General features: G+C 44.2%; 1 protein-coding gene across 1 annotated transcript; it reads left to right on the forward strand.

Annotated features, from left to right (window-relative positions):
- Window positions 1–10,271: 10,271 nt before the first annotated feature.
- TYRO3 (TYRO3 protein tyrosine kinase) lies at window positions 10,272–210,865 on the forward strand. The gene is made up of 19 exons (XM_073638814.1): window positions 10,272–11,477; window positions 65,912–66,107; window positions 69,220–69,320; window positions 86,449–86,622; window positions 103,413–103,499; window positions 118,109–118,224; window positions 132,955–133,132; window positions 157,488–157,630; window positions 159,446–159,590; window positions 161,902–162,031; window positions 170,014–170,114; window positions 170,326–170,421; window positions 172,873–172,953; window positions 174,900–174,992; window positions 179,483–179,604; window positions 186,750–186,859; window positions 201,668–201,827; window positions 203,273–203,409; window positions 208,227–210,865. Exons 1-19 carry the CDS (start codon window positions 11,408–11,410, stop codon window positions 208,639–208,641), a joined length of 2,655 nt encoding a protein of 884 aa, XP_073494915.1. The 5' UTR covers window positions 10,272–11,407; the 3' UTR covers window positions 208,642–210,865.
- Window positions 210,866–228,481: the final 17,616 nt, after the last annotated feature.

Genomic DNA, 228,481 nt, shown 5'->3' on the forward strand with positions numbered 1-228,481 from the left:
GTCAGTGGGGACCGCTGCTGCGCTGCCGACCGCTGAGGCTGATGTTGTCTGCGCAGCCGAGTATGGGATAACTCCCCACGGGAGAAGTATTGCCTCAGGGCAGCTAATGTGAGAGAAGATGGGAGTGATGGTGTGAGGGTCCCAGTGCTAATGGTGCTGGTGCGGCAAGGAATCACAGAGACGTGAGGTGCAGTTCAGGGTCTTTACTGATGGTACAAGGCAGACCCTCCCGGGAGTACTGGCTAGTATAAGGGGTCTGGTCAGTCTGAGAGCAAGCAGGAGTTCCCCTGGCCAGGTGGAGTTGTAGGCCTCCCCGTTTATCTGCACTCTTCCTGGCTACCTTGCTGTCAGCGGTTACAAGTAGCCCACGTCCCTGAGTATACCGTGTGGTGCTCACCCGTATGGCTGGTGACTTGGGGCCTCCTGTTAGCCTCCGCTCCTGGATGGCGGCGCTGGTCCCTTCTTTGTGACTGAGCCTCCGGGCTTCTATGGCCAGAGGACCTGGAATCCCCTGCCGGCTGGTTTCTGCTGCTGGGTATATATCAGTCCCCACAGCCTCGGACTCCTGTGTCCGGTTTTAGTAACTTCAGCCAGAGCGAGCTATATCTCTGCTCACAGCCCCTGGCCTTCTGCCTCTGCTCCTACAGAGCTCCTGATCTATCTTTTCCTGTGTCTGCAGCTTCACTCTAGGCTCTGACTGCTCTGCTTGTTCTGCAGGCTCTGTCTGACCTAATCCCGCCCCAGACCCAGTTTATAAGGGCAGATTCCTCCCCTCCCAGGTCTGAGTGGGCCGTGTTGCATGCTTAGGGCTCCTGACCAGAGAAACCTCCCACTTGCTCTCAGACATAATATCTCTATTACTGTGGCAACCAGACCCCTGGGGTGTCACACATGCGCTTGCATTCCAAGGAACAGAAAGCTAAGGAGATGGATGGCCTCATGATCATGAATAATTTACTCTTTGTGTAGGAGGCCGACCACTGCTGCTGTCTACCTTCTGAACTTTGTGTTGAAGCATGATTGACCCAGGACCCGCAATCCTCTATTTCTGGAGGACGTGTTGCATCCCAGTGTCCCGGCTTCCACAATATTAACCCAGTGTGAAAGCGTCAGTGAGATGGACCATCCCTGGCCACATTCACTTGTCCATGTGTTTGTGGTTAAGCTGCCCTTCCCACTAAATGCACTGGGGAGGGCACAGGTAATGTTTTGGTATGCGCGCTTGTGTATAAGGCGCACCGGGACAAATAGGGGAGGCTGGGGACCGTTTATGGACACCCGGCCGCCCCCAGGCAGCTGGGGACCGTGTGTGGGCACGCGGCCGCGGGGCGGCTGGGGACTGAGTATGGACACCTGGCCGCCCCCTGGTGCCTGGGGACCGAGTGTGGACACCCGGCTGCCGGGCGGCTGGTGACTGAGTATGGATACCAGGCCGCCGACGCAGCCATGACATGGTGGCCGGCGTCTGCCTCCACAAGCCTAAAAGGCCTCATTTCAAGTGCAAGCAAGCTAGCAGTATGGTATTGCAGCCTGGGGGTGGGTGGGTGGCAGGCTGCACACTTACGCTTGCATTCCAAGAAAACAAAGCAGATGCTAAGTTCTATCATCATCATCATGCTCCTCACCTAGGCACTCTCAACTCCCCTGATGGAGAAGCCAGGGCCCACCGGAGGAGTCTGGTTGTCTGGTGGGCTCAGCCAATGCTGCCCTAAAGAAGGCCACGCTAAGAAAAGTGTAGGGAGGGTTACCGGGACAAATAGGGGCGGCTGGGGACTGAGTATGGAGACCTCGCCGCCGACGCAGCCATGAGGTAGTGGCCAGCTTCGGCCTCCTCCACACTAAAAGGCCCCATTTCAAGTGAAAGCTAGCAGTATGGTATTGCAGCCTGGGCGTGGCTGGGTGGCAGGCTGCATACTTGCGCTTGCATTGTAAGGAATGGGGGAGGTACAATTGAACACTGCCCTAGGACAAGGACTTGCACGGGGATAGTTGCAAGTCTGCATCTTCTGATGCGGCAAGGATCACTTCTGATGGGCACACTTTTAGACAGTGACCTGAGTGTCAGAGACGCTTCCAGGGGTCTTCCCCATGCTGTTCCCATGTCTTTTCAGCACTGTATGCATGTGTCACACAGCACATGGCCAGATAAGGTTGTAAAATGTTAAAATGACATTTCTCGGTGAATGCATTTGTCACGGTTGAAAGCAATACAAAAGCGCAAAAATGCACAAAAAATGCTACTTGTGAACATAGCCCAAGGTGTGGGGGAGTATTTTTGTTTTTGGTTATTTATTTTACCTTATACACAAGTCTTTACCCTGGAAAGGATGTTCCTTAACATATTTCACAGGAAAGCAGTTTCAGTTTCGTTTTTGAACGTTTTATTGTGAGCCCGTAAAAGTGGCTTAATACCTCTGACCACGTTGTTGACAGCAGTGACCTGGGGGTCAGAAATGCTTCCTGGGGCGATCCCCATGCTGTCCCCATGTCATTTGAGCACTGTCACTATCGTTTTGGGCACTTTTTAGGCTTTCTACAGACTGCCGGGGGTGCCGCCGCAAAAATGCTCGGGTCTCCCATAGACTAACATTGGGCTCGTTGCTCGGGTCGAGCACCCGAGTATCACGGCGAGCTCGGCCCGAGCTTCGAGCACCCGAGCATTTTAGTGCTCGCTCAACACTATTACTCACCTGTCTTGGCTCCAGGGCCAGATTCCTCTCCCTTTGTCTATGGCCATCGTCCTTTGCTGTGCTCCATGTAGGGTTTCATTAGTTAGCTGGCAAACTCCAGTGACATCATCACCCAAGTCCTTTTAAGATTGGCTTGGACACACCTATTTCTGTTTAAACCACGGCACTCCAGACAGGATAGTGCACTAGTAGAGGCCCAGCCCTTGTATACTGTAAACCCAAAGAACTAAGCACTAATAAATATTAGATAGGAAATTTATTTGCAATTCAAATGTGAATGTACAACGTTTCGGTCATTGACTCTGACCTTCATCAGGTACACAGATGGTTTATGGTGAGACATGGATCACATTGTAATAAAGCGCTATAGGAGAAATACCGGATGCCTGCAGTGGTGAGAGTGCTTGTCTGGGACACACCTGTGTCTGAGTACTAAGTAAGTCTTGCGTTTGTTGCCTTGTACCAGTTTACTCAGCTGGAATCATCTCTTCAAACTCCTTTTTGCTTCTGCAATCTGCATTTGCTTCCTGGCTCGGACCTGCAGATTAACCCATCGCCTGCTGTAAGCATAACAACCTTCTCTCTAGAGAATGTTCCTATTATTATTGCTACAGCGCAGAGTGTATCTTATCCAGAAACAAGTTTGCCTTTTCATCCACCAGCTGCTAACCCTCGTTTGCTTGTTGGCCCTTTGCCTGCTGATAGCATTATGAACGTATCTCTGACTAAATCACATTACAAATGCTGCTGCTATTCCTGGACAGTTTATACATCTTCAGTTCCTGTGCTACTCTATACCCCATGCTCCGTGACTTTTGAGGTGTCCTACTATACTTGTCAGTGTGCTGTTCATGTCCGCGCTGTTCAATGTACCATCCAGCAAGTGCAGTCCGCTGTGCCTTCACCTTTGGTCCGTGTCTTCACCCTGACCTGCGGCTTAGTGAATCCACCTCAGCCCTTACATTCTAGATGTTCCATGATATGAAGATCTAGGAATTATTTCTATAGTGTAGTAGTTTACTGTATGCCATGACATCCTCAACATGAGCACAAAGCAGTGGAAGAATTTCCACTAACCCTTGAAAGTGTCTTCATTATCACTGGGCTGGAATGTGTCATGTCATGTAGACATCTGAGCAGAAAGACAAGAAAAAAAGAGAAAATCCAACACCAGAAAAAGTAAGTATAAAAATAGAAAAATGTATTGATTCTTATCAAGGATTAAAATACAAATAGGACATAAATGGCAAAAAATGAAGAGGGATGGAAAAGGTGGGGGAGAAGGGGGGCTAGAAAAACAAAACTCACGCGTTTCGGACATGCATGTCCTTAGTCATGCCAGAAAGGTCTCCTCTCTGTAAGATTCCAGGTAAGTAAAGAAACCACACGCTTTTTAATGTGTCTGGAAATACAATATGAAACATTTTAATTGCCTCTAGATGGCGCCATGTCATCTAAGAAAAAAAATGGGAACATTGAAACGCATTTTGATGATTGCAGAGTATTTTTAGATCTCCTTTATTTGCAATTTAGATTTTATTGTATTTATATGGGAAAATAATTTCATTTATTGTCTCTACTTGATTTTTTTGTAAACTACTTTCTTAGTATAACTCATTTTAATTACTAATTTAGGAAGCTGCTCTAGGAAATGTCATTTGCCAGCATTATTAGATAGAAAATTTAGTGGAAGATTAATTTCGTTTCTCGTTTCAGCCACTAAATAATAAAAGACCAAAATTAAAATTCATCTGCTTATGCCTAGTTCATTATGTTTGGATTGTCATTCTTTAACTCCTTCATGAAATAGCGATTTTTGCACATCGTTTTTTTTTGCCGTAGGAACCTTTTTATTTTTTCATCAGCACCGTCGTATGAGGGCTTCTTTTTATGCTAGACATGTTGTAGTTTTGGAGTTCGATCGTAGCGTGATCCAATTTTCTCGGATGTGGATTAGATGGGGAAAAAAAACATGTCTCCCTCTTCTTCTCCATTCTGTCACTTTGTGAAAATCGGACTGCACTCAGATGTCATCCGAGTGAAGTCCGATGGTTTCCACGGACTCAGTGGATTACATGGCCGAGTGCGATGTGATTATCGGATGCAAATCATGCATGCTGTGATTCTTTCCTCTGTCCGAAGAAAAAAATTGGACAATAACATTGTTATAGAATAACATTGGTCTTACTGCGATCCGATGTTTTGTCGGATCACACTCGGACCGAAAATATGGTCGTTTGCACAAGTCTTTAATGTGAGATCACTTTTCATTGAGACAGGTCAAATGATATCAGATACGTCCTATACAGATCTTTAATATGTCCTACAATGCCGGCCGTGTAGCTATCAAACCTTCATAGGAGGAGATGTGAGATACTTTCTCACTGATGTCACCAGTAACCTACTTCTTTGTTTTTTAAGCTGCCATAAAATAACAAACCCTCCTCTAGATACTGGGGCACGACAGGTATTATCAGCGCTGCCTACAGTACAAATTAATGACGTGATTATCATTGATTTGTGCTCCCAGAAGTCACACAAGACCAAGATGCCTGTGAATATGAAATTTAATGGTAGCCTTCTGATCATCGGGACATTTTTTGCAATTGGAAGAACTGAATCACTTATATTGCAAGACATACAACTAACTAGGCACATAACTTTCTTGCAACATATAGGGGGGTATTGATTTAGTAAGTAATTATCTTTCTAGGAGGCTTATAGACTAAGGACACCTTAAAGAGAATCTGTAAAATAAACCCCCCTTCAAATCCGCATATTTCCTAAGCCTTTGAAATGTAAATCTATCTTGAAAAGAATCTGTCTGAAAGATCAACCCTCCTAAGCCGTCTATATAGACATATAGGTCATAGAAAGTTTAATAAAATGACACCTTGATATCTGCGATCCAATGTCTTATTCTAGAGAAATCCACATTTTTCTTAATATGTAAATGAGCTGTTAAGATCTATGGGCCGGACATAGATCTCATTGAGAATCTACTTCCTTATTTTAAATAAAAGGGGGAGTTACCAGTGTGAGACATGTAATGCCTGACAGTCTGTTCTCCTGATCTACATGTCTCACACTGGTAACGCCTCCTTTCATTTATAATTAGGTCTGGTGGCAGATTCTCAGGGAGATCTATGTCCGGCCCATAGATCTTAACAGCTCATTTACATATTAAAAAAAAAATGTGGATTTCTTTGAAAAAGGACATTGGTGTAAGTTCTGCAGTAAATATTTCCCATGTGAATGTACACTTATTTTTCTTAAATGCATGCGTTTTGGGCTGAAAAGAGTTTAAAGGGGTCATCTGGCGTCTTCCACATCAAAGGTGAGCGGTCCCAATGATGCTACTAATTGACACACCGGCCATCAACAGGGATCATGCACACATCTCGGTGGGTGTATGGGCTCGTAACCATTCACTTCTGATGCAAAAGTTAAAACAGACCCTTTAAAGGGGTTTTCCAGGTTTAAGGATCATGACCTATCCTTATGATGGGTCATCAATATCAGATTGATGGGGTCCAGCAACAATGAGTTGTTTTCAGTAGCCGGATGTACAGAATGGATGGATCCAGAATACCACAGCGCCACACACTGTCCAGTGGCCATTCACAGGTACTGCATTTCAGCTACTATTTACTTCAATTGGAGCTGACCTGCAAAATTTCAACATTTAGGAATGGCCACTATTCAGTGTGCTTTTACATATCGGTTCCCCATAAAGGATAATTCATCAATTTCTTAAGCCTGAAAGCCCCCTCTAAGTAAATATCTGGCTTCTACAGCTTGTGTGTATCACAGTACATAGCCGGCTGCAGAACGCTTTTCACTGTGAAATCTGTAGGGGAGTTTATCTGACAGCTCGGATCTGTAACTTATAGGATCGTTCAGGAGAAGAAAGATAAGGGTTGCAGACCCGAGTTGCCTGAGAAATTGGACCCTGACAGATTTCACTGTGAATGGCATTCTGCGTCTAAGTACTGGTGTCCACCCATGCCAGACAATAAAGAGAAGTAGCCTCTAGGTAGTACACCCAGAGAGCAATAAATTAATGGACTATCAAGTTATAATCGCCCATGAAATGACATGAAAAATATCATAACCTGACATCATTGCGACCGGAGGAAGCACATAGATTATGATATTTTATTATCATTTGACTGTAGTCCCTCCTGTTATTTTCATGTTTGCCAGCAGAGGGCATATTAGGCAGTAATAGACGCCAGCGTGGGAACTGCACATACACTAGCAGCGCTCAGCCTCCTCTGGTGATGGGCATTGCTGGATGCTAGTGGGGTAACAGACCTGCACCATCTACCCACTAGGATACAGCTTGCCTAATCTACATTCTAAGGGTTAAATGGGCCCTGATTTTATTTTATCTTATGGTTGTTGTTTTTTGACAGGGAACTTAAATATGCAAATTGCCTCTTCAGAGAGGGAGAGGACTTGAACTCCTCCACCACCTATAGGAAGTAGCAAACTTAAAAGTCAATATCGACCCTTTAACGAGCCTTGTCACATGACTTAGGATAAAAACCAAACCAGAATCTCAATTTGCAGGGGTTGCCCCTCATCAGTACAATGTACTGTATGAGATCTGGTTTAGCTAGGTGAGAGACTTAAGACTGGGATCTAAGGGGCAACATTTTTCAACCATGCAACGTAGCTGCTGCAGAACCTCATAACACACATACCTCAGCTGCTGCAGAACCTGATAATACACACCTCAGCTGCTGCAGAACCTCATAATACACACCTCAGCTGCTGCAGAACCTCATAATACATACCTCAGCTGCAGCTGAATAACATAATAAACATCTCAGCTCATCTCAGCAGAACATCATACTATACCTCAGCTGCTGCAGAACATCATACTATACCTCAGCTGCTGCAGAACATCTTAATACACACTCCGTCTGCTGCAGAATAGCATAATACACATCTCAACTGCTGCAGAACATCAGAAAAAAAAACTCAGCTTCTGCAGAACATCTTAATACACACTCCGGCTGTTGCAGAACATCATAATACAGACCTCAGCTGCTGCAGAGCCTCATAATACATACCTCAGCTGCTGCAGAGCCTCATAATACACCTCAGCTGCTGCAGAACCTCATAATACACACCTCAGCTGCTGCAGAACCTCATAATACACACCTCAGCTGCTGCAGAACCTCATAATTCACACCTCAGCTGCTGCAGAACCTCATAATTCACACCTCAGCTGCTGCAGAACCTCATAATACACACCTCAGCTGCAGCTCAATAACATAATAAACATCTCAGCTGCTGCAGAACATCATACTATACCTCAGCTGCTGCAGAACACCTTAATACACACTCCGTCTGCTGCAGAATAGCATAATACACACCTCAACTGCTGCAGAACATCAGAAAAAACTCAGCTTCTGCAGATCATCTTAATACACACTCTGGCTGTTGCAGAACTTCATAATACAGACCTCAGCTGCTACAGAACAGCATAATATACCTCAGCTGCTGCAGAACCTCTTAATATACACCCCATCTGCTGCAGAACCTCATAATACACACCTCACCTACTGTAGAACATCATAATACACCACATCTGCTGCAGAACAGCATAATACACACCTTAGCTGCTGCAGAACCTCATAATACACCTCAGCTGCTGAAGAACCTCATAATACACACCTCAGCTACTGCAGAACAGCATAATACACCTCAGCTGCTGCAGAACCTCTTAATACACACCTCAGCTGCGCAGAACAGCATAATACACACCCCAGCTGCTGCAAAACCTCATAATACATCTCAGCTGCTGCAGAACCTCATAATACACACTTCCGCTGCTTCAGATCTCCTGCAGGGTGGTTAATATTGCCCCCTGCTTCCCTGGGCTTAGAGGCAATCCCCCTGTCAATGCCACAAGAATGCTGGGCCCATGCTGTGATTGTGAATGCACCTCTGCAGCCATGTCAGCGAAGGCTAGGAACAATGCTGGAAAGGGAGGGGTGTATGAAGATTGATTTTTTTTATTTTTTTAACAGAGCATGCTTATGGAGTGAAAAGAAAAAAATGGGCAACCCCTTTTAAACTGTGTGTTTTAATGAAGAGCTGTGTTATGGTTAAAGTCTGGAATAGTGTTTAGCCCCAATAGTCTGTTTTACCTGTATTTCTGCAATCCATGAATAATATTAGCCCCCCAGGGCTCTATTGTGGCATTAGTGTGCACAGCAGAGAGAACCTCTATGGTAACGTTAACTCTCACAGCACCAATGCTGTATCACTGACCTGGTATAACTGTGCAACCCCCCTGCCCCCACATCAATTGTCATGTTCTGGCAGCTAGAGAGTTAATTCCGACATGCAGCACTGTGCTGTACCTCCAGGTAATGTACACTGTGGGAAGCAGAACCAGGGCTGCTATATACTGGCAGGAATCTGCATTTTAATTTAAGGGTAAATTCACATGCAGCAGATTTTGTTGCAGATTTTTTTATGTTTGTCTCATTCATCCAGAATGTGATTTTAGAAATCCATGCATGTGCTGCAAAAAAAACAATATTAGGCTATGTTCACACAATGCTGCGTTTTTGTTTTTTTTTCTGCAGGCAAAACCTTCTCTCTTGGCATTAAAAAAAGCAACCTCAAAAAGCAGGTTTTACTGCGTTTTTTTAGGGTACATTTGTCTCTTGTGCATGCTGATAAAGTTTAGTGCATAAAAAAAACCTGATTCAACTTCCTCATGTTCTGGCACCAAAAATGCAGCAAAACCTGATACCTGCGTTTTTGCATTTACTCATTGCTTTCAATGGGTGAAAAACACTGAAAGAAGTGACATGCTCTATTCTGCAGAAACGCAGAGCTTTGACAAAAAGACCCATGATGTGAGCATGAGATTTCTGAAGTCTCATAGACTTTGCTGGTGCTGTAAAACACAGCTGAAAATTTGCAACAAAAAAGCAGCAAAAAAAAAAAAGCTGCAAAAAACGCAATGAGTGAACATAGCCTTATTCAGGTTTATGGAATGGATTTTCTTTTTTTTAAACAATGTGTTTATTGAATTTTGCACAAAAATCAGAACATACAATCTATAGGGCCAACAGATGCCCAAAACTGTGCCCCAACCTCTGGGCTTACAAAATGTACAAAATGAACAGTATTAAAATAAAATAAAAGGAAAATACATATACATAAAAGAAAACAAAAGAAAAAAGAATGGATTAATTACATTAATTTCCCCATATAATGGAATGGATTTTCAATTGAAGAAATTTCTGCAACAGATTTGCAGTTTGTGAATGAATATGTACAGTCCAGTGGCGGACACAGAAAGAAAAGGGGCGCTGTGCAAGAACAGTATATTGGCTCTTTGCAGTCCTATGAGAGAAGCTGCTGCTGCTGCTGCTTTGGAGGTGGTAGCGGCCCCCCTTAGCTCTTCGGCCCCTGTGTGGCTGCACTGATAATGAGTCTGCCCTACAATCAGTTCACAACAAGTGAGGCACATGCTGGTGAATTCCTACAGCAGGAATCAGACTTGTATGAAGTCCTCCCAGTGCACTGGGGCTGACTACTCCTCCTAGTCACGTGGCTGCTCACATCACGTCACCATAGGTCCTTTAGCCCCATAGCATCTACCTCGTACAGACAGCACTTTGTATTGCTCAGGAAAAGGAGGAGACATTGGAGTTCTCTGTGGCAGGAGCCGCTTCTGCCTCTCATGGTCGCCTGCCTGGTGTGGATCATCTACGTACAGAATACATAGGGCTGGAGGATTCGTTTGCTGCCTGGACTGTAGTAGGACTGGGCATTATAGGATTAAGGTGTCGGTTCATAGAGAGAAGGCGAATTGTAGGGTCGATTCCCCTGCAGTGGATAAAACATGGGAGACTGGTAGTTGGAGTGTACGGTTGCCATGCATATATTCCAAGCCTCATCATCTGTTGCTTTTGCGTAGATATCAGATGCAGGTCTACAACCCATAGAGACCCATCTGCCAATGAGGAGATCTACAACCCATAGAGACCTATCCGTCAATGAGGAGATCTATAACCCATAGAGACCCATCCGTCAATGAGGAGATCTACAACCCATAGAGACCTATCCGTCAATGAGGAGATCTATAACCCATAGAGACCTATCCGTCAATGAGGAGATCTATAACCCATAGAGACCCATCCGTCAATGAGGAGATCTATAACCCATAGAGACCCATCCGTCAATGAGGAGATCTACAACCCATAGAGACCCATTCGTCAATGAGGAGATCTACAACCCATAGAGATCTATCCGTCAATGAGGAGATCTACAACCCATAAAGATTCATTTGTCAATGAGGAGATCTACAACCCATAAAGATCCATTTGTCAATGAGGAGATTTATAACCCATAGAGACCCATCTGTCAATGAGGAGATCTACAACCCATAGAGACCCATCTGTCAATGAGGAGATCTACAACCCATAGAGACCCATTTGTCAATGAGGAGATCTACAGCCCATAAAGACCCATTTGTCAATGAGGTTGCATGACCACAGGTTGCCTGCACGACCACCCTCATTAGTAGGACTTATTGATCAGCTGGAGAAGTTAATGGCTAGGAGCTGACCTGGAGATCAAGGGTTAGGAGATTCTTACAGCACTTAGATTAATTCCTATTAAACATACTTTACCGGATACGGTGAAGCCCAAAAAGGAGGATGGATGGATGGTGAAGAAGCATGATCTACCCCGGCTCGGCTAGCCTCATCAAGGGGCTCCTTCTGGCCACTGTAACGTTAGGATTGGCAGGTAAGATGGTTCAGTTTCTGGGAGGAGAAGTGATGTTCTTACATTGTTACTTAATGACTTGCCACAATATGAAACATAGTATTTGTGGAAATACTTTAGGTCACAGCTTCGGCTTCTTACAAGTCGTTACATTTATACGAGCCGCATTGATAAATATTTGCACCTTATTTTTTACCTTCTAAGCCCGCTCTTGCACATGTCAACAACTTGTTTAAAAACTCAGTCCTTGATGTTTACTGACAGCGACTTACTGAGCAATAAAGATAATTCTGTGGATTTGTCGGCCGTGTCATCAGTTATTGTTACAAAGATGATTGTGACATTTCATGAGTTCGACCAAGTACAAGGTCCTCCTATGCTCTATTGGTACGGAGCTACTTACTAATAAAGCCACCTACACACGTCAGACGGCCGGCGTTCACCTCCATGTCCTGCGTTTTACACGGCTAGAGCACCTAGCCATGATGGTCTATGAGGCAGTTCACATGTCCGTTTTTTTGTACAGATCAAACTCTCCACTGTAAGTTTTCAAATCAATTAAAAACTCAGACAGCTCACTGACTGCATCTTAGTTGCATCCTTGTGCTGTCAATAACTCACTGTTTGCTAGGTGAAGCTTGAGAAAGCTCCATCAGTTTTATTTTTTGGCTGATGGTAAAAAATTGATACAAACTGATCTGGAGGATCTACAAACTGGAGGAAACCGTCCAGAAAAAAAATGGGCAACTGAATGAGGCCGTTCATAGCTGTCAGCCGAATGTGGGCGGCTCAAGGCTCCTTTCCGTTGGAGAAAATTTGGCAAAGATGGCGTCCACCTCCGGAAAAATAATACAGTGATTGCGAAGATAAATTTTGACTTATGGGCTAATGGCTAAACAATAAGGTCCGACTCGGAAGGGTAAATTTGGAGATTGCAGGGTACAGACTGGTGTTTGTGCCCAGTTTTGGGCTCATTTGCTCAGGAGGTTTGTGCCAGACAGTGGCTACAGTCAGAATGGGTGCAGAGGCATTTGTCCACTGTAGGGGCCCATTGTAAAAAAAAATAAAAAATAAAAAAAAGTATATCGCATGGTATTTTTTTCATTGCAGTGTTGCAGTGTCCGTCTGTTGTGCTTTCCTATATAGCAAAACAAGGCGGAGGCCAAAAGAACACACTTCTGGCCTCCATCTGGTGAATGGGGGTTGTGGGAACATTAAAGTATACATGAGAAAAAGCTCCCTGCGTAAACTGTAGGCTAAGTGCATGACCCAGTGACGATTTAGCCTTCGGACTCTTTCAGACGTCCGTGATTATCGGTCAGATCTGGGATCACAATGCACAGACTGGCCGCGCGTCTCCTGACCCCAAGCATTACTGTTTCATATATTTCTTTGAGGCTGTCCCGCTCGGGTCAGTCCGTGCATTGTGATCCAAGATCTGACCGATGATCGCAGACGTCTGAAAGAACGTTACAGTGGAGCAGCCTACAATGTCTTTAAAGGTAGCCTGTCATCAGGCTTTACCCCTAGAATATATTAGGGGCGCTTTATCAGCCTCCTAATACCCTTTTTAACGCTGTATTAACCCTAAATGCAAGTGTTTAAAGGCGAAGTTAAATTGTTCCTGCTCTAGACTTGTCCGGAACCGCTGTCAATCAATGCCACTGCGCACTGGAAGCAAGCCCACAGCAGTGTCACTGACATCGGGACTTGTGCAAACAAGAGGGACGGCTTCTCCTCCCTGCGGTCTCTGCACATGCTGGGATGTCAACGACACTGCTGTGGGCATGCTTCACGCAGTGGCATTGATTGACAGCGGTCCCGGACTAGTCTAGAGCAGGGACAATTTAACTTTGCTTTTAAACACTTGCATTTAGGGTTAATACAGCATTAAAGAGGGTATTAGGAGGCTGATAAAGTGCCCCTAATATATTCTAGGGGTAAATCCTAATGACAGGTTCTCTTTGGGCGCAGTCAGACGACCATATAAATCGGATATCATTTGACATGTCTCAATGAAAGTGATCTCACATTAAGGGCGCATTCAGACATCAGTGAAAATTGGACCAGATTGCACAGACTGGCTGGCGGCTCTCCCGACCCGAGTGTGACCGCTTCATATATTTCAATGCAGCTGTCACTTTTGGGTCGGGAGAGCTGCCAGCCAGTCAGTCCGTGCAATGTGGTCCGATCTCTGTCCGATTTTTTTATCTGTGTTGTGGATTTTGATTTTTCCTCGGTTTTTCTGTTTTGTGAGCCAGACATTTTCTCATATTTGTTACTCCATTGCTTCCTGGTAAGTTGGTCTTTAAGGCCATTTACACATCAATATTTTTGAAGCCAAAAATCATTCAGTGAAAGGTAATGTAGGTACCGTATATTTTAGCATCTGTATTTTTACTGCTAGTCCTGGCCTGATTGTGAGACTACCAGCCCAGATTGGTATTATTATACCATTTATTATTAACCATTAATTACCCAATTATACTGATAGTGGAGTTCAAAAACCATCAGTCAGGCCAGTAATCGTAGCCTTTATATGATTACTATATTGTGCCTGCATTGTGGCCATCTGAATGAGGGTAAAATAAATGAAGTGCAAGTCTTCCATTATAGTTTACCTATGTGTAGATTCCATTCCTGAATTTGGCTTACAAATCTTGAAGTAAAATTCTGACCATCATACTGCCATGTGAACACATGGCTTAGGGTTAAGTGTCAGATCTTTGCCAACACTATTCCATAATATATGGTTTGGAGAAATCCATTCACATGCTGCAGAAACCACAGCCTTCACAAGTATAAAACAGATTTTAAAGGGGTTGTCTATAGTTGTGACGCACCCCCTGGGCCATATTCTTTAGGGGGAATATCCGGAGCCGGATCAGATGGGAGTTGTAGTCTTCCGAGTGGCTGTGACCCGGTCCGTGCCCAGGGTGTCAAACTCAGTTGTATGTGGCAGTCCTACAGATGTTATTAAGTTCTTTATTGTCGACTACGCCACTCGTTGTATTGCGGTCACTATGGCCGCCGCTGCAGCAGGGTCCGCTGAGGCTGATGGTGTAGGTGCAGCTTTTGGTGGTATAACCCCCAACGGGTGGGGTATAGCCTCAGGGGGTCAGGTGCAGAGGATGGGGGTTGTGGTGGTGCAGCATAGATGTTAAAGGAAGACAGAGTCGGGTTGTGCAGTTTAGGGTATTTACTCACTGCTGATGTTCCGGTCACTCCAGCTTCAAGTGACCACCCGAGCCGTGCTGCGTCCACCAGGTCCTGGATCCAGCCAACCCCCAAACAAGTCCGGAGCGTGACCCTGAGCCCTCCTTCTGTCCTTTCCTCTGGCCGTCCCCACTAGTGATCCACCCAGGTCCAGCTCCCTCGGGCCTTCTGTTGGGACACCCTTGGCCTTGGGTTCCCTGACCCTCCACGTGGTATGCCTTCGGGGTGGATGTGGTGGGTGGCCGTGGCAGACGCTGCCCACGGCCTCCGGTCTCTGGCTAGGGTGTGCTTTTGCCCCCACCAGCTTGGGATCCGGTACCCTTTTGCCAACTCTTCACCCGCTGATGGACTTTGGGTTCTCAGAGTTCCTTTTCTGTTTCCCCCTCTGGGTCTTTCTTGCTTTCTCCTCTCTCTCTCTCTGGGGCTTCTCTGCTCCTCTTCCTGACTCTGACAGACTGACCGATTGTGGCAGACTGACTCCTCTGCAAAGACTGACCCTGTTCTCTGATGGTGCCCACCTTATATACACCCTCTATGTGTGAGCTCAGGTGACCAGCACCCAATGAGCTCCTATCTTTACCCAGGCTGCTCCCCCTATCTGCCCCTACACTACTTGGGATGTACCACCCCCCTCCCACTCCAGCCAGGAACAGACTCGGTCGTACCTGCACATTTCTAAGTGGGAGTACCGTCGGTCTGCTCCTCGGAAATGGGATGTGTGTAGTGCATGCAGCCTACCGAGCTCAGATCCACACTCCATCCTTACCCGGGAGTGGAATATCACACCTCTGGGTTGAGGTGCAATACCCCTGTAGCAGCCGAATCCTCAGGGTGCTACATTCCCCCCTGGTAAATCACAGCACGTCCTCGGGCTGTAAGAACAAAACACCAAAAACATACAAATTTTTGCATAAACATATAAAACATCATATATATATATATTAATAAAACTTTTCATATAAAACTTTCTCGTCGCCTCTGGCTCCTCCTCCGGTCACTGTGCAACTTGTGACCGGGTAAAGTGCGACAGTCTCTCTAGACAAATGGTTTTCCTATAAAACCGGTAGGGGGCGCTTTAGGACGCGCAACTATATACAAGGGTAGTGGCCGCTCTCAGTCCTCGGCCAGGTATTGGGGAGGAATGACCGCTCTCAGTCCTCGGTCAGTGGGATTTAGGGAATTACGGGTAACAGTTCACACTTGCTGGTCCCAACGGGGACTATATTAGCAACAGTAACAGTTTCAGTTCATGGTGCCCCGACGGGCAACTATATACAGCTTCTGCTTCGCTGTACTTAACGACGACGTCCTCCTGCTCTTTCTTTATGGTTTCCTTTAGCTTCAGACCCGTTCGGGCACGTATGCTGGGCAAACAGATCTTCTCCCAGATGCGGCACTTTAGGTTTTATGGGCGCGGTGGTGTTAGCGCCCGGGTTGCCCGGGCCTTGCGGCCAGGCCTGGGGTATCTGGAAGGTAAAGGGCACCGTAAGGACGGCGGCGCCCTGGGCTACTTGGCCCTGCGACCAGGCCGGGGGCTCCGCGGAGGTAGGGGGCGCTGTTGGTATTGCGGCGCCCGGGGGTACTAGGCCTTGCGACCAGGCTGGTGGTACTTCCTGCTTGGTCACGCCTGGGGTCGAGGCGTGTGACGTCACAGGGGTCGCGGCTCCCGTTTGAGGCCCAGTCTGCGGCGGTGACGTTGCAGCGACGGGCACGGCAGGATAGACTTCGGGCTCTGTGACGGGGAGCTGGGGCAGGTACGCGGTTTCCCGGTTTGGGGTATAGACGTCCCCTTTACCTGCCTCCACTCGTTCGGCTCCCTTCTCGGCGCCGTCTCCGGCCTTCATTCCTCCTGCGCCATCCTCAGAGGCGGTCTGTTTCCTCGTCTCGGGTGGCGTGCTCCGCTGACAGGTCTTGGTCTGCTGGGCCATCTCACGGCTCCACTCCGCCAACGTCTCTCGCTGCACCCGGGCCATCCTCCGTGCGAGGCCCTCCAGAGCGGTCTGCGCACACTCCCGGTCTCGGGGGAGCTGTGCTAGGACCTCCACTAGGCCTAGTGGGGTCGTTGCTTCCAGCAGGCTCCTGACCAACGGGTCGGTGCTGCTCTGCTCTCCTTCTGTTGTCTCCAGCAGGCTCCTGGCCAGCGGGCCGGTGCTGCTCTGCTTTCCCTTTTCTGTTGTCTCCAGCAGGCTCCTGGCCAGCGGGCCGGTGCTGCTCTGCTTTCTCGCCATCTCCGGGTAAGCTCCTCCGATACTCTTCTCCAGGCTTCTTGCCTCCGGGTGCGCTCGCTCCAGACTGCTCCAAGCGACACCCATCTTTGTTCTCTCCTTTCGTCTCCTCCCCCTTCGAGGGCGGTCCCGGGGCCACTTGGTGATTGTCAGCTCCAGGGGCTGTTCTTTCACGCTGACAGACACCTCTAGCATCACAGTCTCTGTTGGTGGGGGCGGTTTGCACTTTTGGCGCCATTTTCGGTCCTGGCCCACGATGGGAGGTGGCCTCTTGCCATCCTCTGGCACGCCCATAATGGCGTCCGCTCCCCCAAGGCGGGAAATCTTCGGAAATGGCGGGAATCGTCTCCCAGTGGCGGGAAACTCTGCAGATGGCGGGAAAAAGCTGTTAATGGCGGACAACCGGCTGGAATCGACCTGTGATGGGGTCCAATGGCGGGGACCCTCCGGAACCGGCAGGAGACTTCTTTTTGAGGTAAACTCGTTCTTTTCTTCAGGCACGCAGTACCCGGGTGTTGCGGGCACGTAATCCTGCCGACTACGCCAAAATTGACGCACCCCCTGGGCCATATTCTTTAGGGGGAATATCCGGAGCCGGATCAGATGGGAGTTGTAGTCTTCCGAGTGGCTGTGACCCGGTCCGTGCCCAGGGTGTCAAACTCAGTTGTATGTGGCAGTCCTACAGATGTTATTAAGTTCTTTATTGTCGACTACGCCACCCGTTGTATTGCGGTCACTATGGCCGCCGCTGCAGCAGGGTCCGCTGAGGCTGATGGTGTAGGTGCAGCTTTTGGTGGTATAACCCCCAACGGGTGGGGTATAGCCTCAGGGGGTCAGGTGCAGAGGATGGGGGTTGTGGTGGTGCAGCATAGATGTTAAAGGAAGACAGAGTCGGGTTGTGCAGTTTAGGGTATTTACTCACTGCTGATGTTCCGGTCACTCCAGCTTCAAGTGACCACCCGAGCCGTGCTGCGTCCACCAGGTCCTGGATCCAGCCAACCCCCAAACAAGTCCGGAGCGTGACCCTGAGCCCTCCTTCTGTCCTTTCCTCTGGCCGTCCCCACTAGTGATCCACCCAGGTCCAGCTCCCTCGGGCCTTCTGTTGGGACACCCTTGGCCTTGGGTTCCCTGACCCTCCACGTGGTATGCCTTCGGGGTGGATGTGGTGGGTGGCCGTGGCAGACGCTGCCCACGGCCTCCGGTCTCTGGCTAGGGTGTGCTTTTGCCCCCACCAGCTTGGGATCCGGTACCCTTTTGCCAACTCTTCACCCGCTGATGGACTTTGGGTTCTCAGAGTTCCTTTTCTGTTTCCCCCTCTGGGTCTTTCTTGCTTTCTCCTCTCTCTCTCTCTGGGGCTTCTCTGCTCCTCTTCCTGACTCTGACAGACTGACCGATTGTGGCAGACTGACTCCTCTGCAAAGACTGACCCTGTTCTCTGATGGTGCCCACCTTATATACACCCTCTATGTGTGAGCTCAGGTGACCAGCACCCAATGAGCTCCTATCTTTACCCAGGCTGCTCCCCCTATCTGCCCCTACACTACTTGGGATGTACCACCCCCCTCCCACTCCAGCCAGGAACAGACTCGGTCGTACCTGCACATTTCTAAGTGGGAGTACCGTCGGTCTGCTCCTCGGAAATGGGATGTGTGTAGTGCATGCAGCCTACCGAGCTCAGATCCACACTCCATCCTTACCCGGGAGTGGAATATCACACCTCTGGGTTGAGGTGCAATACCCCTGTAGCAGCCGAATCCTCAGGGTGCTACATTTGCGTCTTAAGTTTGCAGTCACTCTATGTGACTGCAGACTTCTGAATCCTCACATTGCGCACTGCACACTATCTGGATTCTTCAGTGATTCTTCCTGCCACATTTCAACTAGACTTGTCTGACCTCGGTCAATACACTTGAATTGAGTGAGGCCACGCACTTCTAGTCGGCATGTGACTGCATGCATGCAAATCACATACTTGCATCCACCAGAGAATCCTGATAGTGTACACACAGGATTCACAAGTCTGCACTCACAGAGTGACTGCAGACTTGTACCCCAAGCCTGGACAACCCCTTTACGTCTGAGAGATTTCTGCAACAAATCTGTTGTGTGTGAACATGCTCTAAAACAACCAAGCTTTTTATATTATCTGTAATCTTAAATGGGTATTTGCAAGTGTGGAAGTTATCCCCTATCCATAGGATAGGAGATAATTTCCTGACCGCTGGGACCCTCACTGATGAAGCGTTGGTCCATTCATTCTTAATGTGACCGTAGGAGATGACTGAGTGCGGAACTTCCAGCCATCAGACCCCATCAATCCGAAATGTATCCCCTATCCCGTGCATAGGGGATAATTGTCAGGCTTGAGGATACCCCTTTAAGGCTATATTAGGTCATCACACTCTGAGTAATGTGAAACATGTTTGCTAAAAATCTTATCAGATCAGCAGATGGGTCACTGACACACCAGCTATGACCTGGTTATGAGTGTGCATACCTTTATGTAGGTCTATGTAGTATAGATGTACAAGTAGAAGGGAAAAACCTTTGGGGGAGATTAATAGTGTTGTCAAATGCATCAATTTAGGAATTGTAAAAATGCTGTATATCACATACACACTTCTCTGTACATGACGGTGGAGTGCGCCTGCAAGGGTTAATTTACCTCCTCTCACTCAATCTTGTACTCGACTTATTCTTCTGTTTCCTTGAGGGCAGGAGAAATTAATTCTGGATCACATCCAGCTGAAGCTGACCCCCACATGTGATCACTTTTCCATTGTGTCACCCATCTGTTATATGCCCGGTCCTGGACTCAAGTTTCCAGGATGGTCTAGATTATAATATTGATATCGCAGGTCTGTAACTGGACCGTAGGCTAATTAGGGTTGAGCACCTTGCATAATAAATACCTTTTTTTATATCAACAACCCCTTCCCTATAGTAGATAGGAAATGTCCAACCTGGCCACAAAGGACCATCTGCCCAAGCTTTGAAGCTCCTGCTCCCCAGGCTGAGGTGTCAAGAATAACACCCTTTGTAGTATCTGTGATACCCCCCTTGTTTTGGAGTTCTTCTAATAAGAGTACATAGAGGTTATACCCTTTGAGTAGTGTCAATCATGTGAATGTCAGACTTAAACCAATGTTATATGACTGACGTTATCATTTCCCTTTTACCGTAATTGATGCCACATTTATTATTTTAGTAGTAATATATTTATTTATGCAAATGATATTGAAAAATTTGGTGCTACTGGCCAGGCATATCAGACACATTTTTTCTTCTTCAAAAAACCTCATGGCTGGCTTACATGTGTTTTTTTTTTTTTTTTTTTTTTAACAAATATATATATATAATTTTTGTGTATCTTTAGTAAGTTTTAATGCATTTCATGGCTCTTTTTAAGAAACCTAAGAAGCATTTAAAAAATGATAGTTCTATTATTATGCACATTTTGCAACAGTCTTGGCACTATTCCACCTAGCGTGTCCTAAATCGGCAGAATACATAGCAGGGGCTCATTGCTATGCAACCAAACTAGAAGTCTTACGAGAAGAAATGGCTGAATCGAAACACGAGATACTTAGAAATAAATTTGCTCCGACCACATTGGACTGCATTTCAGGCATTATTGATACAAATGATGTATTCAAACCAACAAACATTTGTTCGGAACCTTTAAGAAAAGAGCAAACGTTTATTCTGATTTCGCTTTAATTGGCGGCATAATAAATAAATACTTCTGGGCATTTATAGGTGCATAGTACTTTTTTTAAATTTTTTTTAGTTTAAAGGTATTGGTGTGTTGCCCGGCAAGGTCTCAATGTCGCATTGTGACAACCAATGGTTACGTAGCTGCTGGCTAATGATAGAAATGTGATAAAATATTAAATATCTCTCTCCTTGGTTAATGCTATGAGTCATCCTCATGCTGCGCCTCTGTTGTCAATACTGTATGAAAAATGCTCTGCTTCCTAGGTGAGTGATTTGGGCAGTCGAGAGGGGAATAAAACTACTTTCTGACCTTTCCGCCTTGCGTCTGATACATCAAGTCAGGTGCTGCCCTTTCTGGCGTAAGTTACCTTGAGGTCAGACAATGAAAATGATTAATTTCTAGAATGTCAGCGATAGATCTGTGATGTAGATCCAAAGTATTGATTTGTGGTGCATATTTTAGAATAACTTACTTGTGTTCCCCTAGGGTGCTTCATTGGACCCAGCACTGTCTCCACATCTAAGATGATGGGCATGACGTTAGAAGCCCCCTTCCTTTTGCTTCTTCTCATGTATGCCACAGTTATTATTGATCACACCACACAGGGCTAAACAGCAGAGATCAGAGGTTTCTCTGATCTCTGCTGTCAGAGTGGGAGTTCGGCAATGATTGGCAGACACATTCCCTCTACTATTCACACGGGCAATATCTGCCCACGCAGTCTGAGTGATGTGCCCGTACATTACCGGGCGCTAACGTCTTCCCATTGATCATGTTGTAGCGCCGGCGTCCCTGCCCTCTGCTAGGCAGGGACGCTGTTCCCCTCACCTCTCTGCTCCGTGCCCGGCGTCCTCCTCCCGCTCTGCTGGCAGCGCGCGCTCCTTCCCGGCCACTGTGCTTAGGGCGCGCGCTCTCCCTCCCTCTTAAAGGGGCTGCGCGCGCTGTCCTAAGGAGTCCCCGGCCAATGGCCGGAGGACTTCACCATATATAAGGCACCTCCTCCAAAATGGAGGTGCCCGAGCAATGTTGTTGCACTGTTCACTACTCTGCTTCAGCCCTCAGGTCCCGTTGCCAGTTACCTGCCAGATTCCTGCCAGCTTGCTGTCTTATTCCTGCCTGATTATCTGCTACCTGCCTGCTAGTCTGAGGTCCGACGGTCTGCCTTACTACTCCTGTCAGTCTGTCTAAGGACCAGCCTGTCCGCTCACCTGGGAGCGCACTTCAGCCACCTGCCTGCTTGCCTGAGGTCCGACGGTCTGCCTTCCAACTCCTGTCAGTCTGTCTATGGACCAGCTTGCCTGCTCACCTGGGAGCACACATCTGCTACCTGCCTGCTAGCCTATCAGGAGGCTCCGCCGTCACGTGCTGTGACCACCTGCCTGTCCAGAGACTTCTGCCCGCTCACCTGGGAGCGCTCATCTGTCGCCTGTCCGCTGGTCTTCCTGGAGGCTCCGCCGTCACATGCTGTGACCACCCGCCTGTCCAGAGACTTCTGCCCGCTCACCTGGGAGCGCTCATCTATCATCAGCCGCCACAGGTCGTACCAACCCTTTACCCAGAGACTGCCCCGGTCACTTGCCGTGACCATCTGCCCGTTCATCCAGAGACTGCCCCGGTCACTTGCCGTGACCATCTGCCCGTTCATTCAGAGACTGCCCCGGTCACTTGCCGTGACCATCTGCCTGTTCATTCAGAGACTGCCCCGGTCACTTGCCGTGACCATCTGCCCGTTCATCCAGAGACTGCCCCGGTCACTTGCCGTGACCATCTGCCCGTTCACTCAGAGACTGTCCCGGTCACCTGCTGTGACTTCCTGCCCGTCTTCCCTGGTCGCCACCCGCTCCCTTACAAGGACCGCCCCCTTGTATAGTAGCTCAGAGGTTCCGCCTCCCAGACCCGTTACACATGTAATATCACAGCACTGAGCTTTTACGTTATACTATTCTTCTGTTAATCCTTCTTTTGCAATATTTGGAGCTTAGTGACAACCACCATTGCAATGTCCTGACGGAGTTGTCGGCCAGCTTCCAATAGCACAGAAATCTGCATTGTTATTGAGTCACCTACCTACTATTTTTTTCAGTTTTAGGAACAGAATCATGACTGAACTAAAAGGTCCTGTCCGAATATTTCATGTTATAGAAGTGCAGTGTATAAAATGAGACATTGTAACACTGACTGGAATTGCTACATTATACAGTTTAAAAACGCTCTGTAATTTGCCAGCCACACTTTTTGAATGAGCAGTTCTGCTCCATCACCATTCTGCCAGCACTATTCGTACTGGAACTTGCTTTCCCTCTTCCCAGCATGCATTTTCCCTACTTTTGTCCAATAGTTTTCCTGCACTAAACTGAGATCCCACATCTCTATTATGGTTGTATGCACCTTGACAGACAGTAGAGCAGGAGAAGAGAGACATAACCAGGCTCAGACTGGTCAATAGGGGAATTCCCCACTGTATTAGTATATACATTTGTGAATGAGGGTAATGCAGGGGCACACCTATCATTGATGCAACCTGTGTGGCCTCACAGGTGCCCAAGGAGGTCAAGGGGCCCATTTCCATCTCCAAAGCAGGTGGAATTGTGCATTATGAAGAACTATTGGGCTGCAAAGGACTCATGTACTGTTCTTGCACAGGGACCCTCTGCAGTCTGCGTCCACCACAGGGGTAATGTAATATTTGCTTGTAGGAGAACAGTGGCCCCCAGAGTCATTTTTATTGATGGACCCTTGGCACTCCAGTCTGACAGTCCATAGACCGACCGCTTCCTATAATCTGTCTCTGCATTTTTTGTTGCTGGAAACAGACAACAAATGGCCAGTACTTTGGACTTTTTTTGGGGGATGGGACGTTTGGCAGTAAGTAATATATTTAGTCAATTATCACATTATCAAATGAGATCAAGTTGTCTGAAAGTGACTAATTAAAATTGAAGTTGCTGACCAACTATTTACATCCATTACTAATAAGAAAGAAATGCCATATAAAAGCTTTATTATGTAAAAATCAGTGATATTGCTGTGTGCATACTTTTTTGCCACCACTAACCATGATGAAAGTGACCCGTCAATCGCCTAACAGTTTTATTGTTCTTGGCCTGGTGTGGTTCTGAAGCTTCATGTTCCATTCCTTTCTGTTATGACACGTCTGGTGCCGTTGATGCAAAGTAGGGAGGATCCACAATCACAAGGTTGAAGTTCATAGCGCACACCACAGTCTAATATGTCTAGGAATTGTCCAGATTCTCGTTCTCTGTAACTTGCCAACCACGTTCTATTAATGAGCATTTCTGCTTCATAGGCATTTCTCTGCTTCATCAGCATTCTACCAGCACTATTGGTACCGGAACTTGCTTTCCCTCAATTCCCAGCATGTATTTCTCCTACCTTTATCCAAATGGTTTGCATGCACTAAAATTTCATAGTAATTAAAATGTGTGAAAGCTGCTGGCACAAAATAGCTTTTGGCAGTTTCTAGATCTAACTGAATGCCACTGAGTGGTGAAAACCACTAGGTTGTGCAGGCACAAGTTGCTCTTCCTTTTATCCAGCCCTGACAGTAATTGCAAGCAATATTGTTTTGTTTTTTACTTTGTGATTTTAAATGGGTTGTTCGGTCTAAACCTACAAGTCTGCAGTCACTCACTATATTGAATCTTCACATCGTGCGCACTAAAAATGATACCTATCTTGTAGCAATCCAAAGTTCCAGAGCCAAGAAATCAAGTTTTGAAGTGCTTAGGGGGGCATGTCAGTACACTCTGAGTACACTACACCCCCCCCCCCCCCGATGCGTGTCCAGACTAATTATCATGTGTGGCTTCAAAGCCATCAGATTCCTACAATGAAGGTATCATTTTTATTGTTGTATTAGGACCTACACATCCAGAACACTGATTTCAGTAGTTTAATGATCCTGACTGGTTCTCTTTATATCACTATTAGTGTTGAGCGAGCATGCTCGACACTGCTCAGTACTCACCCGAGCTTCTCACTACTCGGGATGTTCGGCGAGCACCGAGCATTTCCGGGTTACTCGGGCGGGAGCTCGGATCTCCGCCCTGCATGTTTGGCGCTCTTTACAGAGCCAATGAACATGCAGGGATTGCCAGCCAGTCACTGTAATGCCGCAGCCATGTTGATTGTGGCCATTACAGTGATTGGCTAGCCGCACAGCGTCACCTCGAGTATTTAAAACCGGGCACCACCATCTTGGACACAGTCGCTCCGGATCAGACAGTGTAGGGAGAGTGCTGCTGAGCTAGTGCAAAATAGTTAGTGTAGGGTCTCTAAAGCCTGCAAAATCAAACAAACAGTCCTTCTCAGGACTAATATCCATCCCAGATATCAGGCAGGCAGGCAGGCTGTATAGGAGACGCAGTGTTTATACCAACAAACACTGCATTACAGTCCTGTGTGCTCCTGCTGGTCAAATTGCTAGACTTAGCCCCAGGTCTCAGGGGCCAGGAAAAATCCTTTTTTTTTTTCATCTAAATCCTCTTTTCTTTTTTTCCTCAGTCAGACTGTACAAATGCCCATCTTATTAACCTTTTGGTATTCCCCACCCCCCCCCCCCCAAAAAAAAAAAAAAAAAATTTAGTGTCTCGTTGACTGTTCAGACACAAATATATCTGTTTTAAAAGATTCTGGTGTAGGCCAGATAACTAGAACTGTGGTTTTCCTCTTCCACGGTTCAAATCTTCTTTTTATTACCCTTTTGCCATTGATAGTGCGAGTGTAAGCTATTTTACTTCATTTACAATGGACAAGGTGCGTGGCAAGGGACGTGGAACTGGACGTTCTGGTGATGGTGCGTGCAGAGGACGGGGCCGTGGCCAAGGTGAAAATGTGCCACAACCAACAGCCACATCTTCTCGCTCCCAGTTCTTGACCGAATTACTAGGGAAGCACACAACAGCACCAGTATTGCGAACTGATCAGTGTGAACAGGTTATTAATTGGATAGCAGATAATACTTCCAGTTACCTGGGCACCATCACCTCCGGTCTGTCTTCCACACAGTCAAGTGTTAGTAGCCGTGAGTCTCGACCGCATACTCCTCCTCACCCTGATGCTCCTTCCTCCCACCATGCCGAGTGTCGTCAGACAGCAACTGATCCCACAGTTGGACACCCTGAAGAGTTGTTCACTGGTCCATTTCCATATTTGTGCTCCTCGCCTGCTCCGCTTGAAGTGGTGGAACAGCCACGGCCACAGGAAGGCGATGCTGGCAATTTGTCACGAGGTGAACAATGACGAGACACAATTGCCACGAAGTGAGGAGGAGGAGGTGGTGGATGATCTAGTAACTGACCCAACGTGGAAGGAGGACATGCAGAGCGAGGCCAGCAGCACACGGGGAGGGAGGCAGAGTACCCCAACAGGCAGGAAGAAGCAATGTGGTGGCCGCAGACAGAAGGCGGGTAACCGTTCCCCGTAACACCAACACGAGGGACTTTGCCAGTACAACCTGTAGGTCTTCCAGAGTCTGGAATTTTTTTAAAGACTCTGCTGATAACCCCAAAAAGGCCATTTGTACCACCTGCCATGCCAGCATCAGCAGGGGTGACAAAACTACCAGCCTGACCCCCCACCAGCATGATCAGGCACATGGCAGCAAAGCACCCGACTTTGTGGGGCGAACCCCAGGGTCCACGACCAGTGTCAGCGGGTGTCACCACTGCTTCTTCCACTGTTGTGCGTGTAATAGAACCCCTGTTGTGCGTGCAAGGCAATCCCCTGTCCATACTGCATGCAAAGATGCCCCCTCCTCTCAGTCTTCACTTGTTCTGGCAGTTTCTCAAGAAACAGAATCAACGTCCACATCCCACCGCAACGTTCAATTGTCCATATCCCAGACCTTTGAACGAAAGTGCAAATTCGCAGCCAAAGCCCCACAGGCCACAGTCCTAAATTCGCACATTTCATGACTGCTTGCGTTGGAAATGCTGCCTTTTAGGCTGGTGGAGACGGAATCCTTCCGCAACCTTATGGCGGTGGCCGTCCCTCGGTACTCGGTCCCCAGCCGACACTATTTTGCCCGGTCTGCCATCTCCGCACTACACAAGCACGTGTCCCAAAACATCTGCCGTGTCCTCAACAACGCAGTTACTGGGAGAGTCCACCTGACAACGGACACGTGGACAAGTGCTTATGGCCAGGGACGGTACATCTCCCTGACGGCACACTGGGTAAACATAGTGGAAGCCGGGAGCTAGTCAGACCTTGGGACAGAACACATCCTCCCCACACCGAGGATTGCGGGCCCTATGTCAGTCAGAGTTGCCCCCACAGTGTACAGCTCCTCCTCCTCCTCCATCTCCATCTCCATCCTGGAAGCACTGCAGTACTGCCTCAGCCAAGTGGCAACAGGCTGTGCTGAAACTCATAAGCTTAGGTGATAAACCTCACACTGCTTGTGAGTTGTGGACAGCTGTGAAAGAGCAGGCAGATCTGTGACTGAGACCGCTGAACCTACATCCAGGCATGGTCGTGTGTGACAATGGCCGTAACCTGGTGGCGGCTCTGAGGCGAGATCACACACATACCATGCCTGGCTCATGTGCTTAACCTCGTGGTTCAGCAGTTTCTTAAATCGTTCCCCGAGTTGCCAGATCTGCTCGTCAAAGTACGCCGCCTGTCAGCTAATTTTCGGAAGTCGGCTACAGCTTCCGCCGCCCTTGCTGTGTTGCAGCAGCGTTTGCAGCTTCCGGCACACCGACTGGTGTGTGATGTCCCCACTACTACATGCGCTTTCATTCCAAGGAACAGAAAGCTAATGAGATGGATGGCCTCATGATCATAAATAATTTACTCATTGTGTAGGAGGCCGACCACTGCTGCTGTCTACCTTCTGAACTTTATGTTGAAGCATGATTGACCCAGGACCCGCAATCCTCTATGTCTGGAGGACGTGTTGCATCCCAGTGTCCAACTGTGTCCCGGCTTCCACAATATTAACCCAGTGTGAAGGCGTCAGTGAGATGGACCATCCCTGGCCACATTCACTTGTCCACGTGTTTGTGGTTAGGCTGTCCTTCCCACTAAATGCACTGGGGAGGGCACAGGTAATGTTTTGGTATGCGCGCTTGTGTATAAGGCGCACTGGGACAAATGGGGGCGGCTGGGGACCGAGTATGGACACCTGGCCGCCCCCTGGCGGCTGGGGACCAAGCGTGGACACCCGGCCGCCGGGCGGATGGGGACTGAGTATGGATACCTGGCCGCCGACGCAGCCATGACGTGGTGGCCAGATTCCGCCTCCACATGCCTAAAAGGCCCCATTTCAAGTGCAAGCTAGCAGTATGGTATTGCTGCCTAGGGGTCGGTGGGTGGCAGGTTGCATACTTGCGCTTGCATTGCAAGGAATGAGGGAGGTACAATTGAACACTGCTCTGGGACAAGGACTTGCACGGGGATAGTTGCAAGTCTGCATCTTCTGATGCGGCAAGGATCACTTCTGATGGGCACACTTTTAGGCAGTGACCTGGGTTTCAGAGATGCTTCCAGGGGTCTTCCCCATGCTGTTCCCATGTCTTTTCAGCACTATATGCATGTGTCACACAGCACATGGCCAGATAAGGTTGTAAAATGTTAAAATGACATTTCACGGTGAATGCATTTGTCACGGTTGAAAGCAATACAAAAGTGCAAAAACGCATAAAAAATGCTACTTGTGAACATAGCCCAAGGTGTGGAGGAGTATTTTTGTTTTTGGTTATTTATTTTACCTTATACACAAGTCTTTACCCTGGAAAGGAAGTTCCTTAAACATATTTCACAGGAAAACCGTTTCAGTTTAGTTTTTGAACGTTTTATTGTGAGCCTGTGAAAGTGGCTTAATACCTCTGACCACGTTGTTGACAGCAGTGACCTGGGGGTCAGAAATGCTTCCTGCGGCGATGCCCATGATGTCTCCATGTCATTTGAGCAATGTCACTATCGTTTTGGGCACTTTTTAGGCTTTCTACAGACTGCCGGGGGTGCCTCCGCAAAAATGCTCGGGTCTCCCATAGACTAACATTGGGCTCGTTGCTCGGGTCGAGCACCCAAGTATCACGGCGAGCTCGGCCCAAGCTTCGAGCACCCGAGCATTTTGGTGCTCGATCAACACTAATCACTATATTATAATGGCGGCATTTTTTAATGTTTTTTGTTACCCTTGAGTAAATTAGCCTGATAGTTTTTGTATTAGTATATTTCTCTACTATTACTAGTAATACATTGAATTACTAGAAGCCACATTACCTGCCTGTTCAGAAAATTGTCATAGTGCAGTGTTTGCAGGATTTTTTTCTCCCAGGTATTTCAGTTTTTCAAGCTGCCTAACAGGAAATGAGATACAGATCCCATCTCTTATATCTCTGGGGAAACATTGTAGCTTCTCTTGTTGCAAAACATCTTTGTACAGTGACATCACTAATGTGTTTTTTCTCAGTTTCCTTTTTGTTTGTTTGCTTCTTTTTTTTCCAATTCATGAGTCAGAGCAGCTCATGGATCCACTAAATTTGCAAGCGTCTGTATACCACAAAGAAAAACCAAGGTCTGACTGCAGTGATTTACTGAAAGAAAAAGCAGAGGAGGGAAGTATTAAAAAATCTCAGGAGAGAAAGAATAATAATAATAAAAAAAGAATTTCTGTTACATAGAAAAATCTGAATATCAGCGCAGAATCTTAAGTATCTTCTAATTAAAGTTACGCATAATAATATTTACTTTACAATTGTCTTTTTTTTTTTTTTTTTTTTTATAAAGCATTTAGAAAATGGTAATACAAACTTAAGCCAGAGCGGGGAGTGATCGCAAAAGAGTCTGATTCATAGGGATTGTCCAGTCAAAGAAGAAAAGCTTGCTGTTGCACTGATGACACACTGTTCAATTGTCACTGTGTGTTGCGCACACTGTCACTATTCCTCCCTATTCCCCATGCAGGTACGTGGTCACATGACGTCATGTATGCAATCTGCTTATACTTGCAGTCACATGCCTACTAGACTCCTGTGCTTCTCTTAATTCTCTGCTATTGAGAGAACCCAGGTGAGACTAGTTGGCATGTGACCGCAAGTTTGCAAATTTCCCACATGTAGCCACGTGATCACCCACCCACACGGGTGGACTTTAATTCTCACAATGGAAAACACCTTTAGTCAGGGGCGGACATATTATTGGTGCAATGTCTGCAACCACACAGGGGGCCAAGAGATAAGGGGGCCATTACCACCTCCACATCAGCAAGCAGATTTTGTTACAGACACTAAGAGGGGCCCTTTTTTTTTTTCTTGCACAGGAGCCCTCTTCCATCTGTATCCTCCAGTGCCTTACTAAATTACGTTATTAGCCCATAGACTTTAATGGTCATTGTGCAATGTCTTATTTCCTCTGCGGGGGCACTATAGGAATATTGAATACTTGTGAGGATTTCATTGCAGGTTACAGCTAGTTGCTGGGTGTTCCAATAGCAAGACCTCCTGTGAGCAGATTGCTGCCTACAAAGAAGATCAAGCAAGACTATGCCCCATGCATTCATCCATTTAAGGGCTCGCGCAGACAACCATATTTTAGGTCCGACTTTGCCCTGATAAAACATCGTATTGCCATTGACCAATGTTATTCTATGGGACCGTGCACATTTTTTTTTTCTTCCTCAGATGAGTCTGTCCTTTGGAAAAATTGTAGCATGTACGATTTGCTTCCATAAACCGGATCGCACTCGGCCATACTAGTCACTGGATCCACTATTCCAATGACATTGAGTGCGGTCTGATTTTTTTTTTTACGGGCTAACAGAATGGAGAGGATGGAAGATTACTTTTTTTTTCCAACTTCTTCACGTCCAAGAAAATTGTATCGCACTCTGATTAGCATAATCCGATGGATTTTCTTGGCTGACCAAAAATCCGGTCATCTGACCCCCCCAGCCTATATAACATTCATCCATTCAAATGTTCCAAATAGAAGCAGAAAAGGAGGGTAGGACGCCACATTCCTGCAGGGCTTTAAGGTTAACCCTTTAATATTTTTTTTCTCCTTAGATTTTACTGATAGTCTAGTTTTGTCTTGTCTGGTAATGGGAGTTCTGTATGGACTCGCTGTTTATGCTGCTAGGCTAGTAAGTAAGTGAGTTATGTTACTGTATGAGATGCATGTTACACAATCTTCAGGCATCAAGGGTACAGGATTCACATTTTGTGCTATTTGCAAAATGTAACTATTTTCATGATAGAACTGTGATTGTTATAGCGCCCCCTGGAGCTCGAGGGTGAGGTTGTGTTATAAACCATGTCTTTTGTGTTTTTTTTACATTCATTGCATCAAGAATAAAGCCCCCATACACGATAGATGGCTGTCAGCTGTATGATCTTTCAGGGACAACTCTCCTGAGTGATCGCGGTCCGTCCAGGCGGTATTCTTACCTCTTTATGGGACTTCTGTTCTCAGGATAAGAGCCTGCTACTCCCTGGCCACCCACAAATCAGTCATTTAGGGCATAACACATCTGTATGCTTCAAGTAATTACTACAAAAAAAATTGACAATTTCCAGTTTTTCTTATCAGCAAAATATGCTTCTTTCCACCCCCGTGAGGCGCTTCTCCCCACCCCCGCGAGGCGCTTCTTCCCACCCCCGCGACCAGCATCTTTCCTCCTCCTTGCTGTCCGAACTCATCATCCACTTCATAAAACAGGCAAATCCATCTCGGTAAAAGGCAAGATCACTGAGGGATCAGGTTACAGAGCCTATTAAACTCTATGGAGGAGTTAGGAGCATTCAGCACAGTGAATGATCAGGCAGAATATGCTGCTACCGCCAGCAAGTCACATCTGCTGTATTAAATCGCTCAGTGATGTTGTATAATGTCCTCCAGGCTGTAGATTCTGTCTGTGTGCTACAGACAAAAAAGAGCAATAATCCATCTCTGTGTGCTGTGCTGTGTATCGGAGACATTGTAGCAGCTCGTTTCCACCTACCAGCTCAGAGACAACTGAAAATTAGAGCTAGAATCTGCAGAGAGAAATAATGCAGAATACAAGTCATACAATGGCCGTAAATAGTGTTATTCCACATCCTCATATGGTACACATGGCAGCTCATTTTGAAGTCACCTGAAATGACAGATATCCTTTAAATGTCTGTGGTGCTCAGAGATGACCAGAATAAAAAGCTGCCATTGTTGCCAAAGGTTGTGCAAAAAAGTAAAGGAGGGGCCTTTTAAACCTGTCCTTGTCACATACCACGTTTCTTCTTTATTTCTTTTTTGCAATAATTACATGTATGGTGATAAGTCCACCTTTTTGTTGACTATTTTTGGACATGCTATAAAAAATATTCTAATAACACAACGTTGGTTCATATCAGTTTGTGGCTGAAGATATTGGCTTTTTTTTTTATAGGGAGCCAATAATGTTGACCGCAATTTTACAAGCATGATATAATGATGACTTATGTAACACATAACCTATGACTACAGCGTGGCACACCCAGACTGAACCGCAGGATTACAGCCTTGTATAATCACTACTGTATACTTGCTCTTATTTCACATAGGGGTTTTATTAAGGCTCTGAAGGAGTTAAGAAATCACAGGGCACTCGGAAGTGAGGTACTTGCCCTTATAAATTGCTACTGTACCATTATCCTTGGGGTGCTTTCTCATTAAGTTTTGGCACCTGTTCAGTGGCCCCGTCGGGGCTTACATCCGAACCCCCTTGTCATAACGGAATTCGGACATATGCGCCGAAGGGGTTATAGACTATAATGGTGCCGACAGAGCGAACGTGCGCTCTGCCGTACACCATTTTTGGGTGTATATGCCTACTGGAGGTGGACACTCAAGTGTAGTAGACTGCGTCTGAGTGTCCGCCTCCAGCAGGCGTATACGCCCGAAAACGATGCACAGCGCACGTTCGCTCTGCCGGCACCATTATAGTCTATGGGCCCCATCGGCGCATACATCCAAATCCTCTTTCACAGGGTGGGTTTGGTCATTTGCCCTGACAGGACCACTGAGCGTGTGACTAAATGCAATGTGACAGCACCCTTAGTACTGTATGCTGCTTGCATACTTGGCAGGTGAAATTTTTCTATCACTTACAAATTAAAGGGAGTTTGCAGCCCAATCTGATAGTATAAACTGATCCCACAATCTTGTACAGGATATAGCCCCTATAAAAATCCCACCTTTAGTGATTCAATTGCTGCCTACGTTCTGTAGAAACTGAAGTATGATCAAATATACTAAATGGGGTTGTCGGTGCACCCTTGGTGTGGCCAAGAGGCTCAGTGCACCGTACCGCCCACTGGTTTTACATGCCCTGCCTCCTTCACTGGTTTGCCTGAGCTTTTCCTTCAGACCGTGCTCACTGCAGGCAAACCAGTGCTGTCAATCACCAGTTAGGACGGTGAGGGCTTGCAGCATAGTGCGCTGAGTCTCTCGGCTACACCAAGGGTGCATCGGGCCTCCTAATTAGCAAATTTTATTAAACTGCAGATTCTGCAAAATAGAGGCAGCACTTACATCTCTAAAGGTGGGATTTTTATAAGGGACATATTCCTTTTTAAAAAATGTTTTTTTGTTTTTTTTTTGAGGATAAAAGAACCCAATATTGTGAATCACAAAAGCCTTCTCTTCTAACATTTGTTTCTTCTAACATTCTGTTAGAGAATAATTACGAGAAATTTTGGCATAGAATGTGATTTGCTTCTCGGTAATTAAAAGTTTCATCAACTCCTGTTCAGTCTCATTAGTGGAAGTAGTAGATGTAAACTATGTAGCGATCTTGTGTACGCCTCTGTTCATAATAACGTGATTGTGTATCTCGGACATGTCGAACTTATCACTTACCCCGTGTACTTTTTCATTGCCACAGGATTAGGGGATAACTACCTGGTTTTATTCACTTATGCAACCTAACCATATTTTTCGTTAGCAGGTAATGCCGTGTCACAGAAATTATGTATTGTACGGTCCAGCCATCGATTATAATTAATACGGGATTCACATAGCGCTGCATCAACCGGTCACCCCAGTCCTGTGCTTCAGCTAAAAGATACATTCTTAACAAGGGTCCCTGGTAATAACTGAAATACCCTTGTATAGTACTGTAAGAATGGTTTTCAAAACCAGACAACTCCTTTTTAAAGGGAATCTGTCAGCAGGATTTTGCTATGTAGTTCGAGACAACGGGCTGAATCCCCGATTCCAGCGATGTGTCACTTACTGGGCTGTGTGTTATTTTTTTTCAATCCCTGATTTCTCTGCTACAGATCGAGCAGAGCTCTGAATGCTGAGAATGCCCACACCACTGATTGGCAGCTTTCTGTGTACACTGTATATTGACAGAAAGCTGCTAATCAGTATTGAGGCGTGGTTGGACCAGGAGGCACATGACACTTAGTCCTGTAGTGATAATCTCCTACTGATTGAACACTGATTTTATTGAAACAGCAAAGCACAGCCCAGTAAGTGACACATCACTGGAATCAGGGTCTCATACCCTACATTATGCTGCTCTCAAATTACATAGTTAAAAAGAACTACTGACAGATTCCCTTTAAGCGTGACAACCTCTTGGGTCCCTGTGCGCAGATTAAACCAATGGTATGCCCACCCCTGATAGGAACATACCTATACAAGTCCTCGTTTTATTGCAGTTTAACCCCTTTACCCCACCAGGGTGGTTTGCACGTTAATGACCAGGCCAATTTTTACAATTCTGACCACTGTCACTTTATGTGGTAATAACTCTGGAACGCTTCAACGGATCCCACTGATTCTGAGATTGTTTTATCGTGACATATTGTACTTCATGATATTGGTAAAATGTATTCGATATGTTTTGCGTTTACTTGTGAAAAAAATGGAAATTTGGCAATAATAAAAGTTTTGCAATTTTAAAACTTTGAATATGTCCTTAAATCAGAGAGATGTGTGACACAAAATAGTTAATAAATAACATTTCCCACTTGTCTACTTTACATCAATTTTGGAACCAAAATGTTTCTTTTTGTTAGGAAGTTATAAGGGTTAAAACTTGACCAGCGATTTCTCATTTTTCCAACAAAATTTACACCATTGAGGCACAGTGCAAAGCTCAGAAGGGAAAGAGCGCCATATTGGAGTTCAGATTTTGCTGGACTGGTTTGACGGAGCCACATTGGCATTTCACCCCAAAGGTGCCAGAACAGCAGAACCCCCCCACCCCTATAAGAGACCCCATTTTACAAACTACACCTCTCAATGAATTCATCTAGGGGTGCAGTGAGCATGTTGACACCATATGTGCCTCAAAGAATTTTACACCATTGGGCTGTGAAGAAAGAATAATTACATTTTAACACTAAAGTTTTGTTTTAGCCCCAGATTTAATATTTTCAAACTGGGAAATGGGTAAAAATGGCACCAAAATGTGTCCCACAATTTCTGTTGAATGTAGAAATACCACATATGTGGCTGTACAGTAATGCTTAGAGCGGCGAGACTCCGGAGGGAATGAGCGCTGTTTGCCCCCTGGAGTGCAGATTTTCCTAGAATAGTATGCAGACTCCATATACAGAGACCCGAAGTACTAGAAGAGCAGAATCCCCCCCCCCCTCAAGTGACCCCACTTTGGAAATTATACCCCTTTGGGAATTTATCTACAGGTGTGGGGAGGATTTTTAACTATATGGGTGTTTTTCAGAAACAAGCAGCAGCGGATGTTGCTGAGTGAAAATTGCAAACTACCGCTGTAGTGCTCAGTACGTTATACCCAGCTCGTGCTTCTGGAGACACGCACCCGTAAATTAGGCAGACTCTAATTGCTACAGGAATGCCAAACATGTGGATGCTAGCTGCGGTTTACGCACACTGTGGTGCTCAGAAAGGAGGCGGTCATTTAAATTTGGGAGCACAGAATTTGCTGAATTTCTTTTGAAGGACAAGGGCCATTTCGCTTTTCCAGAACCTTTGTGCTTCCAGTAACGTGGAAGCCCCCTATATTTCCGTTAAAAGATGACGGACCTGAGTGGGGACTTGCTTTTATTGTGATCCAAAATGTTATGTAAAATGTTCCCATTTATCCTGTGCTTTACGCTGAGCACTGATATCGGGGTTTCCCTTTAAATCTCCGAGTGACATAATTCAGATGAAATAAGATTTACGGCTTTAAGACAGCCTCAACACATGTGAGGATTCCCTAACAAGTAGGCAATCCCTGCATGTGTTGAGGCTGTCTAACAGCCATAAATCATGCAGACACAGGAACTCGAACATAATATACGAGCACACCGAAGCTACTCGGTAAGTACCAGAGCATGCTCGGTTAAAGGGTTAAACGAGCACACTCGTTCATCACTAGTAAGTACAATTACAGCGATATTATATTTAGATTGTTTTTTGTTTTTATGTTTTGGCGCATAACACAATAAAAACTATTTTTTTTTATAGAAAAAATAATTATTTTGCATCGCTTTATTCTGAGAGCTATAATTTTTTTATTTTTTAGCTGATGGAGCTGTATTGCGACTTGTTTTTTGCGGGACAAGATGACGTTTTCAGCGGTACCATTTTTATTTACATTCGTCTTTTTGATCGTGTTTCATTACACGTTTTGTTTGGCGGTTGTTGGGCGGTAAGAAGATAAAGCATCGTTTTTTGCTAAATTTTTTATTTTTTTACGGTGTTCACTGATGGGATTAACTAGTGTGACAGTTTTATGGGGAAGGTTGTTCCTGACAAGGCAATACCAAATATGTGTACTTTTCTTTATTTTATTTTTTTACATAAAATTACAATTTTATTTTTTTATAATTTTCAGATTTTTTTTTTTTTTTTTTATATTTTTAAAATTTTTCTTTTACTTTTTTGTACTTTTTTACTTAGTCCCACTATGGGACTTTCACATTTAGCAGTCTGATCGCAGTTATAAAGCATAGGGATGTAGTCATGACGACATCGGGTCACCATGGCAATGATCGGGCTCCCGCGATAATGTTGCGGGGTCTCCGATCCAAGAGCAGAGGGGGCTTCTGTCCCTCTGCCGACTCACTAAATGCTGCGATTGCAGTGATCGCAGCAATCAGGGGGTTAAAGCGGTGGAAGCGCTGCGGGCACCGCTCCTGACACTGACTACCGGGTATCCGCTGTCAGAATCAGCTGACACCAGCGGGGACACCAGAGACTGTGTGTGCAAAATTACCTGGACGTAGGCAGTAAGCACTTCCCAACCAGGACGTACTGAGTACTTCCAAGGTCAGGAAGGGGTTAAATGGAATCTGTCAGCAGGTATTGCTATGGAATCTGAGAGAAGCATGATGTAGGGGCATTTCAACTGTGTGTCGCTTGCTGGACTACTTGGTGCAGTTTTGATAGAATTCCTGCTCTGCTGTACATGTAGCAATGGTCAGAATGCGAACTCTGCCCACACCACAGATTGGCAGCTTCCTGTGTACACTGTCAGCAATCTGCCAAGCAGTGGTGGGGGCGGGGTTGCACAGATTTTCTGGACTTGCCTGCACATAAGACCTGATAATCTCCTGCTGATAAAACACTGATTATTGAAACTACAGCACACAGCCTAGTAAGTGACACATCCCTAGACTCAGGCTCTCTTGCTTTATATTGTGCGGCTAGCAGATTATATAGCAAAAACCTACTGACAGATTCCCGTTAAGAACCTGAATTGACAGCACCATAAATCCCCATGAAGCTGTTACCACAGGTGTAAAGTCCTGAGATAAGTCAAGGACTTGCAACTTCACTACAGGAGCTCAAATGTGCCCATAATACGCTCATCTGAAATCGGCCAGTTGCAGCTGTAAGTGGAAATGGCTACCATTAATCTGTAAGCAAAAATACACTGGAATATAACATGGAGAACGTGTACAAAAAAGTATTAAAAAAAAACAACTTTTGACAATGGTAAAATATATATAATCTCTCTACACTGTTTGTATTACTGAACAACATTTTTTTTGTTGCAGCAGTTAAAAATGTGGAAATATGTAAATTAAAGCCACTTCTTTCTCGGCCAGATTTTCCCCAGACTGTTTCCTTCATCATTCCTAGGTTTTGTGTTCCTTTTAATTCCACTTTCATATGCAAAATAAATTAATTTTGGTAATTGCTAACTTTTGTCTCCCGTATTTCATTATCTTCTTTTTTTCTGTAAGCTTCCTGTAAAATTGTGAATCCACAAAAAAGGAGAAATGATTAGAAGAAGACATAAAAGAGCTGCAGCAGAACGGCTGACAATGGACATTTTTACTTGATGCAGAGACGTATAAATCCTCCTTTGTAGAAGTTGCCTTTGTGTTATCCGAAGGATGGAGATAATCTGTTTATAGGACCAGCATCAGAGGATGCGTTGAATGCAAATTCATAATTTACCACCAGATAAATTTGCAGCTATTGTTCTTTTCTGTTCGTACCAAAATCCTTGTAAAATCCTTTCTAGCGGCTCAAAGCAGAACCCTGTTTGCTTAGCTCACATTAACGAAACAAGTGAGACTTTCTATTGTCCATCCACAAAAAATAAAAGAAATTTAGCAGTAGTCTTATTATTGTCACGCAAGGTGTGGGAAAGACTAAGTGCAACAGGATGGGAAGATGAGGAGGAAGCTCAAACACTAGGGAAAGGGGGAGTGGAGACCCCTAGGCAGATCTAATAACACCCTGCCTACCCTACCATCCCTATATAGGTTCCACACCTATTGCCGAGCAGGACCATAAACCCTAGATGTTCCTAGAGCTTGGCCCTAGATAGGGAGGGGGAGGGGTGCGCACTGGTCAGGCCCCACTACAAACTAAAGACCACAAAGTAGACCAACAAAGGGTATAAACTTAGCTTGAGCAGACACCAGAGGAGTAACGCCAGCTGTCCTCCAAAGGCACCAGAGAAGAAGCTAGCCGACTGCTAGTGCTCCAAACCTGCACAAAAGTACATAGAAGTATCACCGCTGATTCCCTGGAGCAAACTGAGTGTTTTAAACTCCCAGGCAAGGGTGTGTCAATCAGCAACATGAGGGAGGTCGCTGCTGGGTCCTAAAGGAATAAGGATTAAGAAGGCATCTGTAATGCCATGCGCAGTGACCTTCTACAGCCAGATCCAGAGAGACTGTCTATTACACATGACACACCCGTGATAATTATTTGTACTTTTTATGGATACTGGGTAAATATCCTACATTTTTAGCTATTGAGAGGTACAAAAAATCTTATTTTAAGAAAACCATTATTCAATTGTAAGGAACATGACTATATAAACAGTTTGGGGGACGGATCGGGCTGACTTTAAAGATCTTTCTAATGTCCTTCATAAAATAAAAATAAGTATGTGATGATACTTAAAATAGCTACAGATTTAATGAGAGTTCAACAAAATGACACAAAAGTCTTAATTATAAGGGAAGAGCCTCAGCTGTGTACTGTCACAATCATTTCAGTGGAGCAACCTGAGTGCAATCATTTGGAATGAGGTAGTCACATTTTATCTCAAAGATCTCATTCACACAACAGTTTTTCACGTTTTTTTGTTTTTTTTCATGGATCGCACTCATGACAGTCACATGTCCAATTTTTTCCAATGACCAAGCGGTCCGTGCACAATTATGGAAACACGTCCATTACTGATCGGCGGAGTGTCGGATTAAAATCGGCAATGCAAGTCTATTGGTCCATGAAAAAATCTGACCGCATTCAGATGACAGCCATGTGAGGTCCATTTCTCACTGACTAATAATTAGAAGGTGGAGAAACTTTTTTTTTTCTCATCAACAAAAAAAACTGATAAATCCCTGACCAAACTCCGATGAAAGTCACTGGTGTAAACCTCAGTCCGTATTTCTCATGTCAAAAAAACTGGATGAGTCCTAAAGCTGGTACCACGTGTCCAAGTTTCCAGAGATCTCTGCACCAGCCACAGGTCTCCAGACCTCAACTCAGTAGCTTCGTAGATATATATGAGGCTGGCAGCGGGTATCCTGACCCGAATTTAACAATCTAGAAATTTTGGTCTGTACACGGATGTGAAACCTGCCTAAGGGCTCGTGCACATGATCGTATTTTCGTTTTGAGTGCTATCTGTCGGAAAAAAAACAGATCATACTCGGACCAAAGTTATATAATGGGGCCGTGCAGATGAACAAAATTTTTCACTCGCCAAATCAGCGTGTTCAAAAAATTGCAGCATGCACCAAAATCGGATGAGACTTACCCATTCAAGTCTATTGGTGTGCGAAAAAAATCAGATACCACACAGAGCAGAGCATCTGATTTTCACGGATACTTTCAATTCTATTACATAGAAAACTGTATATGGTCTTGTAAATGATTAATAGCCGCTGCTGTAAAAAAAACGGATTGTATACGGATGACAATTGAGAAAAAAATCGTCGCGCTTTTCTGGATGAGACTCTGAACCATTTTTTAAATGGTCGTGTGAACCTTCCCAGGGTGAGTTTTGTGTTCTGTTTTTTTTTTGCTGAGTTTTCAGAGCAAAAACTCTCTTACTCTCGAATCAAAACTTGTGGTTTTGGAGAGTGTCTAATCCAAAAACTCACCTTTTAGAATACTGAACTATTTTCCATGGTATAAAATGAAAACCCTACGCTTTGTTAGAGGGTGTCCACTATTCTTGCACATTTCCCCTAACAGTTGCAAAAGGGGGACTTTTCTAAACCCATTTATTTACTTATCACCCCCCTTCCTGTTGTGTAGGTAACAATCATGTGATCCCACCTGTCGTTTTTCGGTAACGTTCCATCTGATGGTTTCTCCTTGCCTCTGACAAAACGTCATAGTGATGTCAGTTGAATGGATGGCTGAACAGGGCGCGCACGCTGGGACTTCTACAGCCCCACTGAGGCATCATCTTGAGAGACGTCACTGTGATTTTCCATTGGAGGCCGTAAGAGAGAAACCATTGGCAGACAGTCACAGGAAAATGAGAATCGGGGTCACATGGACACTGCCTGCCTAGCAGGAACAGGGCAACATAAAGTAGATGTATTTAGAAAAGTGATCCCTTTTCAAGTGTTAAACCATCATGGAGTGGGAAGGTGATAGTTTTATTTTAGAAAATGGAGAAACCATCATAACTTGCAACTTCTAAAACTGTGAAATTCTAAGCAATGCTTATGAGTTTGATTTTATCAGCTAAGAGTTCTAAAAACAAAAAGGAGGGTCATAGGCTATGACCCTCCTTTTTGTTTTTAGAACATATAAACAAAAGGCGTTTAATGGCATATTCTCGTGTTAAACTTTCACGGCTTTTCGCCAAGGTATGCAGTAACATTTAGATAGTCAGGGGGCAACATCCAAGAATAAAGGGACTCTGGTCCTTTTTGGCTTTTCTCCTGCACCGGAAAATCTCCTGTTGACTAGCTGTCCAGAGATCTGTAACTCAATTTCATTCTTCTAAACTCAACAACCTCACATATGTGATTGAGGCTGTTGAGTTTGCGTCAGGAGATCTGGACAGCATGTTCCATGAATGTCAGCAGAAGCTAGATTTTAATGACCCCCACTTCTCTACTAAGTACTTGTAAAAGCCTTTGTAGACTGAAAAATAAATATGTGCATGTTTTCTACGTCTACTTTTTTTCTGTGTTTCTATGTTCATTTCAATATTTTTTTTGTCTTTTAATCCAATGTTTTCCTTTGTAATCATTGCTCTGAAACTATTGCAGATGTTGGAGACAGTGAGTGAGTAATAAGCCCCCTGCTGCGAAAGTCAGGTTGCCGTTCTTAGCATATCCCCTGAGAAACACATTAGGGATCACTCATCATCTCCTCTTGTCAACGCATGGCAAGCAGCTGACGAGATACAGCCGTGGTGCCCAGCTGTAAACTGTAGGCAGCAGCATTCATTCCTTCAGTCCGCCTACAACATAAATGCATTGGTCTCCTGTCATATAAATGGAGGTGGATGGGATCCCAGGCCTCTGTTTCTCGAATATCCTAACAAGCTACTTTTCAGCTTGAACTGATGGCAGAAACCCAACAAACTGAAACGGCAACACTCAGCATGATGTTACACAATGTGCTCTTACATATAATCTGTACAAGAGAAAGTGTTCAGGGTATAATTACAAGAAGAATAACATGTAAAGAAATTCGCAACAATTATTTCTAGTCCGATATGAATATTCTCACATTAGTTCTCATCCTTGTACTAGTGCAGAATGGAAGGATTTAGTGCTGGGGGAGCCATGATTTTCAACTTTGTTACTTACCAGTCCTGGTACCAGTGCTGGGCTTTGTTTCCTCCTTCCCCCTATGGCTGGCTCCCTCTGTGCTAGTATGCATTAGATTTCTATAGTAACTCAGAGCGCACCTCTGATGCCATCACCCAAGGCCTTTCTAGGTCTGCTCAAGTGGTTGCGTGCTGCCTGAGTATTCAGGTATTAGTGCAGACTGCTACCAAGGGCTTTCCAGGAGTCTAACCATACTTCTTACTTGGATCAGGTGTCTGATTATCTACTCAGCTGCTCCTAAATGTTATCCAGGTCCCTACTACCAATTCCTGGTGCTGTTTGCACCATCAATTCTGCTGCTTCAAAGTACCTGCTAGCCTATTAGTTTCTGCTATTCCAATATACTGTTTGTACCCTAAATTCTGCTGCATCAAGGTACCTATCTGCATACTCATCTCTACTGTTTCAATGCACTGTCAACCTACTCAACTTTTCTGTATCAAAACAGTCTACTCTGCTGATTCAAGGTGCTGTCCACACTCCCGACTCTGCTGCTTCAAGATGCTTGCCTGTCTACTCATCTAAACTGATTCTAGGGGTGTCCCCACACTGAAATCTGCTGTGTCCATCTTTGATGATCCAAAAGCTGTACTGTATATACAGCTCTACTGCTTCTTGTTGTCCGAGATGCCATCTGGCTGACCCGGTTCCTCTGGTCCATGCTGCTCCCTCTGACCTACGAACGCATTACACTAGGTGAGCCCATAATATTTGTTTGTCCAATAGTTAAACACTCCAGAAAGTTGGGACTTTTTTTTTCCTTCTCTTACGTGTTGCATGTGCAAAGTCCATCGTACTTTATCTAAGGACGTTCGGTCACTTCCTGAGGTGAAAGAAAAATGATGTCCCAAAACACGATTAAGCCAATTATGCTCAAGAAGAAAACTGCCCAAAATCTGAAATCTACTCTTTGAAGTTTAAAAGGCTTAGCAATGTCCCTTCTTCACATATCTTATTTGGGAGTCTTAATTTTCAGATCTGTCCATTTACCTCTAAAAACCCTCTCTGCCAGTTGACTTGTCCCTGCCGCACCCTATTGGTAATAATTAGACAACTGGAAAAAAAGGGACCCTCAAAATCCCTTTAAAGTGGATTGTCTGAGATTAAAAAAAAGAGCTGCTTCCTTCCCACATCAGGATGCCTCCTGACCATGGGCTGTGTGTGACACAGCAGCTCAGCCCCCGTTACCTAGCTAGGCAAAGTAGTTTCACAACACATTGAGGTCTACAAGATTTACATCTTTGTGTTAGTCTTGGGTTGTCGCTGATCTATATGGAGACTTCCAGCCAATGCTCTATGGTCTAAATAGTATGCAAATTAGATCTCCCCCAGAAGGAGGAAAACTCTAGTAGCCGAACCAGATGGCCACTTGCAGACAACCATTTTCCTCATCTTAACAGAGTAGAATCCAGGTTGGCTGGATGAGATGCCTTTGACAGAGCTCTCAGAGGGTAATGGTTTCATTAAAGAGACTCAGCTGGTGTGCGGAGATTTGCTTGCGTATGTTTCCATATTTCCTATAAGTAAATCTCCACATAGCTGCTTGGCCTCCATAAGGCCCTGTGTCCAGACCCTCATCAAAGGCATCTCAACCAGTACCCTGCCCAGTATTAGGGAAAAAACCCGAAACTGATCTGGATACAGATGGGTGCCTGGTTTTAATCCTTCTGGAGGAAAACTATTTTGTATATCGTAAAATAATATTTCCATTATTGAAAGCTATCACCAATCCAAAACATAGGTCAGAACTTGAAGATTGGCTATGGTCCGACTGCTGGGACCCCCACCAATCACTGGGGCTTCTAATCGCCCCATTGGAATGGAGCGGTGGCCGTGTGTGCATCCAACTTCATTCATTATCTACAGATGTTCTGTTCATTATTAATGGGACTTCTGGAAAAAGCCTAAATCTGTACTTGCCATTTTCTGAAAGTTACATAGAAAATAAATAGAGCAGAGCTCGTTTTCAACAGGGCATGTTATAGCCCCATTCTCGGCATCAGTGGGGTCTCATATCGGACCCCACCATCATCAAATTATCACTTGTACTTTGGAACAGTGATGGCTTTTAATAATAGGACTCGCCCTTTAATGGGGTTGTATGGCCTTGGGGTACAAGTCTGCACTCGCTCTGCAGACTTTTGAATCCTCACAGCGCTCACAGCCGATGCTGGGAGCAGACGGGCTTGTGAATGCAAGTATTTGATTTGCATACTTCTGGCCACATTCCGACTAGACATGTCCGGTCTCACTCATTTCGCTTATATTGAGCGAGGCCGTGCACGTCTAGTCGGCATGTGACTGCATGTATGCAAATCGCATACTTGCTGCGATCACGCTCCTGGCGCCGACACCGGAGAATCTTGACAGCCCGCACGCTGTGAGGATTCACGAGTCGACAGTCACATAGGGTAGACGTCTGCAGCCACTCTAAGTTCGGACAACCCCTTTACGTTCAAAAGCTCAACAGATTTATTACCTTGTGTCTAATGTTGTGCTTGGTCTATGATTACTTATACAGCAGCTAATTGACTTTGTAGCTATGCCGAATATTGATGTTTGTTACTGTATAATATCATTAGCCTTAAAAGACCAAAAGGAATAACTGTATTTGCTATACTATTTTTGGTGATGTCCGGTTGTCTATTACAGTACTGTAACACAGGATGCTATTTCCTAAGTCACCTTATTTTTCTATTGATACAATATAATGGTCATTTTTGTTCATAGATATGATCGATGACTCACCCAGACCTGCTGAGGCAGCTCTTATAGTTAATACAATTGCATTCAGTGACTTGTCCTGAAATCACCCTTGGTGCACGGCCACTTCGTGCAGCCTCATTGCTGGTAACCTGCAGAACTGCTGCTGGGGTTTACATTTGGGAAAAGGACTGTCTTTGCTTAGTGACCTGAATCTGCTTATTTATCCAGGATAGTTAATAACAATAATGTTTCTTTTATTGATAGCTGGCATTTGTAGATAGTTCACATGTAGCAATTTCAGATGCAAACTTTTAAGTCTCTGGAAAAAGTTATGTTGTCCAACTTTTCCATACCACATCTTAGGCTGCATTCACACATCAGTTTCTGGTTTTATGTCCATCACATATGGACCATTTTTCACTCATGTGTCATCCGATTTGACTCCATTTTGCATCTGGGTTTTTTTTCTCATTCTTTTGTTTTTCAAAACTGAAGCAAGTAGACTGTTTGAACTCGTATTTATCCACTGACTCTTAACAATGGAACAGTAACGTAAAAAGCATGTCATCTGTTTTTCATCAATTTTTAAATTTTTCTTAAGTTTCTCTGAAATGTTGCGTCTATGTCAATGACGGTGGCCATCCCATTAGTTACCTGTTGGCCAAAGACATGACAGCTCCCCCATACATCGGTATGGTGGGCTTTACGAAGGTGTATGTGTTTTCTATGAGTGGAGGGGAGTATGCCGCTGTTGCACATCTCTGACGGCTGTTTATATCCAGGGAGAACAATAGGATCAGGCATTTAAATTCGACATGCCCAATTTTTCTTCTGACATTCACTATATGGACAAAAGTTTTGTGCCTCCTCCAAATTACACCTACAGGAGGCTACATCCATGGACATTTAATATTGAGTTTGTCCCTTTTCAGTTATAACAGCTTACACTTTTTTGGGAAGATTTTCTACAAGATTTTAAAATGTGTCTGTTGGAATTTTTGCCCCTTCATCCAGAAGAGCATTTGTGAGGTCAGACGCCAATGTTGGACGAGAAGGTCGGGATCACAATCACTGTTCTAATTCAGCCCAACGATGTTGGATGGGATTGAGGTCAGGGCTCTGTGCGGCCGCTCATGTTCTGCCAAAGCAAACTCCCATAACGATACTGTTATGAACCTTGATATTTTGCATCAACCATGATGTCCCCACAAAGTTGGAAGCTACAAAATGTCAAAAATGTCTTCTATGCTGAAGCATTAAGATTCCCCTTCATTGGAACTAAGGGACTGAGGGCAGATGCCTTTAAAAACAAACCCCATGGCATTATCTCTCCTCCACCAAACTTTACTGTTGGCACAATGCAGTCAGGTGGGTAACCTTCTCCTGGCATTCACCAAACCCAGACTCGTCCATCAGATGCCAGATAGAGAAGTGTGATCTGTCACTCCACAGAACACGTTTCCACTGCTCCAGAGTCCAGTAGTGGCTGCTTTATACCACTCCATCCGACGCTCCGCATTGTGCTTGGTGATGTAAGGCTGCATGCAGCTGTTTAGCCCAGGTAACCAAAGGAGTCAACTGACCGTTGGCGACTTTTATATATTGGTCATCTTAGCACTTGGTGACTCCGCTCTATGGCTTTACGTGGTCTCCACTTATTGGCCGAGCTGCTGTAGTTCCTATAAATGCTTCCAATTACTTTTCAGCAATATCACTCACAGGTGATGGTGGAATACTTAGAAGGGAAGAAATTTCATGAACTGACCGATGGCTTCTATTACAGGTCCAGCACAAATTCGGTGGCATCTTTAGAACTAGCTATTCTTTCACAAATGTTAGTAAAGGCGAACTACATGGCGGGAGCTGGATGTTATATCGGGGGCAAAGAGGCATCATGATGAGCAAATGGAATTCAATGATTAAGACATGTCGCAATACTTTTGTCAATATAGTGTATGTCTGGGGAGAGTCGGGAGGCCTCAATACACATTCATTGGTCTGCTGGTCCTGCTGAGATCGGCAGGTTTGGCAAACTATCTCATGTGCTATGTATTGTATGGTGGACCTTAGGCAGCTGCCTAATCAGCCTATTAATGGCAAACTAAATGCTGCCCAAGAGCCATTGATTTCATGCCCAACCCGAAGAGCATTGATACTTTCCATGATTAGATAGTGCAAGTCTGGCCAATAAAAGTGGTTTTGGTGTCTTACAATGGGACCTGCAGAGCACGGGCACAAGGCCGGAGTAGTCACAACACAGTTGATGACACGTACCTGTAGCTTAGATTCCCCCCATGCACATTAGACTAATGGCCAAACCCACCAATATCAAAAGGTTTGGCCGACACACCAATGAGTATGGGGGCTCCATCCAACTAACCGTAAGGGGGGGTATTTTCGATTTCATATTGCCAATTGCTTTGTTTTTTCTGGAGATAAGCCTCCAGCAGAGATGTCTGTCGCTGGCTTTCATGTAGAGAACCCAGGAGCGCTTGGCCAAGTAAGAGCGCTACTGTGCATGGGAGAGATGGCTGTTGACTGACCGATTGGCCAAAGCATCGTTCGGCCAACTGCCATCTAATGTTTTATGGGGGCCTTAGGATTGTACCACCCTTTGCCCAGTGCTTTGAGATGCTAGTGTGTCATGAAGACCTCTGTCTGTACATTGGGGTGCATTAAGATCTTTTTCACTGTTATGCAGACTTTTTACCCATCTGTTTATTACCAGGATAAAGCATCAAGCAGATTTCTGGTCATTTTGAATCCGTCTAGAATAAAACAAATAGAAGGAGCGAAATGATGACAGATTTTTCCTGTTCTCATAAAGAGCTATATACAGATGCTGGCTGTCAGTTTAGCGTTGACATCTTGATGCTGAACATGAATCTTTTGCATGCTAATTCACCAATTCTGGTCTTTGATACAGGAATAAATCCTGGAACTAAACATATAACATCAAGAAACTAGCAAGATACAGACGTGTGTAACTGGTAACAATATAGCCAGAACATCTAGATGTCGGCCCATTCATATATATGCCTGTGTAGTGCCCCTCTGGAGCATTGAAAGGAAATAATCTCTTGCTTCAGATCTTTTATTTATAGAGTCAATGTATTCTGTTCTTAGGGAACGTTATCAATAAAAGATGCAGAATACATGGTGCAGGGGTAATACGCACTTGTACAATAGGTCCTGTCGTTGGACACATGGGATTGAAACACCCGGCTCCATTGTCAGGCATCATGTCCCATGGCCCCTTCCAACCACTAACCACAAGATCTGGTTCTTCTCATGGATTTGAGGATGGGTGCTGAAAATCGAATCAATATTTCAAGAATGGTAGAACTCCAGGGCTATTTTAAGGACCATATACTCAGGGGAGGGAAAGGTGCATTGCAAGTGTACAGATCAATAAAAATCAATATACCGCAGGGTATCGTTAACTGCTTACCTGCCATGCCTTGTGCCGTTTGTGTGGACAATTCTTGTTTCTGACAACCGTGACCATTGTGGACTAAAGAACCTTGGGTCCAACATAGGAAATGATCTACGCACCCAGGATCCTGTATACACATAGGATCAATAAGGTTAATTTATGAATCCATCCAGATGTAATAGGCTCAAAGTTAACTCCTAATAGGATTGTGTTCTGCTAGACCTTCAGGGTCAAAACCTGGATCCTCTGTTAGATCATGATTAGACAGTAGGACATGTCAGTTCTTTACAAGTTTAGTTAACAATAGACACTGCCAAATCAAATACGATTGGACAGAAAAGCTAATATTTGTATACGTTTTCGGAGCAATATTGAGCAAACTGAAAGAGAATTTCTCCCCCTGCCTAAAAAAAAAAAAAAAAAAAGATTGTAAAAAGGAGAAAGAACTGAGTTTTTTAAGCTATTAAAGTTCTTTATTAATTGACATATATAATATAAAAGTCCAAAAACGTACAAAGAACAACAAAACAGTACATGGGTAACCGAGCAAGGTATGCACGCTTGCAACAATGAAGGAAAATCAGAATGCATAAGCGTAATATTAAATGGCACAGTGATCATACATGTATATGCAGATGTCATATAGGTATCGCTTTCATCACGTCTGTATTCACATACCTTTGAATCCAGTAGCCACAGGACAAAATATGGTGTGACGCCACTTCCAAAATGCCTTTAGGAGTCTCCTTTTCTTTTTCTTTTTTTTTTTTTTAATTCCTTCTTTTGGCTGTGAAAAAATGCGTCACAATTTGTACTTACTAGACCTTACAAGTAACCTAATTGTACATGTGTTTTTTAAAGGGATTGTTGAATATTTTTAGCGATTATTTGGAGATCGGTTCTGTAAAATAAAGCTTCTGTGTTTAGTCTTTTTTCTTTGAGGAAGTGACTCTGGATAGAATGCTAATATTCACTATATTGATTTCATATTAGGGGGAATCACACAGCGTGCTGGTGTCACTGTATATAGGTAAACTATGATCCTACTTTATATGTGTATCCAGGAGGGGTAGGGAGATTATCAGATTAAATGGTCATTTGACATAATCTTGATACATGGACGATTATCCTTTCCCTGTGTGTGTATATGTATGTGTATATATATATATATATATATATATATATATATATATATATAATATATAGTATATGTGACACAAAGTGGATAAATGATGATGTCAGTGAGATATACACCTGCAACCTGTGGTGATCTGCTGAGATATTTTTTAAGTATGTTTTAATGTGATTCATGTATCTGTTGCACATGTCGTGTCACTCCAGATAGTGTATTATAATGTTTAATAAAATGTTTTCTACTTTCTATATAATGGGCCTTAGACTCGTTGTTTCTGCTTCGGCATCCCTTGAAATGATTTCATATTAGGAAGAAATTCTCTTGAAGTGTGTTTTTGTTTTTTTTTGTATTTTTTTGCAACAGGTATACGAGGTATGGAGGAGGGTAGTGTCAGATCCAAAACGAATATATATTAGAAATGAGTTGTTGTATGAAAATTAATATGCAATGTGTTACGTGCCTGAACACAAACACCGATTTCCTTCTCCTATGGCCATCTTCATTTTGTAGTAATTCATGTTGGGTTTCTCAGGCAATTCGTCTAACTCCTCTGACATCATCAGCCTAGACCTTTTAAAGATGGCTTTGGTAGCTGGTATTAAGTAGCATTGGTCACTGCTGCCTTAAGTTGATAAGAAAATTTCGGCTACTTCACTTGGTTGAGCTCCAGCCAGGTGTCTCTCATCTGATCTTCTACTCCAGACTTCCATGCTACAACCAGCATAGTTTCCATACTCAACCCAACTTACTAGGTTCTGTCCATACGAACCTTCTATACTCAGCCCAACTTACTAGGTGCTGTCCACACCAACCTTCTTTACTCGGCCCAACTTACTAGGTATTTTCCACATCAACCTTCCATACTTGGCCCAACTTGCTAGGTATTGTCCACACCAACCTTCTATATTCAGCCCAACTTACTAGGTGTTGTCTACAACAACCTCTCAGGATGCAAGTGACCAACTTTTTCAACTGTTCTCAGTACTGTTCACACCTTGCATCTGTAGCAATCTAGATAACAAAAATCTTCAGGCATGTCCATTAACTTTTCTGTTACATCGCTGCTATTAACCATTGTCCTGCTGGAAGATACCAGACTGTGTTTACTTTGCTGCTATTAACCACAGCAATGCTGGTAGATATCAGACTGCATTTATTTCTCGGTTACTCATGTGATTAACTACTGCTCTGTTGGAAGATACCTGTCATTAACTGCTTCCCAGCCAGAAGATTCCAGTTTCCTATATAGTTACTGTTCCCATGTGTATCCACATACCTGGCTTGGCTTCTGCTGTGCTACCTGCTCCAACTTTTTATTGTCTGTCATTTTGCATACCATGCTCCTCTGATCCTTTTAACATCCATCAATACCATCACCTGTGGTCCATGCTGCTCATCCAGATCTATGACCCACCTCACCAGGTGAGTCCCTAACACAAAGTAGGACACAAAACAAATATATTTTCCGATAGAATAACTTCTGGATAAGGTGTAGAAAGTATATAAAACCAATAAACATGGTGTTAGTCATTAAAGACAGTCTTTTGGTGCAAATTGCCCCAGAATTCTGGTATATTTAGATTGATAAATCTCTCGTTGTATATGAAGAAGAACCTTGTTAATTATTTTTTTTTACATTTTAATTACAGGAGTTGTCTGATTAAGGCAATCCATTTTCTTAGATGTGTACCTTTGCTATAACCTGATAACAGGTGAGAGTGATCAGTTTTTATCTGTGTCACTGATCATTTACCCTGTGGAGGCACTGTAAGAATATTGAAGTATTACACGGTGCCTCCAGAAATGGATAAGCTGTTTATAATACACCATTTTGCTAACATCTTCAGGAAACAAACATTTCTTGTAACTGTTGTACAATTTGGCTAACAGATATGGGTCCCAAATGGCAGACCCTCCCCTTATTAACTGAAGGATTACCTAATAGGGTATTTTAAAACTTTTTTTTTAACCCTGTAATTCTGCAACCCATTTAATCTTGACTTTACACCCACACTGTCCCACCCCGTAGATTTCTCTATAATGCAAAGAAGTGTTGGGTCTTACAGAGAAAAATATTTTTTTGGACTTGATGACCCTTTAAGTAAGCCTATCACTTTAATTCCCATAATATGGGAAAATGAGTTGCATGCCTGATCTCTCTGGGTGTGATCAGATTTGTACAGTGTTTTCTTGCATGGGCAGAAACCACAATATGATTCATTGAATACTCGGATTAGACCTAGTAATGCGATTACCGCAGTTCTGGTTCTTCTGAAGACAACACAAGTTTTCCTCACTATATGCAGATGTCCACAGCTGCCAGATAAATGGTCTCCGATAACATTGCCCAGAACTTACCAAGCAATTTTCTGTCATTAAGCTGGATACTACAGAAGATGTTTGGAAACCATGACTAGAGTTGTGTCATTTCTTTTACTGGAAAGTATTTGGAAACCTCAAGACTTCTATTAAATATAAACAAATAACATGTAATTGCATTTTTGAACCCCTGGAATAAACCTGTAACTCAATTTTCTGTTAATACTTGCAAATGATATTGGAAATTATAGCTGACATTGAGCACAAAAGAGACTCGGTAACTGAATATTCCGAGAGAAATACGTTTTTAAATTAAATATTTCCTATAGAGTAAAATGAACGTTCCTATAATGGAGATTTGACAAACGTTCTTCTGGTTATAATTATACATCCAGCGAGGGTACATTCATGGTATCATTTTATAGTTTTGTTCCACTATTTTACAAAAATAGTGGCAAAATTGCAGTTTTTGTGTACCAGCGAATGTTTGCTGTAGTTTTTTCCAAAAGATCAGAGAGTAAATGGAATAAAACCTGAACACGTGGCCTCATCCTTTCATCAGAGGTTCTCCAGATCTATGAATCTAAAGTTCTGTCCCTGCAAAATGGAAGTTTTATGACTTTGCTATATACCATTTTAAAGATCTCTTCTGTCATTTTCTGTACATCCAGTCGCTGGAAACTCATACAGACTTGGATACTGGCAGCTGAGTGTTTGCAGTAATTTTATACAGTCTAGACCAGGAATGTCAAACTCATATACACAGAGGACCAAAAATAAAAGCTTGGACAAAGTCGTGGGCCAACCTTGATATTTATTTAAAAAAATGTCTACAATTGAGGACGTTTGCAATGAACAATGAACCTTTTCATATGGAAAAAAAATTAAAGGAGTTGTCCCACAAACAACTCTCCACATGCACGGTATGATGACCCTACTGCACACTCCCCCAACCGCTCCGGCAAAGTATGGTGACCCCAACACAGTATGATTCCCAACTGTAATCCCCACATAGTGCTCTATACAGTATAATGGCCCCCACATAGTCCTCCATACAGTATAATGGGCCCACATAGTCCTCCATACAGAATAATGGGCCACACATAGTCCTCCATACAGAATAATGGGCCCCGCATAGTCCTCCATACAGAATAATGGGCCACACATAGTCCTCCATACAGAATAATGGGCCCCGCATAGTCCTCCATACAGAATAATGGGCCCCGCATAGTCCTCCATACAGAACAATGGGCCCCGCATAGTCCTCCATACAGAATAATGGGCCCCACATAGCCCTCCATACAGAATAATGGGCCCACATAGTCCTGCATACAGAATAATGGGCCTCACATAATGCTCCATACAGTATAATGGGCCCACATAGCCCTCCATACAGAATAATGGGCCCACATAGTCCTGCATACAGAATAATGGGCCTCACATAATGCTCCATACAGTATAATGGGCCCACATAGTCCTCCATACAGAATAATGGGCCACACATAGTCCTCCATACAGAATAATGGGCCCCACATAGTCCTCCATATAGAATAATGGGCCCCGCATAGTCCTCCATACAGAACAATGGGCCCCGCATAGTCCTCTATACAGTATAATGGCCCCCACATAGTCCTCCATACAGAATAATGGGCCCACATAGTCCTGCATACAGAATAATGGGCCTCACATAATGCTCCATACAGTATAATGGGCCCACATAGTCCTCCATACAGAATAATGGGCCACACATAGTCCTCCATACAGAATAATGGGCCCCGCATAGTCCTCCATACTGAATAATGGGCCCCGCATAGTCCTCCATACAGAACAATGGGCCCCACATAGCCCTCCATACAGAATAATAGGCCCCACATAGCCCTCCATACAGAATAATGGGCCCACATAGTCCTGCATACAGAATAATGGGCCTCACATAATGCTCCATACAGTATAATGAGCCCACATAGTCCTCCATACAGAATAATGGGCCACACATAGTCCTCCATACAGAATAATGGGCCCCGCATAGTCCTCCATACAGAACAATGGGCCCCGCATAGTCCTCCATACAGAATGGGCCCCGCATAGTCCTCCATACAGAATAATGACCCTACGTAGCCCTCCATACAGTATAATGGGTCCTACGTAGCCCTCCATACAGTATAATGGGCCCCAAATAGTCCTCCATACTGTATAATGGCCCCACATAGTCCTGCGTACAGTATAATGGCCCCACATAGTCCTCCATACTGTATAATGGGCATCACATAGTCCTCCATACATTATAATGGTCCCCACATAGTCCTCCATACAGAATAATGGGCCCCACATAGTCCTCCATACAAAATAATGGGCCCCACATAGTCCTCCATACAGAATAATGGGCCCCACATAGTCCTCCATACAATATAATGGCCCCACATAGCCTTCCATACAGTATAATGGGCACCACATAGTCCTTCCATACAGAATAATGGCCCCACATAGTCCTCCATACAGAATAATGGGCCCCACATAGTCCTCCATACAGTATAATGGCCCCACATAGCCTTCCATACTGTATAATGGGTACCACATAGTCCTTCCATACAGAATAATGGCCCCACATAGTCCTCCATACAGAATAATGGCCCCACATAGTCCTCCATACAGAATAATGGGCCTCACATAGTCCTCCATACAGAATAATGGGCCCCACATAGTCCTCCATACAGTATAATGGCCCCACATAGCCTTCCATACTGTATAATGGGCACCACATAGTCCTTCCATACAGAATAATGGCCCCACATAGTCCTCCATACAGAATAATGGGCCCCACATAGTCCTCCATACAGTATAATGGCCCCACATAGCCTTCCATACTGTATAATGGGCACCACATAGTCCTTCCATACAGAATAATGGCCCCACATAGTCCTCCATACAGAATAATGGCCCCACATAGTCCTCCATACAGAATAATGGGCCTCACATAGTCCTCCATACAGAATAATGGGCCCCACATAGTCCTCCATACAGAATAATGGGCCCCACATAGTCCTCCATACTGTATAATGGGAACCACATAAAAAAAAAAAAAAAAAAATACTCCCCTCTACTTGTTCCCCCGCTGCTCTGGTCTCTGCAGCGCATCTTCTGATCCTCTGCACTGCTCGGCACGCGTTGTAATGACGTCAGTCACAGAGGGAGAATAATAGCGGAGGGAGCGGGCCAAATGTACTCACCCTGCGGGCCAGAGTTTGACAAGTGTGGTCTAGAGACAATCCTGTGCGCATGAAGCAGATACATTCTGCAAACACTGACACTTTGTAGATTGTAGAATATTCAGCAAACAGACTGGATACAATGCAGCACACCTTCATGTCTAAGAAGTACAAGTGCTTCTCACTAAATTAGAATGCAATGCAAAATTATCTATGCCATTTATAGTGAATAAAGGGAATTCTAAATGTAGATTTTCTGCTTGTCGCCTTGAGACAGGTTAAATTCCCCCTTGTATTAAGAATTTACATTGACTTTACATATCTGAGGAGCCTGACATGCGCTGCCAGACCTCTGAGTATCGGAGCAGTCGAGAAAATCTTATAAAAAAAAAAATTGACTAACTTTGTCACTTTTTGTACGGCTGACTGCTGATTTTTTCTGATGTGCCATACATGCACCTTATACATATTTGTTTGGTAAATTGAAGGGGTTGTCTGGTCTAGAAAATCCATTTTCCAGTTAATTCTGTGTAGTCCCCATGAAAAAGCCAAAGGAGAGAGAGTCTCTACAAAAAGTGCCCCTTACTTTTGAAGGAACCAACAATGTTTGGACGCTGATTTTAAAGGGGTATTCCAGTAAGAGTAAGCTATCATTTAATTAACCATTGGGGTCCCCCCTCTTGTGCGTCTCCTCATGGGGGCCCCCCCCCGCAGGACCCCCCGCCGTCACATGACCGGAGATGTCCCTGCGCTCAGCGTGGGCCCCCGGCCCCAGGCTGAGCACAGGGACATCTCCGGTCATCTGACGGCGCCGGCACAATACTTACCCCTCCCCGTGCCTCCGCAGCGTCTTCCGCGTCCTCTGACTGTGACGTCTCAGGTCAGAGGGCGCGGTGACGTCTTTACACCGCGCGCGCTCTCTCCTGACCTGTCACAGTGCAGAGCGGGAAGATGCGGGCGACGCTAGAGTCAAGAGCAGCGCCAGCAGCAGGTAAGAAGTGAGGTGAGTATTGGATTTATTAATTTTTTTCATGTATGGGGGCATGGGGCATTATATGGTGGGGGTGTGTGTGACATCCTGCATGGGGCATTAATTATAAGGTGAGGGGGGGGTGACATCCTGCGTGGTGCATTATATGGGGGGGGGTGACATCCTGCATGGGGCATTATATGGGGGGGTGACACTGCATGGGGCATTATAAGAGGGGAAGGGGGGAAGTGACATCCTGCATGGGGCATTATAAGGGAGGGGGTGTGACATCCTGCATGGGGCATTATATTGGGGGGGGTGACATACTGCATGGGGCATTATAAGAGGGGAAGGGGGAAGTGACGTCCTGCATGGGGCATTATAAGGGAGGGGGTGTGACATCCTGCATGGGGCATTATAAGAGGGGAAGGGGGGAAGTGACATCCTGCATGGGGCATTATAAGGGAGGGGGGGTGTGACATCCTGCATGGGGCATTATAAGGGGGGGGTGACATCCTGCATGGGGCATTATAAGGGAGGGGGTGTGCCATCCTGCATGGGGCATTATAAGAGGGGGAGGGGGAAATTGACATCCTGCATGGAGCATTATAAGGAGGGTGGGTGTGTGACCTTCATGGGGCATTATAAGGGAGGGGGTGGTCTGACATACTGCATGGGGCATTGAAAAGGGGGGAAGTGACATCCTGCAAGGGGCATTATATGGGGGGGGGAGAGGTGACATCCTGCATGGGGCATTTTATGGGGGGTAGAGGTGACATCCTGCATAGGGCATTAAAAGGGGGGTGTCATCCTGCATGGAGCATTATAAGGGGGGAACAGCCTGCATGGAGCGTTACATGCGGGCCAATATTCTGTATGGAGTGTTATATGGGGGTCAGTATTCTGTATGGAGCGTTATTTGGGGGACAGTATCCTGTATGGAGCATTATATGGGGACCAGTATCCTGTATGGAGCATTATAAGGGGGTCAGTATCCTGTATGGAGCATTATATGGTGCCCATAATACTGTATGGAGGACTCTACTGTCGGTCTGCACTGTGCGCTGTGAGGATTTGCCGGTTTCTGAGCTATTGTAGAATTTACAATAGATATCGCTCATGTAATGTAAGAAGTGAAATCCTTGGCCTTGTAATAAATATATATATATATATATATATATATATATTATAATATAATATTTCTCTGCGGTATCTGTGCATCATGAATCGTGGTATGTGTTAAAGGGGCCACTGAAACTCTGTCGCCCAGGGCCCACAAAAACCTGGAGCCGGCCCTGGGGGTAAGTATAACAAGCTTATTTTTTTTAAATACAATTAATTAACTAGGAGTGGAGGGAATCAGAGATGCACGGGGGGGGGCAGGGGGGCAGGGGGGGCCCCCAAAAAATTCTTGCACAGGGGCCCACTACAGTATGTGTCCGCCCCTGCAAGGGATCCAGAACTGCCGGGGCTGTGCCTCTGGTTGCAGGGGGAAGACAGACTGCGAGCACAGGAGTCAGGTGACTGGGAAGCTGGGGGTGTGTCCAGAGTGAGAGCTGGGAGGTCAGGTGATTGGGAGACTGGTAGCGTGGGTAGAGAGAGGGAGAGACGAGGACGTTTGCGCGGGAAAGCGGGGCTGGGTCCTGCTCAGTAGAGCAGCGTGAGAGGGTCCAGGCTCCTGGCTCCAGGACTAGGAGCAAGAGCCGAGTGCAGTGGACCGGAGGAGTCAAGCCGGCTAGAGAAGAGATGCAGGGTCGGTGGAGCTGGGCACATGAGGTGCCGTGTTATGGACTAGGGGCTCAGCGGGTAAAACCGGAGACCGCCCGCTGCCGCCAGAAGACGGAGCATTGTTTGGGTGGGGACACCTGAAGAAATCAACACCGGCATCAGCTGGCAACTGCCTTGGGGGAGGAAAAGAGTCAGCTAAGTGTAAAAACTGTCGTTTACAACCGGTTCGACTCTGCTATATCTAGTTAAACTGTGAACTGTCAGTTAAAGACTTTTACCTGCCACTTTCCGTGTTTTCCCCCATATCTTCCCCTGTTATTCCCGGCGTGGAGATTGACCATGTTATTATAAACCTCCCCTGTTTATTAACCCCGTATTGGCTGCTCTGTGTTTCTGTGTCGCTGCATCTAAAGTACCCGTGTTACATGAACATGGCCTTTAAAGAGTTTTTGAAGTGTTGTGTCTTTTGACTTAATGTGTGAAACTTGTATTGAATTACATGAGGACATGCACTTCAGTTTTTTTAGCTTTCTTTTTTGCTCTTCAGGTTTTGCAAACTGCTAGGTGGGAAAAAGAGAATATAAGCAGTAAAGTGGACTAACATGAAATGAATAGGAGGAGTCTTACAAGCTCCTCTGATTTTTAAGGTGGTTTTTGGAGCGGATCCTCCTCAAAAACTACTTTCTAAAACAAAAAAACAACAACTTTGCGATTGTAGCCCTGCAAGATAATCTCCTTTCGGCTCTTGTTAGGGAGGACCTCACATTCATAGACTGGAGTGGTCTTCATCAGACTCCCCTGAAATGTTAAGAACTTTCGCTCCGTCACGTGTTTGTGCAGCTCCTACATAGTAAATACCGCACAAAACAGTGATTATGTCATTTACAAGGTAATGTGGCACTTTAGTAAATGAACATGTTAAAGAAAAATGTGCTAAACGTGTCAGAGAGAGAAACCGAGGAGAAATACTGAGTTTAATAATCTGGGGAGATGCGGTGAATGTGCGGGATTGCACTGAGAATAGTAATGCGTTCATTAAATGGGAGATGCTGGAAGCGGCGGTGTACTGACTTGTCCTCCTGACACGGGAGGATACAGAAATCCTAAACCGACTTTGTGCTATTCACGTAGTTATAAGACTGTGAAAGAAAGCGTTCCCACTCATTCAGACGTCCGTTTTGTTTGTTGCCATTGCAAATGTAAAGCAAATGAACAGATTGTTTTTCGTCAGTGTGCTGGATCCAATTTTGATCCATTATTGAGCCGTGTGTCCTTTAACATCAGTACGGCACCCGTTTTTCTAAGGAGTCATTCAGATGTCCGATTTTTGCGTACAAGTGTTATCTGTGGTTTATACGGATAGCACTCGTACCTGTGATAGCTTATGGGGCCATTCACATATCTATTTTTTTATTTTTATTTTTTCTGGGGAAAATCGGGGAGACATGTCCGATTTGGAGTTAAAAATCGACAATGCAAGTCAATGGCCCTGTGAATAAAAAAATGACTGCACTTGGATTGCATCCAAGTGCAGTCCAATTTTCAAAGACCGTCAGAATGGAGGAATTATTTGTTTTTCTAAATTTCTTCACGTGCGAGAAAATCAAATAACGCTCGGGCAACACTCTGATCAGAATTATCGGTCCGTTCTTCTCGTACATGGAAAAATCAGTCTGAATGAGCCCTAATGTACATAAAAAAATTTTTTCCAAGCTTCTCCTATTTATTTTAAAACTGTAAAAATTTACCGCACACAACATCCGTGTCCTGTCTGTTTTATTTTTCACAAACCTACTGATTTTAAATGGGTGAGTTTGATCCATGGCTTAGACCAAAAAAAATGATATTTGGGTTCATCCATCAGAAAAATGGACATCAGAATAAGTCATATGACCCGAGTTATATGGCAAGGGATGAATCGACCCCCAGAGCTAGAATTGTAAGTGTAGTGCCCACACTAGCAGACTTATTATTATTATTACTATTATTGATATTTATTTATATAGCGCCATTGATTCCATGGCGCTGTACATAAGAAGGGGTAACATACAAAATACAGATATCACTTACAGTAACTAACAATGACAGACTGGTACACAGGGAAGAGGACCCTGCCCTTGTGGGCTTACATTCTACAAGTACATCCATTCACTTCGGTGGGGGCCACGTGATAATACAGTTTCCCTGCATGTCCATAAATAGTTGGTTAGTCCATATAATTATATGATAATGTCTGTGAAGCGCTGTAATGGAGCTATAAAAGTGAGCACGGTGGCTCAGTGGTTAGCACATGGTGGCTCAGTGGTTAGCACTACAGCTTTGCAGCGCTGGGGTCCTGGGGTCAAAATCCCACCAAGAACAACATCTGCAAGGAGTTTGCGTGGGTTTCCCCCGGGTTCTCCGGTTTCCTCCCACTCTCCAAAAACATGCTGACAGGGAATGAAGATTGTGAGCCCCGATGGTATTGTCTGAATTGTAAAGCGCTGTGGAATATGTTGGCGATATATAAATAAAAATATTATTATTAATAAAATAAATAAAAAATATTTTTGACTATTAGGCATTCATTATACTGTATATTTACATGATTATTTAGATTGGGCAATCCAGTAATCTGTCAGTAATTTGGTTCCTATAATGTATTATGTGATGATACTGCAGGATGTGTATAATGTATGGAAAATGCCATTAAACCTCTCCTTGGAGAAGTGTCCATGTAGTGCTGACAGAACCTCAGATTCACTATTCCTTAGCAATGGCTGTCAGCATTATGATAACGATGTGTCTAGCCTTAATTACTTTGCTATTTTCCTGTAGCTCCTTTGTATTGTACATTCGTCACACTTAGATTTGGTACATTGTGCCAAGTAACAGGTCTGTACTTGCCAACATGAGAAAACAATTTCTCGGCTGCACAAGGTATCACTAAAAGCAACATTAGCACCAGGGATATCAGTATGAAGCTATGGATCGCTTACTGTAAGGCTATGTTCACATGTTGCATTTTTGCTGCGTTTTTTAATGCAAATTTTAAGCTGCGTTTTACAGTACCAGCAAAGTCTATGAGACTTCAGAAATCTCATGCACACAGATTTTTTTTTTTTCCTGACTGATTTGGAAAACTGCTGTGTTTTTGCAAACTGCAACATGTCACTTCTTTTTTCAGCATTTTTGCAGCATTTTTCACCCATAGAAAGCAATGGGGAAGTGCAAAAACACTGGTATCCGGTTTTACTGCGTTTTTGGTGCAAAAACTTTAGGAAGTTGAATCTTCTTTTTTGGGGGGCACTACACTTTATCAACATGCACAAAAGACAATAAAGACGCAGCCAAAAAAAACGCAACAAAACCTGCTTTTTGTAAGTAGCTTCTTTACTGGCAAGAGAGCAGGTTTTGTCTACAGAAAAAACTCAATGTGTGAACATAGCCTAAGTGTTCATGGACGTGTTCATTGTATCAGGCAACATTTTTTTGTTTGTGATCTGCACGAGGTCTTCATTCTGCAACTACTTTAGCAGATCTAAAGTACATGAGTATATTTCAAATCTAGTCATTTTATAAATCAGAACCCAAGAGAGGGACATTTTTATTTTTACTTAAATTCATGTATTTGGAGAAATAATTTTACTTAGAGGTTGTCCAGGAGTTTAACCATTGAGACCTATCCTAAGATGTTGGGTGTGCCCCCCCCCCCCCCCCCCACCGATCAGACATTGTTGACCTATCCCGGTGTCGGCAGTGGCCAGAACTGCTCAGTTACAAAGTTGCACAGCTACATCGACGGAATAGTGGCCACAGCCGGGTACTGCACATACGCCCCCTATTGAATACAAAATCATATTTGTATTTGGGTTTCATTAAAAATTTTGCATTGTTGCCTTCTATAGCCTATCTATTGCTGACTGTAGGATAGGTTAACCAAGAATCTGTCAATGAGCTCATTCTGACAATCCAGTGGGAGAGTTTCTAATTCTTTTATCAGTCTTTTTCTGAGCTCTTCTCAGCTGATTTATGACCACAGACCACATCAAAGATGAATGTACAGGGACACAAAGAGCCTGTAAAACCAACAGTGCAAAATTTTTGATGAAACATGGTTGCAAAAATGTAAGTAAAAAAGCTTTTTTTAAAAAAAAAAAAAAAAAAAAATCTCCCTAGTCTTATTCAGATAATCATACTTTCAATACACAAGTGCACACCATCATAGCATGTACCCGTCTCCTCTATTTTACTGATGTTACAGATAGTAAGCAGCTCCTGCACCCATCTGCAATGTGCAGACCACACTGTCCCGAAAATGGCAAAACTAGTACAAGAGAAAATATAGTAGGCAGGAATTGTCTATTTATTGGTTTGCTTTCTCATACTATCACAAGCTAATTTGGTAGTATACGAGTAGTACACCAGAGGTACAACCTTATTGGGAAACTTAAAAATGGCAGTTTCATGAAAGTGTCATATGGCTGCAACAGCATCTTTCTGTCCAGGAACTGTCTGGTATTGCAGTTCAAACCCAAAAGTAGTAGTTCTGCTGAACTTTTTAATTGCATGCCGAATGTTTAGTGAATAAAGCACTGACAGGTTGGTGAGTGCCACTTCTTTCTTTGATATGTGATATTTGGAATCTGTCTACTTTTGAAGTGTGAAAAATACTGATATCAAGAAGTGGCGCTCACCAACATTTCGGTGCTTTAATCTCTCAATATTTGGCATGCAAAAAAAAAAAAAAGAGTTCAGTGGGACATGAGGTGAAAAAAATGGCCATCTTTTTGTACCTCCTGTACTGCTGATTTTTGATTGCATGCCAAATGTTTTGAGAATAAAACACTTAAAAGGGATGTCCGGCATTAGGCTACAAGTCTGCAGTCACTCTGTGTGACTGCAGACTTGTGAATCCTCACATCACACGCACTGCTCTCTCAGAGTATTCTCTGGTGCCAGCGGCGAGCACATGACCATAAATATGTGATTTGCATACATGTGGTCACATGCCGACTAAATGGGCATGCCCTCCCTCAATGCAAATGTATTGAGCGAGGCCAGACACAGTCTAGTCGTAATGTGGCTGAAAGTATGCAAATTATATACTTTCGGTTGCGTGCTCGCCTGCTCCCAGCGCCGGAGAATCCTCACACCGTTCAGTGTGTGCGATGTGAGAATTCACAAGTCTGCAGTCACATAAAGTGACTGCAGACTTGTAGCCTAATGCCGGACAACCCCTTTAAACGTTGATGAGTGCCACTTCTTGTTTTGAAATGTGATAGCAAAAGTGTCTCTGTTTCTGTAATAAAAAAGAAGAGTCTACTAATTTTGATCACACCCTTTTAAAGCTAATGGTGTCTGTGACTGATGGCATTGGATCACACGCCATCACAAAAGTACAATTTTTAAAATGTAGTGTGCCTTGATGTGCAGTTACGGCCGTGGCCGTGGAGAGGTGTACCTTAATTCAAAATCAGCACAAAGAGACAATATCCAGTGGGTGAAGAGGACCATAAGCAATAGTGTTTACAATCAGTTTTTTAATTACTACATGAGACCAATGTGGGTCCGAGGTGCCAAGGGCCCACCAGTAACCAACTCCAGGGCCCCACTTTTCAGCTACTTGCAAATGTGACTTTATCCTCAATCACAAATTTATATAACAATGAACTGGGTAGATTGTTCAATGAATAAGATGCTGCCTTTATCTGTACATAGTGATTCAGTATACAGTGCCAAGTACTGTTCATATAAAAGGGTGGTGTCCACTCTTGCACATGGGCCCACCAGAGGATTCTCCTGTTCTCCTGTGGGCCAGTCCAAGCCTGCATGAGACTAATACACTATATTGAGTTAGCAGGGCTCATGTGTTTGTGGAAGAGAATAATTTAACCCTGAGCAAAACCTGAAAAATGTTTTTGAACATGAAGGCAGGTTGTTCAGCCCACAGACTGGATGCTGCTCTCATTGTGACTGCAGGCGGTGAATCTTTAAGTGCGCAGGAGTGGAATTTAGTATGAATGATCAACATGGAAGTGACTGCAGGGAACTTGGCAGATGGATCCGGAGGGCAATTGTGAAATGCAGTTGATGACATTCAGCAGATTATATTTTTCTTGTGGGGAGCTGGGATTGAGAATTTGTATATTTTCCTCTTTTACTGTTTATTACAAGGTATTGCAGGTTGGCTGCAAAATGTATTATACAGGCAAACTGTATTGTTGCAATAAAAGGGTGCACTCACAAGTATCGAAAAAAAAATTTTGCATTTTTGCCCCAAATTTGCCCCAAATCTGCAGGAAAAATCTGCATGTTTTGCAAGCTGATTTTGTCACTGACGTGATGTGTATTTCACTACTTTCTTTGCAAAGGATGAAGTCTGCTGTAAAAATTGGCAAAACGAATTGAGATACTGATGATAAAGACTGCAAATTGTGAGCCCCAATGGGGACAGGGATGATAATGTCAGTAAAGCGCTGTGGAATTAATGGCACTATACAAGTGAGTAAAATAAATAATTTAAAAAAGTGGGAAATGGCTGAATATAATGTTTCCAAAACTAGACACAAGAGAAACATTCTTTGAAATATTTATACATACAGTATGTGTGTGTATATATGTGTTAGTGTGTGTGTGTATGTGTGTATATATATATATATAGATAGATATAGATATATATATATCTATATATATATCTTTTAGTCCTCAGAAACAACACTTCCCTGCATGTAAGAACATTGTCAGATATCTTACGCCTGATAATTGCTTTTTGCTTCTTTTTTTTATCCCAATCTCTCCTGTTTGTCTTGGTGACGTCTTTTGATGTTACTTTGTATGGGTGACATCATTAAGAGCTGTGACAGAAATGATAATCCAAAAATATACAGTGACTAACGGAATCCTCTGTATCCCACCTCCTACATCTCCCCCCCACCCCACCCCAGTAATGACAGTCTTGTAGAGAACATAGAGGGGGAAGACTGTAATACGCAGATCAACATGCAAATAATTACTGACTGAGCCTGGATTCTCCGTTCTCATTTACATGTAAAATTACAAAGTACTATTTAAAATAAGATTAAAAGTTCAATATTTCAAACAGTTTAATAGTTTTTTTTCTGAAGATCTGAAAGTAGATCTGTGCAAAATGCTGCTATTATTAATGCCAGGTGATTGTATATGCTGACCTGCAAGGGGGATATTAGGTAACTGCCTACTTGGCAACCTTAGGAAAGTGGCAATGCAGATGGTGATATTAGAGTATTTTACTTTCGGCAACTTCTCCTGTATAGTCCAGTGTTAATAGGATATTCTAGTTTCCATAAATTCTAACCTATGGATAAGTAATAATTTTGTCCCACCGCTAGGATTCCCATTGTGAGCCAGAAAAGGGGATTGTGTCCTTGGTTCTCCCTTGGGTGCAAGTGTGCGATTGGGGGGAGTTGAATGGAGCGACCAGTCATGAATGCACGCATTCAAAATCTCTGCTGTGATTTCACCCCTAGAAATGGTGAATGAGGAGGCAGAGTGCATGCATGATTGACTACAAATCATGGTGGCATATATTGACATACAACTTTAAACGGGTTGTCTAGCCTAGGGGTACAAGAATGTAGTCAGCCAGCATGCACAGAGGATTCCCCAGTGCTGGATCCAGGTGCTGGCGGGTATGTGATCACAATATTCGTTTTCCACAGATGTGGTCACATGCCAACTAGGCATGCACAGTCAAGTGTATTGAGTGAGGTCAGACACGTCTAGTCGGAATGTGGCTGTAAATGTGCAAATAGCATACTTGCGGTCACATGACTGCCTCATCCCGGCGCTGGCTAATCCTCATAGCGAGCAGCACGTGCACTGTGAGGATTCACATAGTGACTGCAGACTTGTTCCCAAAGACCAGATAATCTATTAAAAGAACCTATACTGTATAAGGAACTTTAATTTCAGGGACCACAGTGAAGGAATTAATGACACTGTTTTGTTACATGACCTTAGTAGGCAAATTTTTATGTAGTAAATTGGATTTAATGTATAATGATCTATGATAAGCAATGTTTAAAAGGATTGTCTTAAAGGGAATCTGTCAACAGGTTTTTGCAATGTAATCCGATAACCTAATATACTGCAATAGACCCTGATTCCAGCGATGTGTTACTTATTGGGCTGCTTAATGCAGTTTTGATAGAATCTCTGTTTTCTCTGCTGCAGATCTCGGAACGCTGCCCACACCACTGATTAGCAGCTTTCTGTGTACATATATAGCAAGCTGCCAATCAGTGGTGGGGGCGGGGTTACACAGATTAGCTGGACTCCTGTGCAAGTGAGACCTAGTCCTGTAATGATAATCTCCTGCTGATAAAGCACTGATTTTATTGAATCTACAGCACACAGCCTAGTAAGTGACACATCACTGGAATCAGGCTCACTTGCCCTACTATTATGCAGCTCTCAAACTAGGTATCAATAACCTGCTGATAGATTCCCTTTAAGGAGGATTTTTTTATCCTATATGGAAAGATGCCAACAAGATCTAGATGTTTGCCTAATTTATCCTGCTTTGTTCTCATCTATTCAGGAAATTCCTCTGGACTGCAGTTTATAGGTCGTGGGTACAACCTAACGGTTTCTCAAGGACATGAAGCCAAGCTGAACTGCAGTTTATTGGGCATGGAGCTGCCAGAGATCCAGTGGCTGAAGGATGGCATCGCCGTGCAGAGTGCCGACCAAATGTACATCCCTGTGATTGAAGACCATTGGATCAGCTTCCTCAGGTGCGGTATCTGGCCCCGGCTGATGGAAATAATGGCCTGCTTAATATTAACAGACAAGAGCAGATGATACAAATGTCTCCTTATATAGGCACTGCCTTACCCGTAGTACCAGGATGAATATGCAGCTGCCCCACATGGCACGCACAACACAGGGTATTCTTAGAATAGATGGAAATATTGCAGAGATCGATTATACCGTGTGCAGCCTTTGATCTCCATGGAAGCTTTTTCTTGGGGGCTATATAAGGGTAATATGTATGATTTGTATGATAGTAGAGACCCAAGAATCCTGACCAACCCTGGTCACATACAGCTATTAATTCCTAGAATAATGTAAGTGACTGGGCACAATAATATATTCTAATTTCCTTTTTTTACGGGAAACCTGTAGACATGGTGCAATGGAATTTGTTAAATCTATGTAACTTCTATTAAAGGTCTGAGAGTGAATATTTTATACATGGCAACAACTATTTAATCACATTTTCAATGGTTTAAAAAGTAAACATCGTTAGAATTTTTATTTCCTAAATCAATAGTTCAGATGAAAGTAAGTAACTTTGTAATATATCTTATAGGAAAAATAAGCTTCTTTCTCCCCCCCGGACTGATCGATCATTTTTAAAATTCTCAATTGTTGTTACATTACTGAGATAGGAGATGACAGTTGGTACTGATAAGACTCTATGAAGATGGGAGGAGCTAGATGCAGAGCTCCTCACTCTTACTTTCCCCTCCCCTCAACATAGAATCTTATCAGCACCAACTGTCATCTCCTATCTCAGTAATGTAACAATCTCTCTTCACTGAATACAGATAAAACCCAGAATTGAGAATTTTAAAAATGAATGATCAGTCCTGGCAGAGAAAGAAGCAGATTTCTCTGATAAGATATATTACAAAGTTTTCATATGTACTATTGATTTATTAAATAAAAATTAAAACTAAGATTATTCTTTAAGGAGAGCATATATCAGGTTAAGCAAGGCCGTCCAATGTCTAAATATTGTCTTTTCAGTTCAGTGTAGATGGGGGGGGGGGTAACTACAGGTTTTACTTGCAGCCTTGTCCATACAGAGATTTAGAATGAAAGATTCGAAGTTTTAGATTTATTTTAAAATAATTAAATTTTAGGAAAAAAAAAAGCTGCAATGGGAGAACATCAATGTAACAGTCGCTACATGCATGGTAACAGTCTGTCAAAGGGTAAACAACTCACTTTAACTACCCTATAAGGGAATTCTTGCATTAAGAGGGGGGTTCTTCATTCAGGACCTCCATCTACAAGCTGGAGCAGAAAGTGGCTACAAAAGAACATCTTTCATGCTTTAGGACCTGGTCTACGTACACATCCAATTGGTTTTAAAGGGCATCATGCCATTTTTAATTTTACCTATTATTACACTGCAGGGGGATTAAAGAGACCGTCCTTTTTATTTATTTATTTTATTTTAATGGTCATGGATCGATAATGCTTTCAAATAACAAACTAAGTATTACTTGCATGCTCCACCACTTTCTCTACGTTGCTCCTCAGAAGTCTTTTGTTTAAAGGGCTGCAATGGTGACATCCCATCTACATCAGCCAATCACTGGTCTCGTGGGTAATACAGAATTTTGATGGTAGAAGCTCGCAGAGGCCAAATATTGTAGATGGGATATAACCGCTGCAGTCTTGTCCACAAAGACCAGCAAAGCTGTAGGTAACGCTTGGGTGTCATTTTACAGCATTATCTACCAGTGCCCCATTAAAAAAAAAAGAAAAAAAAAAAGTCAAACCATTAAAACACTTGCGCTGACTTTCCCCATGGATTATGACTGATTGCTAGAGTCAGGTGGGGGAATACCGCTCTATAATCCGCTTTTTTTCTTGCTTAGATCAGCAACTTGTGATATCTATCTGTTTATTTCAGACATTAAAGGGAATCTGTCAGCAGGTTTTTGCTATGTAATCCCAGTGCAATATAATATAGGGAAAGAGAGCCTGATTCCAGGGATGTGTCACTTAATGAGCAGCTTGCAGTAGTTTCAATATAATCAGTGTTTTATCAGCAGGAGATTATCACTGCAGGAATAGGTGTCAGGTAGTCCAGCTAATCTGTCTAAGCCCGCCCCCACCACTGATTGGCAGCTTGTTGACAGTGTACACAGGAAACAGCCAATCAGGGATGTGGGCGGGGTTATACATAGCGCAGTATTCTGAGCACTGCTACATCTACAGCAGAGAAAACAGGGATTCTATCAAAACTGCACCAAGCAGCCTAGTAAGTGACACATCCCTGGAATCAGGCTCTCTGCCTCTACATCATCATGCATTCAGATTCCATAACAAAAACATGCTGACAGATTCCCATTAGTAGAGATGCCTTACTTATAACAAATAAATGCAACAGATTAACATTTGTACATTTCCACTCTTGATGCCGAAATTAATTTGGCCCACCACGGATGTGTCTGTGTACATGGGTACCTTCATATGAAAAGACAGTGATACTCTCCTAAGTATTGCCAAATTCTTTAAGTGCAGAAATACTTAAATTGTACAAATCCAAGCAGGGTGGTAATGTAAAAAAGAACTCCTAGAATGGATTCAATGTTGTCAGCAAGTTACCACAGTCATCACTTTTGGCTATTGACTGATTATAAGTTCTAGCACTCAGAAATGTTGTATGACATTGATAATGCTTTTTTTGGCTAAAACATTTGAACAGATTTTGGTCTATTGACCGGTCATCCAACAGGCGGGAGCTGGATATAGAACTGGCCATATGTAAGGCGCAGAATCTCTGCAGATAAATATTTAGTACAATAAAGCATAATACACCGGGATTGTCCATCGAGCGATACATTGAGCCTCCGCACAGTGATACGTTCTATCCTATTGAGCGTCTTTTATACAGTGATGCGCAGCTTCCTGCATCTCATATGAGCATTCAAATGTCATTAGTTTACAAAGAAAAATTATCTCCGCACGCCAAGCCATGAAAATAGCAGTGAAAACGCTGGGCGGCTGAATCCTATGTTGATATTTTATATACTGAGATGTTGTTTCTGATCTGCATTATTCTGTATGTGGAGGACAATTAACATGGATCTATAAATGCACTTGCAGCTTAAAAAACGTTGAGCGTCCAGATGCTGGAAAGTACTGGTGTGAAGCTGAAAATGACGGACTTAAGGCAACGTCAGAGGCCATCTGGATCATGGTGGAGGGTACGCATTAAATGACCATGGGAATTTTCCCACATTTATCATTCATAATTCTTTGTTGTGATTCTTTTGTGCTGTTTATGTTTCGTGATGAATGGACCATGGAATGTCGGTATATTTATTACACTCTGTGTGATATAAATGTGTGTGTGTGTATATAAATATACTTTAAAGAGAAAAGTATTGGCGCCTCTTAATCAGTGGATTAACATCCAGCCTCCCATGTATAAAATACGACCCCTCACCTCCGGTATATAGCGTCTGGCCCCTCTCCTCCGGTGTATAACACCTGGCCCCCCACGTATAACATCTGGACCCCCACCGTGCTGTCTGCTTTTACTAACATGTGATAGATCGTCCGGTGGTACAAAGCTCAATGATACCAGCGCGGTCCTGTAATAGGAGCCACCGGGGTAACAAGTATATTCATGACATTTCTTATCTCCTAAACCTTCCCTCATTACCTGTGAGTAATATTATTGAGAAGTGGAAGGAACCGCAACTCAGCCACAAAGTGGAGACCCCGTAACGTTACAGAGCAGGGGGGCCGAGTGCTGAGGAGCAGAGGGCAGAAAAGTCACAAACGCTCTACTGACTCCATAACTGCAGAGTCCAGACCTCCTCTGGGAGCTTCATGATATGAGTTTCCATGGTTGAGCAGCTGCATGCTTCCTTACATCTCCAAGCACAATTCCTAGTGTCGGGTGGAGGGGTTAGTGGAGAAATCGTTTGTGAAGTGTCTGATCACACATCTGTATCTGGTGTATGATGGACGAGTTGGGTGATGCCAGGAGAACATTACCCACCTGAATGCATTGTCCCAGCTGTAAAGTTTGGTGGAGTAGGGATAATGCTATGGGCTTGTTTTTCAGGGTCGGCCTTGGGCCCTTATTTCCAGGGAAAGGAAATCTTCATGCTTCAGCACACAAAACATGTTGGACAATTGTAGCTTCCAACTTTGTAGGAATAATTTGGGAAAGGCTCTTTTTTTAGCTCTCCATGACTTTGCCCAATGCACAAAGCAATGTCCATGAAGACATGTTATGGGAGTATTTGTAGAAACACTTGACTGGCCGCACAGACCCCGGACCTCAGCCCTATCCAATCAAGATTACGAATTCAGCCCTCTCCTCCAACATTAGTGTCTGACCTCGCAAATGCTCTTCTGGATGAATGGGCAAAAATTACCACAGACTCCTCCAAAATCTTGTCAAAAATACTTCCTAAAAAAGGAGTCTACCTCTTGTGGTAAGACCATAGAAACACATATAGTGGCTCCTTTCTGAATACTGCTGGTGGTGGAGATCATGGTAGATCATGCCACTTTTAGGCTATGTGCCCACCATGCAGAAATGTTCCGGATTTTTCCTGAGCTTTTCTGTATCTACCTGGCAGAAAAAACGCATGCGGATTGTACATGCGGATTGTATATGCGTTTTTCCTGCCAGGTACATGCGGATGTGAAGTGTTCTTTACTTGCATTTCCGCATGCGGGTTGACAAGCGCTTTCCAAGCGATTTTAGCATCACTTGGAAAGGGATTGTCAACTTGGTCACACTATATAAATCCATGCAACCGGCATGGATTTATATACTGTGACCATAAAGAATGTTTAAAAATAAAAAAATAAATCTATACTTACCTTCTGATGGCCCCCGCAGTTTTCATTCGCTCCGTCCTGGCTGCCGGCAGATCGCGGTACACTGAAGGACCTGACGTCACATGACTATGACGTCAGCGCAGGTCCTTCAGTCCACCGCGATCTGCTGGCAAGTGAAGACGAGCGCATCGGTGGCCATCAGAAGGTAAATATAACATTTATTTTTTATTTTATTCTTTTTTTTACAGTTTCTATGGTACCCGGGTCCGGAGGAGAATCTCCTCTCCTCCACACCCGGGTACCATCCGCACATTGAAACGCTTGGATTCCGCATCTACAGATGCAGTGATGCGGATTCCATGCGTTCCAATGCAAGTCAATGGCGGCGAAAATGCAGCACTTCCGCAAAATAATAAGGTAGTGCTGCGTTTTTTTCCGCAATGATAATCCGCAGTGGAAATTTCCACAGCATGTGCACAGCACATGCGGATTATCATAGGGGAACATGGCAGACCTTCTACCCAGCGTTTTTTAAGTGTTTCTGCAGCATTTTTGCTGCTGCGGAAATGCTTAAAAAACGCATTGTGGGCACACAGCCTTATCAGGATTCACCAGTGGTAGAAGCGATGTGAAAACTAAATTGGTCATCGGGCAGATGATTCTTGTTGCCCCCATTCCTCTTTTGACCCCGTACTTCCATTGACATCAATATGTACATTCAGCAAGTCTGAAACGAACATGAAGATTACCCCAATGACTCCTCGACTCCCATTATCAAGTCCACAATAAATCTTATGAAACCTCTCTGAGCTGATGAGAAAGATCTCACTTTTCAAGTATTGCACTTCCCAGAGTTTTACTAAGAAAGTATTCTGGAAATTGATTCTTCACCTTTATTCCGTCATTTACTTATCGGAGCAAGGGCATATGTGCAGGTTTATTACCTATGAGTCAGACCTGAATCCCGGGAATCCATTTTAAACTTTAGCAGCCTTCCTATAGCTTTCCAAACAACTGCACCTCGCAAAAATGCAAACCGTCCCTAGAGCCCAGTCATATCAATCAGCTCAATCACCCTCACCTTCAGCATGGTCCCTCACCATGTGTTATCATCATCTTCCTCCATTTATCTATCCTCTCTCCTGCTGACTCCATCCATCTTTTTTTCCTCCCACACAACATACTGCTTTTATATATGTGGCACCTCAGGGGTCTGGTTTCCACAGTAACAGCAATGTTATGTCTGAGAGCAGGTGGGAGGTCTCTTGGTCAGGGATCCTGTGCATGCCACACCTCCTGCCCAGTCCTGGGAGGGGAAGAACTTCCCCTATATAAACCTAGGGCTGAGGCAGGGTTAGGGAGTAGAGAAGAAGTAGAGACAGAGAAGAGAAGCAGATCTAGGAAAAGAACATCAGGAGCTCTGTGGGAGCAGTGCTATAAGGAGTCAGGGGCTGGCAGCTGCAGAGCTCGCCCTGACTGAGAAGCTATCACCGGACCCGGAGTCCGAGGCTGTGGGGACTAATCTTTACCCAGCAGCAGAAACCGCCCGGCAGGGGATTTCAGGTCCTCTGGCCAAGAAACCCGAAGGCACGGTCACACGCGTGGGACCAGCACCGCCATCGTGGAGCGGACGCCACTAGAAGGCCCCGAGTCACCGGCCATACGGGTGAGCACCACACGGTACACTCAGGGACGTGTGCTACTTATACCCGCCTCTAGCAAGGTAGCCAGAAGAGTACAGTCAGTTTGGGAGGCCTACAACTCCGCCTGGCCAGGGGAGATCCCATCTGCTCAAGGACTGACCAGGCCCCGATCGCTAGCCAGTACTCCGGGAGGGTCTATCTTTATCACCAGTAAAGACCCTGAATTACACCGCATCGTCTCTGAGTGATTCCTGCTACCCCCATCATCCACGTCGGCTGCCCTGAGGCCATACCCCTCCCGTTGGGGGTGATACTATCACGCTGCACAATCCTACCACCGGCCTCAGCGGTCTGCCCTGCAGCGGCAGCTCCTTCGCTGCATTCAACGGGTGGCGTAGTCGTACAACATCTACTGCTAATAGACTCGCCACTTGGTTTGACTCCCTGGGCACGGACCGGGTCACCGCCACGAGACTACTACCCCCATCTGATCCGGCTCTGGGTAAGCCCCCGTGCGCGCGATGCCGCACGACACAGAAGGCCCAGGGGCGCGTCAACTTTGGCGTAGTCGGCAGGATCATCGTGCCCGCAACCACCGGGTACTGCGTGCCTGAAAAAGACTGTTCAAACTTACCTGTGGTGAAGATTCCCGCCATCCGGCGCCATCTTCCGCTTCCTTCCCGCCATCGGTGGAGTTTTCCCGCCATTCGGCGCCATCTTCGGCCTTCTTCCCGCCAGCCGTGGAGTTTTCCCGCCATTGGACGCCATCTTGAGGACGCCGCGCGGGAAGAAGAGGGGCGTGGACTCCGAAAGCGCGCGAGAAACTGAAGCCCCGCCTCACGTCCGGACGTTGCGTAAGGTCCTGGAAGGAGCCCAGCAGACGCCGACGTCACAGGAGCGCGACGGAAGGTCCTCAACCCTGACGATCCACTGCGGAGCCGCGGCCTACGGAAGAGGATCATCGCAAGGTAGGCCACGGTCCACTAGGGGGGAGAAGGATGTCGGATACGGAGGAGAGCTTCACCGCTTCAACCCCCGCCAGCGCCACCGCTGTTGCGGTCATGCCTTTCACCATGCCCTATATCCCGGGGGCAGCCTGGCTACCCCAGTACTCAGGGGAGTCACATACCCTGCATGACTTTAGAGAAAAGCTGGATAGCCTCTTCCAGGTGTATCCCCTCACAGAGGAGCAAAAAGTGAGCATCCTGGTGGCCCAATTAACCGGGGCAGCCCAAAGGGAGGTAAAGTCCTGGCCACCTGGGAGGAGGACTGTCGCAGAGATACTAACCCGGCTGAGGGACACCTTTGATACCCGCACCTCAGCCGAGATCAAGCTTAGATTCTACGGGTGCAAACAGCGGGCACATGAGAGTATAAGGGACTATGCCCTGAACCTACAAGAGGCCCTGAGAGCCATTAAGCAGACCGACCCTGACGGCGTGGGAGACGAGGACAGGCTGTTGACTGAACAATTTATAGAGGGTTTATATTGCAATGCCCACCGAACCCACTTGCGGGCAATGGCCTTACAGGACCCTCATCTGGGATTTGCACAGTTCAAGGACAGAGCCATCCGGGTGCTCCGAGAACCAGCACCAGGTGGCGTTGTGACCCACAGACGCCCCACTACCACTTACCACCAGGAGGCGGCGCCCTTGTCGGCAGGGCCTGTGGGAGCTGATGCGCAGGCTTTGAACAATGACCCGGCTCCAGACCTGCACCATCAGGTCCAAGAGCTAGCTAAAAGCGTTGCTGCGCTAACCCGAACTGTGCAGTCTTTACAGGTTTCCACTCCAGGGAAGATCCAGCTGGCATCCAGACCGGAGGACATCCCATGGCGTCGACCAAGGAGGACCCCACCGGCCAGAGGAAGACCCAGCGACCGATACAACGAGGACGGACAACCCATCTGCCGCCGCTGCAATCAACCCGGACATATGGCAAGGTACTGTCCTTTAAACTGGCACAACCTGGGGTAGAGGGCCAACCCCCAGAAAAAAGATCATCAGGCCCATCGAACTGGCGCGACAGATATGTGGGAGGACGTCCAGTCTTGCCTGTGGTACTGGATGGCATCCCTATGAGTGCCCTATTGGACACCGGGTCACAGGTCACCACTATCCCGTACGTGCTCTTCAAGCAGTACTGGAATGACTCGGATATCACCCGCTACCCTGACGACGACTTGAGTATCATCGCCAGCAATGGTCAGCCCGTGCCACAGATTGGATTTAAAGAGGTGACCATTAAAATCGGTAGAGTCGAACTGGCAGCACAGGGACTGATCATTGTAGACATTGATAAACACGAGAGTCACCCAAAGATAACTCTAGGAACTAATGTAATTGAAAATTGTCTTGCAGAGGTGATTTTCCTTTTACAACAGGCTGCCAAGAACGCCAGCTCCGGCCAGCAGCGAGTGCTCCAGAAAGAGATCCGGGCACTGATGCGACGGCAACAGATAGAACTCTCCGGTGGTGAGATTGGTAGCGTAAGAATGTGTGACCCTTTCCCTATTGCCATGCCCCCAAAAAGTGAAATGATGATTTGGTGCCGGGCAGCTATTGGTCTGAGAGGTAGAGATTACCAGGCAATGGTAGAACCAGTTTACTCAGACAGTAGGCCCACCATTTTGACAGCACGGGGGGTGGTCAATGTACGCCATGGGAGGGTGCCCGTTCGCATAATAAATATCGGGAAGAGGGAAGTGTACCTGCCCCGGTATGCCACGCTAGCCAAATTGTATACCATCAATCAAAATTCCATACAGTCCGTGGAGCCCTTGCCTCCATCTTCCCCGGAGGAAGGTAACGGCTCTAAGGAAACAATGGAGGACTGGTGTCAGCAACTACATTTGGGTACTGACTCCACTCCCTCACACCAGAAACAGGGAGTCTATCGGGTGGTTCAAGAGTACGAGAGAGTGTTTAGTAAACACCCGTTAGACTTCGGGCGAGTCAAAGGGGTAGAACACCACATCCCCACGGGAGACCATCTTCCCATAAAAGAGAGGTATCGACCCGTACCCCCTGCACACTACCAACACGCCAAGGGGATGCTTAGGGACATGAAGGAGGCTGGGGTGATCAGGGATAGCTGTAGCCCCTGGGCAGCTCCACTAGTCTTAGTCAAAAAGAAAGACAACACCATGAGGATGTGTGTAGATTACCGGAAAATTAACCGTATCACACACAAGGATGCGTACCCCTTACCAAGGATAGAGGAGTCTTTGGCTGCTTTAAGATCTGCTAACTTCTTCTCTACCTTGGATCTCACTAGCGGGTACTGGCAGGTTCCTGTAGCAGAGGCGGACCGGGAGAAGACCGCATTCACCACCCCGATGGGACTTAGCGAGTTTACCTGCATGCCGTTCGGACTCTGCAACGCACCGGGAACCTTCCAACGATTAATGGAGTGCTGTCTGGGCCACAGAAACTTCGAGACGGTCCTGTTGTACCTGGACGATGTCATCGTATATTCCAAGACTTATGAGGACCACCTGAAACACCTGGCGGAAGTGTTCGAAGCTCTGGCAAGCTACGGCTTAAAGGTAAAACCCTCCAAGTGTCACCTCTTGAAACCAAAGGTGCAGTACCTGGGACACGTGGTGAGCGCTGACGGAGTGGCTCCCGACCCTGATAAGTAGTGTTGAGCCACCCCCGTAGTGTTCGGGTTCGGTTCGGTTCGTCGAACACCGGGATGTTCGAGGAACTGTTCGTCGAACTGTTCGTCGAACACCTTAGAACACCGTCGAACACCGTTAAAACCAATGGCAGGCAAACAAAAACACATAGGAACACATAGAAAACACCTTCAAAGGTGTCCAAAAGCTGACAAACTGCTCAGAAGACGCTTTCTTTAAAAAAGCCGGCCGGCAATTCAGCAGCGGCATACACCGGTACCCGACAATTTAGACATGAAGGAATAGAGCATCACACATAGATTAGATAGATAGAAACATGTCAGTCACATATATATGAAGTACAGTGACAGTGTTGCTTACTGTACTTGTCATTTACTGCAAAGGATTTATTAAAAAAAATAATAGTGTTTTCATGCACCGTCTCTTTAAGAAAGCCGGCCGGCAATTCAGCATCTGTACCCGACAATTTAGAATAAAAGGAATAGAGAATCACACATAGATTAGATAGATAGAAACATGTCAGTCACATATATATGAAGTACAGTGACAGTGTTGCTTACTGTAATTGTCATTTAGTGTAAAGGATTTATCAAAAAAAATAATAGTGTTTTCATGCACCGTCTCTTTAAGAAAGCCGGCCGGCAATTCAGCATCTGTACCCTACAATTTATAACAGACAGAATAGAGCTTCACACATAGATTAGATAGATAGAAACATGTCAGTCACATATATAATAAGTACAGTGATAGTGTTGGTTACTGTACTTGTCATTTAGTATTAAAATAAAGGATTTATTATTAAAAAAAATTGGCGTGGGATTCCCCGTAATTTTAGTCTCTAGCGGAGGTTAAGCAGACGGCTGGGGCAGATGTTTGAAGCCTGGGAAGGGGGTAATACCCACGGAGCTTCCCAGGCTACTAATATCAGCCCCCAGCTGAATACCTAGCCTTTACTAGCTATTAAAATGGAGGACCCCCCCAAAAAAAATGACGTGGGGTCCCCCCTAATTTAATAGCTAGCAAAGGCTAGGCAGACAGCTGGGGGCTGATATTAATAGCCCAGGAAGGGAGCCATGAATATTGGCCCCCTCCCAGGCTAGAAACACCAGCCGTCAGCCGCCCCAGAAATGGCGCATCCATAGGATGCGCCAATTCTGGCACTTAGCCTCGCTCTTCCACGCTGCCCTGGTGCGGTGGCAGGGGGTAATAGGGTTGGGGTTGATGTCAGCTTATAATGCCAGCTGACATCAAGCCCAGGTTAGTAATGGAGAGGCGTCTATAAGACACCCCCATTACTAACCCCATAGTCAAAGTTAAAAAAAAAACACAAACACCCAGAATAAAGTCCTTTAATTGAAATAAAGACACAATTCTTTATTGTTCTAAATTAAACCATACTTACCATCACGCCCATTCCAGCTGAAGCCAACGATCTCCTGCAATAAAAGAAAAATAATAAAGCAACCTCATCCTTACCTTTCCATGGTTCCCAGGACAGCTCCAGCTCTGCTACATCGAGATGACAGGCTGGACCGCAGCAGAACGCTGCCATCCAGCCTGTCATCCCGCGGACACTGAGAAGCGCAGGCATGCTTGCGCTCCTCAGTGTCTGACTGTGACGGCATCCAGATGAGCCGACAATGAACTCAGCTCACCTCATGTACGTCACTGACAGGGTGGGAAAATTCTCCTGCACTCAGCGCTTCAGCGTGAGAATTTTCCCACGCTGTCAGTGACGTGCATGAGGTGCGCCGAGTTCATTGGACATGACCTCGGCTCATCTGGATGCCGTCACAGCCAGACACTGAGTAGCGCAAGCAAGCCTGCGCTTCTCAGTGTCTGCGGGATGACAGGCTGGATGGCAGCGTTCTGCTGCGGTCCAGCCTGTCATCTCGATGTAGCAGAGCTGAAGCTGTCGTGGGAGCCATGGAAAGGTAAGGATGAGGTTGCTTTATTATTTTTCTTTTATTGCAGGAGATCGTTGGCTTCAGCTGGAATGGGCGTGATGGTAAGTATGGTTTAATTTAGAACAATAAAGAATTGTGTGTTTATTTCAATTAAAGGACTTTTTTCTGGGTGTTGTGTTTTTTTTAAATACTTTACTAGAAATTCATGGTGGTCATGTCTAATATTGGCGTGACCCCATGAATTTCGGGCTTAGGGCCAGCTGATAATGCCAAGCTGGCCTTAACCCCTTTATTACCCAGTGAGCCACCGCACCAGGGCCCTGGATGAGTTGGGTACAGCGCCAGAAGATGGCGCTTCTATGAACGCGCCATTTTCCGGGGCGGCTGCGGACTGCAATTTGCAGCGGGTGGGGCCCAGAAAGCTTGGGCCTCCCTGCGCTGCAGATTCCAGCCCCCAGCTGCCTAGTTGTACCTGGCTGGACACAAAAATAGGGCGTAGCTCCACGCATTTTTTTTTTAGATTCATGAAATTCATGGAATAATTAAGAAAAAAAGGGCTTCCCTATATTGTTGTGTCCGGCTAGGTACAAATAGGCAGCTGGTGGTTGGGAGCAGCCCGTTCCTGCCTGCTGTACCTGACTGGACACAAATATAGGGCGAAGCCCCACATCAATTTTTTTTTCATTATTTCATGAATTTCCTGAAATAATTTAAAAAAAATTGACGTGGGGCTTCGCCCTATATTTGTGTCCAGTCAGGTACAGCAGGCAGGAACGGGCTGCCCCCAACCACCAGCTGCCTATTTGTACCTGGTTGGACACAACAATATAGGGAAGCCCTTTTTTTCTTAATTATTCCATGAATTTCATGAAATAATTTAAAAAAAAAATGCGTGGGGCTTCGCCCTATTTTTGTGCCCAGCCAGGTACAACTAGGCAGCTGGGAGCTGGAATCCGCAGCGCAGGGAGGCCCAAGCTTTCTGGGCCCCACCCGCTGCAAATTGCAGTCCGCAGCCGCCCCAGAAAATGGCGCGTTCATAGAAGCGCCATCTTCTGGCGCTGTACCCAACTCATCCAGGGCCCTGGTGCGGTGGCTCACTGGGTAATAAAGGGGTTAAGGCCAGCTTGGCATTATCAGCTGGCCCTAAGCCCGAAATTGATGGGGTCACGCCAATATTAGACATGACCACCATGAATTTCTAGTAAAGTATTTAAAAAAACACAAACACCCAGAATAAAGTCCTTTAATTGAAATAAACACACAATTCTTTATTGTTCTAAATTAAACCATACTTACCATCACGCCCATTCCAGCTGAAGCCAATGTCTTCTGCAATAAAAGTAAAATAATAAACCAACATCATCCTTACCTTTCCATGGTTCCCAGGACAGCTTCAGCTCTGCTACATCGAGATGACAGGCTGGACCGCAGCAGAAAGCTGCCATCCAGCCTGTCATCCCGCGGACACTGAGAAGCGCAGGCTTGCTTGCGCTCTGCAGTGTCTGGCTGTGACGGCATAAAGATGAGACAAGTTCATGTCCAATGAACTCGGCTCACCTCATGCACGTCACTGACAGCGTGGGAGAATTCTCCTGCACTCAGCACTTCAGCGTGAGAATTCTCCCACGCTGTCAGTGACGTACATGAGGTCAGCTGAGTTCATTGGACATGAATGAGCTCACCTCATGCACGTCACTGACAGCGTGGGAAAATTCTCACGCTGAAGCGCTGAGTGCAGGAGAATTTTCCCACGCTGTCAGTGACGTGCATGAGGTGAGCTCATTCATGTCCAATGAACTCAGCTGACCTCATGTACGTCACTGACAGCGTGGGAGAATTCTCACGCTGAAGTGCTGAGTGCAGGAGAATTCTCCCACGCTGTCAGTGACGTGCATGAGGTGCGCCGAGTTAATTGGACATGACCTCGGCTCATCTGGATGCCGTCACAGCCAGACACTGCAGAGCGCAAGAATGCCTGCGCTTCTCAGTGTCTGCGGGATGACAGGCTGGATGGCAGCGTTCTGCTGCGGTCCAGCCTGTTATCTCGATGTAGCAGAGCTGAAGCTGTCGTGGGAACCATGGAAAGGTAAGGATGAGGTTGCTTTATTATTTTTCTTTTATTGCAGGAGATCGTTGGCTTCAGCAGGAATGGGCGTGATGGTAAGTATGGTTTAATTTAGAACAATAAAGGAATGTGTCTTTATTTCAATTAAAGGACTTTATTCTGGGTGTTTGTGTTTTCTTTTAACTTTGACTATGGGGTTAGTAATGGGGGTGTCTTATAGACGCCTCTCCATTACTAACCTGGGCTTGATGTCAGCTGGCATTATAAGCTGACATCAACCCCAACCCTATTACCCCACTGCCACCGCTACAGGGCAGTGGGAAGAGCGAGGCTAAGTGCCAGAATTGGCGCATTCTAAGGATGCGCCATTTCTGGGGCGGCTGACGGCTGGTGTTTCTAGCCTGGGAGGGGGCCAATATTCATGGCACCCTTCCTGGGCTATTAATATCAGCCCCCAGCTGTCTGTCTAGCCTTTGCTAGCTATTAAAATAGGAGGGACCCCACGTCATTTTTTGGGGGGGTCCCCCATTTTAATAGCTAGTAAAGGCTAGGTATTCCGCTGGGGGCTGATATTAGTAGCCTGGGAAGCTCCGTGGGTATTACCCCCTTCCCAGGCTTCAAACATCTGCCCCAGCAGTCTGCTTAACCTCCGCTAGAGACTAAAATTAAGGGGAACCCCACGCCAATTTTTTTTTAAATAAATCCTTTATTTTAACACTAAATGACAAGTACAGTAATCAACACTGTCACTGTACTTCATATATATGTGACTGACATGTTTCTATCTATCTAATCTATGTGTGATTCTCTATTCCTTCTATTCTAAATTGTCGGGTACAGTTGCTGAATTGCCGGCCGGCTTTTTTAAAGAGACGGTGCATGAAAACACTATTATTTTTTTTGATAAATCCTTTACACTAAATGACAAGTACAGTAAGCAACACTGTCACTGTACTTCATATATATGTGACTGACATGTTTCTATCTATCTAATCTATGTGTGATTCTCTATTTCTTCTATTCTAAATTGTTGGGTACAGATGCTGAATTGCCGGCCGGCTTTTTTAAAGAGACGGTGCATGAAAACACTATTATTTTTTTTGATAAATCCTTTACACTAAATGACAAGTACAGTAAGCAACACTGTCACTGTACTTCATATATATGTGACTGACATGTTTCTATCTATCTAATCTATGTGTGAAGCTCTATTCTTTCTGTTCTAAATTGTCGGGTACCGGTGTATGCCGCTGATGAATTGCCGGCTTTTCATGTTTCACTGTGAGCACTGTTCCCATCGATTTGGGCAATCACTGTAATGCCACAACCACCATGGCTGTGGCATTACAGTGAGTGGCAGACAATCCCTGCATGATTGGTGCTCTAAATAGCGCCAGACATGCAGGACACGCTTTTGGTGCACGAACAGTTATCGAACATAACCTCGAACAGCCGAATTTTTTGGAAATCGTTCGGGTTCGTCGAACAACTCGAACACCGCCCAAAACAGCTCGAATTTGAGATTGGCGAACAGTTCTAGTCGAACACCGCTCATCTCTACTGATAAGATCACCGCAATTAAGGAATGGCCAAGTCCCTCCAGTGTAAAGGAAGTGCGGCAGTTCCTCGGGTTGGTAGGCTATTACCGCAGATTCATCCCCGGTTTCACCAAAAAGGCAGCTCCTATGCAGGACCTCCTGATAGGCCAGTCCCAGAAGGCCAAGAACCAGAAGCCGCCCTTCAAATGGGAGAAGTTAGAAGAAGAGTCCTTCCGCCAGCTGAAGATGGCCCTCACGGGGGATGAAATCCTGGCGTACCCTGATTACAGCCAGCCCTTTATCCTCTACACCGACGCAAGTAACATCGGGCTAGGAGCCGTACTGTCCCAGATCCAGCAGGGGAAAGAACGAGTAATCGCTTACGCTAGCCGAAAACTGCGACCCACCGAAAGAAACCCTGAGAATTACAGCTCATTTAAGCTAGAGTTCCTGGCAGTGGTGTGGGCAGTCACCGAACGCTTTAAGCACTACCTCGCTTCTTCCTGGTTCACCGTGTACACGGATAACAACCCGTTGACACACCTGGACACGGCAAGACTCGGTGCCCTAGAGCAGAGATGGATGGCCCGTCTGTCCAACTACGAGTTCACAATCAAATACCGGGCAGGACGCTCCAATACCAACGCGGACGCCCTGTCCAGGATGCCAAACCTACCGGACGTAGGAGAAGATCCAGAGGGACTGGAAGAAGTCGAACTCCCCGCGTTCCACCGTCATGGGACTATCCAGTATTCCCATCGGGTAAGGAGTAAGCAAGCCGCTACATTTAACCCCTTGCCTCACTACAACTGGGAGGAAACGCAAGACAGTGACCCTGCCGTCCGGCTGGTAAAGGAGATGCTGACTCGGCCAGAGGCTCGCCTTGACCCAGACGCTCCGGAGGAAGCCAAGCAACTGTGGGCTGAGAAGAGTCGACTGTTCCTTTACAAGGGGAAGTTGTGCCGCAGAATGGTTAACTCCCGGACGCATGAACTAATCTGGCAAGTAGTGGTGCCACGGAGAGACGCAGCCATGGTGATGGAGGCATACCACGACGGGGCTGGACACTTCGGATGGAAGAAGCTGGAGTTCCTGCTGCGTGGGCGGTTCCACTGGGTAGGCATGAGGGGAACCATCGAGAGGTGGTGCAGAGACTGTGGCCCGTGCAACCTAAGAAGGAAGGACCGTGCCAGCCAGAAGACTCCCCTGCAGTCCATCGTCACCCGGCAGCCGTTGGAACTGGTAGCCTTGGATCATGTAAAACTGACCCCAAGCAGAAGTGGCTACGTCTACGCGTTAACCATTGTGGATCATTACTCCCGGTTCTTGGTTGTCGTCCCCGTTAAGGACTTAACGGCTCAAACAGCAGCTAGAGCCTTCCAGCAGCACTTCTGCCGTCCACACGGGTACCCGGACCAAGTGCTGACGGACCAGGGACCTGCCTTTGAAGCGGAGGTCTTCCAGGAATTCTGCAATCTGTATGGCTGCCGGAAGATAAGGACGACACCCTATCATCCGCAAACTAATGGACTTTGTGAGAAAATGAACCAGGTGGCAATGGATCTCCTGAAAACGTTGCCCCTGGAAGAACGCAGTCTGTGGCCTGAGAAGCTGCCCGATCTAGTGGACCTATACAACCACATCCCGGTAGGTTCCACCAACTGTACCCCGGCTTACCTAATGAGGGCGAGACCTGGTAAGTTACCTGTTGACCTGGAAATGGGAGTCCTGACACCCGAGGACACTTCACCAGAAGCAGACTGGGACACAGAGAGGCAGCGGCAGTACCTGAAAGTACAGGAGAGCGTGGAGCGAAGTCTCTGTCAGGCTAGGGAAAGACAAGAGAAAACTTACAACCAGTATGCTCCCGCTGTTCCCCTGGTACCCGGAGAGCAGGTCTTGAAGAGGAAAACACGGCTCCACAAGTTGGACGACCAGTGGGAGAAGGACCCGTACACCGTACTGCCCTCAAGCCACGAGAACCCGAAAGTCTGTACCATCAGTAAAGACGGAGGGGAGACCATAGCCATTGTATCCCGGGATCACCTGAAGAAGTGTCCTGAACAGCTACGGAACCCTGAAGAGGAACAAGAAGACCATCGACCCGTAGAGGAAAGGGAAGATATGGTTAGTACTGTGCTCGGAGACTTCCCTCGGTCCTGGACTCAAGTCAATGGTGCAGTTGTGGTACCCGTCCTCACGTTCCTCCAACCAGCATCCCAAGTGCCTACGGAACAACAGGTAGAGCTGGAAGAGCAGCCGGTCCAGGAGGCAGAAGACTCCACACAAGCAGAACAGGAGGATCAACCCTCTGCTTATAGTGAGCCTGCCGTACCCCTAGTGAGCCAAAGAGCCAGTAGACAGCTGCCCAGTTTACCCTTGACAGCTCCTACACCCTGTAGTTCAGAGCTAGACAGTCAGCTCCGTAGGTCCACTAGGGCCACTAGAGGCCAGTTACCCGCACGTTGGAGGATTTGAAGTGTATAAATTGTTTTATTTGTGGTTACCTGTTTTTCTTGTTGCTTGTGTATAATTATGTGTTTCTAGTTATTTATAGGAGTCCTTGGTGGATTTACCGGGAATCCTTGTACATGGTTGGAGCGTAATCTAGGAATGGACTAAAGACTGTTAAGGACTCGGGGCAGGACAGACCCCTACCTGGTTACGTCTCCCTGTTTTGGTGAAATGGACACCTTGCTTTTCTTCAAAAACTGCACCCGGTTGCGGACACGCCGTGACCATCTTTATATGTTTTTCTTATTGTACTATTATTGTTTATACCTTGTTATGTTTAAAAAATATGTTTAGTCCCGGAGTACTAAATTTCACTAGGGGGGAATGTGGCACCCCAGGGTTCTGGTTTCCACAGTAACAGCAATGTTATGTCTGAGAGCAGGTGGGAGGTCTCTTGGTCAGGGATCCTGTGCATGCCACACCTCCTGCCCAGTCCTGGGAGGGGAAGAACTTCCCCTATATAAACCTAGGGCTGAGGCAGGGTTAGGGAGTAGAGAAGTAGTAGAGACAGAGAAGAGAAGCAGATCTAGGAAAAGAACATCAGGAGCTCTGTGGGAGCAGTGCTATAAGGAGTCAGGGGCTGGCAGCTGCAGAGCTCGCCCTGACTGAGAAGCTATCACCGGACCCGGAGTCCGAGGCTGTGGGGACTAATCTTTACCCAGCAGCAGAAACCGCCCGGCAGGGGATTTCAGGTCCTCTGGCCAAGAAACCCAAAGGCACGGTCACACGCGTGGGACCAGCACCGCCGTCGTGGAGCGGACGCCACTAGAAGGCCCCGAGTCACCGGCCATACGGGTGAGCACCACACGGTACACTCAGGGACGTGGGCTACTTATACCCGCCTCTAGCAAGGTAGCCAGAAGAGTACAGTCAGTTTGGGAGGCCTACAACTCCGCCTGGCCAGGGGAGATCCCATCTGCTCAAGGACTGACCAGGCCCCGATCGCTAGCCAGTACTCCGGGAGGGTCTATCTTTATCACCAGTAAAGACCCTGAATTACACCGCATCGTCTCTGAGTGATTCCTGCTACCCCCATCATCCACGTCGGCTGCCCTGAGGCCATACCCCTCCCGTTGGGGGTGATACTATCACGCTGCACAATCCTACCACCGGCCTCAGCGGTCTGCCCTGCAGCGGCAGCTCTTTCGCTGCATTCAACGGGTGGCGTAGTCGTACAACATCTACTGCTAATAGACTCGCCACTTGGTTTGACTCCCTGGGCACGGACCGGGTCACCGCCACGAGACTACTACCCCCATCTGATCCGGCTCCGGGTAAGCCCCCGTGCGCGCGATGCCGCACGACACAGAAGGCCCAGGGGCGCGTCATATACCTTTCCTTTAACTCCATCTATCATCCACTTTGCAGTCTTTATCTCCAACTAGCACTGCAGGGGCTGCTGTGTGAGGATGTAGTGACGCCATATCCATCTCGGAGACAGATGATTTGGGGTTATTGCTGCTGTAAGCATTTTTTTTTCATTGTGCAGGCACATAATGGATAATGAGGGCCTGACCTACTTTTTTTCTTTTCATTAAATGTGATGTAAACCTTTGTGTCCACAAGCTTGGATGCAACCATTGAATACATGTAGTATAAGAGAGACTGCAGGCTTACTGCCCATTATACTCTATTGGGAGAGGGATGGAGGAGTGAGGAGCAGGGAGAGGAAACAAGCTGGGCGGATAGCGTTGTGTGAGACAATATGACCATCTGGATAGTCATTTCTTAAGACTATTTCCAATAATTATTTTTAAAACTAAAAAGAATATCCGTTTTAAAATTGCTGAAAAATTCCAGGCTGCATTGTTATAAGCCTCACTTATATCTCCTAGTGTCGCCTAACTGCAGTAGGAAGTAGTTTAGAAAAACTCCAGCACCTTCTCCGTATCCATCACAAGAAATGTAAAGTTAAAACGTCCATTTTATTAGTTCCATTAAAAAAACGCCATATGTAAGGCAGACCTTACGCGTTTTGAACCAAACAAGGGTTCTTAATCATAGGTTCACTGCAGTCGCCATACGGCTGGAGAGTTTATCAATGAATATGGAAAGAAATGTGCCACACAGCAGCATGGAACGCCGTATGACAATTATCTGACTTCTCTTTTAATGTTGGGAATAACCCCCACCGATCCCAAAAATTCCTAACATTAAGAATGATCACCGATCCCATATGATTGCGAACAATGGTGTCTGATTTTTATTATTTTTTACATAGGTGTCCCATATTTCACCTTGGAGCCAAAGGACATGGCTGTGCTAAGAAATACCTCCTTTAACATTTCTTGTGCGGCAGTAGGACCACCAGAGCCTCTGACAATAATATGGTGGATGGGCGATTCCCCGGTTAAAAGAAAGCCCGAGGGCTCTCCATCTGTCCTATCAGTACCAGGTAAGTTACTCAACTTGTGCCTTGGCTTGTGATTTTACAGGAAATTTTTGTGACATGTATAGTAGCCAGTACCCTTTCTCATAAATTTCCAAATCCCAGAAATTTTTACATTTCTAAATGATCAATCTTTTGTTTTTCTGTTACAGAGCTTCAAACCCTCTCTGTAGACATAGCATTAGGGGAGTTCATGAGCTTAATGCATGTAGGGTATACATTAAAATGAAATTGTACTTTGTCACAAAGGTTGCATACATCAATAGTAAAGCCAACAATAAGAAACTTTGTAATATATATTATCAGACAAATTGGCTTCTTTCTCCACTTATCAGACACTTCTTCCCCCTCCCCCACCTTCTGAACTTGTCATCCATCTGAAAAGAAGACAATTCAAGTCCGTCTTAATCAGATAAGATAGATTGCAGGCTTACTGCTCATTATTATCTATTGGGAGAGGGATGGAGGAGTGAGGAGCAGGGAGAGCAAAACAAGCTGAGGAAGAAATAGAAAGATTGTGCTGAGCTTTCTAACAAGTCATTTACCTCCCCCGAAGCTAGTTCACATCCAAACAGCTCAGTTCTGTATAATTTCATTGAGGCTGCTGCAGTTTTTGCTCTGTATGCGAAAAATGATGAAGAGCAGGAATCCCTCTCTATGTGCTGTGTGTTCTATGGCAAAGATCACAGCTGCTTGTTTCCTCTCCCAGCACAGAGTGGATTGAAAATTAGAGCCAGGAAAGGGGAAAACCGGTGATAATGCAGTATACACATCATATAATGGTCAGAATTAGTATTATGCCTCATGTACACGCACAGCTGGACAGCTTATTCAGAAAAGTTATTTGAAATTATGGTTACTCTTTAAACTCAATGTATAAACACTAAGCAACAAAACTCCAATCAGTGGCCCTCTTCTACTCCCAGGGTGTCCTGCTGCATGTTTCTGATAGTTTGTTACAATGTATCAGTTTGGAGGCCATGCTGTTTTACTCCCAGACTGGATACAATTGTATCCACTAGTCAGGTAAAATCAGGACTAGACATATACAGGTTTGCAGAATCTGAATACAAACAAAAATATTTTAATTCACTGACGGCAAACCTTTTTGAATAAGGAGAGAAATCGAATCGCAAAGTATACTGGAAAGATTCATACCTTCTCATTTATACAGTGATTTAAAGGGTTTGTCCAAGCTTGACACAAAAGTCTGCAGTCACTCTATGTCCTGAATTTAAACGCCAGACTCACGGTCTCCATTGACGGACATGACTTAGGCACAGGAGTGCCCTGACTCACCTGCCACACAGCGACTTTGTGACAAAGACCTAGGACAAGGTCGAAGCGCAAAAATATGTTGCTCCATTCCCTGCACCTTAAAGTTTAAGTATGTCTGCTTATTACTTGCATTGAAAATAAAAATCTTTTTGTACTACTGAAATAAGAGTGTGCGGCAAAATTCCTATCTACGACTTCTGAATCATGACCGCGTACGGTGCTCACACTGTCAGGATACCCCGGTATTGCCAGAAAGCGAGTGAGGGGTCATGTGGCTGCATGTATACGATTTGCATACCTGCAGTGTTGCACCGACTAGACTTATAGAATCATAGAATCATAGAATGGTAGAGTTGGAAGGGACCTCCTGGGTCATCTGGTCCAACCCCCTGCTCAAAGCAGGATTCACTAAATCATCTCAGACAGATGTCTGTCCAGCCTCTGTTTGAAGACGTCCATTGAAGGGGAACTCACCACCTCTCGTGGCAGCCTGTTCCACTCATTAATCACCCTAACTGTCAAAAAGTTTTTTCTAATATCTAATCTGTGTCTCCTCCCATTTAGTTTCATCCCATTGCTTCTAGTCTTTCCTTGTGCAAATGAGAATAAAGATGATCCTTCTACAATGTGACAGCCCTTGACATATTTGTAGACAGCTATTAAGTCTCCTCTCAGTCTTCTTTTTTGCAAGCTAAACATTCCCAAATCCTGCAACCGTTCCTCATAGGACATGGTTTGCAGACCAGTCACCATTCTGGTCGCTCTTCTCTGAACTTGCTCCAGTTTGTCTATGTCTTTTTTAAAATGTGGTGCCCAAAACTGTACACAGTATTCCAGATGAGGTCTGACCAAAGAGGAGTAAAGACCGATAATGACTTCACGTGATCTAGACTGTATGCTTCTGTTAATACATCCCAGAATTGTATTTGCCTTTTTTGCTGCTGCATCACACTGTTGACTCATGTTCAGTCTATGATCTATTAGTATACCTAAATCTTTTTCACATGTACTGTTGCTTAGCTCTATTCCTCCCATTCTGTATATGCTTTTTTCATTTTTATTGCCCAGATGTAGTACTTTGCATTTTTCCCTGTTAAAAACCATTCTGTTGGTTGCTGCCCACTGCTCCAGTTTATTTAGGTCTTTTTGAATCCTCTCTCTCTCTTCTCTAGTATTAGCTATCCCTCCTAGCTTTGTGTCATCAGCAAATTTAATCAGTTTACCCTCAATTCCTTCATCTAAATCATTGATAAAGATGTTGAACAATACAGGTCCCAGGACGGAGCCCTGTGGTACCCCAATTGAGACATTCATCCAGCTGGATGTGAAGCCATTTACAACCACCCTTTGAGTCCGATCACTAAGCCAGTTATGAATCCACCTAACAGTTGCCTGGTCCATTGCATACTTGGTCATTTTTTCAATAAGGATGGTGTGAGATACTTTGTCAAATGCTTTGCTGAAGTCAAGATATACTATATCTACAGCATTTCCCTGATCCACCCAGTCAGTGATTCTGTCATAGAAGGAAATTAAGTTAGTCTGACATGACTTGTTAGTTATAAACCCATGCTGACTCTGGTTAATCACTTCATTCTTATCCAGGTACTTACATACATGTTGTTTAATAATTTGTTCAAAGATCTTTCCTGGTATAGAAGTCAGACTCACCGGCCTATAGTTCCCTGGGTCCACCTTCTTCCCCTTTTTGAAGATAGGAACAACATTTGCTCTTCTCCAGTCTTCTGGGACTTCTCCTGTTCTCCAAGAATTTTCAAAGATTATGGAGAGTGGTTCTAAAATTTCTTCTACGATCTCCTTCAGTACTCTGGGGTGTAATTCATCTGGACCTGGAGACTTGAACTCATTTATGTTAGCTAAATATTCCCTCACAATCTTTCTGTTTACAGATAACTTGGATTCTTCTATTCCTTTAAAAGGACAGTGAAGATCAGTTGATGTTACATTTTCTTTCTGAGAGAAAACAGATGCAAAATAGGAATTAAAAAGTTTGGCCTTCTCAACATCCTCTCTTACCATTTCTCCATTTTCATCCTGTAAAAATCCTATAGCATCTTTGACTTTTCTTTTACTTTTGACATACCCCCAAAATCCTTTTTTATTGCTTTTGACATCTCTTGCAAGCCTTAATTCATTGTCAGCTTTAGCTAACCTGATACATGCCCTGCAAGATCTGCAGACTGCATTATAATCTTCTTTAGATATGCCTCCCTCTTTCCATTTAATAAACATTTCTTTCTTTCTTTTTAGCATGTGTTTAAGTTCTGTGTTCATCCATCCTGGTTTCCTTAAATGCTTCCCATTCTTCCTACTTTTCGGGATTGTTAACGATTGTGCTTTGAGAATCTCATTTTTAAAAATTTCCCATCCTTCCTGGACATTTTTGTCCTTAAGGACATCCAGCCATTGGATCCCTCCTATTCTCTTTCTGAGTCTCTTAAAATCTGCCTTTCTAAAATCTAACCTTGAAGTTTGAGTCTTCACATGTCTTCCTCCTCTAGTTATCCAAAATTCTATAATAGCATGATCGCTGCCTCCTAGGGTCCCAGCCACTTTTACCTCCTCAACCATTTCCTCCTTGTTTATAAGGATTAGATCCAAAGTAGCAGATCCCCTTGTTTTCTCCCCTACCTTTTGGAAGATAAAGTTGTCAGCAAGAGAGGATAAGAATTTGCTTGACCTGTTAGTTTTACTTGAGAGAGATTCCCAACAAATGTCTGGATAGTTGAAATCTCCCATGACCACTACGTCATATTTTTTTGAGAACTTGGTCATTTGATACATAAAGAGTTCATCCATATCTTCAGCTTGCCCAGGTGGCCTGTAGTAAATGCCTACAATGGTGTCCTTTCCGTTGTTCTCTCCTTGTATTCTTACCCAAACAGTTTCCACAGAACTCCCAGTCTCTGAAGCTTCAATCTCTGTGCAGATATACGCTTTTCTAACATACAATGCAACACCTCCTCCTCGTTTATCAATTCTGTTTCTTGCAAATAAGTTGTATCCTTTTAGCCTTTTATTCCAATCATGTGTATCGTCCCACCAAGTTTCAGTGATTCCAATGACATCATATTTCTTTTCCTGCGTTAGTAGTTCCAATTCTCCTTGTTTGTTGCCCATGCTTTGTGCATTTGTATAAAAACATTTTAGTTTGTGATTGGTTTCTCTTCCTCCCATATTTTTATTATTTAAATTGTTTTGTCTTTGTTCTTCTTTTCCACTTCCAGTAGCAGAGATCTCAATAGTATTTGTCAGCTGTATGGCTTTTTCTGGCCTTTTGCTTCCCTTCCCACATTGTTCTAGTTTAAAGCTCTTCTGATGAGTGTAGCAAGGCGACTTCCAAATACATGTTTTCCAGTCTTCGTAAGGTGCACCCCATCTCTAACAAGTAGTCCATCGTATAGGTAATTCATTCCGTGATCCAGAAATCCAAATCCTTGTTGACGGCACCATCGACGTAGCCAGTTGTTCACCTGTAGAATCTTATTCCACCTCATTGTTCCATGGCCATCCACTGGGAGGATGGATGAGAAGACCACCTGCGCTCCCAATTCTTTCACTTTCTTGCCCAAGTCTTCAAAGTCACTGCAGATGGTTTCCAGGTCCTTTCTTGCGGTGTCATTTGTCCCCACATGTATTAGCAGGAATGGGTAGTGATCTGTAGGTCTGAAGAGTCTTGATATCCTGTCAGACACATCTTTAATTTTTGCTCCTGGAAGACAGCACATTTCTCTTGAGGTTATGTCTGGTCTGCAGATAGCAGCCTCTGTTCCTCTTAACAGGGAATCCCCCATGACCACCACTCTCCGTTTTTTCTTCACAACATTCTTCTTTCTCCATCCAGGAGGATTCTGAGGGCTTACAAGGTTATTCATTGCTGGCAAAGTCTTATCTTGCTTATCCGGCTTCCCTCAATGTATTGCACCGGCAATACAGGGACTCATGACCGCGTGCGCACCGCATACTGTCACAAATTCAGAAGTTTGCAGTCACATAGATTGACTGCACTCTTTTGTGTGAAGCCTGGACAATCCCCTTAAAGGGGTTGTCCAGGCTTCAGGCTAATGTCTGCAGTCATTCTATGTGACTGCAGATTTGTGAATCCTTACAGCGTGCCCAGTGCGAACTGTCAGGATTCTTCGGCGCCGGGATTGAGAGGTCATGGGACTGCAAGTATGCAATTTTCATACTTTTGGACACATTCCAACTAGACGTGCTTCGCTCAGCTCACTTGTATTCAAGGAGGCTGCTCACGCCTAGTTTGTATATCACAGTATGTATGCAATTCGTGCAAGCCAGTTCCAGACACCAGAGAATCCTGCGTTGCGAGAATTCACAAGTCTGCACTCAAATAGAGTAATGGCAGACGTGAGCACCAAGCCTGGACAACCCCTTTAAGCTGTATTTAAATAAAACCTGAGAACTTTAACTCTTGGGTTGCTGTTATTATTCATCTTTATTCCAGCTAGAAATATGTATAGCTTTTTAGTTGTGCTGCATAGATTTCCTTCTCTGTGGGATACGTCTTGAAGCCCATCATGCAGAGGAGATCAAGGCAGTTTATAATTATGGTCTTTGCAGCAATACCTTTGGGGGAGAGCACTAAATAGGTAATTAAAAACTGTAATTGCAAAATGCTAATTTCTATTTTAGAATTGCGTCCATTAAGGACAGTATTAAATTGCCTCAATCAGACATCAATTTAGCTAGTTGGCTTTAAGACTAATATCTTGTTGGTTGTTGTGAATTATTATTTTGGTTTAAATTTTTTATTTTTTTTTTGCAATGAAATGCAAAGCGGTGCAAAATGAAAAGGTGATAACAACTTTTCTTCAAATGCATTTTATTAACTCTATTCAATTAATAAAGAAGGTTTTAAAGGGGGTGTTAGTAAAGTTAAAGTGATAACTAAACTTTTAAATATTGATCAGCCTTTCTTTTTTACATTTTACCTCCTTGCCTCCCAAACACCAGGCTGCAGTGCTGTTTAACTGCCTGGCTCAACAAAGCCCATACCCTGCTTAAAGCAGTTTACAATCAGAGTATGGGACTTGTCCAGTCTGAACCTCTCTGCCCTCTTTTCCCACACTCAGGCAGGTAAAGTTTCTAACACAAACTGTTTTCAAATACAGTGTGGATTTTTGCTGAGCAGCAGTTGAAAGCAGACTCTAAAGGAGCTGAAACTAGTCAGTTAGAACAGCACTGCGGCATAAGGCTTTGTTCACATGTCCAGTAATCATCCATTAGAACAAATCTAGCAGCAATCTGTTGGCAAAAAAAGTTGTGCAGACACAACTTTTTTGTTAGTTTTTAAGAAACTGATTTCAGCTGGATCCATTTTTTCTTTTAACATTTGAAGTCTATGGAAAACAGATCCATTAATTAGCCATCTGTTGTTCTCCCAGTTGAACCGGATCCGTTTTTTTCAAGTAATCCTCTATTTGAAACAGATCCAGTAAGCCGAAAAATGCATTCTTTTCAAATGGGAGATCAATGGATGGGTAATTTAACGGATCCGTTTGCCATAGACTTCAATGTTAAAAAACTGATCCAGCTGAAATCAGTTTTTTTTTTAAATGAACAGATAAAATCCAACAGATTGTTTCTGGATCTGTTCTAACAGATGACTACTGGACAGGTGTACAAGAATACTATGTGTGCTATGTAAATTCTGGAAAGTGGGGAGGGGTGTTTGTACATATATATATGCATATTATTCATTCATTCTCCACAACATTGAAATTGCAACACCAAGAAGGGAAAGTTGTGGCAGTATAAAAATCACAGGATGGATAGACATGTTAATGATATGCAAATCATGAAAAAATTGAAACAAAATTTTCAAAGCATCTGACTTTATTCAGTATGGAGTATGAGCGCCACGTGTAGAAATCCACTCACTTACAGCCTCGACTGCTATCAATGAAGTTATTTATGGTCATCTGAGGAATGTTCTGCTGCGCTGAATGCACTTAGACAAATCATAAAGATCCGCTGCTGGCAACTACTTTTGATACTGCCAACTAAAATCAATCCTGAATAAATCAAGTTGTTTAGAAAATTTTGTTTCCATTTTTCCATCATTTGCAGATCAGTGACATGTCTATCCATCCTGTGATTTCTATCATTACATGACGTTTCCTTGTTGGTGTTGCAATTTCAGTATTGAGGAGTGTAACATGTATAGTCTCATTATTGCTTTGTATTATAGGGGTTGTCCAAGATTAAAAGAACATGTCTGCTTTCTAAAGCTAGGTTCCCACAATGAGATTTTTTTTTTTTTCTGATGTGTATTTTCGTGCCCCAAAAATGTAGCATATTACAGTTCCAGCAAAGTGGATAAGACCTATGTAAATCTCATGCCCACTGTGTTATATTTTTAACGCTATGGAAATTTACCTGCAATTAGTTTTTCTAAATCAGCTATAGGTCAATTTCTCTTGCTGTAAATATGCGGTTTATTTGTAGATTTTCCCCATAAGGTTGAATGAGATGCAGAAAAGCTGCAGATGATATCAAAGCTAAGTAACTCTGCAAACCAGAAGTCTCTAAAACAAATGAATTTTATTTAAAACATGATGTGCAAAAACTGCAACAGAAAAAAAACCTCTAAAAAAATGCAATAAAAAATGGAGCATCAAAAAAACACCAAATACTCATCATGTCTTACATAAATAGTGCCACATCTGTCTATAGGTTGCATCTGATATTGCTTTTCAGTGCCATTTAAAGAAACCTGTCAGCACATTTTTGATATTTAATTTGAGAGCTGCATAATATAGGGCAAAGGAACCTAGTGTCACTTACTAGGCTGTGTGCTGTAGTTTCAATACAATCAGTGTTTTACCAGCAGGAGATTATCATTAGCTAATCTTTGTAACCCCTTCCCCACCAATGATTAGCAGCTTACTGTATAGTGTACACAGGAAGCTGCCAATCAGGGCTGTGGGTGGGGTTATACACAGCTCAGCATTCTTAGCTCTGCTACATCTACAGTAGAGAAAACTGTAATTTTATCCAAACTGCACCAAGCGGCGCAGTAAGAGATGCATTGCTGGAATCAGGCTCTCTGCCCCTACATCATGCTGCTCTCAGATTATAGAGCAAAAACCTGCTGACAGATTCCCTTTAAAGTAAAGTGGCTTTGTTTTTTTAATTTGGGACAAACCCTTTTAACCATTCAGTAAAGTTTTTTCTTAAGGCTACCATACACATTAGACTAACGTCGGACGAATTCGCTGATGTTGGCAGGCTCGTCTGGGAAAAATACTTCATTTTCCGAAACAATTTAAAGGGTGCCAACACTGTCGGGGATTACTATACATGTCCCCCTTCCTGGTATGTATCTCCCCTATCCTGGGCCACTTTCTGGTATATATGTCCCCACTTCTGCCTTTGCATAAAAAGATAAAAGAAAAAAAAAACATTCTTCTCACCGTCCTCTGATCCCACGATGCGGTCTCCACTTCTGTAGCTGGCGCAGAGGTCGGCAGCAGACATTGACGTGCCTGCTATGGTGACCCATGATGTCACTGCCATGCGATGCCAATGCCTGGCATGCCGACGTCAGTTGCCGGCCTCTGATAGGCTGGCGGCATGTATTGGAGCTCAGGGAGCCGGAGGGTCCCTGCGCTGCAATACATTACAGCTGGATGCGCGTCCTCGGACACACATCCATCTGAAGTAGGCGCTGGCATCGGTGGGCCCCCTGCTGCACAAGCTCGGTCGTGGTCACACAATCTGCAACAGTGATCGTTACGCCCCTGGATGTCGGGAAGATGAGGAATCAGCATGTCCTATTTCAGACTGCCACATCTTTTGTTCTCGGCAAGATGAGCAAGTGCCAGAGGCGTCTAGCCACGGCTCTCCATTGAGAACACAGCAATGCTCCTGTGTATGGAGGAGTCGGCGGCATAGCTGCCAGCTGAACCATCACTCGGCCGACAGCTGCCTAATGTATATGAGGCTTCTTAGTATGATGTTTTTCTATTTTTTATATATGCAAAGTTTGGAGTCAATAATGCACTGGGGACACCTTTCTCTTGGAAGTGATCAAAACGGTATCGGAAAAAACATGAAAAAACATGAAAAAATAAGGCCGAGAACCTGTATATCTCACTGTACTAGCAAACATCGTCTGTTAACTCAACATTTTTTTCCTCCTCATCTTCCATGGAAGAAAGCAACTTGAAAAACCTGAAAATTTACTTTTCTCCTTGTTTCAGTTTATTCTGCTCTATTTATTCCGTCAATGCCGCCCTTTTTTCCCCTCTCTACAGATACAAATGCTTTGTCATATGCAGAAAAAAAAATCACATTGAACAGACGTAATAAAAAGAGCATCTCCACCCAAAATAAAAATGTGCTGCTGTCTATTCTAGTTGTGTTAGTAATAGTCTGATTCACTTCCAGAATTTTACTTTTAATGACTTTTTCAAGCATGCACAAGTAGAGAATTCGGCCGAATGGCATACATGTAGAGATTTAAGATCTAGAGAAATTGGGGTACGAACACCCTAGTGGACAGCAATAAGTTTCACGTGACAACTGCAATCCACATGATTGGGTTGTTCCCAAGACAATATGCTGTTGTCTATAGACAATGGTCATGAGAATGGGGCTCTGGAAGCTGGGACCGTGGGAGAAACCAATGATATGGGTCTGTTGGAGAAAGCCGGGCTCAGCGCTCTGCTATTCCCAGCAGTCCCTTAGGCAAGGAATGGGGCAGAAGTGGAGCATGTGCACCTCCACTTCATTTAAGATGGGGCTCTGCAGAGAAGTTCTCGGGATTTCAGACCCCCATTTTTCTTAGGATTGCTTGGGTTCCCAGTGGACAGACCTCCAGGGATTAGTAAGTAATCCTTATCCCATAGAAGAACTAACAGCAGGTAGTTGCTATCTAACTCCCTGCCCATTGTGCCAGGCACCAACCTCTGCCAGCACAGAGACCACAGACAGCTCCTGCCGGCAATTCTGCAGGTTCTGTGATGTCCTGTCGATAGAGCAGCGGCTTCTCTTCCATTCTACTCTTTTGACAGGGCATGTCTGCCGATGACTAAATGCTGGAAGCCGGCTGTCAATCAGCATGATGTCAAAAGAAAGATAGAGAAACAAGGGGTGAAACCTGGGGATTAAGAACAGGGATGGAGCGAGAAAACTGCTCACCTGACCGGGTTGTGCACCCCTGCACAACCCCGGGAATATCCTGGAGAGTGGAGGTCCTCAGTGCCGTGGTGCTGCTGCAGCTTGGACGGTCACGTGACCGGCAATGATGTCATGGCAGGTCCTCAAGTAAAATCGACTCCCAAGGGAAAGGCAGCTCCTGCTGCGGACCCTCAGAGAGGGACAAATACAGAGCAGATGAAGGGCCTAATAAAGGTGGCTTTATTATTTCCTTTTCACCATCCATTCCTTGGCACTCCATAGACCGCGGCCTTGTCCTACATCTAATCAGCATGATGTTGGCAGTCACGCCCCATCGACAGAGCAGCCCAGAAGAGGAAGAGCTGCTCTGATGATGTGGAGGAGCTGAATGCCCGGCAGGATCGGTCGGTGATCGCTCTGAGTTGGCGCCGGATACAACTGGCAGATAGTTAGCAACTACCTGCTAGTTAGTTTTTTGGCTCATAGTTAAAAAAAATAAATAAATAAATTCCTGGATTACCCTGTGGCGCCCCTGAGTGTTCAGTCGCCACAGGGGTACTGCACCTCAGAACGAGGTGTGGTATCTCCTCTCCAAGGTAAGGATGGAGTACCACACAGGACCCCAACCACACACTCAACACTACACCACTCCAGTTCTGTAGGGGGCCTAAAAGCACCATAGTGCTGACCGGGTCCGGAATGGAGGAGTTGGGGGGGAACCAAAGTTAGGGGGAACCATGTAGTGAGTGAGGGTGGAGGAAGCACTTTACTTTAGCACTTAATAGAATCATATATAAATGGAGGCCATTTTAATAACCGGGTCGTGGGTCCTTGGTGCGGCAGGTCAGCACAAGGCTGCAGCCGGCTGAGGGTCCACGGTTCCCGGTCTCAGGCCTCGAGACGGGGGATTGGGGCAGAGTATAATCGGCTCTGTCCCCGGTCTTAGTCCAACCAAGAAGGCCCAGGAGGGGAGCAGAGGAGATAGGCTCCACAGGCAAAAGGATCTCAGGGGGTGCGGAGGAATCGCCACCTGCATACCTTATTCTGGCCCAACCAGAGAGACCCTGTCGCAAGAGGGGGTACCAGTCCCCGATTATCTGACTTTGCACTTCACGTCTCTGTCGGAAAAGTCCGGAGGCTTATGTGGATCCCAGGGGGATACGGACAGAGCCTAGTCGCCACCTGTAAACCCTAATCTGAGTTCATCCAGAGGGACCCGGCCTTGCGCCACGTTCTCGCCACCAGTTACCAATAAGGGCACCCAGTCTGTCCGGGAGCTACACGCTACCCATCAAGGACATCGCAGTACCCGTACGGGACACAGTGGGGGACACAAGGCGGGAGAAGTTCAACAGGAGAGGAACACACTAGAGCGGGGGTCCTGTCAAGTGCTCCTGAACAACCTGGAGTGTGCTGAACCCCACCCTGGCAGCCGCAGCTCGCTGTGTGACAGCAGAGAGAAGCTCTGAGCTGAGAAAACACTACCGTGAATAAAAGACTTGGATGACTTCAACTACTGCCTCTGTCTGTTCTTTCCTCCGCGGCTCTGCACCCGCCAACGCTCTATTCTTCTCTCTCATCTACACTGCCCTGAGGCCCCGCTCCACCTGTGGGGAGCAGCACTAACTAAGCTGCCTGAATACCGACCTCAGAGGACTGTTGCAGCGCGGGTGATTCTCACCAGATACCACGGGTGGCATCACGAACATTCCCCTATCCCATACACCTTTTCCCCCTTTCCCTTGCTTTTAAGAGTGACCCCAGGGTACGGGCCCGGGAGCCGGCCACCGCGGCATCCCCCATCATCATCAACAAGGCCCAGGCGCACAGTAGTCGTCCGTCCCCCATCCCCTGGGCGCGTCAACCCCCTTATTGTATTTCTTTCGTCTGCAGTTGTAAAATAAAATCAGTTAGTTGAGCTATAAAAATGGCTCTCTTAGATGAGCCAAAAATTGGCGAAGCAGCGGTCACTTGTGGAGTGATTCATTTTTATGCTGGCATAGAAATAATTGTTATAGGCTGCACATCACCTCTTAGGCTATGTGCCCACGATGCAGAAATGCTCCGGATTTTTCCTGAGCATTTCTGCATCTCCGTGGCAGAAAAAACGCATGCGGATTGTACATGCGGATTGTACATGCGTTTTTCCTGCCAGGGACATGCGGACGTGAAGCGTTCTTCACATGCGATTTCGCATGCTTTTGTCAAGCGCTTTTCCAAGCGATTTTAGCATCACCTGGAAAGTGCTTGAAAGTTGGTCACACTATATAAATCCATGCAACCGGCATGGATTTATATTATGTGACCAACATAATGTTAAAAGAACGTAAAAAATAAAAAATAACCTTATACTCACCTTTCCGGCAGCAACGGTCTGCTCCCGGCTCCGTGGCAGGTACCGGTAATGAAAGACCTTCCATGACGTCAGCAGTCAGGTAATGGTCGCTTGACCATCAGCTGACTAAATTACGTCACCGAAGGTCCTTGCAGATCACCACTGGGAGCCGAGGAGAGCGCATCGTCGCCAGGAGGACACCGGGAGGAGACCGGGGGTGCCGGAGAGGTGAGCATGATTATTTTTTTTTATTTTTAACTTGTAGGTACGATGGTACCTGGGTCGGATGAGAGTCTCCTCTTCTCCAGACCCGGGTACCATCCGCGCATTAAATCACATAAGATCCGCATGACTACATGTAGTCAGGCGGATATTATGCGGTCCAATGCAAGTCACTGGCGGCGATTTCACAGCGGAATCGCACTAGAATTGGTCTTGCTGTGGTTTTTACGGCAATGCAAATCTGCAGCAGAAATTTCCGCATAATGTGCACAGCACATGCGGATTTGCATTGCAGTACATGGCAGACCTATTACAAGCAATTTTAATGCGCTTTTGCGGCGAAAATCCACCGCAAAAACGCATTAAATCCGCATCGTGTGCACATAGACTTATAGGTTAGGAATTTTCTGGTGATAATTTATACTGTATATGGGACGGAATGATCAGATTAGTGACTTGTTCTGTCCCTATCATTGTTCAGGAGCCTATGTAAACAGCACTGCTTGAACGCAGTCATTTGACGCTTGTTATTGGCCTGGAGTCTCCCTAAAGCCCAGTCTTTATTCTGTTTTTCTGCGGCAGCCACATGAACACCTCTGTGACCAGACTGTGAATGACACATCAGAAAGATCTGTTACTGCATAATGTTCAGCTCGTTGGAAGTTGAATTATATCCACATAATTGCCTTAGTTAGATAGTCCTCTGTCAGATAAACTGTGGTCAGTCTGGATCATAAACCAAAAATTGTATTTTATGGGAACCCCTTTTAAATGATTCTGGTATAAATAATTAATTAAACCATGGATCTGATAAAACTTCATAAATTGCAATTCACAAAACCCTCCAAAATAGGAGAGGAGGCATCCTGCATTTCGTTGCCTTTCCTTCCCTCTATGCCCTCCGCCAGTCTCCAGCTTCTTACATTGCACATTAGTGGTTTTGGTTCATTGATCTGCTCGCTTGTGACTTGTTTGTATGTCATGTTCTACAAAATGTTTTGTACTTTCCCCAACAATCCAGCTAAGACTTGCTTAGCGTTGAATTGTAAATGTGCGGGTTGCCAAGTTCGCAGAATCATACAATAGAAGAAATTGGATGTAGTCCATTGTTTTGCTCTGTTGTGCAAACAGGACAATGGACATTAACTCAGTTGCTCTGAACCCATTGTTCAGCATGTGTGTGTGTTCCAGTGATTACAGCTGCGGAATAAATATTATTATTTATAAAAACAAAATGCCATATAATCTGCAGACCATTATAATTATTGTGCTGCTATTGACTGTGGTTATATATTGCATATTTCAATAATTTAAAGGGAATCTGTTAGTAGGGTCATCCAACCTAATCCGTCTGTATGGGCATGTAGGTTATGAGAAGCTGGATAAATTATCTGTGCTCTGATGTCTTATTCCAGAGAAATCCATGTTTTTATTATATGTAAACGAGCTGTTAAGATCTATGGGCCAGACATGGATCTCCCTGAGAATCTGCCTCCAGAGATTATTAGAAATAAAAAGGTGCGTTACCAGTGTGAGACATGTAATGACTGACAGTCTGCTCTCCTGATCTCACTGCAGAGCTGTGTGTGATAATAACTGACACAGTGCAGCATTAAACACATTTTCAGGTGTCTTCTCAGTGCTTCAGCTTCCATCTCATAGGCAGTCAGTGTTGCAATACAGCAGAGCTGTGAGAGCTGCAGCTGCAAACATATTTGTAATGAGACAAAGTTCAGTTCTACTTTACTGTGTTAGTTACACATTGTGATGATACAGCTTATAATCTTAATCAGCCAGACGATTAGATTTGTTAAGCCAAGAGAAATACACTATTGTGTTCATGTTGACTTGTAAATGTATGTGTATTTCTGTGGCTGGTCAAGAAGGACACACTATTATGTGAATAAAAATGAATGTTGACTTCTCTTCGTTTGGAAACAATGATGTTTGTTAATATGCTAATGACATATTATACTAAGCTAGCTAGATGTTTATTTACAAGAGTTCCCTACTATACCAACTATGTAAATAGATTAGCTCAAACAATGATACCTGAGCCCTGTGAGTAATGCCCTCCCTAACCCCTTATCTGTGAATGTGTACTTGAACAGATAACTGTAACTATTTTAAGGGACATATGCCTCTGTAGCGGAGCGATTTGAAACCGAGCATCAAGGAAAAGCAAAGTTCAGACTCTCTCAGGCAATAAGCTTGGAAGCATGGCTTTACCCAAAGAGACACAGATTTGGATTCTACATGATTCTGCCTAAGGGTATATGGTCCTGACGGGAAAGATATCAATCTGCTCCATTGACCATCAGAGAGCCCATGGATAAATTTTGGGGAGATCAGGTTGGGACGATGAAGTTACCTGGCTCCATGGATATGTTGTTTGGGGTTGCCGCTACCTTCTCTCTGTGGGGGCCCACCACAAGCGGGGGGCCACTGGTTGAGGTAGTTGGCCCTGGAAGTCCCAAAGTCATTCTATCCCAGGCAGGCGGAGCAGAAGGGTGAGACTGTGTAATGTTGTACCATCTTGGGTATTTGCTGGGACTGTTCTATGTGTTTATTGTCTGTTTTGTGTTGTCTGAGTGGTATTACACCCACGGAAGACCCCGTGTCTTCACACACGTCTCACATCGGTAACGCTCCCTTTCATTTATAATAAGCTCTAGAGGCAGATTCTAAGGGAGAGCTATGTCCCTGAGACCATAGATCTTAGAATCACATTTTCTTAATATGTAAATGAGCTGTTATCTGGAATAAAACATCGGATCGTAGGTATCATTTTATTCAGCTTTCTATGACCTACATGGCTTAGGGGGGGTTGATCCTACTGACATACTACCTTTTTAAAGGAAATCTGGTGGAGCATTTTCAGTAGTGCCATCTACTTAGACAGAGGGGGCAAGTTTCATTGTCATTTTTCCTGCCATAACATTCGCAGTTTCCCTAATCCTCCGGATCACAGGCAGACTCCTTTTTTGCCTTCCTGTACCCACCTATAATTCATATTTTTGCAGGGTATTGAAAATGTACAGTATGTCATTAGTTTTAGGTGTCATTCACACAGCAAGGTCGTTGGTGATATATTTTGGATCCATGCACTAATAGGTAATGTAGGCCATGTGTATAAAGCCCTAATACCAGGAAAATCTCCTATTAGAGCAGAGTCAGACGGCCGTAAAAATCAGACACAGATCGGACCACAATGCACGGACTGGCCGGCAGCTCTCCCGATCTGAGCGTGACGGTTGCATAGAAATACATGAAGCTGTCATGCTCTGGTCAGGAGAGTCATCAGCCAGTCTGTGCATTAATTTTTAAGGCTTTTCTTCATATCATAATCTGTATTAAAAAAAAAAAGTTTTCAGAAGTGTCATTATCATCACAGGCAGGATTACAATAACCGGTAACACCTCTATACACAGCTGATAATCTACCAATCACAATAGGCAACGTCACAGCTTCCCCTCCCTCCACAATGAACTTTGCACAAGCTCATTAGATGCTTCAGTACCAAAGATGGGGTTAGAGTCAGTTTATTGCTGCTAATGTACATGTGAATATCCTGCAAGGACAGGAAGCGTGAGTCTAGAATAACCCCAGTGGCCAATGTGAAAATTGCAAGATTTCTCATTTTTATTTTTAATCATAAATTTTTATTTAAAATAAAAACCTAATTTACACAGTAGGTAATTTTTCGGATGGCACATTCCCTTTTATAATAATGGTATTTACTAGACAGAATAAGGGTCTGACCACTACTAATAATTCTCTATTCACTTATGTACAGGAATCCATCAAACTACTGTGTTCTCATGTGACGCTCACAACTCTAAGGGGGTCTCTTCATCCAGAGCTGCGATTGTTCATGTTAAAGGTGAGTTTGCTTTTATTGTTGTTTTGTAAATAATAAAAAAAAATCTTAAATTGGTGTATCAAAGTGAGCACACTCAAAGATTGTACAGGTACTTGTGATGAGAAAATAATGTAATAAATTGTAACATACTACACTAATAAAAACTCTTAAGTTGAACCTGTCACATTGGATATGCCTTCCTATCTGCACATGGAGCTGAGCAAATTCACATGGATATTTGTCGGAAAAGTTCTAGTATAATATGAATTTTATTAATTGACGTCAACACCTTATCAAGTGATTGATGTGTATATGCACAATGAAAAGGGAAAACTGTCAATCACTGAGAAGGACCGCCCACTGGACTCCTAAGCTCTACTGAATCTTATTCCACAATGTGCTTTATAACCTGTTGCCTCCTGGGGGCGCCATGTTCACTGGGACTGGTTAAAAGTTTGGCCATAATATTTTACTTGCTGCGTTCAAAGCTGCTCTGTCTGTATAAATGTCCATTTAGATGACCCCTTTAACCAGCGTCGTTCAACTGATACAAAAACTGAGTCACATGGTATGTGGACCACCATCTGACCACTTATTGTTGCTATATATAAGAAAAGTGGCCACGTGTGCATGTTGCCCTGTCTGCTTAATTTTTTTTGTAGGACAACCACTTTATCTACAAGAGTCTGATCACCGGAGATCCCTCTGACGGCACTTTTCAACTAATAGAAATAGCTAAGCTGAGTTAGCAATCTTTATCAGTCCCTTAGACTTTGAATAAAGTGACACTGCACGTGAATTAATAAAAGGTGACGCAGAGCCCACTTCCTTATGAGTGGGTGTCTCATCGGTAGGACCTCCAATGATCAGACTCATCCTCTATCCTATAGAAAAGTGATTTGTTTTGATTTTTATATAACCCCTTTAAGTCTGTGGAAGCTATGAAGACAGCCAAGTGAGAAGATCCCCTAGACCAGTATTCCCCAACTCCGGTCCTCAAGAGCCACCAACAGGTCATGTTTTCAGGATTTCCTTAGTATTGCCCAGGTGTCACGGGTGATGGTATTATTGCCTGTGCAGATGATGCAATTATCACCTGAGGAAATCCTGAAAACTTGACCTGTTGGTGGCTCTTGAGGACCGGAGTTGGGGAACACTTTCCTAGACTATAAAAGCCACTTAGGTGATGGCCACTTTTTCACCTCTACTGGCCTGGACAGAGTTATGGTGGACGCTTAAGAACATTTGTCCCATTTGCCATCCCTATAATTTGACCTTGATGGAATCCAAGTTTCAAAACTATTAAGGACCCAAGTATATCTCTAAAATGTTTGCAAGTCCGCTGATAAAATCTGCTTTGTACTTGGATAAAACTTTTCGATGAGCATTTCCTTAAGGAGCTAGAGGCATCTCACTTCCTCCACTATGAGCTGTTTTGTTTCCAAATTCAAGTTCTTTATTGCAGGCGTCCGATGGGAAATATGTAGTGACATTTCATAGATCAGTGATTGTACCTGTTCTGAAATTTGTCCGCAGTTTACCAATGATTTATTACTGAACATTTCCAGAAAAGATGTAAGAAACTCCATTTTCCACCCACACACTCAACACAAAGTGGAAACCTTGGTAAAATTATTCCCCACTCACATATTTATGCTAAGTGAAACTTTTGAGTCTGTTAAACTTAGCAGCTGGCTGTACATTTATACATTGCCTCCAAATGTGTCTGTGCTGCGCAGAAGAGATCACAAGAATGGCACATTGGCTTATTTACATTTTTTTATACGTATTGATATTTTATATTATCGAAACCAAAATTGTTTCTTCACTTGATAAAGACGCCGGTACGGCGATGAATAAAAAAACCCTTATTTTTATCATTTCTGAAGAATTTATTTACTTCAACAGCGCAGACCACCTACCTGTTCATCCAACTGGATCTGTGTATGTGAGTGAGTGCAAGGGTGGATGTACATGTATGCGAGTGAGTCCATGGGTGGATGTACATGTATGTGAGTAGGTGGATGTACATGTATGTGAGTAGGTGGATGTACATGTATGTGAGTAGGTGGATGTACATGTATGTGAGTAGGTGCATGGGTGGATGTACATGTATGTGAGTAGGTGCATGGGTGGATGTACATGTATGTGAGTAGGTGCATGGGTGGATGTACATGTATGCGAGTAGATGCATGGGTGGATGTACATGTATGTGAGTAGGTGCATGGGTGGATGTACATGTATGCGAGTAGATGCATGGGTGGATGTACATGTATGTGAGTAGGTGCATGGGTGGATGTACATGTATGCGAGTAGATGCATGGGTGGATGTACATGTATGTGAGTAGGTGCATGGGTGGATGTACATGTATGCGAGTAGATGCATGGGTGGATGTACATGTATGCGAGTAGGTGCATGGGTGGATGTACATGTATGCGAGTAGATGCATGGGTGGATGTACATGTATGCGAGTAGGTGCATGGGTGGATGTACATGTATGCGAGTAGATGCATGGGTGGATGTACATGTATGGGAGTAGGTGCATGGGTGGATGTACATGTATGCGAGTAGGTGCATGGGTGGATGTACAAGTATGTGAGTAGGTGCATGGGTGGATGTACATGTATGCGAGTAGGTGCATGGGTGGATGTACATGTATGCGAGTAGGTGCATGGGTGGATGTACATGTATGCGAGTGAGTGCATGGGTGGATGTACATGTATGCGAGTAGGTGCATGGGTGGATGTACATGTATGCGAGTAGGTGCATGGGTGGATGTACATGTATGCGATTAGGTGCATGGGTGGATGTACATGTATGCGAGTAGGTGCATGGGTGGATGTACATGTATGCGAGTAGGTGCATGGGTGGATGTACATGTATGCGAGTAGGTGCATGGGTGGATGTACATGTATGCGAGTAGGTGCATGGGTGGATGTACATGTATGCGAGTAGGTGCATCGGTGGATGTACATGTATGCGGGTAGGTGCATGGGTGGATGTACATGTATGCGAGTAGGTGCATGGGTGGATGTACATGTATGCGAGTAGGTGCATGGGTGGATGTACATGTATGCGAGTAGGTGCATGGGTGGATGTACATGTATATGAGTAGGTGCATGGGTGGATGTACATGTATGTGAGTAGGTGCATGGGTGGATGTACATGTATGTGAGTAGGTGCATGGGTGGATGTACATGTATGTGAGTAGGTGCATGGGTGGATGTACATGTATGTGAGTAGGTGCATGGGTGGATGTACATGTGCATGGGTGGATGTACATGTATGTGAGTGAGTGCATGGGTGGATGTACATGTATGCGAGTAGGTGCATGGGTGGATGTACATGTATGTGAGTAGGTGCATGGCTGGCTGTACACGTATGCGAGTAGGTGCATGGGTGGATGTACATGTATGCGAGTAGGTGCATGGGTGGATGTACATGTATGCGAGTAGGTGCATGGCTGGTTGTACACATATGCGAGTAGGTGCATGGGTGGATGTACGTGTATGTGAGTAGGTGCATGGGTGGATGTACATGTATGCGAGTAGGTGCATGGCTGGCTGTACACGTATGCGAGTAGGTGCATGGGTGGATGTACATGTATGCGAGTAGGTGCATGGGTGGATGTACATGTATGCGAGTAGATGCATGGGTGGATGTACATGTATGCGAGTAGGTGTGACTCGCCCCCTGGGCCATGTGCAAGGGATACCCGGAGCCGGATCTCGATGGGGGTAGTAGTCCTTGTGGCGATGACCCGGTCCGTGCCCAGGGTGTCAAACTCAGTGGCAGTCTATGGCAGTAGATGTTAATTTGATCGACTACGCCACCCGTTGAGTGCGGCTTTGAAGCCGCCGCTGCAGAGCAGTCCGCTGAGGCCGGTGGTATATGTGCAGCAGTGATGGTATAACCCCCAACGGGAGGGGTATGGCCTCAGGGCAGCAGGTGTGGATGATGGGTGTAGTTATGTTGTAGAAAGGAGAGTCAGAGACTTGAGGTGCAGTTTCAGGGTTTTTACTCACGGTTGTTCTCTCAGTCACTCTGGCCTTGAGTGACCACCCGAGCCGTGCTGCGTCCACCAGGTCCTGGACTCGGCTAACCCCCAGGCAGTTCTGGAGCGTGGTCCTGAGCTCCCTTCTCTCTCTCTGTCTCTGGCCGTTCCCACCAGGGATCCACCTTTGGCAGGCTCCCTCGGGTCTCTTAGTGGTCAAACCTCCTCTGGGTTCCCTGACCCTATGCTTGGTGTGCCTTTCTGGTGGATTTGGTGAGGGTCGTGGCAAATCTTGACCACGACCTCCGGTTCCTGGCTGAGGATAAGTGGCCTCCACCAGTTCGGGTTCCGGTACCCGTGTCCGCCAACCCTTCACCCTTTCTGGTCTGTTTCTGGGTTCTTGGGGTTCCCTCTGTCTTTCTCTCTGGGTCCTTCTTACTCCTTTCTCCTCTGCAGGCTTGGCCCTGGAGCTGGGCCCAGCCGGAGCCACAGCTCCCTGTCAGCCCTCCTGGCTGAACTCTTCTCCTCTTCTCCTCCTGCCTGAACTGAACCCTGTTCTAAGATGGTGCCCACCTTATATACCTCCCTCTATGTGTGAGCCCAGGTGACTAGCACCCAATGAGCTCCTAGCTTTACCCAGAGTACTCCCCCTATCTGCCCCTACACTACTGGGATGTTCCACCCCCCTCCCACTCCAGCCAGGGACAGACGCTGTCGTACCTGCATATATACTTGGTGGGAGTACCGTAGTTCTGTCCCCCGGAAATGGGATGTATGTAGTGCATGCAGCCTACTGAGCTCAGTCCCACACTCCATCCTTACCCGGGAGTGGAATACCACACCTCTGGCTTGAGGTGTAATACCCCTGTAGCAGCCGAATCCTCAGGGTGCTACATTCCCCCCTGGTAAACCACAGCACGTCCTCGGGCTGTAAAAGAATAAAATATCCAAAAACATACAATTTTTTCAAAACATACAAGAACATATCAAACATTAAACATTATCAGATTTAAACAAGATAAACTTTTTCTTTCATATAAAACTCTTTCATAATAAACATTCTTGTCCTCTGGCCACTTGTGCAAATTGTGACCAGGTAAGTGCCACAGTCTCTGGTAGAAAAAAACAGTTTCCTATAAAACCAGTAGGGGGCGCTTTAAGAAAGCGCAACTATTTACAAGGGATATGGCCGCTCTCAGTCCTCGGCCAGTGGGGAAAAGGGATGGCTGCTCACAGTCCTCAGCCTGTGGGGAGATGGGACACACTAGAACAGTTCACTGGTCCCAACGGGGACTATAATGGTAACAGTTCCTGTACCCTCACGGGTAACTATTTTACAGTTCCATTTACCGTACTTTAGTAGCGGCGTCCTCCTGATGCTTCCTCCCTGTATTCTTCAGACCCGTCCGGGTCCTCTTGCTCCTCCTGACACCTCAGCTCTTTCTCTGTCAGTCGGTGTACATGAAGGGCATAGGATCCTTTGGCACATTGGTGCCGGGTGAAGGTGACCTCATCACCCAGGTAAAGATCACGACCTCTGTGTCCCTCCGGTAGGTGGGACTCGACATCTCTTCTGGTCACGAAGACGTCGCCGGGGGTGTGATGATCTCTGATGAAGCCCCAACCGTGCTGCAGTTGGAATTTGATTACAGTCCCGGTGGCACGGGGACCGTGGGCTGCACGGGGGTTCCTTCGGGTCCGGGTCCTTTGTTCTGCACTCTTTACTTGCAGCCGCTCCTCGCGGACCCGTCTCTCTCTCCGTTCTCGCTCAAAGACTTCCAACTGCTGGCGGCAGCACTCCGCACGCTCAGTTGCGGCCGCCCGGGTCTCCTGAGTGAACCCGATGAGGTCTCCTCCTGCGGGGTCCCACTCAAACTGCGCCTCCTCTAACGAGAGCGGGGTCATCTTGACGGGCGCCGGAGCTGGGATTAGGGGCTCATCCAGGGGTCTTTCTTTCCGGAGTCGGGGATGGTGGTACTCCGGTGGCCACGAAAAGGGCTGCCCATCCGGGCAAGTGTGCTGGGCAAACAAGTCTTCACCCAGGTGCGGCACAGTGGAAGTTGAGGGCGCGGTGGTGGCAGCGGCGCCCGGGATCACTAGGCCTTGCGACCAGGCTTGGGGTACCCTGAAGGTAAAGGGCACCGTGAAGACGGCGGCGCCCGGGGGCACTCGGCCTTGCGACCAGGCCGGTGGCGTCTCCTGCTTGGCCGCGCTCAGGGTTGAGGCGCGTGACGTCACAGGGGGCGTGGTCGCGGCTCCTGCTTGGGGCCTAGTCTGGAGCGGTAGCAGTGCGGCAACGGGCACGATCAGTGGGACTTCGGGCTCTGCGACGGGGAGCGGGGGTAGGCTTACGGTGGCTGGGCTTGGGGTAGTGACGTCCCCTTTACTTGCCTCCGTCTCTTCAGCTCCCTCTGCGGCGTCGTCTCCGGCCTCCGTCCCTTCTGCATCCTCTTCAGGGGCAGGCGTGCTCCTCGTTGCGGGTGGTGTGCTCCGCTGGCGGGTTCCAGCCTGCTGGGCCATCTCCCTGCTCCACTCCATCAGCGTTTCTCGCTGCACCTGGGCCATCCTCCGTGCGAGGCCCTCCAGCGCGGTCTGTGCACGCTCCCGGTCTCGGGGGAGCTGGGCCAGGATCTCCACTAGGTCTTGTGGGGTGGTGGCTTGCATCAGGCTCCTGACCACAGGGTCGGTGCTGCCTGCCTCTCCCTCCATCTCCGGGTACGGCTCCTCCAGACTCCTCCAGGCTGCACCCATCTTTGCTCTTTTGTTCTGTATCCGCCCACACTCAGGGCGGTCCTGGGGCAACTTGGTGATTGTCAGCTCCAGGGGCAGTTCTCTCACTCTGATGGACATCGCTAGCATCGCAGCCTCTGCTGGTGGGGGCGGTCTTCGTTTTTGGCGCCATTCTTGGTCCTGGCCCACGATGGGAGGTCGTCTCTTACCACCCTCTAGCACGCCCATAATGGCGTCCGCTCTGCCAGGGCGGGAAATCTTCTCAGATGGCGGGAATCGTCTCCCAGTGGCGGGAAACTCCGTGGATGGCGGGAGACTTCTTTTTACGGTACAGATAAACTTTTCTTCAGGCACGCAGTACCCGGTGGTTGCGGGCACGTTATCCTGCCGACTACGCCAAAGTTGACGCGCCCCCTGGGCCATGTGCAAGGGATACCCGGAGCCGGATCTCGATGGGGGTAGTAGTCCTTGTGGCGGTGACCCGGTCCGTGCCCAGGGTGTCAAACTCAGTGGCAGTCTATGGCAGTAGATGTTAATTTGATTGACTACGCCACCCGTTGAGTGCGGCTTTGAAGCCGCCGCTGCAGAGCAGTCCGCTGAGGCCGGTGGTATATGTGCAGCAGTGATGGTATAACCCCCAACGGGAGGGGTATGGCCTCAGGGCAGCAGGTGTGGATGATGGGTGTAGTTATGTTGTAGAAAGGAGAGTCAGAGACTTGAGGTGCAGTTTCAGGGTTTTTACTCACGGTTGTTCTCTCAGTCACTCTGGCCTTGAGTGACCACCCGAGCCGTGCTGCGTCCACCAGGTCCTGGACTCGGCTAACCCCCAGGCAGTTCTGGAGCGTGGTCCTGAGCTCCCTTCTCTCTCTCTGTCTCTGGCCGTTCCCACCAGGGATCCACCTTTGGCAGGCTCCCTCGGGTCTCTTAGTGGTCAAACCTCCTCTGGGTTCCCTGACCCTATGCTTGGTGTGCCTTTCTGGTGGATTTGGTGAGGGTCGTGGCAAATCTTGACCACGACCTCCGGTTCCTGGCTGAGGATAAGTGGCCTCCACCAGTTCGGGTTCCGGTACCCGTGTCCGCCAACCCTTCACCCTTTCTGGTCTGTTTCTGGGTTCTTGGGGTTCCCTCTGTCTTTCTCTCTGGGTCCTTCTTACTCCTTTCTCCTCTGCAGGCTTGGCCCTGGAGCTGGGCCCAGCCGGAGCCACAGCTCCCTGTCAGCCCTCCTGCCTGAACTCTTCTCCTCCTCTCCTCCTGCCTGAACTGAACCCTGTTCTAAGATGGTGCCCACCTTATATACCTCCCTCTATGTGTGAGCCCAGGTGACTAGCACCCAATGAGCTCCTAGCTTTACCCAGAGTACTCCCCCTATCTGCCCCTACACTACTGGGATGTTCCACCCCCCTCCCACTCCAGCCAGGGACAGACGCTGTCGTACCTGCATATATACTTGGTGGGAGTACCGTAGTTCTGTCCCCCGGAAATGGGATGTATGTAGTGCATGCAGCCTACTGAGCTCAGTCCCACACTCCATCCTTACCCGGGAGTGGAATACCACACCTCTGGCTTGAGGTGTAATACCCCTGTAGCAGCCGAATCCTCAGGGTGCTACAGGTGCATGGGTGGATGTACATGTATGCGAGTAGGTGCATGGCTGGCTGTACACGTATGCGAGTAGGTGCATGGGTGGATGTACATGTATGCGAGTAGGTGCATGGGTGGATATGCAGAGGATGTTGTTGGGGGTGAGTGAGTCTATAGTCAGATGAATGTAAACAAGCACATGAAAGTATATCTATGAGGATGTATTACCAATAAATACACCCACTAGTGTTTTATTATTATTAGTTTCTCCATGCCATTGTGCACATAAAAGACAAATGAACTTGTGTCGAAGACCCCCTCATTATGGTGCTGGGTTTTACACCTTGGACAGAAGGCCATGGCATTTTCTTTCTGTGACTTTTTTCCTACCCCTTTGGGGGAAACGGTGCAATTCCTCCGGAGAGGCTGGGGTCCACCAGATCCGTTTCCACACTTTTAAAGGGCCACATGGTTTTTCTCAATGGTGCATCACTGTAATGAGTCCAGACGTTGATTTATTTTGGAACCGTTTCCACACAGTATTTTACTCGTTTCCAAACGGCTTTTGTCTTTATTTCTCTGGAAGGACAATGCTAGATTAGGACAGGCTAATTCTCCAGTGCACTTGGGAGATTTAGAAGACTCACCTGCTCTTGTGTTGTGAAGGGCTAAACGTCTCGAAGCATTACTGGGCATCCAGACATTTACCTCCGATCTCATCTGTCAATGTATCAAGTGCTGAACAATTAGCAAAAATGCAGAAAGTATCTGTTTTAGGGGATTTCAGAACATTGTGTGCTGGCAATAAGAAATGATAAAGTCTGGGAATACATGGAGATATGGTCTGCGGAATAAAGCTTCTGCTTTCTGTCTCTGGTTTATGGTGTCCTTCTGTAGGATGCCTAATATAGACTGTCATGAGTTTTTGATGAGATCATCAGTAAATTGGGAGGGGTTCATTTGGAATACAGATTATTGATTTGAAGAAATGAACCATGCCCTTCAGACACAGACCCGGCACGACAGCCCCGCAGTCGCATCTATTATTCATGCAGCACGAATACTTTCATTTGACAGCGACTTCTTGATTTTGCAATAATCTTAACCGTGACAGGAGGCTGAAAGTTCAGGCAAATAAGTGGTAACAGTTTGGAACCAACTTTAGTATCTTTTAAATCCCATATTGGTAGGAGAACAATTTCTGCAAGTCTTTGGTATCATCTAGATTCTTTTTTAATAACTAAATGTAGAGTTTTGTTTCTTCTTCTTCTACAGCTTGTGCAGGGAGGGGAGAAGGTGAGCTGTGACCTATAGTGAATGGTGGATTCTGTGGTATCTATATACAAGGTTTAGCTGTCCTTTTTTTTTCCTGCTTGTGATGATAATAAGATGACTACTGATTAGGGAAGAGCAAACCCAAACTTAAAAGTTCGAGGTTTGTACTGGGTGGTGCTAATCGCAGAACACTGACTTTTTAACCGGACGTCCATTGCAGTGTTCAGAGTTCTGGGGAAGTTCGGTAGAGAGTGTTTTCCAGATCAAACATTCGGGTTGTCATTGTTTTCAATGGAGTTCCGGTTCTGGTTCAAGTTCTTGTACAGTTCTGGTACCCGAACCGAATTTGGAATTAAGTTCGAGTTGGGTACCAGAACACGAAGTTCCACAGGTCCACTCATCCCTACTGCTGATACTTTCTATTTTGTAAAAATCATAATATATTTTGGATAAAAGTCAGCCGAGCAGGCGGGATCAGCCAACCATCTAATGTGTATGGGGGCTTCCTAACTGTCCAGATGATGCCGGGGGGACATAAGGATGGGGCAGTCGTAATTCAATCGCTTGATCCTTTTGTTCAGTGGAGAGATAATCCGCTGGCAGCTCCTTTCCAAGAAAGCGCCTAAAAACTCCCAGACTGTTGGTCCAACATCTTTCTAATGTGTATGGCCACTTTGAAGGGCATTTTGGAGCTTTTTTCTCATTCTGGCTAATGAGGGTCCCAGTGGTTTGACCCCCAGCAATCATCAAGTTACCATCTATTTTATGGACTAGTGATAACTTTTTAAGTTGGCAATACCCCTTTTTAAGAAGTCAGTTTAGCAAATTTGAAAACTGTGTCAAAATGTAAGTATGCACTTATGTTTGGTTAAAGGGGTTGCCCAGGCTTGGGGTACAAGTCTGCAGTCACTTTATATGACTGCAGACTTGTGAATCCTCATAAAGAGCCCAGTGCGCACTGTCAGTACTCACCGGAAGTGGGTGATCATATGACCACAAGTATGCGATTTGCATATTTCCAGCTACATCCCAACTAGATTGAGCGAGCCTGCACACGTCTAGTCAGTATGTGACCTTGTATGCAAATAATATACTCGCTTGCACCAGAGAATCCTGACTGTGTGCTTTGTGAGGATTCATAGAGTGAGTGCAGACTTGTACCCCAAGCCCGGACAACCCCTTTAATAGCTGTTCTGCACTGTTAAGCCAGCAAGACACATTGCATAAAAGTTTTCCAAAACTATTGATTTCAGTGGGATCAGCCTATTAGAGTGTACAGTCCGCATTCCACTCCCTGTTGCAGTAAACATGCATGCTCAGTCCTGCTTGCATGTTTATGTTTGAAATAGGGAACACAGATTGTATCTTTCATTTGGCCCTAATAAAATTGCTACTTTTTTATCTGATCCAGTGGATACCTACCTGCCATGAATGGGCACAGGTTAGAGATGTTTAATGATAGCGAAGAAGAAAAATGCTGTTTTTTGGCAGAAGATATAACGTCGGAAAGATCCAAGGAGAAATTTAACTGAAGACCTATAATACTGGTGAAGAGATGTGTAGACCCAATTAGAGCTTTTTTTTTTCTATGGAGTTATGACCCAAGGATAGCGCTCTGCAACTAATGGCTGGGAAAGAGTTTCAGAGATGGAATGTAAGTCTGAGAGTTAAAAAAAAAAAAAAAAAAAAACTTCAAGCATTGCCCGAGCTGCTGATTGTTATGCACGTCCATGCTTCCTCTGTGTGGTTATGGAAGAAGACAAAGAGAATCTAGGTCAGAGCTGAGGAAAGTGGGTGAGCCACTGTGTAACCAGAAGCACATGTAGACAGCCATCCCCTAGGCATAAAGCTAACAATGCTGAAAGTTTCTGATGTCCCTGCTGTCTGGTTACACACTGTGTGATGCGCACACTCTCACTGTTATAGGATTTTGGGACATGCGCAATGTGCGCCTCTATAATGGGAAGTGCAAATTATATAAATCTCGGCTGTCTCACATACGAAGGGCTTGTAAATCTGTTCATCCTGATCTATCTGGTTATGAATCTAATGGCAGAATTCAACAGCTGTCAAAACTGCTGCGACACAGAACAATTAAAGATGATGGCGCCATGGAGTACGGAAACTAATATATATATATATATATATATATATATATATATATATATATATATATATATATATATATATATATATAATTATTTATTGCATGAAAGATAAATTGCACGTAAGTGACTTCCAAACCCCTGCTTTTTTCCAGTCTGTTTTCCGGACTTCCACTGGATTTATATCAGAATGTACTCCTTTGGAGTACAGATGATGGCAGTGAAAGGATCAGCACCTGTGTCCTCCAATGAGTGTCGGGTTTATCAAAACAATCTGTTGCATCAGCTTATCCCCAGAATTAGTGAGACACAAGTGCTGACCCTTTCACTGCCATCATCTGTACTCCAAATGAGAATGTTCTGATATCAGTGCAGCTGAAGGCGGGCAAACAGACTGGGGAAAAGCAGGGGTTTGGGAACAACTTGTATGCAATTTTTTTTTCACAGGAGCAAAGATAAATTCACTAATAAAGTGATTTGAAAGTTGAGTAACTTTTCATGCAGGACAAAATGATTAATTTTTTTTTATAAAAGTTCAGTTAGTTTTTAAAGACTAAGGCTATATGCCCACGTTGCATTTATGAAGCAGAAAAATTCTGCTGCATAAATGCAAGTCCTCTCCCGGAAAAACGCATGCGGAATTCCGCACGCGTTTATCGCGCATTTTTCGCGCGTTTATCACGCGTTTTCCACATGCGGAATTGCCTTGCGTTTTTTATGCATTGGACAAAGGCAATTCCGCTTGCAGAAATGCAAAATTAAATGACATGCTGCGGATTTTTGAACGCGGCATAAACGCTGCGGAAAAATCCGCAGCATGTGCATAGAACTTGCGGAATCCCATTGGGGAACATGGGGTGCGGATTAACAAGCGTTTTACAAGCGTTTACGCTGCGGAAATTCCGCAGCATATACGCTTGAAAAATGCTACGTGGGCACACAGCCTTACCGTGATGCCACCCACTAAAAAGTCACTGAGGCTATGTGCCCACGTTGCGTAAATGAAGCAGAAAATTTCTGCTTCATTTCCGCATGTCCTCTCCCGGAAAAACGCATGCGGAATTCCGCACGCGTTTATCGCGCGTTTTTCGACATGCGGAATTGCCATGCGTTTTTTCATGCATTGAATAAGGCAATTCCGCATGCGGAAACGCAAAATTAATGAACATGCTGCGGATTTTTGAACGCAGCATAAACGCTGCGGAAAAATCCGCAGCATGTGCATAGAACTTGCGGAATCCCATTGGGGACCATGGGGTGCGGATTAACAAGCGTTTTACAAGCGTTTACGCTGCGGAAAATCCGCATCAAAAACGCTTGTAATCCGCAACGTGGGCACGCAGCCTAATTCTGGAGGAAAAGCTAATAGAGAAAATAGTTCTGATAAACCCAATACTCCACAGAGGAGACAGGTGGTCACCCATCACTGCCATCATCTGTACTCCAAATAAACATATAAATGCAGCTAAAGGCAGGCAAATATACTGGGAAAAGCAGTGAATTGGAAGCCACTTGCATGTCATTTTTTTACAGGAATGAAGACCAATTCCCTAATAAAGTGATTTGCTAGTTTTGTATCTTTCACTACTGGACAAAATTGTAAAAAAAAATTAAAGTTTAGTTATTCTTTTTGACGGGGGTTGTCATACAAACATTGATCACCGATGTGCAGGACAGGTGATAAATGTATAATTGCTAGCCAGACCCAAGTAAGAGCCCATGAGTAAGACAGAAACAAACTAGCAGGTCCTATGAACAGTATTTTATACTACATCACCTGGATACATGGAGTTTTTTATACTTGAATAAATGTTACGTTTTATTTTTTAAAGAAAGCCTCTATTTCCACTGGATTATTTCTCCCTTCATTTTTGTACAAATAAATGTATGTCCCGTCTTCCAGACCTGCACCAATTCTGAGAAAAGGGAGCGCAAAATCATCCCTGTGATGGGAGCGGTAGCGAGCATGTGTGACCACCACTGCGGTAGACAGGGAATGGAGCACTGGTCACACATCTCGCTACCACTCCATCCTCACAGCAGACTTTAGGACACTGTCACGGGTGTATCAAGTGTGACAGACAGTTGCTCTGGATCCGGCTGAAGAAGGTCACTGCGCTTGGCATTGCAGACACCTTCTTCATCCTCTAAACTCTGTGGTATAGTGATAACCTTCTCCCTTTGGTTAGGACCCAGCAGCGACCTCCACCTTCTGCTGCTAATTGACATACCCTTGCTTGTTATTTAAAAACTGTCAGTTTCTCCGGAGAGTCGCCGGTGATAGTTCTATGTTTATTCTGTCCGGGCTTGGAGTACTAGTAGTCGGCTAGTTTCTTCTTTGGTTCCCTTGGAGGACAGTTGGTGTGATCTCTCTGGTGTCTGCTCAAGCTAAGTGTATCACCTTTGTTTGTTTACCTTGTTGTCTTTAGTTATAGTGGGGCCTGACTAGTGCTCACCCCACCCCCTCCCTATCTAGGGCCTAGCTCTAGGGACATTCAGGGATTAGGTTTCCTGCTTGGCGATAGGTGTGGAACCTATTTAGGGACGATGGGGTAGTCAGGGTGATATTAGATCTGCCTAGGGGTCTCCATTCTCCCCTTCCATAGTTGTTGGGCTCCCTTTCCCCTCTTTCCATCGTTGTACACTTGTACCTTCCCTCACCTTGCGTGACAGACACCCTTCTTGATATTTTCAAGGACCCTTTTATTACCAAGTTAAGAGACTGATAATTAATACAATGTAGATCTGCTCCTATATACACAGATCAAAAATTTGGAGGGTGCACCCGTTGCACCAAGGTCTTATTAAGTTTTTGCGCTCTATGCATTCTATATGTCTACTGTTAAATGTGTCAGTTGATATCCAAAACAATGTTACTCATCTTGTGAAACATATTAAAATATCACGAGATCTGGTTTTCATTGTCCATTTTTCTCTTCTACAGGACTGCCACATCCACCATATAAATTGAGAGTAGGTGAGGTGAAAAGCAGTACGGCAGCAGTGACCTGGAGTCCAGGGTTTGACAACTATTCTCCGCTCCTCTCTTGCACAATGCAGGTATATTGCAGCTTTCTGAAGCTCCGCTATTAAGGTTGCACTATTTTAAGACTCTGCTTTGTTAATTATAAAAGGTTATTTTGTGTAAAGGCAGCGAGAACTACAATGCTGCTACAATGTACAAGGCTCCACCGCGCTACTTGGAGTGCGATCAATCACGGAATTCTTCAGTCTTTCAAATGTAAACTATTAATGTGGAAACATTTATTTAATCTTTTCAAAACGTAAGGGCCTTGTGCTATACATTTACATTAGGTGGTCTATACAGAGGCGTAGCTATGGGATCAGCAGGGAGGGTGTAACACATCTGATGAGCCCCTAACCTAGGCACCCATGCTTGCAATTATAGATGAAAGAAAAAAAAGGTTTTGGTACCGTGTTAGCTGTTTGAAAAAAAGATTCTTTCAGTGGGAAAAAGAAAATAATAATCTTGTAGTTATGATAATATTTTTATAGGCCAACATATTCCGCAGCACTTTACAATTTTAAGATACCTTTTAATGGCTTACAAAAAATAAATGATGTTACAAAGCAAGCTTTCCAGACTTCTTATGTCTCTACCATGCCTGATGAAGAGACCTAAGAAGTCTGGAAAGCTTGCTTTGTAACATCATTTATTTTATTTTTGTTAGCCATTAAAAGGTATCATAACTGCAAGATTTTTATTTTGTTTTTCTCACTGAGCACAATGTTTTTTGCAATTATAGAGACACTCCATAATAGTGGGTATTAGTGGGCACCTCATTGGATGACAATACTGTTGCTAAAAAAATCACAAAACCAAACCCAATATTATCGCCAGACAGTGACCCGATAGTGGTGGATACCATTTCAGCAAACAGAATTAGTGACTACAGCGCAGTTATAGATAGTCACACACAGCTGACGTTCTTTCTGATGGGAGTTGCTCACATTTCTTGTGTTTTCCATATGGCCCAGACCACCATGACAACTTCTTCTTCCAGCCGCAACTTATCTGCAGACTTTATTACACAGACCTATTTGACTTCTCACATTGCCATAACTGTTCCCAATCTACTCAAACTCCCCAGGATGATGATACCGCAATTTTGAGCCTATTTCTGCCATATTTGTTCATATTACTGCACCTGCTGAGTGACATAGTAACAGTACTCCACTAAGTGCTCTACATAGTAATAATGCCCTCCTGACAGTAAAATTGTCCCCCCCAGAAAATATTAATGCTGCACGTGAGCTATCTAAAAATGTAATAGCTCCCTTTTTTGCCCATTAGAAAGCAAAAATGTGAATTACTCCACAAAAAAAATAAATATATTCATCTAATCCCAGATTCTCCCAAGTACACCAGTACAGACCAGTGTCCTGGGGCAGGCGGGGTGATGTGGTCACATAAGCATGCCACCTGTGCGGGGACGCTGATGTCCTTTTTATACGCCTGCCATTCTGTAAGCCACATACCTAAAGTGATATGCAGACTACTGAATGGAGCTTGGTGGAGCAGGGAGACATTGACTCACTACTCTGCCACAGGGTTTAAAGGGGTTGTCTGTAGTCACTCTATGTGAGTTGCGACTTCTGAATCCTCACCGGAGCGTGGAATGGGGGGCACATGTATGCAAATCACATACTTGTGGTCACGTGCCGACTAGACGTTCGGGGCTTTGCTCAATGCATGTGTAGTGAATGAGACCAGACACGTCTAGTTGGAATGAGGCCGGAAGAATGCAAATTGCTTGAGGTCACATGACCGTCTGCACCAGAGAATCCTGACTGCATGCAGTGTACGTGAAGAGAGGATTCACAAGTCCGCAGTCACATAGTGTCTGCAGACTTGTAGCCTAAGGCCGGACAACCCCGAGCGCTTCTGGTCTCCTATGGAGAGTATTGAAGCATGCAGTAAGTGAAAAAAAAAAGTTTTTAAAAATAGAAAAAAAATATAAAAGTTTAAATCACCCCCCTTTCGCCCCATTCAAAATAAAATACAGTGCCTACAAGTAGTATTCAACCCCCTGCAGATTTAGCTGGTTTGATAAGATGCAAATAAGTTATAGCCTTCAAACTGTAAACGAGAGTAGGTTTTATGAACAGAAGCATAAATCTTACAAACCAAAAAGTTATGTTGCTCAGTTGAATTTTATTAAATTTTAAACATAAAAGTGTGGGTCAATTATTATACAACCCGAAAGTTTAATATTTTGTGGAATAACCCTTGTTTGCAATTACAGCTAATAATCGTCTTTTATAAGACCTGATCAGGCCGGCACAGGTCTGTGGAGTTATCTTGGCCCACTCCTCCATGCAGATCTTCTCCAAGTTATCTAGGTTCTTTGGGTGTCTCATGTGGACTTTATTCTTGAGCTCCTTCCACAAGTTTTCAATTGGGTTAAGGTCAGGAGACTGACTAGGCCACTCCAACACCTTGACTTTTTCCCTATTGAACCATGCCTTGGTTTTCTTGGCTGTGTGCTTTGGGTCGTTGTCTTGTTGGAAGATGAAATTACGACCCATCTTAAGATCCTTGATGGAGGAGCAGAGGTTCTTGGCCAAAATCTCCAGGTAGGCCGTGCTATCCATCTTCCCATGGATGCGGACCAGATGGCCAGGCCCCTTGGCAGAGAAGCAGCCCCACAGCATGATGCTGCCACCACCATGCTTGACTGTAGGGATGGTATTCTTGGGGTCGTATGCAGTGCCATCCAGTCTCCAAACGTCACGTGTGTGGTTGGCACCAAAGATCTCGATCTTGGCCTCATCAGACCATAGAACCTTGAACCAGTCTGTCTCAGAGTCCTCCAAGTGATCATGAGCAAACTGTAGACGAGCCTTGACATGACGCTTTGAAAGTAAAGGTACCTTACGGGCTTGTCTGGAACGGAGACCATTGCGGTGGAGTACGTTACTTATGGTATTGACTGAAACCAATGTCCCCACTGCCATGAGATCTTCCCGGAGCTCCTTCCTTGTTGTCCTTGGGTTAGCCTTGACTCTTCGGACATGCCTGGCCTCGGCACGGGAGGACGCTTTCAAAGGCTGTCCTGGCCGTGGAAGGCTAACAGTAGTTCCATAAGCCTTCCACTTACGGATGATGCTCCCAACAGTGGAGACAGGTAGGCCCAACTCCTTGGAAAGGGTTTTGTACCCCTTGCCAGCCTTGTGACCCTCCACGATCTTGTCTCTGATAGCCTTGGAATGCTCCTTTGTCTTTCCCATGTTGACCATGTCTGAGTGCTGTTCACAAGTTTGGGGAGGGTCTTAAATAGTCAGAAAAGGCTGTCAAAAGAGATCTTTAATCCACACATGTGAAGCTCATTATTCTTGGTGCCTGAACTACTTCTTAATACTTTAGGGGGACCAAACAGAATTCTTGTGGTTTGAGGGGTTGAATAATAAATGACACTCTGAATTAACTTTTTACGTTTAAAAAAAAAAAAATAAAAAAATTTGCTGCAGTGCATTTCCCACTTCCAGGCTGATCTACAGTACAAATGTCACAATGCCAAGTTAATTCCGCATGTGTCAACCAGCTAAATCTGCAGGGGGTTGAATACTACTTGTAGGCACTGTATATATATAAAAAAAAAAACACATACACATATTTGGTATCGCCGCGTTCAGAATCGCCCAATCTATCAATATAAAAAAAGAATTAATCCGATCGGTAAACGGTGTAACGAGAAAAAAATTCTAAACGCTAGAATTACGTTTTTTGGTCGCCGCAAAATTGCAATAAAATGCAATAACGGGCGATCAAAACATCGGATCTACCCCAAAATGTTATCAATAAAAACGTCAGCCCGGCGCGCAAAAAATAAGCCCTCACCCAGCCCCAGATCACGAAAAATGGAGACGCTACAGGTCTCGGAAAATGGCGCTATTTTTTTTTTAGTTTTTTTTTACCAAATTTTGGAATTTTTTTTCACCACTTAAATATAAAATAACCTATAAATGTTTGGTGTCTACGAACTCGTAATGACCTGGAGAATAAGAATGGCAGGTCAGTTTTAGCATTCAGTGAACGTGGTAAAAAAAAAAATAAAAAACAACTGTGGTATTGCACTTTTTTTGCAATTTTACCACACTTGGAATTTTTTTCCTGTTTTCCCGTACACGATATGGTAAAACTAGTAATGGCGTTGAAAAGTACAACTTGTCCCGCAAAAAATAAGCCCTCACATAGCCATATTGTCCAAAAAATAAAAACGCTATGGCTCTGGGAACAAGGGGAGCAAAAAACGAAAAAGCAAAAACGACAAAACCCAAGGTTGCGAAGGGGTTAAGATTCTTGCACAATATAAGTCATGGTGTAAAAGTAATGATTGCCCAGGAGGTTAAATTAAATGCATCACTGGAGTTCCAAGAAAACGATGAGTTACCTGCAGGCTGCCTAAATTGGGAAGATAAAACAGTTTGTAACATAAAATGCTGATAGATTTCTCTGCGTCATAGTTATATTTCACATAATACAGAAGTAATTATTTCTAGTTTCAGACAAAAAGCAGGTAATGTTTTTTTTCCCACTAAACTAGCTGTGGTTCAGTGGATGCGCTGACTCAGAGTTTTATGTTTCTGACTCATGCAGCCATCTTGAGGATAAAAATACTTTATTTCACATTGCAACAACCGAAACATCAGCTCCTAAATGTCTTAGCTTTTTTCTGATATAAATTCTTCTAAGATAATACAATAACATAAATCTAAAGGGGTTGTTTAGCCACACAAAAGTTTTCTTGAAGTTTTTGTATTGCAGATTGATACAACATAATATTATTGTTATTATTATTTTTTATTACTATCGCTTACTGGGCTGTGTTTTTTATTTTTTCATTAAAATCAGTGTTTTATCAGCAGGAGATTATCACTACAGGACTAGGTGTCTCATGCTTCCTAGTTAACTGTTCTGTGTAATCCCGCCCCCACCACTTATTGGCAGTTTTATGTCAAGTGCACACAGAAAGCAGCCAATCAGGGGTGTGGGCGGGGTTATACAGGACTCAGCATTCAGAGCACTGATGGATCTGCAGCAGAGAAAACCGTGATTTGTGTCACAATAACAGCATGTAGACCAGTAAGTGATACATCGCTGGAATCGGGCTCTCAGCCCTTACATCATTTTGCTGTCAAATTACACAGCAAAAACCTGCTGACATATTCCCTTTAAGCACTTCCCATTTCTACCTTCTTTCTTTCATCCAATGGTCTTTCTAATCACATGTTCCCTTATGATTCTCCATTCCCATTTTGGAATTGGATTTTCAGTTTCTGTTATATCCTTGACCGGTTTTTTCATACAGTAAATCTCTGGAAATCTCCAAAAAAAAAGTTTAAAATGATTTCCTGGCCTTGTAGGAAGTGTACAATCTAATCTTCTTAGAAGTAATATTTCAGGCAGTGTGGATTAAGGTAGTAAATCTGACCTGGGCGCAGACGTGACTTTGCTGTGGTTTCTCTGATTCAGCTGCCTTACAGGTCACATACAGTGACTCTCAAATAAAGGTTCATCGTGCCGTCCTGTGCACTTCTTTCAGTAAACTTCTTATAGGAAATGTACCATTAGATAGTGGCCTATTTCTTTAAATCGAGTATTTCTTAAATTTATTTATTTTTTTCATGATATTTTCAAATTTTCTATAAATATTACTATAAGTATATTAAAATATTAAAATTGGAAACCTTGCAATTTTCACACTGTCCGCTAGGCCTAATATTAAACTCATACCTCACCATTCTGTACTGATGACTCATTGTTATGCTCACGCCCGGACTGACTGGCGTGAGCGTGATTAGTGATCCCAATGTACCATGAACCGAGGAGTGCCTGGAGGGGCGTAACTAAGTATCTACCCAATCCGACCAAGGTCGCACGGCGGCTAACGACTCCGTGAACCAAGGAGGAACCAAGCAGAGGGACCAGGTGCGACTCCAGGTCAGACCCCGGTCACAGTTGTTGACCCACACCGGGGAATGCAGGAACAGGCAGGTTAGACTGGCATACAGGCAGGTGGGTATTAGCAAGTACGGCTGGTATGCAGACGGGTGGGTACTGGAAGCACGGCAGGAGTGCAGACAGGAGGATATTGGCAAGCACGGCTGGTATGCAGATAGGGGGGTACTGGCAAGCACGGCTGGAGAGCAGGCTGGATAGGGTCCAGTACAGACTGGGATTCAGGAACAAAACCGCAGATGCGGTAGACAAGACAGAGCAGAGAGATGCCGCCGGAGCGGTGAGCAAGACAGAGCAGGAAGGAACCGCCGGAGCGGTGAGCAAGGCAGAGCAGGAAGGAACCGCCGGAGCGGTGAGCAAGGCAGAGCAGGAAGGAACCGCCGGAGCGGTGAGCAAGGCAGAGCAGGAAGGAACCGCCGGAGCGGTGAGCAAGGCAGAGCAGAGAGGACAGGGCTCTGTTCACACTGAACAGACTGGAAGGGACAAACAGAACCAGATACACACAAGGTACTTGCAATGAAGTAGCGAGTAGACTCTAAACTCACAACAGAAGTACAGAGACATTGAATAGGAGTTAGTTGCAGGTTCAGAGACTGCAGGAAAAGGGAAGGTACGGACACAGAGACAAACAGGCTAGGAGAGTGTTCAGACAGGAACTGACACTGCAACAAGATACAGGAGCGAATCTGGGTATACGACCCCCAGAGAGGCGAACAAACAGGCTAGGAGAGTGTTCAGATAGGAACTGACACTGCAACAAGATAGAGGAGCGAGTCTGGGTATACGGCCCCCAGAGAGGCGGACAAACAGGCTAGGAGAGTGTTCAGACAGGAACTGACACTGCAACAAGATACAGGAGCGAGTCTGGGTATACGGCCCTCTGAGAGGCGGACAAACAGGCTAAGAGATAGTTCAGACAGGCCTGGGAATACAGCCCCCAGGTTGGCGGACAGGCATGAAACAGAACGAGACCTGGCACATCAGAGGCAAGGAGCCCTCTGAAGGTAAGAGTTGTTCAGGCACCTTCTTCTGGGAGAAGGAGGTTTAAATATCCAGTGACTCACAGCAATAGGCTGGGGAAGCATTAGGGGTGTGCCCACAGCAGCTACAAGAATCAGGAAGTAACCGGGCCGCCGCCCTAAGCAGTCAGAACAGAGGCATGCACACAATATGAACATCAGCAAGATTTGAAAGCTGGACTGAAAGGTAAGATTGTGATCTTGCATAGTGGGAGATGGTGCACTATGGAAGCATGCTGCCAGGGATGTTACACTCATTAGTATTATAGGCAGAATTATGCAAGGTATTACCTCTATATACAATAGATAACACCATTCACAATAGATGATATCACAACTCACCTCCTCCTCCTCCTGCACATTGACTGATAACACCTCTATATAGAGTAGATAACATAGGATACACCATCTACAATAGATGTTGTCACAGCTCACCTCCTCCTCCTGTTCAATAATTGATAAAACCTCTATATACAGTAGATAACACAGGATCCACCACTACATTAGGTGATATCACAGCTCACCTCCTCCTCTTGTACAATGACTGATAACACCTCTATATACAGTATATGACATGACACAGGATCCACCATTCACAATAGGTGATGTCACAGTTCACCTCCTCCTCCTCCTGTACAGTGACGAATAACACCTTTATATACAGTAGATAATACGTTATTAGACTGAAATATCTCTGATGGGTTAACACTAGTGATGAGCGAGCATGCTCGCCACTGCTCGTACTCGCCCGAGCATCTCAGTACCCGAGCTCGCCGAGTACTTTCGAGATGCTCGGGCGGGAGCTCGGGTCCCCGTCCTGCATGTCTGGTGCTATTTAGAGCACCAATCATGCAGGGATTGTCTGCTACTCACTGTAATGTCACAGCCATGGTGGTTGTGGCATTACAGTGATTGCCCAAATCGATGGGAACAGTGCTCACAGTGAAACATGAAAAGCCGGCAATTCATTAGCGGCATACACCGGCACCCGACAATTTAGAACAGAAAGAATAGAGCATCACACATAGATTAGATAGATAGAAACATGTCAGTCACATATATAAGAAGTACAGTGACAGTGCTGGTTACTGTACTTGTCATTTAGTGTTAAAATAAAGGATTTATTACAAAAAAATTTGGGCGTGGGGTTCCCCGTAATTTTAGTCTCTAGCGGAGGTTAAGTAGATGGCTGGGGCAGTTGTTTGAAGCCTGGGAAGGGGGTAATACCCACGGAGCTTCCCAGGCTACTAATATCAGCCCCCAGCTGAATACCTAGCCTTTACTAGCTATTAAAATGTGGGTCCCAAAAAAAAATGACGTGGGGTCCCCCCTATTTTAATAGCTAGCAAAGGCTAGGCAGACAGCTGGGGGCTGATATTAATAGCCCAGGAAGGGTGCCATGAATATTGGCCCCCTCCCAGGCTAGAAACACCAGCCATTAGCCGCCCCAGAAATGGCGCATCCATAGGATGCGCCAATTCTGGCACTTAGCCTCGCTCTTCCCACTGCCCTGTAGCGGTGGCAGAGGGGTAATGGGGTTGGGGTTGATGTCAGCTTATAATGCAGGCTACAAATGAGAAGAGATAAGAAGCCGGGCTGATCCTCTGCGCTGGTCCAGAGACACACAAGGATTAATGATAAACCAAAACTTTCTTTATTTCTTGGCCTACGCGTTTCGTGGCTACACTGCCACTTCCTCGGGGCTACCAAGTCAATCACAATCCATATATATATAACATATAACTACAAGTGTCACACATGACGTAATTTCCTGTGAAAACGCCCACATTGTACACAGCAAACTCTAAAAACTAAAAGCACTCATAAAAGCTCACACATTGAACAATTAATCATAAAAAGCATGACATTTTTCGCAATGAGATGAATCTCTAGTAAACCACAAGAAAATTTTATAGTATCTTTCAAAAATTAAAATTGTGGCATTCACTGGGATCGATCCTGGTGAATGACAGGCTGGATCGCAGCAGAGCGCTGCCATCCAGCCTGTCATCTCAATGCCATCCCAGCGTGGGAGAATTCTCCTGCTCAAGCGGTGACGTCATTTGCCGGCACCGCATGCGCAGGAGAATTCTCCCACGCTGTCAGTGACGTGCAAGAGGTGAGCTGAGTTCATTGGACATGAACTCGGCTCATCTGGATGCCGTCACAGCCAGACACTGAGGAGCTTCACTGAGGAGCTTCTCAGTGTCTGCGGCATGGCAAGCTGGATGGCAGCGTTCTGCTACGCTCCAGCCTGTCATGTCAATGTAGCAGAGCTGGAGCCGTCCTGGGAACCATGGAAAGGTAAGAATGAGGTTGGTTTATTATTATTTCAGGAGATCGTTGGCTTCAGCTGGAATGGGCGATACGGTAAGTAGGGTTTAATTTAGAACATTAAAGGAATGTGTCTTTATTTCAATTAAAGGACTTTATTCTGGGTGTTTGTGTTTTTTTTAACTTTGACTATGGGGTTAGTAATATAGGCTGTCTATAAGACACCTCCCATTACTAACCTCGGCTTGATGTCAGCTGGCATTATAAGTTGACATCAACCCCAGCCCTGTTACCCCACTGCCACCGCTACAGGGCAGTGGGAAGAGCGAGGCTAAGTGCCAAAATTGGCGCATCCCATGGATGCGCCATTTCTGGGGCAGCTGACGGCTGGTGTTTCTAGCCTGGGAGGGGGCCAATATTCATGGCACCCTTCCTGGGCTATTAATATCAGCCCCAGTTGTCTGCCTAGCCTTTGCTAGCTATTAAAATAGGGGGGACCCCACGTCATTTTTTTGGGGGTCCCCCATTTTAATAGCTAGTAAAGGCTAGGTATTCAGCTGGGGGCTGATATTAGTAGCCTGGGAAGCTCCGTGGGTATTACCCCCTTCCCAGGCTTCAAACATCTGCCCCAGCCGTCTGCTTAACCTCCGCTAGAGACTAAAATTACGGGGAACCCCACGCCAATTCTTTTTTTTAATAAATCCTTTATTTTAACACTAAATGACAAGTACAGAAACCAACACTATCACTGTACTGAGAAACATGTCAGTCACATATATAATATCTATCTAATCTATGTGTGATGCTCAATTCTTTCTGTTCTAAATTGTTGGGTACCGCTGCTGAATTGCCGGCCGGCTTTTTTAAAGAGATGGGTGCATGAAAACACTATTATTTTTTTTAATAAATCCTTCATTTTAACACTAAATGACAAGTACAGTAACCAACACTATCACTGTACTTATTATATACGTGACTGACATGTTTCTATCTAATCTATGTGTGATGCTCTATTCTTTCTGTTCTAAATTGTCGGGTACCGGTGTGAATGCCGCTGCTGAATTGCCGGCTTTTTTAAAGAGACGGTGCATGAAAATCGGAGGGCACTAATGTGTTCCAAGTGCACTGCTATGTTTTTCATGCACCCTCCTATATAAACTGCCTGCCTGTCTGCCTATATATTCTGCCTGCCTGACGTTTAATTGAGCACTGTTCCCATCGATTTGGGCAATTTTTGACCTTCTGAAGACCGCCTGGGGGGGGGGGGGGGGACCGCCAGAAAAATGCTCGAGTTTCCCATAGACTTACATTGGGATCGTTGCTCGGGTCGAGCACCCGAGTATTCCAATGTGCTCAACCCGAGCTTCGAGCACCCGAGCATTTTAGTGCTCGCTCATCACTAGTTAACACTTTATTAAACACTTTTTTTTTTTCCAGGAATGGCGCTATTCTTGCATATGAGCTGTGTCAGGCATTGCACCTTAGGCCATGTCCCCACTATCAGTATTTGGTCCGTATTTTTTCTCAGGAGTGGGACCCAAAACCAGGAGTGGGTGATAAATGCAGAATTGGTGACTTGTTTCTATTATACCTTTTCTCTGATTGTTCCTCACCTGGTTTTGGCTCCTGAGAAAAATTACTGACCAAATACTGATAGTGGGGCGATGGCCTTTTACTTATACATTGTGTGTTTGAGGCAAAATGTTACTTGTTACTAGCATTACTACTTTTCGCATGTGATCAACTATGCTTGACTGCCATTGAAGAAAGTAGTGGTTGTTGCATAGTTTGTGTGGGGGTGGAGGTGGGTCATAGGGGCAAATTCTATGGTGGAACAAAATTATGCCCCTGCCTTATAGTCAAATGATCCAGGAGTCCACTGCTTCCTCTTGGAGCAGTACCCAGGAGCAGTGAGTGTCCATTCAGTTTCCGGCTAGATAAAACAGCTCTCAACACAGTGAAGTCAACTTTGTCACCTTAGTTGCTGCCTATACAGAGCGCAGCAGCCAATGACAAACTCATTTTGACTGCTGTACTTTGCATAGGCAGCAACATTACTAAATAATGTGCAATGTACATATACGCCTACAACTCTCTGCCTTTCTTCTCATTTGAAATTTTGTGAGAGAAAATATGTCAACCGTCTGGGAGAGCCGTCCCACATTTTTAAAAAAAAATTACTTTGTGAAAAGAAAAAACAGAACTAAACTAACATTATAATATTTTTTTATGTTTTTACATACTTTTCTAACTTTAACAGGGGCTAGGATTAGGGTCAAGACTGCAGCACCCTGGATACACGCACAGCTCACATCCAGCCTATATTACTGGGAGGGACACTCACATGAGAGAAAAATCTGGATCTTGGATCAGGCTGCAAACTGCATATCAGATGGTCTGAAAATAAATGAATGGATGAAATAATGAAGATTGCAGACTGAAACCTAAATTTCAAACTGAAATTTTACTTAACATACTGTATGTAAAAACATTTTTTTTTCCCCATGTGGAAGGTGTCCTTAGCTTCTTTTTTGTTTTGTGCTGGCCTCATCACTTTTGTTTAAGTGGATGGGTTTTAGGGAGATTTACTATAATTTACAGCACAAAATTGTATAAATTATTTTGGAGATCGATTTAATTTTCTTAGCTTAAAGATGTGCTAAATTTATTAATCGCCATGTAAACCAAGATTAAGGTAATGGAGCATTTTTAGGACTATTATGGACTCATACTTTTTTTTTTCCTTTTTTTTTTTTAACTGAAACTTTTTTACTCTTGATTTTTGAGCTGCAATGCCAGACAGACATAGTCCATAGACAAGAGTGGCGCTATTACCTGAAAGTAAATCATACCTCTATGACTTTTTTTGTTAATAAAAGATCTGGAGAGACACCCCCCCCCCCCAAAAAAAAAGAAAAATGAATTGAGTTTTTGTAATTTCAGCCGTTCTCTAGGTATATGGTGCATGTAGACCTAGTTTATTTTGAATTGCTCCCTCAAGCTTTAAGACTTTTTTTTACAGTGACCTGACAACTTGACATTCCACATTTTCCTAATGGTTCACTGCATTCCTGAAATACCCTTCTTTCCGAAAGCAGATTAGCACTTTTCACTTATTCTCATGGCTCGCTATTTGCTTCCTGCAGTCTTATAATAGGTTTTCCTGCTAAAGCCACGGAGTACAGAATTTATTCTAAGCCGGAGTGATTTTCATATCTGTTGCTCTTGATAACTTTTATTATGTTCTGTCGACAGTGACTATTTGATATCTGGCTCATTGATTTAATTCCAACTGAGAAATATATTTGATTAAAATCCCTTAAATTGCTCTTTAATTGAGGGCATGTGGTTTAGTACTAAAATGAAGTAATTTTATAACTTGTACCAATTAATTCCCCATTTTACGATGCAGCAACTGAACACTTTCTCTTAAGCCAACTGTCTCCGTGTGACCATTTAGCTCAAACCACAAATTTCATATGCATCCTTTTAAAGCCTATGGACACCTGTGACACTGAAAAAAATATTTTATATATTAATGGTTACATTTAGTTAATAAAATTGCAGTCTTCAATCATCATTCCTTCATTCATTTAAAGACTCACTAATTGTTTGCAACCTTATCAAAGTTTCAGATTTTCTCCTTGTAGGATTGTCCCACCCAGTAATATAGGCTGGATGTTAGATCTTTGTGTTTCCTGCTGTCTTCATTAGTTCTAATACCAGCTCAGCTTATATCTTGCACCTATTTCTTCTACTTGTGCATTTCTCTTTATTTGTAGCCTATTTTTTTTCTACCCTCCCGGAGACTGTAGATGCTTTCCTTTCTCGCTCTCTCTCTGCTCTTGAGATCTGTGTACAACCTCCTCACCTTTCCTAACACTGTGAGAGGAAAGCAAGGGAGCAGAGAACTTTTCCAAACAAGGAGCAGGAACTCCGACAGATTTGTATTGGTTTTGCAAAAGCATTTAGACTTTTTGCAGCTGCAAAATGAAAGAAAATTTTTAATCAAGACTATTTAGAAAGTTACCTAACTTTGCATTTAGGAAATAAATGAACCATTAAAAATAAATCTGTACATAGCCCTTAAGGCACACTTACATGGATAGATTTCTGCCCATAACAAGTGCTGAGTGCCTAACAGTCTGCATTTTGTCATCAGCACATCCAGGTAATAAAAGGAGATGTCCTGCCGACAACAATTGTTTGCTCGGGAATAAGCGTTCTTATGAATGATCATTATGCAAAATCTCTGCCCATGCAGAATGGCTTTTGAGATAAGCCATCAATATGAGTGTAGGGTACCAAAATTCCTCCCTATTGGCACTGAGAGGGAGCCACAGCACATAAAAGCTCCTCCGCACATGCTTGCTCACTGTGATGATGGGCTCGATGGTTAAGGTCATGCTCCTACCAATTAGTCATTGATGACCTATTCTGGGAAAAGGTTAAAGCTCCAGAGAACTACTTCTGATACTGATGACTAATCCTAAGGGCAGGTGCAGACGACCATAGATTCTCCCGAGAGAATCAGGCCGATTATGCTAATCACTCTCTGATCAGAGTGTGATCATGGTATGATCTGATTCACTCTGAACAGAAGATGGAGAAAAAAATTTCTCCATCTTCTCCATTGCGTCAGTCCGTGGAAATCGAACTGCACTCAGATGTCATCAGAGTGCAGTCCGATGGTTTCCATGGACTCATTGACTTGCATGGCTGAATATGGTGGAAAAAATTGGACATGTGCACAGCCCTATAGACTAACATTGGTCTGAGTGTGATCCGAACATGGAGGATAAAATCGGGCATGTGCACAACGCCATAGACTAGCATTGGCCCGAGTGCAAGCCGATGTTTCGTTGGATCGAACTCGGCCGAAAATAATCTCGCCTGCATCTGCATATGGATTGCCTATCATTGTCAATCGTGGGGCTCTTACAATCGGCAGTTAGGAGCTCTCGCCTGTTGTGTTTTAGCTTCGTAAACTCTTTACATCCAGATGGTGAGTCTGACCGATGGGGGTGCCGGGATTCAGACCCCCACTGATCTGATATTCATAAGGATAGGCCATACATCAGTATCAAAGTCAGGATAATCCCTTTAAGTCATAGGTTTTTGGAAACAAAATACTGTAATATATATACTGATCTGATGCCAGCGCTGCCCCTTTCGTGTGCCAAGCATTTTGAACAGTGTGGTGCATTGGCATCCTGTACTGGATAATTAACCATTAAAGCCAATCGATGGCCCGGAGAGTCATTTCCCATCCCTACTGAAAATGGCTTTCCAGCTTAATGCTGGTTGGCTCTGCCATCAAGAAACAAATGCCAAAATATAGAGAACATTTATGCACCAAGACTTTAGTAACTAGCTACGACTCCAAACAATAGTGTTATCGGTAGCTCCAAAAGACCATTTTATTGCTCCGTTCTTAATTCCATCCCCTTACCACCGTCTGTCATCTGTTTTACTGATGTCTCTTCTGACAACTGGTTCCTTTTATTTTTATAGGTTCAGCTACTACAGGATCAACGTGAAATGTATTCGCAGAATATTATCGTTCCCCCGTACAGCGTTTTGCTAGATGAACTTAAGCCGCTGAGCAATTACAGCGTCCGTCTGCAGTGCGCCAACGAAGTGGGGAGATCGGACTTCACAGACTGGCTATTTTTCCAGACACTAGAGTCCGGTAAGGAGTGGGGAATCCACTATAAAGAACTCTAGCAAAGGTTTTAGGGTAAGTCGTGTAGATTGACAGCACTGACTTGCCTGGAGCGAGCATGGTCTGTCAATCATCAGTGAGGCAGGCTGTACAATGAGCCTCTTAGCCACACCCAGGGTGCACCGAACACCCGAATTTGCATATTTGATTAAACTTTGGTTTCTGTAGAATGGAGGCAGCGATTAGGCCACTAAATGTGAGATTTTTATAGGGGTTATATGCTTACTTTATATTGGCAGTTTGGGCTCACAGAGTCCTTTTACTATCTAGTGCCTTCCTAACTCTGCAGAAGATCATAGGGGGTCCAGGGTCTTGAGACCCCCCCCCCCCCCACTGATCACCCAAAAAAATATTATACAAAACAGAGATGCTGAGCTGAGTGCAGACGAATCAGTATATAGGCACGCTATATAAAGTTTCGTGCTCGTGCTGATGCAGGAACCCGGCCGTTCTGCCTGCTGAGCAGCGAGCTGCAAAACAGTTTTTTAAGCAATCGGTGGGGTCTCCAGACCCAGAGCCCCCACTGCTACACATGTTAGGACAGGACTATATACAGTGCCTTGTGAAAGTATTTGGCCCCCTTGAACTTTTCTACCTTTTGCCACATTTCTGGCTTCAAACATAAAGATATAAAATTCTAATTTTTGGGGGAAGAATCAACAACAAGTGGGACACAGTATTGAAGTGGAACGAAATTTATTGGATATTTTAAACTTTAACAAATTAAAAACTGAAAAGTGGGGCGTACAATATTATTCGGCCCCTTTACTTTCACTCCAGAAGTTCAGTGAGGATCTTTGAATGATCCAATGTTATCCTAAATGACTGGTAATGATAAATGTAATCCACCTGTGTTTAATCAAGTCTCCATATAAATGCACCTGCTCTGTGATAGTCTCAGGGTTCTGTTTCAAGTGCAGAGAGCATCATGAAGACCAAGGAACACACCAGGCAGGTCCGAGGTACTGTTTTCAAAGTTTAAAGCCGAATTTGGATAGAAAAAGATTTCCCTAGTTTTAAACCTCTCAAGGAGCACTGTGCAAGCGATCATATTGAAATGGAAGGAGTATCAGACCACTGCAAATCTACCAAGACCGGCCGTCCCTCTAAACTTTGTAAGGCGGTGGTGTTCACACCGTGCAGTAACTGAGGCAGTGACCCAAGCAAGTCCAACATAAACAGTTTTATTCAGCAACTCACAGGTAACAGAAAAGTCCTCCTGTTCGCAGCCAGTTTAACACGAGTCCTTAAACAACGGTTGCCAGGGGCAACAGCCGCGCCGGGCCGCTCAGAGCCTGACAGGTGCAGAGCCTTCCCAGGCGTGGGTTCAGCTGCTCATAGGCCCGCCAAGCTTCCCTGCTGTGCTCCTAGCAGGTTTCAACATAGAGAGACACACTACTCCTTAGTGCAGGGTTTTTAAAGGACCTGTGGCAAGAGCCACTGGAAAACCCGGGTTGGAGGGAGGAGGCCGCCCCCACTGCCTTCCTGTAGCCTCCTCCAAGAAATGAAGGCCCTGCCGGGTTTTACTTAATCTGCCTTAGCCAGATAGCCTGACCAGGTCAATGCTCACCTTCAGTCCTGCATTGCAGCCGCAGGTGAGTTTGTGACTGCAATGCACTCCAATGGATTTAATAGGTCTCTGTACACATTCTGGGGGATATATAACGTCCCTCGTATACGATCCCGGTCACTGCCTCACATATCCCCCCCCCCCCTCTGTTCAAACTTGTGGGGTTGAACATTTGACACCATACAGTGTTTGCCTGCGACTTCCCAGGGAGATGTTCTACAGAGAAACTGAAATTTTGCAGTGACAGGAACCACCTGGTGACTCGCACATTCCTCTCCTCGGCATTCCTCATCCATACCAAGGGTGAGTGGTCCATCACCAAGCGGAACTGACGCCCGAGTAAATAATAACGTAGCGATTCTAAGGCCCACTTAATAGCAAACACTCCTTCTCTACCATGCAATAATTTTTCTCTGCCGGGGCAAGTTTTCTACTCAAGTAGGTGACCGGGTGCTCTTCACCATTCACTTTTTGTGACAATACCGCTCCTAAGCCTACCTCCGAGGCATCTGTCTGTACAATGAAGGTTTCCTTGAAGTTGGGACTAATGAGGACCGGCTGTCCACACAGGGCCAACTTCATGGACTGAAAAGCTTCTTCTGCCTGAGGGTTCCACCGAACCATTACCGATCTTTTTTTTTTTTTTTTCCTTTCAAAAGATCATTCAGGGCCGCCGTTCTCCCAATAAAATTAGGTATAAACCGGCGGTAATACCCAAGGATGCCAAGGAACGCCCTCACCTGCTTTGTACTTGACGGTTTAGGCCAATATTTTATGGCCTCAACTTTATTGATTAGGGGCTTGATAGCTCCTCGGCCAATCACATACCCCAAATATCGGGCTTCCTCTAGCCCTATCGCACATTTTTTGGGGTTTGCTGTTAACCCCGCAGCTCTGAGAGAATCCAGCACCGCTTGTACCTGGGATAGGTGCGTATGGCAGTCGGTGCTAAAGATGATAATATCATCTAGATATGCGGACGCGTACCCCTGATGAGGCTTGAGCACTATGTCCATCAACCTCTGGAATGTAGCCGGGGCCCCATGTAACCCAAAAGGTAAGACCACATAGTGATATAGACCTTCCGGAGTTATGAAGGCGGTCTTTTCCTTCGCCGATTTCGTGAGGGATACCTGCCAGTAACCCTTGGTGAGATCAAGCGTGGTAAAGTACCGGGCCTGCCCCAGTCTCTCAATCAGCTAATCCACCCTGGGCATTGGATAAAGGTCAAACTTTGACACTTCATTTAGTTTTCGGAAATCGTTACAGAAGCGTAACGATCTGTCTGGTTTCGGAATCCGTACGATGGGGCTAGCCCACTCACTCCGTGATTCCTCGATGACGCCTAACTGGAGCATTTGTTTTACCTCAGCCGTGATGGCTTGCCTCCGGGCTTCGGGTACCCGGTACGGTCTCATTCGCACCCTTACCCCAGGTTCGGTGACAATGTCATGATGGAGAACTGTAGTCCTACCCGGAAGCTCTGAGAACACGTCGGTATTCTGCTGCACCAGCGAGCGAGCCTCCCGTCGCTGCTGTTTAGTGAGCGCATCACTTATCCTGACCTCTCCCCTGGACGCATCCCTGGCTGAAGGTAGAAAACTCTCTGGTGATATGCCCGGAGTGACGTCTGTAACTAAACACACTCGATCTTTCCAAGGTTTTAGCAGATTTACATAATAAAGCTGCTCAGGTTTCCTCCTCCTGGGCTGATACACCTGGTAATTTACCTCCCCCACCTTTTCTCGAGCCTCATATGGCCCTTGCCACTTGGCCATGAGCTTACTCTCGGCTGTTGGTACCAGTACTAACACCCGATAGCCCTTGTTAAAAGACATGACCATGGCTCTTTTATTATATGTGCGCCTCTGGCCTGCCTGGGCATCTATCAGATGTTCTTTCACGATGGGCATGACTGCCGCGATCCGGTCCTGCATACTAGCCACGTGTTCAATTATACTCCTATGTGGAGTCGGCTCTTGTTCCCACGTCTCTTTGGCTACGTCCAACAGACCCCTAGGGTGTCTGCCGTACAATAACTCAAAGGGAGAGAACCCTGTGGAAGCCTGGGGTACCTCACGGATGGCGAACATCAGATAGAGTAGCAACATGTCCCAATCCCTTCCGTCCTTGGAAACCACCTTTTTTAACATGGACTTGAGGGTTTTATTGAACCGTTCTACTAGCCCGTCGGTTTGAGGGTGGTACACCGAGGGGCGCAATTGTTTAATTTTTAGTAGTTTGCACAGTTTCCTTGTCACTTTGGACATAAAAGGGGTCCCTTGATCCGTCAGAATCTCCTTAGGTAGTCCAAGGCGACAGAACATGTTAAACAGCTTCCGTGCAATCAGTTTTGCCGAGGTGTGGCGTAGCGGTATAGCCTCCAGGTACGTGGTGGCATAGTCGACGACCACCAGTATATATTTGTGACCACGAGCGGATTTTACAATGGGCCCTACCAAGTCCATTGAATCCGATCAAAAGGTGCCTCTATCACTGGCAGGGGTACCAATGGGCTACGGAAACTTGCAGTGGGTGTGGTTAACTGACATTCGGGGCAGGATTCGCAGTACTTTTGGACCTCCGCATAAATCCCCGGCCAAAAGAACCGCTGCAAGATATGCTCTTGCGTCTTTTTAACCCCTAAGTGTCCACCCATCAGGTGTGTGTGTGCCAACTCCAGAACCGCCTGACGGTACGACTGAGGTACCACTAATTGTTCCACGACCTTGTCCCTGATTTTGTCTACCCTATAGAGCCACTCACCGTTGACTACCATGTGTGGAAATACAGTATCTGCACCGGGCTGTTGAGCTACGCCATTTACCTCTAACACCCTTTCCCGCGCCCGAGTCAGAGTGGGATCCTGTAGCTGAGCTGTCCCAAACGTGCCCCAGGACACTTCCAGCTCAGGGATCGACAGGGTCTCCTCGACCTCTCCTGCCAGCACCCCTAGGGGAAACCTATCGGGGTCACACTCTGTCCCTAGTTTGGACACCCCTATTGCAGGTACCCCTGGCTCGGGTTCGTCGGGTACAGCGCCTGTAATACATTTTACCGGGGGAGAGTGAATTTTGTTTTTCCACAGAGTCCAGAACAGGGGCAAGTCTCTTCCCAACACAGTCCCATAGGGAAGAGCTTTTACCACCCCCACCACATGTTTTATGTCTCCACATAGCGTGGACAAAACTACCTCCGCAGTTGGGTACTCTCGGAGGTCCCCATGGATACACACCACCCCGACTGTCTGTCCGTCCACTGGAGTTGTCTCCTGCCACCAGCGACCCATGTACCAAAGGCACTAGGCTCCCCGAGTCTAGGAGAGCCTCCGAGGGGTACCCATTAACCAGTAACTGGCACAGTTGGGGTTCACTGTCTGGGGGGTCGGTGCTCGCAGTGCAGACAGTCTGGGCGTACATTGAGACCCGGCGGTTATACCCGCAGTCCATGGGCTCCGTAGTCAGGGGGCAGTTAGCAACCACATGTCCCGGCCCCTGACACCGCCAGCACCTAATGGTGGAGGTACCGTTAGGCCTTATGACTGTTTGGGAGGGAACCCGTCTCCTGCCACTCTCATACCGGAGTACCCCTTCAGCACAGGTACGGTGCTGACTGTCCTCAGCAGAGGGACGCGACCCCTTTCCCGCTGGGGCCGTCGGCTGCTCCCGCAGGGCAGCAATCTGTTGTAGCAACAGTTCATTTGTTTTTTGCTGCTGCTGGTAGAGAAGCTGCTGCTGCTGTTCCTGCTGCTGCCGCTGAGACTGCAGCTGCTGCTGCTGGGTAAGTACCAGCTGCTTAAACAGCTCCTCCATTTTGTCCATGGGGCGGGGTTGAAAGGTGGCCGGTCGGATTGTGGCCATGCAGCGTCCGGTGGGGTATGTCTCAGTCACTATGCCCGCATTCTCCACCAAGCTGTAAGGCGGCGGTGTTCACATCGTGCAGTAACTGAGGCAAGGACACAAGCAAGTCCAACATAAACAGTTTTATTCAGCAACTTACAGGTAACAGAAAAGTCCTCCGGTTCGCAGCCGGGTTAACACGAGTCCTTAAACAACGGTTGCCGGGGGCAACGGCCGCGCCGGTCCGTTCAGGGCCTGACAGGTGCAGAGCCTTCCCAGGCGTGGGTTCAGCTGCTCACAGGCCCGCCAAGCTTCCCTGCTGTGCTCTTAGCAGGTTTCAACATAGAGAGACACACTACTCCTTAGTGCAGGGTTTTTAAAGGACCTGTGGCTTGAGCCACTGGAAAACCCAGGTTGGAAGGAGGAGGCCGCCCCACTACCTTCCTGTAACCTCCCCCAAGAAATGAAGGCCCTGCCAGGTTTTACTTAATCTGCCTTAGCCAGATAGCCTGACCAGATCCATGCTCACCTTCATTCCTGCATTGCAGCCGCCTCGTATACGATCCCGGACACTGCCTCACAACTTTCATCTCGAACAAGGAGAAGACTGATCAGAGATGCAGCCAAAAGGCCCATGATCACTCTGGATGAACTGCAGAGATCTACAGCTGAGGTGGGAGAGTCTGTCCATAGGACAACAATCGGTCGTACACTGCACAAATCTGTCCTTTATGAAAGAGTGGCAAGAAGAAAGCCATTTATCAAAGATATCCAGAAAAAGTCTCATTTAAAGTTTGCCACAAGCCACCTGGGAGACACACCAAACATCTGGAATAAGGTGCTCTGGTCAGATGAAACCAAAATCAAACTTTTTGGCCACAATGCAAAACGATATGTTTGGCTTAAAAGCAACACAGCTCATCACCCTCAAAACACCATCCCCACTGTCAAACATGGTGGTGGCAGCATCATGGTTTGAGCCTGCTTTTCTACAGCAGGGACAGGGAAGATGGTTAAAATTGATGGGAAGATGGACGGAGCCAAATACAGGACCTTTCTGGAAGAAAACCTGTTGGAGTCTGCAAAAGACCTGAGACTGGGATGGAGATTTATCTTCCAACAAGACAATGATCCCAAACATAAAGCAAAATCTGCAATGGAATGGTTCAAAAATAAACGTATCCAGGTGTTAGAATGGCAAAGTCAAAGTCCAGACCTGAATCCAATCGAGAATCTGTGGAAAGAGCTGAAAACTGCTGTTCACAAATGCCCTCCATCCAACCTCCAATGAGCTCGAGCTGTTTTGCAAGGAAGAATGGGCAAGAATTTCAGCCTCTCGATGTGCAAAACTGATAGAGACATACCCCAAGCGACTTGCAGCTGAAATTGCAGCAAAAGGTGGCGCTACAAAGTATTTACTCAAGGGGGCCGAATAATATTGCACGCCCCACTTTTCAGTTTTTAATTTGTTAAAGTTTAAAATATCCAATAAATTTCGTTCCACTTCACGATTGTGTCCCACAAATTTGAATTTTATATCTTTATGTTTGAAGCCAGAAAAGTGGCAAAAGGTAGAAAAGTTCAAGGGGGCCAAATACTTTCACAATGCACTGTATGAAATAAAGAATGAAAGGAATGCCACCCTCTAATACATTGGTATCCTTCCTGTTCTGAATTACTCATAAAATTATATGAAATGTGAAATATTATGTTTAAGCTTCTATTTTCTTTGCAGCATTTTTAATTATTTTTTTTTACCGTTAAACAGCTCCACTTTCTGATTGACTGATTTACAAACTGAGACACCAAGGGATCACCTGTAATCTGTAAAGGAGCCCTATAACAATTTGTGTTTCCATTCCCTTTATAAAAGGAAACCTGACCAGCAAAATATGCTATTTATCTGCAGATATAGGGTAAATCTGCAGGCATATAGAGTTAAAACCCTATGTAGCCGGCTGACTTTAAGTGCGGCTACACAGGGAAAATGCAGTGCTAATCATTGTGTAATCTCCATGTAATGTCTCTCTCCAAGCCACCCGGGTGGTGCAAAGTAGTGGGAACGCAGCTGTAATCACACCCTGGCATTGTGAGTGACGGTTCGCTCTGCACACACACTGGTGATGTCAGATTCCCTTTAAATGAAAGAGGTTAACCAGGAATTTAACATTGATGGCCTATCCTTAGGATAAGTCATCAGTGTGTGATTGGTAGGTGTGCCAGGTGTCGCACCCCCACCGATCAAGTGTTCCCGGTGTTGGCGGTGGCCAGAACTTCTCAGTTACAGAGCTGCACAGCTTTGTCGACTGTACAGTGGCTGCAGCCGAGTATTGCACATCCGCTCCTATTCAAATCAATAGTAGGCAGATGTGTAGTACCCTACCGTGGCCACTATTCCTTCAATGGAGCTGTGCTGCTCTGAAAATGAGAAGGTCCAGCCACTGTCCACACCGGGAACAGCTGATCGGCTGGGGTATTGGGTGTCGCTCCACCAAACCTCAGACTTAAGGAGAGGCAATCAATGTTGAAGTCCTGGACAACCAATTTAAAATCCCTTAGAAGGTTTTTAAAATGTATTTTCTAAACCAGAAAAAAACTATAAAAGGAATCTGTCACCTGGTTTATTCCACAATATCTGCGGGCAGCCCTGGATTTATTGCAGTAGTTTCCACACAATTAACTTTTCACTACTTTATGCTCCATAGGACACAAATTCCCATAGAGGACAGGACACATAGGATATATTCGTAGGACATAGGCATATTCCTGCTGACACTTGCCCGGTTAAAGTTTGTGACTTTTCAAAAACGAATAAAAACCATAATAGCGCATTTCTATATCTAGAGCATATAGCATATACGAGAAGTGTTCTTTAAAAAGCTGGTAAAGACAGATCCATATTTTTGTAGTGACATGATACATTGTTGCAGTTGGAATGAGTGTGAATATTTCTGCAGTTCTATGGGAATCGGCGCTTCCGTGTCCTACAGAATGAGCCGACATAACTCCGGTTTACTGAAAGCAGAATTATTGAGATTTCCTCTGCGTACATGCAGGAAATAAGTCATATTTCCCTGGGGTCTTTGTAATTTCTGTCTTACTGTATCTTCATGGCTTAACGTTTTGTTAATATCGTATGTGATGACGTAAACACTTTCTCTGGATTATATTACAGTGCCACATTTAATAGTATTCACATCCATGATGTAAGACATTTATTCTTTTTTTGGTTGAATTCGGTTTATTTACATTACAGGTACTACCCAACTATTTGCTTGACCGCCCAACAATTTAAAACCTCAGTCTTGTCCTCATATGACTCTGCAAGGGATGCTTTAGAAGTTCCTCGCAGAGTCAGCTGCCTAGAGAAGGTGCATCTGAAGGAGCATGGAGACAACCCATAGAGAAGGCAGAGATGGTTTACTACTATCTCTGCCTTCCTGATCGCTGTATACTCAGAACTAAACAAACATGGTGCATTCAGTTTAGGAAGCAATAACATTGCTTCCTCCTCCCGTCCTGGTCATTATGCGATTTTTGGGTACCTGGTGGATGCAGAATAACCTCTACAGTGGAGGCAGGAGGCTAAATTTGCTGTCATCTATGGCTTGCCGAATTAAAGCAAGAAAAAGAAAATCAAAATTTAAAAAAAAAAAAATCAAAATTAAAAAAAAAAAAAAAAGAAAGACACCTGTCCAAATTGTTGTTTCCTGCCCCAGTCCTGTTGAAAAAATAAATAATATCCCATTTCTAAAAATATTTGTAATGGTAAGGAATCACCAGTTGAAACGTATGTTAGTGAAACTTTGTAAAACAGAAAAAAAAATTAAAAACAGTCAAGTGTTTAATTTCTTTCTTAGCATTTTTTACACTGCTATTGTAAAAAAGATTATATATCTAAATATAGACTAGAACAATATTTATAAAGCACGTAGTGTATAGCCAAGCTTAGAACATATCTAAATAATTTCCAATATTCTCCCTCCATTATAGTATCAAAGACAAATTAGGACAGTGGAGTACTCCTAAACATACCAAGGAACACCAAGAACAAAGGAGTAGCCATAAACCACCAGCAAATAGAGAATAAAGGAATATGATATTTATTGAAAAAAACATTAAAAAAAACAACATACAGTATATACATGCCATATATAGCATTGAGGTTTATATGAAAGGAGGAAATATGGAAAACATGCAGGGAGTGACAGTCAATTTGTGGGATAAGGGATAGCACCATGGAGCCAATAAGTATCAGAAAATAGCCATCAAACTAGTCAACATAATATAAGCGCAGGCCTCCATCTAATAAGCTGAAATAAAGACAAGCTTCAAAATAAAGCCTGTTGGTGCTTACCCATATTAGACTCCTTGCAGCCCCTGGCGCGCGTTTCGCATTGTTGCTTTCTCAAAGGGGTGTCCTAAAACTGACATAACAAAAAAGCATGTTTTCCTTGTTCTTTAGTCCATGGCATTCCCACTATTATGTTTGACATTGGGAAAGCTGGTGTCTTGGTAAAGCACAGGATATGATATAGGACTTTGGATGGCTATATGGCTCAATCTTGGTCCCTTGATGTTATGAGTCATAGGGATGAGCGGACCCGTGTAAGTTCAAGTTCTGGTACCTGACCCAAACTTTATTTCAGACTTTGGTTCTGGTACCAGAACTGTACCCAAACTTGAAACCGAACCCCATTGAAAGCAATGTGGACCCAAACGTTTGAGCTGGAAAAAAAATATCTGTCTTTTTCTCTCTCTTTTGCTCTCCTTTTCTACCTTTCTTTCTCTCTCTCATTTTCTCTCTTTTTGTCTCTCGTTTTTCTTGCTCTCTCCTTTTCTATCTCTTTCCTCTTTTCTCTCTCCCATTTTCTCTCTCTCTCCTTTTTTATCTCTTTTGCTGTCGCTTTTCTCTCTCGCTCTCCTTTTCTCTCTCTCTCTCTCCTTTTCTCTCTCTCTCTCCTTTTCCCTCTCTCTCTCCTTTTCCCTCTCTCTCCTTTTCCCTCTCTCTCCTTTTCCCTCTCTCTCTTTTTCCCTCTCTCCTTTTCCCTCTCTCTCCTTTTCCCTCTCTCTCCTTTTCCCTCTCTCTCCTTTTCCCTCTCTCTCCTTTTCCCTCTCTCTCCTTTTCCCTCTCTCTCCTTTTCCCTCTCTCTCCTTTTCCCTCTCTCTCTCTTTTCTCTCTCTCTCTTTTTCTCTCTCTCTTTTTCTCTCTCTCTTTTTCTCTCTCTCTCTCCTTTTCTCTCTCTCTCTCTTTTTCTCTCTCTCTCTTTCTCTCTCTCTCTTTCTCTCTCTCTCTCTCTCTTTTTCTCTCTCTTTTTCTCTCTCTCTCTTTTTCTCTCTCTCTTTTTCTCTCTCTCTCTCTTTTTCTCTCTCTCTCTTTTTCTCTCTCTCTTTTCTCTCTCTCTCTCTTTTTCTCTCTCTCTCTCTTTTTTCTCTCTCTCTCTCTTTTTCTCTCTCTCTCTCTTTTTCTCTCTCTCTCTCTTTTTCTCTCTCTCTCTCTCTCTTTTTCTCTCTCTCTCTCTCTTTTTCTCTCTCTCTCTCCTTTTCTCTCTCTCGCTCTCTTTTCTCTCTCTCGCTCTCCTTTCTCTCTCTCTCTCTCTCCTTTTCTCTCTCTCTCTCTCTCCTTTTCTCTCTCTCGCTCTCCTTTTCTCTCGCTCTCTCTCCTTTTCTCTCTCTCTCTCTCCTTTTCTCTCTCTCTCGCTCTCTCTTTCTCTCTTTTTCTCTCTAACTGTCAGGTGCGAACCCCAAACTTTTAAGTTCGAGTTCGCTCATCTCTATTGTTTTTATTTTATTCGCAGCAAGAAAAATGTTAATTTAATCAGCATTTATTCCATAGTGATGCAAAACATGTGAATTCTTAGGCAGATTTTCTTCTAATAGCGGAATAACATAACCTAAAGTAACTTGGAATACAGGGCACATCTGAGAACAGCCTGATCTTTTCGTTCTGTGTACACTGTACTCGGCGGGATTGCTCTCTGTAACAAATCCAGGTACTCTGCGACTTGTCTTCTAAAAATAAATACCATTAGGCCAAGATGAGGAATGAGAAGCGATAAGCAGTCTCCTATGAATCTGATTCTATAGCTGCGGTGGTAGATAAACATATATTTGTGTATATAAGCATTGTTCATACAATGTATGACTACTACATCCAGTGCCTTGAAAAAGTATTCATGTCCTGTGAACTTTTCAGCATTTTTTACCACATTACACCAACAAAAGTATTTTATTGTGATTTTATGTGATATACCAACACAAAAGTAGTAATTGTGAAGTGTACAGGAAATTATACAGGGTTTTCTAAATATTTTAAAAATATAAATCTGAAAATTGTGACTTTTATTTGTATTCAGCCCCCTGTAGTCTGATACCCCTAAATAAAATCCCGAGTGACCAATTTGCCCCCAAAAGTCTGTAGTTTATTGAGTCCACCTGTCTGTTTTATTCTCAGTATAACTACAGCTGTTCTGTGAAGGCCTCTGAGCTATTTTTTTGAACATTTGGGATCAAACAGCATCATGAAAACCAAGAACACACCAGACAGGTCAGGGATAAAGTTTTGGAGAAAAGTAAAGCCGGGTTAGGTTGTAAAAAAATAGCCAAAGCTCTGAACATCTCAAAGAGCACTGATCAATCCATTATCTAAAAATGGAAGATGTAGGGCACAACTGCAAACCTACAAAGACATGGCCGTCCACCTAAACTGACATCCCAAACAAGGAGAGCATTAATAAGAAAAGCAGCCGAGAGGTCCATGGTCACTGTGGATGAGCTGCAGAGATCCACAGCTCAGAGGAGAGAATCTGTCCATAGGAAAACTATTAGTCATATTCTCCACAAATCTGGAATTGATGAAAGAGTGGCGGGAAAAAAGCCATTTTTGAAAGCAAGACATAAGAAGTCCCGTTTGCAGTTCGCAAAAGGCCATGTAGGGGACACAGCCAGCATGTGGAAGAAGGTGCTCTGGTCAGATGAGACCAAAGTAACTTTTTGGGCTAAATGTTAAAACTCAATGTGTGGTGGAAAATGAACACTGCACTTCACCCTGAAAACACCATTCCCACCGTCAAACATGGTGGTGGCAGCACAATGCTGTGTGGGGGCTTTCTACAGCAGGGACAGGGAAGTTGGTTAGAGTTGATGGGAAGATGGATGGAGCTTAATACAGGGCAATCCTGGAGGAAAATTCTGTTAGGAGCTGCAAAAGACTTGAGACTGGGGCATGTAGGTTCACCTTCCAGCAGCACAACTACCCTAAACATACTGCCAGAGCTACAATGGATGGTTTAGATCAAAGCATATTCATGTGTGTGAATGATCCAGTCACAGTCCAGACCTTATTGAGAATCTGTGACAAGACTTGAAAATTGCTGTTCATGAACGCCTTCATCCAAGAAGAAGAGGCAAAAATTTCAGGCTACAGATGTGCAAAGCTGATAGAGACATCCCCCAAAAGACTTGCAGCAGTAATTACACTGAAAAGTGGTCCTACAAAGTATTGACTCAGGGGGGCTGAATACAAATGCTCGTCACAATTTTCAGATTTACATTTTTTAAATATTTAGAAAACCTTGTATCATTTCCTTTACACTTCACAAATACTTGCTACTTTGTGTTTGGTATCATATAAAATCCCAATAAAATACATTTTAGTTTGTGGGTATAATGTGAAAAAATGTGGAAAAGTTCACAGGATATGAATACTTCTTCAAGGCACTATATAGACTGACCTAGAAGTAGGTGACTGTAGACCATCCTGCTGTCATTGTAACATAGTCTCAGCTTGGTTGCGTGTTTCCTCTTATAAAATAAATTTCCCAGTAAAGTAAACAATTTTTTTTGCAAACTGATACATTGATAAAAGCAAGAAAAACTTGTGTTGCTTCATATTTGCTGCAATATTGTTCTGCGAACTGATTTGTGTTGTACAACTTGCTTTTTTAACTCCTAGAAGTTTACTTCCATGTTATCAGACGAAAATCACCAGGGTATGTGAACTTTTGATCAGGGTCATTTGGATGTTTTTGGTTGTCATTAAAATTTAAAAAGAGAAAACACAGTAGTTTGACAATAAATGGCTTCACCCAACCAATAACCATGAGGGGAGAGAAAGTTTTTTTGTTATCATTCATATTCTCTGAAACAAGGCAAAGAAAGCAAAAATTCTGCCGGGGTATGTAAACTTTTGAGCACAACTGTATATGGTTGTTTACTGAGAACGACCTCTTAGCCTTGTTGACATTGTATGTATTTATCATCATTTACATAGTCTATATGTATACAGTTTTCACCATGTGTGTGTATATATTTGTATGTCTGATATTTCCATGTTTGTTTATTGCATATTTAATTTCATCTTTAATATGAATAAAACCTAGTTTTATTATGTCTAGACACATTTGTTTGCCCTGCATTTTTTCAGTTATTTTTGGTATTGTGATATTGTTAATGCATGAGGACACATTACGCTACCGGTAATTGCTTTATAGGAGAAGATCACAATATAATCTTTATTTTTATTTTTCTATACCGCTAATGTGGCACCCCAGGGGTCTGGTTTCCACAGTAATAGCAATATTACGTCTGTGAGCAGGTGGGAGGTCTCCTGGGCAGGAATCCTAAGCATGCCACACCTCCTGCCCAGTCCTGGGAGGGGAAGAACTTCCCCTACATAAACTGGGGCTGAGGCAGGGTTAGAAGAGAGGAGTTCCAGACAGAGACGGAGTCTGGTCTGGACACGCAGAAACAGGGACAGATAGACATCAGGAGCTCTGTAGGAGCCAAGGAGAAGCGCCAGGGGCTGGAGCTGTGCAGAGCTCGCCCTGGGAGAAGGTACTAAAACCGGACACAGGAGTCCGAGGCTGTGGGGACTAAGATATACCCAGCAGCAGAATCCATCCGGCAGGGGATTCCAGGTCCTCTGGCCATAAAAGCCCGGAGGCTCAGTCACAACGAAGGGACCAGCACCGCCATCCCGGAGCGGAGGCTAACAGGAGGCCCCAGGTCACCAGCCATATGGGTGAGCACCACACGGTATACCCAGGGACGTGGGCTACTTGTAACCGCCGAAAGCAGGGTAGCCAGGAAGGGTACAGACTAACGGGAAGGCCTACAACTCCACCTGGCCAGGGGAACTCCGGCTTACTCGCAGACTAACCAGGCCCCAACTACTAGCCAGTACTCCCGGGGGGAATTTGCCTTGTACCATCAGTAAAGACCCTGAACTGTACCCTCGCGTCTCCGTGCTTCCTTGTCGCACCATTAGTGCTGGGACATCCACACCATCACTCCCAACATCAACCTCATCCTCTGCCCTGAGGCCATACCCCTCCCGTTGGGGGTTATACCATCCACGCTGCACATCCGTACCACCGGCCTCAGCGGACTGCCCTGCAGCGGCGGCTTCATAGCCGCATTCAACGGGTGGCGTAGTCGGACACTAATACCATCATACCAATAACTGCCACCCAGTTTGACCACCCTGGGCACGGACCGGGTCACCGCCACACGAAGACTACTACCCCCATCGGATCCGGCTCCGGGTATCCCCTGCGCGCACGCGCGCCGCACTACAGCACTGGCCCAGGGGGCGCGTCACTAACATATTCCGTAGCGCTTTACAGACATCATCATCGCTGTCCCCGTTGGGGCTCACAATCTAAATTACCTATCAGTATGTCTTTGGAGTGTGGGAGGAAACCGCAGAACCCGGAGAAAACCCACACAAACACGGGGAAAACATACAAATTCCTTACAGATGTTGTCCTTGGTGGGATTTGAACCAGCAAGGCTGCAGTGCTAACCACTGAGCCACCGTGCTGCCCTAGGGACAATATCTGGAAGACTTGCCCCTCCTTTAGCATATATTTATATTGATTTGGAATGCAAGTGCACTAGAATGTATAGGATATTATCAGCCCAAATATATATAATTTGATTGGATACTAATGTAAATCCCTATTCTGCCTCCTCATGGGTGGTATAAACTTTCGCAAAACTCTCCCACTCTCAATGTAGGAGGGGTACATGACCTGACGTTGGCATCACTTTTTCTTTTGTAGCTATATGGAATGGGTTGAGCAGTTGGCATTGAGATCTCCAGTCTTCGCAAGGGAGTTTTTAATGGATTTTCTGCTTGCACTTGTTCCTCTCCTCTATTTTGCACATCCGTCAACAAGTGCGACAACATCAATAATGCTACGGTGTATGAGGATATTGAATGTATAATTTTTTAACTGCATTACTGCAGTATAGTCTATACTTATAGAATTGAGGAACTTGGCTCCCTAATTGGTAAATTAGTGTCTGCCCGCCAGCCATGACATGGAGCACCGAGTAGCTGGAGACCTACACTATTAAATTTAAACTTTTTCTGGGCCAAGGTTTACTAATTTAAAGGGCAGATATTACCCAGCTCTAAATAATAATGACCTTAGATAGCTGGAAAGAGTGCTCAGCCAAATATAGAAGTAGTGGCCATCTTCAAATGTATGCTACAAAGAAACTTTTTTGGACAAGATGTGGACTTAGTGGACAAGACGCACTCCTAAATCAGCAACATCTTCATGGTTAAGTGTCACACACAGTGTAGGAAAGGCAAAGTGTGACACGAAGGGAAGAGGGGAAGGGAGCCCAGACACTAGGGAAAGGGGGAAGTGGGAGACCTCCTAGGCTGATCTGCAATCGCCCTGTCTACCTCTACAGTCCCTATGTTTCCTCACCAATCGCCGCACAGGAAACTATCCCTGTATTTCCTTAGCGCTTGGCTCTAGATAGGGAAGGGGGAAATGAGCGCTAGTCAATCACTACTGATAACTAAAGACAGCAAAGGGAGACAGACACGGGGGAAGTAGCTTAGCTTGAGTCGACTTCAGAGAGATGCCACACACCTTCTCCTAGCATCAGAGAGCAATTAAGAACTGCACTTGCTCCAAGCCTTTACAAGGGATCATCTGAATATCACCGGCACATCGCTCTAGCAACAGCCAGTATTTAAACACCCAGCCTGGGTGTGAATTAGCCGGAGGGAGGTAGCCGCTGGGTCCTAAAGTGAGACAGCTAAGAAGGTGTCTGTAATGCCAAACAAAGAGATCTTCTGCAACCAACTGCAGGGCAACGGTCTGTCACTTCTGTCACACCCGTGACAGCAAGTAAATAGGAAAAAATTAGTCATGTGACCCAGCCCCCATATATCTTAATACAATCATGGGGCCCAGTGTCTAATCATATATGTGATGATAATGATGAAACCCATGGTGATGCCTTTCAGAATGTCCCATCATGTACTGTATCCTGATCTATTAATTCTTCTGCTTGATAAATCATTCTATAAAAACCTCCATAAAAGGTTCAGAGAAACTATTATAGGTTTTAAATAATCCGTAGTCTCTGGAAAGCTAAAGCTCCACTGGCATTGATTTGTCCTATGTCCTAACAACGCATAAATCTTTTATTTGCCGAGTCCTGCTATTATTTATATAGGTAATTCACTGGCTTACTGCTTCAGGCTTACTAAGCATTTTCCCAGAAGGAGTTTTCCTAGAAGAAATTCCTTTAAGTATCTTCTGTATTTTAATTAAGACTATAATATTGGACTGGTAATAAATCGTTGGATGGTCTTTTGGTACAATCTGAAATGTTCTGGCTACTTGAAGTAATGTATCTCTAATAGCAGTAAGGCTCATAGAGTCCATAAATCACCTACAAATTGCATGTCGGCCAACGAGGATAGGAAGAAAAAAGATGCTGCAAAGTGCGGATTCACTGTACGTTAGTTCATAAATAAAAGCTGAAACGTCTTAACAAATGTGCCAGAGTGTGTGGAGCTTCATTACAGTGTCCTGTAAATATAGTCTGTGAGTTTAGGGTAAAAATGAGGGGAGTCTGCCCCATTTTAGTGCCCTTGCAGCAAAAAAAATGACTGGCAATGAAGTCTGTTGGGTCAGGAACATCCACCATCATAAATGTTCTCTACTGCCCCCAATAAGTCCATAACTTGTTGGAAAAAAATGTTTCTAGAAACAGCACCACTCTTATCAACAGGATGTCTTTAGTATTGCAAGTAAGTCACAGTCCTCTGAATAAAACCTTGTAATGATTTATGGCTTGGGATCCCCTGTCTAAAATTTACGTAAAACAAATGTGGTTTGACTACTACTCATTACCTTTAGCTCAGGCCCAGTTTGACTTGCAACAAGGACCTTGGTAATCTCACAATAGCAGGTTTCTAAAAAAGGCTCTTATTGATCAATCTCCTTAAAGAGGTTGTCCAGGCTTGGGGCATAAGTCTGCAATCTTTCTATGTGACCGCAGACTTGTGAATCCTCACAGCTCGCAATGTGCGCACTGTCAGAATTCTCCAGCAGTAGGAGCATGACAGCTAGTCACGTGCTAGTCACATGCAGACTAGATGTGCACGGAGTCATTGAGTGGGACCGGACACGTCTAGTCGGCATGTTGCCGGAAGTATGCAAATTGCATACTTGCTTCACATGACCCCCTGATTGTGGTCTATTAAAAGGAGCTTTCCAGTTTACAAAATCCACCAGTGAGACATAGCAGAGCATCCCTCCCTCTCTTTCTCTGGAGGATCTAGACTGTCTATGGAAATCCTGTTCCTTCATATGTAATATTTCATCTTCCCTGTGGTGGTGCTTCAGGAAAATGGCACACCCGCTGCATTGTTTCCCCCTAGAAACCAGTCAATAATTGAGACTCAATTAGTCTATTTTTGGAAGACCCTTCAAACAGAGAGCCTGTCTAATTTATCCCCTTTAAATTAGCCAGCAGTGCAGCAATTTTCTCTGTAGGGTCTTACAGCCATGGCTAACTTTGAGTTATATACTGTTAGAGGGAAAATATCATCAATATATCTCTGAATAATTAAAAAATTGAAAGAAGATACTCATACATACCATTTTTTTTTTTCCTAAATTGTAGATTTTTTTTATTAGATTTTTTGTATATAAGTTTGGGTTTGTCACAATCTACATTCCTTATCAGTATGTCTTTGGAGTGTGGGAGGAAACTGGAGAACCCAGAGGAAACCCACACAAACAATGGGAGAACATACAAACTCCTTGCAGATGTTGTCCTTGGTAGGATTGTCCAAAGTCAGGAATAGTCTGGAAGTATTTAGATTTCTGGACTCTCTGATCTGTGCAGAGGTCATTGAGCAGAGATGTGAAGAAGTAGATGGGGTGAACCTGTGTTATATCTGTAGTGTATTTGTGTATGTATGTGTGTATGTATATAATAATACACATACACTACAGATATAACACAGGTTCACATTCACAATCCACAATAAATGATGGTCACATTTCACTTCCTCACCTCTCTGCACAATGACCTCTGCACAGATCAGAGTCCAGGAATATATATATCATTTAAAATCTGGGAAAAAAAATTACATTCAACATAAATGCTTAATAGTTTTCAAATGACACATATTCTTAGGACTTTTTCTATTTTATCTTCTAAACAATGAAACCCTTTACACTCTTCCTTGGAGCTCTATTTTATACCTGATGAAGGTCCTTCATCAGGACAAAAAGAGTATTTGTTTTAAAGATTGGATGAATAAAACAGTTTCTTTTGATTCCTCCATTGTGGTGATACTTTTGTTATTCTATGAATATTCTCGTTTACATGTTCTGATGATTTTTAGAACCAGACACCATGACCGGCTTACCAGCAGAGGATGGAGCAGTAGTCTTCACATGTATACATAAAGTGTCCTGCTCAAAAAGATGAGTTTTGTTGATGAAGTCACTTGTACTTTAAAACGCATTGAGAATAAACAGCAATACCTGTTCTACAATTTTACATTTATTCTGGACACATTTATTCATTTGGACGCCAGCAGCGCAGCATAGCCACCTCTACATACCATTTTGAAGCTCAAAAACATAGCACTTTGTTAGTGTTTTACTCTAAAAATGCATAAAAGAGCATATTTTCACAACGTTGCTACTCAGTTTTATTATACATTTCCTTTGTGAACAGTTTGGCCTTAGATGCAACAATTCTGTAGAAATTTAATATAAAGATTTATATTTTATTAGGTTACAAAACACCACTACTACACTGTCCATATGAGTGGTGTAGAGCAATGGTTCTGTTACGCACCTGTCCTGGGTCTGGACTCTGGTCCCTACACCCGGGTCCGCTAAACTTTCATGTGCTCCACATTGAGCTTTGCAAGTAGCTTGGCGTGCTCCTATGTGCTGAACTTCCTAGGCAAATAGAAGGCCTCCAAGACCCACACCTATGTCTTAGTATAAAGACTTTCTAGTAGACTTTCAGTTTGTCTGTATACAGTTCCTGTGCACATTCTCCAGGATGTCTCCTGGCTGTCTGTGGTTTCCAATCCCTGAGTTACCTGTCTGCCACTTTCAGTACCACTGCTAACTGTCTGCAGTCCCCAGTACACGTGTGGTTTCTAGTCCCTGATAGCAGTACCACTGCTATCTGCCTATGGTATTCTGGACGTCTCCTATCTGCCTGTGGCTTCCATGGTATTCAGGCCTTTTTGTTACTACAGAGTTCTGTCTGCTACCTGTTCCTGGCCTTTTTAGGACCTCTGCTATGTGTCCACCTGTGGCTGCCAGGACATCTTCTGTCTGCTTGCGGCTTCCACAACCTCTGCTACGTTTTTGTGACCTTCAGGATGTCTCCAGTCTGCCTGCGGCTTCCAGTAACTCTGCAACCTCTGCGGTCTTAAAGATGTCTCCTGGCTGCCTGCGGCTACCAGTCCCAGTTAACTGTGTCCTGCGTGCCTTGCCCATCTGCTGCACTGATGCTCGTGGCCCGTGTGCCCACCTGGACCTTGGACTTAGAGAATCCACCTCATCTAGTGAGCCCCCTCTTGTACAGGTTCTCAATGCCAGTGATCAAATCGATCTAAAAGGTCACGATTTTACGAAAACCCAAAGACTTGATGCTGTGACCTGTAAATGCAAACTATTACCTGATTGCATGATCTCTTGCTGGGAGTACCTAAATATCAATGTGTAGAAACAATGGTGTGCTCTTTTTATTGAATTCATACGTGTGGACAGAATCGATATGCACCCATCTTTTTTTCTATTGCTCACATTAGGTATTTTGTCCAGATTATATTATTTGTAGCATAAACTGCAGGGTAGAATTGAATGGACAAATGTCTCTTAATTTGACATTCAGAGTTCCTCTGTCCACCCAAAACCCTAACAAGTCTGTGCTGCTTAACAAAGAACATCCTAGTGTCAGGATCTCATGGTTCAATTACTCAATTCATGCTAATATTTCCCCTTGTGCCCATCACAATTCTCCACTGTCACAGCTCGAGTTATGTCACAAACAGATGATTGTTTGGAGCCTCTGCAGGGCGTCTTCTCGTTAGTTTGGATTTTTACCCTTTTTTATCAGAATTTGGCAGAGACAAGTGTATGAAATCTAGTTTACTTTGTGTTTCAAGTAGTTTGAAATTTCCAGTTATACAGTTTACACAGAATTAAGAGTTGTTAAGTGGACAATGGTAAGTTCTGTTTATTACGCTCATAATATTTAGGACTTCGGTAACGTACTTTGGAGACTGCAGCTGTCTCTCCTCTCTGCTGCGCCATGTAGTAGAGAGGCCACAGTAGACAGAGCTGTGTGAGCATGCGCTAGGCTCCGAGACCTCCGACAGTGAGTGAGTGCCCCCTCCTGAGACAGTGTTGGCTCTGGGCAAGCATGCACGGTCAATCACCAGAGAAGGAGGCAGAGGTGTCCGAATTCAGGGGGCGGAACGGTACGCTGAAGCTGCTTGGCCATGCCAATGATGCACTAAGTGCATTTTAAGTGGGAATTAAGTGCATTTTTGCACAACAGAGTGATTTATATAGTAATGGTATGATTTTTTTTTATAGGGGCATAAGTCCCATATATGACTGTGCTTAACTTAGTGTTACTGTCATTTCAAGAGAACTTGCTGCAGAGTGTGTGTGTCTGCCTCTATCTACTCCCTCCTACTCTCTCCTCCCTTCTCCATAGATTTTCATGAGCAGCAACTGTTGTCTTAGTAATGGGAAAGTTTGTACTCACGGCTGATATATTTTTACCTTTTGAATTGAGAATGAATGATTAGCTTAAGAGGATAAATAATCAGATTTCTCTAATGAGATATATTACAATGTTTCATATTTTCATGTTTGTTATGTTACATTTGGAACTTGCTTACAAGTGCTTTCACCAGTGTAATTTACATGCAGTTTTTTTAAATAAAAACTAGGAGTGGAATTACTTTTTTTTTTTTTTTCACATGAAATATAGCCTCTTTTATTCAAAAAAAAAAAAAAGCATCAAAACGCCACATGTGACCGCATCCTTAGGGAGGTGTTATAGATTACTGAGATTGTATTGTATAATGACTATGTAACTTGCAATTGGTTTTCATTACAAATTTTGCAGTTTGCCTCCTATTGTCTCTGCATTACACTGTGTATTGCTGGCTACAGAATAAGGTAATGGGGTTTGCCACATAATACAGCGCTACCACCTGAGGGTCTCCAGAAAATGCAGCGTTGCCACCTGAGGCTCTCCACATCAGGGGCATATCTAAAGGGGAAGGGGGGGCAAGCCTGATGCACTGGTCCAACGTGTTTCCCCAGCGGCTGCATTTTGCCACCCCCTCAGAGTGGGAGACAGCAACTCTCTGTCCAGCTGTCAAGCTGACAGCTAACTCGGAGAAGCAATCAATTGTACTCAGGTCTCTTAAACGTGAGTACAACTGAAGCCCTGAACGCTAGCACTTCCGGGTTATGGCGACGTCAGCAGCGGTACCAGGTCACCTGATCACACTGCTGATGTCCCTCTCCAGTGCCCCAGAGGCATGGTAAAGTCAGTCCTGTAAGTGTTTTCCTCGAGCTGAAGGGGCTGAAGATTTATTGTAATTGGGGAGGGGGAAATTTAAAGAGACCTGAGGAGCAAGACGAATACAGTATATGGAGTGGGGTTGTGTCGATTGGTGCAGACACAGTATGAGGAGTAGGTGGATTAGTGTGGACCTAAGTGAGGAGTAGGGGAGTTTGTTCGGATGCAGTATGAGGAGTGGAGGGGTTTAGTGGAGGCACAGTATGAGAAGTGGAGGGATTAGTGCGGACACAGTATGAGGAGTAGGAGGGTAGGAAGTTACATGGACACAGGTTGAGATGTAAGTGGGGGAATTAGGGTTCTGCTGCGAACTGAGGCTCTCCAAATAATGCAGTGCTGCCACCTGAGGCTCTCCAAATAATGCAGCGCTACCACCTGAGGCTCTCCAAACAGCGCATTAGTGGCATGAGAAGTTCAGGACAGTGAAAGACTTACAGCAGACGTTCTTCAAGACTATAGAATAGTGACACAGAAGACAGTTAGATGAGGAGAATAACTAAGATTCTTGGAACATTGATTGCTGTTAGAAACTTCAAATGATTTTGCTCAGTTAGTACATGGCATTAGTTGGCTTTAGTTAAAAGTGGAAACCTGAAGGATCCTATTAAAGTCAATAGCATTAATTATGCTTGTATTCTGATCCAGAGGGCCCTCTGTCTATCCACTTAGATGCTATGGTCGCTGTTTCTCTCTAAGCTACTGTTTCCAATATGTGTCTGCAGTGTAAAACAGCCTGCACCCACCAGGTATGGAGCAGACTCAGCAGGTGAGTCGGCGCCATACAAATCCTTGCAACTTTTTACATATATGAGTATACAGCTAATGTCGGGAGATTTGGACAGATACCAGGCACTCACGAATTGTGTTAGGAGTATTCCTTTAGTGATTCTTAGTAGCCGATAGTACAATATTTTTTGGGTGTGTGTTGTGTAGGCTACTAAGAGTAAGGACCTGGAGCAGATATGTGCTGCCCTGACATAGGACACCATAAGAAGCTGACAGATCTGTCCGATAGAGAATGAATTCCTTGTTAGAGCTCGCTCATATGAGCGTATAACTCAGACAAGTCTTATCCAATGTTTTATCAGATTGCACTCGGCCCACTATTATACTATGTGGCAGTCAGATCTGCATTTTTTTTCTCATACCGATTCGTCATGAGAAAAAAATCACAATGTGCTGCGAGTGGCTCCGCAAATTAAAACATGCACCCATACAAGTCTATGGCTGCGTGTAAAACATCGGACTGCACCTGGATATCATCCGAGTGCAGTCTGATTTATGCAGACACAGACAATGGAGAAATTAAATTCTCCATCTTCTCCACACCTGTGATACAATTCTCTCAGCCAAGAGAACTTCATCATAGTAAAATCTATCCAATTCTCTTGGAAGAGAAAAATATCACTCGCACGAGCGAGCCCTTTATAGTAAGAATTCCGGGATATCCGGGAAATATGTTCTTATAGATTTTACAGAAGATTTCCAATATGCAGTCGTGTGAAAAGATGATTCAGACAGAACACATTTTAAGAAAGTTTTATGTTTTTTGTACGGTCTGCCATTTCATTTTGTGTCTGACTGAACATTTTCAAGGCTGTATTCTGCACTACGTAAGGTTACATACATGCGTCTCTGAACCCTGTAATGATGAGGCTTGTTACGGCAGAGCGGGAGCAGCTCGAATTAGGAAGAGTTTCCATCTTGCGGGAACTTGAGTCACTCCTTGACTGCCGCAATGACTGCCGCAATTATCTCCTCCATGTATTTTATTAGCAAAAGATATATGCACAGATCATTACTCCAGCTGGGCTAAAGACCCCTCAAGTCCTCAATGATATTCATTCTTTAGTACTTTAAACTTGTTAGAAACTATTGTATAAGAGAGGTGTCTTGTGTGCCACCATTCCAAACTCTACAATGGCTCCCAGAGTTTACTCAGATATGTGTATTGTCTAATTTGTGGTTAAATGAATACAAAAAAAATTGAATAAAATGTATTATTTCCCTACAGTTCCCTTGCTTGCACCACAAAACATTCATCTGACCAGAACGGACTCTGGCTTAATGTTAGAATGGGAAGAAGTTCCACCAGATCTGCAAAACTATAGTCTGCAGGGATACAGAGTGCAGTGGGAGCAGGACAATAAAACACAGGTCAGAAATGTATATATATTCTTGTATTTTATATATTCAGTGAAGAAAAAGTACTATAATGTTCAAAATATATGTAGCTATTGGCATTTGCTTACTTCTGAAGATGCAAAGGGTATTTAGTCTATACTGAATGATGCCTACTAGAAAAATCTACAGAGAGCACATGGCAGCCTCCGCGGGTCCAATATTTGGTACCTTGTAGTATGGCTCCTATTATTCTCCAGGTAAACTGTACTTCTACTTGTTAGAAGTCTCACTTGTTAATAAGCAGCTCAAGTGAATTTCCTTATAAGAACCCCCAATCTTAGGACTAAAAGCCCCCTACACATTAGGTGCAAGTCAGATGAACATACCCAGGTTTGATGGGACCGGCCGACCAACTGATGTGTATGGGGACCTCCTAACTCTTCTGTAGGGGTAGAACAAGGTTGGGTTGTTGGAAATTTTTGACAGCAACTTTCTCCACTCTGGTTATTGACCCCACATAATCAATTCAGCTAAGAGGTTCAGCCGGCAGCGATCTATGACGAGTCTCCCATACAGAGGAACGCTTGCTCTGTCAAGTGCTCCGGTGTTCACTATGAGAGAGCCACTGTTAGATTCCTCTTACAGTAGATCTTCTCACCAAGAACGAAAGGATTGGCGGACATGTTGGATCCTTATCTCCCCTGAAAATCATCTTTCTGGGGTCTCCATACACATTAGAAAGTTGGCTGATCCTGCCGATATCGGAGAGTTTGGACAATTCTACGTCAACGTGCCTTAAATCGAAGACTCAATTTCATGGACATACGTTCATTTGGCAGACGACGATCTCTCCCAACATCTATAACATGTGAATGGTCATCTTAAAGGGAATCAGTCGCCAGATATTTGCTACCCCATCTGAGAGCTGCATTCTGTAGGGGCAACGACCCTAAATCCAATGATGTGTCACTTACTGGTCTATTTGCTGCAGTTTTGATAAATCATTGTTTTATCTTCTGCAGATCCACTAGTTCTCTGAATGCTGAGCTCTGTATAACCCCGCCCACACCCCTGATTGGCAACTTTCTGTGTGCACTGTGCATAGGCTGAAAGCTTCCAATCCGTGGTGAAAGAAATTCCTTGTAACCGATTTACAATCAGGCAAACAAATGAGGATTCTGAACAAAGGAATCTCTGTTAGCTGAGATTTTTCTAATATTCATACTTGAAAATGTGTTTTCTAAACTACACAATTTTTTTGAGAAGCAAGCAAGTGCCATTAAAGTGCTGAATTAAGAAAATAGAGATACTGGAAAATTTGTCTTCTTTTTATTAAAAGAGGAATGTATACTGTGACCGACTGCAAAAATAGAAGCTTTAGTCCAATTCCACATACTCAGTAGTGAATTACGAAAACATTTGGTGCTGAATATTCGCCAGCACCCAATCTGTTCCTTCGCATTATGATGTACGGCAGTGCTGGTTTTAACAAGATGCTTGATTTTGGATTTTTATCCAACTTGCTTGAACGAATTGGACTAATATTCGCATGCAGCAAATTTGATGCAAACATTTCTGGAACTCTGCCATTCATCTGAATAGTGGCTTACATCAATCCATGCACATTCTGTAGGAACAATCTCATTTACCTTTATAGAAAAGATTCAGTCATTAGAATTCCTGCATCAGATATGCCATGTGTGAATATACCCAAACTGATTTGACTTTCTATGTCATAAAAAAAAATTGCTTGGATGCAACTTCCCAATTAGTTTGACCCTACATCCATCGTTTAATGGTTCGTTGGGTTCCTTTTCTCAGAATTTGATTTTCTTCATCCATTTACAGGGAGAGATGGCCGTTCAGGGAAATCAAATCAACCTCACTTTTTGGGATCCTCACAAGGACCTAACTGTGAGAGTCTGTATGGCAAATTCTGCTGGGTGTGGACCTTGGAGTGACTTTGTTCTTGTGGCTTCCATAGAAGAAGCTGGTAAGTAATCAAATGTCTAAGTTTAGGTTCTCCGTCTTAGTCCTCAAATTCTCTCCAAAAAGTCTTGTTTTTAGGCTTTTTAATAGAGGGGATACATGGTACCATGGCTAAGGCTGTCTAGCTGAAACGCGTTGGTTTCTCCTACGGATATATGGTAGTTTGTTAACTTTTATCTTTGGATCAATAAATGTGATGTTTTAATCCTATACATTACCTGTCATCGCTGGAGGAGATCCTTCTTCTTTGCTTGATGTAGCCAAAGGTGCAATATTGACTTCCTGGTCAACCTCAAATAGATAAATCTTAACACTTCACATTCATAATCGCTGATCCCCAGCACATCAAGATATTGCATTATTAATTACAATATTGTCCGTTTTTTTCCTTTTAAGCCGATTCTAAACATCTATCACTCATTTAATTTGGAAGATTGTATAAGCTAAGCCTGATGAATTTTCCAAAAATAACTAGTTGGCAAGCTGCTGGGCTTTTTAACTTCTTTTGTGCCCATTTTAGCTGCCATTTGGTATCTGCGTTTGCTCACAACCCTAAACTCCTATATGCACCTGCAGCTTCTATTTGTAGACTGTTCACAGTGATTATGTAAAATTTTGAGTGGGCAACTGATTCCTGTGCCACATTCTGCTCAGTGCAGCTTTCTAAGACGTCTTTTTTTTTTATTGTTGCTCTCCATACGCTCTTGTGCAAATCTCCACTTTTCCCGAATTCTTTTGCATTCACTTTGTCTCCCCCTCAATACATCATCTTGTCTCTTGCTCATACTCTCAGATTGCTTCAGAAAGTAAAATGCTTACAGCCTTGATGTCAGCAGTACAAATGAACAAAAGACTAATGTGTATATATGTCAGCTCCTTTAGTATCCGTAATATATTGCTGGCCTTAAGTTCCATCCATTCATCCTGATTATAGATAATTTCATTTCAGTAGCTAGAGAGAGAACTACAAAATAGCTCTTAGTAATATATCATGGTCTAGAGCTGACCGTACACTGGTAGTAGATGTCAGACGAACGCTCGCTCATTCAGCAGACAGCTATTGGTCCCAAATCCCACCTAAAGTTAAGGATTACCAATTAGGGAAAGTAGGCACCGGCCTATGGGCACCACATATTTTTTATGGATGAAAAATAATATTGATTTGATATGGGAAGAAATTTACAATTGGTGTGCCGGCCCAACTGGCTGACGTTGGAGGCCATCTTCAACAATGGAGCTCCAATGTCAGCATTACAACAAGAGGCAGTGAAATGATATTTCGGCTGTTGTTGGGTATATTGGAGAATTCACAAGTAGTAGAGGATGGGCATCTCTTCGATCGGGAATGGCAAATGTGTGATTAGCCAAATCGGGAGTGGGGATGGAGGAGAGGTAAGTGGCAGTGAGATCTTGTAGACTGTACATCATCATAGAACATTCATGAGTAGAAGCTTCAGGAACCCAGACGAATATATATAGGCTACATCCATGTCAATGTGGTCAACCATCCACTGGGTTTAATCCGGCACTGCACAAACATCTGTTTTAAATGGGAAGATTGAATTTTAACGCCCAACCTTGATCTTGTCTGGATTTGTCCAAACTTCCCGACCTTTGTCTCCCAGCAAGAGCGGACACAGACAGAAGAGGACCCCTGTGCAAGAACAGTATATAAGCCCTTTGCAATCCAATAGCTCATCATAATGCACAATACCACCAGCTTTGTAGGTGGTAGAGGCCCCATTACCTATTGGGCTCTTGTGCGGTTGCACAGGTTGCACCAATGATACATCCACTCCTGTCTCCAAGTCATGAAGACCTCCATGCACATTAGATTGTTATCCTATGTATGTATTTAACTACCCATCTACCTTACAATCCAATGCTTACGAGGGCTCTGCACTGTTTAAGAATACTTGTGCCTTCAGGAATAATCTATTTATCTAATAGATTTTATACTTTGTCCTTAGTTTTAGGCTCTGTTCACTTGTGCAATAGCTATTTCCATTTTTTAACAGTTTGTTTGGAATACTGGATGTGTTATAAATGAATGACAAATGGACATGTGAAAAGAGCCTAAGATATATACATCCCTCGCAACTGCCATGATATATGTAGCAGGATCAGGTAGGGGATGACCTATGCAAAAGAGACCAACACATTTTTTTAATGACATTTGTGAAACCACTTTTAAAAACCAAGGTATCATGTTAGACCAGTGTACAAATAATCATTAAATGAGAAAGAAAATGTGTTTTTAAAAATTTTGGACAAATTGTCATGGATAATATGTAAAACTGTTCGATTCCAATTAGGTCGACAGAGACGCCCACATGCAAGAATGTCCTGGGTCCCTCTGGTTTTGGGTATCCTTACTGCCTTAGTGACAGTTGTGGCTATGACCTTAATATTTTTACGAAAGAGAAGAAAAGAAACAAGATTTGGGTGAGAAAACGCTCAATTATGTTATAAAACTAAGCATTAGATTATGTAGCATAACTGATTAAGAAGGAAAGCCAGCTTGTGATTACTAACATATTGATGGATGGACACTGGCTTTGATTCTCTTTTGACTACATTTACTAATCTTATATAAAACTGATAAAAATTGACAATAAATGTAAAATAATAATAAATATATATATATATATATATATATATATAATATATATATATATATATAGTAATGCAGCGGCTTGCTGCATTACACTATATATATATATATATATATATATATATATATATATATATATATATATATATATATATATATATATAGTAATGCAGCGGCTTGCTGCATTACTAAAATGTCCAGGGGATGTGTTCTGGCTGACCACGTACCTCCCCTTCAGGTGATTGATCACATGACTGTGACATCATCACAGGTCCTGTGCGCACGGAAGGATATATAAATCCTGGTGGTTTTGAAACAGGGTGGAAGGCAAGAGGCCTGATCCCTGTATCTGGGACACCATTAGCCTTGGAAGGCAAGAGGTCTGGTCCCTGTGTCTGGGACACCGTTGGCCCTGGAAGGCACGTGGCCTGGAGACCACGTCTGGGGAGCCTTAAACCACAGCTGTGGCAGAACAGAGCTGATAGAAGCCGCTAGACCCGGCAAAGGTAAAAACGCTGCTTGATATGGACATTGATATTGTTACCTTGCTGAAAGCTGTATCTGGAGCCAAGTGGACATATCTGCCACTGAGAAGGCTCTAGGATATTACAAGTGTAACATTCCTGCTAGCCACTGAGATGGACTATGTTATAGGCAGTTTATGATGTTTAATAAACTGCTGGACTGTAGATTACCGGAAAGCGTTGAATGTGTGCTTTAATTGACCCGGTGAAGTGAGTGCCCCTCAACATAATCGATAGCGCTACCCCACAATAAATATACATATATATATATATATATATATATATATATATATATATATATTTGTATACAGTACAGACCAAAAGTTTAGACACACATTCTCATTTAGAGATTTTTCTGTATTTTCATGACTATGAAAATTGTACATTCACACTGAAGGCATCAAAACTATGAATTAACACATGTGGAATTATATACTTAACAAAAAAGTGTGAAACAACTGAAAATATCTCTTATATTCTAGGTTCTTCAAAGTAGCCACCTTTTGCTTTGATGACTGCTTTGCACACTCTTGGCATCTCTTGATGAGCTTCAAGAGGTAGTCACCGGAAATAGTCTTCCAACAATCTTGAAGGAGTTCCCAGAGATGCTTAGCACTTGTTGGCCCTTTTGCCTTCACTCTGCGGTCCAGCTCACCCCAAACCATCTCGATTGGGTTCAGGTCTGGTGACTGTGGAGGCCAGGTCATCTGGTGTAGCACCCCATCACTCTCCTTCTTGGTCAAATAGCTCTTACACAGCCTGGAGGTGTGTTTGGGGTCATTGTCCTGTTGAAAAATAAATGATGGTCCAACTAAACGCAAACCGGATGGAATAGCATGCCGCTGCAAGATGCTGTGGTAGCCCTGCTGGTTCAGTATGCCTTCAATTTTGAATAAATCCCCAACAGTGTCACCAGCAAAGCACCCCCACACCATCACACCTCCTCCTCCATGCTTCACGGTGGGAACCAGGCATGTAGAGTCCATCCGTTCACCTTTTCTGCGTGACACAAAGACACGGTGGTTGGAACCAAAGATCTCAAATTTGGACTCATCAGACCAAAGCACAGATTTCCACTGGTCTAATGTCCATTCCTTGTGTTCTTTAGCCCAAACAAGTCTCTTCTGCTTGTTGCCTGTCCTTAGCAGTGGTTTCCTAGCAGCTATTTTACTATGAAGGCCTGCTGCACAAAGTCTCCTCTTAACAGTTGTTGTAGAGATGTGTTTGCTGCTAGAACTCTGTGTGGCATTGACCTAATCTCTAATTTGAGCTGCTGTTTCTGAGGCTGGTGACTCGGATAAACTAATCCTCAGAAGCAGAGGTGACTCTTGGTCTTCGTTTCCTGGGGCGGTCCTCATGTGAGCCAGTTTCCTTGTAGCGCTTAATGGTTTTTGCAACTGCACTTGGAGACACTTTCAAAGTTTGCCCAATTTTTCGCACTGACTGACCTTCATTTCTTAAAGCAATGATGGCCACTTGTTTTTCTTCACTTAGCTGCTTTTTTCTTGCCATAATACAAATTCTAACAGTCTATTCAGTAGGACAATCAGCTGTGTATCCACCTGACTTCTGCACAACACAACTGATGGTCCCAACCCCATTTGTAAGGCAAGAAATCCCACTTATTAAACCTGACAGGGCACACCTGTGAAGTGAAAACCATTTCCGGTGACTACCTCTTGAAGCTCATCAAGAGAATGCCAAGAGTGTGCAAAGCAGTCATCAAAGCAAAAGGTGGCTACTTTGAAGAACCTAGAATATAAGACATATTTTCAGTTGTTTCACACTTTTTTGTTAAGTATATAATTCCACATGTGGTAATTCATAGTTTTGATGCCTTCAGTGTGAATGTACAATTTTCATAGTCATGAAAATACAGATAAATCTTTAAATGAGAATGTGTGTCCAAACTTTTGGTCTGTACTGTATATTATAATATTGTGGTAGGATGTCCAGCCTTCAGCTCCCTCCTGAGCTATGGCTGTCCAGTCTGGAGACCTTGCCTCTCCAAACACAACACAGAGGAGAAAAAACAAGACTGAACATTTAAACATTGATCAGCCACACCCTGAGGTGGAGGTATGGGGAAAGACGTCCCTCTCATCTCTAGATCATTCCCCTAAAACCACGCCCTTTAAGGGAATTAACCCACCAGCATATAACATGCTGGCAGAAAGTTTATTGGCTTCAGTTCACACAGGCTAGCAACCTGTGTGACACATACCTCTCCTCATATATCATACCAGTGACTCTGTCACATATTCCCCCCCTCTGCCCAAAGCTGGGGGTTTGGGCACCTTCCGATACCAGACAGGGAATTCTAGAAAGGGCATCAGCGTTCCCGTATAACCTAATGGGCCTATGCTCTACGTGAAAGTTGAAGTCCTGAAGAGCTAGGAACCATCTAGTTACCCTGGCATTTTTACCCCTCTTTTCCCTCAACTATCTCAACGGGGCATGGTCTGACACCAACTTAAACTTCCGACCTAGTAGGTAGTATCTTAGTGTATCTACCGCCCACTTTATGGCTAAACACTCTTTATCTACTATTGCATAGTTTTTCTCACAGGATGAAAGCTTCCGGCTCAGATAGAGAATGGGATGCTCTTCCCCATTTATCTCTTGAGAGAGTACAGCTCCTAGACCAACCTCTGAGGTGTCTGTCTGGATCACAAACTCTTTCTTGAAGTCTGGTGCGACCAGGACCGGCTGTTTACACAGTGCTGACTTCAACAGTTGAAACGCGGTCTCTGTTTCCTCCGTCCGCTTCACCATGGTTGATCTGGTGCCTTTTAGGAGATCCGTCAGTAGCGCGGCCATCATGGCAAAATTTGGGATAAACCGCCAGTAATATCCCACCATTCCCAGGAATTCTCTAACTTGCTCCCCTGTGATAGATCATGTGATAGTTCACGTGAAATTAATTTGGCACAATATTAATTATAATAATTTTTTTTAGGCTGTGTGCCCACTATGCGTTTTTTAAGCGTTTCCGCAGCGGCAATTCCGATGCAGAAACACTTAAAAAAACGCTTGGTAGAAGGCCTGCCATGTTCCCCAATGATAATCCACATGTGTGTGTACATGCTGCGGAAATTTCCGCTGCGGATTATCATTGCGGAAAAATCCGCAGCATTACCAATTATTTTGCGGAAGCGCAGCGTTTTCACCGCCATTGACTTGCATTGGAACGCATGGAATCCGCATCACTGCATCTGTACATGCGGATTCCATGCGTTTCAATGTGCGGATGGTACCCGGGTTTGGAGAAGAGGAGACTCTCCTCCAAACCCGGGTACCATAGAACCTGTAAAAAAAGAATACTTACCTTCTGATGGCCCCCGGTGTCTTTATCGGATGCGTCCTGGCTTGCCGGCAGCTCGCGATGGTCTGAAAAGGACCTGCCGTGACGTCATTTAGTCATGTGACGGGTCACGAGACCGCTGACGTCGGCAGGCCATCAGAATGTAAGTATATATTTTTTATTTTTTACCATTCTTTTACGGTCACACTGTATAAATCCATGCCGGTTGCATGGATTTATATAGTGTGACCAAGTTGTCAAGCACTTTCCAAGTGATGCTAAAATCGCTTGGAAAGCGCTTGTCAACCCGTATGCAGAAATGCATGTGAAGAACGCTTCACTTCCTCATGTCCCTGGCAGGAAAATTGCATGTACAATCCGCATGTACAATCCGCATGTACAATCCGGATGTACAATCCGCATGCGTTTTTTCTGCCAGGGAGATGCAGAAACGCTCAAAAAAAATCCGGAGCATTTCTGCATCGTGGGCACATAGCCTTACATTAATTGTATGATTCAATATGGAGCACACGTAGCCATCTATACACAACGGGAGGCCGCACGGAGCCAGCTATACACAGCAGGATGCAGCACGGTGACATCTATACACAGCGGGAGGCCGCACGTAGCCATCTATACACAGCGGGAGGCCGCACGTAGCCATCTATACACAGCGGGAGGCCGCACGTAGCAATCTATACACAGCGGGAGGCCGTACGGCGCCATCTATACACAGCGGGAGGCCGCACGGCGCCATCTATGCACAGCGGGAGGCCGCACGTCGCCATCTATACATAGCGGGAGGCCGCACGGTGCCCCCCCCTAGAGACAGCAGGGGGCCGCATGGCGCCATCTATACTCAGCAGGAGGCCGCATGCAGTCACGCACACACAGAAACATATACAGACATACACATACATACACGCATAAACACATTTGAAACACAAAAATACATATAAACAGACATCACACAATGATATCTGCCTGCACACACACTCACACACACTTACCATCCCCCGGCTCGGCTCCAGTCCTCCAGCTTCTCTCCGGTGCAGCAGTGCAGCGCGCACTGCGTGACATCACAGCTAGGAGACACGGCCGTGCACAGGGCCGTGTCTCCTAGCTGTGACGCAGCCAGGCCAGCACAGGGAAGTTAACTGCTGCAGTGCTGGCCCGGCCGAAGAAGAAGTAGCGGCCGTGCGCCGCTGCTGGGGGAGCGGTCCGGGGGCCCCCCCCGCCACTGTCTGCCGGTATGTGCCGCGGCGCTGCACATATAATGAGGGCAATCTGGCCATAGACACCCCGGAGCCCCGGGCACCCTGGAGGCGCGAGGCCCCGGGCGGTAGCCCGGATTGCCCTCATTATAATCCGCCTATGTATGCTCCTACTGGACGAGTTCCTTAAGGGTACTGCTTCGGGGTACCTGGTCGCATAGTCCATGATTGCCAAGATATATTGGTGGCCCTGGGCCGATTTAACTAAGGGGCCCACGAGGTCCATGGCAATCCTCTCAAAGGGAACTTCTATCACAGGTAGTGGAACTAAGGAGCTACGGAAGTGGGAGGTGGGCGCGGTTATCTGACAGGTGGGGCAGGACCTACAATAATTTAAGATCTCCCGATAACATCCTGGCCAATAAAACCTCCTCACTATTCTCTCCTGAGTTTTTTCCACCCCTAGGTGTCCCCCCAGAATATGTGAGAGTGCCATATAAAGTACCCTCCGTCGATATGGTCCCAGCACTAATAGCTGTTCCACTGTCTCACCGCCCCTTAGTTTAGCCACCCGATATAGCAACTCCCCCTGAACTGCAAAGTGGGGGAACCTGGTATTGGCCCCCGGCTCTTGGGCAACCCCATTACATACAGTAACCTGGTCAAACGCCCCCTTTAACGTCAGGTCCTGAACTTGAGCAGTCGCAAAGTTCTCTCCGGACACATCTAACTCAGGGAGGTCTGCCTCCTCGGTCACCGTCTCGCCCTCATCGCCGGCAAGGACGCACAGTGGGAACTCATCCACTTGAGACTTCGTCTGGGGTTCTTCTCCAGGGACCTGTCTTTTCCCCATGCTACTTAGTCCAGTTCCCTTCCCCCACAAGTCCCAAAATGAAGAAAAATCACGGCCCAGTATGAAGGGATGTATCAGGTCCTTAACCACCCCGACCTCGTGGGACTGGGCGCCACAGGCTGTTCCCACTGTCACTGTGGCCACGGGATAGTCCTTGGCGTCGCCATGGATGCTCCGAACTCCCACAGTTTTTGAAGGGATCAACTGGTGGGGAATGGTATCTTTGATTAATGGATGCGGCACATGCCTGCGGCCCCTCGCCGGGTCGACAGTCCGCACTGCAGGCTGGATAAGCATAATAGGAACCCCGTCTTCCTAGGCTGCAGTCCATGGGTTCAGGGGACATATGACACTGGGTGGCAACGTGTCCAGGGTTGTGACAGTCAACAGACTATATCTTTAACAACAGTCCTTGTGGCACCTTCAGTGGGAGTGGGACGCCCCTCAGTGGTGGCTCTAGACCACTTACATTGTGAACCTGCCCCCTTTTGGGTATCCCAGTATGGAGAAGTGGCTATATCTGGTTTCCTGAGGGATTTCTCAACCACCTGGTACCTCTCTACCAGGCTGATGAAGTCATCTGCGTTCTGGGGATTGTCCTGGGCAACCCAAGTCTGTACCGAATTTATCAATAAACACCCGCTCGACCATCTGGGCTGGAGTGGAGGACTCTGGCTGCAACCACTTCTGAACGAGATGCAGTAGGTCAAACATCTGCGAGCGAGGGAGTTTGTCGCTGGCATACGCCCAGTGGTGGACTCGTTGGGCTCTCACCGCCATATTAACTCCCAGGCGTGCTAAGATCTCTGTCTTTAGCTTGGCGTATTCCTTGGCATCCTGCAGTGCCAAGTCGTAATATGCCTTTTGGGGTTCACCCGACAAATATGGCGCCAGAACCTCTGCCCACTGTTCTGGTGGAAGTCTCTCCCGATCAGCCACCCTATCAAAGACGGTCAGAAATTCTTCTAGATCATCCCCGGGGGTCATTTTCTGCATGGCCCGTCTTACCGCCTTCCTGACGTGGGACTCATCAGTCGGCCCTGGGGGTGGGGTGGCTGCTCTGTCACTATATATACTATACAGTAGGTATATAAACATATTATAAAAAAGTAATTAGTGGTGTACATGCATGCAGGATAACCAATAATTAAACCGGTGTGTATCCTGCATTTCCACCAGTGTTCACCTTTGCAGGCCCTGAGCTGGAGGGTGGAGACTAGTTTCTATAATCTTTACCATACACAGTAGAATTCTTACACTTCTTTCCTTAGTTAACACACAGAGAAAAGCAGCAGTAACGGCATGGAGGATATTATACAGCAGTCCTGAGCTGTGTAGATGTGAATCCTGCTCTAGGGTGCTGTGAAAGAATTGTTACAAAGCTCAGCGCAATCTTTCTGTGTCTCCCTCCGCTTGTTTTCTTACTCATCTCCTCCTTGCTCCTCTCTCCTCTCCATAGAGTATAATAGGAGGTGTACCCTTACATCTGATAGTGCTTGCAGACCATCTTGTCTTATGCAACACTGGTTGGAGCTGTTTTTTTCACAGTGGATGATGAATTCAGGAAGCAGGGGGAGGGGAGAAGTGGCTCATAAGTGGAGAAAGAATCTGAACTCTCTGATAATATACATTACAAAGTTTCTTCTATTTGTCTGAACTTTTGGTTTTTGCAGTTTGTTAAAAGCACAGTTCCCATTTAAATGAAAATGGAGTAAAGACATGACACTATGTATAAGGCATGGCTAGAATTCATATAGAAGGCATATAATATATAGTTTGTCTGTCTTTATTCTCCGTTTATTTTTCTTGCTAAATAGTCACTATTGCCTGCCTAAAAAATGTCTGTTTTTGCCGTTAATTTACACTTTTCTAACCAATATTGTAAATTCATCTTTCCGTTTTATTAACATTTTTATAGACACCTGTTTGGCTCTATGCTTGGTCGGGGTGGTCCAGTCATACAGTTTACTGCAGCCAGATCTTTCAACAGGAGGGGAACAGAGGTCTTGGAGGCTACATGTAAGTCACCGACCTGGTATTAATGACCTGTCTTAGGCATCGATAATTAATAAATAAGCCAGTGACAACTCCTTTAAGCTGTCAAATTGTGATTAGCGACCAAAGTAAATCTTTGCAGAAACTGCACTGTGTTTCGCTGTGGTTAGTCTTACTAGTCTTCGTAGATATGAGTCCATAAATTATTATTATTTTTTCTTCTATCCATCCATAGTGGATAGTATCGGCATTAGTGATGAGCTGAAGTCCAAGCTTACCGATGTCCTCATTCAGCAGCAGCAGTTTACTTTAGGACGTACACTGGGAAAAGGTAATGAGCGAAATTTGCTCTAATGCAATATGACATTGTTACTGGTGGAGTGCAACACTGTCTCTTTCAATCAGGAACCTATCATGTTCATAAATTGATATATATTTTGCCAGAGGTGTACCTAGGTCTTCTAGCACCCGGGGCAAGAATTCAGTTTGGCGCCCCCCCTCCACTCCTTCCCCAACACATATGCGATTTGCTCACTAAGGCCACTGCCCCATTATCAGTATTCGGTCAGTATTTGGTCAGTGTTTTTTCTCAGGAGTGGGAGACAAAACCAGGAGTGAGTGATAAATGCAGAATTGGTGACTTGTTTCTATTATACCTTTCCTCTGATTGTTCCTCACCTGGTTTTGTTTCCCACTACTGAGATAAAATACTGACTGAATACTGATAGTGGGGTCATGGCCTTAGTCACATGCCGACGAGCTGCTCTTCCTAATTCTCTGAGAGAAGCAAGAGAAAAGCTTGTTGTCACTTGACCGTAAGTATGAAAATCGCATAGGAGTGAAGTGGCCGTGTGATGACTGATGGAACCTGCAAGCAGAGCTAAATCCTGACAGTGAGGATATTACACACTGACAGTATTGGCTACAGGGCTTCATTTTATAATTAATGGGCTTGTCCAGGTTTGAGATGAAAGTCTGCAGTCACTGTGTGTGACTGCAGGCTTCTGAATTCTCACAGCGCATGCACTGCACACATTTAGGATTCTCCCTTGCCGTGGCAACATTGGATGGTCATGTCACCACAAGTATGCGATTTGTATACTTCTGGCCACATTCAGACTAGACGTGTCCAGCCTCCCTCAATTCATTTTCATTGAGTGAGGCCACGCATGTCTAGTCAGCATGTGACCGCAAGTATACAAATCGCCGGCACCAGAGAATCCTGGCAGTGTGCAGTGCGCACTGTGAGAATTCAGAAGTCTGCAGTCACATAGAAAGACTGAAGACTCCTCACAAATGTGGACAACATCTTTAATGCTCCTAACATAAAAATAAAAAAATGTCAGCATCATAAAATACATTTACATCCAGGTACCTGATAGATGACGCTGTCTCTGGAGTCATTTTCTTTCTTTTCTTCCTCTTGTCCAGACGCTATGGTGACTTTTCTCATCCACAGCCGTCTCTACAGACTTCCATCTTCTCCAGCACATTTCCACACGATGCCCTGAAAGATAGCAGAGTCATTATAATGCTCCTGAATAAAAAATATCTGCCCTACGCTGAGCCCCTGAATAAATAATTGCCCCTCACTATATTCCCTGCACAAAATAACACCCCCACACTGTCCCTCTTATGGTACAGGCCCTCCACACTGCCCTCTCCTTTCCATACTGGGCCCCATCTTCACACTGCCCTCACACTGTGTCCCCCCTATAGGGCTCAGTGTCTATACTGTGCCCCCTCATCACACTCACCCTCCTTAGCATACTGTTCCCTCCTGGCAGTGACCGTACACTGTTCCCCCATGCTACCCCTACCCACTCTCTATTCTGTGACCACTCAAACTTTTCTTCCCCCATACTGTCTCCTCACACTATTCCCCTCAATAGTCTTACACGTTTCCCCCTACCTCCTAATATTTCCTCCTCACACATCCCCCCCCCCAACTCCCCATACTGTGTCCACACATCCCGTCACCCTCGCTTCCCATACTGTGTCCTCACACATTTTCACCCTCGCTACCAATAATGTGTCTGCACCCATTCCCCACTTCCTCTCAACAGATGAAATCTCCCCTCCACACTGAATAAATATGGCCCCTGCACAATTGATAAATATGCCCCTTGCATAATTAATAGCCCCCCTGCACAATTAATAAATATGCCCCTTGCACAATTAATAGCCCCCCTGCACAATTAATAAATATGCCCCTTGCACAATTAATAGCCCCCCTGCACAATTAATAAATATGCCCCTGCACAATTAATAAATATGCCCCTTGCACAATTAATAAATATACCATTTGCACAATTAATAAATACTCCCCTGCACAATAAATAGCTAAGCCACCTGCACAATTAATAACTATGCCCCTCTGCACAATAAATACCCCCACTGCACAATAAATACCCCCTCTGCACAATTAATAAATATGCCCAACCCCCCCGGTCTGAATCTTTGGTGACTTCAGCTCCACAAGAGTACTTACCACCAACTACAATCACTGGGAGCCAGCACGCCGCAGCTTCTCTGAGCGGGCTGTCAGCCTGACGCCCGCTCGGAGAACGGCCAAATCCCGATCCGGGGACGGCAGAACGCTGCTGCCAGGGGAGACACCTCGGACAGCCGCATTAGGCGGCCCAACTGCGCCCCCCCTACCGGCCGCTCCTGGGGTACATGCCCCGCCTGCCCCCCTCCACCTAGATACGCCGCTGGATTTTGCCATGATTATCCCTTTTTTAAATTTTTTTTTCCTGCTTGAAAACTTGTAACCCATTAGGAGAGTTTGGCTCTGTCCGGGAAGCTCAGTTGAAGACAGAAGATGGCTCATTGCAGAAGGTCGCCGTGAAGATGCTGAAAAGTGAGTATAATGACATTCTCGTTTATTTTCTGTTAAGATATACATTAAATGGCTTTTCTGGGCTTACAATATTGATGACCTACCCTTGCGATGGGCCATTAATATCAGATCAGTGGAGCTCCGACACCTTGCCCTCCACCACTCCGCTGTGGCTGAGCAGCAGTGAATGGAGCCGTGCAGTTTAGCCCCATTCACTGCTTACATCCGGCCACAAAGGATCAGATAACAGTTGATCAGTGGGGGGATCATATGACCAATCTGATATTGACCTATCTTAGGGATAAGCCCAGAAAGCCCCTTTTGAAGATTGATGAGCAATGCTTGTTTGATTTGAGAGTTTGTGCTTACAGTCTTAACCGTTACTGCCTTTAGGAAGATTTGTACTTTATTGAATTATAGTGACCATGGGCCACAGAGCCTTTTGGCTTAGTTTTGGAGTGGAAACTGAGTAGAAACTCCCAAATTTTTGAGGAGGAATTGAAGAGTTTCCACTAAGTTTCTGCTTCAAAAACTCATCTAAAAAGTTTCTGTGCACATATCCGTACAAGGCAATGATTAGATCAAGAATCAGTTGCGTAAAGGGAGAGATTGAGCAGTTCTCATAAAAAGAGGAAGGAGAAGACCTCTACTTCACCACCAGGTGGCCCCATACATGATAGGGAAAAGTGGGCTGCAAAGCTGCGCTCCCTTCTATCGTCTGTACGGGGAACTGCAACAAAGCCTCATTTTGTGCAGGAAAAGGCCAAATAGTCCTCGGTCTTTTCATTCTCATGGGAATCTTAGAGGTTGGATTATCCTTTCCTGTTGATATGCCAGGGCGTTATTAGATGGCAATACCCATTATGTGATTAAGAATGACCATGAATAGAATAAAAGTTAATTATGGGTTGCAAAGTAGAATCAGCTACTTGAGTTGATTTTAAAGGGTTATCCGGGACTTTAACATTGATGGCATATCCTTAGGATAGGTCATTAATGTCTGATCGATAGGTGTGGCACCCGGCACCCCCACCGATCAGCTGTTCCCAGTGCCTGTGGCGGCCGCAACTGCTCAATTACGTAGTTACACAGCTCCGTCCACGGAATAGTGGCCCCTTCTGGGTACTGCACATCCGCCCCCTATTCAAATCAATAGGGGGTGGATGTGCAGTACCGGCCACGGCCACTATTCCGTCTTTGGAGCGGTGCTGTGCAGCTCTGTAACTGAACAGGTCCATCCGCCGCCAACAACCAGAAAGGCTGATCGGTGGGGGTGCCGGGTGTCGTACTCCCGCCAATCAGACATTGAAGACCTATCCCAAGCCTAGGCCATTAATATTAAAGTCCTGGACAACCCCTTTAAGCCAAACTAATATTAAATATACTATCCAAACAGGAACAATTAGGCAAATGCAGATGACTTTCCTATTGCAAAAGTAATTCCCCTATATAAGGGCAATCCAGGGTAAAATTCAGATCTGAATTGGGGCATGTCGCCCTCCAATGTCTTGTATGGTGGGTAATAAAGTACACGAATTGCAAATTTGCCTGTCTCCAAAGCAACTTTCCCCAGATTTGTTCCTATCTGCTCACCAGCAATGCAGAGCGAATGACAAAATTGGCTATTTATACCTCCATAATGAATGTGTTGGAACATTTGCATCACATGGCTTTGCAGTTTGGCGTAAATATATAATATTTGCTTAATAGGGGAATAATATATCTTCTATACTGCCGCAGGCATATAACTGAGCAGCAGAAGAGGAAAGGTCATTATGTACTGGACTATAAGCGAGGTCTGTAAAGAATTGCTGGCTTCTACATCACAAGAACCTTGCTAGAAGTGATTCCAATAGACAAGCACAGATTCCGTTCCAGCGCGGTTATAATGAGCCTTCTGGATGCTAATTTCAGAGATTGTTCCTCCGCACTTTGCCTCTTATAACATTCTCCCTTTCTCCTGCCAGCGGAAATTTTCTGCTCCAGTGATATTGAAGAATTCTTGAGAGAAGCTGCTTTCATGAAGGAATTTGACCATCCAAACGTTTGCAAATTAATAGGTAAAAAAAAAAATGATTTGACATTACCCACAGTATGTGCCGCTCGCCCTGTCAGTTAGGCGCTGTTACTGGTTGCCTAGTTTTAGTGCAGAATATGTTTGGAAATGTATAATATTCAAAAATTCAGTCGATTTTAGCTTTATTTTTTTGTTTCGATCAACAATAGAAATATAAATATGGCTAAACAACAAACAAACTTCAGAACGTTGAAAGTATATCGCTAACCCCTAAACTAAACCCCCATCACAATACTACCCCTGCTCTTTACCCAGAGCAAATCTAAAGTGGGTAAAGATGACCAACACCTTAGATTGCTGTCTAACCCCTCCATACTCATGTACTCTTGTTCTAGCTGAATGTGCTTATAGAGTAAGCCTCTGTCAGACACCCCTGACGGTGACTTTTCTCCAAGGGAATAAAAGGATTGGGAATTGAAATTCTTTTCCTTATTATAAAAGGGAGGACCTCCCCTACCACCTCCATGCACATTAAATGCCCATGCCAACAAAAAGTCTGGTTTGGCCTGTACAACAGGAATTTGCTCAAAGAGATTGGCCACTACATTTTTATTGATGGCCTATCTTTAGGATATCCATCAATATCAATATCTGATTGCTGTTGGGGTGACACCCGGCACCACCACAGATGAGATGTTAACGGAAGTGGCCAGAAGTTTGCAGATGGTGCTGGAACATAGCCGATCCATCATTTCTGTAGTGGCAGCGGCCAGGTGCTGCAGATCCGGGGGTGGATCTACAGTAAACGGCCGTGGCCACTATGGTTCTGCTGTGTTCTGACAGCATCTGAAAACTTTTGGCCGCCGCGGGAAACAGCTGATCATTAGATAAAAGTAAACCGAATCCTTCTGATTCAAGTGGGATGGGTTGACCATCTAATGCGTTGGGGGCCTCCCAACAGATTATGTCGGTGGACATAAGGAATTGGGGACTTAGAAATTAATTGTCTGATCCTTTTGCTCCTCGGGGAGATAAGCCGCTGCCAGATAATTTTGGTAGCAGTTCTGTCATAGATGGTTTGACCAACAGCTAATGTCTAAGGCAGTGTTCCTCAACATAAGTCCTCAAGAGCCACCAACAGATCATGTTTTCAGGAATTCCTTTGTATAGGATAGGTGACGGAATTATTGCCTGTGCAATACTAAGGAAATCTTGAAAACATTTTTTGGTGGCTCTTGAGCCAAGAGTTGGGGAACACTGGTCTATGGCCAGCTTTACTCTTTGACGCCGCTCTGGAGGTGGAGAAGTTCATGACTATGAATCATGAGTTCTATGTCATCTACACTACGTAAGAACGTAAAGCAATACTATATTTGCCAACTTTTGGAATGCAAAATTTGAGACACTTAAGCCTCATTTTCCCCCAGAATACCCACTTTGATAAACCAAGCTCCTTTGTGGTCTGGTTCCTGGGACGATCCCTGCTCATTTGTGAAGATTGGCAAACATGGGATTGACTGCAGCGTAAGCGAGAATTTTTGGAGTTTGTTTGTGTTTTAGTGGCGTTTTCCTTTAATAAATTAAGGAACTTCTTAATAAATAAATGTAAATGACAAACTTTCATTTTTTAACCTTTTCTAGAAAAATGGAAACTTTAGACTCCATTCCCACTTGTCTTCACCCATTCTTGTAATTTTTCAATGGATACTTGTCAATCCTGACCAAATCCAATGCTTTTTAAGGGGTCAGTCTAAGTTCTGGTATTTTGGAGCTTCAAGAATAGATTAGTCTGCAGCATCCTCCTTATCATAAAGAAAAAAAAACCCAGAACTTTGACCAACTTAATAAAACTTTATAAAACTTCATGGAAGCTAATGGGCTCTGATAAGTATCCACTTCAAAATACATGTAGCAAAGTTCTCATGTCTGTTTTTATAATAAAAAAAAAATCTATAATATTGGAGTGAAGAGTCATAATCATATTAGTTACTGAGGTCCTAGGTAATTCTTCATTAAACCTTGTAGTCTTATTTAAAATGATCTTATAATATCTTATATGAGAAGGTCACAATAATAAAGTCTGGGATCTCTAGCCGCCATGGGTTTCCCAAATTAAATAGTTCTATAAAGTAATGCTGGAAATCTGACAACTCAGACATAGATTGAATGGAATTTTGACTGGATTTTCTTGTTTAAAGCGGCAGTATACAGACACGCCTTGCACACCTTTTTAAATAGCAGATTAGAAGTCCTGCCCTATAAACAACCAAAAAAAACTACAGAAGTGTTTGCCAGCTGTGTACCTTTGCTGAGATGATGTGTTGGCTAGCCTCAGGGAGATTCCTCAGCTGCTGGAACCTAGACAGGCAAGAATTTGCTACTAATTGGCTTCACAAATGTTGATCAATGCAGAGATTGTGCCATGTTATAAGCTGTTTTAAAAGCTAGTAGAGCTCCTTTATTCTGTATGAGCCCAAATCTCATACAATCAGCTTTTTTTATGTTAAATATATATTTTTTTCTGTGTATATATAAAAAAAAATCTTGCAATTTTCACCCTGACCACTAGGCCTAATATGAGACTCCTACTTCCTATTCGACAACTCAACCTAAAATATTGACTGTATGATAAGTCCCAACACAACTAGATAGGTGAAGTAGATGCAGGACACAGAAATGCACTAATAGTTAAAAAAAAAAAAGTTAATTAAATGAATAAAAAGATTTTTCACATATATGACTTGATTAAAAATTCTACACATAATTGAAAAAAAAAACTTTCGTGGATGTATAAAAAATAACTACCCGGTCAGGGAAACAATACCTAATAGAAAACAAACTGCATAAATCCAGAACACAGTGGGATCAAGCTATCGCCATATAAGAAAACATAAACCCAATATATATTGTCTTATATTGTGACTTCTTGCTTCGATATTTTCTTATATGGTGACTATTTGACTACTGTGTGTCTGGACCTCTGCAGTTGGTTTTCCATGTGCTACTGATCCCCTGATTAGGTAGCCTGTGCTCGCCTCTTTTTCTTTCCAGGACAGTCTTTTTCCTCTTGTGTAGGGTTTTTAATCATGTGACATCATATTTTAAAAAAGCTTTTTAATTGATTAAAGTTGCTTTTTTATATTGTTATTAGTGTATTTCTGTAGTTCTAGATGTATGTAGTTGATATTGTGTGGTTCTGTTCTTCTGGACTGGCCCACAGGAGAACATGTGAATTCCCAGGTGGGCCGCCCCACATGAGCAGTGCTGAGGACAGTACACTTGCTGATCCATATGCAGGTAAAGGCAGCAGATAGCATCTAATTTATTTAACAAAGTACACATTTTATTATTTTATGGAGGTGTGAGCTGAAATTACAATGTAGTTTGCTACTGCTCTTTTATGCATCTTCCATCCCTGGCCAATAATATTTTCATATACATGAAGACTGGGTCCCCAGAATCCATGCTACTAGCGGGCCCATGGAAGCCTAGTCCAACTCTGGCCACATGGATTTAGGAGAGACAGATGGACTCATGCTCTATTTGTTTCTATTGAATCAATATCTGAGCATGCTGAAATCTGGACATTAAAGGAAATCCAGGAATGTAGCGCTTCCACCAAAAAGGTGATCTTAATGGATAGGAGTTGCAAACCGATATTATTCCAAACAAGGGTACTTTAATAAAAACAATAATGGCAATACAATTGATTAACACACAACACATTTTGGCTATGAACAGCCTTCATCAGGTGTGAGGTGAAATCTGGGCATTGGAAAGAGAGTGGGAGGAGGTGAGCTGTGATATCACCTATTGTGAACAGTGGATCCTGTGTTATCTACTGTATATAGAGGTCTTATCAGTTATTGTACTGGAGTAGGAGGAGGTGAGCTGTGACATCACCCATTGTGAATTGTGTTATCTACTGTGTAAAACGTATTATCTTTCATTATAATCCTGTCTGTGATGATAATGAAACTCCTGAAAAATGTGCAGACCTATTGTCTATTGGCCATTTAAAAAAAAAAAAAAAAAAGATACATTTAAGGGTATGCACACAAGGTCTTTTTCAGTAGGGTCCACTCTGAAACCTGCCAGATAAAAGCATTAAAATGAATGAATATATGCACTGCAATGTCAAAACGACTTGCTGTGCATATATTTAGTCTTCTTAAGCTTCTTTTAACCACTTCAGGCTTCGAAAGACCTGTCTCGGAAGCCACTCACTATATTATGTATAGAAGTTAAAATAAAGGAAAAAAGCCACAAAGACCTACATGAAAGACATTGAAAAAGTCGCTTCAAGGTAAAAACACCGCTGGTATTTTCCTGAAGCGTCTCTGCGGGCACATAGCCTTACATAAAAACTTGATTTAAATATTAAGTGATTTTCTGATGACACCTTCTCCCTCGTGGTCCTCTATGGTGCCTGCTTGGTTGAGAGACATTGATTTACTCAGTAGATGATGCTTTGTCCCAAAAGACTTGTGTTCTCCAATTTTCCTTTCAAATCTAAATTTTTTTTCACTTTAGGTGTGAGTTTAAGAAGTCGTACCAAGGGAAGACTACCAGTTCCAATGGTGATCTTGCCATTCATGAAGCATGGTGATCTGCACACCTTCCTACTGATGTCCCGCATCGGGGAAGAGCCCATTGTAAGTCTATGAAGAGTCTTAATATTTATGGTCCAGTTTGTCGCTGGCTATACATTGTGGATCCTAAGGACAATTATTGTAAAGGTGGATCTTAAGATAATGGTGACTTGAATACCCCGCGTCTACCACCTAGAATTCTACAATGAACATGGTATAACATCCCAGCACATTCAGGGCATCACAATTTGTGTATACCATCCAGTCTCTAGCTGTAAATTCTAGTAGTGGTGCAATAAAAAAAATTAAAACTTGTGTGGATCATGCCTTATCCCATACGGATGTTTATGGCATACAATTCCTCAGTTTTCTCCTGCATCACCACTATGCCGTAACCGAACCTGAGCAAGGATTTGGAGGAGTGACCCGTGGCCGCCCACCGTATATGCTTTTGGATGTTATGTTCACAATATAACTCTATCATGCACAGACACAAGAAGACCTCTGTGCAAGAACAATATATGGGCCCCTTGCAGCCCAATAGCTCCTCACAATGCACAATTCCACCTGCTTTGGAGTGGAAATGGCCCCCTTAACTCTTAGGCCCCAGGTCGGCTCAGGTGAGGGTCTCATCATTGCTACAATCCTACGGTTATTTATTGCCGAGAGGTATTACCCCTTTAAGTGCTGCTGACGCGCCCCTGGGCCTGTGTCGCGCTGCGTTGCGCACGCGGGAGCTTACCCGGAGCCGGATCTCTTGAGGGTTGTAGTCTCGTGGCGGTGACCCGGTCCGTGCCCAGGGAGTCAAACTGAGCGGCGATGTAACAGCGGTAGATGCAGGACCACTACGCCACCCGTTGAATGCAGCTATGGAGCTGCCGCTGCAGGACAGTCCGCTGAGGCCGGTGGATGGATGGTGCAGCGTAGATGGTATAACCCCCAACGGGAGGGGTATGGCCTCAGGGCAGCAGATGTGGATGATGGGGGTAGCAGGAACCACTCAGAGATGGTGCGGTGTAATTCAGGGTCTTTACTGGTAACAACGATAGACCCTCCCGGAGTACTTGCTAGTGAACGGGGCCTGGTCAGTCCTTGAGCAGATGGGATCTCCCCTGGCCAGGCGGAGTTGTAGGCCTCCCAAACTGACTGTACTCTTCTGGCTACCTTGCTAGAAGCGGATATAAGTAGCCCACGTCCCTGAGTGTACCGTGTGGTGCTCACCCGTATGGCCGGTGACTCGGGGCCTTCTAATGGCTTCCGCTCCACGATGGCGGTGCTGGTCCCACGCGTGTGACCGTGCCTTCGGGTTTCTGGGCCTGAGGACCTGAAATCCCCTGCCGGTCGGCTTCTGCTGCTGGGTAAGAGTTAGTCCCCACAGCCTCGGACGCCGGGTCCGGTAAGAAAGCTTCTCAGTCAGGGCGAGCTCTGCAGCTGCCAGCCCCTGACTCGTAGTAGTATTGCTTCTGCTGTTTCTTGTCTCTACTCTCCTTGACTGACTAACCCTGCCTCAGCCCAGGGTTTATACAGGGGAAGTTCTTCCCCTCCCAAGACTGGGCAGGAGGTGTGGCATGCACAGGATCCCTGACCAAAGGACCTCCCACCTGCTCTCAGACATAACATTACATTACTGTGGAAAACCAGACCCCTGGGGTGCCACACTGCCTTTTTATATTTTTACTTGTAGCATGATTTATATTAAATATTAGGAATAGGGGTTTCCTCTGATTGTTTATATCGATGATATCACAGTTTCCTGACAATATATCTTTGTTGTTGTCTATATATCTATGTCTAGAAAAAGAAAAATGGTGGTTGGAAGTTTTTCTCAATAAAAATTCTGATTTAAAATAAAAATGACAATGATACCAATAAAAACTCTTCTACCAAATTCCTTCCACCAAATTAGTTTACATGTTTGATAAAGTTCTGTTCCGTGATGATTAAAACTCGCCCACTCCAACTTGTCATGCTGCGTCACATCCAGCTGGATCTTATATTGTATTAGAAACATAGTAACATAGTTTTTAAGGTTGAAGGAAGACTAAGTCCATCTAGTTCAACCCATAGCCTAACATGTTGATCCAGAGGAAGGCAAAAAAAAACCTGTGGCAAACACTAAGCTCCACATTGGGGAAAAAAATTCCTTCCCGACTCCATACGACAATCAGACTAGCTCCCTGGATCAACACCCTATCAAGGAATCTAGTATATATAACCTGTAATATTATACTTTTCAAGAAAGGCATCCAGGCCCTTCTTAAATTTTAATAGTGAATCACTCATTACACCATCTTGCGGCAGAGAGTTCCATAGTCTCACTGCTCTTACAGTAAAGAATCCGCGTCTGTGATTATGATTAAACCTTCTTTCCTCCAGACGTAGAAGATGCCCCCTTGTCCCTGTCTCAGGCCTCAGAGTAAAAAGATCAGTAGAAAGGTCTTTGTACTGTCCCCTCATATACTTGTACATAGTAATAAGATCACCCCTAAGCCTTCATTTTTCCAAAGTAGATAACCCCAAGTGTAATAACCTGTCTTAGTATTGCAGACCCCCCAGTCCTCTAATAACCTAGGTCGCTCTTCTCTGCACCCGCTCTAGTTCAGCTATGTCTTTCTTATACACCGGAGACCAGAACTGTAAACTGTATTCTAAGTGTGGTCGCACTAGTGACTTGTATAGAGGTAAAATTATGTTCTCCTCATGAGCATCTATGCCTCTTTTAATGCATCCCATTATTTTATTTGCCTTTGCAGCAGCTGCCTGACACTGGCCACCAAACGTGAGCTTGTTGTCCACCAATACACCCAGGTCTTTTTCAGTGACAGTTTTGCCCAGTGTTTTACAATTAAGCATATAATTATACATTTTATTTCCTCTACCCAAGTGCATTACCTTACATTTATCCCCATTAAAGCTCATTTGTCATTTATTAGCCCAAGCTTCTAGTTTACATAGATCCTCCTGTAATATAAAATTGTCCTCCTCTGTATTGATTACCCTGCAGAGTTTAGTGTCATCTGCAAATATTGAAATATTACTCTGTATGCCCCCTACAAGGTCATTAATAAATATGTTAAAAAGAAGGGGGCCCAATACTGACCCCTGTGGTACCCCACTGTTAACTGTGACCCAGTCAGAGTGCTTTCCATTAATAACCACCCTTTGTTTCCTATCACTGAGCCAATTCTTAACCCACATACATATATTTTCCCCTATCCCTATTGTTCTCATTTTATGTATCAACCTTTTGTGTGGAACCGTATCAAAAGCTTTTGAAAAGTCCATATACACAACATCCACCGCATTTCCTTGGTCCAGTCCGGAACTTGCCTCCTCGTAAAAACTGATCAGATTAGTTTGACAGGAACGGTCCCTCGTAAAACCATGTTGATATTGGGTCATGAGGTTATTCTTCTTCAGATACTCTAGTATAGCATCTCTTAGGAAACCCTCCAGGATTTTACCCACAGTAGAGGTTAAGCTTACTGGCCTATAATTTCCAAGTTCGGTTTTTGTCCCCTTTTTGAATATTGGCACCACATTTGCTATACGCCAGTCCTGTGGTACAGACCCTGTTATTATGGAATCTTTAAAAGATTAAAAATAATGGTCTATCTATGACGTTACTTAATTCCTGCAGTACTCGCGGGTGTATCCCATCCGGGCCCGGGGATTTGTCAATTTTAGTGATTTTTAGACGCCGCCGTACTTCCTGCTGGGTTAAGCAAGTGACATTTAATGGAGAATTTTTGTTATCACTGATCATGTTTTCTGTCATGCGATTTTCTTGTGTAAATACTGTTGAAAAAAATCATTTAGCATTGGCTTTTTCCTCATCCTCATCCACCATTTCACCCAGACTATTTTTAAGGGGGCCAACACTATCATTTTTTAGTTTCTTACTATTTATGTAGTTAAAGAATATTTGGGGATTATTTTTACTTTCTCTGGCAATGAGTCTCTCTGTCTCAATCTTTTCTGCCTTGATTTGGTTTTTACAGAATTTATTTAATTTTCTATATTTATTTAACGCCTCATCACTACCTACTTGCTTTAGTTCTCTAAATGCTTTCTTTTTGTCACTTATTGCGCCCCTTACAGCTCTGTTTAGCCATAGTGGTTTCCTCCCATTTCTAGCATGTTTATTCCCATAGGGTATATATTGTGCACAGGTCCTATTCAGGATTCTAATAAATGTCTACCATTTGCTTTGTGTAGTTTTATGTCTCAGGATATCGTCCCAGTTTATTGCACTAAGATCATCTCTCAACCGTTGGAAATTTGCCTTCCTGAAGTTTAGTGTCCTTGTAACCCTTCTACTACACATCTTATTAAAGGATAAATGAAAACTTATTATTTTGTGATCACTATTACCCAAGTGACCCCCAACTCGTATATTTCATATGCGGTCTGGCCTGTTGGTTAATATTAGGTCTAGCAGTGTCCCCCTTCTTGTTGGGTCCTGAACCAGTTGTGAAAGGTAATTGTCTCTCAAAGTTGTCAAAAACCTATTACCTTTGTTGGAACTACAGGTTTCTGTCCCCCAATGTATTTCAGGGTAGTTGAAGTCTCCCATAATAATGACTTCACCTTGAGCCGCTGCTTCATCTATTTGCTTTATGAGGATATTCTCCGCTGCTTCCATTATTTTTGGAGACTTATAACAAACCCCTATCAGTAATTTATTAGTTTTTCCCCCTCCCCTTATCTCCACCCACAGGGACTCTACATTTTCATTAGATTCACATATATCCTCCCGCAAGATGGGTTTTAAGGATGATTTTACATATAAACACCCCCCCCTCGCTTGTTTGTACGGTCATTTCTGAACAGACTATAGCCCTGTAAATTAACTGCCCAGTCATGGCTCTCGTCCAGCCACGTCTTAGATATCCCCACCATGTCATAATTATTTTCCAACAAAATTAATTCTAATTCCTCCATTTTGTTGGTGAGGCTTCTGGCATTAGTGTACATGCATTTTATGTATCTCTCTGTACCTCTAGTCCTTCTTACTTTATTGACTGTTCTAACCCCACCCCCAATTTCTTTATTTGTGCCCAGGTCACTATCTGCACTATCTTCCCCACCTATAAAATGAATACCCTCCCCCCCAATCCCTAGTTTAAACACTCCTCCAACCTTCTAGCCATTTTCTCCCCCAGCACAGCTGCACCCTCCCCATTGAGGTGCAGCCCGTCCCTAGCATAGAATCTGTAGCCAACTGAGAAGTCGGCCCAGTTCTCCAGGAATCCAAACTCCTCCTTCCTACACCAGTTCCTGAGCCACTTATTTATCTCCCTAATCTCCCGTTGCCTCTCTGGCGTGGCACATGGTACAGGTAGTATTTCAGAGTTGCACACTCTTGCCACATGTTGTTTTTCTGATACTAAGGTAAGTTAACCTGAACCCTATAGGTAGATGCACATGACCTTTTTTCTCCGAGAAAAACGGTGTGATTTTTCTGATCAACATTTGATCTGACTGCGATCAGTTTTTCTCGGAGGTGGAGAGAAAATAATAATAATTTCTCCACCTTCTCCATTGACATTGGTCTCTCCATTATGTCAGACCATGAAAATCGGACTGCACTCAAATGTCATCCGAGTGCAGTCCAATGTTTTCCACGGACCCATAGACGTGCATTGCCGATTTTGAGCCAACACTCCGATCAAAATCGGACACGCACAGCCCCATAGGATATCATAGATACAAGTGCTGTTCGTAAAAACCATGGAGAGCACTCATCTGATATATGGTAATCGGTCGTGTGCACAAGTCCTAAATATAATTTTATAAAAGTTATTATTTAATTGTTTTTCTACTGCAAACACAGTGACAGATAATATATTGCCCAGCTTTTTTTAAGCATCTATTTAATTTTCATAGGAAATTAGACATGCTTAGAATTGTTCATATAAATGTATTTTATTTCTATCAATCTAAGCCCCCTGTTTATCAAAAAAAAAGCAGTGGTGCAATGTTGTTGCCATTTTAAGTAAATTTGCTTTTTACTAATTATTCACCATTTATGAACAGTGTGGAAAAATAAAAGATGCAGAGTCGAAACCTTGGCTTACCGACTCCACAGAACTGTAAAAGAAAAAAAAATATTTTAGTAAATGGGTATTTTTTTGGAGTAATATTCAGTACTAAATGGATGCAGGTCTGCAATACTAAAAGTGTGAGAATGCGGATTGAACATATATATGGAGAAGGGGAAAAGGGTCTGAAGAAATGGCAATGGAAATATATATATTTATTGAACTGGGATAAATACACTATGGGTGTCACAGGGATACTGCGAGAGAGAGGGGCCAGAAGACCACGGTGTCTGGTTTCACGTACTCCTAACACTGGTTAGAAGCACTTTACCATCATATTAAACAGTGTAGTTTTTTTTCCTTGCTGGTAGTGCAGGGTTAAATCTGTTCAGTTGAGAACTTCTGTAGTATTCCAGCCATGTTGGTCTCAGCTGTTCAGTGTTGGCCACTCCCTAATGCTATATATACTGTCTGGCAATCAGGATTACCAGTGTTAGTTTCATACTGCCCGGTTCTTGAGTTAAAGGTGTTGGTTGTTTGAGGAGGCATTTGGAGTGTTGTTCAGAAGACTGTTGCTTGGTGATTTGTCTGTTTGCATGTCCTCATCCTCTTCTATTTGTTTTTTCCTTCCCTTTATCTCCCCAGTGTTCCACTCTGTTGTTTGTGAGTGCATATTTGTATGATTGGCATTTTCATTTATCCCTATACGTCTTTCCTTGTTAGTCTGGTTGGTGTATTCTTATACACTACTACTCCCCACTTCCATGGGTGAGGACGGGGACTGCTAAGGGCTGATTTAGGAGCTCAGCAAGGCACGTGCCCCCTTCGTCTTTACCATCAGAAGTAATCCGGGCAGCAGGGAAAGCTAGGGTGCCCTTAGCTTTAGGGATAGGGAAGGGGCCTCTAGCCCCAGTATTTCCTGCAACAGTGCCATGACAATGGGATAAATATAAAATATCAGGTTATGCTGTAAACATAGCAATGGACTAATTCCACTGACCGCCATTTCTTTTGAAATGAGCTATAATGATCTGTCTCAACACTCTATATTACGTGTATGTGTGTGCAATGGTTTTTAGAACTATATTTGTGAGCTGAAATGTGCATTGTATAAATATTTCTGTTTTTTTGTGCACTTAGTCTGCAGTGTATATTTCTTCACAGACTCTGCCAATCCAAACCTTAATCCGATTCATGATTGACATCTGCAGTGGGATGGAATATCTGAGTTCAAAAAGTTTTATACACCGGGATCTTGCCACCCGCAACTGCATGTGAGTATCCATGAACAAGGTGATCTGAGTGCAGGGCTGTAGAAGCTGGAAGTTGCATGTTGTATCAAGTATTTTATAGAAGAGCGAACATTAAAAATGAATGCACTGGAAACTAATTGCATTTTTATTACATGATATTCTGTGTTCTGAAATAGCAGATGTAGAACAGAAATGGGGTTAGGAGATAAAGATCGAAATACCAGTGGATCAGGAAAACCACATGGTTGCACATACAAACCCGCAGATGTGGTTTAACATGCAGGTTAATTGGTCATGATAGATTTCATCACATTTCACAAACCTCAGCGCGAGAAAAATGATGTATGTTTTTGTTCTATGACAACATTATAGAATAATATATTTACCAATCACTTCTCGTTATTAAAATTAGTGCAAATTTCTTGTAATTCTGCATTTATAGACCTTTGTAATGTAAAATAATTGTTAATGGTGCATTCGGAACTAATGTACTAATTTATTCCCTTGCAGGGCTGATGGCATATGGGGTTTGGCAGTAAATCCATTTGCCACAGGATAAAAATATAATATTTTTTTGCCTGAAGCAGAGTAGTTGTAAGGACCATATTTACTGAAATGCGGAGCACCATAAGGCACCATATGGCAGCTGATCTGTACGGGTCTAGAGTTATGTTGTTTGATGCATATTTATGAGGCTCCTCTGCCTTGTTGAATATATCGGTTCCTAATACAGAAGCAATTTAGGTGCCTTGCGACAATAAATCTTTATTCTGTTACATAGAGGCAAGATTACTATTGTCCAATTTCCATGGTGTTGAGATATGTGCGTATGAAAGAGAAAACGTGGATGGGAAATGAGGCACAAATGGCGTTTCGTAAGACACCAATCTCTTGTCTGAGACAAGTTGGCAGAGAGATGCACGCCATGCTGATGACTAGAACAGCAAATGTTCGATGAGGAGCAGAATGAGAAGGAGGAAATTGGCTTCCTCCAAGCCAACAGTCATTAACCCTCATTTGTGACTGACGCTCGAAGCCATGCTGTCCAGAGGGAACCAGCATAAACCGTGCGCCTGAACCCACAGCCGTGTCCAGACCAGACTAGTCAATTATCCTGGGCCATTGTCAGATCCTGAGCAGCCCTCAGTCTTACTATAAGGAAAGATTCAGAAAATGGCTCTTAGGTTCACTAGGTGAGGTGGATACTCCAATACCAAGGTCCGAGAGGGCACACAGACAACGGGCATTGGTGCAGCAGGCAGGTAAAGGAAGTGGGAAATGGGTAGCAGAGGTACTGGAAGCCGCAGGCACACTGGTAACTGATATACTGGAAGCTACAGGCAGATAGCAGAGGTACTGGAAGCCTCAGGCAGACAATAGACATCCTGGAAGGCTACAGACAGATAGCCGAGGTACTGGAAGCCGCTGGCAGATAGCCGAGGTACTGGAAGCCGTAGGCACACAGGTAACTGATATACTGGAAGCTACATGCAGATAGCAGAGGTACTGGAAGCCTCAGGCACACTGGTAACTGATATACTGGAAACTACAGGCAGATAGCAGAGGTACTGGAAGCCTCAGGCAGACTATAGACATCCTGGAAGGCTACAGACAGACAGTATAGGTACTGGAAGCCGCAGGCAGATAGCCGAGGTACTGGAAGCCGCAGGCACACAGGTAACTGATATACTGGAAGCTACATGCAGATAGCAGAGGTACTGGAAGCCTCAGGCAGACAGTAGACATCCTGGAAGACTGCAGACAGATAGCTGACTGTCCACGTTGGCTAATTTCTTTGAAAGCCAAATTACCTATCAGATTACATTCAGAATTTGGCTGTCAAAGAAAATCGACAAAAGAACGAAAAGAGCACACAAATACAACACAGGTGTTACTAGAGGACCATTCTGGGCACTTCATTTATTTTTGTGTATTGGGAAATTAAGCTCCCTTTACATATGCCTCATCCCTTTCTGTTATAAACAGAAACCGCAACACAGTGCCAGATCGGACACATGACCAACAACAATGACACTTATTGGACCTCATTGATTTATAATGGGGTCATCAGGTTCCTTTTTGGTGTCAGTCATTTCAAGCGTTTTTTTTTTTCCATTAAAAACATTTTGTTTCATATTTCAGCACCGCTTCTACCCTGCACTTATTTCCTCTTCTTGTGCTTTCCTCCTTGTCTATAACCTCTCCATTGCAGATCTGTGTACAACGCCCTCCTCTCCCTCCCTGCTACTAACTCGAAGGCCTCGTTCGGACCTCCAAATTTTGCATACGAGTAATATCCATGGTTTTCACGGATGGCACTCATACCTGTGATAATCTATGGGGTGTAAGGGGTTTGTACTCACTGAGCCGCGTTGGAGGTAGGTACACGTTCACACAGTGATGCAGTCCGCGAGTTCAAACAAACTGGTGGTTTATTTAGTGTCCATACACCAGTGAGGAAACAAAAGTAACAGCCTTTTCCTGGCACAAAAAGGAATAACAGAGCAAAGCTCAAAAATAACAAGTCCATGCAGCACGGCCTCAGCCGTTTAAACAAAACTGCTTTTCTCTGCCTCCTGCAGAGACTAAGCAGCACATGCAAGGTCTGCTCACCTAGCCCAACACACACAGACAGACTGAGACAGGCGCAGCTGTCTTAACTCAGCCTTCCAAGACCTGGACTGGAGGTAAGTGAGCAGCTGTTCCCCTCCAGCTTTTTCAGCTGCTCGTAAAACCCGGCCCTGTAATCCAGGCCCATTAAATTCCTCTCAGCACTATGTGTGCTGGAGCCTGCTTCTTCGGGTCCTACATCACCGAAGCTTGGCAATTCGAAGACACATACCTCCCATCCACCATGTGTCCGGCAGCCACCTTACAGGGGCCATTTACATATCCATGATGTTTCCTGGACCGAGCCGGCCTTGAAAAATCGTGAAGACATAGAATCCTAGAATGCTAGAGTTGGAAGGCGCCTCCAGGGTCATCTGGTCCAACCCCCTGCTCAATGCAGGAGTCAGTAAACCATCTCAGACAGATGTCTGTCCGGCCTCTGTGTGAAGACTTCCATTGAAGGAGAACTCCCCACCTCTCGTGGCCGCCTGTTCCACTCATTGATCACCCTCACTGTCAAAAAGTGTTTTCTAATATCTAATCTGTATCTTCTCCCTTTCAGTTTCATCCCATTGCTTCTCGTGTTTCCATGTGCAAATGAGAATAAGGATGATCCCTCTACACTGTGACAGCCCTTCAGATATTTGTAGACAGCTATTAAGTCTCCTCTTGTCCGATTTTAATCTGAGGGTCAGCAATGCAAGTCTGAGTGTAATCTGATTTTCACGAACTGTCAAAAAAGAGAAGGTAGAGAAACTGATCAAACTCTGATCCAAAAAAGTGGTCCGTATTTCTCGTATGTTAAAAATCAGACATCTGAATGACTCCTAATGCTGGGTTTACATGTGTCGACCGTGGCCATTAAATAAAAGCTAATAGACAGTCATTTAATGGAGAAAGACATCATGGTCGGAAGAATAGAAGGAACAAGGCTAGGAGGAAGACCAGCAATCAGATGGCATGATAACTGCGGGGAAGACCCTGGTGGGTCTATTTAGGCTTGCACAAGATTGATCTTCCTACAGCGCGTTCCTCCATCAAGTCTCCATGGTTCGGGATCGAGACGAAGGGCGTTTAAAAAAATAAATAAATAAATTAGACCGCACATTTACGTGCACAAAGAATGATTGATAATAGGATTGTTCTAGACAGCACACCTATTTACAAAACACGTGTTACCGATAACAATGTTTTTTTTTTTAGGCCAGCTAAAAAAATCATTGCACCCAGCAAACAAGCGTTTTGCTCATTCATCGGGTGATTGCTTGCCTATTTAGGCAGCCTGATAGTTGGGAACGACTTCTCAAATTACTGACCCATCTAAAAGCAGAATAGCACTGAGAAGGGAAGGGGAGAGCTATCAGAACCAGGAGCACGAGCTTCTCAAAAGAAATGCAGGAGGTGGAAGTGCTGGTGTCCTCAATATTTGAGCCAATGAGTTTTGGAGTAAGGAGGAAGAAAAGGCTACTCTACCCAGGATAAAGGAGATTCAGTAGTCAACCCCATTTTGAGCTATTAGCTGAAACTTGTTCCAAAGTGCTGCCTAGCAGGAATAGTGCTGTGGAGCCTGGACTAACAAAAGTGACAATTCTTGGGCCAGGTTGCTTGACGTAAGCACTGAGCAACGGGAATAATAGTTTGATTTTGCTACAATCAAGTGATGGACAAGGAGGAAAAACTCAATTCTGGCTGTGATATTGTAATATGCATGGCCAGAATTTCTAATGACTCCCCTTCAAGTGTGAATTTATTCATTTAGTTGTCTTACTGCTGAGCTTCCTGGAATCTGGGACACTTATACAATATTGTTAAATTATGCGCCATGCTAGGAGAGGACAATAACATTTAAATAATAAACCAACGCAAATGCACCCGGCCACCAGATTGAGAAAGAAGAATCTCTCTACCTAATTGAATTTGTGTATTCTAAGTAGTGAATAACTGAGGCCAATAAAATAGATGGATTATATATATATATTTTTTAATTTTAAATACTTCAACATTAAAACAAGCGTTAACCCTCCTTCTCCCCAAACTCAGAATGTCTCATCTGCGGTGGTCATCAGACCGGTAAATATTTCCATAAGTATTCAGATAGTGGACAATGCAGCGACTAATATATTCAGGAGGTTGCTGAATGATTACCAGCGCTGCATGGTATATTTGTGAGAATGCATAGAGAGCGATTTACTGTTTGCTTGAATTATTCATACGTTCTTTATTAGCACATGCAATTGTTTTTTTGTGTTTTGTTTTTTTTTTGTTTCAAAATACTTCAGAAGAATAAATGACCACATGAATTATCCAAATTACCATCATAAGAAGATCCTATTTATTGTTTGTAATTTTATATAGATATTTCAGTGTAATTATTAATTTATTTATTTTTTAATTGCAACTAGAGAACTAGTCTGTGGCACTAGTGGTTTAACCAGGCACATGCACTGATAACCACATTCAGTGCTGCGCTTGGTGTACAACCACATTCAGTGCCGCGCTTGGTGTACAGCCACATTCAGTACAATACTTGGTGTACAGCCACATTCAGTGCCACGCTTGGTATACAGCCACATTCAGTGCCTCGCTTGGTGTACAGCCACATTCAATGCCACGCTTGGTGTACAGCCACATTCAGTGCCTCGCTTGGTGTACAGCCACATTCAGTGCCTCGCTTGGTGTACAGCCACATTCAATGCCTCGCTTGGTGTACAGCCACATTCAGTGCCTCGCTTGGTGTACAGCCACATTCAGTGCCTCGCTTGGTGTACAGCCACATTCAGTGCCTCGCTTGGTGTACAGCCACATTCAGTGCCTCGCTTGGTGTACAGCCACATTCAGTGCCTCGCTTGGTGTACAGCCACATTCAGTGCCTCGCTTGATGTACAGCCACATTCAGTGCCTCTCTTGGTGTACAGCCACATTCAGTGCCTCGCTTGGTGTACAGCCACATTCAGTGCCGCGCTTGGTGTACAGCCACAGTCAGTGCCACGCTTGGTGTACAGCCACAGTCAGTGCCTCGCTTGGTGTACAGCCACAGTCAGTGCCTCGCTTGGTGTACAGCCACAGTCAGTGCCTCGCTTGGTGTACAGCCACAGTCAGTGCCTCGCTTGGTGTACAGCCACATTCAGTGCCGCGCTTGGTGTACAGCCACATTCAGTGCCGCGCTTGGTGTACAGCCACATTCTGTGCCGCGCTTGGTGTACAGCCACATTCTGTGCCGCGCTTGGTGTACAGCCACATTCTGTGCCGCGCTTGGTGTACAGCCACATTCTGTGCCGCGCTTGGTGTACAGCCACATTCAGTGCCGCGCTTGGTGTACAGCCACATTCAGTGCCGCGCTTGGTGTACAGCCACATTCAGTGCCGCGCTTGGTGTACAGCCACATTCAGTGCCGCGCTTGGTGTACAGCCACATTCAGTGCCGCGCTTGGTGTACAGCCACATTCCGTGCCGCGCTTGGTGTACAGCCACATTCCGTGCCGCGCTTGGTGTACAGCCACATTCAGTGCCGCGCTTGGTGTACAGCCACATTCAGTGCCGCGCTTGGTGTACAGCCACATTCAGTGCCGCGCTTGGTGTACAGCCACAGTCAGTGCCGCGCTTGGTGTACAGCCACAGTCAGTGCCGCGCTTGGTGTACAGCCACAGTCAGTGCCGCGCTTGGTGTACAGCCACAGTCAGTGCCTCGCTTGGTGTACAGCCACAGTCAGTGCCTCGCTTGGTGTACAGCCACATTCAGTGCCGCGCTTGGTGTACAGCCACATTCAGTGCCGCGCTTGGTGTACAGCCACATTCAGTGCCGCGCTTGGTGGACAGCCACATTCAGTGCCGCGCTTGGTGGACAGCCACATTCAGTGCCGCGCTTGGTGGACAGCCACATTCAGTGCCGCGCTTGGTGGACAGCCACATTCAGTGCCGCGCTTGGTGGACAGCCACATTCAGTACAGTACTTGGTGTACAGCCACATACAGTGCCACTCAGTGTACAGCCACATACAGTGCCACACAGTGTACAGCCACATACAGTGCCACACAGTGTACAGCCACATACAGTGCCACACAGTGTACAGCCACATTCGGTGCCATACTTAGAGTACAGCAGAGAAGTGGGTAGTGTATAATTTTCCCACAGTGCATTTGTAGGAAATCTGCTTCTGAATTAGATATGCAGCTGTCATAAAATTTAATTGATCCTTGGCACATTCAATGCTAAAAGTCTAATCTGACTATATCACCAGCTACAGTTATAATCTAACAAGTTTCTGAGAGAGGAAAGCAGGCCAGCTGGTGCCGCAGGAACATGTTTAATTCTTGGCCTCTCCCTAGTAACTCGCATATTTAATATGATTACATTGGTATAATATCTTACCTGGTTATATAGTTCTGTACAGTGACCCACATAGTGTCATAGTTTGCCCACAGTTATTAAGTGACTGCATATTTCTACACAGTGCCCACAAAGAGCCAAATATTACCCACATGGTACCATACTAATGCCAAACTATGCCACTGTGCCATTTCTGCCCACATGTACAGACCCACCTCCACCAATCTAATACTGATCATCTTTCCTAAGAATAAGTCACCAATATACAACTTTCTGGATAATCCCTTAAAGTTATACATTCTACCTAAAGCGGCCACTGCAGGGGAAATGTGGCATTATATGGCAGGCATTCAAATACCAGAGGTCCATGATGTGAGACGACCCCTATAAAGTATTTAGTGGGTGCAGATTTACAGTCACTCCTCTAATTTTAACCAATGGTATCTTCAGGGGCGGACCTACCGCCCGTGCAGCCCATTGAACGGGGGCCCCGAGGGAGAGGGGGCCCCTCCAGCCTCCATCAGAGCCGCCATCAGGGCATGACTGTCCTGACTCCAGTATGTTGCCCGGCCGGTCGGGGCCCCCCTCTTGTGCTTCTCCTCAAGGGGCCCCTGCAGGGCCGGCGTCAGCACCCGGGCAAATGCCGGGGCCCTGAGCAGGCGGGACCCGTGAGCGGAGGAGAGCAGTGTCAGCGCCCGCTCCCCCGCTTGCTCAGGGCCCCGGCACCTGGCACAATACTTGCCCCTCCCCGTGCCTCCGCAGCAGCTCCTGCATCCTCCGCGGCTGCTGCACTGTGACATCTCAGGTCAGAGGGGGCGGTGACGTCTCTACACCGCGCTCTCTCCTGAGCAGTCACAGCGCAGAGCGGGATGAGGCCTGCGGCGCTGGAGTCCAGAGCAGCAGCAGCAGGTGAGACGTGAGGTGAGTATTTGATTTTTTTTTTATTGTATGGAGGCCTGTGGCATTATAAGGGAGGGGGGGGGTAACATCCTGCATGGGGCATTATAAGGGAGGGGGGGGTAACATCCTGCATGGGGCATTATAAGGGAGGGTGACATCCTGCATGGGGCATTATAAGGAAGGGGGGTGACATTCTGCATGGGGCATTATAAGGGAGGGGGGGTGTGACATCCTGCATGGGGCATTATAAGGGAGGGGGTGTGTGACATCCTGCATGGGGTATTATAAGGGAGGGGGGGGTGACATCCTGCATGGGGCATTATAAGGGGGGGCGACATCCTGCATGGGGCATTATAAGGGAGGGTGACATCCTGCATGGGGCATTATAAGGAAGGGGGGTGACATTCTGCATGGGGCATTATAAGGGAGGGGGGGTGTGACATCCTGCATGGGGCATTATAAGGGAGGGGGTGTGTGACATCCTGCATGGGGTATTATAAGGGAGGGGGGGTGACATCCTGCATGGGGCATTATAAGGGGGGGGCGACATCCTGCATGGGGCATTATAAGGGAGGGGGGGTGACATCCTGCATAGGGCATTATAAGGGAGGGGGGTGACATCCTGCATGGGGCATTATAAGGGAGGGGGGGTGACATCCTGCATGGGGCATTATAAGGGAGGTGGGGTGACATCCTGCATTGGGCATTATAAGGGAGGCGGTGTGTGACCTCCTGCATGGGGCATTATAAGGGAGGGGGGGTGACATCCTGCATGGGGCATTATAAGGGAGGGGGTGTGTGACATCCTGCATGGGGCATTATAAGGGAGGGGGTGTGACATCCTGCATGGGGCATTATAAGGGAGCGGGTGTGTGACAACCTGCATGGGGCATTATAAGGGAGGGGGAGTGACATCCTGCGTGGGGCATTATAAGGGAGGGGGGGTGTCATCCTGCATGGGGCATTATAAGGGGGGTGACATCCTATGTGGGGGGGAGTGTCATCTTGCATGGGGCATTATAAGGGGGGGTGACATCCTATGTGGGGGGGGAACAGCGTGCATGAAGCACTATGTGGGGGGAACAGCCTGAGTGGGGCATTATGTAGGGGGAGCAGCCTGCATGGAACGTTATATGGGGGCCAGTATTCTGTATGAAGCATTATATGGGGGCCAGTATCCTGTATGGAGCGTTATATGGGAGCCAGTATTCTGTATGCAGCGTTATATGGGAGCCAGTATTCTGTATGGAGCGTTATATGGGGGCCAGTATCCTGTATGGAGCGTTATATGGGAGCCAGTATTCTGTATGCAGCGTTATATGGGAGCCAGTATTCTGTATGCAGCGTTATATGGGAGCCAGTATTCTGTATGCAGCGTTATATGGGAGCCAGTATTCTGTATGGAGCGTTATATGGGGGCCAGTATCCTGTATGGAGCGTTATATGGGAGCCAGTATTCTGTATGCAGCGTTATATGGGAGCCAGTATTCTGTATGGAGCGTTATATGGGGGCCAGTATCCTGTATGGAGCGTTATATGGGGACCAGTATTCTGTATGCAGCATTATATGGGAGCCAGTATTCTGTATGGAGCACTATATGGGGGCCAGTATCCTGTATGGAGCGTTATATGGGAGCCAGTATTCTGTATGCAGCGTTATATGGGAGCCAGTATTCTGTATGGAGCGTTATATGGGGGCCATTATTCTGTATGGAGCGTTATATGGGAGCCAGTATTCTGTATGCAGCGTTATATGGGAGCCAGTATTCTGTATGGAGCGTTATATGGGGGCCATTATTCTGTATGGAGCGTTATATGGGAGCCATTATTCTGTATGGAGCGTTATATGGGAGCCATTATTCTGTATGGAGCGTTATATGGGAGCCAGTATTCTGTATGGAGCATTATATGGGGGCCAGTATCCTGTATGGAGTGTTATATGGGGACCAGTATCCTGCATGGAGCATTTTATGGGGGCCAGTATTCTGTATGGAGCATATTATGGGGGCCAGTCTCCTGTATGGGGCATTTTATGGGGGCCAGTATACTGTGTATAGCGATTCTCTGGTTTCTGAGCTATTGTGGAATTTACAATAGATATCACTCATGTAATGTAAGAAGTGAAATCTTTGCATTGTACTATATATAAATTTCTCTTCGGTATCTGTGCATCATGAATCGTGGTATGTGTTAAAGGGGCCACTGAGACTCTTTTGCCCAGAGCCCACAAAAACCTGGAGCCGGCCCTGGGCCCCCGGCCCCATGCTGAGTGCTAAGCGCCGGGACATCTCAGCGCTGCTTTCCTCTGTGTAGCAGTGCAGCGCTGCTGCGGCAGCGCCTTCATGATTCCCCTGACTTCCGGTCATGTGACGGCGCCGTCACATGGCCGGAAGTCAGGAGAACCTGGTGGCAGCAACGTGGACGAGCGCCAGGATTCTGCAGGGATTGCATGGGGGTAAGTATAACAAGTTTTATTTTTTTTAAATACAATTAATTAACTAGGAGTGGAGGGAATCAGAGATGCACGGGGGAGGGGGTGAGATCACAGGGGAGGGGATGAGAGCTGCACATGGGGGGGATGAGAGATGCACGGGGGGAATGAGATGTACATGGGGGGGTGAGAGCTGCATATGGGGGGGATGAGAGCTGCACATGGGGGGGTTATGTTTACATAACTTTGATGCCCTATGAAGGGCAGGGGGGGGGGCAAAAAATTTCTTGCACAGGGGCCCACGACAGTCTGTGTCCGCCCCTGGGTATCTTCATCCTTTGGCGGTCAGAAAATGCTAGGAGTTGTAGTTATGCAACAGCTGGAGACATTTGGGTTTGAAACCATTGTTTTGGAACATAGTTACGTAGTTAAAGGGGTTGTCCAGACTTGGGGTTCAAGTCTGCAGTAAATCTATGTGACTGCAGACTTGTGAATCCTCATAGCGCACAGTACGCGCTGTCGGGATTCTCTGGGGCCAAGAGTGGGTGGGCACGTGATCGCAAGTGTGCGATTTGCATACTTCCAGCCACATTCCAACTAGACTTGTCCTGCTTTGCTCAATTCACTTGTATTGAATGAGGCTGTACATGTCTAGTCGGCACGTGATTGCATGTATGCAAATCTCATATTTACAGTCATACGCCCACTTGCTCCTAGCACCGGAAACTCCTGACGGCACATAAACTGCACGCTGTGAGGTTTCAGAAGTCTGCAGTCACATGGATTAACTTGTATCCAAAGTCTGAACAACTCCTTATAGTCAAAAAAGAAGAGATAAGTCCATCAAATTCAGCCCAAAATCCTACCGAATCGAGTTTGAGCCAAACGAATACAGAATCGAGAGGATTAGTAAAAGAAAAAAGAAAGTTCACATCAGCTCACCGCTGCAGGAAATGATCCACAAAGGGTGCGGTGCACGGAAAAATCAAAGTAGACATGAAGAGAAAAGGCAAAAAAAAGTCCAGCTACCTCCTAAAAAGTTTTTTGGGGAAAAACAAGTGAAAAAGTATTAAAAACATAATTTATTTGAATGCTCTAAAAACAAGAAAAAAAACAATGGCTATGGTTAAGAGCATGGCAGCGCTCAAAATTTGTAGGCCAAATGCTATGTTTTTACTTGTTTTTAGAGCATTCAAGTAAATGATGTTTTTAATATTTTTTTCACTTGTTTTTCTAAAAAAAAATTATTTTTTTTTGCCTTTTTCTCTTCAGAGTCAAGAAGATGCCATTTACCCTATAAAATAAGGAAAATTTCCTTAACATCTCATCATCAGTAACCAAGTACGGTACATATAATTATATTGATGATATTCCGTTCAATAAATGTATCCAGGTCTCTGTTCAACTTATTCCGTGCATCCACCATCACAATTTCATATGGCAGATTCTTCCATAGTGTTGTTGCTCTTACAGTAAAGAATCCCCATCTATAATGACGGTGAAACTTCCGTCAGTCTAGATGTACAGGATTCCCCCTTGTGGTGGTTACTGACCCGGATATAAATGATCATTAGAAAGATCTATGTACTGCCAATTCATATATGCTTTTTAGCCATAGCATTAAAACCACTGATAGTGGATAACATTGATTTTCCTAAGAACTGACAGGCAAGCAATTGCTAACCTGCTGCCTGTTCTGTCCAGCGCAGATCTCTGACGACACAAATTGGTCACCCTGTGCCGGTGATTCTGTTGCTTCTGCTGACATCCTGTCGACAGAGCAGCGGTTTCTCTTCCACTCTGCTCTGTTGATGGGGCGTGATTGCTGATGTCATACTGATTGACAGCCGGTTCCCCACTGCACAGCTGCAGGGAGCTGGCAGTCAGCATAACGTTGGTAGTCACGCCCATCACCAGAGCAGCGTGGGAGAAACAGAGCTGCTCTGTTGACGTGGAACAGCTGAATCTCTGGCAGGAGCGGTCAGTGACCACTCTGAATATTTTGGCTCATGGGAAAAAAATAATTTAGTCTTGGACACCCCACCTTTAACCGAAAAGAAATTTTTATAAGATTTAGATTTGACAGAAGAATTATTTCTATCTTCTAAAATGTCGCAAAGTGACGACGTGTTCAGGTGATGCTGATCATATACATCTTATATAGATTCTTCTGATCATTCCAACAAGCGCTCTAACCATTTGTGACCATTTTCATCTGTTAGCTCAGGCTATTTTTACCCTGTTGTCTGGAAACATCTATTTTTCCCATGCTAAATTGCAGCTATGCCATAAAAAGATTTCTATTTTTTATTTCCTTTGCTACTTTTTAATATACTTTTACACTAGTTATTATACTGTTACTTGGCAACCAGCAAGCTCAGTGTCTGTGGAAGAAAAGAAAGCCTTTCCATGTCCTCTTAGTAAGAATGGCTGTCAGGAATGATAGGAAGGTGGATCCTCGATTGTAGAAAAGTTTTAGTTTTGGACTTTTCTTTGTGCCTCCAATTTAGTAATATACACTATATGCACACAGAGTGCCGCCTGATGTTCTCCAGCACTCCGAACCTCTGGTAGGCTGCTGGCTTGAAGACATGAATACAGTTTTATTTGCTCCCTTGTCTTGTAAATTTGCAAATTCCTTCGAGAGTCTGAGAGGTCTCCCTTTTAATATTCTTCAATTGAAGCAATACTTTCTTAAAGGCAATCAGTCAGCAGGTTTTTGCTATGTAATCTGAGAGCAGTATGATGTAGTGGCAGAGAGCCTGTTTCCAGTGATGTATCACTTATTAGGCTGCTTCAATAAAATTAGTGTTTTATCAGCAGGAGATTATCACTACAGGACTAGGTGTCTTGTACCTCCTAGTCTAACCCCGCCCACACCACTGATTGGCAGCTTTCTGCCTATGCACAGTGTGCACGGAAAGCCGCCAATCCGAGGCGGAGTTACACAGAGCTCAGCATTCAGAGAACTGCTACATCTACAGCAGAGAAAACAGTGATTGTATCAAACTGACAACAAGTGACACATCACCGGAATCAGGGTCTCCGTTCCGACATCATGCTGCTCTCATATTACATAGTAAAAACCTGATAATAGATTCCCTTTTAAAGAATACCTGCATATAGTTTTTATACAACCGGAGGAAAAAGTAGATAAAATATGGGTCCATAGTAAGTGTCAGTCATCCCAGGAGGTAAAGTGATGTCTCTTGTTATGCAAATTGCCTCTTCGGAGAGAAAGAGGACTTGAACTCTGTAGCGCCACCTATTGGAAGTAGAAATCCTACAGGTCAATATTGACCCTTTAACAAACCTTGCCATATGACTTACAATAAAAGCCAAACCAGAATCTCAATTTGCAGACCCGGTGTTTCAGGGTGATGTCCCTCATTAGTGCTTGCATGGCTTATAAGCCTCCTTACACTGGCATGCACAAGGAGAAGCGTTACCCCTAAGATTCCTGTCTTTTATTGTGAACATTTGGTTTCTTCATGGCTGCTAAATTATGGAAGCACTTCTGCATCTGATTATTATTCGGCCATGTTACAACGTCGTGACTTTATTCATCAGGCTGCACATAGACATCTGAAAATTCTTTCGTCTTCCATGGTATTTCCATTCAATGCCTGGTTAGGTAAAATGAAGCAAAAAACAAAGGCTGCAAATCTATACATCGGTATCCTACGAATCCACAATGATACATTTTTTCATTACGTTTTATACTGTTCAGCTCTTTGATCGTCCACAGAACGGATGGTTGATATCTGAGAAATATGGATCAAGAAAAAAACCTGTATTAAAAAGTCTACTGAACCAATCCAGCTTAAAATAACATAATAAAGACCATAGTCCAGTGAACTAAAAGTAAGAATAAATAGTTAATTGTCTTACCTTTTATACATTTGTTAATGTAAATACTTTTATGCCCAAAAATGACACAAGTATTCTCGGAGTGATTTCTTTATTGGCTAATCAGAAAAAAAAAAAATTCTGGTTAGCCAATAAAGGTATCACTCTGAGAATACTTGTGTCATTTTTGGGCATAAAAGTATTTATATCGATTTTTCTGGCTAACACGGTACCACAATATAATATTGTATTGTACATCATACATTTGTTAACAATAATAATAATAAAAAAAAAATGCTCTAAATAAATAATTGTTCTCGCTCGGCTGAACCAACTGCAGTGAACAGTAGACTCAAATGGAGTCCAAAGGCGCAGGTTTTATTGTTGAAGACTGTCTCAGTCGTGGACATGTCCAAATTCCATCTTCAAGGCTTCAGGCTGAAGTCCCTGACGGAGTTTCAAATGCGTCCAAACCTGATGTGAACCAAACCTTATGGGAGTCACAAGCAGGGTGGCTGCCGGCAATGAGCGCAATCTCAAGAACTGATAAGGAAGTGTTACAAAATCCTTCCCATTTTCTATCATACTTATCCATTCATTGTTTAGTATTAATTCTATGTCACTTAATTGCAGCATTTATGGCTGGAGAGAACTATATAGTCCTTATTATTCCACATCTGGACCTTGAGCTGATTTTCGGTATCCCTTGTTTTAGGTTAAACGAGGACATGACTGTGTGTGTTGCAGACTTCGGTCTCTCCAAGAAGATCTACAGCGGCGACTATTACCGTCAGGGATGTGCATCCAAGCTTCCTGTAAAATGGTTGGCGTTGGAAAGCCTGGCAGACAATGTCTATACCGCATACAGTGATGTGGTGGGTGCTTCATCTCGGAAATGTAGTACGATTACATCGTTCATACCAAAAATTGTATTTTTGATGAAAGAAATAAAAATGTGTTAATGTTACAATTTCATGTTTTTGCACTAGTAATGTCACTATAAAACACCATTAAAGGAAATCTGTCACCAGATTTTTGCTTTTGCTTTTTAATCTGAGAGCAGCATGATGTAGAGGCAGAGACCCTGATTTCAGCGATGCGTCACTTACTAGGCTGTGTGATGTTTCAATACAGTCAGTGTTTTATCAGCAGGAGATTATCACTGCAGGACTAGGTCTCACGTGCCAGGCAGTCCTGCTAATCTGTGTTATCCCACCCCTACCACTGATTGGCAGGTCACTGACAATGTACAGAGGAAGCTGCCAATCAGGGGCACGGGCGGGGTTGTAAACAGCTCAGCATTCTGTGCACTGCTACATCTACAGCAGAGAAAACAGGGATTCTATCAAAACTGCACCAAGCAGTCCAGTAAGTGACACATCACTGGAATCAGGTTCTCTGCTCCTACATCATGCTGCTCTCGGATTACATAGCAAAACCTGCTGACCAATTCCTTGTAATGTCCCATTGGTATAGTATGACCTCTATAATAGAGCATAGTGTCAGTAGCTTCTGGATAACACTGTTCTAACTTGGCCCCACCAGAGTAACTTGGACAGAAGTTACTTTACTAGCCACTTCGTTCTGGTATCAGTGGGATTTCCAGTGTCCAATTAGATATTAATGGAATATTGCAGAGATATACCCAATTAACGTCTTTATTAATATAACCCCTTTAAGGCTATGATCACACAGGGCAGATTTCCTTTGCATTTTCCAAATGGATTCTAAACTTAAAATCTCCAGCAATCTGCGGTGAAAGTGAATGGAGCGGTCAACATTTCAAGCATAAAAAATCAGCGTAGATTTAGAGCTTCCTGGAAATGTTCTGGATCTCTAGAATATCTGCAGAGAGATGTCAGATCTCACTCTCCAGCATCAAACTCCACGCAAAATTTGCAATAGGTTTTAATTATGGATTTTATTGTGCACTTTTTTTTCCCATTGCATATCTGCTCCATGTCTGTTTTTCCTACAAACCATGCCACATCTCTCCACAGGTTTCCCATTGACTTCAGTGGGGCTGAGATGCAATACCAGAGACTGCCATGGGCAGGTGTGGCACTGTTTCTGGAAGTTTGTAAAATTGTCCAAAAGTCTATTTCTCCACATATTAGTTGTATGTTAACCAATATGGCCTCCACTACAACTGCAAGAAGGGTTATTGCCCAGTTTTTGGAGCATTACTTGCAGAGTTGCCATTTTTTCAAGGACAACCCCTCTTGGATCTATAATGGCTGACGGAAAATGCTTTTTTGTATTTTATTTACCCCAATGATAAGAATGTTTGTAACCGTTTCCTATGCTAATTCTTTTCTAGTGGGCATTTGGGGTCTGCCTTTGGGAGATAGTCACACTGGGACAAACTCCTTACGCCGGCATTGAGAATTCTGAAATCTACAGCTACCTCCTTGCTGGAAATAGATTGAAGCAGCCGCCGGACTGTCTGGATGAACTGTAAGTAATGTACCCACTGGTGCCTCTTCCTGCGGAGCAGCGGAGGTTAGAGCTAGGACATGCTGTGCAAGCATCTTTTTTTTTTATCTTAGTGAGATGTAGCTCAAAGATCTAAAGACGAGATGATCAAAAAATGAGCCATAATGAGAGCATCTGCTGTGCATTCAGACTGGCTTCTGCTCCTCATTAAAAAGAAAAGTAAATGTATTTACAATGAGCCTGAGTGCCAGGGAACGGAGATTGCAAGGATTTATTGCCTATACATCTAATTTCTGTGGATGCCACCTAGAAGCAGCTATTACGCTGGAGGAGGCCACCCTAGGACAAGTGTTCAGGGTTATCACATAACAGGTGCTTGGGAGTATAGAAAAATGTTTATTTCACTAGTTATCCTCATTTCTGGTATTGTGTGCATAGAATTACTTAAAGGGGTTGTCCAGGACTTTACCACTGATGGCCTTTCCTTAGAATAAGTCATCGATGTCTGATCGGTGGGGGTGCGACCCCCAGCATCCCCGCCGATTAACTGTTCCCGGTGGCGGCAGCTGGAACTGCTCAGTTTCAGAGCTGTACAGCTCCATTGACTGTATAGTGGCTGCGGCCAGGTACTGCACATCCACCGCCAATTCAAATCAATAGGGGGCTTATGTGCAGCATCTGGCCGCGGCCACTATTCCATTGACTTAGCAGTTCAGGCCACTGCCGACACCGGGAACAGCTAATCGGCGGAGGTGCCAGGTTTTGCACCACCACCATTCAGACATTGATGACCTATTCTAAGGAAAAGCCATTGATGTTAAAGTTCCGGGCAACCCCATTTAAAGGGGAACTGTCACTTGCCATAAATGTCTAATTTTTTTTACCAGGTGTAAATGCCGCTGTTCACCTGAGCCTGGTATTGTTTTCCTTGGGTTCCTGTATCTCACTGTTCCTGAGATGTGGCCTCTTCTAATCTAGTCTTGTTAGCCAACTGGTCGTCAACTCTTCTCTATTTGGGTCTTCTTCAAGACCACAACAGTTGGCTAAGAAAACTAGATGAAGAGGTGCAAAAATGAAAAATAAACTGCAGATTTAGGAGAACTGTGGCATTTACACCAGGTGAAAAAGTACATATTTATGGCAAGGGACAGATCCTCTTTAAAAGGAACCTGTCAGCTAGTTTTTAGATCCCAAAATAATGTCACCTATTTAAAGTTCCTGTAATGTTGACACCCATATCTTTGATTTATCAGTCTGTGTCTCGGTTTTATAGAAATTAATCAGCAAATTTTTATGCAAGTGAGCCGCAAGTGTAGCGGACTTGGCTCTGCACTTACAGATCTCCTGCCTCTCTCCCTGTTTCCCCGCCCACCACCGACCTCCTCTTGGTGACTGACAGTTCACTCTGCTCTGTGAGCTGCTCACTTATCCAAGACTTTGCGCATGTACGGTCATCTCCAGTGATGGTGCATGTGTAGCAAGGTCCTGATGACATTTGAGAGCCAGACAATCGATCTGCACATGTGCCACCCCCTGCAATGACGTTGCACTTGCGTGAGTTCTCAGTTGGGCAAGCAGGTCACAAAGAAGAGTGAACTGTCAGGCGCTAACAGGAGGTCGGCAGCGGGCAAGGAAAGTGGGAGAAAGACCGGAGAGCTGTAAGTACATGGCCAAGACCACTTCACTTGCAGCTCATTTGCATAAAAATTTGCTGATGGATTCCTATAAAATAGAGACATGGGTGGTCGAGCAGGTCACAAAGAAGAGTGAGCTGTCAGGCAGAGGGGGAGATAGCCTTGCACTTACAGCTCTCCAGCCTAAGTACCTTGCAATTGCAGCTAATTTGCATAAAAATTGATGATTGATTTCTATAAAGTGGAGGCAGATTTCTAAAACAAAGGTGTGGGCATAATCCACATTACAGGGACTTTACATAGATGACCTTCATTTGGGTATATAAAAGCCTACTGACAGGTTCCCTTTAAGGAGAACATACATCACTTTGACCATCCCCCGCTTAGCTTGATGGAGAGAAGAACATGGCTTGGCTTTCATGACAAAGAAAAGGATCAGGCATGGTAATATTCAACATGCCTGATCCTTCTTTTTTGACACAAGGGGAGAGTTGGACACTCCAATACACAGATGATTGTTTGGTTTTGCCAACAATCATCCGATAAGCATCAGCACCAAACTCTGTTATATGGAAAAGGAAAACTGTCTCTACCTATCCCCCTCCCCAGCGACTTCTCCAGTTTTTATAACCTAAAGGTTAAAGTATATGGGAGTCCCCCGACTGTCCTCTGACATCATCTGGATCTGGGATTTTGAATTCATAAGCTTGATCCTTTTGTTCTCCCAACATCTTCGATGGCCATACATACTTAAAGGGGTTATCAGGGACTTTAACATTGATGGCTTTTCCTTAGGATAGGTCATCAATGTCTAATACGTGGGGGTGCGATGCCAGGCACTCCGCCAATCAGCTGTTCCCAGTGTCGGTAGCGGCCAGAACTGATCATCTCCGGAGCTGCAAAGCACAGCTCCGCTGACTGTATAGTGGCCACGGCCAGGTACTGCACATCTACCCGCTTATCAAATCAATAGGGGGCAGATGTGCAGTACCATCCGCGGCCACAATGCCATCGATTGAGCTGTGCAGCTCCACAACTAAGCAGTTCCAACCACCACCGAGTCTAGGAACAGCTGATCGGCGGGGTGCCGGGTGTCACACCCCCACAATCAGACTTTGATGATCTATCTTAAGGATTGGACATCATTGTTAAAGTCCCGGACAATCCCTTTAAAGTCACTTACCTGTTGTCTTCTTTAGCTCAGTACGCAGCCGGCTGTACGACACTTGCAGATATCCTAACTATTTTTTGCAGCACCCCTGGCTGATATTATCTTCCCAGATTGTTTTTTTCTTGCTTATTGCATGAAGTATGGTTTGAGAACTCTTTGGACTAAAAGTACAGATTATTTCTGGTGATATAATTTTCCCCAGATGAAGCAAAAAAAAAAAAAAAAAAAAAAGCCATTAAAAATTACATCATCAGCATGCACAAAATCATATTGAAACTTCGCCCACATCTCAATAGGAGTCAGAAGTGTTAATAGTAATAATGGCTTTTTAAAGAACATTTTTAATCCCATGCAGGCCTGACATTGCGAGGTGGGTGGAAATCTATTATGCATGAGACATAGAAAGCTACACAGTTAAAGACGCACACTGCTTTCCCAAGACAAACTACTAACCGATAAATTAACTTAATCACTAATCGAGTAAATGGGCAGAAGTTCCTTATGTCCACGTGTCCACGTTTGTGTCACTTTTATAGTAGAACACTTAGAAGCAATTGGAACTTTTCAGACTTGATCAGTTTTATTGCAATTTTGTTTGTTCATGTTTTGTATTTTTTAACTTGTGAAAAGGAAAGGATGCTAAAAATTGGACGTAGAAATTAAAGCTTTATACTTTTTTTTTTAATTCATATTTTTGGTTTAAAAAAATTGCATCAAAAGGCAAAGTTTGTGTTTCAAGTGAAGAATCGAATGTGATAGTTGGTTTTATAGTGGCACCTAGTGGTTGCCAAAGTATACAGCATATACACGGGAACATTGTCGTTTTCTTTTTTGGCACACGGTACATTCTTACTTCACTCTTTGCAGTTTTGATATATTTATTATATTTAATCCAAAAAGGAGGATTTGAGCCTAAAAGTGATTTTTTTTTTTCAGATTTTTTTTTTTTTTTTTTTGTATGCTTTTTTTACTTTAAAAAAACAGACACCCGTACAAAAATCAAACAAGACGCATTATAATCAATAAGATCCATACGGCGTCCTTTGTGTCTGTCTTCAAGGGAATACGTTAGCAGGATTTCACTTCCAAATGAATTATATGTGCATGAAGCTCTTTCAAAGACAAGTCCCAAAATACTGTTACATTGGCCAGTCTGTTCATCTGTTACTGAGAAATCAGTGTTGGAATTTATAGGCAAATGAGGCTAAAGAGCTATGGTAGATCTGAAACCTCTGTCACTCCAGCTCTATTCTCTGCCCAGCATCGCCGCCTCCTCCTGGTTGACTGACAACTACTTAGCTTTAAAGCACAACGCCATTGTTTTATTTCAGCGCTGAAGTGGTGCAACAAATCGAAGTTCCCTGATCCTAGTATTATACTTACCAACCACAGTCTTCAGCTGTTCCCAGCGCTGCTCCGATACTGCGTTGCCATCTTGTGACTGCAACTTTTGACTGACCGGAAGTCAGAGGTAACGATCACAACCTCTCAATGTAAGTCTGAGAGCCAAGTTCTAGCCTTGTTCTCATTGACTTACAGCAAACACTGGAGCGATCCAGCAGGTCATAAACTGCAGAGGACGAGCTGAGCGGCACTGAGACCAGAAGACAACGGCGGCTGTTAAGGATATTACTAGGAGCAGGGAACTTAGATTAGTTGCACCACTCCAGCGCTGCAATAAAAAAAACGCTGGAGTGGTGCTCTGAGTCACACAGCATAGAGGCTCAGTCAAGCAGGAGGAGGTGGCACTGGGCTGAGAATAGAGCTGGAGTGACGGAGGCTTCAGATCTACTATAGCACTAGAGACTTTTTTGCATAATGCTGATTTCTCCTTATCGAAGGAGCTGACTGGTCATGTAAAGGTATTGCTGAACTCATCTTTTGAAAGAGCTACATGCGCATATAAATAGTTTGGGGGGTGACAGATTCCCTTTAAGGCTATTCAGTTTTTTACAGGAACAGAAAAAACGACCTCCAAATACAATTTTAGTGAACTTATGTAACAGATTGAAATAACCATTTGTGTTTTGCAGGTATGAAATGATGTGCCAGTGCTGGATCACTGAGCCTAAACGGAGACCCTGCTTTTCAGACCTGAGAAGACGGCTGGAAGGCATTTGGGGACGTCTATCCGTGCTATCAGGAAGTCGAGATCCACTGTACGTAAACCTCGGGGAGACTTGTGGAGCTTCGGCTGCAGACTCCATTTTGCACTCTGCTTTTGACAATGATGACCAATGCTGTGCGGACACTTCCCAAACATGTGGCGCAGCAGCAGTCGGTAGCGACTATCGCTATATTGTGAACCCTGGGTGCCTTAGAGAAGCAGATGAGTGGCCTCCTAATGTACAGACCGCAGAAGCTAGAGGCCTGCTGAATGCAGATGAGGATGATGACGAAGAAGAAGAAGAAGAAATTCAGGATGCTCGTGTTGTTATTAATCTCTAGTACAAACCCTTCGATTGGAAGGTGCCCATAGACTTTAGGTGAGGGTCTCCTGATTTGGCACGATTAGGTAACCCTCTTTATGGCTATGGCACCTATGAGACACCAGCTGGAAAAACGAATGTCGCAGAAGGCGGGCTAGCAGTCAGCAGAGCTCTTTACGATGTTTCTTACCGTATCCTGTAGGATGTATTCATTCCTAGTAAACTTTCTGCAGAAATGCCTGCGGCTGTCCGTTAATCTGAATGGGGCTTGAGGAAATCCGTGCACATGCTACAACCCTATTTAGATGGTCGGAATGGATTTATTTTTTTCTGCAATGAATTGGCCGTGTGTGAATAGGATGTAACAACGCTGTCTGGCTCTGCTCCTTCCTTACTCGCCTGGAAAAACATCACGCATGCTCAGGTGATCAAAGCACGAGAGTCCAGCCTCCTCCTAACGTGTATGAGTACATTAAATGAGGCTACGGCCAGGCTGTGATACTTTTTATAGCATCAAGACTTCAGAAGCGCTCTTAAAGCCATTTAATAAATGTACGAGCCTCAAACAAAAGAGAGAACCAGGTGGTGATTATATTGGTTACTTTTTATTTCTAGTCCTATGAATGAACTGAGTACGTTTTAAAGGGGTTGTCCAGGCTTTTGGGTCCAAGTCTGCAGTCACTCTGTGTGCGTGCTGTCAAGATTCTCTGGTGCCGGCAGCGGGTGCGTGAGCGCAAGTATGTGATTTGCATACATGTAGTCACATGCTGACTAGACGTGTTTGGTCTCACTCAATACAAGTGAATTGGGCGAGGCCAGATACGTCTAGTCGGAATGTGGCCAGAAGTATGCAAATCATATAATTGAAGTCACATGACTGCCCGCTGCCGGCACCGGAGAATCCTCAATAGTGACTGCAGACTTGTAACCCAAACCTCGACAAACCCCTTTAATGACTAAAGAAATGAACCTCTTTAGTTGTCACACAAAAAAAATTGGGGCACTTTCACTAATCCTTTCTAATTTTTCAGATTAGAAAAATGAAAATGTCATTTATCACAGTGGTTCATGCTGGATGATAAATTGAGCTCATGTGTAGTCCTAATTCAGACATCAGTGATTTTTTTTTCTAATTTTCATCAGTGTTCGGTCAGTGTTTTCAGTTTTTACTGTCAGTGATTTTTGTCGTATGAACAAAAAAAAAAAATTGCAAAATGTTTTCTGCCCATTGCAATGTTGAAAACGGAAACACCAATATCTGCCGTCAGCGAATTTTCATGGGTCGTATAGTGCATGGATAATTTTGATCAAAAATGGACATGTCTCCATGAATTTTTTTTTTGCAGACACACGATCCACAAAAAAACAGACGTGTGAATAGTTCCTTAGATTACAATGGGTACGTATTCTGTCCATGATAAAAACCTGATCGAAAACGTACGTTAAACACTGATGTCTGAATGGGGCCCTAAACATTTTTGTCTGTTGGATTAATTTGCGCCAATATTTTGGCATACGAGTCACATTTTAAGCCACAACCTTTTCACTAAATTAGACTTTTTTTCTGTTCTTGTTTCTACTGCCATCTAAGTCTATACGCCAGTTTTGGGGCACAAACTGCACAAGAATTCTGGCGGATTTGGCAAAAATCCCCTCCCCCCTCAACTGTATAACTAAACTAAAATGGCTGCAAGATCTGTGACTTTTACTGTACATGTTCACACTCAAGACTAGCGGTTTGGCCCTTGCATAGAGGAGATCCAGGGACCACTTTAGATGTATATATTTTTTTACATGACTTGCGCTCATAGTTGGCAAACTCCTATTTTTACCAGTCTGAATGGTATCGCAACCGTAGCACACTATCAACTCGTCGGTGAGACTTTCTATGTTCATGTGAGCCCTGAATCAACTACTCAATGCAATATATTGGAGAAAGCTCTGATTTCTAGTCGGGGCGCAAACACTTTAACTTGGACTACAAAGAACGGAAAAAGAGGGAGAACAATGGCGTCAATACTGATGTTTTCAGCTGAAAAATGTTGGCTTCCTCAAAATAGAAGTCTGTCACTCTAGAACAAACTGGGATTTGCACGTTTCATATTTGGTTCATATAATGTATGTGTTTTTGTTTTCTTTCCTTTTCTTTTTTTTTGAGCTAAGCGATCAACTGTTGTACTATTATGCTTCCAGAACCAAAATAATATTTTTCTAGAATGTGTGACTTTGAATTTTTTTTTTTTGCATCACCTAAGCTCGAAAAACCTGATTGAAATTACAAGAATATCATTTTTTATATATATATATCTATACATTAATGTTTCAAATCTACCACCACCCCCCTCTCCCGTTAAAATATTTAGTTGACCTAAATAGGAGCCTTATACAAAACTATACTGTTTGGATATTATGCCTCTCATCCAGCTAAAAATTACGTTTGACAGACAGTGAGCCTATCAGGAATGCTGGGTGTGTTCTCACAATGCTCCTCCCAAAAGTCCTTTTTAGTTGGATGCCAAGCCCAGTATACAAACACTCAAACTCTGGTTCTGGGATCTATAAAGTGGGAGCAAAATGTGCTCACTAGTCCTATTTCTCTTTGAAAATCCCTATGGTTAACTCTTTAATATGACAAAAACACTTTCAGCTCATTTGTTTATGTTGTTGAAGTTTAAAAAGTAACCGTACTTTTAACTGTTATTTCAGATATCAATGACATAGATAAAAATAAGCATTTTTTTGGAAAATGATCAGGTAGAAAGCAGGAAGACATCCAGCAACCACAATAGAAAGGACTATAAAATCATTATTTATTAAGTATTAAAAGGGAAGATAAAAATAAACACAAAAGGCCTACGCGTTTCAAGCACTAAGGCTCTTAATCCTATACTATGTTTTAGAGCCTTAGTGCTCGAAACGCATAGGCCGAGTGTATTTGTTTTTATTTTATCCCTTTAGCTATTTTAATAGTTAATAATAAATAATGTTTTTATAGTCCTTTTTATTGCTGGATGTCTTCCTGCCTTCTGCCTGATCATTTTCCCCCATAGCCAGCTCATAGTCTCTGTCCGTGCATGCACCTTTATTAGATTGAACAATACCTGGACAGGATGAACTGATTTGATATATTTTCATATTTTTGTAACCTGATCAGAGAAATTAGCTTCTTTCACTCTCAATTCATAGGTAAAATCTTCAAAATTAGATTTTCCCATTACTGAGATAGGATATGACAATTGGTGCTTTTAAAATTCTATGTAGAGGGGAGGAGCTAGAGGCCGACAGACATTCTGCTGCAAGTTCTCCTTATAACGATAGTTACAGCTCTCCATAGAACTTTATGAGCACCAACTGTCATCTATGTAGAGGGGGAAGAGCTAGAGGCAGACAGACATTCTGCTGCAAGTTCCACAGAACTTTATGAGCACCAACTGTCCTCTCCTATCTCAGTAATTGGAAAATCTGTCTTCACTGAAGTCAGATTTTACCAGTGAATTTTGAGAATGAATGATCAGTCCCGAAGGAGAAAGAAGCAGATTTCTCTGATAAGATATATTACAAAGTTTCTTATTTTCACATGTATTAGTGATTTATGAAAGAAATTAAAACGATGGTTACTCATTTAACTGCTGGAAATGCCGCTGTTCTCCTGAATCCAGCATTGTTTTTCTTTTTTTTTCTGCGCCTCTCCATTCCTGAGATATAGCCTCTTCTTCCCTTTTATATAAATTTAGTATTTTTACAAGTGGGCGTGGTCCTCAATTCTTCTCTTTGGAAGTCTTCATGAGGATCCGCCCAGTTGGCAAAAAAAATACTAGATTTATATATAGGGAAGAGGGGGCTATATCTCCAGAATGGAGAGGCATAGGGGCAAAAGAAAAACCACGCCTGATTCAGGAGAACCGTGGCATTTACACCAGGTAATAAAAATACATATTTATGGTAAGTGACAGGCCCTCTTTAGGAATGTAAAGGGAAGTAAAATTTTATTTTCTCATTTTAAGAACATTGCAACTAAGTGACACTTATTCTTCAAAAAGTTTACTGTGCAGAAGAAAAGATTGAAAGATTGTGGCACACAGGAAAAACTAACTACCGGTACTAACACACAAGTGTCACTTGCTCTTCTATATAAAATCGTACTGATTATGGACCGAATTTTGGATTATTTTTTTTTCCGGTGGAGGGGGGGGGATTTATAACTTTCATAAATGTCATCCAATTATGAGAGAAACTTGTGTATATAAATTGTTAAACTAAGCTAATGTTTAGTATTCTAATATACTTTTCAGCTTGCATGAGTTTGGTATTTATATTACAGAGCAATAAACTGGGAGGCTCCTATTATAAGGTTACTCACCGAACATCTTAGTCAGGTTCTTTATGGGTAAATCTGCCTGTTTAATTGTAAATAATTATGTATTGAATTAAGAAATAAAAACAAAAGCAAGTTTTATGTAACACTTATTGATACAAGAGTTGTTTGCTAGCCTTCCAGTATGTACATCACATAGTGATCATCATATAGGTAGCAGACAGTAATGATCTTCAGAATGTCCTGATGATTGTTTTTCTCTTCTGGCTTCTCACTGGTAGGTTCATTATTTCTATGAACAGATCTACTTAATTTATTTTCTTTTTCTTTTTAAATGTTGCTACGCCGAATATAATTTGAATCATTTGCACTTAATTGGGTCATCAAAAGTTGTAGGTTTTTTCCAAGAACTTTACTAACCAACTAATGAGCTTTTGATGCCCTTAAATCAGATAGTTTTATGTCACACAAAATAGTTAATAAATAACATTTCCCACATGTCTACTTTACATCAGCACAATTTTGGAACCAAAATTTTTTTGGTTAGGAAGTTATAAGGGTTAAAAGTTGACCAGCGATTTCTCATTTTTCCAACAAAATTTACAAAACCATTTTTTTTAGGGAACACATCACATTTGAAGTGACCTTGAGGGGTCTATATGACAGAAAACACCTAAAAGTGACAATATTCTAAAAACTGCACCCCTGAAAGTACTCAAAACCACATTCAAGAAGTTTATTAACCCTTCAGGTGCAACACAGGAATTAATGGAATGTGGAAGAAAAAAATGAACATTTAACTTTTTTTTCACAAAAATTTAAATTTGGACACAATTTTTTTTATTTTCACAAGGATAACAGGAGAAAATGCATCAAACAATATGTTGTGCAATTTCTCCTGAGTACCCCAATACCCAATATTTGGAGGAAAACTACTGTTTGGGCACACAGCAGGGCTTGGAAGGGAAGGAGAGCCCCATTTGACTTTTTGAATGCAAAATTTGCTGAAATCATTAGCGGACGTCATGTCACGTTTGGAGAGCCCCTAATGTGCCTAAAGAGTAGAAACCCCCACAAGTGACCCCATTTTGGAAACTAGACCCCTCAAGGAACTTATCTAGATGTGTGGTGAGTACCTTAAACCCCCAGAAGTTTATAACGTTGAGCCGTGAAAATAAAGAAATCTAATTTTTTGCCAAAAATGTTCTTTTAGCCTCAATTTTTTTTATTTTCACAAGGGTAACCGGAGAATATGCACAATACAATTTGTTGTGCAATTTCTCCTGAGTACACCAATACCCCATATGTGGAGGAAAACTACTGTTTGGGTGCACGGCAGGGCTCAGAAAGGAAGGAGTGACATTTTAGAATGTAGATTTGGATGGAATAGTCTGCGGGTTTCATGTTGCGTTTGGAAAGTCCCTGATGTGCCTAAACAGTGGAACCTACCCCCAGAAGTGACCCCATTTTTTAAACTAGATCCTTCAAGGAATTTATCAAGACGTGGTGAGCACCTTGAACCCACTGGTGCTTCACAGAATTTTACATTGATCTGTGAAAATGAAAAAATATTTTTTTTTTCACAAAAATGTTTTAACCCCAAATCTTTTCATTTTCACAAGGATATCAGGAGAAAATGGACCCCAAAATTGTGTTGTGCAATTTCTCCTGAGTATGCTGATACCCTATATGTGGTCGAAAACTACTTTTGAGGCACAGTACAAAGCTCAGAAGAGAAGACGCGCCATATTGGAGTTCAGATTTTGCTGGACAGGTTTGAGGGTGCCATGTCACATTGGTATAGCCCCTCAGGTGCCAGAACAGCTGAACCCCCCCATAAGTGACCCCACTTTACAAATTACACCTCTCAATGAATTAATCTAGGGATGCATTGATCATATTGACACCACAGGTGTGTCACAGAATTTTATACCATTGCGCAGTGAAGAAAAAATAATTACATATTTACACCAAAATTTAGTTTTAGCCCCAGATTTTACATTTTCACACTGGGAAATGGGTAAAAATGGCACCAAAATTTGTCCCACAATTTCTGCTGAATGTAGAAATGCCTCATATGTGGCTGTACAGTACTGCTTAGCCACACGGCAAAATTCGGGAGGCAATGAGCGATATTTGCCTTCTGGAGCGCAGATTTTCCTAGAATAGTATGCAGACTCCATATACAGAGCCCCTAAGTACTAGAAGAGTAGAATCTCCCTTCAAGTGACCCCATTTTGGAAATTATACCCTCTTGGGAACTTATCTACAGGTATAATGATGATTTTGACTCCATGGGTGTTTTCAAGAAACAAGCAGCAGTGGATGTTGCTGAGTGAAAATTGCAAACTGCCATTGTAGTAACCAGTACATTGTAGTGCCCGTACATTGTGCCCAGTTCGTGCTTCTGGAGACAGGCACCCGTAAATTAGGTGGGCTGTCATCGCTACAGAAATGCCAAACGTGGACGCTAACTGCGGTTTAGGCATACACTGTGGGGCTCAGAAGGGAGGGGGGCATTTGGATTTGGGAGCGCAGAATTTACTGAATTTCTTTTGGGGGGCGAGGAGCCATAGTGCTTTTCCATATTCTTTGTACTACCAGTATCGTGAAACGTGAGTTGAAGCTTTTATTGGGAACATTTTACATAACATTTTGGATCACATTTTTCCAGCGCTCTACGATGATCACTTACTTTGGGGTTTCCATCTAAATTTCCTAGTGACATGATTCAGATGAAACATATGAGGTATCCATTCACTATAATGAGGCAGCAGTTACTCTGGACTCCAACTAGGTTCTGTTCAGCGGTGTCTTTCTTTTTAGAAGTGCACAAAACTGTGGGGGACCACGCTTTTATGCACGCCTAAAAAGACAGACACTGTCGGATCACAGGCCAGACGGCGTCCACAGTGCCTCCATCTTCCTCTCTATAGGGAATCTTCTGCAGGGGATTCTGTCTGAATCACGTATTTCAGAGATTTACACTGAAGCCCCAGTGTAAGCGCTCAGCGTAGAGTGCAGGATAAATGTGCTCTGAGCCATACTGCAATTTTTGGGAGGCAGGATGAACAAATCAACAGAAGGTGAAGAATTGGTTTTATTTATTTTTTACGCTTTTCCTCGTGCGGTATAAGTGATTAGACGACTTTATTCTTTGGGTCGGTGCGATTGCAGTGATACCAGATTTATATTGGGTTTTAATGATTGGCAGCTGTCACACTAAAAGACGCTTTTTATTGTAAAAACAAGTTTTTGTATTTTGATAGCTATAATTTTTCCACATTTCGGCCGACAGAGTCATGTGATGGCTTGTTTTTTGTGGGACAGGTTAACGCTTTTATTGGTACCATTTTCGGGGACATGACATTTTTTGGATCGCTTTCTATTCTGATTTTTGGGAGGCAGAATGAACAAAAAGTAGCAATTCAGGAGTTGTGTTTTGGTTTTTATACTGTTCCGTGTATGGTAAAATTGATAAGGCAGCTTTATTCTCCGGGTCAGTACGTTTACAGAGATACATTTATATAGTTTTTTATGTTTTGGTGTTTTTACACAATAAAAACTATTTTATAGAAAAAATAATTATTTTTGTATCGCTTTATTCTGAGAGCTGTAACTTTTTTATTTTTCTGCTGTCTGAGTTGAATGGTGGCTTGTTTTTGCGCAACAAGATGATGTTTTCAGTAATACCGTTTTTATTTATATTAGTCTTTTTAATCTCGTTTTATTCCATTTTTTGTTCTGCGGTATGATGATAAAGTATAGTTTTTTTGCCTCGTTTTTCTTTTTTTTTATGGTGTTCACTGAAGGGGTTAACTAGTAGGGTCAGTTTTATAGGTTGGGTCGTTACAGACGCAGCGATACCAAATATGTGTACTTTATTTGTTTGTTTTTTACACAAATGAATGTATTTATTGGATTAGTATTTTTCTTCTTTTTTTTGTTCATAATTCTGTAAAAAAAAATATTTTTTTTTTACAACTTTGAATATTTTTTTTTTTTCAGTTTTATACATTGTCCCAGGATGGGACATCATTTTTCACTGACAGATCATTGATCTAATGCTCTGCAATGCTTTTGTGTTGCAGAGCATTAGATCAGCATCTGCCATGCATGGAGGAGGCGTGTCAGCTCGTGCTGTGAGCATGAGCTGACAGGCCACCGTCCCTGGGTGACCCAGTGGCCATCTTGGGACCCGGGGTCACTATGGAGACCATCAGCACAACGTGATCTCCATCGCGTTGTGCTGATGGGAGCAGAGAGGGAGCTCACTCCCTCTGCAATGCTCTTCTGTGTCGCTGTCACTATTGACAGCGGCATCAGAGGGGTTAAACGCCCCTGATTGATGCTAGCACCGATCGTGGGCATTGCTGCAGGGTGTCAGCTCTCGTATAGAGCTGACACCTGCGCTCGATCACGGCGGCACTCAGCATGAGCCCGCGCGATCGTAAAGCAGTATATATACGGGAGTTTGCAGCAACGCAGCTCCCGCAGCGCTGTATATATAGGCATGTTGGGAAGGAGTTAAAGGGTATCTGACAGCAGGATTTTTCTGTGTGATCTGAGAGCAGCATGATGTAGGGCAAAAGAGCCAGATTCAAGCGATGTGTCACTTACTGGATTGTGTGTTGCTGTTTCAATAAAATCAGTGTTTTATCAGCAGGAGATTATCACTACAAGACTAGGTGTCACATGCCTACTGGTCCAACAATGCCCCTAACACTGATTGGCAGCTTGCTGTGCACGTTGTGCATTGTCAGAAAGCTGCCAATCAGTGGTGTGGGAGGGGTTATACTCAGCTCAGCATTGGGAGCTCTGCTAGATCTGCAGTAGAGAAAACTGTGATTGTATGAAAATGACAGCATGCAGACCAGCAAGTGACACGTCGCTGGAATCGGGTTATCTGCCCCTACATCGTGCTGCTGTCAGATTACATAACAAAAAACCTGCTGACAGGTAAGCGGGGTTATACACAGCTCAGTATTCAAGAACTGCTAGATCTGCAGCAGAGACGACAGGGATTTTATCAAAATGACAGCAAGCAGCCTAATAAGTGACCTTACATCATGCTACTCTCAGATGAGGTAGAAAAAAACAGGTGACAGATTCCCTTTAACTGTTAGCCAACAACTGGCCCAATCTTGTAATGGTGTTGACTAAGATTACCGTAATGCAAACTCCAAGCTAGATAGACATACATAAAAAATATATTGGAATATGATAAATCCAAACATAATATGTCAATTTCTTCTTTTTATAGGACCAATCTATGACTCATTTGCTCTGATACAGTGAACCATATGAGATGCAGATGTTGGGCAATTCTTCACTCCTAAATAATCAGGATTAATATGGCCCCAGGCTCTTTTTAGTACCGTTTGGCAATTATATTAGTTATTGATGTAGTCAATGTTTTCTGTGATTGAAGTAAATTAAAGGGAACCAGTCAGTTGATTGGTACTGTCCGAACCACTGGCAGGATGGATTAGTGACCCACTCCGTTAATGCAAATATGTATGATTCACTCGGAAATGCTGCAGCTTTAAAGCGGAGCCCGGGAACTAGGGGACTAGGAGGACGTGTCGCAAAAGTATGTCCCCAAATGCTTCCTTCTGCTCAGCTAGATTGACAGATGGTCTCTCCCTATAAACTCATATACAAACCACTGGCAGCATGAATAATACAACAGATTCCTTATAAAGAGAACCTGTCATCAGGGTTATACATATTAAAGGCATTTCCCTATTGGCGCTAGTATACTGATTTAATACGTACTTTCAGTGAAGAAATCCGTAGCCTGGTGTGTATAAAATCATCAAAGTTTTGGTCTTCGTGCATCGGAACGGGACTGTGGGTAGGGTCTTCAGCTTTTCCTTTCCCCCTTTGCTGTCTATCTTCTTACTTATTTAAAATCCGGGCCAGCGCTGTCCTAGCCACGGGCGGCACTAGCTCAGATTGATCTCTGGAAAATGGCACCGGCGGTGGCGCACGTACAGATTGAGATCTCGGCTAGTCATTCAGCCGAGATTTCAATCTGCGCATACACCAGCACCATTTTACCAATGACTACCAGAAGATCAATTTGCGCAAGTGGCGTTACCAGTGCCGTTTTATTGAAGCCCATCGAGAGCTCAGTCTGCGTAAGTGCCGCCTGCGACTAGGAGGGCACCAGTGCGGAATATATATTAGGAAGAAGATAAGACAGGAGAAAGGCCAGGGCAAAGCTGAAGACCCTACCCACAGTCCTGCCCCGATGCACTATGACCAAAACGTCTAATGATGATTTTATAAAAAACAGGCTACGCCTTTCTTCACTGAAAGTATGTATTAAATCAGTATACCAGCGCCATTAGGGCAACGTCTTTAGTTTAATGTGTATAACCCTGATGACAGGTTCTCTTTAAGAAATTAATGTACATTACACAGGCTGGATTAAAGAAGAAAAATAGAATAATAGAAACACAGAGGGAAAACTAAAATAATTTAATCCTGTAGCAATCTACCGTAATCCTGTAATAAGGTATACAAATATCAAAAGACTGACCGTCACTTCCAAAATAGAAAACTGGTGTGTACAGGTGCTTACGAAGAGTAGCCATCTTCATATATAAGCAACAAATAAAGTTGCACTCTGTAACGCTAGGTATGCAAACATGAAATATATGAAATTTGAATAGCATTACTGCTCTAGAAAATAGAAAAAAAATTAGAATTCTTAGCGCATAAATTGGCCAATTCATGTGTACCTGGTAGCCACGATAAGGCGACTCATTGCTGGGAACCTGCCTAGTGTGAATCCTCTCTTAGATTGAAGTCTACATGTATATGGGAAGGTAAGATTCTGCTGTAATTAAAACCTTCCCACATACATGTAGACTTCAATCTATGAGAGGATTCACACTAAGCAAGTTCCCAGCAACGAGAGTCGCCTTACCATTGCTGCCAGGTGCACATGTATTTTCCAATTTATGGGCTAAGAATTCTCATTTATTTCTATTTTCTAGAGCAGTAATGCAATTCAAATCTCATATTTCATGTTTGCATATTAAAGCGCTAAAGCGTGCAACTTTATTTGCTGACTGTAATAAAGTATGGCTGGGCAAAGTACAAAAATAGCAAAATGTATCCGTCTCCCCTCCAAAAAGTAACAATAAGTGAAGTAAGAGAGTAGTGCTCCTCTGCCTGGGCATTTCACCATATGAACCCAGCAGGATGAATATTGGTATATGGCATAATTTATAGTTATATTCTTTATTATTATGCTTTTTTCACTACTGCAGGATGATATTACCCTGACAATTAGTCTATGTATTTATTTTTTTGTTTTTTTTTATATATATTTTTTTTTTAATAGATCATCCTTGTTTTGTGTAATAATATAACATTTCTAACACAGAACACGGTACAGTCTTTAGCAATTATAATACTTCAAAACATCTTCACTTCAACAAATTATCATGTTCTATGTGATTACAAAAAGAATCTGGACTGCAAAACGTTTCCCGTTGAAAGTCACTGTGATTATGCTATGTCAGCTATACGGATGAGGTCACTAATTTGGACAACAGAAAGCCATAAATAAAATGATTAGGAGCTTCACAGTTATTTTATCTGAAATCATCACTACCTGTAACTACCGTATTTTTCGGACTATAAGACGCACTTTTTTGAGGGGGCCATCCATACTGGGATGGGGAATAGGGGTGCCATGCATACCAGGATGGGGATGAGGGCCACATATAACAGGAAGGAGGGGGCCATATATACCAGGATGGGGGATATTAACAGAATTGGGGGATATTACCCCTACAACAGTGTCAGCAGCAGACTCCCTCCCCCTTAATAGGGCATCATGATCACACTTTTTGCCTGTAGCCGCAGCGTGGCTCCTGCTGCACTCAGCGGTCAACGTGCCTGCTATTAAAGACCATGAATATTCACCACACCCATGGGAGTGGTGAATATTCATAGCCTTTAATAGCGTGTACGCTGACCGCCGAGCGCAGCAGGAGCCACAGCGCGGCTACAGCGTGCACGCTATTAGGGAGAATGAATGATCACTGCTCATTATGCACACAGTCCCGGCGTGGGGAGCAGTGACTATTCCGGCACAGAGCGGGACACAGCGCTGGAGGTGAGAGGAGGTCAGTATGAAAGTATGTATTTTTTCTGTGCAGCATGACGGGGATCGGTTAGGGCCATGCATACCGGAATGAGGCATGAGGGGGGCCATGCATACAGGGATGAAAAGTGCCATACATACCAAGAAGAGGAATGAAGGTGCCATACATACCAGGAACAGGGATGAAGGTGTCATACATACCAGGATGGGTGTGAGGGGGGTCATACATAACAGGATGAAGAGTGCAATACATACCAGGAAGAGGGATGAGGGGGCCATCCATACTGGGATGGGGAATAGGGGTGCCATGCATACCAGGATGGGGATGAGGGCCACATATAACAGGAAGGAGGGGGCCATATATACCAGGATGGGGGATATTAACAGAATTGGGGGATATTACCCCTACAACAGTGTCAGCAGCAGACTCCCTCCCCCTTAATAGTGCATCATGACCACATTTTTTGCTTACATTTTTTTTTCTATTTTCTTCCTCTAAAACCTCGGTGCGTCTTATGGTCCGAAAAATATGGTAATGAAGAGGAGACCTCTTGCCCAAACCTTACAAAGGTATCTGCACAGGATGAGGCTACAATCCATAGTTTACTGATTGGGCGGTGTTCTTTAGGTTACTGTATCTGTATGATGAAGCATAAGGAGATGTCAGTACGAGGTACTGCACAAGCAATCAACCAACCTACAGAAAGAATGAACATTTTTTGGTTAATATTTGGACACTACTTTAAAGTTTATATCATAATTTGCATATAAAGTGTCATGAAGCCAAGCTGTCACGCAAGGTGAGTGAAGAAACAAGTGTACAACGATGGGAAGAGGGGGAAGGGAGCCTATCAACTAGGGTAAGGGGGAGTGGAACCCCTAGGCAGATCTACGATCACCCTGACTACCATATCATCCCTAAATAGGTTCTGCACCTATCGCCGAGCAGGAAACCTAATGCCTGAATATCCCTAGATCTAGGACCTAGGTAGGGAGGAGACGGGGTGAATGCTAGTCAGGCCCCACTGTAACTAAAGACAATATGGTAGACAAACAAAGGGGAAACGCTTAACTTGAGAAGACACCAGAGAGATTACGCCAACTGTCCTCCAAAGGAACTCCAAGAAGAAACTAGCCAACTACTAGTACTCCAAGCCTGGACAGAGGAACATAGAACTATCACCGGCGACTCTCTGGAGACACTGACAGTTTTTAACTACCAAGCAAGGGTGTGTCAATTAGCAGCAGAAGGTGGAGGTCACTGCTGGGTCCTAAAGGGAGAATGATATCACTACACTACAGAGATGAGAGAATCAAGAAGGCATCTGCAATACCAAGCGCAGTGACTTTCTACAGCCGGATCCAGAACGACTGTCTGTCACACTTGATACACCCGTGACACAACCACTGCCACCACTGATTTGTCATGAACACCACTCACTCACTTTTCACCGCCAAGTTTGTGGAATGCAGCACAGGAGCTGATAAAGGTGAAGGTATTTGTTCATACACTAAAAAACTGGTGACCGCTTCCCTTTAGAAAAGGTTACAAAAGATGGAGCAATAAAAAACACATAGAAGAAAAGACTAAAATAAAAGGGCTAAAATACGAATACGTCTTTTGAATTAGATCTGTAACAGCTTCTGGTGCAGAAGAATGCTGAGCGAAATATGGACAGATCTGAGATGTTATAAAGGGGTCCACCAGAAAACTCATTCCTCCCTCCCTTGAGGTCAGAGAAGGACGGCTGATTGGATGCGATTAAACCTCAGTTTTGTCCCTGATTTTCTACTCTGGGTCATATTATTCCACAAGACCCTCCGAGAGATACAATATGACTGTCATCTTAACAAACACACTTCATGCATTTTATACATACCACACATCAATATGATAGTTCCATAATTCAGGGAGATATTGTGCTCCTGCTATTTGCCAGCTACCAAAACTTTTGCGATTTTACACACACATGCGGATATGTTCCCTGATAATAGATATACCAATGGATTGTGTGAAACTCACATTATATAGATATGTCATGAAAAATATTGTACTTCCATTTTAATGTAAAGCCTTCTGGCATGGAGCCGCTCAGTCTGCCTTCAAAGCAATATTTATCATCTTGCCTTGATACGCACCTCTTTGGTAATTAGGATGTACACAATCAAAGTTTGCGCTTCCACAACTGTCAGCTACTTCTTAATTACTCTGTATACACGCCATGTCTGCTCTCCATCAGATAACCTGCTTCAATTACCTGATCACAGCAGGAGATGCAAGCAGAGCTCCAAGGCCCCCAGCCTTTGATCTGTATAATTATAACAACATTTATGACATAAAGTAATATAAATGAAAAACTTTAATTTACAAATACCTGTATTACTTATCTTACTGATGCCCAATCCAGGGCTGTATTCACAATTGTACTAGTCATATAAGAAAATAGACACATTTGTTGCCAGATGCATCCTTAAAGAATGAGTATTCAAACCATATAAAGTGATGGCATATTGTGTTGTGTTAGCACAGTCTGAACTCTGGGACCACCAGTAATCCTGATAATGAAGAGGATGCAGCAAAGTCACAGTATTGCGTCTTCTTCACCAATTTTCCTCAGCAAAGTTCGGAAAATTGCAGTGTGTCCTCTATTGATTTTATATGGCTGTGCTGCATTTCTCTTCATAGCCAGGTGGCCAGGAGCAGCGACAGACATACCAATGATGCAACCTGTGCAGCCGCACAGGGGCCGAAGAGGTTAGGGTGCCCACTTCAACCTCCAAATCAGCAAACCACTTCTGTGACAGACACATTATTGGACTGCAAAGGGCCCATATAAAATTCTTGCACACTGGCCTTCTTCTGTCTGTGTCCACCACTGGCCAGGAGTGCCCCTGTGCAGGTGAAAAGTAAGGAGCTGACACAAGGCTAAGCAGCGATGCATCCATTCTTTTTTTCAGGATTGGTAGGGTTCCCAGAGATCAGACCACCATTGCGGATAAACTGGTGACAAATCATAGCAATGTGTCATCACTGTATTTTAGACTTCAGCTGAAAGTATTTAACCCTTTCCTGCACTGCTCCATACATCTACTGTACATTGCTGGTGGGTAGAAAGTCTCGCACATGATGCGATATTGGCATGGGTTCAGTAACTGACCTTGATGTAGTAGCCGCATTTGTCAGGATTGAAGCTACTTCGGATTAGGCACATTGTACAGAGTGCACAGCCTGCCTTTGCAATCCCAGCACCACCGGCATGAAGTGATGGAAGGGTGTTGATGGGTTGCCTGGTAGAAGGAGGCTTAACAAAGGTCCCCAAGTCTGCCATATACAGGAGCCTGTAAGTAGTTCAGTGCAGTTTGTGACGTGAGCAATCAAATAATTGCATATTATAATAAAATGCTTTAAAGGGAACCTGTCAGCTGTCCTGGTCCCATTAGACTGACAACATTTCTCTATTGCACCCTTTTTCTACATTATAACAAGCCCATTTTTGTACCTTTGCGATCCCTCAATAACTGAAATATCATGTTTTAATCACCGCTCGCGCTACGCAAATCTGTGAGGGATGCGTTGATTTACGAATGTTAATATTTACATTTAAATAAATACACTCCTCCACATGAAAATTGGAACAGCAAGACAGAAAAGTCATGGAGTTATGGAAATCACAAAATGGATAGACAGGTTACTGATCTGCAAATTAAAAAATGAAAAGAAAATGTTTAAAACATCTTGATTTATTCAGTATGCAGTATGAGCACCATGTGCAGAAATCCCCTCACTTACAGCCTTGGCTGCTATCAATGAGGTTATTAATGGTCGTCTGAGGAATGTTCTGCTATCCTGAATGCACTTGGGAAAATCATCAAGATCCGCTGCTGGCAGCTCCCTTTGCAGTTGCCCACCAATGACATCCCAGATGTGATCTATGGAAGATAGAATACTGCACAATTTTCTTAGTGATGGACAGGGCACTTTATGAGATTGTTGCCGGCTATTAAAGCGGTTGTCCAGTTAAAACAATGTTAAAGATGTCATATTTATAAAGCATTGCAATATAAAGTTGATAGTTTCTTTCATAGCTTCTAAAAACAAAACCGGGTTCCCCAGTTGCTTGTTTTTCTGTGGTCTCTAATTGTTATGACTTGTAGACTACATGGGTAGTTTGCCTCTCACGCACTGTGAAAAGCTTCATGATCACGCTGCTGTTGCTGAGAATATTGCACTGGTTGCATTTAAAATTATCAGGAAGCGGAACTTCACATGATCACCCACAGACAGTGCTCAAGAACAGAGAACTGTGGGAGTTTAGCTTCCAGAAGGAGAGAGCAGCTCACAGGCGCCATGATAAACCAGAACAATGAAGGGTGTGAAATCCGGACTGAAAGTGCAAGGGCTGCATAGAGAGGTAAATTCACCTCCTTGAAGACTACAACCTATTTGATTGGCATACAAAGTAACATTGAATCCTATTGGCGGACAGTTATAAAAACATTGGGTAACAGGAATACCCCTTTAAGGTAGCGGTCAGAGAGGCTTGCACTCCCATGTTCCCTGACATCAGACAATAAGACGAAGGCACTTTTCAGCAAGATTTTTTTTCTTGCTAAAAAGTGCGCCTTCTAGATAAATATAAGATAATATATTATGTTATATTTTTGGGACTATATGACGCGCTTTTTAACAAGAAAAAAAAATCTTGCTAAAAAGTGCCTTCGTCCTATTGTATACTTATCTTGTATATACAGTTGAAGCTGTCCGAGTGCACCAGACACGATGATATCAATATATTGTACCTCTTGTCCCGACCAGCACAAAGCAGAGCAGCACATCATGAGAGCAGGAATAGGATAACATTTTTTTTTTTTTATTTGGGCAGTGCACTAATAGGAAAGGGTGTATGGGCACCATACAGGGTAGGGGGGCATCACATGTGTGTCTAGGGGGACATTGTAGGAATATCATAGTGGGTGTCTTGGGGGTACTGTGGGGGGCATGAGACTGTGTGTAGGGGACATCATCCTGTGTTGAAACCAGGAAAGGGGTATCATTCTAAGTGGGAACACAAGCAAGGCTGTACAAGTAGCTCTGTTTCTGTGTGGGCATAGAAAAAGAACAGGGCAGGATTATGGGTTAGCGTAAAACAAATTGCCATAATACTTGATCTTTCCTATCTTGCAAAGGTGGGAAGTATGTGCACCATTTGTAAAATTTTTATGAAAACTTTGTGCTGCACAAATATGTAATTTGTCTAAATAAAAAAAAAACAATAAAATACAATGATATTGGCAAAATTCAGCGGACTGCTTATTTCAGGAATATTACGTTGCTGTTGTTTTGTGCTTTCAGACGCATGTTCTGTTTTCTCACAGCTTTCATTATAAACCATCACACTGCTCTGTGCGCATCTACCTTGCTGGTAGGGGAAGGCTTCATAAATATAGTGTAACACCATAGGGTAATGTTTAAAACATTTAGTATCTTGCGTCGTTCATGCAGTATGCCATCTGACGCCATTACATGATGCTGCTGGAAATCACTGTGGTAACAAGTCCGATTATTGCTCAGCTCTTACTCATTCAGCTTCAGGCTGCTACCTTCTCCATTATAGGAAATGTCTTTTATTTGTTACTGTTGAAAATGTTTTTAGAACAATTACTATTTAATATCAATTTCTAAATATCTATTTTCGTATTAATAGAATTTGTATTATTACTGCTAGACTATTTAGGTATAAATGAAGTAGAGAACCATGAGGGTAGTGGCTCATAGGACCGGTCCATATAAACCATAATCAAGCCTTCATGTCATATAAATGTTATATTTCTTATTGAGATGGCTCAAACTGGTGGTGAGCTGGGATTAATGGGATATTAGTTGGTGCTAAGTAACAGGGTGGAGGATAAAGATACCTATTGTTCAAGAAGCCAATTTTTGTACATTAAGGGCACAATAACTGTGCAAAAAAAAAGACAGCCCTCCCTGCAAACCGCTACGGCACTAAAGGATTTAGGATTACCATGCTTTACATTATTTGTGTGACGCTAGTCACTACTCACGGACAGGCTGTCAGGCTGGTAGTCGAGAGGTCCGAGGTCAAATGCCACTAGGGTACATCATAGACAGAGGGGTGAGACCAGGGCGTAGTCAGGAAACAGTCAGAGGTCAGAATTCCAAGAAGGTAGTGCATCACAGCAATAGGGCAAGGCAAACGGATGGTCAAGGAAAATCCAAGGTCGAACAGAAAAGATCAGAATACAAGACTAGGAGCACAAAGCAAAGCTACAATTGGCAGCAATCTAAGGCAGAAAGCTAGCTAAATTATAGAGAGATACACACAGCGATGTCAGTTTAGGGATAATACACAGAGTGATATCACAGAACAGGGATAATAAACACAGTGATGTCACACTACAGGGATAATACAGCAATGTCAGTAAAAGGATAATTTGCAGAGTGAGGTCACAGTACAGGGATAATAAACATAGTGATGTCACAGTACAGGGATAATAAACACTGTGATATCACAGTACAGGGATAATACACACAGCCATGTCAGTACAGGGATAACACATATTGAAATTTCAGTACAGGGATAAAAAACAGTGAGGTCACAGTATATGGATAATACACAGAGATGTCACTGTACACAGATAAATAGTGATATCTGACCACAGAGGTAACAGATGAAGTGAATCAACAGTATAGTAATGACTTTTGTGAAACAATAGCACAAGAATAATAGTTACAGTGCAGGGATAATGAACATTTCATAGGAAAGTATCACAGCGCACAGAAATGTCACAGTATGGGAATATGGCTGCAGTTAGGCGAACGTATAAATGGCTCGTTTTCCCGACCCAGGAGTGACAGCTCCATAGAAATACATGAAGCTGTCAGGAGAGCCGTCGGCCGGTCCGTGCACTGCCATCCGATCTTGGTCCCATCTAGTTGTGTCCTTCAAGTACCAAAATTTAAACTGGGCCCCCTAGTGGTCATTTAGGCAATGTTCACATCACATTTATTTAGTGTGTATACCTGTATAGCCCCCAACGAGTACAAACTAAACATGTACATAGGGCGACATTAGCATATCTTGAAGTTTGTGGACATCAATGCAAAATATCCATCAGGGCCGACTATAATGGGACATAACGGCATGAGTCTTCTCATATGGGTCAACGGGACATTATAGGCCTCCCTTATGATCCAAGCCCCAAATGCAACTGCAATCCCTGCACCCACTATAGGTACGCCTTACTGGCTGGCATACATCAGATTACCATAAAAAATAAAAAAAAAAATCCCATAGTAGATTACTTTTCCATACAACTTTATCCAGTAAGAAAAAGCACTCGCAGGCGTTTTCCACAACTTTTTTTTAAAGACCAGATGGAAAGAACCACTATAAAATA

The sequence above is a fragment of the Phyllobates terribilis genome, unplaced genomic scaffold, assembly GCF_046119375.1.
Source record: "Phyllobates terribilis strain yellow unplaced genomic scaffold, ASM4611937v1 Scaffold_7__3_contigs__length_470593459, whole genome shotgun sequence".
Taxonomy (NCBI): domain Eukaryota; kingdom Metazoa; phylum Chordata; class Amphibia; order Anura; family Dendrobatidae; genus Phyllobates; species Phyllobates terribilis.

Excerpts from the sequence above, each read along its gene's own strand:
- TYRO3 (XM_073638814.1), top strand. The coding sequence starts at position 11,408 with ATGATCTACCCCGGCTCGGCTAGCCTCATCAAGGGGCTCCTTCTGGCC. Across the intron at positions 172,954-174,899 it reads CGCCGTGAAGATGCTGAAAA|CGGAAATTTTCTGCTCCAGT; the intron begins GTGAGTATAATG and ends TTCTCCTGCCAG. Across the intron at positions 179,605-186,749 it reads GCATCGGGGAAGAGCCCATT|ACTCTGCCAATCCAAACCTT; the intron begins GTAAGTCTATGA and ends ATTTCTTCACAG.